Source organism: Falco peregrinus, chromosome 2, assembly GCF_023634155.1.
Source record: "Falco peregrinus isolate bFalPer1 chromosome 2, bFalPer1.pri, whole genome shotgun sequence".
NCBI lineage: Eukaryota > Metazoa > Chordata > Aves > Falconiformes > Falconidae > Falco > Falco peregrinus.
This window is the reverse complement of record NC_073722.1, coordinates 57,571,206-57,811,474: the sequence shown is the minus strand read 5'-3', so window position 1 is coordinate 57,811,474 and position 240,269 is coordinate 57,571,206. Positions and strand designations below refer to the sequence as shown.

The window sequence follows — 240,269 nt, the reverse complement described above, 5'->3', positions numbered from 1 at the left end:
AAACTGAATTGCTTTTAGTTAGTCAGGGTAAAGCAGACAGTGAAGAGCTGTAGGCTTTCCCAACTTTATGTGGATTTTCAAACTTAGTTTTTTTCAAAGACACAGTACTCTGTCATTTTTTGAGAGTGACTGAAAATGAAGTGCAGATTGGTGTGAATGCAATTAATGGAGTCTTTTTACCAAGGGGAAAGGAGGTCATGTTGCTTCTGTTCCATTACTTAGAAAAGCATTGCTGTCTGAATATCCAGTGTGTGTGAAGCAGACGTTGCTTGAACTTTATAGCTGTGTAACTGACCCCAAAATAAGTGCAGGAAGTGGTTTATACAGTAATATTAAGAATGCCAAAAGCATTCGGGTTATTATTGTTGCATATGTTTCCTGTTTAACTCTGTCCTTCATGGTCACTTCAGCCGTACTCAGTGCCACCCACCTCAGAAGGTACTTTTTGAAAAGCAGCAGTGCCCTGTATATTAATAAAGTGCCAGACCATGTAGCAAAGTACTAGGTAAAAATCACAGTTTAGACGTTTGAATTACTCCAGAAGTAAATAGGATTCCTTCTTGGTTTTCCCTAGCAGCAGAATTCTCAGGCATGGAAGACTGCAAGTCTAAGGTCTTTGGAGTCTATTATAGATTTCTTTTTTTAAAAGCATGTTTGTGACTGGATTGTGTTTATTGGAAACACAGATGTGGTTTGCGATAGGCTTGCATTGTGGGTCCTGTGGAATGAAAACTTCAGATGACAGTAATGAGGACAGAAGCAGTACAGTGATTCTGGACATCATGCTGAAGAAGCTAAATTTTTCACCTGCAATACAATAAAAATTAGACAGGTTTTGGATTACTTGCTCATATTTGTTCCCATTTTTTTATGATTGAGAGCTCTGTGCTATATTATGATCCAGCATCTAATTGTATTTACCAACTTCCCTGTTTGAATTAGGCTACACACAACTCTGTATTGCTACTAAGTGGTAACACTGTGCTTTAAACTGTATATAATCAAGTGACTGAATGCTCTCGTCTGAAAAAAATACTCATCTCAACTTGGTCATTATTATTTCTAGGTGAACACTGAACCTACAGTATCAGTATGGTACTTTGGCTTTTTACCTTTGTACCTAGCAGAAAGAGGTAGCCAAGCATAAAACACATCATTTCTGCTGACCAAGATCGGCAGCAGGATACAAGGAAAGAGACAATGTCTTCCGAAACAACCCAACAGGAAAGTCAGACATCTCCACTGGAGCAAACTGGATGGGTAAGTTGGGTTTCCTCCCTTTTATTTTGATGCTATTGCTAGCGAATAACTGAGGTTTTGCATTGGTGGCTCTTACTGAAGAAAGAAACAGATGTCTGTTAGCTTAATAAGCATATAAATGGAGAGAAGAAAAGGCTGTGTGTTATTCTTCCTGGTTCACTTCACTCAGGCGGCTAGGAGCTTTTGAGTCTCAAGATAGTGGGCCCTGATTTACGCTATGCTAGTTAAACTAGTTATGAGCTGGCAGAGCCCTAGTGTCTGAGTACTAGTCCAGTGTAACTGGATAATAAATGTCCCCATTGAGTTGTGCATGCACATGGATATGTATTCAGAATGGGAGAAGGGAAGAGTATTGCACAAGAACCTGCCCTCCAGCTGTGCAGGAGAAAGGCATTCCCCTCTGGTGGAGAAATGAAGGAATTTAAATGTGGTATGACCTTGGTGCTAACCAGGCACTGCCAGAGAGCTGCAAAAGTGGACTGATCCGCAAGGAAAGGTGACCTGGGAGCCACCAGTGACAGCAAAGTGGGCAGGGGTTGTAACTTCACTCCAGGACAAAGAACATAGTTCCACAGTACCCCAAAAAGAGGAGCAGAGCAGATCCGGTGATGTTAACCAACGGAGTCAGTCAACCATCAGTCAGTCCAGTGATTGCCCTGCAAGGCCGTGGGAATAAGGCACATCTGATACCAAGGCAGGAGGTCAAGTTAGCAAAGCAAGGTAGGGATCATCGTGGCAAAAAGCCGGGTGCAGGCATACCTACAACACAGTTAGGGTGAGGGCCTGAGCTTAAATGCAGGTCCTGAGCCAAGGGGCAGAGGCCCTGGGCAAAAGCTTCTTGCAGATCTTTCCCCCAGCTTTGCTGTTTTTGCAGCAATCTCATTTAGTGTTACACAACTGTGCCATATTAGAGCTGACTTTGAGCCCAAGCAACTAAACCCCTGGCAGGGCGTGTATGGGGGCAGAAAGGCTGCAAAGCCTGCTGGTCCACTTAGGGCTCTGACACTAATTTCCTTATCTTTCACTCAGCTTGTTTGGATTTTATTGTATTTGCTGTGACCTTGCTGTGAAACCAGTTTGGAGTGGTTCTCTACGGTCTGGAGTGGAGTCAATTCTGTACTGTTTACCCAAGCAGCACCACCATTAACTTTAGTGGGAGCAGTGCTTGAAGAAGGACTGAGATATTAATTAGCTAAAATGTGAAATGTGTGGCTGCAGCCAGTAAATGCATTTTATTATTATGGTTACAAAATCATGGATCAGTCAGCCATAAAATGAGGTAGAATCCTGTAATAGACTAGTGTGCTCTTTTTCACAAGGCACTGCTTGTTCTATGAAGTCTGGTTTTGCTTTCAAGAATAAGTATGTTTGTGGATGTGATGTTTTTGCAGAAAAACGTTAAAATTTCCATTAATTTTAACTTAATGATGACTCCTTCTTTCCCCCAGCTTTTATTGCTGAACGCAATGTCATACGGTATGGGGTATCCCTTGGGTCAGTTGGGGTCAGCTGCTCCAGAAACAGAAAAGGCTGACGCTGTGTAAGCACGGCTCAGCAATAACTGAAACATTCCAGTCAACACTGGTTTGGTCACAAACCTGAAATGCGGCACCATACCAGCTACTATGGAGAGTAACTCTTTCCCAGCCAAAATCAGTACACCCGTATATTTCAGACGTCCAATAATGGTACTACAAGTGCTAACACTGATAACCAAGTCATCTCATAAAGAAAAATAATCTACTTACATCCTCATGGCGATGCCCTGGACAGTAGAATGCAAGAGAGAATACTGTCTTTTTTTTCACAATCAAAATGGGAAAATACAGAGTTACCATTAGCTTAAAAGACGCCTGTTGGCAAACTAATTATTATGAAGGTGAAGCCAGTATGGTTGAGTTCAGTTAATGCCATGAATGTATTTAAACTGCTCAGAGAGAAAGTTAGGCTAGTTAGGGGAATCTGACAATTTGTGTTGACCCTTTTTCTGAATACTTGCAAAATCTGCTCTGACTGAACTTAAATTGACTTCTGTATGGGGCAGAACTTTGTTTTTAGAAACTACCACTCTGCCTTTATTTCCTGTAATTTCTTTACCAGAAGATGATGTAGCTTATGAGAATGAAATGGCTAACAGAAATAAAGCAATATACTTCTGGTGTAAGCAGCAGCTGAGCTATTTTAGGAAAGTACAAACCAACAGGATGAGTGGTTTTAACTTAAAGCCTATGTAGTTCTTTCTGTTTCTGTGTTGAGGTGTTATTTCATCACACTGCTAACAACAGAACAAGGAGTTCTGCTTGGTTGTTGGCTTTTGCATTGTATTTTATTTGTTTCTTAAATAATTTGTTGTCTTTAATGGATTTATTTTTTTTTTCTTCCTGTGAGATGAAATTCAATAAGCTAACCCAGGTTTATCCTTTCAGCCAATGTTCTATTGTCCCATCTCAAAAATTCACAACTCTGAAGAAATTGTAAGGATCCGTGAAGAATGCAAAAAGGAAAGTTTCTGGTACAGAGGTGAGTGATCCAAATGTGTTCTTATCACACTGAGAATGACTTCTTTATATATTTATGTAAAACTGGCTGGAAAATGCCGTGCCATTTATTGTAATACATTGGGGTTTGTTGGAATATTATTGTGAGTTAACTCTGTCACTTTATTTTAAGTTGAGCAATATGTTATTACAGGGTTAACTGTATTATTTGCGTAATCATTGTAGGTAAAGGTGGTTGAATTAAGCTTTTGTTTAGTATGAATTTACTTTTACAGTCATGGAGTTGGTTCTATTCTTGTAGTCAAATAATTTTATTACATACTTATTCTTGCCTTTGAATGAAAGGCAGTCATGGCTATGTGTCTTGGATTTGTAAAATCCTTCAGGTGTTAGAACATCTGAAAAATTAGTTACTCAGTGTTTTGGTGCCTTTTAAGTCCACCATGTCAGTCTGTATCTAAATTACATGTTTTCTGAAATGAGAAGATTAAAAAGGGTTTCAGCATTTAATTGGAGCTGCTGTCATTACTAGTGTTGCAGTACTGAGAAGAGATATTCAGATTATGGAAGCTATTATTTTATAAATATATGTAATGCATTAGCTCCAGATGCTGCAGCATGCCTGATGTCTGGCACTGTGTGAAGCCGTCCTTGCCTTTGAAAATACAATAATCTGAATGAGCAGATAGAATAGGTGATTAAGACAGTATGTAAAGTTAATGTTTAGAAGATGAGTAATATATTTATTATAAACATATAAACCATTTGACATATAAAAGAGTAACGTATTTAACAAATGGATAACAAATTTTGGCTGATACTGTATATTCTCCTCCTTTTTATTTTTACAGCTCTTCCTTTGTCTCTTGGGAGCATGCTTGTCACCCAGGGACTAGTCTCAAAAGGTAAATATAAACACACATGATGGTCCTAAGTTATTGTTGTGGCTTGAGACAGTTACGAAGTTGAGACTCTGCAATTACTACTGAAATGCAAGTTTTCCTAAAGCCTTTTGTTTTTCAAGATCAATATTCCTTTCACTCATTGCCATCATTGTTATAGTGATCTGATCATTATGTGTGCATTGCCACAGTCATTCATTTGAAAGGACATTAACTGAAAAGAAAATTCACAAATTCAAAGACTGGTGGCTAGAGTCTGTCACCATGATCACATGTATTTGTGTAGAGTCTTCACTGGGTCTGCTTGTAGGGCAGAGCATTGTACAACTTGAGCAAGGGCATCAAAATCAGGTACTCTAGTTCGAACTGTTGTTTTATTTGGAAAATGCTGGCAATGTTTTTACAGTGACCATATATCAGTATGAATACAGCTTTGGTGCAAAGGGACAAGGAATACTGCCAAAATGAGGAGACAGAGGGCTTTTTATAGAGATGGCTTGTGATCTCAGGCTAACACAAAAGAGAATTGTATTCTGTTTATGTGATGGATGAGCCTGGTTCTACACATTGTGCCTTGTGTTGCCCTTTGGGGGGGCTTGACTAATAATAAAGTTGAGGTTAGTGTTTTGGGTAAAGGGTGAAGGGCATCCACCCTGAAGACCACTAAGATGGTGTATCCCACAGGAGCAAATAAGACAGTCCTTCACCCTGCACCAGCAGTGAGTTACAGCAGGGGCAGGTAGGAGGAAAATCACAGGGCCTGAAGCAAGAAGCAGAAAAGAATCCAGGGGCTATAAGAGATGGGTGGTGGGAGACAGCAAATGGAGAAAGTGGAAATGGCTCAGCCTTTTCTCACTGTGTGTGGTTGCAAGCCCCTTGTTTTGTTTCAGGCACCGTTGCCATGTTTCCTCCTCATCGCATTCTTTTTTGTTTTTCTAAGATGATAGGGAGGACTAGAGTAGAAAACCTAAAAGCTGTGCTATACCACAAGAGGCTGATGTGGGTTCCCTATTGCATTCTTGACCTATGAGCTTGTAGGAGGACAGGGAGGGAAGGAGCAAGGGAGAGTGTGTGAAGGAAGACAAAGGATTACCCATTTGAAAAAGGGTGAGCAGTGACAGGAAGGGCACTGGGGTTGTTTCAGTTGCTAACATTGCAGCCTCTGGCACCGAGTACTCTTCTCAGTTTCTTTCCATTGTACTTGGATGTTTCTGATCAGCCGTGAAATAACAAATGCCTATATTAAATAATCATGACTGGTGTCAACAACTGGGCGGGAAGGTGGAGCTGTTTAGAAACAAACAACAATTTTGCTCCTCCCTTCTCGGAGAGACACAATTTAAAATTGCATAGATGCCAGTGGGTGAAGGCCCTTGCACTTAGTGTAGACTGAATGCTCCTCTGTCTAAACACTCCTTTCTGATGATTGCATGCAGTACGCTGCCTCTAGAAGAAGCTGGAGCTTCTGAGCCTCATTAATACTGTCTGAATGCATGTAACAGTGCAGCCAGTGTTCCCATCCCTTTGCTGTGGTAATCTTGCTGTGTGGAGCCCTCCTCCAGAGCATGGCACTCCTCTGCCAGGCACGCAGGCTCTCAGAGGCATACTGGTTTCACCTCCTGGTCTTAACTGGGGGAAGGTGGATTTTGATGGGAAAAGCTAAAGGTAATCTTTTGGTTTTCTTGTTCAGCACACTGTATTCTCCTCTTAAAGGCAAAATGTATAATCTCTCCAGAGGAGGAGGCTGGATACCAGCGGTACAGTTTAATACTAGTTTAATCCATAGCCACAGAAAACTACTGAAGAATAGTCTGGGCCTGCTTCTCACAGCACAAGGAGCTGGACCCTGAGTAAGAGATTTCAGTTTGCTGTTATATTTGCAGGGTTGGTTTGTGCTGAAACATAAGCACCATCTCCTCCTTCTGCAGTGCTGCAGGTGTCATCCCTCGCAGCCATGCTGCTTTCATGTTGATTTACACTCTGAACCCCTGCCTGAACTGAATCCAGCAAAGTCCAGATTTTTTTCCATTACTCTAGAACTGCCCTAAAACAGATGCACTAAGAACTAGCAGAATGGGAAGTGCCCTGATGTTCCTAAATCTGAGTTAGTGGACTTTTCATACAGTCTTCACCTTCAGAAATGCAAAAACTTGTAGAAAAAATACTGTCTTGGTTTTGAGTACTGGTGAGTTCCTCAAGTGAATAAGCTTTCTGACTATTTCCTTTAATCATAGGTATTTTGCCAGCAACCCCAAGATTTGGTGCATTACCTAAGATGGCAAGTAAGTTGTACTCAATTCTAAAATGAATGGAAAGGTTATTTACAGGCAGTATGCAGACCTCAGATGCATCTCTCTGAATTTCTTTTCAAACTCTTCTTTTTTTTAAATTTATGAGATATTACCACAGTGCTTTAGGAAATCAGAATTCTGCTATGTTTAAAAATAAATCTATGAAACAAGGTTCTTTTAATGTAAACATTTTCAGTAGCAGCTTATGTTTACTTAATATAGCCTCTCAAATTAGTAAAAACTCAAATCTCATCTTTGTTTTATAAATAATGTCATCCTCATTGATCAGCCATGCTTAGCAGATCACACAATTTTATGGTATCAAGGAGTCATCGTAGTATAATATATAAAATACTATGTTCCTTTTTATATGTTCATTTGATTGATTGTAACTGTCTAATTCATGATGATGAATTGATAAAGAAAACAAAGCACAGAAACTGTACAGTACAGTAAGGTGTCTCTTAAATGGCAAGAAATGAAGTTGATTCTCTCTTCAGCAGAGTTCAACAGAAAAATGGGGATATTGAAGCACTGTTTTTATTCTGACTCTGTAATGAGTGAAAGTCCCAACGCGATAGTATGGGAGGCCGATGTTCTAGCTCCTTAGAAGCCCAGAGAAGATAGTGTTAAAACTGCGATCATTAGAAATATACCATGGTGTGTACACAAGGGCAAGAGAAATCAGTGCTGATGTTGTGAATTAATTCCACTGTGAGCTATCTCTATAATCTGTTTGTCTGAATCTGAAATCTTACCATTCCAGCTGAGTATGGTATCCTTTTCCAGTATACATTGTCTTGGACCAGTTGCTATACCTTATGATAGTAGCCAGTTTCAGTAGTTACTGAAATCATCTGTGTAATCCCTGCATAACTTCTATGTGTTTGTGACATGTTTTGAGAAGACATGCTACATACAATTTGTCATATGATTAAAATGGAGCCAATTGCAGACTCCTAATTTAAGCCCTTGTACTAACAGTGGTTTTTTATCTGTCTTTATAGTTGCTGGTGTCTTAGGTTTTGCCATTGGAAAGATGTCATACATAGGAGAATGCCAAAAAAAGTTCCAGAAAATTGGTATTGTACCATTTGGTCCACAACAAAAAAGGTTTGTGGTTATTTAAATTATTAATCCTAGAATGAAAGAGTCTAAAACATAGTAAAAATTATATGCAGCAAAACTACAAATTTAAATTCAGTGACCAGGTCATGAAGTATTACTCATATTCTTAGGCTGTATATGACAGTATTAGCAACTACTAAATATTCTTCAGAAAATGCAAATTAAACTTGGTGTAATACCTGTTGTTAGGAAATCCATTAGTTAAATTAAATTATTGTACTTCTAAGTGTAATGGGACAGCAGTTACTAGCTCTCTTTTCATCTAGTATTGTGCCTCTAGAGTGTTTAACCATCATCCATGACATCACTTTGGCCCTTTGCGTCTTTCTTTGTACCATATATCAGGCCAAATATGCTGCAGATTTTTTTTACACTATCTTCATATTTTAACAACAGTTTCAATCTCAACCCACATCCCAGCCTCCTCTGCTGTGGCTTTGCCCAACCTCATGCTCTCATGCCAAACCATGAAGAGCACAAACTGAGGGCATTTTTTCCACCTGGCAAGTCTAACCATATGATAGATCTCAGTGGTTACGTCCTGTCACCTGGCACAGCCATGTTTCAGTCATTGTTTTATGAACTTCACATAAAGCACTCCCCCCTGTCAAATCAGTCTCTCGACTTCCTTCCAAGCTCCTCCTTCAACTGCCAGTACCGCTTTTCATTCTCAATATGGCTTCTCATCTGCACCTTTCACACGCAAAATACATTTCCAAAAATCCTACCCACAAAATCATTCTCCTCTCTTTCCACATCTTTCCTCCAGACCAACGTGAGCTTCTGTGCCTACAGAAATGCTGGACTGACAATGGGAAGCTTCTTCATTGTTCACATCTCTCTTCCATTCTTCCCCCACATAACAAAGCTATTACTTTCCTCACTTGACGTTACACAAAATGGCCGTTTGTCACTCTCTTGTATTTCATACCTTGCTCGTAACTCTGTTTGCTCGTTATTGATAGGCGCGGTGGCAAGAACTCTCTTCCCGCTCAGAAAATGGCGATTGCTAGAGATGGTAGTTAATAATATTAATGAGGTTTTATTGGCTGAGACTTTTAGATGCCATTTTTTTACAGTTTGTCCTGTAAAGCAGGTATAAGAATTGGAGAATACAGGCAAGAGATTACTTGTTCAAGAACATTTGCAAGAATGCCATATGGTTGTATTAGAAGAAATCCTGTAAAATTCTTGAAAATTTTATCTGTTTTCAATATTGTAGGCATTGTCATCATACTAGCAAAGAATATGAGGCAAAACTGCAATCGAATGAGAAAGAAGGTTCAATTCCTTCAGCATCTTAGACCCAGGTAGGCAACCTTGAAATTTAAAGTAAATTCTTATTTTATTTTCCTTGTTGGGTGGTATTCTTACCTGAAACCTTTGAACAATGTAGTGAAAACCATGGATTTTAATCATGGATTAAAACCTGAGCATTATTCAAGGAAATATTCTCTATCTATGGTTTCTAATTAAATTTGTTTCTTCATTTTTACTTTACATAATTTTATGCTAATTTTAAACCCCCAATTTTGGAGGAATTTCTGCTTTAGCTGTAGCAAAGTATTGGTTATTCACCTAATCGGAATTAATTTGGATTGACTACTTGTACAAAAACAAATATAGCTCCTTTCAATTTCCAACTTTTTTACTAAAGAATCAAATGATTATGGATAAGTCATAGAAATATTGAGAATCTAAAAGCAGACACAGTTGGGGGGTGGGTTTTTTTATCTGGTGGGGTTATTTTTTGCATCCAGTACTATGGTTTAGCTAGAGCCTTCCTGAGGGTAATATAATAGTGGTGCTAGAGCAACTACATGGTGGGGCAGGGGAGATGGCTGATGTGATGGTTTCACCCCAGAAAGGGAAAAATTCCCTTTGTGAAAATGGAGGGTTTACAGTGTGGAAGGCAGGGGAGTGTTTAAAAGCACTTGCACTCTTTGTCTGTGGAAAACAGGCCAGCAGCTGGGCTTTTTAAAAGCATTTTCACACTTTCTGCTTGTGGTAAGCTGGCCTACATTTCTCACAGGCAGGAGAATGTGTGAAAGTGTTTGCAAGTAGCTTGGCTTTCTGCAAGAGAGGAGAGCAGAAGGCCTGTTTGAAATCCTGCCATGCGAGTTTGTTATGGCTCTAACTGTAGCTCTGAACAGAAGTGTGATGCAGAAATTGTTGGATTGAGTCTCTCTGGCATATATTATGCAGGAGTTTAGACAAGGATATTGATGATGGTCCTTTTCTTGCTGTAAAGTGCATGACTGCAGACAATCTAGAAGGAGGAGTAGCCTAGCAGAACCTCTTTACTTAGGAGAGATTTTGATCAATTTTTACTATGCAACAATATGTTATGGCAGTAAGGATTATCCTGAAAGAAGCCATTAGAATAAATTCCTGGTTTTAATCAACTTTGCCACTGCCTGAGCATTTTATATTGAGCTGCAAGTGCTCAGCCACTAGCAGAAAATGCAGTTTGGCTTAGGCTCACCTAATAAAGTTGCTGCCAAAAGGGGCAGTGCTTCTCTGTACCGGCTGCAGAGACCATGAAGCAACGTGGCCCTCCAGATCCCCCTGCTTTAGATGGGTATCAGACCGGTAAGGAGGTGGGAGGGGGGACAGGAAACCTTTCTGAGGGGTAACTTGCTAGTGCCAGCATGAAGGAGAGAGCCAGGCTTAGGTAGCTGTGAATGAATGACATCCTAAATCCTTTAGCAGCTGTAAGCTTAATTAAGCCCTTGCATGACTGTGTTGATTAAGTGCTTTTGAAGATTTTCTTTTAAATAAATGTTTGCCTATGTAGGCTAGTGTCCTCACCTATTTCAAATAAGAACCCCAAAGCATATTTAATTGAGGACCAACGCTTAGTAGCAATTACCTGTGTAGTGGAATAAAATGTTGATGGTGGGATTTACCACCACTGTCTATCAGAGCTGGAGCCTGCTGAACCTGAAATCCAAACACATGTTCTTTTTCAACTTTTTCCCTTTTTCAGCCTTCTTCTGTGAGCTGACAGTATTCTTTCTGGTGTATAAGTACCAATTAGCTTTTAAATATATTCCAAATTGTCCCAAATACAAAGGAGTCTTGCAGCTGTATGAAGGGAAAAATGCAGGATGCCAGAGGCCCTTCTGTTTTCCTCCTGTGGTGGGTCCTGGAATTTCTGCTGTGGAACCTGTTCCCTGTTCAGCTCACGTGTTCATCAAAGAACTTGATTGCTGCACTTTTTACCAGCCACTTAGGTCTTCCTGTGCCTTTTTTGAAAGGGCTAGAAAGCTTAGTCAGAAACTTAGTCTGAAAACAAACGTGAGACAAGTATTTCTTTTGAATTTTAATTGCTGGAAGGAAAAAGCCAACATGTTTGGGCCAGTGTGATCATTTTGAATTTGTCAGAAATCAGTTTTGATGGACAGGTTTCAGAAACTTAGGAAAAGAAATTACCATAAGCGTTGTGTTGTTTCCTGTATTGTTAAAAAGTGAAAATAATAAACCTCATAACCCCTTCTGTGTCTCAATAAAAAATCTGAATTTAGCATGCTATGCTCTACAAAGGTACAGAGACCCTACTGAGTACCTCTCACCACTATCCATGCTAAGCATAAAGCATGAGCTTTGGCACTGCCTAGGCAGACCACCCACATAAAATTATCTCCTGTTGATGAGTCCAAGAGTAATGTCTTTTATCCTCAGGGACTTTGCAGAGTTCTCACAGAAATCACCAAGAAGCTGCGCATTTCATGTCAAAAGCAAGGTACCACTCAGCTAAATAATGGGTCGTTTCATTCCATTACAGATGTAGTGAAGATGATAAAGATCTTACGGATCAGCATCTTCTTTCATGACTTTATTCTGTAGAGAAGAATCAATGTCTTCGGTGTGGTGTAAATTGCCTTATTTGAAGCAGTTGCATAATGTTATGTAGTTCTGTTCATAATAAATGCCAGTTTCTTGTTATGCACTTTTTGATTTTTCCTTTTCTCTCTCTTCTCAGCATGTTTTGGTTTATTTTCCTCCCTTCAGTGCAATTTTTCTCTTAGTGCTGAAAAATTAAATTTGTCCATTGTACTTGGATGCCAGCAATAGTTTGTGTAGCAAGCAAAATGGCATATGCTAGAATGTTTGTCTTCTATGTCAGAAGGAAAGAGTGTGAGGATGCTTAAATGATTTTCCACAGTTTAGCAGCTATTCAGTCTTGGAGATGGCTCCTTGTTTATGGAGCGTTTTAAGAGTACTAAGCTAAAAGTTCATTAGGGTATTGTCACACTGCAGTTCCTATGCTGAACCAACTTTTAACTGGCCAATTTTACAGAAGGGTCCACTTTGCCAGGGATATCAAAAGCACACGCCACATTCACAGTGAACAAGAAGATAAAATATTTTGGAACAGTTTATGGTCTGCACACAATCCAAGGCTAGAACTAGATCACACATGCTTTCTACAAGCAGCATGAGACACAAACTTCCATGAAATATCTCAGGAAATCAAAAGCAGACATTTCCCCTAAGTGCAGTGATGGTGTTCACATGCAAATCAAATGTACAGCTACTGAAAAGTTTGGGCTTCACTGTCAACTGTTTTCTTGGGGTGGCGGGTAGGTGGGTCTGTTTGGTTTTATAGTATGCCTGTGGTTAGTACCTCTCTTTTGAACTAGCTGCTTTGGGCATGTTTACCCGGGCACAAAGAGATTCTGCAAGCAGGATACATAGCATGTAAACTTATAAAGGAACTGTTAAATGTTAAATGGTTGCTACACACAAAAGACATTCTGGATTTAAGAAGCTATTAGGCTAAATACCACCCTGGTAAGAGAGTCTTTACTAGCCAGGCAGCCACCAGGCAGAAGGAGAAAGGTTAGACTAACTAGCCTCCCTGGCTTTTTTCCTTTAAGATTTTATACCTTTCCAAATGGGTTTTGCCCTCTTGAATTCTTGAACTACTAAGAACCCCTGTCTCAACAGGGGCTTTAATTTTACACTTTTTACCTCTTTACAGACTTCTTGCTTAGCTCTTTCTTAGCAGTCTGAGTCAAGGGTAAACAGCTGGGCCATGTCAGAGCTGGATGCTTGGTGTACCAGCAGGTAAGCCTTGGTGAGTCTTCAGCAGGGGCTACAGGCAGAGAGGGTTACACAACCACAAAGAAGTCGACCTCCTTTGTGAAGAAAATGTAATTGTTACAGGTGTCCTGTGATAGCCAGCAAAACTCGAATGATGACATGTCTTAGCTACTTTCCCTACATCTGACATCTGCTGTCAAGATAACAGCAACAAACTGCACCAAGGTTATAGTCAGGCCTGGGTTATCTGAGGCAAGCCATTACGTGATGCATGTGACAGGGGACCTTTCACGTCAGACTCTCAGAGGTTGCTTTTGTGGTCAGTGTTACCTCCTCGGGTTACAAGCTACTTACATTTGCTCTAAATGTAATTTTGTTCAAGCTTCCTATTTGCTGTAATAAACGTACTGTTATATAAAAATTGTCTTTTTTCCCTAAATTTATTTCCATACTTTGCAAGAGGCAATACTCTGATTAGCTAATTGTGTGGATCTAAGTTCATGAGTTACTGTGATACTGTTATGAAAAAAAGGCTGTCTGTGAATCTAAACTGTATTAGCACTAAATTTGTGCATACCAAAGGAAAAACGAGCACAGCTAATGGGCAAAGCATTCTTTAGAAGGTCTTTCAAAGCATTTTTCTGTATTTCAGAGGATTTATGGCCAAATAATTTTTTAAGCCTGTCAGGTGTCAGGCTCCACATATACTCCTTGATTGAAGAAATAACAGGCAAGCTTGTTATTTTTTTGTTGCAATGTAATTTCTCCCACTTTGCTCAACCAACAACCTAGTCAAGCGTGCAGTGGGGCTACAAGCCTTTATAATGAGGTAGTAAAGATGTTTCAATATTTTTTAAATATAACTTCAAAAATTTTAAATAATGTAAGATTTAAGTTAACTGAGTATCCCAAAAGCACCAGCTACAAAAGGATAGGAAAGACTCACAACACATTCTGTACCGTGTTAATTTGCTAGAATTGGAGCCAACTGGCTTTCATTGTGCTGTGACTTACAGGGATGTTGGAATTTTCCTGGTAGCTGGGTATGTGTTCTAGGGGTGGAATTGGACAGATGCTGGATTTTTTTAGCATTGGATGGCTTATAGGACCTAGTTAAACTTAAGCTTCTTAAGATTTGACAGAGAAATAAGAAAAAGTGCCTTATGGCTCACAGGAGTTCTATAAGGAAGCAGGTGTTGGGGCGTTAGTAGTTGTGCTGCATGATGCAGAAAGGAACGTTTAAATGCACGCTGGTTGTTTGACTTTATTACTTTATGCAAAAGGTGCTCTGACCACCAGACCTTCGTGATTTTTCTGCTTGGGTATGATTAACAAAAAATGCTCTAAGAACTGTAAGTTACTACAGCTGTTCCATAGTAATTATGTACAATTTAATGAGCTAACCTATGTTGACCACTACTGTCATGCATTCCATAAAGTTGGTTAAAGAATTTGGTTTTAATTGAAGCACAAGTTAAATACATTGAATTTAGGGGTGAATTACTAAATAATATGGAAAGATTTGTGGTAATTGGTTGCTTTTGTAATCATTATTTCAGTCTGGAATAAGAGGGGAAGAGATCTCCAGGAGGAAAAATAGTTGACCTTACAAAGGATCAAGCGTTGTTTTATATAGTGCTAAAACTTTTCTTAGTATTTTCTTGTACTGATAATAGGATATACATTCCCTTTTGGCAGGAATATGTTACAAAAAGGCTAAAAAAATTCCAATGAATATATATAGCTTCCTATTAATTTATGTCTGGAAAGTAGAGCTTACTTTTGTCACCCAGAGATGAGCGAGTTTAACTGTGCTTAGGCATATCACAGCTTGGTTAAGTCCATGTACTTGCTAAAATCAAGAAACGAAATACATTCTTCAGCCGTAATGCATTCAAAGGGAGTAGGTGTATGTAAGCCTCAATCCACTTCACGAAATTATGAATAAAAAAAGGGTCAGAGTAAAAGAGGAAAGCTGTAATGACATTAACCTCAAACATCTGCAATAGGTTGTCCTGGGGACTTTTATATTAGCTATTTGAAATAATTTTACAAATACTGTATTCAATCCAAATTAAAAAAAAAAAAAAAAAAAGTTGTGTTTTAGAGGAAAAAGCAATTTTATGTTGAAAACAAAGCACATTCCTGTTTTAATCCTAACTTAGTAATTGGACTTTAGGCAAGCCAGCTGGTATATAATTCTCTTTTAAAACTAGGAGTGAAAGGGAGATGAATGCTTACTATCCAAGTTTTTCTAAATCCCTATCAAAAATAAGATTTGGAGCTTACTTTATTACGTTTTGAGAGAATGAGAGAACACGGCACGCTGTGCAATGACAGGGAATGGGGAGGGTGGGCTGCTCTGGGGCAGGAGTTACGACAAGAAATGCTGGACCAGGCCAGGTGGTAGGTATGAAGGCATCACGCTGGTACCTCTGACAGCAGCGCTGATTTGGGAGCAGCAGCTTCTTCCTCATGACAATTTCTGCCAGTGAAAGAGCTGCTTTTGTAATTTTTTTGAAAGAGCTTTTGTAATCTTTTTGAAAGAGCTGCTGTAATTTGTCCCACTCACCCGACTCATTTTTGGCATCACACACCGGAGCTTTATTTGAAAGCACCAAAAAAAAGTGAATCCCACTTCTGACATCAGCATTGCAGGAGTTCCACATCTCAGAAATACTAAGCCACTAGTACTTACAGACTTAGCTTTTGTAAGGTGTACTATTTTCCCAAGTGTGTACTTCATTTGAGGAATTGCCTCTAAAATAGGTGGATTTGTAAAGTCCTATAGTGCCGTAAGTATACCTGTGACATATTACGAAGAATCATTACCGCTTTCACAGCAGGATGTTATGCTTTACAGATCTATTAATGTTTTTTTTGCAAGAGTGAACGTGGGAACAAAGGGATACACTCCATACCATGCACATGCATTGGTATGGATTTGGAGGGTTATTTTTTCTTTTTTTTTTTCTGTTAAGTCTCTCAAGAAAATTAGGTTCTCAAGAAATAAATGAGACTTCACAAAGCCAGTTTAAAATCTAGAAGGCTTAAGAGGCATTCTGGGGACATGCTGGGGGGCATCTGGTCCACATATTAACAGATAATCTGACAAAGGAAAACATGACTTAAGTTTCTTGATGACAAAACGATAGAGCTAGGAAAATATCTCAATACTGAGTCTGAGTGATAAGCTTCATTGTCATGGGGAAAAATACTAACTGCATCACACAGTTTGTTTTAAATTACTCTTGACATTCTCAGTACAGAGATTTGCATAGTTTGCATAGTTGCAACACGTAAGATCAGTGGTCTATGACATCCAAAAGACAAGTAGGACATTAACAATTCCTAGGAAAAAACTGAGGAAAAAATACATTTATACTACAGAGCAATTCTGTGGCATGCCCTCATCTTGCGTATTGTGGTGCTTCCAATGCACCTCAGAAAGTCTAAAACGGAGCCGAGACAGAAAAAGGAGGGGAAAAAATTAAAAAACAGTGATAAGAGATACAAAATGGTTTCTTCAGAAGAGATTAAGTAACTCACTTTCCAGGTTGAAAACAATTCAAGATGAGTAATATGACATCTCTAACAGCGTGAAATATGAATAAGGAAGGAGTAATTGCTGTTGGGTTTTTCTGATATTACAACTAGTTGGCACTCAGTGAAACCAGTTTTAAAGGAAACAGCCAAGAAGCACTTTACACACTGTGATTCCATCATGGCTATTCTTGCCACAGGATACGATGGAAGCAAGATGGCTCCAAAAGGCATGATCTGCACAGAGGCTTGGTGGCTGTGAAACATCTGGATTTGTGTGATCCATACGCAACCTTTGTGTCAGGAAGCTTCTCGGCTGTGGTCAGAGAAGGACAGGTCTGGGCGATCTCCTCCCAGAAGGATCACTAGCCAGTGTAGGGACAGGGTGACAATTATGGTGAATCTTGTATTCTTAAAGCTGTTGAAAAAAACAAAAGCCCTGCCAAATGAACTAAAACCCAGGTAACTAATAGCCATGAGTGGAGACTGAAACATCTTTGTGTGCAGAGAGCACAAGGCTCAAGCTTGTGCTTGTCAAGAAAACACACATCTAAATCATTTTAATTACAATACAGTATTTTTTTCTGCTGATGAATGGTAAAAAAAATGCTAGCGTGGGAATGGATGTTTTTCCCGTTATCTTTGACATCCAGATTGTTCAAAAGCAGTGGCACTTCCAAAGCAGATGCTAGAATCTTGCATAAACCCTGCACTGAACTGAACTTCGAAGTGTTACTTCTTGTGTATGCGCGCGTTGAGCGTTCAGCAGCAATGCTGTGTCAGCCAGGCACATCAGCAAGCTCAGGTATTTCAGAGCAAGGAACAGCTTTAATGCTCCAAAACACACAAAGGGAGATGTGTTTTCACCCTACCCGTCACGCACACCAGCTGTAGGCTGAGGTCTGCCCTGACTGAACCAGATGTTACTGCCTGCTGTATCGCCGCATGCACAATACTTCAAAATACAAACTTCAAAATTCAAACCTTACCCAGCAGCAGGTGCTTGCCATTTACTCGCTCCTGATTCGCTCCACTGATCCAGTAGATCACAGCGATCTTGGGAGCCGCCCCCTTGGCAGGCACAGAGCCTGGAGAACCAGACGGGGCTTTCACACCAAGCTGCCGAGAAGCTGGCAGCGCTGGTGGGCGGCTGCTGGGCAGAGCTGCCACGCCGGCACGGCCGCCCCCCGGCTGCTCCCACACAGCGAGCACGTGCCGAAGGGGCTCCTCGTTCAGGCGTCACACCGCAGCGTGGCTTGTGTCTACAAGGCAGCCTTCGAAGTCAGCTGGCAGCTGCACGCTATCTAGCATGCAGAGGGTGAGAGAGGAAAAACAAACGCAGTCCTTCGTGAAATCTTCAGGGGAACCTGAAAACCACAGCTCTTCAACGCAAGCTCGTAGCCATATACACTAACTGCATGACACTGTACCAGCAGGAACATCTCCTACTTAGAATGGCTTATTTAGGAGATGATTTAGACGTGGTTCATAATCCACTGTTGATGTTTAAGCATCAGCTACTGCAACCAAATTCACCCTTTCGTGTATCAGTTACGCTGTTTTAAAATACTAGTTATCCTAAGACAGTTAAGATTAACAATTATATTTAAACCACAGAATTAAGCCAAACAAAATTATTTTGGCATTAGCTTTATAGAGAGAGTAGACAGGAATGTACAGCATTCTGTATAAGGAATGAATTGAAAATTTTGGGGTTTAGAAGCTCTTCACGCCAAGATTGCATATCCTGAAAACAGAGTCCTACATCATCACTGAGGAACTGGCAAACCACCACCACAAAGGTTACATATGCTATGGATTTTTAATCCTGAATAAAGTACTTTGAGTTCTGGCAAAAGAAATCTATCAAACTCTCCATTTCTCTTTAATCTTAAGATTTTTGTCTTGTTTCAATAATAAGTGAAAATTATATTTGATTGACTATCCTTTATATCAGATAACTGTGCAATGTCTTTCTCATACATCCTTTGTTTACTGTGGTACTGCATTATGAAAGTAGCTCACACAAGACTTGCTTTTTAGTTTTGCAAAGCCATGCTTCTGCTAAACAGAAGACACACTGACCGCACGTTGAAACTACGTAGTACCATTCTGCCATGTATATTAAAGTCTCAGGAAATTTTGTATTGCTCAATCAAAAAAAATAACTAAGTAAAAATGAGTAAACAAGCAGTATTAAAACAGTAACATATAAGTAGCACAGTAACAGGTATTCGTTAACATTAAAGAGAACAAACAGAAACAAACGCTTTAAATCATGGTTGTTAACGTCAGATTCCTTAAGTATTATACTGTTTTCATGTATCTAGAGTAAATACATACAAATGGTGTCTCCAAGGGATTATCGCCTGCTCTCCAGCAGCTCTCTCAATAGCTGTTAGAGTCAAGATTTCGTTTATTTTTCATCACATTTTATTACCTGAACAGTTAAGGATTTCTGGTTTTGCTATATTGCTTGATTTTGGCTAAATAAAAATACTAGTAGTTTTATTTTCCTCATCAATTGGAAACAATAATTCCCTTCGTGGTCTTATGAACTGGAAATCTGTGCCCTGGCCAAGGTCATTCATATATAAGACTCCCTGGTGTTCCTTGGTTCAGGTTCTCATGCAGGTGCTCAAAGAAGCCTCAAAACTTTTGTCTGGTGCTGGTGGTTTATGTCCAGTTCCTACATCAGCAAAGAAAATACCTTGAGTATGAGTATCAATATGAAGTACTGAGAATACGAGTAAACTGTGTCCAATATGAGCATATCTGTGTCCAAACCTGCATTGGCTTAGCTGAACTGGGGCAAACCCATACGAACAGAGCCGAGGCAAGAGCCCGAAATAGCAACGAGATGCAAATTGTCCCATTTATTGCCTTGAGATTAAAATCCAAGCGTCATTTGTTGGTTTTTACAAAGAATTTAATAAGTGACCAAACAGAAAAAATTAAGAGCTATTTATAGTGCTATTGTCTCCCTGAAGAGGCTACAGCGATACCTTACTCTGGCTGCAGGTCAGAAAGCCTGGCTGCACAGGGCCTTGCTGCGTGCCTGGCGGGGGGGAGCCCGCTGCGTGTGCGCCCTGCAGCGCCCACAGGCTGAACGAGGCCCTCACCAAGGGCCGCGGAACGAGGAGTCCAGCACGGGGAAAACAAACAAGTCTTCCAGCGTCCAGCAAACAGTGGGCAAGTCAGGGTTTCTTCTTGAATCGCCAGGAGGCAAGAGATTCGTGGACGCGTTGGAATATTACATTCGATTTCCCCAGGCTTGTGCGTATCAGCTTAATTTTCATTAAGCTAATCAAATTACTTTTCATTTACACATTTCTTTTTCATGTAGATGTGTTCCAAACAACTTTAGTAGGAACAAACCCCTGGAAAGGTCTGATTGTGTATTTACTTGGGACTATGAACATGCCTGCTAGTTTGGGGAAAGACAAAAATATTCAGGGCTGGGATTTTTGGTAGAGCTTTACCAGCTTTTAGAGCTGAGGCACATTTTCACAAGCCCCTTCTCTGTGTTCACGCACGTTAGTAGCAACTGACTCGAGGGTAATGCTACTGGCTCCTTTCAACTGGCCATGCAACCGCTTATTTTTACGAAATTGTGAAAGCAGTTAAAAGTTTTGGTTTTTTTCCATAAATGGTCATAGTGACTCATTCAGACTCATTTCCTAGTGTTAAAGGTGTAAGAGTTAATTTTTTTTAATGTAGTTAAAATTTAGTTTGAGGAATAAAATAAAATTCACTTAGCTTTACAATAAATACTGAGTTAATTCATGTCCATATTATATCATAATTAATGAACATATTGATATTATGAATAATATCATAATTAATGAACATATAGGTATGACGGCCTATAGGACAACTTCAGGGTTTTTTTAATGCCGATGTCTTTGTGGGTAGGTCAGATTGTAAACATACATGACTGGAAATACAAATGGTAATGCAAAGTGAAATTCATACTGTGCTTTTTGAAGAGCAGAGAGGGACCTATGTTCCAGGAAAACAGTTGGCTTGGTTAATGATTTAAGAAAATATGGTGTGTCTTAGCTGGAAATACATGTAAACATAAAACGAGGGTCTGTCACATTTTCTTCGTGCATTCACGGTTCTTAGTTCTTTATATCTAGACACATTGTTTTCAGGAACAATAACCCTGCCGACAGCTCTAAGACACCTGGATTGAGTTAGAAATGCCCCAAAGTCATGTAAGTGCAGTATGAGCAAGCTGCTCATGGGTAACGAGGCTGCTGCTATGAAATCAAGAGACTGGAAAAAAATCTACTCTGACACAAGGTGCTGCTAATGGGAGATGTGCAGGAAAAGGGAAGGAAAAGGACTGAATTCCCACAGCTATTTACTAAATCAGGGGTTCAGCCCACACATTGCCACTGCAAACTGAACGTGACCCAACTTTGAGAAAATACCAGTTTCCAATACCCTATTAAATTAACAGCTATGACTGTGAACTCTCCTGTATTTAACACCTAAGGATACGATGGAAAGCCAAAGAACTTTAAATTGTTTGATGGTAAACCCACCTTGTTCTCAAGTAAAAAAAATGTCCTCTGAGAGATATTAACCAGAAGCAACAGAATGAAAAATTATACTCAATTTAGGAATCTTATGTAAACATAATATTACCTTAAACAGAGACATTAAACCTTTAAAACGACATTAAAGATATATTATATACACCTTTTATTTTCTCCTCTAAGAAACAACAAAAAAATACACTTTCTATTAAACGCTGTGTTTACCCACCTAAAATACTAATTTGAGGCAAGCTGTTTTGAAGAAAGTCTCATTTTCAGATCACTGGCTTCTGATAAAATGATTATTGCATTTCATATGATGAACGACTAATTACCCGTTCCCAGCATACAAAACGAGCACACTCCGAGCACTGTATTTTGCAAGCGCTAGGTCTGAAACAGGCACTACCTTTCCAGCGTTTAAGTGGCACAGGGTTCAGTACTCTGCCCTCTGTGTCTGTTCTGTACTAGCTGGTCCCCAAACAGTGTCCTGTCAGGAAGGCAAACACACAAACAGATGCACATAATAATCCAAAATACATACAGCAGTACGTACACCACGCTCAGGACTGGCAGCAGTGCCTCAAGCGTGCAGCACAGCAAATGCCCAGAGATTGAGAACCAGGTAACGGCCAGAAACAGGAGCACAAGGCCCTCAGCCCAACCCAGCGCTCCAGTGTATTATTAAATACTTGATTACACCTAAGTAGAGTTCACTGGCACCACAGGAACTTTTGCAGCGAATGCTGAGAAACAGAGAGAGTCTCACTTTTCAGTAGCGTATCCACACTGCAGAGGTATTTACATTAACTTAGATCTTCAACTCCTAAGATGATCATTGCCTTACACAAATAAACAACCTATAGTATAAACATTCATTAAGATCCCCAAGAAAAACAAAACTTACTATAGCCTTACATACTTTTACTTGAGAAAATCCAGTATTATCCCAATTCCTCCCAAATAAAACCAAACCAAATATTTTTATTGGCAAGCTTATTGTTCAATACTTTGTGTCTCCCAGGTGTCTAGGCGTTGCTATTTCCTCGATGCCATAAGCCTCTTCCTGCATTTTCTCACTTGGAGACTTACCATTTATCCAAAATTTTCATTCATTCAGAAGAATTTTTATAGATGGAAAACCACCGCCACAGGAATCTGTTCCAGTTCTGTCATCTAAATCTTCTGCCTCTTGTTACTTGTGTAACTCACAACTATGAAACTTTGTATTTTCATGACGAATCTAAACAGCTTTGGAAAGGCACACTAAAAAGCACTGCAATATAACTCCAGCAGACCTCAGGTATTTTCAGAGCTCTCTCATGACACCCACGAGAAGCGTTCTCTGTAATTTAAATTTTTGATAAAACGTCATTATCTGATTAACACTCCTTTTTCAAGATCAGTTTTTCTGAAAGCAATCTTACTGTTTTGATTATTGTAAGGAGTATTTGGCTCTTTAAGCATCCTCATCTTTCCCCCATGTTTTTTTCCTCCTCATTTCAGCTGATTGCTCTGTACCCCTCCAAAATAATCTTCTCATTCATGCTGCTCTGCTGCTAGTCCACTAAACCAATAAGGTCTTCAAGAATTTTCTACTTGGCAAGTTAGTAATTTTTCACCTCCAACAATTATGTCAGGAATGCTTTTATGCTATCAACTTCATCGTGGTTTTTGCTCCCTTATAGCCAAAAGCCCAAAATAAACACAGTGCTGTGAAATGAAATGACACAGGTGAGAATATGAGAATCCCTAATGGAAGGCAACATTTTGACCGAGACAGAGAAGGCGATGCAAACAGTAGGAAATACTCTTCAGCAGTTTTGCCAATGTAGGTCTTTTCTTACAGCTAATAATAATGCAACATTTCACTTATCTGGATCTTCATAAACAGGAGGCTTTTGTCATGACATGCACAACCTGAGAACTAAGGCAAAATACACAAAACCTATTATTAACAGTCAAGGCATCATTCAAGCTTTTACCCAAGTTTGTCAGCTTTAACCTTCTGCACTTAAATGTAGCTATTTTAAATATCTGCAGTTTCACTGAATCATTTTCTTCCAAAATGACTGAAGAGACCCAGCGTGGGCAAGTCAGAATATTGGTCTAAACTGGTACCATGAAACAGTTTTGAAAAACAGTTACATATGCTTACTTACGTGTCTGGCTAGGTTCTTCAGTTCTTTTCCCCTGAATAGTTCAGTATTATTCCAGACACTACTAATGAAGCATGACAAAAATATGAGTTTTCCAGCATATCACTTTCAGACAAAACCAAGTGAGAGGTGAGTTCTACAGGTAACTTTTAATGCAAGTCTTGAATATTTGAGAAGATTCCGATGTTTTTTCCTTCCCAGTACATGTGATTGCATTTACTTACATACACTTTTACCTTTTGCTATACATTTATATTAGTTATTGTCTGTTACCCTTTTCATTCTTAAACAATAGCACAAATGGTTTACAGTCATGACACCTCACAATAGCCTTGCCTGCTATTTATGCAAAAATCAAGAAAAATTAAGCCTAAATGGTTTTGGGTTTGTTTTTTTTTAATCTTCTGGCAACTCAGGATTCTCTCCTCATTCAATAATAGCTGTGCCTGGCAGAACACACCGAAGGTGCCAATACTTGTGACTAATCTAGATGAAGTTCAAGTTAGCTGACAGGAGATAATTGTCTTCGGTTCTTCATTCAGCTCTTATTCATCCCAGGTATCTCCATATTTATTTACTTTAACTAAAGAAAAGAAGAAAAAGTAGTCACATATGACTTCACTTAACTGCAAAAGTTTATCTTATACAGTGCCAGAAAGTATGATGAAATGTACTATCATTGCATTTGTGGAGTGGAGGGAGCGTCAGTCACAGCACAACAGACAATCTAATTAAAGCTACTTTTAAATAAATGGGGAGAAGAGTTTGTTAATCATTATTCTTTAATGAACTAATATTCAGTCAAGAGGCCTACTGTGCTAATTCCTGCTCTACAGAATTTGTAATTACTTGTGGATGAAACAGACAATTGGAGGAAACAGGCAAGGAATGTTATGATAAATAATGTGGCTACATAATCTGGTTACGTGCACAATTGGATGGATTCAGGATAGTTAAAAACACGTTCAAAGACAAACAAACAGAAATCAGTAATCCCTGCTAGGAAACTACTCGGCCTTTATTATTTGGCAACTTCCTTTAGCACAGGACTGACTCAGAGAGTAAAAAAACCAGGGTACTGATCATAACAGATTTAATCAGAAGTACGTCATGCGTAACTGAACAATGACCAGAAAGTGAAAAGATGCTCTGTTGAAAGTGAGCTGAAAAGTAGCCTGTAAGTGATGCCACCACTGACAGGGTAAAGGATGGATCTACATGATCCAGTAGCAATGCTGACACTAGTCAGACACCCCTTCCTAAATCTACTTGTAAATCAATTACTAAGCCCACTGTTTATTAATACCTATGTGCAGCAGAACGTGTAGTCCTTGTTTCAGTGAGATGTCAGCAAACTTGGCATAACGCACTGACAAATCTCTTTTAAGCTGATTGATACTGTAGTAACACAATGAGAAGCTCTCTCAAAATACAGTTTGATCTCCATTTCTATTAACCATGGTAGCTGAGCAGGCTGTGCTTATTCCCTGGAAAATGGTCCAGTCCAGATCACTATGCAGATGGACATATTTGTATGGCTACAATGAACGGAGAAGGCACCAGCAGATAGAAGACGCTTAAAACTGGTTTAAACATGGTTTGTTTTGCCTTATGTCCTTGCAACAGAGGGCAGAAACCAGTCTCCTATTTACTAGTCTGGTTCCTATGATACAGAGATAAGAGGATGAACAAAGGGGTAATGACTCAGGATGTACAAACAGGCATACAAGTAACATGTCCAAAGTGACACAAAAAGCTAAATCACATCGTAGCCCACATCATCAGTTAGAATCCCTGAACTGTAGATTTAAATGTACTTCCACTTGTAAAACATTTCTGAATTTTTTTATTCCCTCCTTACTCTTTTTTTCCCTAAAAATATACTCTTTAAAGTTTATTTACAGATCTCCTGCGCTGCTCAGTGTAGTTCTATTCTCAAAGCCCAAGCGTAACCATCAAACGGAACACAGAAACATAACAGACAGAATGCAGCATTTGAACAACATTTCATAGAGATCTTTTATAGACTTCAAATAACTAAAGCTAAAATAATGAATGCATATTCTCATTTCACAGCCACAAGATTTGCTGTGGAATATAGCAAGGTTTGCAGAATGCTGTTTTAAGATTTCTCTGTATGATTTTCAACTGACACTTCTGGGTTTTCTATTTGTGGAGAAATATCTTGAAAAAGAAACATTGTGTAAAATCAATCAAGTGTCAGCTGATAGAATTTAGAAGCAATATGAAACTGTATCTTCAATAATTTTTAATGTCTCATTTCACATAGTCATGTGGTAAGATGAAAAGGCTTTCATCCTTGAAATAACAGATTTAAATCATTACCCAATAATTGTTACAGATTTTATTTCAAGACCACGCAGATCTGTCCAAAGACATGATGTGGAGAAAGTAGTTCACAACATGAAACTGACACTCTTCAGCAACACTGTTCCAAAGCTTACTACTACTGCTTCAGAACTTTTTGCTTTAATACACTTTTCTATACTTATTACACCTCTTATGCCTAATAGCAGACCTTTAGCTATTATTACAAATCGTGTTGCAACATAATAAACAAGACTGGACACTGCGTACAGACCTAAACAGTTCCAGCTGACTAGTCCAGCAGCATGTTAAATGGTAAAACATTCCTCTTGGTAACATCATTTTCAGAGATGGCACAATAAATTTAAGCAGTTCTAGAGCAAGAATGTAAGATTTGTTTCTGTGTCTCCTTTCCAAAAAAACTGACTGAGTCAAAAAGTTGACTAAATGACATCTTATTCTTCAGGACATTACATTCCTATTTTGCTATGTAAAGTTTTGTTTTTCACTGTGAAAACAAATGTCAATATTGCTGCCAAACACCGTTTCCTTCCTTTGAGTTTTAATGTAGAAAATGAACCTCTACAAACAATGCCTCTATAGAAATCCACTAATTCCACATGAAACAATTCATAAAAATAAATACCCTCCCCTTCAAAACCATCAGCCATGTGCTCTATTTTGAGAGAACAATGCTATCTAAAACATACATCCCCTCCCACAGCTAAAACTCTTTGGTATAGCTCTGAGGTCAGAGAATTCTTTGTTGAAAGAGGTTGCTCCCTGTAGCCAACAAACCAAAAGTTCTGAGATTTCTTCAGTCTGGCACCACGCAACATGGCTACAGAAGAGGAATTATAATTTGGTACTGTAAGATCATTAGTTTTAAAAAAGACTTAATAGGAAATCTGAAACTACAGACCACATATCACATGTAACATACCTGCAGATACTGTAAAAATAAGTTGCTTAAAGGTTAAGCAGAATTAAGCCTTGGGTTTGTAACCATTTTTAACATTATTGCCAATAATCTGAATTTACTACCTATTTCTGTATATCAGTATATTACCTTCCTTAGCTGCTTTTTCCTGTGAAAATTTGCTTGGAGTTTCTGCCTTTGGTGGTAGCATTACCTCATATGTCTCTCTGTGCTTATTCCTTAATTCCTCATACGTGATGCCTTTTTTTTTACGACTTTCTTCTGGAATTGGATCAGGATCTGAAAACAAAACAAACATCAAAATACTGGAAATGGCATCACACACCAAGACTTAGCTACAACCTGTTCTCGTATGCCAGTTAATTACAGCTCAATCCTAAATGAAAAGGAGCATGACAGCTGCAATTCTAAATGCAACTGAGAATGCATGTGGTCTTTGATTAATCCGTTCCTTTTATCCTTTCCATTTTGCCAAACTGCTTTGGACGACTGGCAGTTAACTCCTTTTCTTCATTCTACCCAATGGAAATCCTAAAAAAGTTGGCGGATAAAATAGTTCTGGTCACTTTATGTAAAATTTATGATAATCATACGTTTGATATATTTATGATTTCTGAAGAGAAATCTAGGTGAAGCTCAAGGGTTTACATTCAGGCTTTAAATTCTGCTTTCAAAGAGTTAGGACTACATCCATCACGTGTTACCTGACAAACATTTTATCCTTTTATCTACATTAGTAATACAGATTCTTGGTTCTGTAATTAAGGTTCTACGAACTCTTGATATTTGCGATGAGGTGTAATTACAGTTTTCTTGACATATTTACATCTGATACTTTACTGAGTTGCATGAAAGGGCTTTTTTGTGAAATAAAACCTTTTCCATCAAGGAGTTAAAAAATCCAAACTAATTCAAGGTATGAAACTCTGCATTTTTAACAGTAACTTCCTTCTTTGTCTACCAGAGACACCTGAACTCAGAGTCGTGTGTTTCCCCTGCAATAGCTGAGGACAGAATTCATACTGGGAGAAGAGCAGCTGCACAGAACAGTACTTGAAAACCACTTTAGTTCTCTGTGAGAAAATCAGCTGTTGCCAGACAGAACACAATATGCATTCAGTTCTCAGAAGATCTGAACGTTTGTCACATTATAAAAACCAGTCCAATGTCACTGAATTACAGAGGTATACAGTTACAGCACCAGCACTAGTGAAAATGAAATAACCTCAGAAAGGCTAGAACACAAACAGCAGAGACTAATTCACCTTATTTTCAATCAAAAAGAACTTCAAGTCAGGCTGAACTTTTTGCAGGTTTAGCTTCACAACAGATTAAACCTCCTAAGTTAATTTACAATCTCTACTTGCAATTAGAGCTACAAACCAGGACCCCCCCCTGAATTTAGTTTACAGTTAGAACACAAAATAATGTATTTTAGATATTTATCTTCCATGTAACAATTCTGGGAACTTCAAGGTGCTTCATTCAAAACCACTATATTGTACCATGTATTCTTGCATGGGATGAAAATACACAGTTTAGTAAGAGAAGTATCTAAGAGAAAAGCAAGAGTCATTGTACTACAAACTGCTAAATATCAAGACAGAACACACCTTGAACAGTGTAATCGGTAATTCCTGTGGGTGAAGATTCATTCAGAGAAGCACTGAATGGAATGGGTTCATAGCTTGATAGGGCTCTATCTGTTGAACTATAATCATCTGAATAGCTAGAAGAAAGTGGGAATCCAGCTCTTGGAGAAGAAGGTTCAGTAAATGACTGAGAAGGCATATCTGAAAATTCAGATTTCCGACTGGAACGGCTGGAAAATAATATAATTAAATATTAAATACATAAATATTACAGTTAAAAATGGAACTGTAAGAGTAACAATATGTGCAGTTCAAGAAAGTACTCTTGTATTTTGGATGGTTTAGCTTCCAAAATGAATTATCATCTTAAAAAAAAGTTTGGGTTTATTTTTTTTCCTTTATATTGCAAAGATCTAAATAGTCCCTTCACCAGTACCCTTCCCTTCCTCCCAGAAACTTAACTCATTCCTGACAATCTCCAGAAAAGACAAAAGAGACAAAGTATTTTGCACTTTGCAAGACAAAAATAACAATCCCTTCCCCCAGGGAATCTTCAGACAGAAAAAATGCATCAGACACAAATAGTACAGGGTGTGTCATGTCACCAGTGGTAGCATCAACTATAGTTATTTTTATAGGCCTTTTAGGAAAAAATTGCAATTCAAAACTCTTCATCACTAGAAGCTGCTGTAATTGATCAGTACCAAACAGCAGGAGAATGAAGAGCCGTCTTGGGGAAATTAAAATACAAAGGTTTATTGAGTCGCTGAATTCAGCAGAAGCATTAATGAATTTTCTCTTAAGACAGAAATGTAAGATCATATGAAGAATATTCTGTAAAATGATGCCTGATATTCTAAAGCATTTGCTACATACTCAAAATGGCCCTGCAAACCACTACACAACATGCCTCTACCAAAGAATGCCACCACTTAGTGCCACTAGAATGTCTCCAGGGTATTTATTCATTTTTTACTTTAAATTTCTGCTTAGCTGTACTTCTAGTTTCATATCAAAAACACTTGCAATTAGTGTTTTATTCTCACACTAAACATACACAGCTAATCCATTTTATTGCCTTAATTATATTTTTAAAGTATATGCAAACACAGCTTTAAAGAATTATTTGCTCTTTTAGCTCCCTACCTATTTTTTAACTGCAAATCAGAATTACCAACGTACATTAATTGGTAGGTGTAAATTACTCTGAAAATGTAATGATTTATGTTGCTGGCTTAAAAGGGTAGCATGTATGGACAATAATGCAATTTGAATGAATTTAAATTAATCATTCAATCAAGGAAAAAAACCCCAAAATTTATCACTTAGGAAATAAAATGGGCCATTTAATAGAATGGGCCATTGAAGGTTGAAGGGACTTACTGGTGCAGCAGAAGATGGCATTTAAACAAGGTCTCACCTAGAGTCAATACAGTTAATGATCATGACAATTTCTTATTAGAAACTGGAGGGGGATGAAGGGACAAGCCCTGCTCCCATTCAGCTGAGCTTATTCAGTAAACGCATAAAGTGGTAATTCCTGAAATTTTATTTGATGCCATAAAAATGTAAACATTTCAGAATAAAGGTAAATCTTGCAGATAAAACTGTCATGAATTTATAAAATAATTAAGAATTTAATCAAATCCTTTATAAACATTTTACAATTCTTAGCACAAACACAGCAGGCCTGCTAATCACTATCCAAATACTATTCTCTCAGTTTTGAATCAAGGGTTTAAGTGAGATATTCCAAAAGTAGTTTGCAATTAAAAACCACTTGAAGTAGAAAACATTCTGGAAAAAACAGGAAATAGTTTTAGGAACCTGATGAGTTTCTCATATGTACAGCATAATGCTGTTGTTTAAATCCTTTACATCTGCAAACAGAAGTAAATTTGACCACCATGCTTCTTCCTGCACTGATATTGTTTACTGAGCTTTTTCCTTCAATAAACACTGAAATCATTTCCACCCTGTTCCTACTTCAATCAATCTAAACTATGGGAAAAACTTCCAGAATGTTACACTATTTTATTTTAGTTAACTTAGTTTACTTCTAAAGAGGCAGCTTCTGCTGTCACACTGTAAGTAAATTCCACAGGAAAACATCATCTTCATTTACAAGGAATGGCTTTTGCTAAGTAAAATGTTTCTTTTGCTACTCCTTGAAGTGGTTGGTTGTATGTAAAGAGCTCAAAATGCATGCTTCATAGTTGACCAACTGATACAGATACAGCTTCCTGAAAATGGGAGATTTGAGGTAACACGGGAAAGAGAGAAAGTGCAGTTCTGAAGGTCATTGAAAGCTGCAAACATAGCTTTGATCTGTTAGTGCATAAAATGTCCTCTTCGAGAGTAAGTTTTAAATTTAAAAGAGAATTAAATTCTTACTTATGTGAACTATGTCTCTGAGCTTGTCGTAGAACATCTCCTATTGGGGAATCCTTCAGGTTCTTAAATTTCTCGCTACATATTGGCAAGTAGGATATCTTTCCACCCATGTATCCACACATTCCAGCAACTTTTTAAAAGAAAAAAAGATGGGTTTATAAGTTGTATCACAATGTTCAACATAGTTTTAAAATAATAATTTCAAATAAATTATACAGTATCTTGAAAAAAAAACCAACAGTTTATATCTAAACCAAAACCACACACTAATCGTCCCTGCTGCTTCTGCAGACAAAGGGTACCAAAAACAAATGCAACAGCTGAATGAAGATACAGAGCAATGATTTAGATATGGCATGAGCATCAGATGATTTCAGCTAGTAGTAGATGAATCCACGGTGACAAAAAAAGGAAAATAATTGCAATCAGTTTTTGCCCAAAATCCAAAAATAACAATTAACTATCAAAGATGATAGTCAGGAGCAAACGAAGGTAGTAACTTCTGCTAATTTAATCCATCAGAAGAGTCAGACCTTGAAAAGGCTTTCACTAGTACGAAGAGAAGTCTAAAACTTAGCATTAGGCTCAGCATCTTCTGAAAAGGATTCTATGACATGGTTGCTGGAGGGCAAACAACTGAATTACCCGAACCCTCACAATCACTAGACAAATGCTTTCAATTTAGTGCATGAGCTGTTTTCATCGGCTGGACAGGACATAAGAATAAATGATCATGACAGTTCTTTCTGGGCTTATAACAGATGATTTCCACCAACTGGCTCCTTCAAGTGTTATAAAGTGGGTCAAACGGAGTATGAAGCAGCATAAAGGATTCAACGGCAATTAATAGAAGTTTTGTTGTTGACTTCGTAGGAGGACTAGACCATTCTTTCATATGCAACGAGTATTTTCTAAATAGAAAGACTAAAGACTCAATCATCTTTAAGTCAAGAAAGAGTTAATTACCAGCAACATTTATCCCCCAGAGAGTTAATTACCAGTAAAATTAATCCCCCGAGGTCCTCACCCTATGGATTACATCACCTGGGAACCTATAAAAGGGGATTTTCCCCCTACTCTGCTGTACTGGTACTGAATTTGTGATTCCTAATGTTTGTATTTTCAAAAAGAGGTTAAAAATCCTCTTCCGAGGGAAAAAAGAACAGCCACAACTACGAGTGAAGTTTAAAAATGAGAAGTGTAAGGGTTTAGCTGTTTAACAGGTCAAAAATTTGGAAGACCTCTCAAATACTATAAATATGCTCAAAGGGAAAAATTACAAGCTCCTAAAAGAAAAAACAGCACAAGAAGAATTCAAAAATAAAGCTAAGGAGCAAATGTGATTAATCTTTAGGATGAACGACAATGAGAATGTCTCCTTTTCTTGAGGCCTTCCAGTCAAGCACAGTGGAAGCATTTCTCTGAAAGATGTTGCACCCCGAGTAATTACTGGCTAAAGTATCTGGTTTCTTGTATTACAGAACCAACAGCCAGATGATCCACATTTTTTGAGTTAGCACACTAAATTAGATATTGTTGTTCTCTGCTGCTTCTGTATTCACTGTGACAAGACCTTAGAGAAGTTGACCAGAGATCAATAAAAGAGGCCAGGTCGCACTGCAAGCTGTCATGAAGTAGGACATATAGATTTTACTCTTCTTTGCCAAAGAGAGCCACGAGCTATTGGTCCTCCATCCACATTGAAGGGGATGCTGTCAATATGGTGTATCAGTAAGAACTAACTAGAAGTTCCATTAAATTATCAGAGTGCCTAGAAGACTACCGAGAAAAGTTATGAGTAAATTCCTGTAGGCAGGAGAACATCCTGGAATCTGAAAACTCCTATCTAACAAATGGAACACCTCTCAACTTGCAGACAAACGCAAGAGGGGCAAAGCATGGAAAGATGCAAGATAGAGACTAAAGAAAACCTGACTTTACTATGTTAGATATAAAAGACCTATTACTGTACTCAGGTACAGATACTGTTCAGAATAAGAATCTAACAACCACAAATGTCATACACCATTATCAAAGACAGACTACTGTAATCAACAAATGCAGAAGCAATATGCTCAGATCAGTGACACCAGAAAAGCAAGAACCGTCTTACTGTTGTTTAGCTATGAGCTAGCAGCAGTGCCTAGAATTGCATATGCTCTTTCAGAACTCGTGGAGGAAAAAAACCCAAACCAAAACACAACTGCACTTCTTCCTTTAATGAGATTTCACTGCAGGCAGAATGTGCAGTTCAATTATGAGATATAATTTGGACCTGTAAACTCTGTCCCTGGCAATAGTTTTCGAGAAGATTCTGTAGAAAGTAGGTGCATCTGACCTAAGCAATACGAGGATGAAATGAAAACTGCTTAACTCAGGCCTTATACACTTATACACTATGTCCCAGAAAAATCCCCGTATTTAAAATGCACATAAATCATATTATCTACTGAAAAACAATCAAAGCACATACTTTATGGAAAATTCTTCTAGTAGAAAATGAAAGTCCATATGCCTCCAGTATACATCAAAACCCAGAAGTATTTTGACTTATAACTTTAACATCAAGAATAGCTGGTCCAGTCCAGCTGCTCCTAATTTTTTCCCTTGATTTCAAAACTTAGTCCTATTAAATAGGAGGAACATGGCCCTTAACTAGGAATGTGTAGGCGCTATCAGGGAAACAGTAATTCTATTATTTATTAGAAATATTTGTGTTATACCATTGTTTGGCATTCAAAGAAAGCAAGCAGAATTTAACATAAACAAATGGCAGCCCTAGTCTCTCACATTCATTTATCTGCTTAAACAACACTTCCTTCACCACAAATAATGGGTTTTACTCTCTTCCCAATGAAGTAAACTGGAAGAGTAACTGGGTCTATCTGGGCAGATTGGCAAGATGGCAACTTCCTGTTTTACTGTCATGTATACATTGAAAAGGTTAATTTATTAATTTATTTATTATTAGACTTAATCCAAAATAATTCACATGAAATTGCTGTTTTCCTACAATTGTACGTACATAACATCCAGGAAAAAAAGGCACTAAAATAGCCTGAATGGGACAAACGAGATGCATGAATAAAGACTTTCAAGTTAGGAAGGGAGGGGTGGGTGTACTCTGGCAAAGTAATTTAAAGTAAGCTTGTACAGCATCTATTTAGAATTATTTTATCTTAAATTTTTACATTACACTTGTCAAACAATTTTGTGGAAAGCCTATAAACAAAACTTATCCAAAATATGCTGCACAAATTCAAAGGTGGTGAATAAGTGAAGTGCTCTGCCTCTTGACATTGAACAAGCTCTTGCAGTATGAGATGCTGTAGTTAAGAAACATAGCTAAAAAGTTGCTGGCTGATAGGATGAACTGCAGGAAGGTGAAACATTCATTGGATATATCAGATCATTCATTCCTATCTTCAGGCACAGTTGTACAGATGTAAGCATTCCTTCTGTGATGGCCAGACTCTCCATCCGGGACAAGGCAATCCTGGGTAGACATACAAACCAGGAGACAAGAGGCTGGAGAGCAGCCCCATGGGAAGAGAACTGCGGGTTTGGGTTGATGGCAAGTTGAATATGAGTCAGCAACGTGCCCTGGCAGCCCGAAGGACCAGCTGTGTCCTGGGGTGCATCAAGCACAGCATAGCCAGCTGGTCAAGAGAGGTGACTGTCCCACTCGACACCGCACTGGTGCAGCCCCACCTCGAGTAACGTGTGCAGTTTTGGGCACCCCAATGTAGGAAGGACATCAAACTATTAAAGTGTGTCCAAGGGAGGGTGACCAAGATGGTGAGACTTAGGAGGAGCAGCTGAAGTCACTTGGTTTGTTCGGCTTGGAGAATACAAGGATGAGGGGTGACCTCATCGCAGTCTACAACTTCCTCAAGGGGGGCAGTGGAGGGGGAGGTCCTGATCTCTCACTGGGGACCAGTGATAGGATGCAAGGAAACAGAATGAAGCTGCATCAAGGGAAGTTCAGGTTGGATGTGAGGAAAAGTGTCTTCGCTGAGAGGGTGGCTGGTTACTGGAACAGGCCCCCCCAGGGAAGCAGTCATGGCACCAAGCCTGTCAAGAGTTAAAGGAGCATCTGGACAACACTTTCAGTCACATGGTTTAGTTTTAGTTATTCCTACAAGGAGCAGGGAGTTAGACTCAACAATCTTTATGGGTCCCCTTCCACCTTGAGATATTCTGTGAACCTACAGAATGGAGTCACAGTGAACCAGCCAGCTAGTTTCAGAGGAATTACACCTGCGTAACACAGGCCTGAACCTAAAGCATCAATACAGGCTGAATTTATACGTAGCTTTTACTTACATGCAACTTTCACAAAAGAGCCAAATCTTGAGCTATCTTTTAGAACACCTGAAAATGAGGATCAAAGTAATAAGTTATTAAGAATTAAGCTGAAAACCATCAAATGTAGTTATGTTTGTAGGTTAGTTTGCAGTTACATTTGTAGGTAGCAGGTTACTCTTTTACAATTAATATTGAAGAAAATTCAAGAAAACCTACCATCTTAATTCCCCTAAATTATAAACACCTAAGAATTACCTCTTTAATCATAATACTCACACTATTACTACACACTAAGGAATACACTGTTTCATAATCACCAAGATACTGCATTTGTCAAATAACATAAAACAAACATGAATTTGATTTTAATTTAAAGTTTTGCTCCTTCAGTTTTAGGAACTGCAAGTCATATAGCTGAAGAGTTTGAACTTCAAGTTTGAACTACAAGTAGATTAGGCATTATATTATTAAAGTAACTTTACTCACAGCAGAAATATATTTCATCTGAGCAAATCCAAATTAACCCAAAGTATGTTTACACTTTACCTTTCCTAATTAAGAAACTAGTAGCAAGCATGCTCACTGCAGCCAAAGGAAAAGCTGTAAAGAAGAAGAAAAGTTGCTTAAAATACAATTCTCAATATTTTCAACCACATTTATCAAAATACGCAGTAAAGTAAGAGTTGCTAGGCCTTACTAAGCTCATTTGCATAAAACCATAGGCATATATATAATTAAAAAACTATAAATAAATTAGGAAACATTCTCAATTTCAGTTTTTAAGACCTATTAAAATTATGTGGTAGTGGTTTATGAGTCATCCTGTCTTAATTAGACCTCATGCTTCCTAAAACACAAGAGCCAATGCTGGATGGGATAAAGCTCTAAGGACAAGACTCCAGGCCTAGCTACAACTGCTAGAGCACCAAGGTGCAGAACCTCAAACCACAGAAACACAGTTCTTCAGGACAGAAGGCAGTTACATAAAGGCCAGTGCCTCCAAAACTTTTGTGTAACCGAAGTCTTGATTTTGTTTTAACATAGATCTTTGGAAAAAGTCTCACTGTTACAGAGATATAAATCAAATTGATTAAAATCAGGTAACATTTTATTCACCAGCAAATTAAAGAACAGGGCAGCTTTTTCTGTAGCTTATGAATCATACTATACAACTCAGGGGTAGGGTCAGGAATGCAGAGAAGACAATAAACATGAAAAAGCATTACCTCCTATCACAATCAGTTTAACAATTTGCATCCATTTTTACTGTATTGAAAGACTTTAGGTGGCAAAAAACATTTGAAGATGGCAATAAACAAAAGGAATGCTTATTTCAAACAACTAACCCACAGCAGAACACCCCAAGAACAAAAACCAACTCCCTCCTCTCTTGTCTTCCAGGAGAGAGATTATCAACAAATCATAACCAATCGCCATCTTACTACTAATGAATGTGACTCTTTTCACTTTTAAAAATATAAGGAAAATGTCTAGATTTTACCAAACAAGCTGAAGGCTTCCAGGTATTTAGAAGTGGGAGAATGCCAAAGCAATGGGGAAAGATAAAGCAGAACTTTGAGTTGTTAATTCAAAATCACAATGCCTTAGAAGTTGCCCCTGAAACTACTGACTTCCAGGAGAAATCAGAGCCCCAGTGTCCTAAATTTAGCAAATCTGCTGCTAAATTCTTCTTCTGTCCTGGTTTCTGCTAAGCCACCTATCAGCATCAGGAGTAATCTACCAGCGTGTGATAAAATAGTGGGTAACAATCGTATCAGAAGGCTTGTTCGAGCCTCTTGACCAGACACATAAAAAACAGGTATGTCTTGAACCTTTGGATTACAGAAACAACACTAAGAAGTAATGCAATCCATTCTCAGTGTTCTGTGGAAAAAAACCCCAAACCAACCCAGCCTGACATAACATCGATATTTCAAATAAATTAAGATGAGACACAAAGTATTCTGTGAAAACAGTGCAAGTTTATTATTCCTGTATACTAGCTGTATTACAGAAATCATTACCAACTGCAGAATCATCCTTGGGAATCTTGGCTTTTATTGAAAGGGGAAAACCACCCAAACGTCTGGCCATGCACAGACACAGAAATTTTCTGCAAAAATTGAGCTGAGTGACTACTTAATACATTGTTCTCTTCACAGGTCTCCACAAAAATGGAAAGCAGTGTTTCCAAGTTAAACTATTTTATTCTTGCATTCTAAAGATAACAACAACAAAATAAATGCAGAAGTAACAAAACGTATTCAGAAACATAACTAAATGAGAGACTCCATTAATTATACCTATTTTCAGACTACTGATAAACATATTGATTTAAAATATGAAGGGATCTTGTTATAAAGCATACACCTTACAAATTATGTTGCATCTTTTCCAAATTCCTGTCCTGCAAACTCGTAATAAATGTAAAACCTACCTGGAACAATGTTTACTGGGATGCAATTTTAGACGACATACAGCTTGTTAATGAACTGTGTGGCATACTGCCATGGGCCTTCCTTAATGCCTCAGATAACAACAAAAACAACAGGTGGAAGAAAAGCAAATCAAATTTACCAGCAAACTGAACTTACCTCTATACCGGGCACTCTCTTCAGCACATTCCTTGAGGAGTCTTCTTTCCTCCTCTGTCGGCACGTAAGGCTTAGGTACTTCCCTCTTTCATTAGGGAAATAAAGTAGAAAAGAATAAGCAAAAGAAAGTTTTGGGGGGATTTTTTCAATTAAAAACTTTGTCTAGGTTTCACGCCTTGTAGCATCTGTACCTCCACACAGCTTATTTGAGGAACTGATGCCTTCTGTCTATAAACGTCACACGAATAAGTATCATTAAAAAAACCCAATGCTTTTACAAATGATGTGAAAGAACATAAAATATCTTGTGCACAATCAATTTCCAACTCAATCTATTCCTTTTTCTTCAGAAAAGCCTACTTTGATCCTTGCAGCCAGCCTTCCAAATTGGTGAAATCCAACAGCTCGTTATGTCAAGAAATCCCTTTCTAAAACATTTGTCAGGGGTTTAAATACACAACGCATGTTGTCCATTTACATACATATATTTAGTGGAAGCTGGCCAGCTGTTTTGCCACCGCGTGAGAAGTTTCTACTAGAGTTGCGTGACCCTCTCCTGTCGCGACAGGCACGCTGCCAGCTGACCGGCCGGGAGAAGGGCAGAGACCAGGAGGCCGCCGCCGGCAGGGAGGACGCGTCCTGCCGGAACGGCCCCACGCAAGGCCGCTGGCACGGCCGGAAGGGCACCGTCCCCCCGACCCACTGGCCACTCACGGCGGGAGCGGGCGAGGCACCGAAAGAAACCGCCCGCTCCTCGGCCAGCGGGGCGTGCGCGCAGGCCCACGCCTGCCACCTCGCCCTCGGCTGGCGCAACCCCTGGCCCCACCGGGCTCCCACACGGCTCTCGCGCTTTCCCACAGGCAGACGCCGCCAAACGAACGACAGTACCTCGGCCGGCTCACCGACCTCCCCGCCGCCGGGCCCTTGCCTGGCCTCCATGGCGGGGCGGGGAGGGCAGCGCGAACGACCGCTGACCCGGAAGTCGACGCGGCGCTGCTGGCCGCGCGGCCTCCGTGCGCATGCGTGGGGGCGGGGCGGGGCGGCCCCCGTGAAGCGCCGTCGGGCCGCTGGGCTGCCCTGCTCGGGCTGGGCCGGGCTCGGGCCACAGTCGCTCTCCGCTGCCTTCCCCTGCGGGGAGGTCCTGCGGGCGGTCCCCAGAGTAGGCCGTGAGGGTCGCGGTGCGGGCAGAACGCCGCTGCTGGTGCACTCGGTGGTCTGGTCGAGGGCTCTGTGTTTATTTGCGTTCAGCAGCGCTGGTTCCTCGCTGGGAAAGCCGAGTGAGGGCGGTGGAAGGACCTAGAGGTAGCAGCTGAGGCTCAGAGCATTCATTTCAATCGAGAATGTTTCCTTCCTGTATTTTATCTTATTTCCTGCCTGCTTAAACAATGTCACCTTCTAATACATTTGAGAGCGGGCACTGCTTCAGAAGTGGTGAATCCCTCTAAAGGTAATCCTTACGTGGTTGGTTTTGTTTTGCAGTGTTAATATGTGCATTGGTGCTTCTTGGCTTTGTAACTGACTTGCTGGTTTTGAGAAAGTTGCAGAAAGCTTTTATTTGTCCATATCTAGTTTGAAAAATAGGTATGTTACCAATGGGTATGTGACCTGGTTGCTGGTCATGATGTATGGCCAGAACTGACTAAAGAGAAAGGGTGCCTGCTAGCTGAAAAAGAGTTTATTTGAATTGGGACCAAGCAAGACCTGGTGGGCAACTGTCTGAACTTTGAAAGTGGTAAAGGTTTGGTGGTTAGAACTGTATTGAAGTGGGAGACTAGTAGGAGTCTTTGTGCTTGCCTCTAGGTAATGCGCCTGAAACGGCAGCATAAGTGAATGCTTGCAGTTCATCAGAAATCAGGAAAAGCTGAGGAAAAAATAAAAAGATGTTTCTGATAGTGTGATGTATGCTGAGGTATTTTTCTGTAAACATTCAGTACTGTGGCTTGCATTCACCATATCCTGATCTGCTTCTACTTGCCTGGAATGCACCACTCCCTTTAAACCTTTCCTGGAGTAAGCCATTGTCTCTTCACCCTGGAATTCAAGTGAGGAGGCTTAAATTGCTACTGGCTGTACAAAAAAAGCCCATGCCTGAAGATAGAAGAGGGAAGGTTTTAGAGATTGAAGATGTCTGAAATTAGTAGGGAATGTGGATGTGAAATGTCTGAAATTAGTAGGGAATGCAGCTGTAGAATGAACACTGTGAGCATATGGAGGATCTAGGACAAATGGGCTAAGAAGTCTGTGTGAAGTAATAGGTTTGGCTGCCTGTACCAAGAAGGCTGTAGAGGAGATGGGTTTCTGAATATTGGATTCTTGAAATAAGCTGGGAGGGTAGAAATAGAAACTGTATTGTGGGATTCTTAATTTGTAGTTCTCATCATATAATAAATACATACCTAATTTCCAAGAGATTGTAAGTAATTTGTGTTATCAGGGAACCTTAATCTCTGCCTATCACCTGGGCCCACCCTAACAAACCACACTCCAACACATGAACGTCAGTTATGCACATTATTAATTGGAAGACAAAAGATTTTGGCCTCATCAGCTGCAACAGTTTTATATATGGGACTATGGCACACTTGCTAAGGCAATTTATTTCATGCTTCTTCCCGCTTAGCTTTCAGTACATTCTGGGCAAAGAGTACAATGGGTTTTTAAGGTTACATTTTTGTAGGGTTGGGATATGTTTATGAACTGCACTTTCTCTAAACGTAGAGCTTCAATGGGGAAGAAATGGCTGTCTCCTTCACGAAAGAAAATGACTGAGCCTCTGTGTTGCCTCTCCATTGTAAAATGAAGTCATTTTTCTCACTTCACTATCCCCATGTCCCTTAGACTTCCAATGGAAAAAAAAAAAATTAATGTGGCAAACCAGTGAGTTTATCATCCTTTCAAAAATCTTACCTACTACAGTCTGCTTGTGATTCTTAAAAGTTTCACCTTTATAAATACATCCATTTGTTGGCTTAGAACTGCAGTTGTACGGCCATATTCAGCATAGGCCATAGAGCATATCCACAGCTTTGGCACTTCATTCCCTGTCCTTAAGTCTTTTTTTTTAATTTCATCCATAGAAATCTTAACAAGGACACTGCTCTCTCACTTCCTTTATACTCATGCCATCTTTGATGCAACTACTGAGAGCTTCAGTTTAAAATCTGTGATGATATTACCGAGTCCTTCTGATGCATTGCATAAAATCTTGTCCTTGGGCAAGGCTAGCTTTTTAATCCCTTTCTATAATCTCACGAGTACTATTTTTCCTACCTTTGACAGGTGCTGTTATCCAATATGGTATTTTTGTTTTAAAAAACTATGCAGAAAATAGTCCTTTGGAGATAACAAGGTAACATTTCTCAGGGAGTTTTGAGCTGTTTGTTTTAGTGACATGCACGATGATGGTGTGATGTTCCAGCACCTGTTTTCTAATTGCTGTTTTGTGTGTGGTTTTAAACATGCACAGTCTACAAAACTCATAGATTATTTGTAAAGAGGAATGGCATGAAGTTAGGTATTCTTGCACTGCTTCAGGAGTAAAAAATTTTAGATGTATTACAGCTAGATCTAAACTTTTTCTCTTTTATGACTTAGTATCATCCAAGAGTGATGAACATATTTGAAATTCAAAGTACTGTAATACTGCAACTTGATAGTTAAACTTTAGAAATTTGAAGTGATTTATTTTGAAGATGCCTCAAAGAAAGAAAAACTTTAGAACAATAAGATTCTCTTCAAGTGATCTGATTACTTACGTAACAAGAAGTTGGACGATGTGAAGGATGGTTTGTCATTGCAGTACTTCGCAAAACAAAGTCAGTGGTTAATATTGAGAACTCTTGAAGTTGGAGCTGAAGAATTAATAGGGTGAGTTATGTGTAGACTGTAAAGCTTATCTTATCTTTTGTGGTAAATTCTTTTCCATCTCCTTGTTCAACAGTTAGTGGCAGGCTTTATACAGATTCACTGCAGAACAAAGAGGTGGTTTAACAAGTTTAGTTTTACAATATTGTATAAGACGTAACTGAAATAAGTAGACATGTGAAAGAGTTGGGAGTATATGCTGATCTGGTAAGGAAAGTTGCAAAAACAAGTACTGGAAGTTTATGTGCTCAAGTACATAGCTGGAATGGTGATATTTTTTTCTTGTTGTTGCTGGTTTTTGCATGGTGCTCTGGACAATCGAGTAAAACACAACAGCTGAAAGCTGCTGATTCTTCAGTGGCTGCCAAGAGTTAACAGGACTGTATTTGGAAAAATCACTCTCTCCCTAATGAGGAAATAACAGTGCCTCATACCAAAAAAAGAGCATTGTTGTAACTACTACAACTGGTGGCGAACAAAGAATCAGTTATTTGCCTGAAGCATTATGGCACATCAGCAAGAACCAAGAGTGGGTGTCTGTGGAGCTGATACTCAAAGCCTCAATTAGTAAGGACTTTACCCACATTGATAATAATTGCTATTAATAACTGGTACTGTAATGAACTTGGAAAAGTACTTTACATATTAACTAATCCTTAGGGCTATTTTGTAAAGCAGGCAGGTAACAGTCAGGAGAATTTGGATTCTGAAAGTGGTGTGATTATGCATCCTGTGAAGCTCAGGTGCTCAGAGTTAAATACCAGTGGTCTGATTTTCATCAGTAGTGAGGTTCAGCTGCTCTTGTTTCAGTTACATGGATGGTATATGCATTTATTGGGAAGATCAGGCTGAGCTCCTACCTTGGGATAACTTCAAAATCAGAAGCAACTTGTGACATACTTTGCTTCAACCAGTTGTCAGAAATTATGCACACCACCAGTAGCAATAAATCCTGTTTTTCTTGTTAGATGTTCTGTTACTCAATGTTTAGGCTGGTGCAGTTGTTAAAATAGAGTAAAAAATACTTTATTCAGTAAATTCTTAAATCTACAGCAAGGAGTTAACCCAGAAGATTATTCTCAGCTACCAGTGTATCATTATTTTTTCCTGTCCGGCCTGTTTATTCCTACTGATTTCTGCAAGCTGATGTATATAATCTGTCTTAAGGGTGTGCTGCGTGTGGACGTGAGTAGTTGAGCACGAAGAGACCTTTTACTCCAAATGAACCGGAATCATACAAAGCACGTAATAGAACTTGGAGCTTCTCATAACACGGATTGGCAACTGTTGTGCTGGCACATTTGTTGTTTGTAAAAAGCATACTTTTTATGCAGTTCTGTTTTTGTTGGATGTGCTGATTATAGTACAGTACTTGCAAGATAGGTTTGTATTTGACAGTGGAAAAATGGTGACTTCAAGATTCTTTCTAATACCGTTTTGCGGATCTGGTGTTACTTTATCATGCTTGACATGTATTCTCTCTTCTGCCCCCCTTACCCCCCCCCCCCCTTTTTTTTTTCTCTCCTTTTCAAGCCTGGAAGTTTTGAGGTCCTTCAACAGACAAAACAGTTACTTTTTAACCACTTAAAATGTTATTGTTGGCACTGTTTCTGTTTTTATTACCACCGGCGCCCCAATCCTTGTATTGCTTAGAGATACATTGTTACGTCCGGCCACCAGCCCTGCTGCGGCGGTGAAACCCTGCCGCTCCCGGGCCAGGTGAGATGGCCGAGGGTGTCGTGCATCACCTCACGGCCGTGCCTTACCGCCTGTGTCACTGGCATTGCGCTAGGCCGTGCCGATCGGTGCCTGTGGGCAGGACGTGAAATCACAGCTAGGTCTCCGCATCGAAGGCGGCCGGTGTTCTCTGTGCTGCGGGGGGGCTGCCCCGCGGCCCCCGCCCTACCCCGCAGCCCTCAGAGCCGGGCCGCTCCTGCGGGGGGAGCCCAGCGGTTCGCGTTGGTAGAACAAGGCGGGTAGTTTCTGGCCAACAGGCGGTACCCGCGCACTCGCGCAGCTGGCCGAGACACAACTATTTGCCCTTATTCACTGGGGGGAAGGGCGGGTTTTCCGCCCGTTCCCGACGGGCGGCCGGGAGGCGGAGGCGGAGTGCCCGCACAAGTGGGGGCACGGCGCAGCGTCCCCGATAGGGCCCCGCCGCTTCCTTGGCGAGGAGACTGCCTTGGCGTTCCCCAGCCGCGCAGCTGCGTGGCCCGGAGGCCGTTTGATCCCGGCTGCCTGGCGATACCGGCCGTCTTAACTGTTCTTAGCGACGGTGATCGGTCCTGCTCTCACCGGTGGCGCGGGGGCTTCCTTGGGCGGCGGAAGGCTGTACCTGCACCGCAGGCGCCTCAGGCCGCCCTCCCGCCAGGGGAGCCGCTGGGGCCGGGGCGCTTCCCCGCCGCGGACAGGCTGCCTAGGCGGGAGTCGTCCGCGGTCCCTCGCCCGGCGGGGAGGCTCGGGAGCGGGGAGGGGGACAGACGGCGCCCCGAGGCTCTCCCGTGGACGGGCTGGCCGGGACGCGGAACTGGCTGCCGCCTTGGCCTATCGCAGCCGCAGGAAGCTGACGGGCGCCGCCAATGGGCGGCTCAGCTTCCCCCTCTCTGCCTTGCGATTGGCCGAAGCGCCAAGCGGGGGCGTGTCCGGGAGGGCGGGCTAGATGCCCGGGAGCCAACGGGGAAGGTCTGGGGGGGTGGTCCCGCGTGAGTGCTGCGCGCCCGTCCCAGTGAGCGTCGGTTCCTGGTGGAGCGGCGCGTGCCAATGGGCAGGCGGGGGGGGCGGGAGGGACGAGCCGGACCGTCGAGTTACCGGAGGAGAGAGGCGGCGGCGGCGGGATAAAGCCGGCGGGGGATGCTGACGGCGCGAGTCGGTCACCGGCTGCTACCAGAGTCGCTCTGAAGGCCACCGTAGCCGCGCCGAGGCGGCGGCGCCCCGGGCTGCGGTGGGAGGCAGCGCTTCTACCGGCGGGATAGGTGAGGCGGCGGCGGGGCTGGGACCCGGTCGTGGCTGGGGGGGGGAGGAGGGGGCCGCCTGCTCCGACGGAAACGGGGCTCACGGGCGGGGGGTGGTGGTGGGATGTTGCGTCGCGCGCGGCCCCCGCCGCTGGCCCGGTCCCCGGCCCGCGCCGCTTTGTTTACGGCGGGGAGGTGAGGCGAGGGCAGCGTGGGGCCGGGCGGCGCGGAGAGGTCGGGGTCGGCAATACTGGCGTGCGCTTGGCGCCTCCCGGCCGCCTCCCCACCGGGCTGGGGCTCTGGCCCTCCTACTCCGGGGCGACGGCACCTCCCCCGGCCCCCTCCGCGCCCCGCGCCCAGTCCCCTCCTGCCCTCCCTCTTCCGCCCCTAACTCCGGCCCGGCCCCGCCCGCGCGGCGCGGCGCGTGTCCGGCCTTCCCCTCCGGCGCGGCCGGCGGCCCCGGGAGCCCCCGGGGTGGGCGCGGCTCTCGCACGGCCCCCGCGGGCCGAGCGGAAAGCAGCCGCCGCCGGGCTCCTCCCGCCCCACGCCCGCACCCGTCCGACTGAGGCCGGGCGGCCGCCGGCCTGTGGCGCTCGGCGGCCACCACCGCCGCGGGGGATGGCGGGGCTGGGCGTGCTCCGGGCCGCCCGGGAATGGCGGGACGGAGCGGGGAGGGTGGCACGGAGCCGGGCTTTGTTCCCGGCCCCGCCCCGCCGCCGCCGCCGGGGGGGGGGTGCCCGGGGGCTGCGCGGGAGCGGCGGAGCCCCGGCGGAGCAACGGGCGTCCGGGCCGCGGGCGGGAGGGGCGGGCAGCGGCGGTGCCGTTGCCTCCCGCCCCCCGCCCGCCGGCCGCGCTCGCCCGCCCGGCGTGAAACTTAGTTTATAACGCGGAGCGTCAGCCGTGGCTGCCGTGTGGCGCCTCGCTGAAGGAGGCGCTTTAAGGTGCTGCCGGGACCAGGCTTGGTCCGAACAGCACCTTAAAGATTGTGTTTTGTAGTCTCACATAAACGTTAGCGATGTGCCTGCAAGTATTGCAGGGGCTCGATTACTTCCCTTCTTCCCCCTGCTTTCTTTCACATATGTTCACTTCCAGTATTCTGGTTATGTGATGATTTTTGACTGTAACTACACTCGGCTGCTTAGTGAACAACTCAGTCTGTCTTAACCAGAAATCACTGGTCCGGCAATCAGGATAGCTCCCGGTAAAGCGTTCCTAAGGAATCAGATGGAAAACATCAAACAACACCAAACAAACCCAAAGTGTTTTGGTGGTCGCTCATACGGAATGAGTTGCAAACACAGTTTGCCATTAGAGTTTTAAGGAATAGTGGGACAGTCTGGAGATGAGGTAGCAAGAGTGTAATGTGGACTTCCCTCAGAATTACAAATCTGAAATGTGCCTTAGGAAAGAGATATACTAAAGCAGAAAGCCAGTTCTTTACTCTTACATACGCTGCACGTTTCCCAAGCTCAGACTTCACGTAATGAGGTACGACTTAGATGGTAAGCCACCTTCATGTAGATGCAGACTAGAAAGAGTATGGTATTTGTAAGTTACTGAGGTAGTAGGCGAAGAGTCGCTCATGTGGGCAGGAACGAGCAATATGAAGCATGCAGAGTACTGTGATAAAGAAGGTGATTTGCTTATTGTGGGTTGAGCAAAGAGTGAAATTAACTGTAGTTACTTAAGAAGTATTTCCTCAATGTTTGCCTCCTCGGTAGGCTGTTTCAGTTGCTCTGCTTCTGTGTTGTTACTGTCATGCTGAGGATGCCTGCCGAATACTTCAGAATCTGTGGAAGATTGTTGAGCAAGCACTGGGAAACCACACACCGATTTATATCTGGTGCCATTATCGCAGGAAGGAAACAAACCCCTCGGTAAAAATTGTGTTGCAGGTTTAGTCAGTCAAGTATTTAAAGATGCGACATTCTCTCTTGTCAAAAGCTTCCTTTATCTGTGGTTTGTACAGGACCATAGTGGTACTTGATGGCAGTTGTTGTCAGTAGATGACTGACTTCCCTGGGCGAATTGCTGCTGTGAATGGCTCCTTATTTATATTCCAAAATGGATTTGGTTAAAGCCTGTGCTGACTTCTCTTTGGAAGTGGTTTCCTTGGAGCAGAGCAGTGGTATGTTGCTTTGGGATGTAAAAAACTGTTGCTGAACTTCATTTCAAAAGAAAAGTTGTTTAATTCTTCTGTGGGGTTAGTTAAGGTAAAGTAAGGTTGAAATACCCCACTAATTCTATTTCTGTTTGGCTGGCCTAGGTGAGCCAAAGCATGGTGATAGCTGGCTCTCATGTAAGAGCATAGTACCTTTGAGGAGGGAAGTTGGAGGTTTGTAGGGCTGTAAGGCAAAAAGTAGAACTTTTCAATTTTCCATCTCCAGTGTTGTCCTGCTAGGCCTCAACAGCTGAAGAGTGGTCTTCGCTTTTTTTTACTCCCACTGTGAGTGTCCTTTTAATTTTGCAGGCTAAAATTAATTGGTATGCTGAAAACGTTTGCTGGTACAATTGGGAACATGCTGTCTGTATTTACTTTTTACAGTATTTAAGATTATAATTACACCCCCTACCCCCCCAGTGGTTATGTGGTCTGGTGATGCCCACTTCATTATCGCACAAAGGACTAAATGGCTTTTTTTTTTTTTCCTGAGTTCCTTAAGAGACTTGTAGGCAAACTTTACACTTCAGTGGACTTGCATAATATGGAACATAGATATATAATATGCTCCTTCTGGCTTAGAGGGCCATGAGCTTTTAGCAATTTTCGTGTATCTTTAAGCCTTAGCTTAACAGAAACCATAGGTATCACATGCAAATAATAATGTGAAAGGAAGGTGGTATTTGCACGCATGGGTTATGTGAGTTACTGTGAAAAAAAATGAGGATAATAGTTCAGGGTTTGTGACCCCATAACTGTAGTTACTGGTGTGTCTTACCTTACCAGTAGGAAATGCAGTGTAGCTTATACATCAGCGGGAGGGCGGCTGGCCTAGTGCACAGCCTAGCTGTGGTTTACCGCTTTGTACTGCTTCTGCATGCTTGAACAGCTTTGAACTTTTATGACTTTTGCATCTGTAATAATCCTCCCAGGAATGACTATAGACTGGAGAAGAAGTGTTGCAGTGTTAGAAGGTTTTAGGATTCAGCATTATTCTTGTCCGGTCTCGCTCCAAATCCCAGTGAACTCCAGTAATAGATGTTAGGCACACTGACTCAGCTGGGGTTGCTTCTGCCTTTTTTTAATTGATTAAACCAGCAGTTGTTCTTTCTAGCATTTAGCTCACATATCCTCAGTGTTTGACAGTTAGTTCTCTGAGTATCTGTGTACTGCAATATAGCTTTGCCTCTTCCAAGACTTTTGTTGTCCTTTTTTCCCTCCCCTCCCTCAAATCTTTTATAATCCCTAATTCCCTCTGACATGAGCGCCTCCCAGGAAGAATGACAGAATACATTCTTGGATAGCAGGTGTCCAATACTGGCATTGGAAGGTATCAGAAAGGAATATGTTCCCTCAAGCTACTTGAACAACAGTGTCTGTTCTTGACATGGCTTCAGTTTTGAGGAACTTTTGTGTTTATCCCCAGTTTTTCCTAGTGATTTATGTTTGCATGCAAAAATGGAAGGAGAACATATTTTTTTAAAAAATGAGCTTCTAAAATTGAGTTTGAGGTTCTCTGAAATGTCTAAATATTTGTTCTGATACAATGGGCTAGTGCCCAGAAGCTGTTACGGTAAGTTTTGGGATTTTAATGATTTGTTCTTTATGTGGGGTGTTCTTGCCCTTGTCAATGTGAGCAACATGAATTGTTCTTTGCAGTCAGTGATGATAGGCAGGGATGATCTGCATGGAGCTAGCACAGATCTCCACACAGAAGTACCTTTCTTACACTTGACAGACCACCTGCCAAAGCAGTGCTGCTGGAACAGTGGAAGTGAACTGTGCTTTTTCAGAGCTGGGGCTGGGTTAGTCTAAAATAGCTGGCTTTTCAGCAGAATCTGTAGCAGGAGACTTGGGACTATTGACATGCACACTTCAGTGGTACTGCTGGTTACTTTGGAGTTAGTGTGGTGACCTATTTTCTTCTTTCTCCCTGTTTTCCAGAAAATGGGAGGAGACTCCTGCTTGGATGTTTTTATCTCCTCTTTTCTTCTTTGATTTTTAAATGAAGTTGCATGAGATTATGATAATAATATAACAAGTTTTGTGTGTTTTGCCATCTAACTATTGGAAGACTGCTTTGGAATAAAGTACCTGTGAATATTTGTAATTTTTGGCTTGCAGTTTATGTCAGTGGCAGTTGCCAACATTATTTTCAGCTTAAACACCAGTTCTTCCTTTGTAAGTTTATTTCACTTACCTTCAGTGTATTTCTAGAGACTAATAATATAATTTTGCTAAACTAGACTTTCTCTTGTTGAGATGTTTTCTGTTCACCTGATCATCCTAAAGTCCCATCATTGCCTTCTTTCATGTATGAAGTAGTCTTTGTAGCATGCATTGGCCAGACTTGTATGAAGTATTCCAGAGAAGGTTCTGCTGGGACATCATGGAGGTCCTCTAATGCTCTGATGGAAATAACTTGCTGGTAAAACTTAGGATCCTGTTTTCTTTCCTCAGTCCTCTCAAGGTTTCTCTGCTTTGTCTTCATAAGCTGCAACTTGTAACAAAAATATTACTACTCAGGTATGTCATGTTAAATGGGAGGGGAAGCTATAGGTTAAATACAGCATTGAGAAGTATCACTGTTGCCAACAGTCCTTGGCCTGCCATAGTTTGGGCCATGGTGGGAGTGATGTTAGTCATGCTTGTGCAGAAAGTATTCAGGGAGATCAAAGATGCCCATAGCAATGTGTGAATGAGCAAGGGAGAAGAAGGAAAGAAAAATCTGGTACCTTTTTTAGAGGCAAGAATGCTGAAAAGATCCTTGTGAGAGTATGGGTAAGACCTGCTTGTTTAGCCTTTCACAGAAGACTTAACTGCTGTTCACCTTTCACTACTTGTTTTTTGTAGTAGTTTCAAAGACAACAATTGCGTGGGTTTTGCCAGCCCTGTGCAGTTAAGTTTGTTTATTTGTAATAACTGAATATAATGTTTGATATGTTTATAAAATAAGAGCTGGAGAGAGCGCTGAAAACAACAAATAGGGATAGTTTGTTGTACTTGGTCCAAAATGCAAGGCTGTAGTAATTTAATGTGGGAGACTGCTAAAAGAGAATAAAAGAAACATAATTAATTTAGAAAAAACCCAACACACACACACACAAAGAGAACAATATCTATACCGTAAGTCTCGAGAACGTTATGATAAAACCAGGTCTCAGGAATTCACATTTGAAGTTGATATTACTAAGACTGACTTTATTTCTCCAGTGACATTTTCTGGTTTTGTCTTCATTTTTGTCTTCATATATTGTCTTCATTTTTGCATAATGAAGCAGCATCATCTTTTGTAAACACTGTGCTCTAAAGGGGGACTTGGAGTTAATAAGTAGACCTGGACAAATACTGATTCTCTGTAGAGCAGCTAGCATGAAAGATTGGTTGAGGTGTTCCTAGGCATTTTCTATCAGTTTTGCATGAGAATAGTAATTAACCAACACCACTTCTGTTCTTGTGCTAAATCAGAAAGAAACTGTTAGGATTGTGTCTGTGGCAGCTGAATGTTTTGACATTGACACAATTTTCATAATCTTAAATCAAACTAATCTAACCTGCTGGTAATGCCGATCATGTTAAAAAAAGATCGTTGTAAGCAAAAATGGAAAGACTTCTGCCTCTGTAGACATCATCCAAAAAAGATGTCCAAAAAGCTGAAGAATTTACTGTCTGGTGCACTGACTGCTGACTGGCCTGTTTATTCTCTGGGGTAGGGAGATGAGTAGTGGCTGGTCCCATGATGGCTGGTGCTGTTGCAGTGACTCAGGGAGCTGCTGGATACCCTGGCTCATAAAGAGAAAGGAGTTGGGAATGAGTGCTCTTAATCTTGGGAGGAGTAGCAGTAAGGGTAGCATTCACTCGGATACAGCAAACCTGTTTCTCTGTTTCCTATAGACAGAGATCATTGAGATCTTGCCCCGTTTGCTCTGTTCCTTCAGTTTAGACTTCACCTCTGCCTCCCCATTTCAACCTCCTTGGTGGCAAATGTTGCATAAAAACTGGAGGTCAGAGATGTTTCTTCAGATGCAGTTGATACATATGTTTGTGTGTGTATGTGTATACATATATATATTTATATTTTTACATGTACCTACCTGCAGAATTAAGAGGTGAATGGAATAGCTGGTACAGGTGAGAGGTGGTAGACAGCAAGCATGGGAACAGGAAAAAAGGTAGATACAAGCACAGCATGAATAGAACAAGCTTTTAGGGGAGGAATTTGGGAGTCTTTACCTATCATTGTACACATCTTTTTAACTTAACACTTTTGGACCTTTGCTGTCCTAGGGAAAAAGATGAACCTGATGTAAAAATTAAGAACGTTTATCTTACTGTACATCATGATCAACTTCTGTTGTAGTCTGTTATTGAAAATCTGAAAGTAAGCCATCAGAAAGGCACAGACTGTACTTGTATTTCTTTTTTTTTTTTTGGGGGGGGGGGCGGGGAGAGGATTGTGTGCAGCTGATTTGATCCAATATGAAGCCCATCCTTGTATCTCCTGGGAGGATATCTAAAGAAGGTACTGCATAGTGTGTTCCATGTTATGCTGTAGTGCTAGTTGTTGTTCTCTTGACTTGTGGTTTTAAAATAAGAATAAATAGTTCTATTTTCAAGTATTTCCTAGCCCCTATAATTTTGGAGTAGCTTTTATTGCCTGCTCCCTTAAAACTGTATCTAGTATATAAAACTCTTGCCTATCATTATATAGTTGAAAGGCATGAAATCTTTATGTGACTCTAGTTGGTGATGCAGGTGTTCTAAGTTTAAGAATTGGCATATATGTTAGTGACAGAAGTCCTCAAAAGATATTTTTAATTTAGCAGATGGCTGTTTGAAAACTGGTATGCATTTGTTATGAGAAGAATAGGATGCACAGGAGAGAAAATATCAGTAGAGCTTTTGTGAATGTTTTTGCCTAGAAACAAGAAGAATATGTCAACTACTTTTCTGTTTATCTTATTGTCGTACTGAAGAATGCAGACTGGCCTCATTTAGGCTTCTGTTAAAGTGAAACAGCAAGTTCATGTCTCAGCCTGTGTAAATATAGACTCTATGGACTCTTCAGGCTGAATGCTGTTTAAGAAAAAAGAATGGGTAGAGGTGGTCTGCAAGTACAACAAAGTTCTCATTCTGATTGTTGTCTTTCAAAAGCAGTTAGCACTACTGCCTTTTATATAGTATTTGTATCAGATTTCCAGAGGCCAAAAAATATTGTTATATTGGGATGTATCGGTTTAAGGATGTTTTTCTGCAGCTGCTTCAGTAGATGAGAAATCTGCTAACTGTTACACTTCAACATTGTCTGGTCAGCGTATCTGAAGAACTACTAGCATTTTATGTGTAGGACCTGAGTTTGACCTCTGTTGAAGTTGCTCTGAGGGAAGGGAGTGGGGAAAACAGCTTCCTACTTTGTTCAAGGGAATAAAGTGTGTTTTTTTTTTTGTGGTTTGGTTTTTATTATTATTTTTTCATTTAAATCCATACAGACTTTGGTATTGAATGTGCATAAAGTTCATGTTGGTTCCTCCTCATGGTAATAATAACTAAAGAAAAAAAAATTATTGCCATGTATTTTTCTTTGTACAGGCACTGGTCAGTGATTTGATGGTTTCTGGCACTTTTAAAGAAAGATTATTTTTAGCTTTAACAGTCTGTTAATGGAGGAAAGGTAGTACATAAGCTGTTGACTTTCCATTCAGCAGTTCCAAGCGCTTGAACTCTGCTAGATGTTGATCTCCAAAAGTTTATTGAATAAATAAAGATTGTTAGTTTTGGTTTGAGATGCTTTCAAAAGTAGGCAATTGCTGAAAACCATTTGAATGTGTGATATAAACTTCTGTTCTTCAGATTTAATTTCATGCTTGTAGGCTGATTTTTAGTTTAGTCTGTGCTTGTAATTTATTCTGTAAAAAACAGAAAAAAGGAGTTTAGTTACTAGAGCCATTTGGCATTTTTAGCATTTCTCCCATTGTTGCTATAGCGGTGGTGGTGCAGAGGATCAGAATTTGAGGCTTCTTGCCTAGTCTGCACGCTCATGGAAGTTCTGACTTTTCCTGTCGCTGAAACTTTGTTAATGTAATGGTGAACGATGGTGTTTAGATCAATGTCTGTGAGAGCTTTAGTAGGAGCTGCTGCAAATGCTGTAGATGCACTGTTTTGTTGTTCAAGTAGCAGTGCATCTGAGGAAGAAGGTGGTTGTTGGTTATGTTCTGCCATTTTCCCTCCCCAGTGCATATGAAATGAGAAGGAACAAGTGACGATAAATGTCTACGTGACCTAAGATTAGGCAAGCTGGAGTCTTATTAGTTACTTCCCTTGGAAATAATTTTGTGTAGTATTTAAAAGTTTGTGCTTGGCACAGACTTAGTTTTAGCTGTTTTCCTGGTGGAAGCAACATCCATTTGGGGTAGTCCTAAAATATGGATTGCTTACAACCTCTGACACTGACAGGAGAGAGATGTAATTCTTGGTCCTCTGCAGTTCACTTGCAGATTGGACGCTTTTATTTTGCAGTTGAAAAGCAGCACAGAAATACTTTCTCTCAGGTAGCCAATCCTAGCTTATAGTGGGTGTAATAGAAAATAATTAAGGTCTTTTTTGGGGGGCCCAAAATAAAATCATGGGTTCTGTGCTACAGCTGAGGGAACACTTCTCTAAATCAACACTCAGGTAAGGGTGGGAATCAGAGGGCATTAGCACCAAGGAAATGTGTAACTGGGCCATTCTTGCATTACTGTAGTTTCTGAAGGCAGTGGGTTCCTTGGGCTGCTGCATTAGTGAAGGCAATTTTTAGTAAGAGGCTAATCTGAGAGACTTGAAAGGTCTTCTGCCTAGATGGAAATATCCACTGTGGCCTAGTAAAAACACAGACTGAGTTTTGGCATATTTCTAATACTCTGAAATTAAATTCAAAAGATAAAAAGTTATAATCAAAATTTAAAGAAGAGGGAGGTTTTATGGCACTGGCCACAAAGGAGAACGCAAATATAGATTTTTAAATTTGACTTATCATGGTCGAGTTCTTACACATTCGGCCCCAAGCTCTCCTCTGAAGTTTATCTTGCAAATCATTGTCAACTGCAAATGGAGATTGTATGGGGGTCTTTTCAGTTGAACTTTGTCAGTTTGTAAACGAAGAGCTATTTATAATTCTTAGGAAGAGAAAGTGTTGAACCAGTATAACAAATGTAGTTCTCAGGTGCGGATGTTTGTAAATATTCCAAAGTTTTGGTATGACTGGGATATTCATCCTTTTCTACTTTTCCCATGATTCCACTTGGGTGATCTTGATCTGCTTCCTGAGTGTTATCTAAATTCCATATTGGTTACGTAGAAGCTCAACCTACCTCAGTTTCTTGCTTAGGATCTATGCATCTTCCAGTTGCAATATTTGTGTTTAATGAAGTTCTGCCCCCAGCATCCAAAAGGCTTGCTTTTTGAATTGGGGACCCTTGTTTCTCTCCTGTTTAACAGCGTTTGTGCCTCCCCATAGCTGATTGGCAGCCACTCAGCCTCACTGGTGGTGTGGATCATGGAGTGTAAAAAAGGCTGTTTCAGTAATGAGATGGTTGGTGAAACTGGGAGAGTATCACGTGACCATCATGTTAATTCATTGTGTAATTTTTTTACTTTGTGGTGTTATTGTTATGTATTTATTAAATATTAATATACCTAAAACTTTCACAAGAAGCAAAAGAACCAAATTGTTTCCAAAATTATTCTGTTAAGGCAAAACGTGCCAAACTTTGGTAGAGAAAGGAGGTATATTTGGCTATCAGCAACTTGGAAAGCTTCATTCCCCTTTTTTATTCTTCTTTCTTTAATGTTCAGATACTCTCAAATGCTTTTTTTTTTTCCCCCTTTCGGGTACATTTCTGGTAAAGGCACTAATATCACTTATTCAAGAGGAAAGCAAGCAGTAAGCTAGGCACAGTCTACCTGTGCAGGCTATAGCTGAAGAGCGCTGGGAGAACGGAGGAACTGGGCAGCCCCTGAAAAATCTTTCAGCCTGCTGGTAGCATCTCTCAGTGCTGTTTTGGAAAAATTGCTCAATTGATATGTAACAGGAAAATCTTATATGGTCAGTATGTTGTATTAATAAATCTGGGTAATATTTACAATCTTTTGGGTTTGTTTTTTTTCTTTTCTTGCACCCCTTGTTTGAGGAGTGATCTAAGTCATGAGCCTTGGGCTGAAGTGTGGCTTTAACTTGTCCTGTGGCCTGATATGTCTCCCCATTGTATGGGCTCTTACTCCATCTGCCATCGCTTTGGGGAGGGGACAAGGGGGACAGCGTCAGGGACCAGAGCTCACAAGGGGGTAGCCTGTTATGTTTAGGAGTGTTTGTGACAGCAGGTTACTTAGCCAAGCTCTATAAAATGCTGAAGGTTCAGTCCAGCCACACGTTTGAGTGACCATGGTGCCATTCCGTAAATGTTTGCCCTTAAGCTGGTTTATTAGCAATTTTTTGCTGTAATCTTTAAAATGATGTCTTAAAAACTAATATAATTCATCTTTGCCTTTATTCTACCTTTGTGAAAGCAAACACTTGGTGTATTGAAGCCTGCATAGTGTTTATAGCATGGACAACACTACTTCTAACAGTTGGTTAAAAACGTAGTGTTTATTTATTTATTCTGAAGTACCATCACATTAAGTCTTTTGGGCCAGTAATTGTAAGAAAGCCCAAATTTAGTGTGTTGTGCATATCTTCTTAAATGCAGGCACTGGCACTTTGATTTCCTGCAACACTGGGTTTAATCCCCTTTTATGAAGCTTTTGGAGTACCACCTCCTCTACACTTAGCAATGGCAAAAAGTGTGCTGTATTGGAGCATCTAATTGCTGCACAAAAGGGTAAAGCTGTCAGTCTTGCATAGCAGCCACCATTATAGCAGCTACTCTGTGAATATAATACAGCAACTTGAAAATAAATGAGAAATAAATTCTCTTTTAAATACCCCCTACCCCCAAGAAAAAGTTCACCTGATAGAAGTTATATATGCTGCTACTTTGAGAGGTTTGAGTTCGGTTGGATTTTTAGCTGCATTTCCCAATTCAGGATGTGAAGGGAGCTCTGAATTTTTTTAGGTATAAAAACGTAGGAGTAGCAGCGGTGTCCTTTGAATTTTTTTTTTAAACCTTATTATAGCTAATCTCTTGTACTTTGAACTTTATTACGTAGTTTTGTCGTGTTCTGTTTCTTAGCTTTTCGTAAGTCTTTCATAGGGATGAACCCTAAACACCGAACCTCCACCTGTGTGATACCTTTGACTTCAGATCTGATAAAGTATAGTTACATTTTAACTTCAAATTGTAAGCTGCAGTTAGGAAATGAAGCCCAATGAACCTCCCTCTAGCGATATGCTGTCACTGTAAGCTTCATTTACATCCGTTGGACGCTTTTGACCTTACTGCTACTTTACTGTTACCTTTTTTGCCTGTAGTCAGACTTCATCTGATCACATTGATTCTGTAGGATACCTTAGGTTATGTTCAAGTAAAACTCTAGTTATTCTTGAAATTCTGGGCAGCAGCTGCAATTTTAAGTTTATCATTGCTTCAGTACATACCACTAAAAACTTGAATACCTCAAATGAGTTTTCCTGTGCCTCCCACCCTCCAGGCTCTTCCCAAACATTCTGCCAGCTGAAATGAAATGTCAGTATCTTGTCCTAAAGCTTGGACAGTCAAGTTAGTTTTCAATTTAACTTTATTTGCACCATTAAGTGGCTGGCCTATTAGGTATAGTGTGTTGAGGCCGGTGGGGGGAGATGTAATTGGCATGGTGAAGAATGAAGATGTGTATGTTTGTATGTGTTTGCTCTGGATACAGTGAGAAGGGAAGCTTCTGAACAGAATGGACTATGTATCTGTGAATGTATGTTTTGCGTTAGAAAGTGAGCTAAAATGTCAGCATATGCCAAGGTGGATTTCTGTCTGGGCATTTCAGTTTGATAGAGAGCAATATGGCATGATTTTGATTTGTGAAAGTGCTGTTCACAGTTAGTGTAATAGGGGAGGAGTTAAAGGACAGCCGACCCACTTGCTACTAAACTGGAGTAAATTTAAAGTTTTGCATGAGTTGATTTAAACAACTTTTTTTTTTCTGAAAAAGAAAAGAAAGAAGGCCATATTTGCTGCTGCACAGAAAATGTTTGCTTGCCCTAATTGTCTAAAGAGGAAAAAGTCATGCTGATTTAATGCATTGTACTGTCAAATGCACAAACTACAGAAAGCTGCTAACATTTTTATTAGAGTTGCAATTTAGCAGGTGAAATTCAGAGTTAGAATTTTATCTGTCTTTAAATGCTTCTGTTTCTAACTGGTCAAGTCTTTAAAAAGCTTGACTTGCTTTTTCAAGGACTTATATAAATTCAAAACATACTACATATAAATATCAGCTTGCTTCCTATTTGCAAAAGCTTACCTAATTTTCCTGCTTGTCTCTTTCTTTTACATCTTAAAAATTTCAGGATGTGGCTTTTTACTTTTAGATTGCACTTACTATGGTGGGTGTCTCTTTTGTATTTTTGGAAACACTAATTAAGAAGTAGAACAAACCATACATAAAATAATTGTTGGTGATTGAATGGTTCACACATCCCTAAAGGAAACTAGTATATTCGTGTTGCATCAGAGCATTGTTAGTCATGTTGGGTGTACAGGTCTTTTTATGTACCTGCAATTTTTCAGGCGATGACTTTAAAAACATTCCCCCCCCCAACTTCGATGATCAGGAGCAGTGGATTGTCTGCGCGTTGAGACTTGAGTTGTTAAAAGCAGTTAAAAGTGCTTGATCTGCCTTCAGGGTAAAATTAAAAATACCGAAGTGCTTTTGCTGTAGTTTGGTGGTATAGAAGAACAAAAACAAACTGCTGCTTAGGCAAGTTGTGACAACTATGCAAGTTGCATACAAACTTCTGTTATGAAGGAATCTCTGGAAGTTCTCAAGGCTTTGTTAGGGAGAGGCAGCTGAAGTATTGTTTGTTCCTTTTTCTGACCGCATCCTCCTGCTAACCAAGCAGGGAAAAAAAAAAATCAGCACAAATCAGAAAAGAAATGAAAGGGCTAATTGGAAGAATTTGATTCAGAATGATTTGCATTTGAGAGCAATTGTATATATGATTAATAAAGTATGTTTGTAATTAAAGTACAACTAAAATTCTATATAAAGAATGGATGTACATAAAATATGCTGTGTTGGAAGCTAGATTTTATTTTTATGTCAGGTTTAGTTTTTCATGGGGGAAAAATCATTAAGAATCCTAAGGTTCTGAGCAGAACAGCAATTCTGAAGACACATGTAATTATTGTTTGTGACTTAAATGAAAAAAGAAAAATTCTAAAGCTTTTGGAGAATGTTGACATCTCCATTAAGTGTCTAAGGTTTGACTATGGTTTTTCTTATTTTCTTTCCAGCATTCTATATTTCATTTGTTTGTACTGTGTTTGGAGACCTTTCTTTAAGATTTGGCTACATGCCAGCTGACCTGTAGCTGTTTACATCTTTGGTCTACTATCACATCTCTAAGCGCGTATTGGACTTGGAGGAAAATGTCTTGATGGATCCATCCTAAGCGTGATAATGGCTCTCGTCGGTGGTTAACAATGGCTTCTAAGTGGTAAGACATTTTTCACAATTCTGTCATAAAATACATTTTCATGCATCTAATTTTTCCCCTCTTTGCTTAAGTCTTTATCTATATCCTCCTGTTAACACATTTGAACTAGTACTTCAGATATCAATTATCTGAATAGAAGGTTGTCTGTATTGTGTAAAATCAAATAAGAACATGTGATTTTAACACGGTGTAGTAACTGTGTCCAAGAGTTGAATGTCTGAGGAAGAGGTTAACAAAAGGGCAAGCAGCCGCCTATCTTTGCATCATGTGCAGCTTGGAGACTTCCTAATTCAGATGTGGTTCCTGTACATTTAGTAATCCTCAAACTGTACATTTAGTAATTCTCTCGTATAATTTCTGTATGTCCAATAATTCTCTCAAGTTTTCTTTCACAAACTTAAGTGCTCAATGCAAATCAGACTTCTTGGGTGCTAGTAAGAGTCCTCGTTTACGATGTGCTGGCAGGTGTCTGAGCTCTGTCCTCTCGTGGGTGAAGCTAGGTAATGCAGCTAATTAGTAAAAGCCGTCACAATTCCTTATATAGATGCTCTTTTCTTTACTGCTCTTTATGTAAGGATTTTATCAGTAGTGAATAGATCCATATTGCGGTCAAGCACCAGGGCCATTACTGTGGATAAAGCAATTATGAGTTTAAATGGATGGATCAAACTAATCCAACACCTAAACTGTCCTTCACAAATAATGTAATACACTGCTTCTCTGCAGTTGAGTCATAAAACTGATAGACTGACTGTGCTTCCTTTTGGCCTTTGAGAACAAAGAGCATGTTGGTGTCGAAGTGCAGTTGTTTCTATGGTATTTTCTATGTGGACTTGGACTTTAATATTCAAGACATTCTATATTATATATTCTATAATATTACTTTATAGAATGTGATAGAATATTATGTTCTATTGTCAATAATTATCGTTATAATATTATATATTCTATAGTATTTTTAGTGTAGCTCTCTTTGCTTTATTGCTTTGTCCTATGTATTCTTTACAGGAGAAGTATACGATAAAATAAAATCTGAATGTATTATAAGAAGTTCTGCCATTGGATCATCTCCAGTGTACCATATCCCTGGTTTTTGCCACTGGCTTTCATTTCTAGTTACAGAACATGCTGACTTGCTTCACTGTCTTTTGTCAGAATTTTATACCGTAATTATTTCTGTTCTGATTTATGTATTCTTTTTCTCAAAAGATAATAAATTTGTTGCTGCAGAAGTTTACCTTGAACATCCATATCTTTCTATTGCTCAAGTAAGGCAAATACGCTTTTTGGCATTAGGCTAGGAACTCCAGATCAGTCTTTCAAATGAAACAGGAAAAGAGAGGCAGAGGGTTTGAGGACATTAGTATCGTTTTTTACTGGAAGTTGTTCTCCTGTGGGTGCTTCTTATGCTTTGGACAACTCTAGTTTTATCTCACTTTAAAGGATTTTAATGACTACGTATGTTTCTACATTATTGCTAATTATGCTCAAAAGCCTATTTCTGTGTGTAAATGAAATTACTGAACAGTATTCAGAACATACATTGTAAGTGTTTTTGCAAGTGTACCACTTAAGTTTGGTTAAGTTTTTTTTCCCTAGTATAATTAAGAAAATAAAGGACCATCAAGAGGAGAAGAGGTTTTTGTTTCTTCCCCACTCCCCCTCCTTTAAGTAGTCATTTAGGATTAAAGCAGTACTTTTGCTCAGTAGCCTGCTCAGCAGTTTCATTAGCTGTGTCTGTATAAACTGTAAGATGGATATTGGGGAAATAAATGGGAACATTTAAGTTACTTTTTATTACAAAGTTTCTACTAAGATGATTTGAGTTTTATATAGCTCAGTAGGCTTCACCAACTTGTAATACGGCTCTTTGTGAGCTTTTTCCCCCCTCCTGCTTCATTTGAACATTAGTTCTCACTCCTGTCTGACTAGGGGTATTTTTCTGCTGAAGACCTTTGTAGACCGTGCTTGCCTGTAGTGACAAATGACTTGCAGAACGCCTCACACTTGATGCCTCATGTTGTTCAAATAACGTGGAGCATATGAGACACGTCTGCAAGAAAACAGAAGGTGAAAATGTTAATAGGGGCACAGAGGAGCTGCTTAATCTGTGAAGTGGGAAAGCTGTGTGTGTCAGACTTGGAGGGGTGCGGGGGTGGAGGGTGAGCCTGTCTTGTAGGATTTCCCTTCCCCAGGATTCTGGGGATTTTTTAATGCTGCTTGTGTCTAGAAGGTCAGGGAGGGTTTTTTTGTTTTGCTTTTTGTTATTGTTCCTTTGGGTGGGGGTTGGGGGTTTTTTTTTGGTAGCAACATCCAACATTCATAAATTTCCTGTTTTCAACCTTTTGAAAAGCTTTTTCTTTTTGAACTTATTTTCTGTCATGGAGAACAGCTATGTATCTTTATCGTGAATGATAATTTTTAGTTTGATTAACATTTATTTATGACTATGTATTTGTTTTAATGCAATCTACTTGTACATTGAACATAATGTACAAGGCACTGTCAGTGGAGTTTTTAACACCTAAAATGAAATACATTTGGCCTTTAAAGGGCCTTGAACTGTTGTGGATTTCTTTTAGAAGTGTGTTTATGCATCGGCAAGAAGATGGTGGAGAAAAAAAACTTGTCTTCTAACTAACTTTGGTCTTGGTTAGCTGCACAATTACAGCTCTGAAATTTATTTATAAACAGCTATCTGTATGCATATGTATCTGAAAATCTTATTTTTAACACTCTTTTCGGTCAGGCCAACTATTTTACTATTGGTCGTGGAGATGCTGCTGTTCTCCATGTGCAGCCAGCAACTGTTGGCTTGAGAAGAGTTCACTTGGAGAGGTGCTTAATTATAAAAAACCCAGCAACTTCTTTATCAAGGTGTATAGTAACTGCACAAGTTACAGTAAAGACTCTGTATTACAGTTTAAATCTGTGATATATAATGGAATGGAAACTGGAAGTCTTTAGGGAACTGGAAAATACCTATCCCTTGGTGGGTAGCTAATGGAAACACTGTGTGTCTTTGTACAAAAAAAGCACTTTACTTCAAAGACCAGGAGACAGCAATAGTTTTTTTCAGAGGTTTGAGTAAGGCACAAGTGATGCAGCTACTTATGATACCTCCTACATAGTTGCAGAGCTTTCCTGTGGAAACTCTCTGAGTTCCCCTCCCTTGTGCTTCTGCCCAGCATGGCTTAACACATCCCTCACTTGGCCCAGGCCACTTTCGACCTACAGCGCACAAGGCACCGCTGATCATGAAGTTCTCATCTCTGCTATGCTCCTTAGCTCCTCAGTAAGTATCTCTGGCTCAGAAACAGCTTATGAAGTGCAGCAAGGCTCACTTCTGATGCAGACAATAAAGTAAAGAAAAAAAAAAAAAAAGACCCTGATCCTTTGATTTGAGGCATACCTTGAAGGATACAAGGATTCAGGCTAAATTGTACAGCAGAATCAAGGAAGGAATAAACAGTCTTTTGCGAGAAAAGGGGCCCCTCTGTCTTTAGGGTCTCTTTGGCTAATATTCTTAATTTTAACCACATTTCATTGGTTTTTCTGTGGGAGTGATGAAAGATAATCCTAGTTTGGACAGAATGACCGTCTTGATGCCTCCATGTATTTCCATTTATAGTCTGCTGGCTTGCAACAATTGTGTTATAAGATAACCTGTGTATATTAACAATGTGTATGTAACATTCTCTTCAGAGATTTTTTTTTTCTTTAACAAACATTAACTTGAAAAGAATGGATGTTTTTGCAAATCAGATATTAAGAAATGTAAAGCAGTAAAGTTAACTTTGTGGTATCTTCCTTAAGGAGGAAGTAATTCCAGCCTCTGAAACTTTTTTCAAAAGGAATCCTCCTGTCTTTCACTATGACAATTAGACGTCTTTTATTATTAGTCTGTTTAAAAGTCACAACTGAGGAAAGGACAAAGGTTGTCTTTAGTCTTTCTATTCTAATCAGGTGACTGGAGCGTCAATTTTTCTGCAAATAAAGGAATCCTCACCTTCCTGGGTGATCATGTTCAGCTATGTCCTTTAATTTCAATGGCTGCATCTTCCTGCTCTTCAAAGGCAGGTTGTTTTTTTTTCCCTGTTGCTTCTTCTAGGAACAGGCTTAACTTCTCCTTCAGATAGGTGTAATCCAGCAATCACTTCCAAATCCAAATAAAGAATTTTTTCTTAAATTCTTTCAAAATACAAGCTAATCTCACATGTTTCTTCTGGTGTTAGATATTAGAATAATCCTTTTTGATCTGATAATATGTGTTAGTTAAATGTACGCTATCACTATTTTGTATTAAACTGTATTTTTCGAATTGTCATTCATGATGTGTCTTGTCTGTTTTATAGAGCCATCTTAATTTGTAGTACTTGGAAAGAACTAATATATCAAGCTGCTCTTTGAGCTTTTCTGTTGCACCAAGTCACTGTTAGAATGCCTGAGCAGTGGAACTTCTGTGAAGAAAGTACCTTTGCCTTGGTTGCAGTCTTTTTAGGAAGGTCTGTTCACCCAGCTTCTGAAGCTGCACAGTTAGTGTGCCATGTATGGTTTCTGTGTTGTGTTTTTATTTTGTGGTTGTTTTTTTTTTTTTTTTATTTATGGTGGTCTTATTTGCTTCTCTACAATTTCATAAGCTTACTGTGATAATGTGACTGATTTTTTTCAAGCTAACCTGCATGGGTGTGCGTAAATACATAAATGTTCCAAATAAGACAAAAATGGATGGGTGGCTCAACAACTTGTTGGTTGAGATTCCTTCATCTTCCCATGTATTTGTTTATTTAGTACTTTGATGTGCTGAACGTTATTTATTCTTTGTGTGTTTAGCAACTCGGTTTTCTTATTTGCTAATAGTCCAAAATTGCTGGGTTTTCAACTTTCTTTTTTTCTCCCCTGCTTACTAGAAATACTTCTGGACCTTAATTTAGTACCTAACTTAGTCAGACCTCTGTTTCATTTCAAGTATATTGTAGCTTTCCAAATAGGAAGAGTAAATGAGATTCCATCCCAGTATCTTACACCGAAAGTTAGTATTTCCTCTCCTGTGCTCAAAGCTGTGAAACAAAAATGTTGACAAACAAACCTAAATTACATCTATTATCATTCCTTTCTAGAAATTGTAAGTGCAAATTTCCTGGCTTTTTTCCTTTTAGAACTGAATATAGTCACTTGAAATACCTCAGTTCTGTTATATGTGAACATCTGTAGCATTGAAAGGATAGCCCTGTTTTCTGTTAAAACACTAACAATGTTTTACAAATGTTTATGTGCTAAAGCTACAATACTGGAGTTGCTACAAGCCCACATCAAGTTCCACTCTCTGGGAGCACCCTGTGCTGCGTCTGGTAGTGTAATGGTTGTTACTGATTTCATGTCTCTTTTTTTTTTTTTTTTTTTTTTTTCTTTTTTCTTTTTTTTCCTCCTCCTTTTTTCAGTTTTTGTTTTCTTTCTCCTTAAGACAGGAGGCAATTGAATGTTAATTAAAAAAATTGTTCAATGGAGAGAATACCCATAAATGTTCTGTGTACAGAAAAACCTTTATTCTCTTTTAGGGTTACAACATTTACATTAAAGATTTGCTCTAAATTAACAGACAGATTCATCTGATGTTATTACTGTGGTAAATCATGCTCAAATCATGTACTATCTGAGAAGTTAGTTCCTTAAGTATCTTACTTTTCCACTGCCTTGAATGTACTATAATCATTATGTGTCCCTAACAGGTAAGAAAGGCATCTTGATCTGAGCAGGAGTGAATTTGATTCCCTCTAATACAGGTGCCAATCTTTCTGTCAGCCATAGATGTTGAAGACTTGGAGCTCAGCTCAGAGTACCTAGTACAACTAAATTTATTGTAAGAACTGTTAGATTGGACTGTTTTCTATTTAAACTAAATTACATAGCTCTAGCAGTAGCATTTATTCTTTCTGATTATGTTCAGATTACCAAGTGGAAATGTGTTTAAGTTACTAAGTGAAAAGAAGGGGCAAAGACATCTGTATTTTGCAGAACAATTTAAGTGCTGTTGCTTTATGCTGAAGGAAGTCTTTCATTTAGGATTTAAAGAGGAAAATACTGCCGTTTTAAAATCTTAAGTTTATACATTTCCACTAGAAAAAATTTATAATGCTTTAGAGATTATTATTTCTATCTTTGAGATAAAAGAAGGTTTAAAGTTATGTCTCAACATATCTGTAGGCAAACATACATGATACCTGACTTTTTTCTTATAATACTCTGTTAAGAAAGTAAGATACATTAGTTTTAACTGCCTGTATCCTCTAGCTAAAAGTAACCTGAAATTCCACAGACAGCATCTCGGCATCAGAAATATGTATGCAGCAACTGTTTTAGCTAACCTTGTTGCTGAACAAAGATGTAACTTAAGAAAATGAAGTTCTTACTTTTTCTATGACTAATTTTATTATTAACCTATGAATCTTGATCTCCAGTTGTACATCCTTCTTTGGCACTGTGGTTTTGTTACAAGAAAGATCACACTATGAAATTTTATGTAGGACTATATACTATATGAAACTTAAAACCACATAGCTCCTCAGCTAACATAAATCTTCTCGTACAAATATATTTCACTAAACACTCTTGTATATAGCATTTCAGAGTTTTAGTAGCACGGTCTGTATAACAGAGCACAGAGGATGTACGCCTAAACTAGAGACTTGAGCATGTCTGTCCATGCAAATGGACTTGTGAATTTACCCACTCAGGTTTTTTTTTTCTAGGTTAAGTATTAATTTCTGCTTTCTGTTTTGCAGTGTAGAACAACTTTCTGTGACCATGTTTCAGAAACTCTGTCCATTTTGCAAGGAAGGAACTGAAATAGGTTAGGGTGGATGAATGCTGTGTAAACAGAGGCCTATATTTAATCTAGATGTCCAAAAGATTTTCATTGGTAGTGGAAACTGAGCTTGTGCTGTGTACCCTGAACTCAGTAAGCTTGCTTTTTTAAAAATAATAGAAGCTGTGGAAAAGAGTCACAATGAAAAAAGGGTAATGATAGTTTCCACAGGTCAGTAACATTTTAAACATACCTTCTTTGTATAAGACTTTAAGCACTGAGCTAAGATTAGGTCAGGCTTAGTAAGGGAAGCAAGCTGAACTGCTGCTGTATGCACTTTGGGACTGGAGTGAAGGCTATTTTGAACAATAAACTATAGATTCCTTACCTGGCCATTTGACTTTTATGCTTTGGACGTGATTTTAAAATATGAGGAGATTCTTCTATAGACGTGTACTTCGGTGTAGTGCTAGAGAAAATTCTAACAGAAACAGTGATGATGGCCGTGAAAATAGCCATCAACTAAATAGCCAAAATATTGTTGTAGAAATGTATGTCGAACCGCTTATGTTCTTAAGTAACTCTGGAGGTACATGTGTGTGCTTAATCTCTGGTTATCAGCTGTTGTCTGTATTCTTGCTTTTCCATAGGCAAACCTACATTAATAGTTGGCAACTCTATTCTTTTTATTTCAGTTAAGCACTTCTAAAGTTTTTAGTAAAGGTTTTCAGCTCTCAATTCCTCAGAGATTCAGTTCCATAGCAGTGTTGCCATTGCTGGTCTGACTTACTGGTACCTGTTCTACAGAACCTGTGTTTTTTAAATGCTTTTTATTATTTTTTTTTTTTTTTTGCATAGAAAATACCATCATCATGCTTTTCATTACTCACTTCGATCCTTTTATAAGGGGGGGGGGGGGGGAAATTAGCCACTTCTGTTGTTATGGTATTGTGTAATGATGTCTTCTCGGTGTTCCTGCTGGCGTGGGAATGTGTGTGATACAGAGTGTGTACCGCTTTGGGATTTGCTTTGAAAGGCAAGTTCTGGTTTGAAGAAAATCTGCTGGCAGAAGAAATGAATAGGTTTGGAAGATCTTGTGTGGTACGTCAGTACTGCACAGGAAGCCCAGATCCTTATCCTGACAGGATTGTAGAAGCTGTGGGATGGACAATACCTTGATCTTCTCAGGAACTCCTAATGAGTCCAGGAAAGCATTGTATTCTTGCATGCGACTTCAAGATAAGAACAGTTGTTACCTAATACATAAACGGTAAAAATTTGGGGGCTTTTTTATTAAACAGGATCATATTTCATTCAGTCAATGCATGTAACAGTTGTGTTTTATGTTCAGCTTGTGATGGATGTATTTTACTACTATTTGTGTATTTCCCTTCTACTAATGCTACATGATTAAAGCCAAGCTATTAAAAAAAAAACATAACACCCCCCCAACTCCAGAAATCCCCAACTTTCCAAAGAAAAAGTCCCCCAACTTGCTCAAAAAAGAAAAACAAGACCCCAAAAAATGCAAACAAACCGACAAAACCCCAAAAAGCTTCCAGCAGCCCCGTATCTCGCAAATACAGCTTAAGCTACTGACAGGAAATCAAAACTTTACCGAAAGCTGACACTTGTTACTTTCGTTTCTCGGGAAACAGAAAGCTAGACTAGCTTTGAGAAAAGCATGGAAACCAACGGAACTAGTTTACGTCAAACCCCCTAGTAAGACAAAACTATAGCCAGGTGAAACGGCTTAGGTTTAAAGTAATTTTTTTAATGCGAAATAATAGCTTCAAGAAGTTCGCGCTGCTGCAGCGATGGTTTGTTGCGAAATGGTGTGCGTAGCTTTGTCCCTGCTTGTGCTGGGCCCAGGTGTTTTGCGGTGCATTCCCGCCGCGCCAGCAGGGCCGGAGCGCGCTGCTGCCCGCCGCCAGCGCCGGAGGGGCCCCGCCGTGTGCCCGGGCGGTCGGCGCGGCACCCGCCGCCGAGCCTGGCTGGAGCCCGCCGGGGCGCAGGGCACCGGCACCGGCGGGCCGGGCCTGGCGCGGCCGCGGGGGAGCGGGAGAGGAGCAGGATCCCCGCGGGGGGCGCAGCGTGGCGCCGCCGCCGCCTGGGGGCGCTGCGGGCACAGCCCTGGCGCCGGGCGGGGCGGGGCCGCGGAACCACTCTCCCGCCTGTGTGCCCCCCGGTGGGCACGGCGGCCCCGGTGAGGGAACCCCAGGGCCTGACTCGCCGTCTTATTCGTTAGACATAAAGCCAGCCCTGTGCCCTCTCTGGGGTTTGCTCTGGCAGCCAGGGGCGGTTATAAAAACATTCGCATTACAGGAGGGAAGGCTAGCAGCGCACGTCTGCTCCTGAGGAGAGCCGCCAGATAGCGCGTGCTGGTGGTGGCCTACAGGTCACCTGGGCTCTGCCGAAAGGATTCTTCCCAGTGTGTTGGCTGTTTCATAGTTGCCTTTCCCTGCCGTTATTGCTAATTCTAAAAATCTTCCAGACGCGTGGAGTCAAGGCACTTGCACGGGTCTTTCCCTCCTTGGTTGTGTTCCGTTTTTCCAGCACTTATCGTTGCTGGGATGTTACTGCGTGAGCAGGTTCACCTCCTCCAGCAGAATTCCTGGGGAGCCGCTCTTTCTGTGCACCCCTGTGTCCTGAAAGGCCTAACCCAAGGGGTGGGTGCTGTGGGAAGCGGTGCTGGGTCCCCCAGGGGTGTTTTGCGATCTGAGCTGAGGTGGGCTCCTGTTAGTGGGGGGTGCTACCGCCTTCCTGCTGGGGCGGCTCGCTGGGGTGCTCTGCAGCAGGGCAGGTCTGAATGACCTCGGCAGGTAAACCAGAGAGGAATACACACAGAATGACATCAAAGGATTTACTGTAATGCCAATAATAATTCTGTATAAGCTCGAGTCTCCCATTCTTCTTTGTATTTAGAGGTTCCAGATTAAGAAAGCCTTAAAATTTATCAAATTGATTTTTTTGTAACCTGTTTTTGTTTCTTTTGTTTGAAGATGAGTTCACGTGTAAAAATTATAAGTCTTCTCATATGTTTTCCCTTGACAGATTATCTGTAAAAGTTGCTGAGGTCATATAAAAACCATAGTTGTACGTTGTACTGTTTAAGGAAGATGGTAAGAGCAAGTGTGAGAGTGTATGTGAAATGACATAGACAGCAACATAAGCTTTGTATATTAGCTTCGTTATTTAGAAAATGCTGCTTTCACAGGATGTAATGAAGTATGGAAGTCTTGGAGTTAACTGCCATCTATCCATATCCATAGATACAGATGAAAATATATGAATATATATATGCATGTATGTATATATCCCCAACTATCTTCTGCAGAAATGGCCTTTTCCTAATGTCCTTTTCTTAAGGGTCCTGAAGGAAAAATCAATCAAAAGCTTTTGGATGCATTTGTGTTATATTAGGTCTCTTAGTTTATCAGGTTTAATCTTGAGATATGACCGTGCGTATGGTGGGCAGTTTTTATTCCTTGTTTGTGTTTTGTTTGTAAATTCTATTTCTTGAAAGGATTTTATGTTTTCTCATTAAAAAAGTATCATTTCAACCCTTGACTTTTTTTTTATTCATGGCCCATTCAGGTATGCTGCATGTTCTGTGGGAAGTCACCTTATGTATGTAGCTGAAGTGATGCACTAGGTACTTGCACTTCGTCTGCCATCTCCGCCCTGTGTCCACATGCATAATAAAACCTCCATAGTGTGGTTGAGAGCACTTTGGTATCTAGTTTGAAACTTTCAGAGAGTATTTAAGTTAGGTACAACTTGAAATACCTGATTACCCCTCCTTTACAAATCACAGTTTGGCAGGTGGATGGTTGGAAGCATTCTCAATCTCACAGAAGTGTCTGGACTTCTTTCTCATTCCCAAAAGCTCAAAACTGCATAGTAGGTTTGTGGGAAGATTTCAAGGGCAAAAAAAGAAATTATATAGAAAGTAATGCTATTATGAATAAATGATTGCTTGAGTTTGTAATGACTCATGATCTATTATAATTGCAGATTGTCTTTGCGGTACCTTATTATTTGTTCTGAAAACACATAAAATGCTTTTGTGAATATATATTCTGTGTAACTTTTTTTGTATTGGTGGAAAAAATTCTGTGAATGAAATCATTATAGGGACAATTTTTTCCTTGATGTCCCAAATCTTTCACTGAAGGAAATAATATCCTGACAGTGAGTCTTTTATGATAAGGCCAGAGTAGATTTGTGTAGAATTTTGTATTCATTTACAAGGGAGATGTAGACTAACGAATATTTGGGGATTTTAATGCAGATTTAAATCCGAAAGTTATCACATGTTTTCAGTCTATATAGAACTTGAAAAATGTCTTAGGTGTTGGCTTTAATGAACTTGTATGAAATTTTTCAAGTTGTGGCATTCTTGACTAGGCTTAATGCCTATGAAGTGTGACAATAGAGTTGGTTAGTAAAGGACTGACAGCTTAATCCAGTCGAGCAGCCCCTTGTGAGCACTGAGCTACTGGAACTCTGAGACCTGAAACAGGTTACTGTATGTACCTGTGGTAGTTCTGGCTTTGTTTTTTTAAGAGCTAGGCACAGTAGCGAATTTCAGATTAAATACTTTATTTTAAGGAATGGATAATAGTGTGGTATACTTCACACTTAGGTTGGGTAATTGTGTTGAATGCATTCAGAAATGTCTTCTTCCCTCTCCACCCACCCTTGGGCTTTCTGCTCCAAATGCAAGGCATCTTTTGTAATGGCTTCATTAAGCTAAACATAGAGCAACGTTTAAACTTCTCTCAAATAAAACAAAAAAACCCTAAACCAGACACATATGGAGAAGTAGCCCTAAGTTTAAAGTGGGTGTTTGGACAAAATGAAACAGATTATTTCACTACTTGGTGTTTTCTGGAATGTGGTTTGAGTATTTAAAATGGTAAATACAGCATCAGAGTCTCTGCAAGACAGAACTTAATAAATGTTAGTATCTTCATAGCTAATAGTTAAAACCGTGTGAGAATGCAAATGGTTTCAATTGTGGTGCTGTTAGACACCTTGTTTATAGAGCTGGTGCATAGACTTTCTGAATGATAAGTGTTATCTTTCAAAAGCAGATGAACACTGTGCACTTAATGAAAAACAAGAGCTATTGAACTCTGTCAGATAGGAATTTGAAAATACACAGTGCATTGTGTTAGTGCTTAAAATTGTTGCACTGCTAAATACAGTGTCTTCTACAAATGCAGAGTTTAGCGTGTGTTGGTCAATATATAGTAGGCTTGTTGTTGTTTGGTTTTCTTATCAGCCCATACAGTTAGACGTCTTTAAAATCTGCCTCGGAGCAGCTGGCAGCTGATATGCTGATGTTGGCACCACCCAGGTTCAACGTAACATTACTAGGAGAAGTCTACCTCTGTGCTCAAGGAAGTTGATGTGGGAGCCACGCTCCATAATGTGTAGCTAAACGGCTGCATTTAGTAAGTGCTGAGATCACAGAGGGCATGTAAAAATGGAATTACTGAAAAAAATTGTTCCCACTGTCGGTTCCGGAGATGTAGTTCTGGATGTTGGGAGTACTCCCCATGAAAGCTCCCCAAGGCTACTGAAGATGAGACGTGTCAGACTATTTTCGTTAGGACAGACAATAGATGAAGGTGAGGAGATACGTGTTTTACATCCTCTTTACAGTATGTATCCGTGTCATCAACCTGGTAAAAACTGATTACTAAGTTTTTTCTTCAGATCGTGATTATTTTGCTAAATTGATTGATTTGAATATAAAAGGCCTTTTTATCAGAGTTGCTATAATGGGGTCTTTAGTTTTAGAACTATTTTATCATTAAAAGACTATCATGTGTGACTTATTTTAAAGCAGTTTTACAGGATCTCTAATGTGCTTCTTGTCTTTGCATGCCTGCCTTACTTTTTTTTCCCTTTTGGGAATAAATATCCCCATTTAAGTTTTAAAATTGTAACTATGATTAGGCATTAAGAGTTCTCTAGACAGACATGTGCTGCACAGATCTCTGTAGTGCAGGGTTCAAGCTTTGTGTTATCTTTTCTCCTCCTGTTTTTTGAATCCCCTAAGTTTCTGAAGGCTTTCCTTTTAAGTGTGTTTTTTTTCATTTCAGAAATGTTTTCTTCTTTCAGTGTTTTGTTTTTTAATAAACATAGTGTGTAAATTAAAGAAATCAAGTAAAAATACAGACATTGTCTAGAGAATTTTTAACTTAAGAACATGGGCAATCTTGTTTGTATGATCTTTTTTTTTTTTTACTACCTATTAGTGTCAAATCTTACAGTGTATTGTGCTAATAAAAAGAAGTGGAATGAGTTAATGTTCCTTTTTCAGATAATTCAGTTGGGTGGCAACGGAAAATCCAGTTCTACTTTTTTTTTTCTTTTTGCCTTCAGCTAAAATAGTAAGGTCTTGAGCCTTTATGGTCTTGAATTCTGATGGCTATCAGATACACAGTTTTTACCCTTTGCTATGTGGTGGCTATTTTCAGGAATTGGTGTGGCCTAGAAGTTTTTTCCCTTATGTGTCTAACTGCAAAGATGGGAGGTGGTGACATCCGTCTTACTGGGTGGTGAATTCACAGCTTAACAGTGGAATTAAGTTTGTGGTGGTGGTGGGAGAAAGGGATTTCCTTGGAAAGATTTTTCTTAACCTTTCTCATTCTAATATAAACCACTTCTTTTTTTCCTTTTTTTTTTTTTTTTTTTTTTAATCTGTCAGGATGATTAATGTGGCAGCTGAGGAAAGCAAGGGGCAGTTCTGTTTCGTTAAAGAAGTTGTTTCTGTGTATAACAAATTAGAATAATTTAATGTTGTAATGGTATGGACTGTTGAAGTCTTCTTACAGAGTAAGGTCTGTTAAGACTGTTGCTGCCTATATGCTTGAAAACTCTGATCAGAAGCTCATGGTGTCTGAAAGAGTGATGCTCTTGTAGCCAGGTTCATGTCCTCATTCAATTTTGAGTGCTGTAGAGCCCTGAAGTTTATAGTTGGATGTCACTGTGATGTGCATGACTTAAATATCTCCACAGGCATATCTCATCAAGCCTGCTTTTATGCTGTATTATGTTTTCTTTATAGCTTTCACTTTTAAATAGTATTTTATTTCAAATGTTATGATTTCAGAATAAATCTGTCTTTGTGCCAGGTTAGAAGAAAATGCTATAGGCTTAAGTGTGTAGACAAAACAGATGCCTTCATCTAATCTTGTTCAATCTTTTGTCAATAGCTTGAGCAAATGAGGATAATAAACATAGAATACACCAGCCCTACTGTTGAAGATGAATTTTCCTTTCTTACTTATGAAATATTTGCCAAATGGTAATTATTAGGAGTGATTTTAGGGAAATCAGGAGTGCCTGACTAATATCACTTAATAGTGTGATGTCATCATTTGCGAAATGCAGACTTATAGTCTGTTCTGGGATCATGCTTTTACAATAGCAGATAGTAGCTGAATCCTCTTTAAATTATCTGCTTATTTCTATTTTTGTATCTTGGTAATGGAATGAACTGCTCTGCTGGAATAGAGCAAAAGAACTCCTGTGTTTACCAGTTTGGGTATGCTGCAGAAGGCAGGTGCCAACAAAACAGGTAATAAACCAACAGAATTATTTGAAAAAAAATTGTAAATGTTTACTTGCTTAATGTCAGCAGATGTGGTGTTAATGCACCACCAATTTTATTTTATAATGAAGCTGTTCAGGAACTTGATAGGTTTTTAAAGATAGGGTGGTTTGTCCTGTAGATATGTTTGAATTTGGAAGTGGGTGGTTGTGGGGTTTTTTTTGCTTTTTTTCCCCTTTTCCTTTCTGTTCCTTATTGCTGCTCTTTATGAATGTTTCTATATTAATAAGAATTTAGGTGAAATACTGAGACAACTATTTTAAAGTATGAAAGTATTTTAGAAGGTCTTAAACCAACCAAAAAACCCTATTCCTGGCATCCAAAGCATAAAAGTATCATTTTGGTAATACCAGTTAGTTGGCTTTGCATATATCTGACCAAAATATTTTGTGTGGAATTCAAGTGATGAAATTCCTTTTTTTTTGGATTAAAGCATTTATCAGTATTGTTTTTCAAAATGGTAACTCAATTAGTATGTATTTTGTTTTATAGCTGAATGCAAGACCTTAGAAATATATGCTCTGTGACACATCTTTTAAAATACGTAGCTTCTGTCAGAATGGTTTCAAGTTTATTTTAGAAATCTTTCAGAACTGTCTTTTTAGCTTTACAAGGTTATTAGAACCCTAGAAAAAAACCACATCTCACTCGCTGAAATATTTGCATATCATTGCGTGCATTGCAATGTCTTAATAGACGTTAGTTAAAGAATAGGCAGTTCTTTTAAATTTGTTGTAGCATTCCAGAGTTGGCATGTTCTCAATTTTAAAAATTTTTGTCTCAAAAAAGCTACAATCCAAATCAAACACAGAAAGTTGAGACTGGAAGATCCAGAGTATTTTCATGTACCAAAACCCACTTACAAACGTGTACGCATACAGACACGTGTAGAAAGTATTTTGTATTCTCCCTTTTGCTGTTTGTAGTGTTACAAAAGGGGAATGCCATGGCTGCTCTGTGCAAACTGGCAAATGGGAGCTGTACCTGTGGCGTGTGATATGTGCCCTTCTGTTGCAGCTCTGTGCTTTGGTTGTGTTGTAAGGCAGGGTAGCTAATACTGTGGAATGTCTTAGTGGCTAACTGTGTAAGCCAAATCTGCAATAACTGCACAAGAGCTGTTAAATTTATCAGTGATAGAAGTATTTTCATTGCTCACAGCGTCCACGTTATTTCTGTGTATGGAAAATGTCTCCTTTTGCAAATATTGAACCTCCTTCCCTTCAGGTGCCTCTGCTAGGGGAGCAGAAATAAGCTGACAGAAATGTGTTCTTTGGTGGCAGAGAAATGAGTAACAGAGCTGTAATTGCCCCAGGGGGCTAACAGTAGGAACTGGATACACATGAACTGCCTATGAGCACTGTGCCTCTGTAATACCAGCATCTCTGCAGGGCATGTTCAGCTCCATGTTGCATCTCTGATTAGACTTGTACATCAGAAGATGACCAGGCGGCCCAGCATCTATCTGGAATTCTGTACTTGAATTCTGAATTTCAGTTAGAGAAGCCTGGAGGGGTTAGTGGGTAACTAAGTACCATGGCTTCCCCCTCACCCCAATCTCTGTTTGCTTCTCAGTTACATTTAGAGACTGCTCCATAATACTGTTTGGGATCCAGAATGCTATTTACATAAAAACCCCTTAACCTCTCTTCTGTTTTCTAATCACGGCAGATAGCATTGTTTTGCTTGAGTAATGCCCCAGGAAATTGTTCTGTGTGTATTTTCCATAAGAAGGAATAAGGAACCTTTCCTAAGGGCCTCTGGAATCTCTCTTGAAGCTCTTTGCAACAGAAGGTAGGGAAAGGGGGATTTTGTTTAGATTTTTGAGTGCAGTTTTACAAGCAGATCAGGCCGATCTTAACAGTTTGCTGCCAGTGAAAAGGGCAATCTTACTCCCAGCTGTGCAGCTCTTCCCCATCTCCTGTGTGCTGGTGTGGCCTTTCCCTGTGCTGATTCATTTCACAAAGCCAGTAGAAAATGTTCTGGTATTTTTGGGGCAGTATTTTTGAGATGAATTGGCAAGGGGAATCAACTCACTGAGAGAGCTTTTTTTGTCAGTAGTGGGGGCAGCATTAGATGTCTTACCATCACCAAAAGTAGCAGTCACCTTCTGAATACCCTGTGTTTTAAATGTATTGATTTGTGGAAAATGAACTCTTTAATATTTTAGATAAATGGAAACACAAGTATCTCTCCAGACTTTTATTTTAAGTGCGGTGATGGTATGGTTTATTATTACTGCTTATAAGCAGATACAGTGACCATCGGGTAAACATTTTTTAAGTAAGGCATTTGCTTAAGATCGAGTCAATATTGAACTGAAGTAATGGCCAGCAAATCTTTTTAAAAGTAAGCCCAAGCACAAAGGAAGGATGCCTCTGACTTGTTTGGTTTTTTATTAATATGAAAAATCAACTATATTTATATTTAATTGGGGGGGGAAGGTATGACAGTTCTAGGCGATATCTCAATATTTTTAGCCCTATTTTTTTGAGATCCGATTATTTTTTTTAATTGTATTGTGTACTTGTTATATATGTGTATATATATATATACACATACAAGTATTGTGTACTTGTATATATATGTATATACAATACATATATTGGCTATATGCCTAATCTACTTTTACTGTAGTTGTCCCAGTGTTTTACCTGAAGGATAAGGATGCAGGAATTTGCAAGAAATATACTTTTTTCCTACAGTGTTTGTTTTTTTGTTCTTTTTTTGTTTTTTTTTTTTTAAACCTTACCTTTACCTCATCCCAAAGAGTAACAAAGAAATTGTAACTTAGCTCAGGGTGGGTGTCAGTACAACTCAAAGGTAGGTTTGGAAGAGCCTTTTCTTCATACTTAACAGCTACTCACATGGATTTAATTAATTTGTTTTCCTCTGAGATATGGTGAACAGAGCTTACAGTTTTTTAAACGCTGTTGTTCCCATAATAGATCACCTTTGCAGAGTTTTTTAATGCATCTTTTGGACTTTAAGCACCTAAAAGTTTTTTTGAGGCTTAAGTATATTAGTATAAGGTTTCATATGACAGCTGGACCACTGTAATGGCTCAGTGCTGTGAAAAGGAGATTGTACCCTTCCACCTGTATAGTTGTCTTATATATTCATTTATGTTGGTCCTGGTGCATATCTATCCTTGGTGAGACTGTTCCACTTGCTAAACCAAGAGGAGACCTCCCTTTCCTCCCAGTACCAATGGTTAGGCAGGAAACCGGAACGCTGTGAGAGAACCAACAGCGAATTTGGGAAGCAAATGTCAGTAATCTTGGTGTTTGGGCTTTTTTTCTGATCTTTTTGTCTTTCTGTCCTGCAGATCATAAGGTGAAAAGTCAGAAGTAACGAGAACTCCAGTTTAGTAAGGAGAAAAATATTAGAGGTGAAATTGGACAGTATTTAGCTGAAAATATGCTTTAAAACATTATCTTTAAGCTAATTCTTCAAGATAATGCAGTTAAAACTTAGTGGGGAGATTTGTAAATAAAGCAAATATCTCTTTACCTTTCCAATACACATTTTTTTAAGATAGTTGGGAGAGGGACAAAATAAAGCTTTCAACTTGAAGGAGAGGGGGAGAGAGGTATGGGGAGAATGAGAAAAATTAACAAAACCAGAAGAACAAGCAAGTCTTCAGAAGATTCTGTAGTAGCTGGTTAAGGGGAGCTGCAAAGTGCTGAAGTAAACAAGATGTGGAGAAACTAGTTGTGAAAATAATTATATATACTGCTGTAAAACCATTCTCTATCATATACTGGTGATATGAGGACATAAAAGTATTCTTTCAAATTGGTTATGTCTAAATTGTCCGCAGGTCTTGAAAGTGATGTTTTGAGAGGGAGAAAAAGTTTTGGCATGTAGCTTCTTTTTGATTCACACTGTAAATGTCTTGCATGTAGAACAGATTTTAAAACACACCTGTGACATTGCTATCTATCTGTTTTCTGTATGTTTATCTGGCTGGACAGCATATAAAATAAAAACCTCAGTTTATCTTTAAGGAGCCATTTACCTTTAAGTAAAAACCTGTTCTCCTTTAAAACACATTAAGATTGGTCACTGGGCTAAAAAATCCAAAATAACACCCCTTGATGCTCAAAAAAGTATTTGTAAGACCAATATAGTATTTACCAACAGGATTAAATCAGCAGTTGCATACAGAAATGCCATGCTAGTGATGATCAGCAAGTCAGGTTTAAGTTACAGAAAGATTGTAACCTGGAACGTTTTGTGAAACAGTTCTTCACTTTTCAGTTGAAAAGAAAAAAGATCTGTGTTTCAAATGCAAAAGTTTTAGTTTATAGGTGATCTAACTAGTCTTAATTTCCTCTAGGTGTGGTTTGTAAGTGCAAGAGGCGGATACGACATTTTTCAGTACTTCATGATACTTTTGACAGCTGTTGTCAGTTTCTGTTGGCTGCACTTGTTAGCTGTTTTATGTCTTGATTTGTAGACTTCCATGCTGCTAGTTTCTTTTGTTTTAAGCTCTTCAGTAACAGAGTTATTCTTACCCTGTGAGTGCTAATTTTATGTGTTTTCCTTCTAAAAAGTGTTATGTGGATCCAAACTGAGGGACAAAAATTTCAACTATCTCATCTTAATCAAGGGCTACTTTAGAAAGCCTTTCCATTTTCAGTAAATGGCATTCTTTGTGTCTCTTAGCACTGAATAGCCTTTAGTTGCACTTCAAGTAAGGAAATGTCACGAGTGCCTTCTTCAGTTGGGAATATGTTTTCTCAAATAATAAGTGTTGGAGGTAGTGTTCATGGCCTCTGCTGTTTTACATGATATGCATCTTCTTGCTCTCCAGCCACATTCTAAAAGGTCACTGCCAACAGAGACCATCCAGATGAGAGGGTTCTCAGCTTGTGCTTGAATGTTTTTGGTGTTTGTATTTTTTTATAAAGGAAAGATTTTGTTATGAGAAATCAAAATGTACTATTGATTTGAAGAGATAAGTAGAACTTTCAGAAAGCCTCATCACTTCAGCTGTGGTACCTTCTAAAGGGATTAAGTTCCTGCTGCAGGAGCTTTGCATCTGCAGAGATGCTCTGGATGTTCAGGACTTGGTGTACGCTCACTTTATAAGCTGGGCAATACTCCTTATACAGAGATACTACACAAATAATAATTCTTTACCTCATTAGTACCAGTGAGGTCTGTAGTGACAAGCGTCTGTGGTGGACCCTGATTGTTTGGGAGATTTTCATTGCTCATTGATAAGACCAGTATGACAATATGAGTTTTAGATACATTAGCATCAGGATGCTGTTGCACAGTCGTATTAGACACTGACCCAAAACTCTCTGCTGTGTTTTGGCATTTTTTAAGATGCACTAGGGTGAGCCTTGTCTCAGTTACTTCTTTGAGAAGATGAGTGGCTATGGGAAGAATGTTTTTAATTTAAAAATATTTTCTAACTTGAAAGCAGGAAAAACAGGAAGTAAAACACATAAAAGCAGCTCATAACTTGTATAAAAATACTGTATTTCTCCAGTATGTTGTTTTCTGTTGGCTGGAATTAGTTTTGAAGTATGTTTTCTTTATTCTTGGGATTTCCATAACTCTTATTTCATGGAAGGAGTGTAGAACTGAGTGGTTTAATTTGCCCAGAAGTTGATGAAATTGTACTGTCTACATTTGTAGGTAGATTGTATGTTTGGAAAGCTAACATGTTCATGTTAATTACTGAGAGAAATGAACAGTATGTGAGTGCTCTGTCAAGAAATTTCGTGACTGACAGAGAGCAGCCAGTTCCAGGAATAGAAAAAGCTGAAGCATATTCTCCATTGTACTTGAACATGTTTCTATCACCTGATTTAAGTCCTCAATTTTTCTTTAACTAGTGGGGAGTGCAGTGGAGTGATGCTGTCCCTTTTGCATTTGATGTGTTCTGCCAGATGCAGGTGTGTGGATGGAGAGCTGTGTGTGGCCTTGCAGGTAAAGCCATGAGCTTCATAGCTGCTGGGTGGTCTCTGTCAGTGCTGGCACAGGTGCATCTGCTGACCGAGGCTATTTTGTAGACCACCACCTGAGGCACTTTAGGGAACTTTGTGCTGTGGACTATTTGCAGAACTTCCAGACAAATGTGGCCGCCTTGTAAAGTTTTCAGTGTGTGTTAGGTGTTTGGCATGTAAGTGTTACATTTAGCTGCCATTGGGTTTGTTACTTCTCATTTTCTCCCTTCCTGATTTTTGTATTTCCTTTCTCACTTTTCTTCAATGTAACAGCATGCTTGCTGAGGATAAATGTTCAGAAATGGCACTGATATGAATTTTGTTAATTCTGACTTGCAAATCAATGTATTGTCAATTACCTTTTTTAATCTTTAAAGCGTTTCTATTTTGTACTTCTGCTCCAGGTTACTACAATAATACCTGTTGTTTCACAGAGATGGGAAAGCTGTAAAATTCATCATTAAAAGCACTTAATTCTTTAAATCTCTGTAACTAAAGCATTAAAACCTGTACTGTAAATATTTGCTGGCTTTAGAGTGAAGAAATATGCCAATTTAGTTCAACTATGCAGAATGCCATGATAATGTAATTATTTTCTTTGTTTGAATATGATACTGGGTGACAGAGCTCCTTGCTGCTGCCCTGCTGCCCTGTGTAACTGAAACATTGGGAATGGCAATTTCAGGAGTTGAAACCTTGAGAAGGAGAAAATTGCCTGTCCATGCCTTGCTACTTCTTGCTTTCCTTCTCCTGCCTGTAACTACAGCTCTCAAAGTCCTTATACTGTGTGTACAGAGCTTGTAAAACTGCTGCCTACATAGGGGTATAAGCTACAGTGGAGTAATTTGGTAGGCTTGTGCTTGTGAGGAGGTTTAGCAGAGACACTTGAAGTAGTTCCTACTTGTAACTGTGCAGTCCCCCATCCCTCTGCCTACACTTACCACTCTGTGGCAGAGGTGGCTGAACCACACATACACGTGCGTTATGTGGTACTGTAAAGTGCTTTAACATACAGACAGAAATGGGCTGCAGGCTGCCAACGGCAGTGGCTCAGGAGCAAATTTTCAGCTTTGCTTATGGTGGAGGGAGGAAGGCAGAAATTCATCTCCTGGTGCAGGGCGAGAGAACTACATGAGTGCCTTCAGCTGCTGTGTGAGTCTAGTGGGAGGCTGCATCAGAGAAGAACATTTTCTACCTAAGTACTATTGCACTCACGAGGCGTAACAGATTTGGGACTTGTGTGCTGAGTTTACCCCTATAGGTAATTCACTTTAGCTTTCTTTTTTTTAAAGTTTTCCTGGATGAGTCCTAAACTCTTGGTGTTCTTTTTCCCCAGTGCTTTCTATGGGGATAGAGTAGCTGATCTTCACATAATGCAAATATGATGTTTCCTGTAAAGTGGCACAGACATCCAGCAGCTTGGGAGGAGCAACAAAAATAGAAACATAACTGATTCGTAGAAGTTGTCTTAAGGCCTTGTAGGGTAACAGAGTTAAGCCTTTCCCTGCTCTATCCATTTAAATGCCCAGCAACTAAGAAGGGATTTTCTGTGTAGCTCCATAACTGTTTTCAGGTTCCATTTAAAAGGCTGGTAAAATCTGGAGTGCTGGTTCCCCAGAACCAGTTCATTGGTACATTTAATGCTGAAGGACAAAAAGAGGCTGATGCAGAACACAATTAAGCAGATCAGATCTTAAGGCAGTTATTTCAGGTTGTTGGACAAAGACAGAACTGTACTAATTGGGCTTTATACCTTTAAGGTTTATTTGCAGTCATGAAAAGTGGAAATTGAGCATATGAGAGGGAGTAAATCACTGAGAATTTTAAGCACAGGGATGCCCGTGAAAATCAAGAAACGCGGATTTGTCAGGCTCAAGAGATACGGTAACAGCTGTAGGTTCATCTATTGCTTTACCTGTCTCATTTCCTCTTGGAGAGAGGTTGGTTAAATATCATCTCAGAACTGCCTGCTGAGTTGTTTGAAATGTTTCAGTTTTGTATTACCAATTTGTTTCCTTGTAATCTTACGATGTTTGCTGATCTGAAAAGCTGGATTTTCAGGAAGGGCCATATGGAAATCTGTTTAGTCTAAATCCATATGAAGTTGGTAAGGTGTTTTTTAAACTACCTTGAAAGCTGTTTGATTTTTCAGAATTTAATTATTCTTTCTTTAAAGTTGTGGGGGATTTGTTATTTTTTTTTTTAAAGTTAGGATTACTATTCAATCAAGATAATGTTAACTGACTGAAAAGTTAAATATTAACAGTATCCTCTTTGATCTTACTCAAAGACTATGTTCTGCAAGAAAGCTGTGCTTCTTCAGTGTTCTTCCAGAACTACATATATATATATAGTTGGAAAACTCATAATTTACTTTATATGGGAAATATTATTTGTATTTCTTTGCCTGAGTGAATTTTCTGTCAGTCCATATCATCCTGAAGATGAATGTAGTAGGACTGAAAACCTCAAAGAAACTTTTGGAAGCAACAGTGACTGCATGTTTTTTATATAACTTAAAAGAATGCCTTTAGGTGTGGTTTTTAAATGGAATATTTATGCTGGAATGATTAATGCAAATTATTTTGTAAAGGGATAATTAGACAAATATTCTGTTATCTTTGCTATCTCAGTAGAAGAGAGCAAGAACTGCATTGGAGGGTTGGGGGAGGGAGGAGGTGTGGTAAGAATACACTCCTAGAGAAATAAAACTATTGTAGAACCAGGGAATAATGCTTCAAATAATAATGAAAAAAAGGAAATTAGGCTAAAAATCTGTAATATTCCCTGTGAAATATAAATGAATGACATATAAAATGAATGACATTTAAAAGCAAACTTTCTGAAGTTAAATATTGCTCTTTTTAAGATACCTTCTTCAGCAATATCTTCAGTCATGAAAATCCCCTACCTTTTCAGCCTCTAAGAAGTGAAGCTGAACCAACATTGTGTAAACCATATTAAATTTACTTTTTTGGTCTTGCATGTTGGCCTTTGCCACACACCAGAACTCTGGCAGTTATTGAAAAAGCAGTTGTTACGCACTGCATTTATTTTATGTACATTGTTAAAAATAGTTGCCAGTGATGTTTCTGGGCAGCTCCAAGAAAATGCCATGATGGTACTTTTAATTAAAGAAAAGCTGTACAAATGACCTTTGCATACACATTTGTAGTAAATGTATTGATACTGGTATAGTCATCCTTTTAAAAATGTTTTTATTAAATTCCAAATTCTACAAATAAAAGGAAACTTTTGTTATATGTACTGTCTACAGCACGATAGTGTCCGGTCTTTTATATTGCTTGGGTCCTATAGCTACTTACAATGCCCAGGGCAAATCTTACCTGTTGTGTGATTAGGCTTACCGTACATGTACTGAATGTTACATCTAAAAAATATCTGTTCTTGAAGTGCTGAATTGACTGCTTGGATAGGTCAGGCATGCTGTGGATCAAAGTACCATGAATGGGCAGTCAAATACTTACCAGAGCAGCTGGGCTACTGCATGTGAATCTTGCAGCTTATAGGTCTATACAGGCAGCCTGAAGTCTGCAGACTCCTGTTGCTGAAGTGGCTCCGGCAGTTTGCTTCTAGCCATCCTCTTTACTAAAAGGTTTTCACTTCTGAGCAAAAAACCCATGATGTGGACTGGACATTTGCATTAGCAATTTTAGTAGATTGTGAGCAGCCTGTGTTTGAGCACTTCTGCTTTACTGCACCTACAGCCCTGTTCTTGTCATGCCCTTTAAAGAACTTACTGATACGAGTGTGCTCATTCACATATACCTCACCTTACTCTTCAGAAAGTATTAGAAACATAGACTTTATAGTAGTCTGTTCCCTGTAATAGTGAAATTTATAATAGGTCCGGAATCAAAAGGTATGCAAGTATTGAGATCAGTATATAAACTATGTATTTATTGGAATTCTGTGATGTCTAGCCTACTAAAATAAATACGCATAAATCCTCAATTTGAGAGTTTTGTTTTGGATTGTTTTTCTTACATGAAGTAGCTCTAGATCAAAGCTATTGGCTTATAGCTAAATGCAAGGGCTTTCTTTTCCATATTCTCTCTAGGTAGTAAAATAATGTTATGGAAAGACTTTCCATATAAGTACTCCAAAGTGATAGGTATTTTTAGACTCTTTCACAGTGGACATACTTGTTGCTCTCAATTTTAAACACAGTATGCGTTCCAGAAGTCAGTTTCATTTTCCTCTCTGAAATTTAGGAACTGGAAAAAAATCCATTCTGTAAATGATGTTTTCTTACGCAGTTTTAGAAACACCTGATGATAATATCTTGTAACTTTACATGATGAGCTTTATTGGGCTCTTCTCAGTGAATTAGCCTTGCCTGTGCTTGGTGAGTTTCAGAGGCTTGTAATCCATGTTTTTTCTTTCCTCCTTCTACTATTCTTGCTTTGATTAAAAAATAAAACAAAAGGCTACTTTTTAAACTTTGTGGTTTATCCTGAAATCTTCTCTTTTTTTCTAGTATCTGGTAGTTATTTCATTAACTTAGTTCAAAGACAAAACAAAACCAGAAAGTCTGAAGTTGCAGTAGTTGTCATCTATACACCTCTGATTATAAAAGCATGTAAATTGGATTGTGAGGAAGAAGTGTTAGAAGGGCTGTACACAATTGTCTAGTAAGATAATGCTTATGACACTGATGCTTACATGATAATGCAAAGATAGTGAGAGATCCATTACCCTTTTTTGTTAAATGGACTTGTACTGGTAATTTTTAATTTTTTTTATTTTTTTGGTTGTTGTTGGGGTTTTTTTTTTGGTTGTTTTGTTGGGTTTTTTTTAATTGTACCTGGGCGGCAGGGAGGGGCACAGCAGTAAAAGTATTTGGTGTATACCATTTTTAAATCTTGTAAGTTAATGGTGTCCATTGAATCAAATTTCATAATCTCTGTGCATATATGCATGAAAACACACAAATTATTTATATTCATGCAGTATTAAAAGAAGATTATTCTTTTCAAAATATTTTTGTTCCTAATTTTCCTAGTCTTCAATATTTCTACTGAAATCTTTGGAAGAAAAAGCTTAAGCTCTGGGTACATGCAGTTCTCAAAATATTCTTAACAACCTAGAAGTTCTTAATGGGCTAATAACTTCTGTTGAGCTAACTGCCTTTGAAATTAATTGTTAGTATCCTTGAGGAAGCCCTATCCACAGTGATCAGTAGTTGGTATTATGAATAAATAATAGTACAACTAAAGCTCAGATGCCGTGGCAGAAAGCCATGTAACTTGCTTGGCCAAACACATCAATATCATAAATAAATGCAGATTTTTAAAAAAAATTCCTAACATTCATTAACTTTTGAAACACTGCTTTACAGAAATACTGGCAGGTCTTCTATTTGTTGAAAGTCTTCTTTCAGGACTCCAGAAGTTGGAACATTGAGATTAGTATTTCTGTGGGGTTGTTTTAGTGTATCTCCTGGGGTTTCTGGGATGATTGTTTTTTAATAAGTTTCTGGCACTAATAACTTAAAGAATAAAAGCTGATGGTGGAAAAGGGCAACTACAAAGAACCCAAAGTGTGTTTTAAAAAGTCATTATTTTTGAGGTGCTGGGAGAGTTGGCTCATGATTTTGGAATGCATGCTGTTAACAAGGATTCCTTTGAAGAACTCTCAGTAGCCCAGTGTTAAAGGCAGTCAGAGACCAACCATAATTAATACAGTCTTTCAAATTAGTGGTGAAATTCATCAGCTGGTTCCAAAATCTGACCTTTATATCCTACTCATAACAAAATACAACCTTTGTTGTATTTTATTTAGTGAGAGGAAAAAGGAATGCTAAAAGTATAACTTTGAATATATTCATAAAAGAAGTGATGAAAAAGGAGTATAAGGTAACTGGAGGTACTAGATAGGTAGTATTGCCTGAAACAGGCTTATGAAAGGATGTTTGATGCAATGTCCCACAGAGTTACTCTGTGGATGCGCATTCTGTACCCTATCTGGGAAGAAGCAAGTGCTATCCAGATACAGGTAGCAATTTAATACCTTATTATAGAAAAAAATATATTTTGCATGGGGAAGTCTGGTTTATTTTTGTTCTATGAAAACTGAGTGAGAATCACGCCATTCTCTTTTTTAATAAAACTTAATCTCCTGAATAGATGTCAGACAGCAGCTGTCTTGATGGATGAATGGGCTAGGGCAGTGACGTGCTTATCCCGCTCTTTCTCCAGTGTCCTTCTGCTGCTGGTGTGTTAGACCTGTCATTTAGAACAACTTAGCTGAACATGGACTGGTCTATGTTACCTCCCTGTAAGTGATAATGATTTTCTTTTTGGGAGGGGTGGGTATGTGTGTACATTAAAACAAAACCAAAAAAGCCCCAACAAACCAAACCCACAAAAAAAATGCACCTTAAAAGTATTTGTTGTACACCATTCTTGAATATGTTAAAAAAATTCAGGTAATTTGAGTTTATCTCAGGGCACAGGTATGATATCCTCCTCATGGCTGGTTTACTACTAGTACAGGGTGGAGCACAGTTCTGAAACTATGTAAGTTTTTTAAAAATTAACTAAAAGCAGATTTAGTTCATCAAGTGTACCTTTGGACCCATATGGTTAAGTTTTTAGTTCATCTCTGCGGTGTGGGTCAAGTCATAGTTTAAGCAGACCTAGTAAACTACTGTTAGCAGCCAGTGTCACAGTAATCTCAGAGTACAGTTCTCTCCATTTTCTGTATTTGACCCAAGGGGTCATATACAATGCTGTGTGTATAGTTTGGTGGCAGTTACGGAAACAAGTGTTATTTTCTTGATATAATTTCTTCCTGTCAGCAGGAAGCAGACATCTTTCTGAAATTTTGGCCTACTTTTAGGTTTGTCCGTTAAAACCTTGAGATGCTTTCAGATGCATTTTTGGCCTGCGTAAAGACAGCACTCCAAGCTGAGAGAGGGCCACTGCCTTTTGATGGTATGCGGTAGCCTGGGCAGGATGAAGGTTTATCTTAAACTGCTTTACCCTGTGCTGAAATGGAGTATTTTGCTTTATCCTGAAAGAATGGGGGTAGATCCAGAGCCCTATCTAAAGGGCGGTGCTGGATTGCATCCCTAGGAATCTGGAAACTTCACACCTAAGATGCTTTTCGTCATGGCCTTTGAGGTGATGCTGAACGAAGTAAACCATCAGAAATGTCAAAACGGTGGTGTGAAGTCCTTTAAAAGAAAAAGAAAACCCAAACCACTAATAGCGACAGGTGTCGAAGCTCAGTCGCCCATAGCTCTCTTGCAGGCGGCCACCCTGGGAATCCTACTTGGCCCTTCCTGCCCTCCGCCGGGCACCTGTTTGTCACGTCTGGGGTGTTTTTATTTTTTATTTCGCTGATCTCTCCGCGGAAGGCTGGCCGTGCTTCTGGCGCCGCGCAGTAACGCCGGGCGGCTGCGGAGCTCACTGCAAGTGTGACGGATCGGCTGCGAGTGCATGTCGGACTCCGCGAAGAGCCCGTTAGCCCTTCGGGTTTCGGTTGTCAGTGGCTGCGTGGTTCGGCGGCCGAGGGGTGGGCCGCGCAGCCCGCCGTGTCACCGGGGACCGTCCCTGGGCAGCGCGTGTGCGCTGCCCGCCGTGTCACCGGGGACCGTCCCTGGGCAGCGCGGGTGCGCGCAGAGGGGCCCCGTCCCCTCCCTCGCAGCAGCACGGCGCTCTGCCGTTGGCGGGGGGACGCGCCGGGACCCCGCGGGCAGCGGCGCGGGGCGGGGCCTGCCGGGCCGGGAGGGGTCCCGCGAGGAGCCGCCTTTAGCGCGCCCCCCCCCCCGCCCCGGGCCCTGCGTCACCGGGAGGCCGCGCGGCAGCGGCGCGGGCTCCGGCACGCTCCTCCCGCCGGTGGCGCTGCCGGTGGCCGGTCCTGGCGGCGCCCCGCTCCCGCCCTGCCCCCGGCACCATGCTCAGCCTACAGGATTCCCTCTTCTTCGAAATTAGCATCAAGTCTCTGCTGAAATCCTGGAGCAGCAGCAGCAGTAAGTACCTCGGTACGCCGCTGGCACCGGCAGCTGCGGCCTCATACCGGATTTTTTTTTTTTTTTTTTTTTTTTTTTTTTTTTTTTTTTGCATGCAGCTGTGTAAAATTACGCTTTAAAAACAGGTTTTTAGCTATCCTTTGTGCTGGTGCAACTTGGCATAGCCATCGTGAGGGGTGAGCAAAGTGTGCTATTCTGCTTCCTAGTTGTCATGTAAGAGTATATATATATATATGTGTGTGTGTGTATATTAATTTTTTTCATTTTCCTTAGGCTACAGTTGGTTTAGTCTGATAAAGTTCTTTGCACCCTTTGCTGTCCAAGAGAGGTGCAAGTAGATGCTTGTCTCTGCGGAGTTATCAGATGCAGACGCTGTGGCTTAGTTCTGCCAAGCTCAATGCTCCTTTGAAGCAAAACAGGCGTCCTCAGACTGAGTGTTTTACAGGGGGTATTATTTTTGTTCCTCAGACACATTATTATACCTGCAAAAAGTGCCCACTTTGATCTTCTAAATAGCCCAGATCTAGAGTTTCTACCAACGCAGGCAAGGATGCTGCTGTTGGTAAAGACAACCAGTCTGTCCTCGGATCACCCCTGCACACATGCTTCAATGCAGGGTCTCGGGCCTGTGAGCTGCCCTGCACTGTGTAGCAGGCTCTGCTATCGTAAGCACAGCAGCTTGATGACAGGATGCCAGGAGATGAGAAGGATGGTGTGTAACTGTACGTCAGCTATACGCCTTAAGTTTTTTGCATTTGTAAAGATTAAAGAAGTCGGAAGCAGGAGGTATCTGGTATCTCAGCTTTAAGTTATATTTCATTAATGGCTGTTTTGAGGTGTCTGGGATGCACAGTTTCTGCTATCCAACGCTTCATCAGAGTACCTCCATTGGGATTTTTACCCTAATACAGCATTTTTTGTTTCACCTGTCTTGTTTGAAGGAATTAGTAGCAAGTTATATATTGTACGGTGTATTAATTGGTGCTTGGAGAGTATGCAGATATTTAGTTTGTCCTAATGGTTTATTCAGATGTGAGATTTGCTTTTTGCACTGACGGCTAATTCATGTTCTGGACTAATAACTTCTCAACTTATGACTTTTGAGTTAAAGCAATGGATGTTTCAAAACAGGCATCCTTATAGGGTTTGCTTTTCACTTTTTGCTCATCTCTTGCAGATTAACTGTATCTGTTCCAAATTATAGCTTGTAATAGTACTTGGTAGTTATTAACTTTCTTGCTGAAATAAAGATAACCAGAAGGGTTTTTCTATTGTTTTATAGTAGCAGTTGAAGGCGTCTCATGAAAACGATTAAAAATCCTTAAAGTTGGTTTTATTAATGTATATAGTTTCCAAACTAAAGTAAACCATGGGATACATTCAGTTACAATAAATGCAATCTACAACTAGAAAAATAATTGCTGTATAGGTAAGGAGGTGAATTGCAAAATTTAGACTAGGTAATTGTCAGCTATACTAAGACTGAGAGTAAAAATAATAATAATACTAAAGGTTATCTGAGAAGAGGTTATATGTGATGCTGTTTTCTCCTTTATGTCCTCTGTTATGTAAGCACAGCGGAGGAAGATATTCCTGACTCTCTTGTCAGGAAGTGGTACTTGGATGATCTACCAACAAACTAATTTTCTGTGCACACTGATTAGGTAGATGGGGTTTATGTCACTTTTTTTTACCATTGCCACTCCATTTGTGAAAATTGCCGTGCTGCATGTCTGCTCTGGAAGTGTGTGAGAGTTGCATTCTGATGGCTTTCCACTGTGCAGGCCAGCCAGGAGCAGCCCTTTCTGTGCAGCCTGTACTGGGTGTAAGTATTGTGATTCACATGGACGCTGAGTGAATTGAGCTGAAGTGGGCAAGCCAGTTGCTTCTTTTCTTAAAACGTTTTCCAATCAAGTGATGCAGTATGTGCAGAACAAGGAATTACGCAATATTTATGTTGAGTATGTGTTTGGAAATTCAATAAATTCGTATGCTAATAAGTTACTTCAGAGAGGTTTTTTTCTGTATTTTCATAAAAAAATATAAGCAAATGCTACTTTTTAAGGTGTATATGATAACTTCAGAATTTTGTATACTGAACAGCGTCAGAAGAGGAGTGGGTATGTTGCATGCATATCCATATACATAAAAATAAGCATCTGTAGAGAGTATTTAAGTATATAACAGAAAGGCAGCAGAGCTCCATGGGTCTGGTTAAGGGCTTGCTTAGCTGGCATAACGTTGCAGTGCTGGCTAAGGTTTTATTGTAGTTGATCTTTTTTCTTTCAGTAACAACAATGAAGTGACATTCATATGGCCTAGTTTCAGAATGTGATGTCTGTGCCAAAAATTTTAGGCATTACTTCTTTTTAAATGGGATCAGGAATGTTCTTTTAATCCAACAGTGAAGTGAGGATGTTCCTGCTTAAGAATTGTTTACTGAAGTTGTGGATGGGATGGAGGCTTTATACTGGCTGGTCCTCAGGTTGCTTTTTTCTGTAGTATTTAAGAAATCTTAGTTTTCATAACTTTAAGAGCGTTAAGTTACAGTATGGTTTCTGTTGTTTAGTCCATTGCAGTTTGAATATGGTCTGTTGAACCATTCTTCTGAGGTTTCTGATATTGTAGCAAAAATACTAATTTTGATTGTTACTTACGTTGATTGATGTAAGAAAATTCTCTTATTTTGTCTAAATTTGTTTAAGAATAAGGAGGCCTGGGTGCCACAAAAATTACTTTTAGCAATGCAATATATGAGTTAAAAAAACCATTGTGCTGCTTACAATCAAAAGCATTATGTAATGAATACCTTTCTGTAAGATATGACATATGTTTTAATGAAAAGTGCATGTATTTCTGGGGCTTACAGTCTAGGCAGGAACAACTGGTTTCCAGTGAATGTGAGTATGACACATTACTGCTTTCTTAAAAGCTCTTCTGTGTTTCTAATAATTACTTGATTAATAATCTTGTCCAGGTGAGAAATAAATAATTGTTTCTGGATAATGAAAAAGAACAAACAATGTTTTTATTGTGTTTCTAAGAATGAATACACAGCTTTCTCTTGCTGTGCTGCAGTTGTGGTATGTCTGTCTGCTAAACAGAAAGGCACACCTGTCCTGTGGGTGCTTCTCTGTCCTTGAATTCTTGTCCCTACCATTTTCTGGTAAATCAGTGTTGCAGATGGTGCATGAGATTTTCATACAGTCTTGCTCATGTTGACTCAGAAGTCATGCATATATTTCAAGAACTCGTACAATGTAAGAGATCGGGGCGGCTCTTAACGTCACGCCTGCCAAAGCTACATCGAGGTCATTGGCCTTGGCCTCTTTTTGGTAAGAGTTTGTGACAGTGATTTTCAAACTTACTTAGATTTGTGAGCCTGGGAACAAAGTTGTAGCAGGGAAGTGAGCTGTATCTGCCTGCACAGTAGTCGTTTTTGAAAATGTGTTATAAAATCAGAAAGAAATGGAGCGGCTTTAAAAGGAAGTGAATTATTTGAGCTATGGCTGCCAGGTGCTGACAAGCACGTGAAAACTGGGGAGAGCTACCTGGCAGATACTTCTGAATCACTCTTTCTGTGAATGAAAAAAGCACTTGGAGTTAAGAATCGCTTACCTTCCCATAGGATTAGCTTGACTGAAGATCACTTCCTCCTTTACCAACCAAAAATGAACTCCTGGCTCTCAAGAGAGGTTCTGCTCTGATAATACAGTATTTAACAAAGTAGGTGTAATGGATTAATTTTTATCCTGTGGATTTTCATTTGATGGCAGCAACAAAACTGTAATTTAAATAAAAAAGGTGAAATCACCTTGCAATGCCATGATAGGAACTTATATGAAAAGGGATCATATGAAGAACTGTGGAACAGGTGTTTTGTTCCCAGTCTTGTTTTTTGTGAGGAGATGGGGTGGAGTGTATGTGGAGGTGTGCACGGGTTTAGCAGAAGGACAGATTTGCTTCTTCTGTTGCAGTTTGTTCATGGATTATGCTTTTTAAAAGCACAATTTGTTAATATTTTAGGAATCATTATTGTATGATAAATTTTAACCTGTTTTCCAAGCAAGTGTTAAACTGCAAAGAAAAATAAAACCTGGGGAAAAAATAGGTCTGAGCTGTTACGTGATTTTCTCATCCAAACTGTCCTTTGGGGTAGCAGTTATCAGTGGCAGTACAGTGCTCTAGAGAACTTCCAGACATCTTTCAATGGCAGTTTTATATGCTAGTGGCAAAATCAGCATTACTTCACAATCAAGAGAAATCTTATTTTTCATGACATACTATTTTTGATGCCTTTTAAAACAATAAAATAAATAAGTATGATATTTAGTAGGTGTTAACTTTATCCCTCCAATATTAAACATCCCAAATAATAATGTGTTCAATCTTTTTGTAGAAAGCTTTTTGTTACTTGTAACCTTGACTTCAAAAAATCATGACAGTAGTTGTCTTGTATCCTGAAACTCCATAGACTGTCTCCAGAGAATATACCAATTCTTTCTTACGACTTCCAAAATTGTTTTGACATGTCAAAAAGTGAAACCTTAAAATGAAAGATTAATACAAATTTATGGTAACTTTTGAAAAAGCTACTAAATTCCACTCTTTTTTAAAAAAATGTATTTAATTGTACTTTGTGATAATAAATGTACTTGTGGATCCCTGTACTGCTGAAGCAGCAAGTTTCTTTGCTGTAGAAGGGACAGGGCACTTAACAATGGCTTTTCCACAGCCTGTCAGTTGTCACAGGAAAAGCAAGTTTTTGTTAGTAGTTATTCAACCAATAAAATATGAATGTTTTTTGTTTTTTGTTTTTTGTTTTTTTTTTTAAGGGATTATGGAGGGGGACCTCTGTAGTTGACCCTCTTTATGAACTTAGGTGGTCTTTAATGGTGGCCATTTGTGCAGTATATTTTGGGGCACATAAGACCATGAGTCATTGCATTTCCTGATACGTGGTGTGTTGGCATACATGCAACTAAATGAAATGTCAGTAACAGTCTGTGTAGTAAAATCTGCTATGTAAAAAAAAGATAGCTTTTATATTTATCTTTTCTTCAGGGTAGGGTTGAAATAACAAGGTCTATAAATGGATATAGGCTGGAAGGAGGCAAGAAAGCTGTAAGTAGATCACCCAAACTAGAGAAACCAATGTATCACCCTGAAACTGAAGAGCACCTAGTGTATATAAGTGAAAGTTCTGAAGCTGTCAGACTTTTCCAGTCCCACTCCGTTAGGTGCAGGTCAAGTGAGCAGGATGAACATGAGGGAATTAGCCTAAGATGGCTGAGCTCATCACTTTTGCCAAAAGTGGTGGCTTTGCCCCTAGCAGTGCAGCCTTGTCACCTTTTCAGCTGCCAGTTGTGCTACTTTGTCTTACTCTTTTAGTGGGCTGTTTTGGGTCATTACATCAGCAGAAATTTTCTTGGGAAGGTGGAGAAGTTGCTGCTGCTGCTGTTTGTTAAAATTATCCAACTGAATCCTCTTAAGGCAAGGAGGAGGGTGGATGTGAGGACTTACTGTAAAAGAAGGGTCAGGACCACCTGCCTAGTAGTGAGGCTGTCTTGTTTGGTGGGCATGTAGGGGCGTCTCAGCTCAGCTGTCTTGCTGTCACGTGTTTTGCATAGAAGCCTTCTTTATATTTGCTTATTTTTCTTCTGCATGACTGAAGATGTGTGATTATTTTTTGGGTAGTTTTGGGTTGGTCTAGCATTCACTACTGCTAAACATTCATACCTAAATGTGTACTTTTTCCCTGCCTTATTTGTTTGATGCCTACAGTCTATTTTCTGAAACTCTTTGTGTAGATTGAACATAAGGGCATGGCTGCTTATTAGGGAGTGTATATAACCAGATTTGTACCAGTGATAAGCAGATAAGGATATATGATGTTCGGGGCCTTATTTTGGACTTCTCTGTGTATCAGCATGGAAAATCTTGAACTGTGGTGTTTTTTGGGTGGGTTCTTTTTTATTATTTTTTGAAGATTGTTATGTGTGCGGTTCTTCATATTAATTTTTAAATAAGATGCCTGCATTGTATTAAGTACATTATGTGTTGAGATATACATTATTTATTTTCGTCAGGCATGGATATGCTCGAATGAACTTTACTTTGGGACGTTCTTTCTATAAAAGCAATATACTTTTTGCTAAATACGTAACTAGGTTCTGTAATGATTGAAATTGCAGAAGAGAATGCTTTTGAGAGGAGAAAGTGCCCCAAATGCAAACCACTCTGTCAGCTACTGTTGGGTCGAATAAACTGCATGCTGTGCATGGACTTCAGGAAAACTCCAGATAAACCAATTGCAACAACCCATATCAAATACCCCATTTCTGCTGACCTTTTTTTTTTTTTTTTTTTTTTTTTTTTAAACTCTAGCTTTGGCCTTTTGTGTTTGAAGGGGAAAGGTTCAGACACTAGAGATTTGATAGCATTTAAGAGATCATTGACAAAACAGAATTTGTTTATTTAGAAAGGTGACTGCCAACTTCAGAACACTATGTGGAGTAAAACTGTTGTTTGCTGTATTATATATCCTGTTTGCGTGTAGTTACAGGTTTTCCCCTGTATGAAAGAAATATTCTTCCTCATTCCTCTACAAAGAGTAATGATGCTAGTCAAAGGGAGCTTTTAAATTCTGTAAGGTACAGTGCAAATTAAAGAGTGAATTTGAACTTGAAGAGAAAGAGGTCATTTTTAAATCAAAAGGGGCACTCAACCTCAAAGACACTGGGCCATGCTACTACAAATATGAATTAAGTGTTTGAGCTCTGATGTTCCCACTTGCCTGTGTGAATGTCACAAGCAAAGGTTTATGTTGGTAGGTCTGGTAGAAAATAGTTTCTGGGAGAAATTTCAGAGTAGTTTACTGAAATATGATTTCTATAATATGCTGCTAAGCTACAATAACAGAAGAAAATAAAATGTTAAGGCATATAATTGCTTTGTTTCAATTACTTTAATATTAGAATATTAATTATTGAAAAATGAATAGAAAGAAACTTTATATCACTGACTTTGCATTAATAAGTCTCATTATACAAATCCAGGAGTTTTTGTGGCCCAATCAAGAAGTACTTAAGACACGGTGATGGTCAAGAAGCTGGAGGTAGAAAATGTTTCAGTACAGCTACAGAATTAACATGTGTTATGACTCTTTAATTATTTTCGACAGATTTTAGACTTGATGCCTTAAGTAGGTATAGTTAGAACAAACAAGAAAAGCAACATGTGTTGGATAGATTTTTCTTGGTTCAGAATGAATACTACTAATGATTATATAATGCTTTCAAAGTAGTAGTAGTAGAAAACTACAGGCATGTAAAATTTTTTCCTCACTCTTTGCCTTTTTCTCATTCTTCTCAAAAATTTGAAAATCCAAAGGGGAGAAAGAATACATTTCTTTAGATTCACATAGCCTCAGAAACAGACCACTTAGAGTTTAAAAAAACAAGCACTCCAAACTTCTAAAATAAAAATTTTCATTTAAAACATTGATAGGTTTTTTTTCTCAAAAATTAGTTCAAGTTCTAGAAGTAATTTCTCAAAGAGATCTTGGGAAAGCACAGCATGGGAAGTATAAATGATTCCTCTGGTTCTGTCCATCAGGCGCAGTTGGTACGTGATTTGGGGACATTTTCAATTTTACTTTTTGAAGTTCCCTTTGTACTGAAGCAATTGCTACAGACCAGAATGCTGGTCTAGGAAGATGTATGAATGCCTTAAACCCTTGCAAATCAATGCTAACTAATAAATGAATATTGGAAAGAGTTGTTATGTTTACAGTGCTATCAAAGCAGAGTAAGTAGCCTTAGGAATTGTTGGTTTTCTTCCTTTTGCTTTTTTTATTCATGATCCATGTTTGCTTCCTTTGTTCACGCTGCTGAACTAGAACTTAAGATCCTCGGGTTAGGAACTGTCACGTTTGGGAGGGTGGCGGTGCACCAGGTTCACTGGTCAGTAACATCTCAGCAGCTCTTAATGCAGCCAATATTGGGCTTAGAAAACTGAGTGTCTGACATCTCAGTGGAAACCTGCCTCCTTTTTCACTCTAACATCTTGTTTGTGCCAGTTGTCAGCAGGGCGTAGTAGTTGGGCCAAATATCACCAGATTTTTACTGTTCTTTCAGCTACAAATGAGGTCTTGTCCTGGAAAAAAAGAGGCTGGCAACTGGCACGCTGTTTTTGTGACAGCAAGGCAAAGAAAGAAGCAGGCTAGCCCGGATGTACTGACGTTTGGCTGAGAAGTTCAAAGGTGGTTTTTTTATAGCTGTTTGAGACACTGTGGCCAGAAACCTGTGGTAGATTTAGGGATATTAAGGTGGAGTCGTGCATTGTTCTGCTTGTAGGGGTATTCTTATATTTGAACCTCCCTCTCTTCAGAAATTAACAGGATAGGAAAAGAGGAAGGAGGAATCCAGAACCTAGAAATTCCCTAGCAGAAGTGCATGGATGAGAACGATTTTTTGGAGTATTTTTTTCTCTTTTTTCTTCTTAAATAATAATTTAAAAATCCTGAAAGGGTACTTCAAGCTATAATTATTCTTCCACAGGAAAGAAGGTAAATGTGTGTTGCTAATTCTGAAAAAAATATATTAAGCAAAACGATATGAGCAAAACCAGGATTCACAAATGTGGCAAAAGGTGACCAAAAGGAAAGTGATTCCGCTGTTAAATTTTCCTAGCATCTGTCACTGTAGTAGTGTTCAAAGGTTTGTTTGAATGATTTTACTTTTTTTTTTTAAATTTTTTTATTATTTTTTTTTTAAATTTGTAGTTTGTGCCCATTTTTTATGGCTGCATTATCCCTTAAGGGGATACTGTGACTGGAAAACTAGAGTGCTTGTCTTGGAGAGGATGAGGGAAACAAGAACATAACTTGTTTAACCGAGGAGGCGAGAGGATGGCAGGACAGGGCCTGGGAGGACCATAGGGAGGGCACAGACAGGGATTCTGCATTTTTGGAAGCAAGCTTGTAGGATTTCACTATCTAAAACGTCACGAAGGATGTGAATTACGCTGCCATTGAGCGTGAAAACTTTTTGAAGTATATTGAGCTGAAGTTCAACCTCAGTAAAACTGAATATGTGCCAAACTGGTGTCTTCCTGGAGGTGCAAGTTTTCAGAATTAAAAAATAGCATGCTCTACTTTATTCTGAAGGCCTGAAGGGAGGAAGCAGTGATTCCTTGGTTAATTTTAGTTTAGGTACTGGTTTATTAGATATATTCTTGCACTTTTTTAGTTCTTTGTCAAGCCTTCTTATCTCTTCTATACTTCCTAACTACTAAGACCATTTACATTCATGGTGCTGAGAAAAATGGTGTGAAGTCCTTGAGTGCTATTTGGTTTTGGTTTATATTTGCAGTTTTGAGACTAAGGTTAAAGACTGACTGCCAAAAAGGGATTGTGAATATTGGATAGCTTTAGCTATTTGGTGACTGGGGTTGGTGATGGAGACCCATGAAGGTGTGGAAGAGCAGCTGTGCCATCCTGACGGGATTTCCTCTGCTGGGATGTAGTTCTGGGGAGCCTCAGTCCCCGTTCCTGCTGCCTGGGAGTGCTGCCCCGAAGCTGCAGGCTGGGCCTGAGTTAACCTTCTGCGTTAATGGCACTGTAATTTCTGTGTGCTTTGCATGTGTCTTGCCTAAAAAAGTCTTTGTGAGAGGGGGGCGGGATATTTCTAACCTTTGAATGTATCAGTCTGCCTTGTTAACACGAGGGATGTTTGCTCGTGTGCCATCTGCCTTACGGCTCTACTGAGGTGGTGGAGCCTCGTGAGGGGTTGCAAGTTTTTGTCAGCATCTACAATTAGGAAAAAAACCTAACAGATTTCTCGTTTCCTCTGTTTTCCTGTCCTGTGCTTCTTGCTGAGTGCAGCTGCTTTAGCAGGGTATTGATAATGTATTTCTGGAGATAAATCACTGCTCCTTCCCTTGAGCTGTGGCTGTGGATTAGCAGTGCCGTGCGGGTCAGACTGCCTCCTGTTCTCCAGCTGCAGAGGAAGAAAACTGTAACCTCATTTCTTGTGTGGGTCTAGCAAACTTATAGTCAGCTCAGAAGGCAAGTGGGCTTTTATAGCATGATTAAAACAGCCTGGCATTGTGTGGTGTTGTCAATATGTGACCATACAAACTTAAATGCCATATCGTCAGGGAAGAAGATGAGCGATGAGCTCTGGATGGGAAACTCCAAATTTCTAGGTCACTGACTGAGAGTGTAACTCGGCAGAGGCCAGAGCTTGTTATTGTTTTGTGGTTTGCATTTGGTCTCCTTCCAGGTATTGGGACCAGAGTGCTCCCAGCTTTGAGGCCCTAACCCCCGACTGAGCTCCACAGTCACCGCACAGTCCCACCACAGCTGGACCTGCTTCCCAGCTCTCTGCTTCTGCCCCTTCAAAAGTTATTCAGTTGTTAGTCTAATCTGCGTTTTATTACTGCAGAACGATTAATGAGGTAATATTTTTTTACGATACATACAGATTGTGCCTGTGTAACTTTGTTGTACTGAGGAAGCTTGAGGTCAAATACCTTGACCAGAAAAGCTGAGATTTTCAGGGTTGAGCAGGAATAGTGGGGCAATGCATAAAAACGGTTTTGGTAATAGTATACCTGAGCAAGAATGAAGCAAGTATTGCTCCATTTTCAAAACAATGCTACCAGTATATTTATGTGTTAGAACTTGGGAGGTGGTGTCTTTGGCTAGCTGTCTGTGCTAATTCTGCTTGGTAACCTAAGTGACCTTATTTTTTTTTTCTTCATGTAAGGAGCGTTATGGATTATACAACCATTTTTTGTGATATCCTCTACTAGGAAATTTTACCCTCTGTTCCTGAAGAGGGCCAGACATTGAGAATTTTTAAAGCAGAACCTTAATAGATTCATATCTTTCTTCTAGTGTATTTCTTCTTCTTTTTATATTTGTGGTGAACTGTGTAGTCTTCTAAATGGCACTCAAATACTGCTTCTGTCGTTAATGGCCAAGCCATAGCTGGTATTAGTGCATACGGTTAGATGCTTAGTTACTTTTCAAGCCTCAAAACCTGGTAGTACTCAAATGATTACAGTTCTGAATGTAGTTGTGATAGTTGTCCTAGCTCCTTACAGGCTGCTTTCTTTAAAATATGGTTTTATATATAAACATATTTTTATTCCTGTCTGTCAGCATGGAAGTCTTCAGAAAAGATTTTACCATACTTCATTTTGTAGGTGAGCATCTCCTTTAACTTTGCTGATAGACTGTGAATATATTCTGTGTCTTCCTACAAAAATAGGAATCCTGCTATTTTAATTTTTCTCAAAAAACAGCATAGGAAATACTGTTGCAACATTGTGTAAACCATGTAGCAGTTGTAAATGTAAGACCTTATAAGAGGGAAAGGAGATGTTACTTAAAATAAGAACTGAGGGGAAGAAGGTTTTCACTTGCCCTTATAGTCTCTTAAGCCCCAGAGGCCAGTCCAGCAGCTGAGCACCAGGACAAGGGTATTCATGGTGTCTGTCCTGCAAAATGGCACCATGATGCTTGTGTCCAGCTGGTCTGGAATCCCTGGCCATGGTATGGGAGGTGAGGATGCCAGGTGCCACATTATCCTTATGTCCCGAGTTCCTCTTTGGTTGCCAACAGATTTTGGATATGTTTTTGGAACGGACAGTGATCAGTGTCTCCATCCTGTCCCACCTCTGTGAGTTGTTACTAGTCATCATGGTTCTTTGTCTCCAGGTCTGGGTGTGCTGTGAAATCACAGGTAGATATGTGGGGGGTGGGTGTCAGGAATTTTCCGTCACCTGCTTCACCTGGGTGCCGTTCATACAGGCCATGCTGGGAGCCCCACTTCCCTGGGTGCCTCCACAGCCAGACCTTCCAGTTCATACCAGTCTGAGCCTCTTGAGTTACAGTTCTCTGCAATGCTTTTTAGAGCTTATAAGAATGTATTGAAACCAGGTAAATGTCCTTATAGTGGAGAAAGCAAACTACCTTCTGAAATAGATTAGAATCAGATAAAAAGTTAAAATGAAAGTTGAAGAACACAGAAGAGAAAAGCTTTTCCTTTTCCCTTTCAATTGTAATACACACAGCTGAAATCTTAAATGAACAATTTAGCCATGTGTTTTGGAGTTCCACGGAGAAGCATATGATAACCTATTTTTATTTCAGATGTGACTAGCCTCCTCCCCTGGAACTAACAAAGAAGCTGTTAACTCTGAAAGCTTGGTGTGTTTATGGTGGCTAAGAATAGCACTGCATGGCACTTAGTATTGTCTTCTTACAGAAGTCCAGTTCAGGTGCTGGCTATGTCTGCATGGTACGTGAGATTTTTTTGCCAGGTTTGTGCTGTGCCCTTGCACTTTCTCTGAAGGCTGTCATCTCTTTTTCTAAGGAGTTGCACAACTTCAGATTGTTGCTAGTTTGGCTTAGTTTTATTTGCGGTTAGCATAAATAAATTTATTCAGAAAGTCTAGTTAGAAATACAAGTGTCTTATGCTAACTTCTAAAAAAATATTGTTAGCTAGGGCTTCGTGTGAACTCAGCACTACCTTGTGCTGTTAGAAATGTAAAAAGTGCTGAGGAGCCTCAAAATACAGTTCCCAAACTAACCACAGGAGCAAAACAAATTTGTATAACTGACCTAGTGAACAGTCCTGGATCGTCTGGATGTTTTCTGATTTTCATATTCATCAAATGTTTTTTCCCCCCAAGAAAAAATTAAAATAGGCATTCCAGACCATCACCAACTCAGCAGCTGACATTGCTGTTTTTCTGTAGAGTTTGGTGAACAAAAGGCCCTGGCTTTAAAGAGTACGTTTGGTAAACAGAAAAACACAGGCAGCTACACCATATTTAAAAACAGAATTTACAACAATGTTGTAAGATATGTATGTGCCATCACAAGGCTATTTATGCTCTAGTTGACAAATAATCAACCTCTGCTATGTACTAACTTGTTGGTTAGTTGTACTGGAAACTAAAACCCATCAGATTTGAATTTTCAGAAGAGCTGATCCCCTCAGTTCAGGGCAGAAAACTTTATTTAGGGAATATGTTCAGGTATGATTTTTTGGTTGGTTGGTTTTGACAATTACATTTAGATATTTACCTGGATGTGGGAAAAAATGGGTTTTGTCGTGTTGTTTTGACTCCTCAGCAAACTTGCTGTAAGAATACATTTTGAAAGTGCTGATTTTTTTTTTTTTAAATCTTTTCCTAAATTTCTTTTCCTCCTCAGCATGTTTGTGTTAAATGTGACAGATTGAGTTAGTCTTCAGAGGTTTATTTCCCTTTCCAGTTCGTATGTTCATATGGAGGATTACTAGGCAAAACTGACAGAATTAGAACGTAGAACAGTTGTTCTTTCCTGAAATTGATACTTAATGCATGAGACTTACTGCAACCCTGATCTGTGTGTGCTTGAGCATATTCCAATGCTCAAATGTATTTGTTTGTTTATTCTCTTTGTTTAATCTGTGTGTGTATATCTAACACTTCAGTTTTCAAACCATACCTCAGTATCAGAAATACTGTTATAATATTTGACTGCTTCACTAGGCAGTTACTTACAAAGATGTGAAAATGCTCTGTAAATGGACCTAGTCTGGGCTAATGTAATGTTTGGAGCTTTAATTTGTAGAAATATTTTTCATCTGAAATATTAATATGCTTATACGGAGCATATAAAAAGAAATTAAATTAGTTTCTTAAGATTCTTTTAAAATAGGTTGTTCTTTTTTAGTGATACATGATTTGAAGTTATTGGTTACTTTATAACTGATGCTCCAGAGTCCTTTTCCAAAATAGCTTTTTATAGCAAGGCTGCCAGTATTCATTACTTTTTGCATTTATTCAGGAAAGGTATCGGTTTGACATTAATGAGGATAATTGAGGATAATGAGCATAATAAGCATAATGAGGAAAAGTCTTCTGCTACTGGAAGCTGAAATTGCCCTCTTCTCACATGGAAAGAGTAAGCAGGCAGTGGTAGGGGGGGGTTAAACAAACTAGTTTGGGTTGTTGTACTTGGTGAGAGAACTCTTTGCAAAAGCTGTTGGCTTCTGACACTTTTTTTGGAAATAATATAGAGCGTAAATTTGTTGAGCATATTGATATTGTTTTTTCTTTCAGTACAGTGCATCGATAGGGTTTTCTGTATCCTTAATTCTTCAATCTGAGGATATGGAGTTTTGTTTTTCCAGAGAAATGTGGGTTAGGAAAGATGAGAGAAGGTATTTAAGTTTCTTTTTCTGTTTGCTGGTTAACAAAGGCATGCCTATGATCACTTTGACCTTGTTACTTGATGCATTTTTTGACGTGTGGTGTATATGTATCTATTAATACGTTGAAAAGAAACAAAACCTCATCACAGATGATGTTTCTGGTGACAAGTGTTAATTTGAATTGTCTATGCTGCCCATATATCAGTGTGTTTGTATTCCTTTGATGCTATATCCTTGCCTTAATTTTAGTTTTTTAGGTACTACTGAAAGCTTCTCTTTCTCTTCACGTAATTAGTGTACCTTAAAAATGATATCTTTATTCAGAGTAAGTTCACTCTCATCAGTGCTGTGGAAATGTGTGCTTCCTTAACTTGTAGAACAGTGAATATGGAAATCTGGAATAAACACTACCAAATAAAATTCCCGTCCATTCTCTTTCTACTCTTCTAGTCCTCAGACATGACTAGTATATCTTTCCACTGCTGCTTTTGCCTCCCTTATGCTTTTTATTTTAACATCACTTAGCCAAGCATTGATGTAATGTTACTGCCTTTGTTAGCTCATGCTTAACATAGGATTCAGAGCGCCAGTGTATTTCTAGCCTGGTGCAGTGTTCATTTGATAGCCCAGGAAGGAAAAAATGGATTTCTCTGTTAGCAGTAAAAGTTCTGCTCTCTGCCCCGCTTCCCCCACCTTCATGGGCTGAGCAGGGCATGCCTTCCATACTAAGCAGGAAGGGTGTGGGGGAGAATGTGTGCATGCAAGGTTACCTGCAGACTTATCTGTCACTTGGGAAGTTGACTGTCATTCTGTGACTTTCAAACTGCAGTCCAGCACCCAGGAGGGGGAATGAGAAGAAACCAAACTGCCCCCTAGCAAGCTTAAATTTGCTCAGTAGGAATCTGCATCCCCCTTGGAAACTTCCTCTTAAAAAACCACCCCTCTGCTAATGGCAAAATACTGCAAAATATTGATACAGGTGGTAGGATTATACCTATCTGCTAGGCTGAAATGGATACCTTATTTCTAGGTCCTTATTGGTGAAGTTTGTGTCAATGCTGCAGCCACGCTGGGAATCCAGCAGTGAGCCATAGGGCGGTGTCACTATTTTTAGCTATTATATCATCAAATAAAGTTGTAACTGCTCGTGTTTAGAAAAAAATTGATGGCATAAATCATTGGAATTGATGCCAGATGGCTAGACATCTGAGCCGAGCTCTTTCCAGTTGTCCTTCTAACTCCAAAAGTTAGAAGCGAAGGAAAGATGTGTGGTGCTTTCATGTGTTAAGGTATCTTGGCTATTACATGAATCCACAGTACTATCTAAAAGCATGAAAACCATGACTGGTATGGTGAAGAGTCTGAGCTTTTAGGCCCCCTTGAAAGGCAGGGAATACTACTAGTTCAGACTTAGCAGTGGCTTGGTTTACATTTTCTGAAGGGCAGGTGGAGCAGAAGAACTAAGCCATATGCTAGTCTATCCTTGCTCTCCGTACTCAAAAGGAAGTTGTCTTTATTCCTGTTGCAGTAAGAATTTTAAATAAAAAATGTGTCAGATAATGCTCTTCAAAAACGGTAGTGTAAGCCTTTTTTTTTTTTCCCCTTTTCAATTTAATCATGCTAGAATAGAATTGTTTCTGTGTTTCATCACTGGTAAAGGTATGACTTAGAATGCTGTAGAAACCTAACATTGAGATATAGGAGGTAAAGAAGCAATTTTAGGGTTTTTATGCTTACATGGTTACTCTTGAGGGAATACAAAATTTGTAAATGAGTGAAACTTGGCAGTTACATATGCTCAGTTGTTAAATGTTTCAAAATAAACAGGTATCAGGATACATACCTTTATTACTTGACAACACAGCACTAATACTTTGGTGCTGTGCAAAGTATTTTGACAGTAGAGTCATGTTAAGTCTTCACAATGACTACTGAGAAAGAAGACAGTAGGTAATAGATGTGTGCTTGGGGGGGTATCTGTTCTCTGAAAAGTTTGGAACTTGATTACAGAACTGTTTTCCAGCAGAAATTCATGTATTAAATCTAACTTTATTATATGTGCAGCTTTAAATTTAATTGAAAGCTACAGTTGTATGAAACTTTAGGACAGTAGAAGCATTTCTGAAAATTACCATTGGGAATTTAACTTCTAGCCCTGAACCTTTACATTCCTGCCATTATCCTACTTCCATACATGATGGATTATGTTCTAGGTTGTGGACAGATGAGAGAGAGATTTACCCTTTACATTCTTTTAAGCTGATCTTGCATGGCAACAGCTTTCTCACTATGAAGCAAAGTAGTTAGGAAGTACGCTATTGAATAAATTTTATGTCTTTCTAAGTGAAGGTTTCTGTGAGTTAAAAATAGGATTTTTAATTAAAATGGTTTGTCTGAAGAGGCTTTCTATTCTGGATGTTTTTATAGAAAATAAATTACATGAACTATGTTTTTAATGGTCTGTCACTTTAATGGTCAGGATTTCCTGATGGCATGCCATAATCAAGAGTGACTGGGCAGGACTTGAGACAATTGTGTTCAAACAGATTTCCTCTTCTCCTTCTAATTTTTATGCTTTAGTACATTGTTTTCCAATGTGTATAGTTTGGTCTTTTGGCATCTTGTGCTATCACAACTATTTTTTTGTTTTCCCCTTTTTTTTTCCTTGTCTGATAATAATCTACACTCATCATCTGCCATAGAAGGCTCTATAAAGCAATTCACGTAATGAGTTGTACTTTTTGCATGTGCTTGTAGCGATTTCAGCTGGTATGCCCCATCTGTGTCCTAGCTGTTAGGTTGTTAAGGTGGATTTTTGTTTTTTAAATGTAAATACATAAAATAGGTCCTACATACATCTTAGTGGGGTTTTTATTTATTTAATTTTAAACTTCTTGTCTGTAAAGGTAGTTGCTTGCACCATCGATGGGACATTCTGCCCTGCCATCCCATACTAAGTTAGAATGACGCAGCATTCATCAGGCGAGCTTCAGCAAATATGTTTGAGACTGTAGCTTGTTAGCAGCCTTTGCTGCTCTCAAGTCCAGCATTCTCAGTGAACAGGAAGAGCCCAGAATGACTGATAGCCTGTTTCTGACTGGCTGCCCTGGATGTCCTGACACTGCCCTGAATGTCAGATCTGACCTCTTTTTCAACCATTAAATTTCTTAATAAAAGTATTTGTGTTTTCTACCTTCTGTAGATAAAAAATACCTGCCCATCTGATATATGGGACTGTACGTGATACACATGGCTGTTGTTCTTCCTGTTCAGTCACAAATTTCCAGAGGAGCAGGTTCTCTATATAGAGTATGAGGGTAATGTTACTTTGTTAACAGTTGTTAAGGATTGTTGGGATTCTTTTGTTAATTTTTTTTCAGCCCAAAAGAAAGCTTTGCTTAGGGATAAACACTTAAACTGGTATTTTGCAATTCAGTAATGGTGCTGCTTTTCACAGATGAGGGAGTTTCAGATAGGTTTTGTGGGGTTCCTCCTTCTCACCTATGTATAAAGAGGAGAGGAATGACTAGCATAGTCCTTAAGAACTGGCAAAGCCAGTAGGATTTACTTGGAGAAGTTCACAGCTCAGTTTCTCTATTGTCATGTGTCTTGAGTTTAGGCAAAATAAGCATTTTAAAAATTATTTTCCTGATTTTACCTCTCTGATTTATTTTATCTTTCTATTCTAGAGTTTCTGGGAAGAAATAATACATCTTTTTTATTTTGAGACTTCTCAAAGTAAAGTAGGGAAGAGACTACAAGATAGAAAGTCCTTTACAGGGGCTAGAATGTTTGCTGGTTAGAATTTGCTCAGCCATTAAAGCAGCTAGGCAAAAAGAATTTCTTAGTTTCTTCACAATACTTTATCAAGGAGTGTCTGAATATGAGTATGAAAAAGGGGGAAAGGTGCTATGTGGCAGAGAATGTAGCAAAAAGTCTCTAGAAGATTTTGGTGGTGGGGAGTTTAGAAGCAGGAGAGAGACCTTTCAAAGACTTGTCTATGTTTCACATGCAGGGGACTGACTTCGTGCATCTTGACTGTGTTTGTAGATGTGGAAAAGATGGAGGAGAAGTTTTCTTCTGAACTTAAAATTGATTTTTATTTTTTTTTAAATTAAAAATAACAAACCCCATCACTTTTAAGTTTGAAGCAATATTACCAAAACTTATTTCTCTTTCACTTTCTCACTTGCAGGACACTGGTTAGATTTCTAGAAAGCATTATGCCAAATGAAAGTCTTGAAATCTACAGTTTATGAATGAAATTCCTTCCCAGGATATCCTTCATGTTTTAGCCGTATACTTAATCAGGTACCTGTTGAAATAAACTTATCTTCTGTTTATTGGTGCAGCATTCATTTATGTTTCTTTGCTCCAGAGCTTGGATGAATGTAATATAAACACATCTGAAGGTCTTCAAATAAATTGTTGATAGGGAAATGTTTCTACTGCTGAATGAAATGTAAGTTCAGATTTAGACATGGAGGGGAAGTTACCGACACACATACAACTTCCTCTCTCTGAAAGGTTTGACTTGGCTTTGCAAACGTTGCACTGAACCATACTGCTGAACTAAGCCAGGTCTAAGCCTGTTTCTACTTCACAGGTGGATAATCCATGCATTTTATTAACGTGACATTTCATAAATGCATGACAGAAGTATGAGCTACCACTGCTGGTTATTTAATTCCTTTCATCAAATTCACATAAAATCAGTGAAAGAGAGAGAGGTGAATAAGAATTTGCAGTCTGAGCTTTTAGTGCATGTAGCTTCTTAATGGGATAATGGTTCTTTGCCTGTTCATGTAGTGTAATTGGACATGTGGAGCTATGATCTTTGTTAAACATTTTTCCAAAGATAATTCACTGTATACTATAATCCAGAGAAAGGAGAGAGAATGCCATACTTTGTGTCACTGGATAAATTAGTTGTATAGTCTGTATTGAAAACAACAGGATGTTTGTTCATCACGGACTGTGTAACCAGACTAAGATATGAGAAATATGGGAGAAAGAGCAGATTTTTTTCTTGATTTATGTATATTCTAGTGTATTTGGAGTGATGTCAGTTTCAACCACTGTGTTTATATTTGTTGTGTTACTGATCAGTAGATGTATGTTACATAAAGCAAAGGAGTATCTAAGTTATGCAATCTGTGAAAATTTGTGTGTTCGGTGGCCCTTAATTGATAAATAATTTCACTGGCAAAAACTGTGGATTTTATCCACATTATTTAGGTTATCTTGCAAATGGTATATGACTGTGGTATCAGGAGGTTGCTGTGCCTCTCCTTTCACTTTCGGTTTTTCGAGGTTTTCATACCTCTATCAAGAATACTATTTTTATTAGGTACTGTTTTTTAAACATGTCTTAAGAATTATTCAAAAAATGGCATCTGACAGAAATTAATTATATTGAGAATAATACACATCACTGAAAAAAAGGGAAGAGCATTTTTTGTATAATGAAGTGGTTAAAATAAGGGTGTTTTACTGTAATCTATTAGCACAGTTTAAAATTAGTAACATTTTGTTGGTAAATGAGTGTTCATGAAATAAATGGAGAAATCTGGATGAATGCAGTATAATGCAAAAGTATCCACCATCTCTGCAGACTGCTGACTCCAGCACTTGCGTGATGCTGGCAAACCAAGGAACGAGCCAGAGTCATATGTGCAGTGGTGCTGGCTGTGCATGAGATCAGCTGCAGTTCAGTTACAGCTAGAGCTAGTAAGGTAGTAATAAGTCCAATCTATGAACGGACTCCATTCACTATCACTAGTGGTACATAGTTTGGACAAAAAACAGTGTAGTAGGCCTGGCTGGTCTGCTGTGCTGTCACATGCTTCAGCAACCCAGGCTGGATAGATGAATAGCAACTGCATCCTCCCATCACTATTCTGAAAGCAAATCCGAGAGATAAAAGTGAAGAATGGATCTTTCTTTATATTTGTCTGTAGACTGAGGGCTAAGATTTGGAGTGTGCATCTGTTATTAGAGCAAGTGTTGTCTTCATAAAGATTTTCACCATTTCTCTTGTTCAAATCGTGAGGCTTTTCCACTGATAGGAGTAAGGAGACTTTGGAATAGAAACCTGATGTTCTACAGGAACTGTAGAACTGTGAAATAATGATAGAGTTTCTGAAGAAGTTGTGCACCCTAGAAAACAGACTGCTGGTCTGGGAGGCAGGAAAACGAAGTTTAACTTTTTGGTTCTGCTTAGAATTTCTTGGGATGATGCTGGATAGGTTGCGATTCCTTTTGAGCATTGATGTCCTTATTAGGAGAAAAATAATGATTCCTTTGGGAAAATAACTGAAGATTTGTTGCTATGAAGCACTCTAACAATTGTTACAGATGTGTTTCCATGTATATTAATATAATTTCTGTGAAGGATGAAGTGTTCTAGATGTTTATCAGTGTAGAAGACAAGGAGCTTAATTAAAATACCTTTAAGTAACCACACAGATCATATTTTCAATCTTGAGGAGGTTTTGTTTTGCCAGTGGGACATGCAAACCCTATTCTGCAGCAAGTATCACAGGAAACTTAAAAGTAACTGTGATATGTGCTGCAAAAATAATAATAGAAAGCTTAATCATTAAATGTAAGCTGTGTAAAATGATTTACTGCCTTAGCAGTGAACTTTAAAAATAGTAACCAAGCATATCATCTGCTTGATGAAAACTGTGGAGGCCCTATCAAAAGTGCATTGAGTATCCTTATTTTCTGTTTGGATACCTTATTTAAGAACCATAAAATAATTCTAGATGTATTTTCAGGTATCTCAAAAGTGGGGAGATACCTGATGGAAGGTTTGCTTCAGTCAGACCAGTCCAACTTCTTGAGAAACAGCAGCAGCTGAAAGCATATTTCAGTTGTAGGAAAAATGTGAAAAACTTAGTACTATTTAGAACACGTGAAGTGTCAACACTTGGCGAAGTGTAAAGTAGTACCAAAAAAATTGTATGAAAGCTAAAAATCATTGTTTCATATTAGCCATGAAGTAAAACGCACTCATAGACTGTCACAGGCTGGGATGTGTTCGTTACGCTTTGGTACCTGCTTTGTGTGTTTGAATCCTGAATAATCTTGTTGGTAAACAGGATACTACTTACATCTCAAATACTTGACGCATTTGGGCTATACAGAGAGAAGCAGGGTGATAGAAACAAGTAACCTTTATGGACATTTGTGTTTAAGACGAAGCAACATTGTTTCTCATTTAGCATTCATCTGGGTGTGTTGCCTTTTGACTCAGGAGTATGTTGTCTGTCTAATTATCCTTTGTATTGTTTTACTGTTCCTTCAAACTATCCAAACAATTTGGTGTGGCCCTAGCAACCAAACAATATTGTTTAACAGAGATTTCCTATGGCACTTGCTCCCAGATTTCCCACATAGCACTAGCTTGCATCAGAGCAAACAAGCAGGATATTGTTTCAAGTGAGTAACAGTCAGTGTTTTCAAGCAATTTATGGAAGTAGGTGAGGTTTTTTTGAACTGTTGCAAGTGGTATGATTTTTTTTGTTCCAGATTTCATCTGAAGTTCTGTAAAATGGTCCATGTTTTGAAGCTTCAAAATAATTTTTGAAACTCTAATTTTTTTTCTGGAAGCTAAGAGCAGAGAACGGCTTATGCTTTGATGGCAAAGAATAGTAGAAAGAAATTATTTAATCCTGTCCTGTAATGAGATTTTTTTTTCCATTAAACATGCTATTTAAAATACACTTAGACCCTTCCTACGGTGTTACTGATAGTAAGTTCATGAGTAAATGAATCCCACTGAACATAATTATACCAGATAACAATGTTGTTTGACCTAGTTAAGAAATCTGATAATAGATTTTGACTTTTAAGGAACTACTATGTATCTTCTTATTAAACACAGTCAAGCTCCCTCCCCTTTTTCCTTCCTGTGTGGATTTTTTTTACGTAGCAAATAAACCCATGAACATTGTCATATGCAAGGCAAGAGTCGTAAATGTGGACTATTAATGCTGTCATGAATTGGAGTCCTCAGCAAGTTCATAGATAAAAGTAAATCCTAGTCTTTTATTCTGCCTTTTGAATACACTGGCATTTCAGCAAAACTAAGATAATTGTAATTCTCTCACGGCAGCATTTATAATTGCTTCAGTTTGACATTTTGCCCTTGTTTTTTTGGGGAGGTTTATTACCAGCTGAAGAGTTTGTGCATGTGAACGCAGAGGTTAGTAACATGTACGACTGCAGGATAGTCTTAACTCTGCTTTGCTGCTGGAAGAGTAAAAAGGCAAGTGCTGTCCCTCCACTGACTTTCATGTTTTGCTGGCATAAGCATATGTGCAGTCATGTGGTGAGTGAATTGGACAACTGATTGTGTCAAAATTAACCTGGGAAAAAAAAAATTAATACGTATGCTGCTTTTCCACTTCTCAGTTCATTACGGAGCTGCACGCTTACGTTCGCTTGCACAGGAGTAGGAGGCGGTACAGGAAGAAGATGGCTGGCTGGGAGGGGTTGCATCCTCTGACAGTACTGCAGCTTATGCCATCTGAAGGGGGCTGTGTGAAACGTCCCGAGGAGTGGGGTCTGTGACATTGCAGACTGATGTAAGGCAGTCCTGGTACCACATTTCCCTGACTTGATGGTTGTGCCCTCTGCTTTGCCCTGAAATTGTCGCAGCACATCTGGGAGCTGGTGTGGTTGTAGTCCAGTTGCTTCAATTTTTCTTGCCGGGGTTAGATTTTTGTCCAGTTTACCCATTCTGAGTTGATTTCCTATGTTGTCACGTGAGGGTGGTAGGAGGATTTGTCTGCAGTATGCCTGGATTTAGGTCAGTCTAAACAGCGTTTCCCTGATCTTGAAATAAATAGATTTCTTTTAACTTGGAAATTTCTGGGATGGGAAGGTTTCATCCTTAGTGATAGAGGCTGTTTTGAGGCTTTGGAAGTTAACATGCTGAGATGGTCTCTTACTCAGGATTAGTTTACTAACACTAAGTAAAGATAGTACTTTGAAGATGACCAGCTCTCAATTTTTTCCTGATTCTTAAATGACAGGGACTTTTAAAGGCAGTGTTTTGAAGATGAGACAGAAGTGTAAGTGTATTGTGTAAACACTTTAAGACTTGTCTACGTGAAAGCGAATCTAGATGTAGTTCTGGGTTAAGGAGCACATTAGTGCTTCTTAGTTTCCTTAGAGAGAGAGAAGAGCTGGCTGAATACCAGCTTCTCATTGTTAGGAACATGGACTGGGCCAGAGCTGTTGTGGCATGTTCCCTTAAGTCCCCAGTCCTGATAAGGTGGGGACTGTGGCATGCTCCAGTAGGTAAGTCGAGAAGGAGCCAAAGCAGCTACTTTGCTAAGTTCCTTCTGACCAGACACAGCTAATGATGTTCCCAAGGAGATTTAAACTTCTCGCATTTCTTTCCAGTCTATTACCTTCAGTATATGATTTAAAATAATAGAGAGTCCAGTTTGTCTGTTGAGTAGAACAGAGCTTTAGCTTTCTTAGAAACTCTCACGTTCGGGATAGAAACAACTGTTTACTTAGAAATGTGTGGTATCTTTTAGGATACTTGATTTTTCTTAGGTACTTGATTTTTTTTTTATTTTGTTCGTCTGCATGCAGATGGAGATGAAAGAAGAGTTCTTCATAATCTGTGTATTGCAACATTTTTCTGTTTTGTCTGTCTCATACTTGGTGTTCCTGTCTGTTACCTGCTATGGCTAGGGTGGATATATTCCTTCTTTTTGCCTCTCCTGAAACCTCTGTGCTCTCCTCCTTGAACACGTGCATCTCTCTTGTTTCCCGGGTTGCCTTTGGGAGTATTGGGGCTAAAGAATGACAAGAGTGCAGATGCTGGAGAATGTGGACATTGTGAAGAAAATTTTTTTAAAGCGCCTGACACTTTTATGCTTCTGTACTGAGGGACAAGCTAATCATCAGATATGGGATAAGAACAAATTCTTCTTTAAAGTCAGATGGTTTGGGTTGTCATTATTCTTTTGTAGCATGCACTTTATTCTGTTTCTTAATGCCTTTGTTTACTTCCATCTAGCGAACTTCCACTACAGGGATCTAGAACGTTGTCTTTGATCTCCCATTGCCTGTGCTGTGTGGCACATGCTTTTCTGTGTCTTTTAGGACCTCTGTTACCAAGATCAAAGTGCTAGGTCAAAATGTTAGAGGATGTTCAGAAGTGCTTTATGGCATGCAGTGTGCCATTTTGATGTTGCCCTTGGTTGCCAGGAACTCAACTCTGCGACCTTGGCAAGTCCTTCCAGCCTTGAAGATGGCATACTGCAATTTATGTACAGGAAAAAATATGCACTACTTCAACTATGAGTTTGTACAAAAACTTAGGGGAAAAAAACACGACTACTATCATCACCTTATGCAAGGAAACCTTCCTTTTTGATTAGAGGCTAAGGTAGTTGTGACTGTTCTGACTCCTGCTGAATTTCTCACTTCACTAAAATGTTTGATAAATCATTACTTTCAATGGAAGTCGAGGAGATCTGTGTTATGTAAAATGTAACTTTCTGAACTGATAGAAGAAATTATGAAGAAGATGTGAAGTACCAAAGGTTTGGTTTTCATGGCAATCATTATTTTCATGGATGAGTTGAACACTGAAAAAAATGTTTGAGCAAAACCTGTGGATAATATTTAGCTAATAGGAATTGCACATGTACAACTTGAAAAGACAACAGTTTTGCAAGTTCATCAAAATTGGACAAGTGCATCTCCTCACACTTTAACTGCAAAAAGCCTTACCTGAGCAAAGTGCAGTATAAAATACAATAAAATAGACTGAGACTTGGCTCCTTTCCTTGTCTTAGGAAAATCTTACCATAAAAAGTTAACAATTCTTAATACCAATTCCTAATATCAATAAAAAAAGTAACATTTGCAGTTGTGGAATATGCTAGAGAAATATCAGATCTTTCTGGGTAGATCTAGGGCATCAGTAGAGATGTCAATATTTATTTTGATTTGCAGCGTGTAGGACAAGAATTGTAGTTATTTACTGTGGTTGGTATGTGTGTGTTAAACTCATACATGAGTTCTGATACTTGATTTTCAGTACTGCCGTTCAGATTGAGTGGCAGCTATGATAATATTTTTGAGTTGTTAGGGAGGAAAATAATAACAAAGATGCGTAAATATGTGTAAACTTAGTATATGACAATTTCAGTATAGAGGTGAAAGCAGTAATCCTTAGGGGGGAGGCTAATATATTCATTGCTATTTATATTGATAGATTCATTATTATTTCTGATAAGGAACAAGTTTTTCAGATTTGTGACTAAAGGGTAGATAAAAAATAGTTAGTATGACATATTTAGAAAGGGTTTGCGTTCTTGTTAGGAAAATAAGCTCACCAAAAGTGCCAAGAGGGGCCAAAGAAGTATTTGTCTTGCAGATATTTGGACGCCAAATAGAAACTTAAATTTCATGGACGATTCAGAAAAATGGAATCAAGCAGATGCCTCTCACAATACAAGGAGATAACTCTTTACATTGAACCTTTTGATTTTTAGTCATACTCAAACTGAATATACCAGTTATTAAAAGCTGTAATCTTTATCATGATTGTCATACAGTTGTATTCAGAAAGGGACCGTTTACACAGCGTAAGACAGTTTTTGGGGTTTATCAGTAACAAAAAATGAGTTACATTGTAAACCTTTATGCAACTTAGAGTTGAATTCCCCACCTAGTTAAAAAAAATATATTATTTTTGGATGTTATAGCTAAGTTGTTTCCTCCTTCTGGTTTACAGAATTTACTGTGTGAATACGTGTGGAGCATGGGAAAGTAAAGAAGTGACAGTTACTGTGTTTAGAAGCTCTTCTTTATAGCTCTTTGTTTTTCTTTTTTTTTTTCCTACAGCCTCCACACCACCCAGCAGAGTAAATAAACGCAGAGTTTCTCCAAGTGTTGTTTCCACCTGGGAAAAGAGAGGCATCATCATGTCTAACATTACTATTGATCCAGATGTCAAACCTGGCGAGTATGTCATCAAAAGCCTCTTTGCTGAATTTGCTGTTCAGGCTGAAAAGAAAATTGAAGTTGTAATGGCTGAACCTTTGGTGAGTCCTTTTTTTCATAGTATCCCTTGAAATGGTCCTGCTTTTTTTCTAAAATAGTCTGTTTTATCGTATGTATGGCTACTGAAAAAAAATGTCCCCAGATATTGTTGACTTTTCAAAGGGATTACTTCAAGAATAAATAGGCTTTTGCAAACAGGGGTGGCTACCTGGATTATGTTTTATTGACTTTCATTAAAACTGTTACGTAGTGGTTACTGGAAACTAAAACTCTTAGTATCCATAAGTTCTGTAAAGTTACAAAAGGAAATAGCAACGACAAAAAATGTTTCTTCAGTACCACTGCAAAGTGTGTTTCCTGTTGATGTTTTTTGAAGCAATACTTTGACCATATACTTCAAGAAAAGATGCATTTGGTTTGTTTTCCAAAGTATTAACACCCAACACCTGGAAGAATATAGTAGCCAGCATATATTGCAGATCAGGCGAAATGCAAAATTCCATTGGCAGTCTAGATCACATGATCTTGAAATAAATGGATTTCTTTTAACTTGGAAATTTCTAGGATGGGAAGGTTTTTTTTAACTTGGAAACTTGCTGAGCAAGCTTCCAGAGTTTGCTTCTTCACAGCTTGCAGAGTGTTTGTGTGCAGAAGTGCACGTGTGAAGACTTGAGCCCCAGTTTTGAAACTTTAGGAAAAAATATTACTGTGAAGCAGTCCAAAAGAACACAAAAATGGGGCTAAGCACATTTTGTGGTGTTGCTGATGGAATCATCTTCAGCTGAAACCATTAGTAGATCAAAGGCTGAGGAAAATGAAACATTTCTTTATATACACCTACTTAGGTATACATTATGTATGTGTGTGTGTGTGTGTGTACCAGACAAGCCTACAACTTAAATGGAACTTGTCTCTTTCCTTGTAGACATCCAAAAGACTCATGTATTCAGGAGGCTTTGATAAGAAAGCACAGAAACTTTGTAGGAAAAGGGCCATGCAGATGGTGAAGGGTATGTGGCTAAGAAATAAGAGGAGAGCTCTAGGGGTGTTGATGTTGTGGCTGGAAGGACAGGTTGCTCCACTCAGGGTGGCCTGCGTGCCTACTGCTGCTAATGCTGCTCCCTTGGCCCCTTTTCTGTTCATCTGCCAAACACATGGGGAGGGTGGTGTTTGACCAGAATGACATAGGTTGGCTGTGATTTGGATGAGCTGAAGAGGGCTTTTCCTGTACAACACACAGCTAGTTCAAAGTTAAATCTCCTAACCAGAATACTAGTAGCAAGGTAAATATAATAGGCCTGGAGTTCACTTGTGCTGCAGAACTTGTCCCTAGAGCAGATTAAATAAATGCTCTGACAACATTCTCAGGCTGTGTCTCCCTGCCATGCTGCTGACTGTTAAATGAATGTTTTAAAATCTGTTAATCATAGCAAATTGAAACATCTTGCCAAATTAAAAATTAGAAAACCCATGTAACTAATGAAATAATACACTTTTCAAGGAAGAGTGATTCCCAGCTCTGTTGTCTGGTGAGCCTTTATGGTGGTTGCATGAAGTCTGCCTTAGTCAGGATCTTTTACTAATCAGATCCTGACATTGCTATTTTGTGTGTATACAGTATGTATAAAATTCTTTGGGATAAAATAAGAAATTATAAATATTACTGGGGTAATCATTTGTGAAGGTCTTTTACAGTTCTCTCTGGGTTTATTTGCTAAGTTGAATTCTTTTAAACAAAATGTTTTTTAATGCAATCAAATGTAAATTTACACATATAGGCAGCATTCCTTATTTTATAGTGTTGGGAAGGAAGGACTATGTAGAAACCCAGACATTTAAGAGGTGCCAAAAGCTGGGGAAAAGTGAAACAACCTGAGCCTGTGTTACACAGAGGCAGAAGGAAATCCTTAGGTGTCTCAGTGAAGGGAATTACCAAAATGGTGAAGTGGTTTTATTTTTGTACATAGTATTTCATATAAATAGTGAATATTCAGTTCTAGTGTATGACATCTAAAATGAAAGACCAAAGGCTGAAAGGGCACAGGAAAAGCACCGACTTGAGAAAAGGCTTTAATGGAAGAGAGGAAAGCCCTTTATCATTTTAGTGTGATTTGAATTTGTGGGATGACTTGGCTACAAACAATAATGTAGAGAATACATACAATGTTACATAAATCTTTAAAGTGTTAGATGAAGCTAGGCTGTTAGATGATGCTATTGGAGGGAATTTGGAGCCAGAGCAATTAAAGTTAGGAGATAGACACTTTGCAAAACTTGAAGATGAAGTAGGGGAGCAAAAATCTAATTTAGATGAAGTAGGGGAGCAAAAATCTAATTTAAAAAATAATTTTAAAAAATGAAATAGTAGCTTCAAATCAAGACAGGACCTGAGGGTGATAAGGGTAGAGTACCGTTTTGGCTAGATGTATGGGTTTCATTTAGAAGTAACTGACTTGTGAATTTAGAAAGTAACTAAATGGTTTTTCTGGCTGTGAATTTGCTTAGGATACTCAGTAAGTAACAAAGTAGTTTCCTTTTGCTGATTTAATTAAGAGTTCTCTGCTTGCAAAATAGTAATACTGCAGAGTTCCCAAAGTTGCATAAAGAACTTATCAGCAAGTGCTTAAAATAAATGATTCAAGTAGCGAGCATAACCACAGGAAGGAAGATCGTCCTTTTAGTGAGCAAATTAAATTAAAACACTTTTTAAAAAGTAAATTCTTCTAAGTCTTTTGTAGTGGTATATAGTTTTAAAGGAAAAAGGGCTCAGTCACAGTTTATGGTAGCTTAAAATACTCTTCCTCAGCTGAGGAAGAATGACTATGAGGCACAATACCATCCTTCCTCAACTCACTCAGTTACCTTGTATTTTGTCAATCTGTATATAAATACAGATTTAAGCAGTGTTTGACATGATGCCACCAAGTTACCAAGCTGTTAACTAGGTAAGCTGCTAAGTTACTAAATCGTAGTTCAGTCTCATGTTTAAGCCAAAACTAACTAGCAAAACTATTTAAGGCTGTTACCAACACCAGCTATTTTAGTCCGTCACGGAGATGAACTAAACATTGCTCAGACTAGCAATGCATGCTTTTGCAAGTCTTGCCTAGGTGCCTTCAAAAGTTCGTCTGAAAGTAGTAATATTTAGCACACTGCATTTCTTCAGCACAGTGTTTCTCGTATGCTGCTCTGACGCTAGGGCAAGGATGCAGGCACTGCTCAGCACTTAGGGTACAGGAGGCAAGGCAGCATCGCTTCTCTGGTTTCTTACTTGCAGCTTAGAGGACAGAAACAAGAATGTCAGCTTTGCTGTGTTCACCTGAGCCACCCTGCTGAGGTGTGTTAGCCACCAGAGGACGGTGCCAATTAATACTGGAGAGGGGCCAACAGGTGGTACCTTTTTCCATGGGTGTAGCTGTTTGCACAGCACACACGTCTGCCTACATCCTGACGTTTGCTGCTTGCCATATGTTGACATTTCTGCTTTACACAATGGATGCAAACTGCTCTTTGGTTAATTCAGTAGTGGGTTGGGTTTCTTCTAGTTTAGGGTTTGGGTTTTTTGTTGTGTGGGTTTTTTTTGTTTTTTTTTTCTTTTTTCTTTTCAGTTGTAAAAGGTAAATATAGACCTATTATTTCCATCTCTCAGAACTTCAGGAAGCCAGGAAAATAAATCTTAAATTATTAATTCAGTGAAAGTTTCTAGACCTTTTCTTTATACTGTTGGGTAGACTTTTGTAAGTCATGTGAGATGACTGGGGCTGTGACAAAGCAGAATTAGAAGGCGACACTGAACAAAAATAAATTTTGAAGTCATACAAATAAATCAGAGGCCTTGATAAACCCCTTTGAGTATCATTTGGTTATGTCACATTTGTTTGGTTGGTGTTATATTAACTATGGTGATATTTACCTATTAGCAGTTAAAATCTTTAATGCTGAGGAAAAATAATAGGGAGCATTATGAACTTGTAAAGTCTTCATTCTTTCTGATACTAAAAATCTTAGAACTTGTATCAACATTTGATGTACAGAAGTGTTTCCATTAGTATAGAATGTAGGGGAAAAACCAGACCTATCTTAAAGACAGTTTGCTATCTATTGACATGAATTTCAACTTGTTCATCTGAAGACTTACAGAGTATTTAACTTCTCTTTGATTTGTTGCCATTCTTTTCTCTAGCTGTTTCTGGTTTTGGACAGGTGCAGTGGGTATAATAAACCCAGTGTTTGTTCACCTGTAGAATAGTTTCGTAGTACCATGGTGGAAACTTGGCCTGTCGGGGCATTGTCTTGTGAGGAGGCATAAGGAACCAGACTTTTACCATCTTCTTACATGAAAGTCACTTTTTTATCTTCTTGGGAAATAGTTTTCTAGTTATTTTCCTTCAGCTTATTTAGCATTATACAATGTTTATATAGGGTGGAACATTTCTCGTGTTTTTGCTTTATAGATAAGATTACAATTATTTGTGTAGTTTATCTAAAAGCATAGGACAGATAACATTAATTCACCTACAATAGATGTTCCCTTGTAAAAAAAGGGGAGAGAGAAATTCTAGTTAAAAGAGAGTTCTAAGCGCTCTATAGAGCTTATATCAAAAGCTCTGAAACATCAGTTCTCGTAACAGAATTTTGAACTGACTTGACATGTGAAATCCTATGAATTTGTAAAAATTAAAAACAATGTTTCTTTGCCAGTATCTGAAATCTTTTCCCTTTGCTTTTGAATACCCAGTGAAAGAACACTGGCTAATACATCACTGATGAACAAATAGAACTATTTTTTTTAAATTATTATTTAGGCGTACTGGAAGCATACATAGTGTCTTCTTAGGCAATTAAGTGAGTTTCTTTGGATTATGGAAAGTGAAAATGAGTTGTGAACTTGTACCTATATTATTTCCAGTTATACTTTCAGAGTAGGCAAATGCTTTTTGCCTGGGCATTCAGGTTGCCTGGGAATTCCACTTTTCAGAGGCTGTAATATTTACCAGAGATTATGTCCTTTTAGACAAGAAATACAGTTGCACTCATAGCAGCAAATGCCAGAAATTGTGTTGTATTTTCAAGATTACGATTAGAACAAGTGAAAATAAGCTGTCGGTTTGAATCTGGACTTGGTACATGCAATCCCAATTTTAACATACAGCCTTGCAAGTCTTAAATGCCAAGCAATACTGGGTTTTAATTTTTTGTCAACAGCCTGACAGCATAGGTGTTTTCTGTTACTGAAGTACTGAGCAGTTATTTTATGTTAACTGAGGCACAACCTGTTGAGAGCAATACTGGCTGTCAGTATTGCTGACACTGCCTTTTACATCCCAGACCAGGCAGGTTAACAGCTCTTCCAGCTTACTACTTGTCTTAACTGGCTTCATAGAAGCTTTTTGTTTGCTTACTGCAATATAATGTGAGCTATTAACTCCTCACCTTGAGCACTTTTTCTGCTTTCCTCATCAAAGATAACATTTTTGATTCATTTATAATGGAGTGAAAAGTAGCTTGAAATTTCTTTAAGTAGCAAGAACTGTTCATCAGCCATTTATGTATCTTACCACTTCGTAATTCACCTTTAAAGCTGTTACTGTGGCACTTGGCTTACAGTAAATCATTGACTCTCAGAGCCTGTAAGTGGGGCTTAGTCTTGTCTGTCTGGGTTTTTTGTTTGTTTGTTTGTTTTTTTACCAAGAGACTATAAAAGTTGTATCTTTTGAAACTGTGTGATTTAGTACTCTCCACAGTGACTAATAAGATTTACTATTACACTACTATTACAGTTCATGACTGTTTTGTTTTCTTAATGCTTTAATTCTCACTATGTTATTTTGTTAAGAATATAATTTAATTTTGCTTTTAACGGAGCAGTTTGTCTTATGGTATGGGTAGCAGTGAAATATTCTAATAATTAAATTTTATTAGTATGGCATCTTTTCTGTAGCTTTGCATCTTTCCAGAGTTATTTCAAATGTAAAGCAAATTATTATGGACATTCTCCTTTTTCTGGACTAGGTATTCTAGCTATTTTTCATTGCCGTTCAGGGAAAGTGCAGGCTGGAAATTTATTGAACAATTGTCTCTGCCTTGGTGAAAGCATTTTAAAATTCATTCTTGTAGCTTACAATAACTGCCTTATGAACATGAATATCCTTGTTAATTCAAATGGGAATGGCTTTCCTTCTGAGTTACTCTTGGCACTCACTGCCAGCTATGTCTGAGCACACTGCTGTAGGCCCTGCTGTTTGGGAAAGATGTTTGACATTTTCTGTGTATCAGTCTTGAACAATATTACTACTAAGCTACAAAATTAATTTTACATCTCTGTTTTGTGAGTACACTTCATGTCTTTGTAAATGGTTCTAGATGAAAACTAATGCAGATATTCATGTTAAAAGTTATTTGTTTGCTCCCTAATATAACTGAGAAAGGAGGAATCTATCTTTGATAATGGTCAATTGCATTCATATTTCTTTTTATGTTTTTTTACAGGAAAAGCTCTTGTCCAGATCTCTCCAAAGAGGTGAAGATCTTCAGTTTGATCAGGTAGGAGACACGTAATTGAAGGCAGGTTTTTTTGGATGCAGGTGGCCTCTGGTTTTGCAGAATGGTATTTCCACTGTTGTAAATACTTGGAACATCCATGTCTGAATCAGTGTCAGAAGATTAGACCTTGAATGTTCATTACTTTATTTTCCATTATAGAATATGGTAGTAGGAAACTGCTAGAATAGATCAATTACGTGAAGGTGGCAGTGAAAACAGCTGGAGGAAAGATGCTGAAATATGGTGGAGACACAAAGACTTTATTTCTGTTCCTGTTAATGAGCTTTGTGGAACCTCAGCCTGTATCAGTTACTGTTTCAGTGTTTGGGGGTTTGCTTTTATAAAGAAATAGCGTTAATTTCAGTAACAGGGCTTTTGCTAAGGGCTTTTTGATTCTATGGCAGAAGGCATAAAGTAGATTCAAAAGTTACTTGTCCTTTGAGCATATAGTTGCACTGTAAGGCTGTTCTGTTTTACTTACTGTAAGTGAACTGTACCTGGAATAACTCCGCTCAATTTATTCAAGTTTATTGTCTGTATTTCTAATTTTTTCGTAGTATAGACGTGCTTTTTCTCCCATAACTGCTTCTTTGCAATGGTGCGGCACCATTCAGATGAAGCCTCATTAATTGCATGTTCCTATTTTTAACTGCTACTGAATAGCATCTTACTGTATGAAGTTCAGTATTCTGTCCCTATCTTCTATAACTGTTTTTTTGTTTCATGCTTTCCATTACTCCCTGGATATAGGTAATAGACATTGCAATAAAATCTGCTGACCTGCCCCTGCTTTTCAATTAATAGCCATCTGTGCACCTCTTTCCACTCCTCCCAAAAGAGAAACAAATAATACCATGTAATATTTGACGTATAATTTTATTTTCAAAGAAAAACAAAACCAACACCAAAAACCTCACGTAGCCTTTTTATGTTTTCAATCTAAACAGCAGTAAGGCCATTATGTCCTAAATGAAAGTTTACTTTTAAGCAAGGAAAACAGGTGAGGGTGGGATAGGGCATAAATTCTCTAGTGGCTACCATTTTTTTTTTTAAAGCTGACCAAAAGGTAAATAATGTTAATGATAATGGATGATCTAAGGAAATCTGTGAATCAGTAATATTACTAATTTTTCTACTAATCTGCCCCCCCCTTTTCCTCAGTGAAGAATGTTTTTTATAAATAAGTAGTCACATGTTAAACTACATATAGGCTTCTAAAGATATATTGAATGACGTAAAAAATAATCCATATAACTTTTGAAATCTTGTAATATAGAAATAAACTCATTTTCCTGAAAACGTAGTACTTTACAAATAACAAAAGAACAAAATAAGAACTCGCCTCTCACACACACACGCACACATAATCAAACAGAATTATTTTTAATCTACTTTGGGTTCATGAAGAGCTGAATTTTAATGGTACTGAATAACTACTTTAGAGAGTCAGAGCGGAATGGCTCCCTTGTGATGACAGGGCTTGTCATGATGACAGGAATTTAGGTAGGGAATTTTGGATGTGGTTTGGCAAAAGGAATTAAGATTGCTTCTCTCTTGTTCATTGCTATATTAAGATCGATTCTCCAGCAGTGCAGAAGATTGCAGAATAAGAAGATTGGCGAAGTATGGCAGAGAGGAGGATCCAGAGTGCACAGCCACAGCATCCAGCAGAGAAGCTAGAGCTGTCGCTGGGCCAACCTTGTTTACACAGAGATATTTACAGAGTTAGGAATTCAAGTCTAAAAACTGACTTTAGCAGTACTGTTACGGTGTTCTGAGTAGTAAGTGTACTTTGTGAATAAAAAGAGCACAATTGAGACACAAGAGGGACTGTGGGAGTAAGAAGGTATGTAGTTAATACTCATTCTCTCAGCTCAGTAAGTGATGAGAAGAGGGATGGAGGAGGAAGACATGTAATGTTGTCTGTCCTTATCATGAAAAAGGAAAATAGCTGTTTAATGGGATTATAAATTTTTCTGTTGGAAGCATAACTAGACCAAGAGGGCTGCTATTAGATCCAAGTGTGCAAAACCAGGCGGTTTTGATTTTTCAAATAGTGTAACTCTTACTTGTCACTGGGGTTTTAATTGAAACAATGTAAATTTGGCTAGAAGAGATGAAATGTTAGAAAAAGAGAGGGATATTTTTATGTTGATAACACTTTTAAACTCTGAAAAAATTTAGCATTTTAGTACCAGTGTTTTCCCTTTATCATTCCCACTGCATCAAGAAGCTACCAGAGGAGATATTTTTTTTAGAGCATATATTGCATTTCTTAAAATATTTTTGCTTGTACAGCTTGAAACGGAAATAGCTTGTATTTTTCTTCCTTTGTTTGTTGTAGGAGTCATACTTGGCAATTTCCTACTCTTGTCCTAAACACCAAAACTTTTATGATCATGCAGAAGCATATCTTGGCCATCTCAGTGAGTGAAAGCAGATGCGTTTCTGGGGTTCAGGCTTGTTTATGATTCGACACAACTTGAAGAATGTTTTCAGGATCAGGATTTGGGCCATAGCTGGAATTTGGGCTCTAGCATCTTCCTATAGTTTTGCATCTCTTCTTACCTCTCAGTGTGCTCTTGGGTATGTTAAATGCAGCAGTTAGCAACGTTTTATGGCCTTTAAGACTGGAGCCCACTTTGCGGTTTCATTCTGAGGAATAGAATGCTGACTAGTGCAACCCTGCCCTCTTGGGTATTATAGGATCTCTCTTTTTCTGGATTGCTGCTTTCAAGCTAGGCATAGTTTAATGCTAAAATAGGAGGGCTAACTTATTTTTATATAAGATGATCTTTAATTTAGTATCCAAACAATATGGTAATTATTTTAAATAAAAAGAATAAGCATATAGCTCATGTTCTGCTTAGCAGCTATGAAATATGAGCAAAGATTTCATCTTCCTGATAATTCCAATGCCTTCTCATTAGAATGTAAGGAATGTAAAACTTGGCAGGAAATATATAATTATAATGTAAAACTGATTTTTCATTTCAAGAGGAAAATGCTTTATAACGTCAGTTGTCTCAGAGTGTAGCACTTTACCAATGACAATTTTTTTAGTGCATGAGATATATTTATTTCTGTGGAAGATGATGTAATTTACTAACTGCTGGAATGTTTATGAAGGGTAGTAATATTAATATGCTGTGTAAAATTGCAGGAAAATCCAAGGAAAAGGTTTAGTAAAGCTTAAAATGCAGCTTTCTTCTTTTTCTTCTACTAATAAACCCATCAGTTCAGAAGGGAGGCAGAGGAGTAGAAATGCTTTGTGGGGTCATTTTATGTTGAGAGCACAGGGTAAACTTAAGTGTTTCCTTAATCTGTTCTGGTCCTGTTGTGTGTGTGGTTGCTGTATGAACACAGCTCTGTGCAATGTATTTGATATATCATTATTTTTAGAGAAAAAGAAATTGATGTATTTTCCCAGTCTTTAGGTTATTTGGGGTACGGAAAGTGACAGTAAGGCAAAACATATTTTGGATTGCTGTGGTTGATGATGGATCCCTTGCTCATCCAGTTTAGCCTTAGCTTTCATTCTAAGGCTTACCAGTTACATTGACTATTTTATGCTGAGTCTAATACCTTGATTTAGGAGCTCATGAGGAAGCTTTGTTCTTCCTGCTTTCTGAATTTTATTTTTTTTTCTCCCACATACACATTAATGCTTTTAACTTGTGATTTCTGCTCATGGCTGGAGTGAAGTTAACAGAGATGTTTGATTACCCCAAGCTGATGCAAGCAACAGGCATTTCTTGCACATGAAATCATGGTGAAGCTTTGTTGAAGCTTTATCAGTACAAATGACTCTTTTGAGTTCTTTTTTCACAGAATGGTCAGGGTTGGAAGGGACATTTGGAGATCATCTAGTCCAATGCCCTGCTAAAGCAGGTTCACCTACAACAGGTTGCCCAGGATGGTGTCCAGGCGGGTTTTGAATGTCTCCCAAGAAGGAGACTCCACAGCCTCTCTGGGCAGCTGTTTTTATGATGCTTCCTCTTACTGAAGGATAATAGTTTTAACAGTAGCCCACAAGTGTCTCAAATTTCCTCATAGTTTTTCTTTCCTCTTCTCCTCTTTGTCTTCCCAAGTTGTTGTTGTTCCCCCCCCCCCCCCCCCCCCCCCCCCAGGTAGTTTGTCATACCTCTGCCACATCAGAAAATGCTCTTGAACAACATCTTCATTCGTACACATTCCTTTTCATCACACACTGCTTCATTTCACATCACAATGTAACTTCAAAGTGGTAAAATTGAGTTGTGTTGTACTGTACGCTTCTTGAAGTCTGATGTATGTTAGTTGGTTGACTGGGTATTTGGTTTATATGGATATTGGTGCACAAGGAACAAGCTTACAACATGCTTAGTTTTCAAAGCAAGTTACAAAGATTTCAACATACATTAGTATAAGAATGAAGGTATTCTCAAAGCTTAGCCTTTGTTCTGAGATGCAAGGCATTATAGCAAGCTTACAGAGTCATTCTAGCTTCTGTTGTGTTTGTGTGGAAAAGCTTTTGTATGGTTTTGTGTTGCCTGTAATAACTGCCTTCATCTTTTTGTGCAGTTAGCTCAATGTGCGTGCCTCTCCTGCAGCAAGCATGCATAGTTTTTCCATTGAATCCCTTTTTAGTGAGTGTCCTATTGACAGACAGTAATAATAAGAAAAAAAGTAATCTCATTATTCTAGTAAAAATTTCTTAATGTAACCTAGTTCCTGTTCAGATGTAGTATATATGTAGTCTGTATTTTATACTGGGATTTAAAATTTTATGGACTTCTAGAATAAGAATATGATTTCACTTATTTTGAGAAAATGTCTCTACTTGTTTATATAATAAAGGATTTTTCAGGGAGTCAAGAATACTGCTTAATTCTTGTGACTTGAATAGCTCACTGGTTAACAAGCTGAGTAAAGCATTCAGACGGTTGGAAAAGATCCTCCTGAGGTTTCTTTATGGTTAACCTACCCCTATCCCTTCCCCCCATCTGACACCCCAATATGCTTCAAATGAGGACAAAGAAATAATGGAATTGATAGTATCTTGGTTTTCTGGAATAGTGAGTAATAGATATGTTATGGCACAAGCATGGCTTCTATTGAAACCTCTTATTTGAAAGATGCGGGAGATAATTAATACATGGCATCACTGAGCAGCAGGGTAACTCTCCTCTTCCAGCCAGTGTTTTGGGGATGGGCTTGCTCCCAGCTGCCTCCTGGCAGGGAGTTAATAGCTGTTTTATGCTGCCTTTCTCAGTCATTCTGCTCTCCAAACCTGGGGCATTGATGAGTTCTGTTTAAGTTTAAGGAAGCCTGGAGTATTTAAGTTTCATACCTGTTAAAGTCATCCTTCTATAATGGTTTCTATTGCCACTGTTTCATGGATAGTTTTACAACTCATGGGTTTTATGAAAGAGAGCAGTTGATAGGGGAGTTATGCTGAAAGTACATATAGCTTGAGATCTAGACCAGTCAAATGTATTAAAAGTAGAGGAGAATATCTAAAAGGCTCTTATATTTGTTTGTATAATAATGAAAGCAGCATGTTTTTGAAGGTTACATACTTCCTCAGTTTAGGAGGTTTACTTCTATCTGTCATCTGTAATGTAAAGGTATGTATACTTGAGCAATACATATGGCAGCATTCAGGGAAATCCTAAAGTATCTGCTGTTTTCTCAATGGTATTATATGGGTTATCTGTATAAATATAGCATTCTCTGATCCTCGTGAATTTTGAAACACTTTGTCTGCTTAAATCTATCATAATAATTAACTTAGTGTGCCATATTTACACTAATTGTCCTAGATGGAAATGGTACCTAAAGTTGCTACTTTGTAAAATTACATGATGAATGGTTTTTAACATTAAAAACCAGTTTGAAGGGATGGTTATAATTCTAGGATTTTTAGATTGCTTTATCATGCTAAACTATTTTTCTTACTTTTTTTCAGTTGATAAGCTCTATGAGCTCAGTAGCAGAGCACTGTCTCCCCTCCTTATTACGCACCTTGTTTGACTGGTACAGGCGCCAAAATGGAACAGAAGATGAATCTTATGAATATAGACCTCGGTCTAGCACAAAATCAAAGGGGTAAGAGTTTTCCTTGGAAAAGTCTGTTTGATTTTTCTGTGCTTTCTTCTAAGAATATGCGCTTTGTACTTTTTTGACAAGTATTTTGTATTTGGAACCGTCATTACCTAAATCTGTATAGAAAGAGCATGGGCTTCTTTGAGATAGTGTGTTTAACTTGCGTAGATGATACGCATGAAGTGACTTAATGATTTTGGGGTTGATACACAGAAGGAAGTTGGCCACTGGTAATTACAAGCTAGTTTGCCCCTTTTTGAATTGTTTTTGTTATTGGAAGGCCCTTTCAGGAGAGGGGCAAGATGTCAGTGCTGCACCAAACCCCGAAGTCTTTCTAACCATCATTTTATATGCGTGTAGCAGTGATTGCTTGGAAGGTGTGCATGCATACCTCTTCTCCACAATATTTGTGTTCAATCTTGTGTATGATACACGTGTTCTTGTTTTCTTATTTTAGGGACGACCAACAACGTGAAAGAGATTATCTACTTGAAAGGAGGGACTTAGCTGTAGATTTCATTTTTTGTTTAGTTTTAATAGAGGTTCTAAAACAGGTAAGCTCTTTTACTTTGACAAACTTCTTTTAATCTTTTGCTTTTAATGTCACTTTTGATCATATACTTTAAATTTTTATATGGAGCATATATATGATGAGCGTATACAAGGCTGTAATTATACTCTCAGTTGCATAAAGCCTTTGGCTTCTCCTGTCTTTTCTTTACATGCCTGCATATCTCAGTTCATGTGTCTTGGATCCACTAAGGCAAAGCTGCTAATGTACTGCAAAAACCAAAACTTTAAAAAAACCCCTGTTTTTATTCAGTACCTTTTTGTCTGCAGTTTTGCAATACAACGTGAAATCGTAAAGTGACAAGATTAGTATGTCACTTAAACTTAGAAAGGGTATGTAATTTTGCTTGGCCTTATAGTGTAGTGCTAGATGATGTCACATGGAATTTCTGTTAATACTCTGTAATGCAAATTAATATTTGCATTGGTGTATGGACAAGAGGGTAGAGTTTGGCTTCAGCAGCATCATTTTTCTTGCATTTTTGAGAGGAAAAATTACTGTAAGAAACGGTATGAAACCTGAGGAAGACGAGCAAATGTCACATTTCAAATACTAAAGTAGTTTGTCCTTTAGGTACGTGAAGATTAAATGTCTTTCTGTACCAAGTCAGGCAAGGGCTATGGTTTAGTTTGCAAATAATTTGTAGGAGGTTTTGGTTTATGTGGTTGTATATGGTACATTTGTGATACAGGGAAAAAATGAAAAAAATAAACCAAAAGAGCTGCCTGTCCTGCCCTGAGACACTAGCCAATCGTCCAAAGTGATATTTCTATAATGCATGCACATATATGCAGACAACAGTATTAAAGCCATCAAACTCTTATTTGTTAGTGTTTTACAGAAAATCTTTAGTTCATGCTCTCTCCTTGCCTAAATTTTCTATCGGTGCAAAATAAAAGGGGAAAATAGAATACATTGTTTAGGATTGCAAAGTTGTATGGGTAGCTTCTGTTTTTTGAACTGGTACTAGTTTTTCTGCTGAGTATAAGAGTGCACGTTGCTAGTGATTCAGATGTCAGGAGAGATGCTGAAGTTTTGATCTTGAAGAGAGGCTCTTGGTGAGCCTCTCTCATGCTTGTACTCCAGACAAGATAGGTATTTTCGTGATATGAATTTTTCCTCTGCTAAAGACCTGCAATGGGCCACTGAACATAGATACACCACATAAAGAAGCCTTGGGTCAATTTAGTATTAAAAGTTATCTAATGGAGGGTTTGTATTTTCTGCCTGTAATGTTTCTGCAATTAGGTAGTCGAAGTGCAGAAATGATGGCTTTTAATCAATAAACATATTTACACTCACATATTTACATTTACATCCATATGCCTGTCATCCTGGGAGCCCTGTCATTGTTTAATTCTTAGAAACTGGTTTTAGAGGGTGCAAAGGGCATGATCCAGCTGTTTCTGTAGTATCCACAGAGCAGCTGGAGAGAGGGTGACAGACACGACCTACGTAGGAACAAAAATCTTTTGCTTAAATGGCTACATATTACTTATTGTATGAATATGCATGTAAGTAGTCAGTTCCAATAATTGGATGTTCTTGGAGAAACAGCTTTCTTATTGCTTTAGAATTTCATACTTTTCTGCATCAAGTGCTTCATTTTCTGTAGCCAAGACAGTAATCTTCTAATAAGATTTTTTTACTACATCATGATCAGTCTAAAGCAATAATGTTTAGTAGGGTTATCCTAGTCCCCACCTAAATTGTTTTGAAATTTTAAAGTTATTATGACTTCATAATTACATATAGTGCTTTTTTAAAAGAATATATTTGATTTTTTTAATAAATGTTTCCTTTTCAAACTGAGAAAAGTGGTGATGTCAAAGAGAACCTCGGTAAAAAAGAGCCTTCTAATCAATGCTTGGTTTTGGTTTCTCACCACATTGTTACTTATTGCTAGGGAGATTTTTATGTGTTTTGGCTGCTTTCATCTGAAAAAGTCTAAAATGGAAATGATAATCTCTTCTACGTTCTTATTTTTTTTGTTTGTCTTCCTTTATACTGAGATTAATAGCATTTTGAGGTTAAATCTGTAACAGTAATACCACACAAGGTAGAAAGTGAAAAGATGCATAGTTAATGTAGTCTGATAAATTTTGAGGACGAATTAATAGTGTTTACATTACTGTTGTTTATATTATTATTCATTTAATCCCTGAAAGCCAGTATGCAAAATATTTAAGAGAATGCCAATGCAAATTGTCTAAATGTTCATATATTGCAGAATTAACTTGGTATCATTGCCAACAGAAGATGTGTCCTTTGACACTAGTGTTCTACAGGGCCTCTCACAGTACTGTTTTATTTATTTACTTCATACGTACATAGGTGTATATATATACATGCATAGTTACATATAGTTCAATGATACCTGCATTTCAGATACCTGTTCATCCAGTGCCAGATCCTTTAGTACATGAAGTTCTAAACTTGGCTTTTAAGCACTTTAAACATAAGGAAGGGTAAGTTTCTTTTGTGTACTTTAAAATATTTTGTGTGTATTACCAGCCTGTGGTTGTGATTGTTCTCCTTTGCCTCACCTGTAACATGTTGTTGATAATAGTGTAAATGAACCCTGGTATCTTTAAACTGAAAACATATCTTGAAATACAGCTGTGTTCAATATAATGCTGAGTTTATTTTGCTTAGAAGATACAAAATGATTTGCATAGCCAGCCAGAAAAGTCCAAGTTTGGATAACTAGTAAATTTCCTACACAGAATATGCCTCCTGTGTCCACTCAAGGAAACAACATCTCTTTAAATGTCACCCGTGCATTTTATGCTTGACTCACGTTGGTTTTATGGTGATAATCCACCTTGCTATGGAACAGACTTCTTGTTTGTAATTGAGAACATGTGTGGTGTTTAGAAGAATAAAGTTGTATTTAACACTTTCTTTTGTTCTTTTCTTTTGCTTTTCCTTTTTTTTTCCTTTTTCTCTTTAGGTATTCAGGAACCAACACTGGGAATGTGCATATTATTGCAGATTTATATGCAGAAGTGACAGGGGTTCTTGCTCAATCAAAGTAAGTTCAGTTTCTGACTCTTCTTGCATTTTGGGAAGAATCACTCTAGACCTAAAGACTATTCAATATTGGAGCATGTATTAATGACCCCAGTAACTAACCCCTTAAGTGTCAGTGTCCAGTGTACTCGGGTGTAGCCTGCTTGTCTGTCTCGTATTCTGGCACAGTACATTTGTACAAATCAAGAAATACTCTGTAGTGCAATACTGAATTGCTTTGCTGTCAAGTTGCTTGTACGTGCAGGGAAAGGAGGCCTGGTATCAGTCAATAGTTGTTGTTCAGTTAATGAGAATATTCTAATGTGCTGGTCATCATAGGCACTCTTAAATGCCTGGATTTTAAGTATCGGCGTTCATCTTGGTCGTGTTTCTTTTACTGTAGGTGGTGTTTTCATTAACAGCCTAAGGAAACTGATTCAAATAGACATCATATAAAAGTAACTAAAAATTCAAATAATTGCCACGTATATCCCTGGTTTAGGTTTCAAGCTGTTAGGAAGAAATTTGTCACTGAATTAAAGGAACTGAGACAAAAAGAACAGAGTCCTCATGTGGTACAAAGTATCATCAGTTTGATTATGGGAATGAAGTTTTTTCGAGTAAAAATGTATCCTGTGGAGGATTTTGAAGCGTCATTTCAGTTCATGCAGGTAAATTACTATTACAGAAAAGTGAAACAAGTATGATTTTGATTGTTTAACTCATGAAGCTCCAATGATGCCTGTAATGATCAGTTGCTCACTCTAAATATTAGAGTGTCATCCTTTGTCCTTTTCTGTTCAGTTTGTAAGTTCTCAGAGATATGAATCACTTGTTTCTCTACACTTCATGAGTACCTAGCATAATGAGAACCTATTCTCAATTGTCTCAGTAATATGGCAAACCTGTAATATATTAACTTATTCAAGATTCAATGAAAATGGATAGCAATCAAATAATTGTCTTTATGAAAGGAGTGGGTTAAAGGAAAAAAATTACTTGATATATCTTTTTTTAACAGCTGAGATGCCAAGAAATGATTTTGTTTGAAAAAACACTTCAGTTAATTTTCAGAGACTTAAAATCTCTTTGCTTCTCTTGTTCATGGATTAAAAGTTGTCCTGATGAATAACTTGCCCATTCCACAGTAACTGAAGTTATTGCAACTTGGTCACAAATTTTATAGGAACTATTGAATAGCCATTGACATTGATTTCAATGCTGAAAAAGCTAACATACACGTTGGTGCTTTAGATTGTGTCCAGAGTTGACAATTCGGTATACTGGAGTGTGCAAACATGTGTATGAATTATTTATTTTTCTGTAAGATTTTCTTTGCATCAAAGTATTCTTGAAAATGAGTATATAAAAATTAAAAAAATGTTTTATAATAATTTCAAGAGAGATAAGGTTTTATTTTTTAAAACTTCAGAATTATCTGAGGAAAATGTGCATACTTATATTATTTTATATTCTGAGTACTCTTCATATTCCAAGTAGGAAGTAAGTAGCTCTCTGGTATTACAAATGTTCTCCTTTCAATTTCTTTTTAATTGCTGGGGAAACAGGTTTTTAAGTTTCTAATATTTTGTAAAGTTGGCATTGTCAAGGAATATAAGACTAACAAACACATTGCATGTTTTAAATTCAAACTGGCAATTAATGCAATACTGCTGGTGGTTTTTATGCCATAGTGACACTTGTCTTCTTTCTAAATGTTTTTCTAATGCTTCCTTACAAAGGAATGTGCTCAATACTTCCTGGAAGTAAAAGATAAAGATATAAAGCATGCACTTGCTGGTTTGTTTGTGGAAATTCTCATCCCTGTGGCTGCTGTAAGTATTGGGTTTTTTTCTTCCCCACTATTCCTCTCACTTTCAATTAGGCTTTCATTGCTGAAATGACTTCCATTAATGTTCAAAATGTTATGTTTTTACAGATTGAAAGAGACTATTAAGTAAATTCCAAGTAGCTACATAATCTTTCAAAGGGGAATGTGCCAGTGTAATTTGTCTATTAGCTAGTTTCTAGTCTTTTTTCAGAACTGCTTATAATTGTCTGTTTTCTAGACCCTTTTATCAACACTGTTGATAAAGGCACTGTTGTCATTTTATACTTGCTCTGAAAACTTGAAATTTCCTTGGTTCAGTATTTGTTCTCTTAAGGGTCCCATTGTCTTTTCTTTATGAGCTGAAACTTCTTAAGTTCTTTCTAGAATAAACTGAGATATGTAACATTTTTACAGTTAGGAGAGTTTTTACAGATAAGGTAGTGTGTGAACTCCTATGCAAGGAGGAGGAATGTAGCTTTTGGCTATTTAAATAAAAATTGTTTCTAAAGGTGAGTGTCCACTAGGTGTAATCCTTCAAGTGGAAGAGCAGTCAGTCATCTCCCTCCGGTATGTGTTTTAAATCTAAAGGAAGAAATTTTACTCAGCAGCCATGAACAAGAAAAAAAAACCCTCGATATCATCAGTCTTGGATGTACAGTGCCTGTAACGCTGCTTGTGAGAACACTTTTAGCCAGGACAGGTTCTCCCCCTTCTTCCCAGGCTACTTTGCTCAGTTGTGTACAGCTTGGTCAGCAGGTCAACAAGAAGTTGTGACAGCTGGGTGTACCTCAAGCTGACCATTTACCATGAACTCAAAGTTTCATTGTAGCAGATGGATACTTGCTGTGTTTGTTGTCTAAAATGATAATTGTATTAGCAGATGCTAGGCCATGGTGTGTTTGGCACACTGTCCTGAAAAATGGCAGATCATGGCTCCATGTTACAACTGATCGTAGGGGCATATCTTGCAATATGTGGAGACCTGGGATGCGTGGATCCTGTTTTGTGGAACGGGATCTACAAAGATGAGCATGCTGAGTGGGGGTCCTGCCTAAGCAAGCTCATAGGAATGGAAACATAAAACCTTCTGAACTCTGCTTCCTCTTTAAAATGATCTGCCTTGCCCTGAGCTATGGGGAAATGCTTCTCTCCCTTCACTGGTCTTAACCTTGTGTTTGGTTTGTTGTTTTTTTTTGTTTTGTTTTTTTTTTTAAATGGGACAGGAGACAATCTTTCTTCTTAAGGCATGACCACAAAGAGGTGGTGTTAGCAGTAGCTCTTTATTGACTGAAGTCTTGATCTTACTTGGGCTTACTTATATTCTTCTAGAGAACAATTTCTTGTCCTTCTGAAAAGTGAATGCATTTATTGTTTTGAACTCCATAGTTGCTCAGCATTTGGAGTGGGGGTACATGGTGAAAGTACTTTGCATTTAGGTAAATACAAATACTAGTTTGCAAAATCATAATTTAAATAATAGTGAAAACAGCATGCCCAGTAATGAGGGAGAAGCAGCATTTGGGAATTGGGATTATTCGTTGGTAACCATGGCAGCACTCACACCGCTGTGCAGAGTGTGTGTGGTGTTTTATGGATTGCTTCCTACCAGCACAGCCTGAATCAGTGCTTTAAGCGATTGGTGAGGGAGGGAGGCTTGATCTTTCTTTCAGAGTCATTGAGTCTAATCATTTCATACAAATGAGGCTTCTTAAATAGAATTGGAGAGCACCATCCTAGGCTGAGATGCAGCTGAGAGGGTTAGTCCTTCTCCTGGAAGATGTGAGAGGCAAGTTTGAATCTTTTTGAAGCAGATGAAGGAAATTAATCTGGATTCTTCTGTATCTTGGATACAGAAAATTGCTTAAGTGAGGAAGCTGTTAGGTTGCAGCATTGTAACTTCTTTACTGTATTCTCTTGCTTAGTCATTCAGGCATTTTAAAAAACTTGACCTGGTTTAGACCCTGCAGGTATGACAGATAACAGCATATTTTACAGCGAGGAAGTTAAGACTGATCTGTAAACCCAAGGTTATATCCCAAAGCAACAGTGTGGTGCTGGCAACAATGAATTTCTCATGGAGCTAGTAGGGTACTGATCAACCCATAGCTTAAGAATAGCAAAAGATAAATAATTTGGAGGTATGTAGGAAGTAACTTAAAACATAATTACTCTCACAGGTTGCTTTTTTTTGGATTTGTATATGTTACATAGATATTGAATGCTATTTTTCATGCTTCCTCATCATGTTTTCACAGTGTTCTTAGCAAGGTGGACATGTCATACCTTTTAATAACTTTGAATAATAAAAACTAACACCACCCCCCCATATTATAGAGAAATTTTGACTATAGAGGATCTCTTCCAGAAAAGCCAACTCCCTCTCAAACACACCCCAATTTGACAAATAAAGCAGAAATACAGTATAAAGCCATTGAGAATAATGTTGGAATGGATAAATACAGGTTTGCAGAGGTTTTGACAAAGAAGGTAGCTGCCTGGTTTGTGGAGGGAAGGCTATTTTGTATGCAAGGACAGAGTGGGTAAAAAAGGTGTAGGGCTCAGTGTATTTGTTCCATTAATTCTGAAAGCTGATCAAAGACAACTTACATGGTTAATTGGCTGGTAATCCTGTGTATCATTTCCTAAGTTTTCAGTTTGCAGAACTGGAGCACATAAAAGGGGAGCATTAAAGAGGGGAACAACGAGAAAGTTATGGGCATTATTTTTTGAAAAATATGAAATTATGCTTATAAAGAGTTTCAGTGTATTTTTTATTTGTTAATTAGTTCCAAATACTTTTTCTTCTTCAAGCATGAGATACAGGCCACATTCTTAGAATAGTAGTTTTCTTAATGGGTTTTGTGTTTGTTGTGGTTTTGTGTTGGTTTTTTTCAACTGTATGGTTGTAGTGTATGACATGATTTCTTATGCTTCTGTTTATATTTCAGATACATACACTCAAATACTTACCTAAAGTGAGATTTAACTTTTGAGTGTTCTTGATTTCATGGACATCTTAATGTATATTTAAATTGCCTTCTATATAAACTTTTAAACCCATTTATGTATTTTTTTTAATAGGCTGTTAAAAATGAAGTGAATGTGCCATGTTTGAAAAATTTTGTGGAGATGCTTTATCAGACTACCTTTGAATTGAGTTCAAGAAAGAAGCATTCACTGGTATTTTAAAGAAATATTTCAACTTCTCCATTTTACTCATCTTAGACTTTTAAGCTAGTATATTTTATGAGGAAAAGCTAAGAGCTGTATTAATTTAAATATTAACTCCTCAGTTAGATTATGTTTAAGTTCACACTGTCTATGTGTGTTTGCTTTGATTTGTTTCTTTGTGCAAGATATGTACTCTGTTATCTCACTTGTGAGATTGTCTTGAAAACAATGCTTGGTTTTGGTTATTTTAGTGGGTTTTAGCACAGAGTTATTTAACCTAATGTCTCTTCTAAAAAGAACTTGTGTTCAGGGAATCTGTGTTATTTAGATGATGACAAATTAAAAGTTGGAAGTGTCAGACAAGACTTCCTCAGCAGAATAATGGCCTGTTAATAGCCCTGCTCTGCCTGTTTTTTCCCCTCCTCATACACTTTTTTTTTTCTTTTTCTAATATTTTTTATTATCTCTTTCAGATATAAATTATCTGTGGGTTTTTTTCCTGTAAGACTAGTTTTTCCCCTAAACCAGCATCTTAGCAAGGTTTTAAATATCTTATTAATGCAGTACTTGGTAATTATTGATGACCGTGGCAGCCATGTTTCAAGTTGATTCACTCCACTTTGCTGGAAATGTAGACCTAAGTTTTGCATTACAATTGGTATATTCAGTAAATGCAAGTGAATTTAAAATGATTTATTCTCACTTTCATGTTAGTGACAAGCTTTACTTTCCAGTATTCTGAGCGTATAAAGCACACGTCATTGTACATGGTTAAACTCCTTCTGTAAGAAGAACATAAAGTAGTTGATGTTAGTATTCACCATGTAATTTTATTTATGAAGTCAGAAACATTGTTACATTAAGTTTACAATTTAATTTTTAAAATTTTGCTTCATAACAAGATAATCTGCAGTCAGATTTGGAATTTATCGCCATTGTTCATTCTGCTGAAATATGTGGTGTTCAAACAAATCTTATGCTATTAAAGCAAAGAAAAGTCACGCTAGTCAGCATATTCACAGACTATTAAATGGTGCTTCATTCTTTCCTAAAGTAGACCTTGCGTAGAAGCAACATTTCTGACAACCTAAAGCCTGCCTCGGTTTTTACTGAGTTGTTGATGTTTTTCCTGAATATTCTGCTTAGTGATGGTTCCCTCTCCCAGCACATAGGACCCCATGAATTGGGTCGTGTGGTCGCAGGGAAAGAGTGGATATTGTATGAAGGGTGATATTTGAGATCAGGCCTTGCTAGGGAGTGAGCTTCACCATGGTCCTGCTGCCACAGTCTTACACCATGAGCTCTTACAGCACGTGGGTTATACCTAGGACACCATGCCTGGCACACGTGTCCTAGTGCAGGGGAAGGCTGCCGTTCAATGCTAAAATGAGAGTGAGAAACAAGGACCGACTGTGTCTCATTCTCAATGTACAAGACTTGATAGGTCTGCAAAGAGCAATTTGATCAATTCTTTTTCCCCCTGCTCATAGGCTTTGTATCCATTGATCACCTGCCTGTTGTGTGTCAGTCAGAAACAGTTTTTTTTAAATAACTGGCACGTTTTCCTGCAGAACTGTTTGTCCCATCTAAAGGTAAGAATCCTTTTTAATTCAGGAACTGTTGCAAATTGATAGCATTTATTCCAATATGTTTTTAGCATTTTCATGCCAAATAAACAGTGAATATTTGGCTGTTTAAAAGGACACTGCGAACTATTTTCCTAAAAAAAAAAAAAAAAAAAAAAACAAACCAAACCAAATGTCTTAAGTCTCCGTTAATGTTAAACTTACTACTAAGTTTTTGTAATGCTATGTAAAGCTGGAAATAAATGTGCCCCCCCCGGGGACTATCAGTTTTATTAAGTAAAATCTGTAGAACTATCTGCTAATAAATGCTATTTATGCCAAATAAAGTACAAACTGTAGTTCTTCATGTGCAAATTATATGTAAGAAAATAAGTGGTTTGTCTGCTCCTCTAAGTAGAATGTGTATAGTAAATGCAAAATTTCTCTTTCTTGTTCCCTTACCAAAGAAATAGAAAATTAATTGGGAGTCCAGAAAAGATTATATCTACAGCCTGTGATATGTATTTTCCAAATAAAAATTACAGTGTCCCTTTAACTCATGGCTTCAGTTGATAGCATTGTAAACATGAGTTGGTTGATAAAGAGATCAAGATACTTAAAAATTAGGGATTTGTTTTAGTGACTTTATCATAGCATTAATTGTTGTACATGGTTTTTCCTTAATTTTGATTAACATAGTTAATGATTTTCCCTAATGTATAATTTTAATAAATTCTTTGATCCACTTTCACAATATTCGTTCTGGTTAGGTAAGAGTGAAAATTCCGAAGCTTATTAATAAAATATGTAAACCAGCATGAAGTCAAAAGCAAACAGGTTTAGCTGCTTGGATTGTTTTTTTAAGGGTCATTTTGTTTTCATCTTCCACACTTTTCTGTTGCTTGTTGGGTTTTTGTATATTTATCATCTAACATTGCAGTTCTTTTGCAATATTTGCCGCAATTTTTGTTCTGTTGTTTATTTTGCTTATGGAGGCTGCTTTTGCTTTTGTTTTTATGAAGCTTTTTAAAAAATTCTTACAATTCAGGAGTTGCATTTTTCTGGCATAATGTCCATTGGCTGATAATGGATGTATTAAAACTATAAACGCCAGTAAGTTTAACTGGTAGTTGCTGAGCATGCATTTTATATTTTACTTAGTTTTGTTAACCACTAACAGCTTAACACATTTACTGTAAGGCTCTATTCAGCAGAAATTCTACATATGAATTTCTGCAATTCAGAATTTGCAGTGTTATGATGCTGTGCCATCAATGGGTTATTTAGGATATTTTATGGCATGGTTTAATTTGGCCCACCAAATATTATTTGGATTTTTGGGTGTCTACTGTGTTCAGAAATTCATGGAGTTTAATTTTGAAAAATACACCCCCACTGTTCTCACGTGTCTTACGAATTAATGTGTTCCTGTATTTCTGAAGCTAATTAAATGCATGCACTCTGTAATAAGTAATCTCATTAATTTATAAATCTGAATTTCACAGCAGTTTAGTCTTTTAGATTTCCCCTTCCTCATTATATTTCCTGATTTTTCTAATGACTGAAGTTATTTGATTTGCAGTTACCTAAGTATTTAAAATGCAATAAGGATTCCAAATCTATTGTCTCTACTGTCTTTGTTATTTAATAAAGCAATTTTGAAAGTTACTGGGAGATACTTTAAAATACTGGAAAGGTTCATCCACCACTACTGTGTTGGTTAAAATTAACAAATTAGTGATTGAAATAATGACAACACTTAAATTCTGTCACAGGGTATTCTGTGAAGAGTACAGGTTTGAGGTAATGTAGGTCGTGGATTCATGGTGCTCACTTTATTCCCTGGTGCCTGCCCTGGGCAAACATTTCCTAGCAATAAACGCCATCTGGTCACGCTTTGGTGACGGAAATAAGGAATTCCCCGTTTGCCATGGTGTGAAAGCTCACATCTTTGTAGTTGCTCCATAGTACCTGATGCATAAGTATATTCATACCCTACCTTACTTTGCAGTATTTCGGTGCTATGTTGTACTTGGTAATGTTTCTGAGGGTGCTCTGAATCTCAGTCCGGTGCTAGCAATGTTTATTGCCCTGGTACTGGGTTTTGGTGCACATTACATCAAAGCAGGCTTATTATAGGAGGCAAACATCCTAGTCTTGCTGAAAAGAGGAAACGTAGGGGTCCGGACTGATGTAAATAGCAGATAAGTGAGTTGTAAGAGTCAGTTTAGACCGGGAGTGTACCAAAGGGTTTGTTGGTATATGTATAGCTGGCCTTGTGTCCCACAAAGCAGTTGGGATGCTTTTTCGGCATTGAGCCCAGCAGGGCATTTCTCTACACGCTGTAGCGTAGGCAAAATACTGAATTTGTTCAGCAGGCAGTAACGCTGGGTCAGTGTTATCGTTTTGCTTACTTTTTTTACTAGTTTTTAGATGGGTTAATTCTAGCAGGTTTGTCAGAAAGCTGATAGATTCTGGGATGAAGCTGAGTTGTTGTGGTATCCGTACCACCTCCTCCAAGGAGAGGAAGGAACATTTAAGAAAGCTGCTGAAATGGGAGAGAAAAGTGTCTTTATCGTTCTGCACCACTGTCGGGTAGAAAAGAATAATTTTTTTCACAGTTTAACCTTAGTGTCTGTTACCACAAAAGAAAGTTGGAGGAGTGTTTCCTACCACTATAGCAAAGCCTTGTATTTCTACTGAATAGAGTCCTTACTAGACAGCTATCTGTTGTTTTTGTGCTTTTTTTTCATCTAACATGCATGTGCCTTCCATTCTCATGTTTGTTATGTTTTGCTGTCTCACATTGCTTTATTTAGATGCCATCTAACAACAGTATCAGAAAACAAATAGAAACACTTCAGGTGAGTTAATATGTCGATGTGAACTGTTGCTTTGTCTCCTGTAAATATTTTGGTTTGGTTTTTTATGTTAATTGTTGTATTTTGTGCTTTCCCTTCTTGGTAAAATTGCTGTCAGTACTTTAATAAGCAACAGGACTAAGAATAGATAATGTTTCAAAGATTTTTTTCTTGCCAGGGAGTAAAGGAGAAAGATCAGAAAATTATCTAGCATCAGTTTTTCCTTGAGGGTGAACATGTAACTTTGAGTATCAATATCACAGCTGGCTTTCCTGAACAGCAGTGCATGTTTCAACTGGAAGTAAATTACCTATTCAGATGTATGGTTTTTTTCTGTTAATTCATTTCAAATAGTGTCTTGCATGTGAGCAAACTTGAAAACATTTTCACAATTAAAAAATGTGAAACTGATATGCTATAACAACTTGCAGTGCACTAACTTGAAAGACTTTTACACTGTTGGTTTTGCAGGTTTTAAAAAGTAGACATTGTTTTAGTTCAGAACAGAAGAAAAGTTTAACATCAATATTAAAAAGTACTTTCTTCAGTAAGTGACTACATTTGCCTAACATGGAAAAAATGCTATTTTGTTTCTTGCCTTCATTGAAATATGTTTCATTGACTCATCTTAATGTATCATGTAAAACCACTGTAGATTTGCTCTTACTTTTTTGGGTTTGTAACAGAGATATAATTTTCACAGCTTACTCCATAATCCACTGATATAATTCATGTTAAAAGTGTTAGGATTTTAAACAAAATTGTGTTTGAAAAAAAAACAACAACCACAACCCAAACAACCCAGAGTGCTTTCAAATCTGACAGGCATCAGCTAAAAAAGACTCAAATTTAGCCAGGCTGGTGAATTACATAGCCGTATATACTGTATTCTACTTGCAGTAATATCAAAGAGAAAAGGGAATGCTGACATTAACACCAAGTGTACAGGAAGTGTGCCATAAATTAGACCCCAAAAGCCATTTTCTTCTAGCATATATAGTTCCTAATTACAGGAAGAGATAACAAAAATTTTCAGTGCTGAAGGATTTAGAAGTACTGCTGTATTTATTTTGTAACCCTTTTAAAAAGGTGAATGCCTCCTTATACTTTTTTTTTAAGCAAAGAAGCAACTTTGTCATAACTAATCAGAAGTAGCTATATTGGATGATAAACCTCCTAACAGATAGAATGTTGTTAATGCATTGTGAGATAATCTGCTACCTATACCATTTTTATTTTTTTTATTAGACCATTGAAAGCCAATAGTAAATTTTTGGTTTTCTTTAGATCTCTAAATTAAGCTCCCCTTCAGAATATTAGAAATAAGAAAACTGAAGCATTACTCCATTCTAGACACCGCATTTCAGATAGACTTTGGTAGTGTGTCTACCAACGAATTCACCAGCCTACTTTGAACATGGAGAACTGCTGGCCTGCAGATTAAATGTGATGACTTTTTTGCTGTTTAAGTTGATTAAAATCACCCTCTCATACAGTTTTGAGTGTTTGCTTCTTCCTTACAGTAGCACTGCTGGTAAATTAACTTGACAGTGGGACAGCTATCTTTTTGAATACTAACCAGGGACAGGTGTCATATTTTGCTGGTTAGATTTTGTCTAGATCACCTTCCTAAATCTATCCGCTGCCTAGTTGCAGGTGTGCTAATTCAGAAGTGATTGCAGGGATATATTGATGGGTGTGAAGAGGGAGGGTAGAACAGCATTATCACTGATGTAGACTGGGTTAAGTTATTACATCTAATGTTCTGGTAAAGTCATGTATGTTATTTGTCTGTGAAATACCACTTTTGCCTCTGTGATTTTGTCATAGGCTTTTAGCCTTTCTTCAACTAAGCTGCTGCCAAAACCAGTAGTCCCAGCCCACCTGTGTTAATGCCGTCCAAATTACTCTCCTCCATATAGTCTGTTGCACAGACATGGCCATGAAATTATTTGGATCAATTTACTGCTGTGAGTTGGACTTTCTTACTGCTAGAGTCAATACAAAAGAGCAGTGAGATTGTGGAGGAGAGAACTGAGGATGAGACCATCTTTTTTCAAACAGTGTGAACTTATTTGTGAAATCACACACCATTTGTCTGGGGAGGGCAAAGCAATCTGTTATTCTGACTCACTGGCTTGTGGTAGAGGCCACAAAATATGAAATTACTTAGGCTTAAGCCATTGTATAGTTAGGTCTTGAAACAGAGAGAATTCACTGCAGATGGGGAAGGTGTAGTTTTGGGGTGCTGTTGGTTTTTTTGTTGATTTTTGTTGGATTTTTTTTTGAGACTGAGAGTGTCTAAAATGATGACAACTCGGAATCACTTACTCTGTTCATAAGCTCATACTGATGGCCGGTTTGAAGAATCTCACAGGACAGTTCAAGATCATAAATGCACCAAGAATCCCTAGTAGGAAAAGGGATTGCTGGAGTTAGTACAAAGAATGTTGGTTAGTTACTATTATACATAGATTAAGAGCTAGGAGGAATAAAGCTAAACTCCTAGTAGCAGCATTAAGACAAAAAATAATTGTTTTTCATAAAGTGTATAATTCAAACTGAACGATGCCACAAGATTTTGTATTAATTCAAGAGAAATCTAGTTTAATTGTTACAATAAAAATCCATTGGAAGTGAGTAAACACTAATACAGCCCAGAGGAAATGACTAAGTTGGGTGAAGCCTGGGGTGCATACCCGGAGAAGCATCCTTGTGTGCCTGCCCTGTTTTGCGTTCTTTTCTTCTGCACTTGCTACTGTCTGCTGTCATAAACTGAATGACGGATTTAGACTTTGTGCCTGATCCAAAGCAGCTACTCCGATGTTTTAGGCAAACTAGAGTTAGTTTGCTTTAAGTAGGTATTCGTTACTAATGGCTTTCTGAGAAAAATTCTTGTAAGTAGTACACTCTTGGTATTCATCTTAAGAGGAATATCGGCTTTTTAGTTACTCTGCTGTAAAATAATGTGGAATTACTAGCTAAATATTCAGGTAGTATTGCAAATATGCAATACAGGATTGTTTTCATAAAAGCAGATTAAAACTTGTAGTTGGTATTAAATGCATCAGTTTTCATTGTAAAAAAATTTGAAACTATTCCTGAAAGTCAAAAGAGTAATAACAGAATTTTCTGAGTCTCACAGGCAACAGTAACTGTATTTTTCATTTATTTTACAGAATAAAGATCCCAAAATGTCCCGAGTTGCACTGGAATCTTTGTATAGGTTATTGTGGGTTTATGTTATTAGAATAAAATGTGAAAGCAACACTGTAACTCAAAGGTAAGTTTATTATGCAAAGGAGTTTAAACTATTGATTGGTGAGGGGGGTTTCCCACTAGTGATATCAGAAGAGATCTTGAAGCTCAGGAGTGATCTAGTCATATAAACAAGGGAACAAAGACTTCATCTTAACAGAGAAAAGCGAAAGAATTTGATTACTTTGATGAGGAGAAAGAATAGAGTCTACAATTGTCTTTGCAGGGATAGAAGAGGATGGAGATGTAAGAAGTAGGAAATGTATTGAAATTAAAAGGCACTAACAGTACCAGAACAAATAGGGTATGAAGTGGCCATTGCTAAGTATGGGCTGGAAGTGAAAAAGTTTTAAGTATAAATTAGTATAATGAGAATTTAGAATAGTCCTTCAGATTTTGCCCCTCCTCCTGACTATTACTAACTAGTTTAAAGCAGGATCTTGGTCACTTTATAAATAAGCCCAGAATACTGTTGCCTGTGTCAGTAGAGGGCTGTACTTTCCATAGGTGGTCCTACCTGTCTTAATGCTTCTTTGTGCATTGTTTAGTAGCAACCCCTCCACACACACTTCCAGATTTGAACTGTAACATCTATGCTATTTAAAAAGATGGTTTTAAAAGTTTTTTTTAATTTCTTCTTGTTTCTAAATTCTTTAGCCGTCTCATGAGCATTGTATCAGCACTTTTTCCAAAAGGATCACGTAGTGTGGTCCCACGAGACACACCTCTGAATATATTTGTGAAGATTATTCAGTTCATTGCTCAGGTAAGAATAAGCCTAGGTAGAGCTATAAGAATAGATGAGCATTATTTGGAAGACTTGTAAGTTTATGGTTAGGTTTTGAAGTATTTGCACTGAGGTAATGGTCTTATATCCTGAGTAGAATTTCCCTAAATACTTACAAAAATGAAACGACTCATTCTGTTTCTACTAGTGGGAAAATTATTTTACTTAAACTTCAATAACTGTTGTGTATGAACATTATAATGTTTACTATTTACATTTCTATTGCACTGTTGTGTTTGTGTATGTGTATATATATAAATCCACTAATATATTTAGTATATCCCATCTTAATATTTTTATAAGGGACAAAGCATTTGAACAGTAATGTCCACTTATATTTAGCCTGGAGACTAGCCTCTGTAGACAGAAAAAATATGCAATGCATGTATTAGTGTGTAGTTAGTATTGCATTATGGTTAATATTATTTTAGGTTCTTCTGGTGTCTTAATGTCAAAATGCAGGATATGATCTCACAAGATAAACTCTCATTCATCTATAACCTTATAGATTAGAGACATGTTTTCCTGTCTTGCAGATAGCTTGTCTGTCCTTCAACTTCCAAAGCGATTTGCTTCTGGTCATACAGGGACGAGGCAAAACACTCAACCCTTCACTGTTAATATTTGTTTCCTAGGGCTCCTGTTTTTATCATTAATTTTTAGGTATTTAAAACAGTTCAGCTCATTTGTAGAAATGTGTTCAACTTGATCAGAATTGTCTGGAAATGTTTTCAAGAGAAATGATTCAACCATATCAGGGGATGAGCTTATTGAATTGTACTATATTTAAAAAGGAACATTAAGTCATAAGAATGAATAGGAAAAAAGGAATATTTTTTATTTTTATTTTTTAAACTTTTTGACAGCACCTGTTCCAAGCCATGAAATTAAACTATTCCTATTAACTGAAAAGAAATGATTTTATCAATCTGTCTTCCTTTACAGGAACGTTTGGATTTTGCGATGAAAGAAATAATATTTGATCTTCTTAGTGTTGGAAAATCACCTAAAACCTTCACTATTAATCCAGAGGTAAAAAAAGCTCATTACTTGCATACAGTGAGAACAGAGCATTGGGGGATTTTATGAGGGGAAATTGGTTAACTATTTTAGAGCCAGGATGTAAGCAGAGTAGTAAGTATCTGAGTGGGTGTTCTGCTAAAACTAAAGAAGTAAGTAATTGTAGTTTGCACAATTGCTGTTTCATTTCTGGTGAATGAGCTAGCAGCAGTACTACAGTTCAGACTCCTTTCAACAATAATTTCAGTAAGTAGGTGTGAATTTTTGTTACAGTATAACTGTAAAGCCTTTTTTCAGAGAAGTCTTACCTGGCTCTTATGGTTCAAGACCCAACTGAACAAATGAGATGTTTAAGCAATCTGTCATTCTCAAGATTCATATTAAGTCCTTTGGTGCTCTGTACTATAAAGTATTTGGTATATTAGCCTATGCCAAGTCAGTTAACTGGAGTCAGTTATGGGGAGACACTGAAGACTTAAACTTTATTCTTATTCTTGTTACTTTCATTACCCTAATATGTAACATTTAAATAATACCTGTCCTACTGGACCTATACTGCTGTCTGTTTGAAAGAGGGGAAAATGCAGTTTGTGTTTTGCTTCATCTGTGTTACTTTAATGTTACAATTTCTTCTGTTTTCTCTTTCCTTTTTCTTCCTTTTTTTGCTATTGAAGAGGATGAATATCGGCCTCAGAGTCTTCCTTGTCATAGCAGATAGCTTGCAGCAGAAAGATGGTGAACCACCAATGCCAACAACAGGAGTTGTTCTTCCCTCAGGAAATACTCTGCGTGTGAAGAAAATTTTTCTTAATAAAACGCTGACAGATGAGGAAGCAAAAGTTATAGGTATGTTGTATGCTTTTGTAAGTTGGCGTTCCAATATGTGCATGCATGTGCGCAATTATTCTCAAGCAGTGGGTTGGTTTTTTTTAAACTTTATTTCTGTATTTATTTTAATTGTTAACAAGAATCTAATCATAGTATATTTTAACAGAATTGCTTTGATTCTTTAGAGAGGGCTGCTAGACAATATTGACCTTCTGGTGTCTGAGACCAAATCCATGGCTTTTTTTAAGTGTTCCGCACTGCCAGATTAGCACAAAGAAGCCTGAGTGCAATTAGTGTCGTAAATAGTGTGGCAATTTTAGTTCCCTTGATGTCATTCTAGAATGTCCCAAATGTCCCACAGCTGGAGTAAGACAGTTTTGATCCCTGTGCTGTATTGATCTTCTGTGGATGAGGTAGTCATCTCTAAAGGACTGTTTCAGTGTGTAAAATTTAAACTAGAACTAAAATGCTCAGAGTTGAGAAAACAGAAAAGCAACTAATGGTTGCTTCTTTATGATCTTTCTGAAAGAAAGTTCTACTTCCATATAATGCCTACTACTACTCATTTAACATCTGTTTCTTTTGACATTTAAAGTGTGTATTTCATATCAACTTTTGTACAAGAAGAAGTTAGTTCGAAGCTGAGTAAGTGGCAAACGTTTTATTAAAAATGTGAAAATGAAATGAGAATAAATGAAAGAGGTGATCGGAACTCTTTGGCTTTTCAGGAATGTCCATATACTACCCTCAAGTCAGAAAAGCACTAGATAGCATTCTTAGGCATTTGGACAAAGAAGTTGGAAGGCCCATGTGCATGACTAGTGTGCAGATGTCCAATAAAGAACCTGAAGACATGATTACGTATGTACTGAATTACAGCATTGTCACTGTCACAGTTATATGTCATTATTTTTATGCTAGAATGTTGCAGATACCATCATTAATGCATTAAAATTGTTGGCCTTTTTCTTGACTATTAAATGAATGCTAATTTAATTAATTAATTATAACAGGTTTTGTTAGCTCCTTAGTTTTGACATGAAATTGAAAATATTTACCATGTACTGAAGTAGATTTTCCTGTTGTTTTGTTGGTTATAAACTGGTTTTGTAGGGGTGAGAGAAAACCTAAGATAGATTTGTTCAGAACTTGTATTGCTGCTATCCCAAGACTGATTCCAGATGGCATGAGCAAGACTGACCTCATTGAATTGCTTGCAAGGTAAAGGAAATTAAATTCTGCTCTTAGTGATGTTTCTTTTTAAATGCTGTGCGTATAAGAGTTCATCAGTGCACTATATAGTGTGAGTCCGCTGCACATAAAATCCATTCTTCCTATTCCTGCCTGCTTTTTGCAGTTGGTCAAGTGTTACTGGCCAGAGTAGCGGGAGGTAAACCTATTCTGAAGGTCTTCCACTTATTTTTATAGATAATTTTTTGAAAAGTAGGAATTTCTGTTGCTTTGTTTTTTGAACTTGTCTTATCTTTTTGTTACTACTATCATACTTTTTTCAGCTTTTATATTTTTTTCTTTTTCCTTCCTATTGCTACTACTGTAAATTATCATAAAGGCATTCTTATTTGACATTACCAAAATTGGAGACAGGCACTTAATGGCAAATTTTTTTTCTTGTTCTCTACTAATCCTGCTTCCTTTTTCCATTTTTTTTATTCAACACTACCCATATTCCTCCATCTCTTATCTCAATTTAACTTGAATGTGCCTTATCAGTACTGATAAGTAGTTGAGACAACTGGACAGCCAGGTGTTTGCAGGTGGGTAAACTGAGCATTCAGTGAGAATATGTAGTTGTGGTACATGCAGGCGGTCTTTATGTATTACTAGAGTGATAAACCTTCCTTTTTTATTTTTAATACAGGAATGGTCTTAGCGCGGAAATACGGGATAGCTTTTAGCTTTTAAATTATAAATTCATTTGCATATAATGTGTTCAGTTACATATATAAAAAAGGTAGTGGTGTGGGAGAATAAGATGTTTCTAACACTTTTTCTTCAGTGTCAAAAATCACGTAAAAGACATGAAGTATTAAGTAATAATACAGTACCAGATAAGTTTCTTCTACCATAGCTGAGACGTATTTTTAAGCATATATGCAAAGGGGTTTTTTTGCGAGTTTTTTCTCCTATCCAGAGTAAAGCTGCTTTATCTGCAGAAATAATCTGTTCTTTTCATTTTTATTTGAAGAAAATAACCTGTACATCACACTGTGCCTCAGCTCTAAGGCGGTTGCTCAGATGCGTGCAAAGATGTGCCTATATGTGCGACTTGATTGTCACACTAGAAAATTATTTGTCTGTACTAAGTTTTGTGAAGTCTTGGATTATTTTGCTATAGTAGTAGTGCCTTCTGTTAGTAGCTGGTTCCAGACGTATTCCACGCAGAAAATGCATGTGTGGAAGTATTCTACATTGTGCAGTAAAGAATGAAGATTTAACACCAAACTTTAATTTATAAAGGCTGGTTAAGTGTATGCCAATCTAGGGTGATGATATCGGTATTTTTTCTAAACAGGCTGACAATTCATATGGATGAAGAACTTCGTGCCTTGGCTTTCAATACTCTCCAAGCATTAATGCTTGATTTTCCAGACTGGCGGGAAGATGTTCTTTCAGGATTTGTATATTTTATTGTGCGTGAAGTGACTGACATCCACCCAACGCTTCTTGACAATGCAGTAAAAATGTTAGTGCAGCTCATAAATCAGTGGAAACAAGCAGCCCAAATGCACAATAAAAACCAAGATTCTCAGGTATTTCTAAATAAGGTCCTTTGATTTTAAAACATGGTTTGAATCTACGTAGAATTTTATTAGTAGGCTTTATTGGTTTTGCTAAATAATAAAAAATTCAGCTTACTTTCTTACAGTGCTTGAAGATTTTTAGATCTATTATTTTAAATCAGCGTTTTTGTCAATAAAGTTACTTCAATATTATTAAGTATTACCTAAACACTAATTCAAGGCCACATTTTTGCTTACAACAAGTCATCATGTGTAACTGGAAGTATATTAAGTAGGAGCAGTTAAACAGTAGAACTAGTAAAAAAGCACCATTTTTTACTAACAAACAGAAAGAGTCCAAATAGTTAAATTTTATACAATACTATATGTAACAGTATTACTTTATTTTTTAATTTTGCCCTCACTGCATCGTTCCTGTGAGAAAACGAAACAAGAAAGACTTTCTTGTGATATTTGTTTGGACTGAAGTCAGAGAGATACTAAAAAAAACAAAGTAGCTGGTATCATGCAATTCTCCTAATGCAAAACTTGACTAGTAGCCAAACAAGATCTAAATACCTTATGATTAATTCTGCCATTGCCAATTATGGAACTATTATAGCTTGGTTGTGTTAATATTTTTCTTAATTTGCTTGACTTCTGTGATCTTTTTCTCAGCGTGGTGTATCCAATGGGGCTGCCCATACCCTTCCTCTGGAGAGGACCCTTTATTCCAGTGTATTTCATGTGGTGGAAGGCTTTGCTTTAGTCATCCTTTGCAGCACAAGGCCCGCCACCAGGAGATTAGCTGTCAGTGTTCTCAGAGAAATAAGGGCCTTGTTCACACTTCTAGAAATTTCTAAGGTAAGAGTTGATGACCCATTCTTGTGGCTGCTTAATGAAACTGCTTTTGTCTTGACTTTGTTTGAGCTTTTTATGTTTTGCCTTTTGTCTTTTGTAGAGTGATGATGAGTTGGCTATAGATGTAATGGACAGACTAAGTGCTACTATCCTGGAGAGTTTCATACATCTCACTGGGGCTGACCAGGTAGGAGAGTTTTAACGTTTGGATGCAAGATGAGGTGTTCTGCAAAACTGTCCCATGCAAATTGTATATATTTTAAATGATAGCATCACTATGTTTGTGCTAACTTTATCAGCAAGTTATCACCTTAAAAAACCAAAAACTAACAAACCCAACAAAACAAGAAACTCAAAAAATTTGAGGAATGTTGTGAAGCTGACACTTTGTGCACTTTATGGTCAGTGGTGTCTTGTTATGACCACCATATACCATATATATCCTTAACTGTGTTTTCTCATCTTGCTCATAGATTACCATTTCTTTGAAGCAAAGACCACCACCTTTTTCTGCAGTGATACAGTGTCTTAATAAAGTCAATGTGTCCTTTATGCATGATGAAAACTATAATAACTATCCATAACAACAGAATTCTGTATTTATATATTTACCATTAACTCTTAAGTATCAAGGAAAAGCTCTTCTGATTTTAGGTTTAAGAAACAAGTTGGAGTTCAGTAGTAAGGCTTTTAGAGTCTGGAATCTTTTGGAATTATTAAATCCTAATGAGTGAAAGGGCCTTTTTCTAGAATTTATTGTTTCCTAATAGCCAGTTCCTTCCCAAACAGCATTTTTATATAACTGTCCATGCTAGGAATGTCTGTAAAAAAAACCCCATATATTAAGTAATGTGTTTTATCTATTCTAAATGTAGTTTTGACACTGATACTTTCTTAGGTTTTTAACAATGAAGACATTGTTACTTAATATACATAGATGTAAAATACTGCCTTGTTCTCTTTTTTTATGCACACAGACTACTTTACTGTACTGTCCCAGTTCAATAGATTTACAGACTCTGGCTGACTGGAATTCCTCCCCCATCAGCCACCAGTTTGATGTAGTCAGTCCATCACATATATGGATATTTGCACATGTGACTCAAGGTCAAGATCCATGGATCATAAGCCTCTCAAGTTTTATGAAACAGGAAAATCTCCCAAAACACTGCCCGACAGCTGTAAGCTATGCTTGGACGTTTGCTTATACCAGACTCCAACTTCTGTCTCCACAAGTGGATATAAAGTAAGTTAATTTCTGAAGTAAATAACAATATATTATATTGAGTATTCTTTCAAGATTTATCATTATTGCGGTGTCATCACGTTTCAGTGAGGTGGCGTATGGCCTGTTAATATTTTCTGTAGGTTTAATTCAGCTTTCTATAACAAAAAATTAAAGTAGTTCTGTCTGGAAAAATGTTACCTGCTGTAAAGATTAATTAATTCATGCCTTCAGTCATATTGTAGTTCAACAAATTTGACTATAAAAGCATACATTATTGATGTACAGCTGTATTCTGAACAATTTATTCAGTTTACGCCATGTTAATAATTTTGGAAGCAATGGCATGTACATAATTGAAAAATAAATTCAGTAGAAAAAAAGTGAAATCTGGTAAGCTTTATTTACTATACTGAGGTTTTTTTTTTTTACTATATGGAGTTTTTTGGTTTTTTTAAATAGCAGCCCTATCAATGCAAAGAAAGTGAATACTACTACAAGCAGTGACTCCTATATTGGGCTGTGGAGAAACTACCTGATTCTTTGCTGCAGTGCAGCATCTTCTTCAAACTCCTCCACCTCCACAGGCTCTGTGAGATGTTCCCCTCCTGAGACGCTGGCGTCTACTCCCGACAGCGGTTACAGCATTGATTCAAGAGTAGGTTCTTCTAAAGCTTACTGTAAATAAGTCTATATGTTATTGGAAGTGGAGACACCTGAGGCTTATAATAACTGTCATAATTCTCAGAAACTGGTGTAATTTGTCTGAAAACACGTTTTAGTATACATTTGTCTTTCATGTGTTTAGGATAATGTTTCAGTTTGCGTCTCCCAATCCGTGCTGTAGAGGCTTTTCTGCTTATGTTTTTTAAGGCAAAATCTAATCATGTCATAAAAACATTAACCCAATCTCAGTCTTATCCAGTGGTAATGAGGAAATGTTTACCATTGACTGGGGGTTTTTTTGCTGTCAGTTGGCTTGTGCAATTCTGAGCAAATAGCCTCTCACGTCAGTAACTGAAGCAGTGACATATTCAGGCATAATGTATCTTGTTACATTTTTCCCAATGACAGATAGTTTTCTGTCTGCCTTGCTTCATATCACCTGCAGATTTTTTCTTTTTGCTTGTTTGCTTCTTTTTGTTTTTCTCCTTTTTGGCTTCCTGTAGAAGGTACAGTAGAGGTAAAGATAACTCATGGAGTATGCAGCAGATTTTTGGCAGGAGCAGCCTATTCCACTTGTTTGTTGCCAGGATCCTTTCCCTAAATCTGAGGAACTGTAGACTGAAAGCTTTGTTCTGTTTGAGAGCTGCAGTGGAGTCTTAAGGAATTGCACACCAGAAGTGTTTCCTCTTCCTGAGGAGGGCAGATACACTAAAGATGCAAAGCATCTGTTTATCATGTTGAGGCATTCGTTGTGATCTGACATGGAATTATACATGGAATGGAAAAGTAGTTAAACTACTATTTCAGAAAGTCTTTTTCCATGTCAAATACCAAATATTTCATTTTTATAATTTTAAGTCACTGATACGTGTGAGAAGACTGTAAAATTATAGCACATGTTTTAATGTCACATCACCTGATTGTCTGGTAACTACATCATTCTGTTTTATTCTGGTTTTCTTCTTAGATCATTGGCATTCCATCCCCTTCCTCCTTGTTTAAGCACATAGTTCCAATGATGCGCTCTGAGAGCATGGAAATTACAGAATCCCTTGTGCTGGGACTTGGCAGGACCAACCCAGGAGCTTTTAGGTAACTGTTGTTTCATCTGGTTTTATGCTAATTGATTACAAAGCTGGGGAATCAGAGCTCAGAAAAAAAGTTTTGCTTTTTTTTCTTGCAAGAACTTTGTAAAAAGCTCTGAAAACTGATTACCATTGTCTTTTCCAGCATTAGTGGTGTGAAAAGGATTGTTGGAGGTTGAAATAATTTTATGTGGTCATGTCTGCATAAAGGAAAAGTTAGTTGAAATAGTAAAGGGCTGCCTTTTATTGATATTAAAGGTTGCCCTTATGTGAAAGAACAGGCCCTGTGGGCTATTAATGTCTGAAATTTTAATTATTAATAATGTTTGTATAAGAGTTATTAAACCCTCCTTAATGGTATTGCCAGTAAACATAGGTTTCTGAGTTCTTTATGTGTAGAAATTTCGGGATAACTGTATTCTAAAAAGAGATTTTTGGATCAGGCTGAAAAAAATACCAGTTACAACTGTTTTCTGACTAGTTCTGAAGCTTCGAAAATGTGTGGCACATCCCTCTCCCCCTTTTCATTTTTTTTTTTCTGAGTAAACTTCCTGTAACTTCATAACTAATATACCTTTCTCATAGGTTGTACTATGACAAGTCCATGTGGATTAGTTAGGGCACTGGTAACTGTGTTCTACTGTAGCAGAATTAAATCTCTGCCAAGCCACTTGTTCTGTCAGTTTCATACATCGTGTTCAACATAATTGGATTCAGCTCATAATCCAAGATTTTTGGTTACTCTATTGTGACAAGTCTTAATATAAACGTCGAATTCAAAATGGTCTATCTAGCCGTCGTGGCATTACTACCCCAACTGAAATTTGCTTTTCTTAGGATCCTAATGTACTGTACTGTCAGTGTGTATTACAAATCCACTGAGGTGAAAGGGCAGTTCTGTGCCAGGAAGCCATGAGTTTTAAAATGCATCTCCATGCCACTGTCTTCAACTGACAACTCTTTCTTTATGGAAGATGGATGAAGAGGGAGAACATCTGAGGGGACGAAAACTTCCTGAGAAGACCGGTGCTCAGCATCAGATGTTCTCTGACAGCACCAGCCTCTTAATAGAGTTATGAAGTTGTACCATGCTATAGCAATGGACTCCGCTTCTGCAGAAGAAATCAGGGATCACTAATACCCTTGGTGTTAAAGATTTGCTTCTTGTCTCCAGTCACTTGTGTCCCATAATAATAGCAGATGAGGAGCCAAAGGTGTATTTGAAACTGTAATGCCAAGTCCTCAGTGACAGTATTCGGTTTTAATCCTGTGATGATCTTCTAATTTTGTACTCTGTCTGACTTTACTCTCCTACCAGGAGTAAAGCAAGACTTTATCCCGTGACCCTGAAGATCTACTGAACAGTTGAAATTATAACTGTGCTCTAGAAGTCTAGAAAATGCTTTCAGAAAGGGTTTCACCAGAAATCCTTGTTTTCTAAATTTGAAACAATTAATTCAGCAAACTTTAGGAAAAAAAAAAAAAGTATGATTCTCATCAGTTTTCTGATTTCTGTGTTTTGTTTCTGATGACCAGCTTTTTTCCTCTTTCCAAAGTGTGTACTCCCACCAGATGCTAACTGTAGCCCATCCTTCACTGTTGCAGCTCTGTGCTGATTTGTTGTTTTGGTTTTGTTTTTTTAAGCACTGTTTGCTCCCACTTGGTATGTGGGAATTTTTTTCATTATAGATTATATGTATGTGCAGTCCACTTAAACTTGCTAGAATATTCTTTTTTGTTTTCTCTTACTGATCACATGAAATTGTCTAGGTTTCTCTTGCTCTCCATTGGAAGCTGACCCTTTACTATGTTTTAGCACAAACAACCTTCTTCAGATTCTTTTCTGTGTTTAAAAGAAAGTATAAAACATGCTTAAGTCTTGTAATTGAGCGCACTGCACAAGTTTGTGCAGCTTTCTGATCACCTGGACCTGTTCTCTTAAGGAAAAACTTTGAATGATGTAGCAGAGAAGTCAGTCATTTACCACAAAAAATTGAAGTGGTTTATGCTTTTGATATGTCCAAATTACAGTAGCACAGGAAGTAGAAAAATGTGTCACACTCCAATAAATCTAAAGTGGAGGTGGTAGTTACTTTAATGTCTGTTAACATAGTAAAACCTGTATGTTTTTACCTTAGTATTTTGTCTACGTATATCCATACTTTTGGGAGTCATAATGTTACCGAAATCTCAGAATGAAGAATTTATCAACACCAATGCGATGTAGATAAGCAAACACTTCTTTATTGATGGCCGGGTGCGTGAGTGAGTCTCCTCACGACCAACGCACACCAGGCTTCAAAATCATACACCTTATATAGAACTTATTCATACGTATTCATGCATAAACATAGTATTTCCCGAAAATCATTAACATACTCTCGCTTTGTATGTTAATTTCATAGCAGCTTTTGTTGTGCAACTACTAGTTTCATTAAAATATATTTCTTATTCCTCTATATTTCTATTAAAATGATTTTATAAAATAAAAAAAATAAAATAAACTTTTCAATACTTTCACATTATTTACATAGCAGTAGTTTCAGCATATTTTGGTGGTGGACTATTATCTTGGTGGAATGGTTGGTACTTCTCTCACGATCATGCGATTGACTGCAATTCTATTGATAAACTGTTTCTTCAAACAAGCATATACTAGCATGATCATCAGAAAGACAACCAGTAACAGAAACACAGTTTTGATTATAGATTGTATCCAAGAGCTTAGATTCCATCCCAATTTGTTAAAAATTTTCCCCAGCCAATCTTCTGACATATCTTCTCGAATTGATTCTGTTTCCTTTTCAGTTTTACCTAATAGGTCCAGATCATGTTCTACATCTTGAGTTACATTTGGAATGTGAATGCAGCAGTGGTCCAGTCTATCCTAGAGATATCCACATACTCGATGTTCTTTAAGTAAAAGCATATCTAATGCCATTCTATTTTGTAAAGTCATTCTGGAGGTCACCTGCAATTTCCTAAATCCCCTCTTGGTGACATTTGCTAACTTTTCTACCTGACCTTGTTAATTGATAAAGCCATTCTCTGTTTCTATATGAGGCTATAGGATTCAAAAGTGATTCAAGTGCTCAGCCAATTTTTACTCCTGTTGATGGTTCTTTCCAAGTATCATCATTTGTCTCAGACCTCTTGGTTAGTTTTAATTTTAAACTTTCCAAGGGTCCCTTAAACGGTGATTTCTTCCAAATCGGGCACAATTTTGGCATGCCTAAAGTAATTTGTTTCACCTTACCATCTAATGGTAAGGTTCCGTCACTTAACGTCCAAACTAAATGTCCTGGACTTTGAATAGTAGATTTTCTGCAACTAAACAGAGTTCCTCTTCTGGGTGTAAAAGTGCTAGTTAAATTGAGAGTATTCTTCAGACCTCAGCAAAAACAACCATATTTTAAAGCAGCGGCCAAAGGAGGAATTTGTTGAATTATTAAATCTGCATTGCTGATATCATACACTTTTTCATATTTCCACCATGGCACTGTTTTATTCTCCTTCTCTCTCAATGAAGTTGATTTATCATTGACTGAGGGTAAAACTACAAAAGCTTTTCCATCCCAAGTAAAACACCAAGGAGTTCTGGCCATGTACTGAAATTGAGAAAATATGGACATAGACCATATAGAGTCCCATTGTTCTACTGATTGTGTACCTTGGCCTGTTTTGTTACACTTCCATTCCATGATGTTTTTGCTCACATTGGTTTGAAGTTGTTCATCATAAGAACACCATCCCACAGTCTTATATCTCCCTATTTTGGTAAAAACATAATTTAACAATTTTTCACAATCAGCCCGACTACCTGGAGATTTCCACTGTTTTCTGATAACCCTTACTTGTTCATACCATTGAGTTACTGGCCTTTGTTCACAATAGGTGGTCTCATTTTTATGTTCCAGATTGGTCAGATTCATAGTTAAAATTCCCCACGGAATGGATTCACCTGCTGCAGTAACAAGCAGTAATCTGTGTAACATTCTGCAAGTTGGCAAATCCTTTAATCAATCCCAACATCGAATTTTCCTCAGCCATTTGTTTGGGAATGTCAATTACTTTTCTGTTTCTAGTTGTCTTTTGTTCCTATCCACCAAGTCAGTCCATGATCCTACCACCACTACCGACCAAAATAAAATCCAAAGAACAATCAAAACCTGATATGAAAAAATTAGACATGTTTCAGAGTCAGTTTTAAAGTCTCTGGATCACGGTTAGCAATCTTCCATGGAGTAGGTGCTTTCTTCACCCGAATATAATGTATCCAAGCATCTGATTCTGCAGTCTTGATAGTTGTATAAGTGGTTAACAGTATCTGGAAAGGTCCTCTCCAACGTTCCTGCAAAGGTTCAGAGGTCTAGGTCTTCACATAGACATAGTCCCCTGGTTGGAAATCATGCACTGAATTCTCCAGGGATAAAGGTCTATTCCAAATAACCGCACTCCGAATTGCAGCCAGAGTTTTCCCTAGAGAAAGCAAATAGTTATACACATCCTGTTTTCCTTTTATATGTATGTTTGGATTTGGTTCTGGAGACTCATATGGTTTTCCATATAATAATTCATAAGGACTTACTGAGGTTCCACTCTTGGCTGTACTCTGATTCATAATAATGCCAATGGAAGCGCTTGAGGCCATTTTAGATTAGTTTCTTGACAAATCTTACTTATTTGTCTTTTTAAAGTCTGATTCATCCTTTCTATCTTTCCACTAGATTGTGGCCTCCAGGACGCGTGTAATTACCAAGTAATACCCAATACTTTGCTAACACTTTGGACTACTTCAGCAAAAAAGTGTGGACCTCTATCAGAAGAAATTCCAATAGGAACTCCAAATCTTGGAATTATTTCTTGTAGTAACTACTTAACTACTTCTTTTGCTTGTGTGGTGCGACAGGGAAGGGCTTCTGGCCATCCTGTAAAAGTATCAACCCCCACAGGATGTACCGGTACCCATTTTGTCTAGGTAACTCTGAAAAATCTACTTGCCAATAATCTCCAGGTTCTGTACCAGATTTTAATCTACCCATTTGAACTCTTTTCTTCATCACTGGATTATTTTTCAAACATACTTCATATTTTGCAGTTATCATTTTAAGCTATTCCCAACATCTTAACTGATACTACTTTTTTCTGTAAAGAAGTTAGTAAGGCTTCCGCTCCCCAGTGACATTCCTGAAGTTTTGTTTGAATTACCTCTCTCATCAAAAGAGGTGGAATTGCTATTTGTCCATTAGGGGTTACCCACCATCCAGCTAGGTTTTTCTTAGCATTTAATAACTGACCTTATTTGTCATCTTGTTCTGAATATCTTGGCCTTTCCCTAGGAGGGGTTACTGTTTTGGAAGGAATTATTGCTATCTGTAATGTTTGTTTCTTTGCTACCTTTCTTGCCGTTTTATCAGCCAAATTATTCCCAGCAATTATTTTTGTGTTCCCAATTTGATGTGCCTTACAGTGCATGATTGCTACTTGATCTGGTTTCTGAACTGCTTGCAATAATTGTAAAATTTCCTTTTGATATTTAATGTTTGATCCTTGAGAGGACAATAGCCCTCTTTCTTTCCACAAAGCTCCATGGACATGCACTACCCCAAAGGCATATTTTGAATCTGTCCAGATATTTACTTTCTTTTCTTTACTTAATTCTAGGGCTTGAATCAAAGCAATAAGTTCCGCTTTCCGGGCCGATGTGGTATTCGCCAATGCTCCTGCTTCTATAACTGTAGTATCTGTTGTTACTGCATATCCAGTGTATCGGACTCCTTGCTCCATAAAGCTGCTTCCATCTGTATACAATTCCCAGTCTGGTCGCTCCAATGGTACATCCTTCAGATCTTCATGACTGGATTAAACATACTCGATGGTAGCCACACAGTTATGTTCCAGTTGTCCTTCTTCCTGTATGGAGCTTAAAAACACTGCAGGATTTACTAGGTTAGTTGTCTTTAGAATCACATCATCTTGTTCAGTCAGTACTACCTGGTACTTCATCATTCGGCTCGGAGACAGCCAATGTCCCCCCCTTTTTGTTCTAAGACAGTTATCACCATGTGCGGGACATAGACTGTTACTGTTCTTCCCAAGGTCAATTTTTGAGCTTCTTGTATGAGCATTACTGTTGCCACCACTGCTCAAAGGCAATTCGGCCACCCTTTACTCACTATGTCCAGTTGTTTGGAGAAGTATCTGACTGGTCTTTTCCAGCTTCCTATCTTCTGAGTTAACACGCCCAGTGCAAGGTGTTGCCTTTCATGAACAAACAACTGAAAATCTTTGGTTAAGTCTGGAAGTCCCAAAGCAGGTGCAGACATTAAGGCACACTTTAATTCTACAAAGACCTTTTGCTGTTGTGGGCCCCATACTAAGGGAGAATTCTTTTGGGCCTCATATAGCAGTTTAGCTGTTAGTCCATAGTTCATAATGCAAGGGTGACACCACCCAGTCATTCCTAAAAACGCTCTGAGTTCATGAATATTTTTCAGCTCAGGTATACTACAAATAGCTTCTTTGCGATCTTTTCCCAATTGTCGCTGCCCTTTTGAAATTTCAAAGCCCAGGTATATCACAGTCTGACAGGCTATTTGGGCCTTCTTCCTGGATACCTTACACCCATTTAGTCCCAGAAAATTCAGGAGGTCAATAGTCACCTGTATACAAGTAAATCTTTCTTCTGTAGCAATCAATATGTCATCCACATATTGTAGAAGTAAATGTCCAGGTCTTGGTTTGTCCTGTTTCCAGATCTCAAGTTCCTTTGCCAACTGATTTCCAAAAATAGTTGGACAATTTTTAAATCCTTGGGGTAATCTGGTCCATGTCAGCTGCATCTTTCGCCTGGTTTGTGGATTTTCCCATTCAAAAGCAGATAGTTTTCTGCTTTCCTTTTCCAAAGGTATACAAAAGAAAGCATCTTTCAAATCAAGCACTGTAAACCACTGATAAGTCTCCTTTAACGCTGTTAACAGCGTATAGGGATTTGCTACTACAGGATAAATATCCTTAACTATTTGATTCACTGCTCTCAAATCTTGTACTAACCTATATTCACCCGAGGGTTTTCTGACTGGTAAAATAGGAGTATTATACTCAGATTCACATTCTTCTAAAATGTTATACTCCAGAAATGTATTAATCAATTTCTTCAGTTCCTGCCTCACTTCTGGTTTGATTGGATATTGTTTAATTTTCACTGTCCCTGTACCTTCCTTCAAATCTATTTTAACAGGTAAATTTTAACGATTTACCAGGAATATCTGTTTCCCATTGTGTAGGGATCACTGCCAAATCCACCTCCGGTGGAATTTCCTGCTCCTTTACTTTTTCTTGTATCATCAGGATTTCTCCGGTTTTTGACTCAGGTATTTTCAAGAAAAGTTCTCCTTCTTCAAAAACAATTTGTGCATTCAATTTGGATAACAAATCCCTTCCTAACAAGGGTATCGGACATTCTGGTACATACAAGAATTCATGTGTAATTATGTTATTTCCAAATTTCAAATCCAGGGGTTGTAGAAATGGCCTGTTCTCTTCTTTCCCTATTGCTCCTATTATATTGGCTGGTTTTGTTCCAGTTTTTCCTTTACAGGTATTTAATACTGAAAAATGTCGCTCCTGTATCCACTAAAAGTTTAACTTCTTTTTCTCCCAGCTTAATTATAACCAGAGGTTCAGCTGGGTTCCCCTCCGGTCCCCTTCAATCATCTAAAACCATTACCTTGGCCATGTCTTGATAAGCATTCCTATTTTTAGGACAATCCCAATCCCTTTTCCAATGTCCTTCCTCCCTACACAAAGCACACTGATTTATTCCTAGGGAGGTATTAAATTTCCGATTGCCACAGTTCATACAACCTCCCCTTCCATTAAATCCTCATCCTCTGCCTCTTTCTCTATCTGCCATCCTTGTCACTACGGCCAATAATCTACTTTCCCTAATTTTTCTTTCCTCTTTTTCTCTCTGGTTATATATTTTTCCATGCTACCTCCAGCATTTTATTCAAACTCCTTGAATCCTCTCCCTCAGGTTTCTGGAGTTTCTTCCTTATATCTGGTGCCAATTGTCCCATAAAAATCAAAGCCAATTGTATCTGAGCTGTCTCTGTTTCCACTCTCAAATCGGTGTATTTCCTGGCAGTTTCCTTTAGTCTCTCCGGAAATGCTGAGGGAGATTCATTTTTATCTTGCCTTACTTCATACAACTTGACCAATTCAGAGATTTAGGCATAGCATGTTCAACTCCATATAAAATCCATTTCTGATACCGACTCAGTCTTTCTCTATGTGCCACATTATTTGGGTCCCACTGCAGATCCCCAGATGGAAAATTCTGCTCTATTGTTCTACCTGTTATTCCATTCAACACAGCCACCTCTGCCTGTGCTTCGCCAGTTTTCAATACCATCTGCTTCTCTGTATCATCTAACAAATTATCCAGGATCACCTGTAAATCATTCCCGTCTGGATTCTGCGTTCTGATTATAGTATCTACTACTCTGCCCACTCTCTCAGGATCTTCTCTATAAATTCCTGCTGCCTGTTTCCATGCCATCAAATCCATAACTGAAAAAGGTACTTTCACATATACTGGCCCATCACTACCAACTCCCTGTCGCAGGGGAGCTATTGTTTGTGTCTGCTGTCAAGTCCTCCGTGAAACAGGAGTATGAATTACAATCTCAGGTAATCTCTCCTCCACATCTTCTATTCCACTGCTATCTGGTTGACCCACCTGTTCTCATGCCCTATATTCTCGACCCTGATTCCTTTCTCTTCTAGGAGAGGATATATCTGATTCTGGTCCTTCATCAATTTTGGAAGCAATTCTCTTCTTCAAACAATCTTTCCCAATCTCACAAGTTGAACAACACGTTTTCACTTTCTTATTATCAGCAGTTATAGGCATTACCAGATTATCTCCAATAGTTAACTTACATTCATCCTGCCAATCCTTTCTTTGTCTTAAGTAAAAGAACAAAACCACATACGGCATTTCACTTCATTTCCCCTGTCTTTTACAGAACAGCATTAACTGCAGAATAGTGTTATAATTCAGTGTCCCATTCATGGGCCACTTTTCCTGATCATCCAATATATACAAAGGCCACCAATTATTACAATCCTCAATCATCTGTCTCTTTCACAGAACATCGTGTAAATCTCCCCAATGTGCCAATAAACATCCCAATGGAGAATTTTTTGGAATTTTGTCATTTGCAGCAAGTTTACCCATATTTTTACTTTTAAACAACTGTGTTAACTTGGATGCCATAGTATAATCACTTTACAGTACAATACACAATCACTCAAATCTGTCACTCCGATCCGTGGATTCGAACTCCACACTCACTTCGTGTTCTATTGCACGTCTCTCCTTTACAGCCACACTCACACTTTTCCACAACTGTTATCTTAAATAAAGGTATATAACACAATATTATACACTTCTTAATTGCTACTCCGTATACAATCAAAGAAATAAACAATTTCACAAAATAACACATGAAATACTTCTAACTTTTTGTTAGAGGTGCTACCTTAGAGAACACTATAGCATATAGGTTCTCTTGTCTCCGCTGTTGTCCAGCCCTGCAATAGCTTTCGCTTATGTCTTACGGGCAGACGCCTAGGCTTCCACTTCCACAAGGATCCTTTAGTCCAACCCTGCACAGCTTTCACCACGACTGACAGGCAGACTTACTCAGTGGGACTTGAACCCACTGGTGGGACTCTAACCCACTCACTGTAGAGGGACTCTAACCCACTATTGTGGGACTCTAACCCACTTACTCTAGTGCACTTATTATAGTGGGACTCTAACCCACTTACTACAATTTACAATGAAGAAGTGTCTTACCAAAATCCAGGGAACGTCGCAAAGAGCCTTACGGATCGGGGATCGATGGGTATCCCCGAGAAATCCTTGGTGCCGGCTGGAACCGATCAGGTCCCCGACTCCTCCGGTCTCCTTCAGCGAGGTCCCATCTGGGTCGCCAAAACTGTTACCAAAATCTCAGAATGAAGAACTTATCAACACCAATGCGATGTAGATAAGCAGACACTTCTTTGTTGACAGCGGGGTGCGTGAGTGAGTCTCCTCATGATCAATGCACACCAGGCTTCAAAATTACACACCTTATATAGAACTTATTCATACTTATTCATTAAGTATTCATGCATAAACATAGTATTTCCTGAAAATCATTAACATACTCTCGCTTTGTATGTTAATTAGCTTATCAGTCCTTCGCGCTTGCGGAAATTCTTCCAAGAATTGTGGGCAGGGGTCTTTGGGAGGAAGGCCGTAGGTCTTCCTCATGGCGTACTTCTCACCCTTTGCCTGGAACAGGATGGTCTTGCAAGTTTGCAGTGTTCTTACCGGTCTGAGCTAATTTATGTCTTTGTCGACCATCTGTTTCTTCTTCTTGTTTCTTTTAGTCGCTCCCTCTAGATAACTTATAAACAGGCCCCTTGTTAGAGAAAGTTAGAGAAACAGATCCCTTCTTTCATTAGTTATTTCATTAATTATTTCTTTCAAACTATATGGTTACATGACCTAATTACTATACCTACATTCTTTGAGTAAATATATTTACACTTAACTTATTGTCCCTATTCCATGCAATTTCTTCATATCAATTATTAAAGTTCACGATTTCTTGGCAGGTAACTACGAGTTGTTTCATTCAGTTGCTCTCACTTACCAATTCTTTTGGCCTTGGTACAGGGCTGTACAGAGGATTTCATAGCAGCTTTTGTTGTGCAGCTACTAGTTTCATTAAAGTATATTTCTTATTCCTCTGTATTTCTATTAAAATGATTTTATAAAATCAAATAAAGTTAATAAATTCTAACTATTAGCAAGTCTGTAACAATAAGACAGTCTTAGTTTGGTAGAAGGCCCTTGAGTAGTAATAAAGATTGTGGAGCTTCAGAACAAACAGGGAATGTAACCACAATGTCAAAGCATGTTGTTCAGTTTTCACAGAGACCAGCTATGCCAGCGTGTTGGGGTTTTTTTGGTCTTCTAATAGTATCATTTATACCATAAGGCCCTGTTAAATCTGAATATTAAGATAAATTAAAATCACCTGTGATAGAAATATGCCTTAATACTTGGTGAATGCAAATTTAGCGGTAGTTATTGAGAAATCCATTTGGTAGTCTGTCTTTAAATTAAGAAAATAATCTTTCTAGGAAACATCTCTCTTAAATGCTCATTTATTCAGAATGCTACAGGTAAAGAAGGGAGAACTGAGGTTGTTTTAACTTACATTGTAATGCTAGTTGCTGTGTTGCTGTAAAACATCTTTCACTGAAATGTTAATTTAATCATTGTTTTTATCCTTTTAATTCTTTTATTTTAATTCAGGGAACTAATAGAAGAATTACATCCTATAATTAAGGAAGCACTTGAAAGAAGGCCAGAGGTAATTAGATATTTTCCACTATGTTTAGTACACAGTTTGAACTATCTTCTCACAAATGGTAGTAAAGAAACTTTAGTTATGTTCTTTAGTTTCTGCACCTAAAAACTGTCAGTATACCAGATAAAAATGTGACATCTTACCTTTTTAAATTATTGTGAGGTGTTTACATTAAAGAGCTTTGTGTTTGTTTTGAGCTCTTTGTTATTCCTGTATTAAAGAGGCTTTGTTTCAAATGATGAAAAAATTACTGTAACCTTTTCCACGCACCTTTAATTCCTTTTATCTAAACATAGGCAGTTGTTACTTTCGTTATATTATCAGTAACATGCCTACAATTAGTAGTACCTAAGAGAGAACTGAGCTCTACTGTCTACCAATTTTGTTGCATGTGTTTTTTTTTTTATTTTTAATGAAAAAGGCTGTTAAGCCTACCTACTGACTGCTCTAACTAAAAATGTTCTGATCAAGAACATGTTTTACAGCAAGGTTTAGAAGCCTCAGTAGGTATTCATAGAAAAAATAACCTCTGCAGATACAAATTCAGAGATGGTTACTTCATATCTTTTATGGTAACTGTCATACTCTTACTAGTAACAAATTTGTAACTAAATGCAGATGATGGGAAGGAATATCATCTCTGTTTCAAAATCTTACCAGGCTGTATCTTTTTTGTCAGTCTTGCGTGCAAATCATAGAATAGTTTGGGTTGGAAGGGCTCTTTAAAGAGGCTATCTGGACATCTTCAGCCAGGTCAGGTTGCTCAGAGCCCCTTCCAGCCTGACTGTGAATGTTTCCAGGGATGGGGCATCTACCACCCCTCTGGGCAACCTATTCTAGTATTTCACCACCCTCACTGTAAAAAATTAGTTCCTTATATCCATCTGAATCTTGGCTTCTTTAGTTTAGAAACATTACCCCTTGTCGTATCGCAGCAAGCCCTGCTAAGAAGTTTGTAACCATCTTTCTTATAAGCCCTTTTTAAGAACTGAAGGGTCTCCCTGGAGCTTTCTCTTCTCCAGGCTGAACAACCCCAACTCTCTCAGCCTTTGCTCGTAGGAGGGATGTTCCATCCCTCTGCTCATTTTTGTGGCCCTTCTCTGGACCCACTCTGACAGGTCCATGTCATTCTTATGTTGGGGGCCCCAGAACTGGATGCAGTACTCCAGGTGGGGTCTATCAGAGCACAGTAGAGAGGCAGCACCACCTTCCCCAAAATATGTAGGAAGATTGACGTTTGTACTTTGTTGGTTTTATATGTTGCACTTTTTGAGAGGAGACTGATAAAACCCATTATTTTGATAATACGTGCAGTAACAAACCTAGTGTATCTTGGAGTTGCAACAGGGAAAAATTTTGTTCATTGTCTGGTTTATTAAAATTGCTGGCAGTTTTTGTAACTCATCTTAAAAGATTGGCACTCCTGATAATTGATGCCAGTTGTAGTACAGATATAATGATGCTTTTTATACACTATGCTGGTTTTACACTTAGTTTTTCCTATGCTTCATTCTAATTTTGTTTCCTCTTGTTGAATAGAACATGAAGCGGCGCAGGCGTCGAGATATTTTACGAGTACAACTAGTACGAATATTTGAACTGTTGGCAGATGCTGGTGTCATTAGTCACAGGTAGGGGCAGTACTGACAAGGTGTTGTTTATGCTTCTGAATTAAGTCATTAGTATTCTTATGACCCAGTATAACAAGCATGCAAAATTCTTCAGTAAGTTTTAGGATACTACTGAATAAATAGATATGGTTTTATAAAACTTGGAACTTTGCTGGCTTTCTAATCCCTTCATCCCCTTCTTTGTCACTGTGGTCTGCATTTTATTTAAAATGCTGCTATTCTGTTCCCTGGGATATTGCTTTGAACAGGCAATGCGTCATGTTCCTTCTTGTTTGTGTGTTTTCGAACATTGCACCAGTTAAGCAAATAAAAAACCCTCAAGTTACAGCTATTCTACAATCAGTCTGGAATTCTTCCTCATCCAGAGTCCTGGTACTAGTCAGCATACCCTATGCAGAGAGGGCTGCTGCTCATTGATATTAGTCCTTTTTCTATCTGAGGGAGGAAGAATGTTAACTGGATTAGGGGTTGGGGATTTTTTCCCCCTCTGTTTACCCTACTTGTGTAGGGACACTTTGAAAGAAGACTTAAAATTCTGGCATATGTTTTACAAGTCTCTTACAAATTTTTTTTCTGTGCAGATGGAATTGTCTAAGAGCAAGTTGGTTAGGAGATGGTTAGGCAAGCTCCTGCCATTTTATTAGGCAACGATACTTAAACATTTGTCAACTTTAGCAACATAATCAGTGTGAAATTCTCAATCTTTAGGTAAGCTACTACAGTGCTGCCTCAGAAGCATTGCTAAAATGCCTTCCTTTTGGCATGCTGACTTTTGAGATGGCAGCAGTTAAAATCATACTCTCCCTCTTATCTTTGAAGGTACTCACTGGTGTTTAACTAGTGTATATAAAATATCTCCTAAGTACAGCCCGCACCCTTGAACCTTGTCAGCTTTCCTCTCTGAGGCCAGCCTGACTCTGTGGTCAAAAGTAGCAAACTTCATCTTGTCTCTGGTGTGCGAGGCATGGTTTTTAGTTGCCTTCAGTACAAATGTGGAAAGATGATGGAGGGAACTGAGAGGAAAGGAGTCACCCTTCTAACAACTGTTTTTCAAAGGAGGGCAGTTTTGTATCATATGCGGTCTTTAATCTCCTTATGTAGTTTAGTGCAGATGTCTAGTCAGATGCTAAAGCAATGGAGATGGGAAGTGAATATATAAAATGAATAAATTGCTTTCATCTGCCTAATAGTCAATAGCATGTCATGAAATACTGAACATCTTGACCGACTCCCAAAAATCAGTTTCTAATATAGATGTGTATAGTCAAGCAGTAGTAATTTTTCTCTGGTTTACGAATTGCATGGGGTTTTTAGGGGGGAGGGGTTCGGGGTTTTTTCATTATTATTTTTAACACTTTCCCCCAGTATAAGAACCAATTCTGTGCAACTGAAGATGAGTGACTTCTGATAATGGGGCTTGATTATTAGGTTCCTTTCACTGGAGCTTTTTATTTAACACTGAAATAGAAGCTGGTTGACGGAATTACTTTGCATTAAATTTTTGCAGTGATGAGATTGTAGAGGTTTTTTAAAAGAAAGAAAAAAGGATTGTTTTCAAAAATTGTTGTTGTATGTATCATATTTTATTTTTAAGTGCAAGTGGTGGCCTTGATAATGAAACACATTCCCTCAACAACACTCTACTTGAATATGTCGATCTAACAAGACAACTCTTAGAAGCAGAAAATGAAAAGGATTCTGATACATTGAAAGATATCCGATGCCATTTTAGTGCCTTAGTGGCAAATATCATTCAAAATGTTCCAGGTATGTGAAAATGCTTTAGTAACTTCTGATGACTGTGTTTAATATGCAGTGCATTTTAAAAAACAAAAATAAACAAACAAAAACTTAAAAAATCCATTTTTTCTCTGAAGTTTCAGAATACTTTCATAAAAATAATTTATGCCATCAGTTTTGGATGTAACTTTAGCAGAATGAGTTTATGATTTTTTAAGAGAGATTTCTGGTACTGTTTGGAAATGTACGAGTAATTTTCTTACTTGGCAACAGTCTGGTTGGCAGTGCATTTAAATTCTCTAGACTAAGAAATAGTTCATTCTTTTACACTGTGGCATTAAACAGGACAACAGTAAACCTACATCCAGCTATTATGATGTGGAAATATGTCTTTACATTGATTTTTCTTACATTCATTGTTTAGGTCTGTTTATGTTCTATGTACTTTATTTCAAAGATTGACAGGAGGAGTGTGTCTAACTGTGCTGTTTCTTACAGTACACCAGAGAAGAAGTGTCTTTCCGCAGCAGAGTCTACGCCACAGTCTATTTATGTTGTTCAGTCATTGGGCAGGTCCTTTTAGTATCATGTTTACTCCCTTGGACAGATACAGTGATAGGAACATGCGAATAAACAGACACCAATACTGTGCATTAAAGGTATTTTAGCACTTTCTGAATTTTGGAAATAGATTATGTTGACTTTTCTAATGCAAATTTAACATTTGGGCTTTTTGGATGTAGTTTTCACATCCTTATTACCATTCGTGATTTAGCTCTTTTTCTCTTCTGCTTACATGTGTATTTATGACAGTTTGGCTTTTTTCCATACTGTAGACTATTGCACTTGCTATAGGAATTTCTTATTATATTCTTATAAACATATACTTCCCATAGCTTTACTTCTCAGTTGTCTAAGAAGCACTTTCATGTAAAAATACATTCACAATCAAACTGACATATTAACTCTTAAATATATCAGCACTTCAGTATTGGCAGTTCCTTGTATTTGGAAGTTGAGAAAAATAGGATTTATTAATTTTTTAAAGAAGATATTAAACTGTTATTTATTAGCCTTTGTCTTCTCCCTTGACTGAATAGAAGCTAGTTTTCTGATATTTTAATGGACTTGGTCAAAGCCCTTCCTGTGCCTGAGTTACTAAAATGTAGTGTTTTTCAATTACTTTCCAAAGGCTATGTCTGCTGTACTGTGTTGTGGCCCTGTTGCAGACAATGTCGGACTCTCATCTGATGGCTATTTATACAAGTGGCTGGATAATATTTTGGATTCACAAGATAAAAAGGTAATACAGGCAATGTCAACGTTGTTTTGCAACTGTCGGTGCCTTCAACATATGCTTTAATGAGTTTTGTAGTCAGATTGGCCTAAATGCTTTCGAGTGGCTTAAGCTCAAAGCTGTTTTAATAGTGCATATATTTGCCCTGTCCTCAGTATGTGTATTCACCCTGTTGAGGAAGGCAGTCCCCAGTCGCAGTCTAAGAACAGACAGAATGGAAGAGGAAAGGGCAAGGAGTGAAACACTGTGGATAGTTTATAAACTAATCAGCTAGGCTAAGTTGTAGTAATAAGCAGATTTTTTTAGGTGTTTGAAGGAGGCAAGATTTTGAACGTGAGCTGTTGTAAGACTGTAGAGTCCATTGGGGGTCCTGCAGAACTTAGGAAGACCAAGCTTTACCTCTAAAGAGTAAGGCAAGCTTTAGATTTAAAAGATAGGGACTCCATTGCACAAATACTATGACTACATGAAAATACAGCTCCAGTGGGCTACTCTTGATTCAAGAGAACGTGCAAGCTTCCACACAGATCTATCCCTTGTATCCCATTGGAATTCCTGCATGTGTTTTAAGTGCTCTTCTGTATCTGATGCTTTCAGGACAGTGTTCATCTTGTAGTAAGGCAAGTGAAAACAGTAAATATCTCAAGGTAGCCTTGAAACTGAGGAAAAAAGTCAACAGAGCTATCTAGCTGTTTGCTTCAATAATTTATGACTGTGTGCGCAAGTTGAACATGAAATGGTTTGATAGAATTACCTGTTGTTGTTTTAAGCTGCAGTCTCACTGTTTTCAGATGGAACAAATCTTGTGTATTGAAGTTGTGGGTTGGGTTTTTTTAATTATTAAAAATCTATGTCCCTATTTGATGTAGTTTTTATAAGTTGGCCTTTTTTTCTCTATTTATAAATACATATTGGTTCTTTTCTGGAATACAGGTTCACCAGCTAGGCTGTGAGGCAGTCATGCTGCTCTTGGAGCTCAACCCGGACCAGAGTAACCTCATGTACTGGGCTGTAGACCGGTGTTACACAGGTTCCAAACGGGTAGCAGCTGGCTGTTTTAAAGCCATAGCCAGTGTGTTCCAAAACAGGTACTACAGCATTTTTCAAAACTTTAGATTTTAATTTTCAAGGTGTGCTTTCATGGAGAACTGTGGTTTTTCCTCCCCCAAAGAGGAAAAGATCACCCCTGTTTTTGTGTGTTACTAGAGAAACTTTTCAAAATATTTTATTATCCCATACCATATGCCCTGTAAAGTAAACTTTAATAAATTCAAATTTTAAAAAGCTGAATGCAGTATTACTTATTTCACACCTGCAATTTTACCCTAGGGATTACCAGTGTGATACAGTGACCCTCCTGAATCTGATACTATTTAAAGCAGCTGATTCTACTAGGGCTATCTATGAAGTTGCTATGCAACTATTACAGGTTTGTAAGCTAATTTTGATTAATATTTTTTCTTTTAAAATATAATTGTTCTGTGCATTAAAAAAAACAATAATTCTGTTATTATTTAGTTGTTCCTCCAGTAATGAAATGCAATGTGTGTGTGTATATATTTTTTTTTCTTCTCTATTTTAGTACATAGTTAGGCCAGATCCTTACCTGGCACAAATAGACTTCAGTGGAAGTGTATCTGTTTCCATGAACTAAGCATTCAAGACATGTATTTTCTTAATATCTACTTTTTCAAGAGACAAAACCTAAATCAAGACTCTGGTGGCTTGGCACTGAAACAGAGTGATATATAGCTCCATTTGTCCAAAAGCAACTCAGAAAGAAGCACGTTGCTTCCGGTCCCTTTATTCTGTCTGCTGGGGTGACAGCCAGGTTTTTTATTTTTGCATTAATAACAAACATTTTTTCACCTCTGTGGATAGTGCAAATCTAGTTAGCTACTTAATTTAGTTTTGTATATTCCTTTCTGAGGTCGTTTACAGGTAAGCTTAATCTTACAGGCAGCATTAGTGTTTAAAAATAAATAAATAAATAGACGCTGCGTGTGCCTCAGACCACAAATCTTGGAGATTTTTTCAAAAGTTTTTGTTGTCAGCTAAATTCAACAGTAAAGTCCCCACTGAAGTCACACTCCTGTTGTTATGTCAGCACTCACAGCACTCTCCCTTTCAGCCCCATCTTTCTTCTCAAATGAACACCACTGCTTAAGATCAGCCTAAACTGACTTTTAAAGTATCAAACTGCTTTAGCCTCCTGCTGCATCTCTGTCACATCAAAGATTACAGAGATGATGTGACATCTCTGTCACATCAAAGATTACAAAGACTGCTTCTATCCGTGTCATCCATAGATGACCAGAAATGGATATTGTTTGGAAAGACAAGTGTTCAGTAGTATTTCACATTTTGTTTTAGAGAAATTCATGTTTAAGATGGTGTTTTGTGAAAGCAGATTTCTGAAATTTATTGATGGGAAACTCATCAAGTGGAGTGACTGTTAGCTAACCTTCTGTGAAATTGCCACAGTTTTGGTGAATACTGTAGATGTATGGAGATCTGAGTAGATAAGAAATATTAAGTAAGAGTAGTGAAGTTTTCCACTGTAGCTCTACTTAGCTTCAAATTCTGAACATTACTGTTGTAGATCTTGGAACCAAAGATGTTCCGTTATGCTCACAAACTGGAAGTTCAGCGGATGGATGGGGTTTTGGGTCAGCCTTCTCCTTTACCACATGTGTATTCTGTGTCATATTATCAACTGTCAGAAGAATTAGCAAGGACTTATCCTGAACTAACACTTGCTATCTTCTCAGGTATGGTTTTAAAACAAAACAAAAACCTCATTGGGTCAAAAGCATTGTAGAAAATATGTAATTCTTATTTTTCAATAATTAATTTATATGTAAATCACTAAAATCAGGACAAGGTAACAACATAATGAATGGAGAAAATGGAATTTACTGAGTGACAATTTTTGTTTACTAGTATTTAAAATGTATTCAAGAGGAATCAATATGAATCAAAGATACTTTTACTGATTTTCTAATAACCATGAAAAATCATGTTAGAGAAATAATTTGCAGCTATTGTTAAAAATTTTCTTTCTGTTGTTCTTTCTAGTGTTTTCTTATTTACCCTAGATTGCTTTAAAATATTATTCCATAGCATTTTTAAACAATTGCAGATTAATAATCTCTCACATTAATTAAAAAAAACTAGGACTAGTACGAGGAAGAGAAAATGGTTAAGTGCTTTTGTGCCAAAGTTGGTACATTTTTACATGCTCTAGGTTTTCAGTTCCCCCCTGCAATTAGAGGAATATATGTGTATGCATATACTAAATATGGTTTCGTCAGCACTGTTTGTCAGCAGTGTCTTCTGTTAGCTCTGCTGAAGGCTGCGGCCTTTATAAATGGCTCTAGTCAGCTAAACAAAAAAATTATGTCTGTATCAGCATTACTTTATTTGTATCAGTATGGACTACTGGGCTCATTGGTGGTTGTTATTACCAAAACAGTTCTCATTATTGATTCACAATTCATCCATGTACCTAACTTTTGAATGACAGAAGTAAGTCAGAGAATCCAAACAGCTCATCCAGCTGGGAGACAGGTGATGCTGCATTATCTGCTGCCGTGGATGAACAATATTGAGTTGGTAGATTTGAAACCTTTGCCAACCATTCGTCGGCAAGAGGAAGATGAAGAAGATTCTTTGAAAGACAGAGAAATAATGGTGAACAGTAGACGATGGCTACGAGGAGAAGGCTGGGGATCGCCACAGGCTACAGCTATGGTTCTGAACAATCTGATGTACATGACTGCAAAGGTAAAACTAGTTAAGTGCTCCATCTCATTCCAGTGGATTGTTTTGTAGGGCACAAGATAATACTGCTCAGAGGTACTGTGTTACCAAACTTTCAAGAGTTACTGCTCATATTTGTTGAGTTGCTTATGTATACCCAAACTATACCATTTAGTTTTGAGGTAGTATGAGGAATATGTAACATGTAAAATAAACGTTACAGTATTGTTATATATAGTAACAGTATATAACTTGTTTTGCAATATAGATGTCTAGCTGGATAGATAATCCCAAGTTGCCTGTATACCTGTGATCTCAAAGTGGAGTTTTGGAACCAGTCTTGTTGCCAGAGTCTGACAGGCCCTCCTCCTTCTTATGACAGCTACTTCAAACAGAGAAAAAGTATTGCTCCCGTGCAGTGCTCCTGCCAATTATTGATATCTTTGATTCCTACTGATGAGAGATCATGTTTTAAATCACAAATTAACTTACAAATTAACAATAAACTACTCCTGGCAGCCTGTGGTCCATGGAATTTTAGTCAGGATTGTCAGCAACTGGGATAATGGATCTCTGCTAAATTTAGAGATATTTTGGTTTTATATGTAAATAAATATATAACGATAGAATTAAAATAATATTAAATATTTGTATACTTATGTAATCTATTATAATATATTAGCTATAAATACAATATACAATATGTACAAATATTGTTAGAGATATATTTATGTATTTATAGCTGTAAGAAGAAGGTATTTCCGGAATGTGTTTATAAAAATTGAATATATGTGAAAGTTTCATTCTGGAATGTTAAAAAGGCAACAGCTCCTTACAGGATTTATGTCTCCTTCTTCTAGAGCCTGTCCCACTCAATACAGATCACTTTCAAATACAATGTTTTCTGCTGGAGTTTTCAGGAGAGATATTTATTTTGTTTTCTAGTATGGTGATGAAGTGGCTTGGTCAGAGATAGAAAATGTCTGGACTACTTTAGCAGATAGCTGGCCAAAGAATCTGAAAATAATTTTGCACTTCTTGATCAGTATCTGTGGAGTGAACAGTGAACCCAGCCTTTTGCCTTATGTGAGTATGTGTATGTCTCTCCTTAGACCTATTGTTGTTTTAAAAATTAATTGTGTGTCTAGCAGCAGAGGTGACCAAACAAAAAATGTGAGGTAGGATTTCTAGTATCAAAATCTCTAACCCAATATTTTATGACCACCGAATACTATGAACAAATCAAATTCAGTTCTTTTGTTTAAGTTACTTTGGACATCTGTGTCAAAATTTCAGTATCAGTTTCAGTTAAACTGGGCATTCATGGAATGGGCTTGAGAAAGGAAGTAAACCCAAAAGAATATTGCACCTTAAAGATAGCTGAGGCTTCCTGAAGACAACTTGCTGACTCTTGCAGTTTTCTCAAGATGGTAAATCTGAAACAGTCTGGTAGCCATCCTATCAGTTGAGAGTTGTCAAAATTCAGGGTATACTAGGTGGACCATAGACCTCATTTATGAAGTAAATCATAAAACATGGAAAAGACTTGCTAAAATGTCTATATCTGTTTTAGCATTTTTTTGTTCCTTTGTCATAAAAAGGTAACTAAGAGTTTGATTGCTAAATTTAGAGTAATTTTATTAGAAGTATACTGAACAACTCATTAGATACAAATCTACTGCAGTGGCTGGTCTCTGTTCATTAGGAAGAGATAAGATAGTTCCGTGAGTAATATTTTCAATAGAAAATTATTATAGGATTTGCTAATCAAAAAAACTAGAAATGAAGTAAACAATCGGGACCTAAAATATTATGAAGTTCTTACTAAGGACAGCTTAAGTTCTTCATGGATTGGCAGAAGTTTTCATTGCAGATCAGGAAATCTAGCTTAATGTTGCAGCCCAAAGCCTTTGCATGTATGGTTTGAACAAGGTGATAAGGTAATTCCGTGAGTCAAACACCCTGGATCACTTGCTTACTGTTCAGCTCTGAGTTCTATCAAAAGGATGGAAATGAATCATTGAGCAGTAATGACTCAAGAAAATGTCAGAATAAAAAATTTGAACTCACTGGTATCTATAGAGTAATCACTGACTAGCAGCCATCTGCTGCTGCTTAGGAGTGACCAGGATTATTTTGCTGAAGTAAGGTGTAGTGAAGAATCCTTAATTACTATATGTTGAATGAAATATTGATATAGTTGTGTGTTTATTCTTACCAGAGCATATTAAGGCCTCAGGGAATTAAATATTTTCCCCATGATATAATTTAGGATAGTCCTAAAAAGCAGACAGATAATATAGTAAAATAAAGCACCCGTCATGCCATGTAGGGATAGTGTGATTATTCTCACGTGACCAAGTATTAAAACAAAAAAAATCTCCACCTCAGGTCCCCTCAAAACTAATTCTGTTTTTTATCAAAGCCGATGTGAGAGCACTGCAGAATAGCATGAAGGAAAATATGATACCTGCTGGAAAAGAAATGGTGTAGAACACAGCTGTGAAGTATCAAAAAGAAATTATATCAGAATACATTCTCTCCAGTGTTGACCTTGGGTGATGCTAAAACCTTTGTAAGAAAACATTTTGCTTCTTAAATAACTGCCAGTGAACTCCGGAGACTTACTTTTCTTAATCTTGTGATATGTTTCTGATGCTTGCTACTATTGACAGCTGTAAAAGCCATTTTGTTTTCTTAGAACTAGAGTAAGTCTCATGTATCCTCACTGCAGTGCAGGTAGATACTGATTCTAACAAGTTGTGGTATTCAAATCTCTGATTTTCCTTTTTAAATTAATGTGTTTTTTTTTAAATCAACTCACTGCAATAAGAATTTTATTTTATGTACAGGTTATTTGATATATATTTATATTTTATATACATATATACTTTTTTTGATGGCAGGTAAAGAAAGTTATTGTTTATTTGGGTAGAGATAAAACAATGCAACTACTAGAAGAGCTGGTGAGTGAGCTTCAACTTACAGATCCTGTCAGTTCAGGAGTCACCCATATGGATAATCCACCGTACTACCGCATTACTTCCAGTTACAAAATCCCCTCTGTCACTTCAGGTGAGAATGTATTAAACTTTTATTATTGTCAATGATAAATGTTCTATTATCAATCAGTTACAATAATGGAGTTCATCTGTAAACATTCAATAGCAGTACAATGTTGTGTTTCTAAAAATAAATCAAGATTAAAAGTTTGTTTTACAAAATCTGCAGGTTTTGGTGTACCCAAATGTCTTATTAAAGAACACATAACAGGTTCACAAGGAACACAGGTTTGTATTAATATGTGTTAGACTTTGTTCAGATCTTGCACTGTTTACCCTCACTATATCACTTTTATGTCATAATTCAGTCAAACAACTGGCAAGATTTATGTAATTTGAAATCTGTATAAATTACATTTTAAGTTCTGTTATAGACACAAGCTGCATCCATAGGTATTTATTCAAGATGATTTAAGTACACTTACTTAGGAGAATTTATTTAGAAGTACTTAACAATTAATTATAGATCAGTCATCAAAAAAACCTGACTGAAAATATAATAAGTGTCCACCTCATGATTCAGTCCAAGAACATGCTGAGAAATGTGGGGAAAAGCTGTCTGGTTTTGGTGAAGCATCTTTCAAAGTGAGCCGCAACAGGTGTGGATAGGAGGGTATCTAAGGTAGCACTTAGCTTTTGTGCTGCAAAGCTGTCAGTGTTATGAAGCAGCCTTGACCTATCACGTAGGGGTTATCTGGATCACAAGGTGGATGCATTGGCACTTGTTCGTTAAAGTGTTTTAGAAGTATGAAAAACAATTATGGGGCCCTTGTACTGCAGTGCAGTTGAGAGTAGCAAAATCTGTGGGGCGGGTACAAAATTAATTCCAATTGTGCTCATTCAGTCAGTGTAATGCTTGCAGTTTTCTCTTAAAAAGAAGTTGGTACAAACTTGACTCTGCAGGCTGTTAGATTTTAATCCCTAACCTGTCTGTGGTTTGAATTAACTGCATACCGAAGTCCAACTAAGTTTTACAGATTACTATGAGACATAGAAAACCGAAAAGAAAGGTCTTTAGATCCAGCTTCAAAAGCAAGCCTTTCTATTTAATTTGTGTTGAAAATTCAGAGATTCCTGGAACGGATTATTTTGATTTTTTTTTCCAGTTAGTGGAATTATGGTAATATCTCAGAATCTTTTAGTCTAACCACTTTTTTATTATTTTTTTTTCTTATATGTATTTCTGTGGCTCAGTTTGTATTTGTGCCAGTTGCTGTAGTGTAAACCTGGTTAGGGCTCTTGGCATGGACACGTAAACAAGGGTCATCATGTATTGCTTAAGACTGCTATTCTTTTTTATTGATCAATCTTTTTCTTTGTCTATAATTCACAGGTACCACTTCTAGTAGCAATACAATGGTAGCTCCCACAGATGGGAACCCTGACTGTAAACATATAAAAGACAATATTGAAGAGAAGTAAGTATCTCATCAAAGAGCGGTTATTAGTTGAACTACAGGAATTCCTAGTAGGTACTATAAATACTTGTATTTATAAAAGCCATCCCAATGACTCCAAGTAAATCTGCATTGCAGGAAATACGTGACTGTAAATTTTCTAAGTTTAATGTAACCCAACTGGAATACTATTTGGGATTAACAGTACCAGCCTCAATTGTAATTTGAACTCAAAAAGCTTTAGAGGAAACTGAGTAAATTAAGGGATCAGTCCGGGTCAGGCTTTGTATTGCTATAGCTATATTGTTATTGATGCCTAAATTGGCTACTGTTACACTGGATTGTATATGTTTATGTAAGAGAAATTATACTGCAGATGGCTGTGGATACATCAAGGGCAAATGTTACTAGTTCAGTAATGTAGCCAGTTCACAAATGGATTTACTAGCTCACTAGAAATCAACAGTGACTGTGTGTTGAAAGCTAGTTTATTCTCCCAGTTAAGAGTATTTGGATGCCTGTTATCTGGCAAGATCCTTTCCAGCTAGTTTTAAAACAGATTCCTCCCTCCTCAATTTTTGAGCTTCTTAAGAACAATCTTTTGAAGAAATTTGCCAGACAGTGGTACCGATGTGAGGGTGGTGGAGAGCAAACAGCTAACACAGACTTAGTCAGGGTGTGAACATGGAGATCAACAGTAACTGACTGTGGGCATGCTTTCCTTTTGTGTTAAATATGAGCTGGCTAAGCTTAAAGTGAAAAGGGAGTAGGGATTCTCTAATTAACATGATAAAAAGTGTGCACAGAAAGAAGTGCTCCTACTGTAGAGTAGCTACTATGCGGTAAATTCACAAATGAGTATTTTGTGACAACTTGTTTGAGAGCCTTAGTAATTATATTTCCCATATAATTTCCCAGTTGGACACTTTTTTTCTTCCCTAGGATAATCATGTCAATATAGTTAGATTAGTAAATATATTGATAGAGACAACCCTGATTCTTCAGTTAAATTGGGGGGGAAGGGGGAAGCTGTGTGAAGATAAGTATTTTCACAGTATATACAGACAAGTATTTGGCTGCTATGGGGGCTGGAGCTGAAGAAACTTGTAAGGTAATGAAGGTGGTTTGAAAGTCTCTGCAAGTTTTGGCGTATGCTGTAGGGTTGTCTAACCACCTCCCCAGGGTAAATGCTTTTTGGTAGGATATACCATGTACATCTTAGACTTGCCAGGAGGAAAGAATTTTAGAAACTTACCTACAAAATAGCTTGGAAATTGTGCTTTTAGCGCTCTCATTTCTCTGATTTCTTTATAGTTTACCAGGTTAGTGAGGTGGGATCTTAGACTCTGTGTGTGTATGTACATGTCTGTGCCAGATCAAATGGGGTTGTCATTATTTTGCTCAAGAGTGAGAAGAAATCACTTGCGCGTAATGGTAACAAATATTTTAGTGTATCTAAATGTTAATGAAAATTATCTAACAGTAATGTAATTTGTAGTGGATTTTCTCCTCAAATCCCCTTATCTGGCATTGATTTTCCTTGTAAGATGAAATATTTTTACATAACACTTAGCTTTGCTAAAATACAGTTTTACTGAGAAGCCCCGTTTAATTTTTGTCACAGAACGTCAGTTACTAATGCTGCTTTATTTGGTTCTAGTTATGTACATCTAGACATCTACAGCGGGTTGAATAGTAACTTAAACCGCCAGCACCACAGACTAGAATCTCGCTACAGCAGCAGCTCTGGAGGATCATACGAAGAGGAAAAAAGTAATATTTTTATTTTACAATATTTCTATGGATAGAAGACAAAATTTTCAAGTATTAATACTTTAGCTGAAGGTTGTGGAACATGAGGAAATAAGCATTATCTGTGGGTTTTTCTCAGATCTGTTTAAAAATAACTGGGTTTTTTACGTTCTTTGGTCTTAGTACTGCTGTTGAAGTCTAGCATACATTTGATTACAATAGAATGTGCAAGGAAGATAATACACTTTCTTTCCTTCCCTTGTCCTCTGGAATGAGTTGTGAACATCTTCTCAAATGAAGTGGTTTTACTCTATTGGGTTTTTGCCAGTACCAACACCAAAGAGAGATGATTAAGCAGAAGAAACAAAAGAGATTAGCATGAGGAAAATGAGATAAATGAGGAAAAAGATGATGGGGAAAAAAATTTTAAAACCCCAGAAAATTAGAAGTAATAGTGCTTTTAAATGATAGCAGTCCTTGGCCTGTTTAAAAAAAAAAAAGAGTACAGAACTTTCTGAGAAGCCATAGTAAAGGAAAATATAGGAGGGGGAAAAGGATCTTGCTCTTATTTTCAACATTGTTTTGAAAATATTTTTTGGGTTGTTTTTTGTGATAATGTGATCTGTTTTTTCTGAGGTGCAGCAGTAAGGAAATAGGAAAAAAAGTATCCTGAAACTCCATATTCTTTTCAAGACTTTTCTTTAATGGAGGCTTATTAACTGTGGCTACTTTTGTACCAGTGCCTAAGATATAAAATCATGGTTGCAATGCTAGGGAAAGCTGAACAGGTCATGTAATTAGGCAAAAATGAGGACATTGGTCAGACAGTAATCGATGCTTTACATGGGTGGGGTTTGTATGCTTTGTCAGAGTACTTGTTTGACTGAAACTGGTTTCAGCTAACAAGCTGTTAGTAATTAAAATGACTGTACTTTAACCCTGCATGGGATTATCAGATACCTTTCAGTCTGATCCAGACTTTCAGTCTAATCCAGTGCTCCCACAGACTGTCCTCTTACGTTTCACTCAGGTTTTTTATTGACAGTTGATTTTGCTGCCAGTCAGGTTGTTACAGCACATGATACAGTACTGCCTTTTCCTTACTTCTCTTGGGCTACTGAACAACGGGATGTACATTTCTGCATTTTGAGCATTGCATGTCAGTATGGAATGTGGTGTGTCCCACGCTGTATTGAAGCAATGGAGTCCATTAGGATCTCCTTATGCACTCCTTAATGACTGATTCTGTGCAGACCATAAAGGTTAGAGTGAATATGTAGCTCATATCACCTCTTTCAAGAAAGTGGAACATAATGTCCTCTAAGAGCTTCTTGTAAAGATTGGGCATACTCATGCAGATCTCCTAAACTTTGGGTCAGTAACAGGTTGGCGGACCTTCTTTATTACTGCTTGGATGGCTGATTTCCAGTATCTTAGTTGTGGTCATTTTCATCTTTGTTTGCTATTTGTGATAGCAACCTGAAGCAGGTGAAAATTCACACGTTCCATCAGTAAGAAGTTTGTCACTTCTGGTCAAGAAGGCGGTAATGCGCTGATACATGTGTAAACTTCTGAAACTTCGGCGGCTATACTTCCAAAAGGACAACGGGTAGAATCACTGAAACATTGAAGTGTTAAGGCAGTCGTCTTACTTCTTTCTAGCCTTAATCGATCATTCTCAAGTCCAAGACATCTCATTTAAAACCAGAAAAATATTTTGGATATGTAACACAATATACTGGTACCAAATAGCTGATGTTTCTTCCACTCTTGAAGCTTGCTTAATCAAAACTAAATGTCTTTCTGTGTTTTCTTGAAAAATGTAATGATTTTCTGAGCTTTTGTCAAGCAGTGGGATTGGACTATGCTGTTGTAAAAGTGGCAAATTATGAGTTTCCCCATATATCAGGCTGGCATTACCTGACATGTAGAACTGGTGGATTTTTGCTAGTGAGACCTATAGAGAGGCACTCTTGAGAAATACTTCTTTAGCCTACAGTGGAATGCAGCTCTTCAAAATGAGTTCAGTACAATCTTGGGACCCAGCCTTAAGTCCCCATCTGACATGAGTTTTGAAATTAAAGGAAATTATATTAGATTACTTTGCCTTTTTTTCCTTACGTGCATCCATGTTCCCTATGTGCATCCATCCATCCATCCATCACTTTTATGAACCTATTCAACAAAATCTTACTCTTTTATGTGTGTGGCTTTTGTAGAATCATCCTTATGCTGAAAGAAATAACAATTTTCTCTGTTTTTTTTAAACTGTTTTACTACTGTTTGTGGCTGGTCCATCCCATCGAGAGACACACACGCACACACACAGACATACACACAGACACAGACACACACACACCCCCACCCCCACCCCCCACATCTCAGCTTTTCAAGAATTTAAAAATATTTTGTTAGAAGACTATATAATACAGAAACATATAATATATATTTTATTTTCCTGGTTTAATTACCTATTGTGTTAGGTGATTCAATGCCTCTGTATTCAAACTGGCGGTTGAAGGTGATGGAGCACAATCAAGGAGAGCCTCTACCTTTTCCACCGACTGGAGGCTGCTGGTCACCATTGGTGGATTACTTGCCTGAAACTTCTCCTCCGGGCATGTCACTTCACAGGTAGCTGTTTTAACAATGCTGATGGCAGGGCATTACATTTTAATTTGTATTGCACACATATAGTGACTTAAAGATAGCAGATAAAAATGTACTATCTACTGTCTTTAAATCTACTAATTTGTTTTCTGTGATTTTACTCATGGGTCTAGCAGTTTAAGATTTCTCAGCTTTTTAATTTGGAGGATTAAAGTTTTTCTATCTTCATTATGAGCATTCATCTTTTCCCTTATAATACAACTTGTGTAGATGTTTGTAGACTTAAAAAGAAACACTGGTTAGTAACACACCAAGTTCTTTGCAGCTCTACGTGAAGTTGACATTATGTTCTTCTAACAAATTACTCTTTTGTTTTTAGATGCAATATAGCAGTGATCCTTTTGACTGACTTGATAGTTGACCACAGTGTAAAGGTGGAATGGGGAGGATACTTGCATCTTTTGCTTCATGCAATTTTTATAGGTAACAACATTCTTAGAAATATGTCTGGTAAATTAGGAATTGTAGCTATTTGTGTAGCTTTTCTTTTCCACATCTAAATTAATGTTTGCCATTATATTGAGTTGTTAATCTGTTTTTTGCAATTTCAATTTAATTTGAAATTCAATTTCAAATTAAATCATAAATTTGTTAATATTTACACTATTTAAAATTCAACTAAATATGTTAGCTTGACTAATATGAATATAATTGTTTTGTAGTTGTTTCAAGGCACTTTCTGTTGGAGCCACTTTTACCTCTTTCTCCCTTGTAGAAGTCACAGTAAAATTCAAATTTTTTTCCATTTCTCTGTGTAGTAATTTTCATACAGAACACATTAAGTTTTTACTGCTCTTAATTTATTAATTAAGTTACTGTGAGAGGATTATTTTATGATATAAAGAGGACATATTAATGTTTGTTAAACTGTATGCTTTTGTTTTTATATTGAAACACTGAAAAAACATTTAGTGAATTATGTATCTATTATTTAGTAAAGCATAACAGACCAGTTTGGATGCTGCTATTTTATAAATAATTTAATTCGGCGTGCCCTTTGAATGTAATGAAGTTTTTCCATTTTCCTTTTGTGTTAGGTTTTGACCACTGTCACCCTGAAGTCTATGAGCATTGTAAACGTCTGCTTTTGCATCTACTGATAGTGATGGGATCTGGCAGTAATGTCCAGTCTGTTGCTTCTGTCCTACTCAGAAACAGAGAGTTCAATGAGTCCAGGGTGCTTACTGTCAAGCAAACTACCCATTTAGATTATACTTTCACAGGTATGCTTTAGATTTATTAAGTGTTGCTTGTTAAAATGACATGGAAAGTTATCTTTTCTTCAAGCCATTATGAACATTTCTGCTATTTGTAATATTTTCCTAAGCCCTTGGCATGAAAATGTATTTCTTCAGATTTTAATTGTCAGAACAAATATGGTTCACATTAGCACTTTGTGCCCAGTCATCAGAATAGGGAGCACAGTTGAATGATGAAATAGTAGTGGAAACCACAGAAGGAGCTCTGTGTGTTAGATCTTTAATACAGCAGTTTTTATAATGCTCTTGAAAATAAAACCCAAGAAGATACATCTCTTACTTGTTTATAGTGACTTTAAATTTCTGAATTTTGTCAGCTGTAAGTGCATTGTTCAATAGGCTGACAGAATATTGTTTTATTACCTTCTAATTTTCACCTTAATGTTACAATATTATAATTATACAGGAAACTATATATTTTCTATGTATTTCTTTATAAAAGGAACATTTTAGTGATGTGAGCCTATTGTAGTTTCTAAAGAAATGTGAAATAGTTAATTTTTTTGAAACCTAGTTTCATATTATTTCAGTAGGTGGCAGCATATTGCTACACAATTTGTTTCCTCTCTGTTCACATCAGAAGTGATTTTGTCACCAACCAAAAAATATTCATCTGGTTTGTGAATTTGATATTCATAGCAAAAAGGAATTAAAGAACAAGCATAGTGAAAGAATTCTTTTATGTAAAGCTATTCACAGAACTTCACCAGTGCCACCTGTATAGTGACTTATACAAACCATTCCATTCCTAATCTTTACAGTTTTGGGTAAAACTGTCTAAACGTGACACAGTATTTTGCTATTACTAAAACAAAAATGTCAGATAGAAACTAGAGCAAGATCAGCACCAAACATTTCCAGCTAATGATTATGTTAAGGTTAATTACAGATATGCATGCCTAGCACAAGTTCAGACGAGCTGATGTTAAATTTTATTTGGGCCAGCTGATACCCTAGTCCAAACCCTGTGGCTCCGTAGAGTGAAAATTTGTGGTGGATATCAGTGATTCTCAAACTTAAGTACAGTTGTTACAGTCAGAGGTTCATGACCAGTTCCTTGCCAGTTTACGTTCTCCCAGCACCTCATAGATAGAGGCATAATGTAAGGAGTTACTGCACTTGTATTTTATTGCCACGTGATTCCTTACATGCAGAGAAAAACCTTAACAGCAGCAAGGTTAAACTAACTTCAGAGAAACTTTGTGCAGCTAGAGGGGCTCTGCCTAGGGTCAGTTCACTACCTAATACGTAGTGTTCACTAGTTTAAAGTACTCTCAATTACACCGGGTCTAAGTTTTAACAAAACCATTATCTGCACATTATTGAATAGTTTATATGATTTGTCTCAACTCCTTAAGAAGAGATGCTCAGAAACCGATGAGCTGTCATATTACCAACACAAAATCAAACAAAACACAGTAGTTTTAAAAAGGGATCTAGCAGTTCCTTATTAAGGGTCCAGTCATGTGAAGACTTTGTATATATCAGACTTCATTGAAATTATTGCATTAAATTACTCTCATTGCATTTGCTAAGTTACTGATTTATTTTTTTAGAGGGCTTTTTTTTCTTTTATGTATTTAATATTAACTGTCAACTTAAGAGTGCATTATCGTCTTGGTTTTATTTCAGCAGGTGTTCATGATTTTATACCTGATTACCAGCCCTCCCCAATGACAGACTCAGGGCTTAGTTCAAGTTCTACCTCTTCTAGCATCAGTTTAGGAAATACAAGTGCTGCCATTTCTCATCTGCACACCACAATCCTCAATGAGGTTGACATTTCAGTAGAGCAGGATGAAAAAGTGAAAACTCTCATAGAATTTATTACCTCAAGGTAAGATTTCCAATTCTTATTTTTGTCAAGACATGTATTTTGTGGAGTTACGGCAAAATCCTTACTATTTAGGGTCACATTGTCTGATTTTGGCTGGTCTATCACCAGTAAGAGATAGTTTAATCCTGCAGTGTTTTTATGTGATACAGCTTATGCACAACTCTAACTTTCCAACAATTTCAGAGAATTTTGGCTACCCTTTCATGTCCTGAGTGTTTAAAAGTCTTTTGCCATGTTCTACGCAGGTCTGTTATCTTTGCTTGCCATACAGTTTATAGAATTTCCTTTTCCATGGAAAGGACTAGGTCTGGAATACATAAAGATGATTAGGGAGCCGCAAGATTTGTGTGGAATTTATGGATTACCCAGTAGTAGAGAGCTTGGCTGTTCAAAAACCAGTAGTTTGTGGCAAAGGACATCTGTAAAACCATCAACACTTGTGCAGTTTGTATGATAGTTTATATAAAGCTTTCAAGATTTTGTAAATCTGAAATCCTGTGTGTTTCTCAAAGCTGTTGATTACTTATGCTTTACATCAGCCTAAATTTAGAATAGTGTGGTGGAAGATAGATGGGAAGAAAATAGGAAGGTGGCTGTTCCAAGGACTGTATAATGGTGTTAGCTGTGCTGGTTCTTTGTTACATAACTATGGTCTAACAGAGAACCTCTCTTCCTAAACTTGCACTGTTATTTCAGTTGGATCTGATATAGTGCTCTTCACCTTGTATTAACTTCTTGTAAATCATTACATAATATTGGGCGGTTGTCACACTTCTTTCCGATTTGTGTCTGCAGTTCTAAATGGTTTCTTTTATGGGATAAGTAGTAGATAAATAGCAATTGATCTTAAGGTTAAAATAATATTTGCATAATATTAATGACAAAGGCTATGTTTTATGTTCTGTTAAGTATTTGTTCTATTTTCATATTTTTAGAAAAAGAGGCCCACTTTGGAATCATGAAGACGTTTCAGCCAAGAACCCTAATATAAAAAGTGCTGAACAGTTAACTGTGTTTTTAAAGCATGTGGTATCTATATTTAAACAGTCTAGCTCAGGTATGTTTGAAAACAATCAGTGGGTGATAGAATAGCCAAGTCTGCAAACTAAATGGATTTTTTTTAAATGGCGGTAAACTTCCAGTTTATCTATAAAATCACTCTAGGTGGTCACTTACTGATTCTAAGTAATAAATTTTTCTTGTGTGTTGCACACTTCAGTTCATGTTTCTATTATGACAGATTTAAATATAGTCTTCTAGGAATGAGAGAAAAATATTAATTTATTGTGGAAACTTAATATGCATATCATAAATGGTTTATTCTTTGCAAGTCTCCCCAGTGTTAAGTATTTTGGCATATGAGTTTATATGCCTGGAAGGATTTTTGACAGCAATAGCCTTGAGAAAAATGTAGAAGATGAGAGTATTTTAAAGTTAGGAATGACTTTGGCAATTTACTCTTCATTAAATTCAGTTGATTTTGTTTTTTACAATGCATTGTGTTGCTTCAGTATTTATTTACTTTTATAGGAGGATTTCAATTGGAACACCGTCTCAGTGAAGTTGCTTTGCAAACTGCACTTTCGTGCTCCTCTCGACATTATGCTGGGAGATCCTTTCAGATTTTCAGGGCTCTGAAGCAGCCTCTTACTGCATCTACACTTTCTGATGTTCTCTCCAGACTAGTAGAAACTGTTGGAGATGCAGGAGAAGAAGCTCAGGTATTTGAAATCTTTCCCCCAATTACTTAGAAAGCTAAGCTTGCCTGAATAAAATACTTGAATAATTATTTTAATGACAGTAAAATTTAAAAGCATTTTTTATTCAGTTGCTTTTTATTTTAAAATAAAAATATTGCAGATATCAAAGCAGTTTTGTTTGTGACACTTCCTGAATTTTCATCTAATTAAATGAGAAAAGATAAGCTGTGCACATTCTCTTCTACAGCAATAGGAACTTTCAGAGTGTGATACATCTGTTTCCTGAAATCACCTTCTCTTGCATAGTTAGAATCTTAAGATCAGCCGTATTAAAAATAATTTGTTCTCTTTTATTAAGAACTTAACCTGATTAAGTGTTAACAGCTGTCCAACTCAGTGTCATTGTACACCTAAAGAAGAGTCTAAATGACGCCATCCCTAAGTTCATCCTTAAAAATAATGAAAACAGAATGAATTCTATAAATATTTAGAAATAAAGCTTTTCCATGTCTTGAAGATACACTGCTAATTTGAGCTGCCTCATCAAAATTGCATTCTAATTAAAGCATGAAATAACAATTTAACTACAGATACAGATTTTATATTTTTGTAGCGCTACTCAGTAGATCTGTGACCTTCCTTGTGCATATTGCGTAATTAATAATGACCTGTGGCTTTCCCCAGGGTTTTGTCATAGAACTGCTTCTAACCTTAGAGTCTGCTATTGATACGTTGGCTGAAACCATGAAGCATTATGATCTGCTTTCTGCCCTTTCTCAGTAAGTTCTTTTATTAGTCAAGCTACATTACACATTTTTACACATTTGAATTATTAAAGATCTGCATTACAAATGTAATGAAATGATTTCTTGCTGTCTTTACAGAATAATTGTACCCTTATACCAAAATTGCTTGCTTTTTTATGGTTTTATGATTCTGCCTTAAGCAAAACTCGTAAGAACTTAGATTTTCTGAAAAGGATCTCTGCTACCTTTCCAACCTCTTGGGTCCAATTTAAAAAAAAAAAAAAAAAAGGAAAATGTTCAAGATGTTCTTTATGGCTCAATTCTGAAATGTCAGTTCTTCTAAAACGTCTCAAAATAAAGAAATAAAGGCACTGAGTATATTTAGAACTTCCTTTTTAAATTGGGCCCTACTGACCTTGATTAATAGTGTGATTTTTTTTGAGGTCTTATTTTTTTCCCTATACGTATAATGAAGGTAATGGCACCAATCTTTAAAAGATAATTTAAGGCTCACAAATGAAAACTCCTATACTGCAATACTTCCATTCCAAAGTTAATACAGAATAAATTTCTTCAGTCACAGCAAATGCTTTTCTGTCCTAAGCCTCGGGTTTGTTGTCCATATAGAAGTGTAATTGAACAGAGTCATTTGTGTGTCTCATTACAGTCTGAGTGGTTAGCTCAATGACTTTTTATCAAACTGAAAAAAAAAATCCTAAATGTACAGATGCTTTCATAGCAAAATTTTTTGAAATGTTGAGACTTCTAGGAATATATTCAGTTTCATAGTATCAGAACTGGAAGGTGTTGTTTTTTCTAGGTCAGATACTTCAGACAAATAGGAGGTAATAAGTAAATAATTTCATTTTTTAATTCATTTGGTTTTTTATCTTTATCACATCTATAAGTAAGCTGGAATGCTGGGTCTTCAGATAATCTTTTACATGCTGTAGGCTTTTTCTGATTTTACTGAATTGTTATGTAACTATTTTGGTATTCTGATATTGTAATGAATAGATTTGGTAGCAGAGATACTGGGATGCTACAGTCTTGTCCTTACGCTGTAAGGATATTTTGTTAATATATGTAGAAATTCTGTGTTTTCATATACAATACTGTTCCAGTGATGAAGGGGAGTATTCACTGTATGTGTATATATGTGATTAGCGACACATCTTTCTTCCTTTTTTCTAAACTGGGTTATTAAATATTTCGCATGGAATAATATATAATACTGATTTTTATTTTAGAACCTCATACCATGAATCTGTAATGGGAAACAAGTATGCAGCTAATAGGAAAAGCACTGGACAGATAAACCTAAGCACAAGTCCCATTAATAGTGGCAGTTGTTTGGGATACTACAGCAATACAAGGAGTAATTCTTTGAGACTGAATTTAATCAGTGAGCGGAGAGGTGATCGTCGGCGGAGCAACACACTGGATATAATGGATGGAAGGATAAATCATGGTGGAAGTTTGGCCAGGACTAGAAGCCTTTCCTCCCTGAGAGAGGGAGGGATATATGATGTGCAGCCCACTACTGACCCTGTCAACTTGATGGCCACCATATTTTGGATTGCAGCTTCATTGCTAGAGTCAGATTATGAGTATGAATACCTTTTGGCTCTCAAGCTACTCAACAAACTTCTTATTCACTTGCCTCTGGATAAATCAGAGAGTCGGGAAAAGATAGAGAAGGTGCAGAATAAACTGAAATGGAATAATTTTCCAGGCCTTCAGCAGCTTTTCCTTAAAGGCTTTACTTCAGCATCTACACAAGAAATGACAGTTCATCTCCTCAGTAAACTCATCACAATTTCCAGGCATGCTTTGGTGGATCCTTCTCAGTTAGCAGGTATCTTTAGTAAATGCATATGTAATGAAAATGCATATTTTTTTAAATTTATTTAAGTGTAATCAACATCAGCAGAATCATGCATTTGCCATAAAAAAACAAAAACAAAAACAAAAACCACCCTTCAGTAATGCTTTTTGCAGTTGTTAATGCTACAGTGTTAGATAGTGCAAATACATTACAGACTATGATTATCTGTCAGGAAATACAGCACATAAACTTTATGTATTGACTATTAACTTACTTTAAACTTGCCTACAAGTGAGTTTTTAGAGCATGTGTAGTATTTTTCATGATGTTGTGCTAAGTAACTCAGTTAGTACTATTTCAAACATTTACACATTTTAGAAACGATGTGGCTGTACTGCCTAAAGCTGTCCAGTTTCATGGTTCTGCTTAATTCATCCAGCGATGATTTTATTTTCATCTTATGTGTATTTATACCTAACACAGACATTTACATACATTCTACATACATACACACTTAGGTACATGTATGTGTATGTATAATATATATATATCTGTGTGAATGTGTGCATCATGCTGTAAGGGTTCCTAAATGACAGATAACTCCATGTTAAATTAAGTCATAGTAAAAATCTTTAGGGCTCATGTAACTGTGTTTATGTATGTGTTTAGGATTTCCCCTAAACATCTTGTGCCTACTTCCTCATCTGATCCAACATTTTGATAACCCAACTCAGTTTTGTAAAGAAACAGCTGACAGGATAGCAAAGGTAGGTAAAATGATGCCTGGAGAAATATCCAGGAGTCTATACCAGCATTATTTCTGTATTTTTCTGCTCCCTTATGTAATACTTCTATGTGATTATAATAGTCATATGGAAATGACTATAAAAGGTCATATTTTAAAGATGTTACCTAGTCCTAATTTATATAGTTGGACCTCATACCAACCCCTGAGATTCCCTTTGGCAATGAAAAGACACCTTTAGCTTATTCTGTAAAACTTAGATGTAAAGAACAGATTTCCTCATTAACGTTATCAATTACTTTTTCTTACTGGTCTAATTTTTCAGTTTGTAATTTTAAATGTAAACCTAGTCAATTTTTAAACACTTCCTAATTTATTTGAGAAGGATGTGATCCTTTCAGGCTAGTAGGTAGAGAAGAAAAGGTAGTATGTTCTTTTTTTTTTACGTGTATACAGCCATTAACCTTGGAATATTTCTGAACGGTAGTGTCTGTTAAAGCAGCGCATGGTGCACGCCGGCAGCCAAGCTGGTGGTGTGCTGGCCTGGCAGCCTGCATTTTAAGGAAGAATGTGGAAAGGGGAGGGCGAAAGTGCTGTCTGTGGTAGGAGATGCAGCCCTAGCCCTCTGGCTGTCCAAACTGTGATACATAAATCACTCAGCTGCGCTGGCCATCTCAAAGGAGTACATGCCTAGTGCAAATCCAGAAATTACTGCTGTACCTTAAATGCTTGCACTGCTAGCTAGGGAGAGTACTTGACATAAGTTTGGTATGAGTAGTAAACAGTATGGATGGTACAGTACCAGAGTTCAACAGAAGCTGTAGGTGTTGCTTGTGTGATTAGTTCGATTTCAGTTACTAGAAAATAGAGTGGAATCTGGAAGAAATGCATAATGACTCGTGAATGCTTAGGCTAAAAATTTGTTATTTCTAATATAATTAAATATGGTTTTTGCTTTTCAGGTTTGTGCAGAGGAGAAATCACCAACTCTTGCCAATCTGGCTCATATGATGAGTTTATACAGTACGCACAGTTATTCCAGAGACTGTTCTAACTGGATTAACGTAGTGTGTAGATACTTGCATGACTCTTTCTCAGATGCCACATTTAACCTCGTAACTTATCTTGCAGAGGTAAATATTTAATAAAAGTGTATCTCATGTTAGTCTGTGATCAACATTGCACATACTCATTGCTAATTCCTTATTTTTCATGATTCTGAATACTGGGGGGGGGGGGGGGGGGGGGGGGGGGGAGCGAGCTGGGGCGAGGGGGGGGAGTGCACCTTCCATAATGGCAGAATAACATTAACAAGTTTTAGAATATAGAAAAGGGATGACTGCTGCCATTTTGGCGTGTGCAATTTAAATGTACATTGAAATCATAATCCCTCTAATGAAAGGTCCTTTTTTATGGTAGTAGTGTTTTTATATTTTGTAGTAGTAGATATTTATATTCTGTACTACATGAATAAAATGCTCACACTGTCTTGTCTTTAGCAAAATGTACGTAGTGCAAATTTTAAGAGGCCTCTTTTTAGCCGGGTACACATTTAAAGATGTCCTTATCATAACTTTACAAAATAATTTCACAGTTCAATTGTAAGTATTGCATAGTATATAATCAAAGATAATTTAAATTATAGAATTCAGTATATGCTTCTAGCCATTCATACAGGAAAACCTTTATTACCTTTAAGTAGCTTGTCAAAAAGCTTGTAGACCTGGTTCTCGAAGTATATTACTTCAAGATTTTGAATATATACTTGAAGTATATCACAGCAACTCAAGCTGATGAAGCTATTTTTAAAAATATTTGTACATTCTCATGAATGACTTTATATGTACTTATTTTGTTCATAATATTGTGTTTACCAGCCTTCTTTAAGGCATAGATGTAGTTGTTTTTTCATACAGCTTTGGAATTTTGAATTTGTATGAACACTTCTGTTTAGTGAGACGTGTTTTTTTATTAGGTACTTTAGATCTGTGCTAGTAAATGTGTCAAAACCCAGGTAAAAGACTGAATTGGGACAGAGAACATTGTTCTGTTGCATTCTTGGTTTTTTTTGATGTTAAAATTTTGAAGATCGTGAAGTGGTACACTTACGTTTCTTGAATGGGAAAATAAATTTGTATGGAAGTTATCTATACTTTAATGTTTGTTTTCACTTTTTGCTGCCATTAGGCCCTAATTAAATTCTGTATTTTAAAAACCTTCTTTTTAGCTGTTAGAGAAAGGGTTATCCAGTATGCAACAGTCCTTACTGCAGATCATTTACAGTCTTCTGAGTCATATTGACCTATCCACAGCACCAGTGAAGCAGTTTAATTTGGAAATCATAAAAGTGATTGGTAAATATGTTCAGGTAGGTACTCTGAAAAACTGTAAAATCCTTTTTGCTTATTATCAAAGCGGTAGTGAAATTACACTTGTATGTTTGGAGGAATTAATTTACTGCAGATATAAAAATAGTTTTCAAAGTCAGATTCCATAGTATTTTATTTTTGTCCTATGTACTTAATTCACTATATGCTTGTGTATTTGTCTAATTTGATTTATATCTTGTGGGTCAAGTTACCTGACTGAATGTGCATCTATACAGATATAGGCAAGTCTACATATATAGTTAAAGGAGATGATCCTTCAACTATTAAAATATAAGAAATGCTTACTGCTAAATACTGCACAAATGTTTTATTTAAGTGTATATGTTTTGGTTCAAAAGGAAGTTTTACAGGTAAATGCATATTTAAACAACTTTCGCTAATACATCTGTGAGGAACATTAAGTTGCACCTTAACAAATTTGAGTGTATTTTTTATTAAAGAAAATCCCCAAAAGATGAGCAATAATATTTTGCCCTAGGTAATTTGATCCTTTGTACTTGGAACACAATTTACTGAAAATCTATTTCACAGAAGAAAGTCTAGCATCTTGCTGAAAGATTTTATAAAAATCCCTGGAGCATTAAACTATTTCAGTGCACATTTTCCCCGCCTTCCCCCTTTTCTCTTTTCCAGAATTACATTACTGCCAGATGTATTTCAGTCAAATGGTTTAATCATAATTAACCAGGAAAAAGTAGCGCTCCATGGATGTTTTGTTATTGATGGATATGTACTTTAGATATTATGCTCCTGTCAGAGTGCATTAGGCAAAATGGAATGATTAACATTAACTCTAGTTTTTATAGTCTGATGGCTGCTTGCTTCACCTCTGACCTTTATCTGAGCTTTGTGTGCAAGCCCACGCTACCGTGGAATGTAATCTTAATTAGAAGATGTTAGCTATCAAACTAATGGTAGCAGCAAAAAAAATATTCCAGAGAATTTTTTGTGTTTTTGATACAATAAAACACGTCACTATAAATGACAAAAGAAAAGATCATAAATGAACATGTCTTGTTTAAATGTTGTGCTACTAAGCTGGGTTTTTTCCACTGCCATCACAATGCATCTTAATAAATATAAGTTGCTACAAGGATGGTTCAAGTTTGCAACTAGTTTTTATATGTTTATAATGCACAGAAATTCAGGAGATTGTTGGAGACTTTTGTTACTTAGAGCCTTAAAAGTGGCATTTTTTTTTCTTCGTGCAATATTTTTTTTAAAAAAATTATTGAAATATATTAAATTTTAAACATGGTATCCTCATTTAAAAAAAAAAAAACCCAACAAAAAACAAACAAACAAAAACCCCAAACAAACCAAAGCAGGCATCCTGTTAATTTCAAAAACTGGACAATTTTAAGTTTCAGGTAGAACCCTAACATCTTTGGGAGGGTAGATCTTAGCCCTCCCAAGGCACTGCTTTTGGTGGAAGTCTCTTCTGTGATTCACTCCACAATCTCCAGTTGAAACTACTGAATTATTTACCTTACCTTAATCATCATTTCAATGAGAGTGCACTTCACTTAGGCTCTGCCTATTAAGCTCTCATACTTTTGCCATGGCTTTTTTAAGCACTCCATTGGTTTGATACTATGTAAAAACCTTGTAAATGTTTTTGCCTTTCTTTTTTTTAGGATCTTTAAAATGTCTGAGGAAATACAAAGTTTGTCTGTTTCAAATTCTGTTTACCTTGCGTAAAGGTGTAAAATAATTAAAGATGCCAGGAGGTGGAAGTTGTTTTGCTTTTAAATGCTATGAATTTTTATCTTTTGGGGCATGAAGGGCAGATACTTCAGACAATGGTAAAAAACATCGTGTAAATACAGGAAGCGAGGGACATAGAACAGTCTGGTGCAGCTGGCATTGTCACCCGGTGCTGGTGAGCCTGTCTGGCTGGACCTGACCACCCACCATGAGATGACCGTGCTGCTGCCTTCCCAGCACTTGAAGGTCCACAGCTGACCACCTGTGCTAGGACCTTGCAGCCACATGTAGAAGATCAGAACTTTTGGTTTGGGGAATCTTGCAGTCAATCAATGCAAAGTCCTACTGTGCAGTAAAAATGGCGGCCTTGTTTGAAGTGATTTTGTGATTTGTGTATGTTCTCTTTAGAGTCCATATTGGAAGGAAGCCCTTAATATTTTGAAACTGGTGGTGTCTCGGTCAGCAAGCCTTGTTGTACCAAATGATATTCCAAAGTCTTATGGAAGTGACATAGGTTCTCCTGAAATCTCTTTCACGAAAATTTTTAATAATGTCTCCAAGGAGCTACCTGGGAAGACCTTAGATTTTCATTTTGATATATCAGAGGTAATTATTATATGTAAATTATAATGCAATAATGACTTTGTTGCCAACTCAGATTTGTTTTCTTTTAGCCTTCCACGTTTATATATTAAAATAAATACAGATTTTAAGAATGGCAGATGTTGAAGTTTTACATACATGTAATTAGAGTCATACTGAAAGATAATTTTTGAATTTTTATATGTTATGGTTTTGCCTTTTCCCCCCCTTTGAATGTCTGGAGAGTTAGTTACTAAAAGTCAATATGATTATTCTCAAGGGTATTTCTGCAGTGTCAGAGAACAGGCTACTGCAGCTGGCTGCTGCTTGCAGCTGTACGTTCCAGGCTTTTATCAAATGAAGGGTTGAGAGGATTAAAACCCTGTATGGCAATTTTGGCATGACTTTGGAAGGGGGGAGAAAACTTACAGGAGAGTAGGATACAGAATATAGGAACCTCAGTGCAAGATGGATGCAACTGGAGAAAAGCCTCTGTAGTTAAAAACAACACCCCAATTAGGGTTCATTAGAACTGGAAATAATACAGCTGATACTCATTCTATGTCTGAAAAGTGGAGTGTAGCCAAATGACTGCAGTGTAATATAGGGATGGTAAAATTGTAGAAACTTTAGAAGTAATCAGCAGTAAAGGCTCCTGGTTGAAGCTGACCCTAGGTAATTATTGGAGGTATAGATTCTGTCTTAGGAGCATTACTTAAATTGGTAAGTGAATTCCTTACTGGATATTTCAGTGAATGCAAGTAATTGAAAGATGAGATGAATTCCCACAGAGTTCATTGGAGTAGCATTTACTGTCACAAAGGCTGAATATGATCTTTGGTTTTCAGAAGTGTGCGTGTGTTAGTAAGGTTGCTAGTCTATGAGAACAGTTTGTTCATGTCTGTGAACGATTCTATAGAGAAGCTTTGCATCTTTTGAACTTAGAACACAGTTGTTTTTAAAGTGCGTTTAAAAAAATATATAACTGGATTGCCAGCATAAATCTTGCATATTTCAAAAAAACACAAGTGGGCAGAATGGCAGCCTGCTATGCAGGATAGGATTATTCAGCTTTATATTTCTCAGTGTACCAGTGCTCAGTGGATTAGGTCATGGGCTTCATAGGTTGCTTAAAATCAAACAGACAAACCTTCCGACATTCTAAATTCTATTCTAGTTCTAAATTCTAAAATCAGATGTGTAGACTCTACTAATATGGATTTGAATTTTAAGAAAGTATTTCTTGTCTTTGACAGACACCCATTATTGGGAATAAGTATGGTGATCAACATAGCGCAGCTGGTCGAAATGGGAAGCCAAAAGTCATTGCTGTCACCCGGAGCACTTCTTCAACTTCATCAGGCTCCAATTCAAATGCATTAGTTCCTGTCAGCTGGAAGAGACCACAGCTATCTCAGGTACATTGTCTCTCAAACACATTATACATATATTATAGACAGTGTTTATAAACATTAAAAAAGTAATTGTTAACTTTTAATTAGAAGTCTATACTGTGTCTTAGCAAAACAGTAAATATAGCATAAACTAAAAGCTAATACTGGTGAAAATTAAAAATGGTAAGATTCTTTTCACTGAAGTCAGCATGCGAGATGGCTAGTTAAAAAATGCAGACGTTTTACGTTTTTACCTGGACCTCCAGCATATGCCTTGCTATGTGTTTTTCTTTGGTATATTTTTCAGAGAAGAACTAGGGAGAAACTAATGAACGTGCTTTCTCTGTGTGGTCCAGAATCTGGTCTTCCCAAGAATCCTTCAGTAAGTGGTGATGGTGGTTTGTTTTGGTTTTTAAATTCCAGCAGTGAGAATGCCTTTGTGTTTTCAGGTATTGATGAACTTATGAAGAGTGAGTTTTGACAAACTGATTTTGGTTCAACAATTCACAAATCCAATTGAAGAACTAAAAAGAGATTAAATCATAAGTCATGAATTGCTGTTATTCCTCAAGAAGTCCAGTGGGCACCATTCTTTACTAGACAGGTTTCAAAACAGTATTTAAATTCAGCCACAACTCGTGTTGCTGTCTCAGTGAATTTAGGTCAGACTCACAGGGGGAAGACTATACATTTTAAAGCAAGGATAAATTACTAGGATTAATTCTTACTTTTTATCTTACTTGGTTATCAAACCAAGATTATATTTTTTTAAAAGTCTTTGGACTGGAACTCAAATCTTTCCTCTCTAAATTAAATTGATTGATGTTGAGGAGCTCTGTTGATCAAACTAACCCTTAATACTTCTTCACAGAAGAGCAGGACTACACTGCCACTCCAGAATGGCGTGTTGCATGTTTGAGGCTGCACATATGAATTTTAATTGTCTTGGCTAGATGAGGGGATTGAACTAGGTCTCCCCTATTCTAGTCCATTATAAATAAGATGTGCTTTAGCGAGAAGGAGCAGCCAGTGGCTGAGGACTGCAAGGATGTTGATGCTGTGTTGAAAATACCATCAAATCCATTGAAAACGGCCAGTGGATCACACGGCTTCAAATTAACATGGGTATCAGCAGGAACAATAGTCTTAACTGTTGAGTAAAAATAGGGCGATGGTGTTACTTCAGTGTATGGCATAGAAAAGACCCCCAGTGGCATACTAAGCTTAATGGTGGTGATGACATTAAGAGCTTTTAAAATGAAGTGAGTAGCCTGTCTTGGTTATCATCTAGAATATCTTTTATTGCAACATAGAAGTTCTTAGCTGGGGAAAAAATATTGATGAGAGTTGCATATTTTATCTAGTGGAGGAGGTTAAAATAAATAAAATTAGATGCCTGAAAGCTGAAACTGAAGGGATTGTGAAAAATAAAAAATGGAAATAAACAGCAAATTGTAATTTGTGAAGATTATTGTCACTGGAAGCCAGCATTGGGTGCCTATTTATAGGTATACAGTCCTTCCACAGAAACTGATAGGCAAAAATGGTATGGCCTGTGAAATGCTGGATGATTATTGTGATATTTTTTTTTGTTGTTGTTCTTAAGTTTGATTAATATTGTGGTTATGAAAATGAAGGTTTGGGTGAAGGTTTGGGGGTATATTTTTCTCTTTATTTGAACCTTCGCAGCTCTCAGTTACATTAAGGAGACAATGATATCACTGGTTTAAAAATGTAGTATAAAATCCAGCAAGTCTTGAAACAAGTTGCAGTCTGCAGTGCCCTAGTATTATCGTTACAGTGGTACGCTCGCTGCTGCTAATGCCATTAAATTGCAGGAAAGCAGGATATCTGACTTTTGGAGAAGTTGGAACTTTTAATTTCTATTTTTACCTGTATCTGCAGGTTGTGTTTTCTTCTAATGAAGACTTGGAAGTTGGAGATCAACAAACTAGTCTTATTTCAACAACTGAAGAAGTGATTCAAGAGGAGGAAGTGGCTGTAGAAGACAATACCAGTGAACAGCAATTTGGAGTTTTTAAAGACTTTGACTTTTTAGATGTTGAATTGGAAGATGCAGAGGTGAGACCTTGGGATTTCTTCTGTGTATTTCCGTTTGAGAACATCTTAAAAATAAGGTTATGTTGGTGCAATTCTAAGGAATTGGCAGCTCTTCTAACTAGCCCAATTGGGAAGAATTTATGATGTTACTGAGCTTAACTTGCATGATAAAAAAGGTGTCTAAACTGTGCGGTGTTAAGTTGTTGCAAGTTGTTGGGTGTTTTTTGGAGGGGTTAAGTGACTTAACCTGAAAGTGAAGTGATATGACAGTATAAGCCAATGACAGGATGAACACCTGAGTATCATGCAGTAGAACACTTATTTATGGAACAATACATAAGAAAATGTCAATCTTTGTTCCTGATATTTTTCTGCATTTTGAAAAGATGAAGAATAGCTTTCAAAGTTACAAACTGTGTGATATACTATCTCATTATATACGATTGACTTGGTCACCATAATTGCTTGCATTGACTTTTACATTATATCTGGCTTGTTGCAGTTCTTGCATTTCCTCCACTTCTCCTGTTAAAAAAAGAAAGGGGAGGTAAAATAAAAATAATATCAAGAAATAGTAAAGGTTCTGTTAAAAAATGTTGCTTGTTTGGAATAAATAAAAGGCTTCAGACCAGAATTTGCTGAAGCTTTAAAGTATGACTATAAAAGGATTGGGGAGAAGAAATCAAATGCTTTATAGTTTCTTTCAGTGCTTTTGTTATAGTCTATACAAATTATTGAATTAGTAATGGAGACCCTCGCAGGTCTACTAAGAATAATATCTGCCTATCTAAACACTAAGGTGGTTGTTCTCCTGATTAATCTAGCTCTTTTTACAAAATCCTGCTTTTTTCCCCTTAATACTTTAGTTTTATCTCACTTTATTCATGCTTTCTGTATATGGCTTCACTTCAGCCAAAGTACAGGCTCATTATGGTTTATTGCATATATGTGACCACACACCATACATATACAATTTCCTATATTGAATGCAAGTAGTCAAACAGTTCAGAATCAAGGCTTATTAGTAGTAAAACACTACTTTAACACTAGATGGGGCTTTGCAAGTAGGATGCCAAAAGTTGAAAATGTTGCCAAATCAAGTTAATCTTTAATTTCATTTTCTGTGTTATTTTAATACCAGATCGTAATGAAGAGAAGACAGTTTCTTTCTCATTGCTTGCCTGTATGCAACATGCAGTGCTGCTATACTTGCACACACACACACACAAAAAGAAAAAGCACAGACTGTACAAATTTAGGGCATTACATATAAGTTGTGCACTTCATATAAGAGCTGCCTAGTTTTACACCAAAAATATAAAAAGTTCTTTGATGATAGTAATTAAATGTCAACAGTATGAACTGGGCCATTTATATTAAAATCTGAGTAATATTCAGATTAAACTTGAGTAGCATCCCACAGTAGTAGTACTTTGTAGCTGGGATTCTTTTGCTTTGCCATAACTTGTCACTTTTTTTGGAGCAAACCAAATCACTAAAAGAGAAAGAGACCACAAAATGTTTAGTGTGCTTTGCATATTTAATGCATCACTATGATCTCTTAAGTCATTACAAGAGATACTCAGAGCAGTTTTGGAACCCCTACTTGCACATTTGGGGCTAGATGAGGTATTTCAGTAACGGTCTGTACACTGGCAAATTGAACTTACCAGGTTTTCCATCTTACTTCGATGAACTGTTGAAGGCTGACAGAGTGCTTGAGAAAATGAAAGATTGTTATTGTACTTGTGAATTAAAACAGTACTGGTTTTAAGATATGAATTTCACTTAGTATGTTGGTGTTTGAAACCCAAGTATCCCAGCTTTAAAATATGCAAACAGAAAGGATCCCGCTATTGGGTTCAGATTTTATTTCATAAAACCGACACAAAGTAGCTGGTGAAACAGTTAATGAAGACATCGGTTATTCTACAGCCTGTATATAATTAATGTTGATGGTGCTTTGTCAGTTGGATGTGGTCAGTTTAGATTCATGTGTGTTAGTTAAAGGATTTCATCTAATGTTTGTTGAAACACTTGCTCTCTATGTTACACTAGAGAAAATGTATCATAAGCATGCTGGTTTTACTGTTTTGTCATCAGTTTGTTTTGTTTTTTTTTTAATCAATCTCCCGTTAGAAAGATAAATTATTTCAAATACTAGCTTTTTGACTAAAGCTTTTTTTTCAGAGCTTGAATCAGTCTTTTACTGTTGGCAAATCTTATGTAATAAAACATTTTTCCCTGGTTCTAGAGTATCTTTAAGTGTTTGTCCTCGTTCTTTCTAATTATATGTGTTTTCCTTTTTGCTAACCAGGAGCTGCAGGTAAGTTGCAGCCTGGTGCCCTGGCTTGTTCATCTGTTGTTGTCTGTGGTGTGTTTGTACTTGCTAGTCAGATACATAAAACTGATATTGATACAGTTCTAGATTATATATTGAGTTGCTTCCCAAGAAGATATTCAAAAGATTTCTACTTCATTTGCCATATATTTTAATTTACCTACAAACATCATTTAACAAGGTATTTAAAATTTTAATAAAATTAAAGGGCTGATTGAAACTCTGTTCATAATGCATTCAGTACTTGTGTTTTCTGTGTTGCATTTGTCTATTTTATTATGTCGAAATTCATACATACATATGTGTGCAAACTTTTTTTATTACAGGGTGAAAGCATGGACAACTTCAACTGGGGCGTTCGTAGGCGCTCTCTTGACAGTATTGACAAAGGTGACACACCATCTCTTCAAGAATGTCAGTACTCTGGTAGCACACCCAGCTTGAACTTGACCAACCAGGAAGATACTGATGAGTCCTCAGAAGAAGAAGCAGCCCTGACTGCAAGTCAGATACTGTCTCGTTCACAGATGGTAAGTTATTTGTCTGTGAAGGGAATCTGAGAACCTAAGCTTTCACTTGCACTTTTAATGGATAAGTATGGCTCACAATTTCAGCCTAAGTGAACTAAAGAGGAACTAAATTAATGTGGCTAAGCTTCTTTTTCATAACAACATCAGTGAAGGGAAGAGTTGCTTTACCACGTCAGTGGTACATAACAGGTTTATAATTCTAGTACAACATTCTTTTACTGTCTTTATATTTAGTATATTTGTTTCAATATAAGTACAAAATTGCATGTGTTATATATCAATATGTGTCTTTGTGGATTCCTAGTTTTAAAAAAAAAACAAAATAAAATACTGAAAAAGAACAAGAGCAATAAGTGGGATCCCATGAGAACCTCAGTTGTGTTTAACCATTGAAATTGAAAACTTGGTTATAGATTTTGAAGCATGTGTACACACAACGAAAATCAAGAATGCTGGTCACTCGGAAGCCTCTCTGCATTACATAAATAAAATTAGGAGAAAATTGACTGGACAGGGAAGCAGCAGGGATAGTATGCTGCTTTTCAGACTTTGGGCAAAGTTTGTATTAATGTTGCCCAAAACAAAGAGCTCTGCTCTTCAGTGTTTTCAGTCTAGCAGTTCACCAGCGCCAAAGACCTTTAAGAATAAGAAAGGAAATAATTTTCTGGATTTCAAGGATAATTTCAAACTTCTCTTGAAAGTTAAATGTTACAGAAATGCATGTGATGCTTGTAATGCTTTTAATGTAAAGCTGTTAAACTCGTAATATGTAAATAAATTCAAATAGCTAACCATACTGAAACAGCCTATTTCAAAACTAACGTGTATTTTCCCTGTAATTTATATGTTCAGTAAACTATGAAGAATTTAACATTTCTTTTCTGTCTTAGTTAAACAGCGATTCTGCCATAGATGAAACAATATCAGATCATGCTGGTCTATCACTTCAGTCTCAAGATTCCACTAGCAGTGTGGGAACAGAAGAGGTGCTTCAAATCAGAACTGAGACCCCAAGTTTGGAGGCTTCTCCTCTAGATAATTCTAGCAACCAGCTGCCTGAGGTGGGGAGAAATGCGGGCTGGTGCATGGCTGATTTGGGCTCCTTCTAGTGTTTCAATAGCAACTTTGGCTTTCTTTTCAACTGAATTTTCATCTGTTACACTGATTATTTGATTTGCTTTTAATATTTCTAACCTGTTGGAATGTTCTTACAAAATGTTCCCTCAGTATGAAAACTGCTTGGGATGGACTGAGGGAACTTGCCACAGGTTAAAAATACTCTTGAAGGGCTGATAATGATCATTTCATGGTGCAGAATGAAAATAGGCTAATATTCAAGATGCTTTTATTTGATACGGTTGAAATCCTTCTTGAGCAACATTTTCTTTCAAATACTTTCTTACCTCCCTACCCCACCCCACCCCCTTTTTTTTTTTTTTTTTTTTTTTTTTTTTGCTTTCTTTGGGTTAATGTGATTGGTGCTATATGGGAATAAAACCTCAGGCCAGCTGTGTTAGCAGTTGGTTCCACTAAATAATCCTTTAAAAAGGACCAGAGATGCTAGTGGTATACTTTTTTGGAAAGGCCTGTGTGGACTGAGACAAATTTCAAGCTAATGGCCGCCTGCAAGTCTGTGAGTACTTTAATTTTATTTTACATGAGTTTTTTAAATTATTCAAAAGATTTTAAAAACCAGAAAACTGATCTGCTACAATTCCTACAATATTTAGCAGCTTTATCTAAAACCTCAATATGTTGGGTTTTTTCTTGAATATGGAGTGACTTGGTTTAGCTGGACTTCTTATCTCTTCAGTTAAAATTATTAATGCTACTGACAATCTTACTTTTATTTGGATTAGTATTGCGAATCCCATCTTTAACAGAGCATAGTTTTATTGAGTCTTCCAGAAAATCAAGCCATTTCTATGTGTATCTGAATAACGAGTGTGTAGTTTACACTTAAGAATGAGTCTTCAGCCAGCCTGGTTTGAACAGTCAATTGACTAGTTCAAGTGACTGGGGTTTCTGAACAAAGGCTGTAGTCTACCTGTTTGCTGCCTAGAAAATCACTCTTATTAACAGGCAAACTACCCACCTAGCTAACATTTCAAATATAAGAACAAAAGACATACTTAGAGTACAACAAAGGGAAAGTGTGGGTGACTGGTTTTCTTTGGTAAAATCTTCACCTTCTAAAAGCGTAATATTGTGACTTTTATAAAGCAGCTTTTTTTCCACATTTTTCATATTTTTCCATTATTATCTACATGCTTTTTAAAAAAGTTTTGGTTCCATTGCAGTAGATAAGTTGTCTGAACTTTTGTAGAACACCTGTGCTTAGATTGTCAAACAAATTATTCTGTTAGCACTTCATCTGCTTGTCTACAGTATGCGTTTTTGTTCCAATAGAATTTTGGGTGAGGAAGAATACTTAATCTGGATGGTGTTTGTCCACATAGGATAGATGTTTTATGTTAAGATTTCAAAAGGGAGAAGCTGGCATTTTACAGAAAGAAATTCACCACAACAGAACTTTTGTCTTCCCCATTGTTCGCTTGTGATACAGTCTCAGCTGTAACTCATTTTTAGGATTTTATAGTTCTTTCCAAGACTGCCTTTATACTTGGATCCACTGTTCTTTTGCAGCTGCCTTTTAAAATCACTATACTTCCTATAAGCCAGGTGAAAACATTCACACAAAACAAGCACCGGTGTCATTAAAAATATTGAAAACATTTAAACTGGGCTGTAAAATAATTTCATGACTAAGCAACATCCAGTAAAAATTGTTATATTTAAAAAAAAAAAAAGGCTGTAAGTGCATATAAATGCAATCACTAAATGTGATGTGTTCCACATTTATTTTGTGCTTGTTAGAAGATGGGATTCAGTCCAATACATATGTTCTCTTCAAGCACGGTTCAGACGCTCAAAGTTACTTCTCTACAAGAGTTAGCTGTCTAGTTGGATTTTGTTGCTAAAAGGGAGAGCTGGCTTTATGCTTTTTAATAGAATGTGCTTGAAAATGGGCACACTATCAACTCACTTTGAAAAATTTGTGAGGCCAGTAAAACTAATCTTGTTCTGAATTCTTGTACTGCACAACTGGTATCATAGTGCAGTTGGTTTTTTCCTATGCTCATATACTTTATCTATAAACTTTCAACACAGGTATTTCATTGCTTGTCAGGTGTCAGTTATCAAAACGTTGTAAGTATAAATAAATGTGTCAAAATCTATCTCAGGTAAAATAAAAAAATTGAAGCCATCATTTAAAAACAAGTGTGTGTGCTGGTTAGATGCAGTTGGTTTTTCTTCTCTTGTAGGGATGCTGAACAGTTAACTAAATAGTTTACTTAAATGTATTTGGCTGGTTCCCAGTAAGAGAATGTATCTTTGCAGAAAGGACAAAAATTCACATTCTAGCTTATAAGAATATTTTCAATGTTGTACAGTAAGTTTTACAAAATTAAGTATATGAAAGTTTCTGACTAAAATTATTCTTTTACTCACTTGCACTGTGGATTTATGAGGGAATGGTTTACTACAAGTAATTTTCCTTAGGTTCTGTGGAATTATCAAATCCATTTTTAAAGATACTTAAATGCCATTCATGTTGGTAATAAAGACATGTGCAATGTTACACAGGAAACTTCAGAAATCAGGAGTGATGGCACTATGAAGACTAACTTAGTGGTAAATTTATTAGCTAGTATAATTAGCACTTAATTATTTTCTAAAAGCGTATCCCTCCTATGTACATCTACCAGGCATGATCAATGCAGCTCTGTATCATACATTAACATCTATAATAGAAATGGACCTCTGCTTCAATCCAAACTATTTTGCGGTGGTATTTAGAAGTGTCTTGCAATCCTGTGTGCCTTAGCTGCTCAGTGTGACAAAATGGCTCTTCTGTGCAATAAAGTTACAGATGTAACGTTTACAAAAGAGGAATCAGAAGCGAGGTCACTAGCTGTGTCAAATGACAGCAGTGTCACATTGAGGAGTACCATTGTCAAAGCGAGGTCAGGTTAGGATCACCGTGAAAGCAAACGATACAGTTCTGTTTAAAGCTGAATTGTCTTTTCTAATGAGTACAGTTATTTATCTGAGGATCTGTTTAGACTGATGAAAGTCATGAAGTGCTATGTGTGCTTAAAGGCTGATCAAAGGTTTGTTGACCAGTCTTGGATATCCCAGTAGGGGAAGACCAGCACAGTAAGAATGAATACATGATAATTTTTGCCTTTAGGAAACAGCAAGTACAAGAAAGTGTTATTTTTATTCCACAGAAAAATCCATTAAAAGGTTTCAAATGGATTCATCATAAATTAACTATAATCTGAATTCTTCTCTTCAATATAGTGATGTTAATGAGTATAATAATGCTAATGGAAGAAGAGGGAAGGGAGAAAGGGTCATTCTGATATTACCTACCTGAGTTTAATCATCGTGTCTTTATAATTGCCAGTGATTGAAAGCCTACATTTAGAGATTCGGGGTTAAACCCTTAAAGCTCCCCATATTAACAGTAATGGCAAAATAATAAAAATGTGGAATGTCCCTTTTCCATTGTTCATCTGTTACACTGTTGCTCCATTATGCTTTAGAAACTTGTTAAAATGGAGAGTGGAAATGAAAAGAAATATTCTGTACTGGTTCCAGACCCCAAAGGCAAGCATGAGGCAGCAATTTTTGTCCTTACCTGGAAAAGTAAAATATGGAAGTCTTGCTTGTGTTTGTGATCTAAGTATATTTGAGGCTATTTGCAGATATTTTCCTGGGAGTGTTCTCTTGACAGATTTAATTGCGTATATTTGAGAAATGGTATTTGCTATAAATAATAAGTCATGTTCTAGGATATTAATGTTTACCAGAAGTTACAAACATTACAAATAGACTGCCTGTCTTTGCTCAAGTAAAACTGTGTGAACAATCCATAAAGCTGAATGATTAAAGTATAAATGGATATTTGTAAACAATTTTATATAACTCTGTTACTTTACCATAAGAATAACTGATAAGAATACGTAAGCCCTGACAACAAAAGTAATAGAAGTATGTTTGATTCACAGGAAGGCAGTTCAGCAGTAAAGGATGAACAGGTTAGCACTGCTAGTGAAGACACTGGGTTGTATCTACTACAAGAACAACAAGACTGTCTGGTCTGTCATGAATCTCTTGAGTTGGAAGAGACCCCAGAGCTGGCAGAGGCAGCAGCTCCTGAGAGCTATTCTGAATCTATCTGTGAAGAGGATGTCACTCTTGCTTTGAAAGAGCTAGATGAGAGATGTGAAGAAGAAGAAGCTGACTTCTCTGGTTTGTCTAGGTAATATTAATATTGGTTCCAAGTAACAGAAATTACATGTTATCAGTGCATGAATCAAAGTAGGCTTTCTTACGGTGTGCGGTTTTCCATGAATCCCATGCTCAGCAGTTGTCTCTGGAAAACAGCCGTGCAGGAGATGAGAATTCTTGAATAAAGGAAATCTAGTACATTTCATCACCATCAATGGGGCAGAGATGTGAAAAGAGGTCAGAGGATGTTCTGGAGTGTTTTCTTGGCAGCCACCAGCTGCAAGCAGTGTAACATGGAAAAGCCCTTGAACTCTCTGAATTATAGCAGAACCTATTTTGGCACCCAAAGACAGAAAAAAAAATGTTTTGTTTTGTTGTGGTTTTTTTTTTTAACCCATAAGTCCTGTAGGAGTCAGGCCAGTTTGAATTTGCTCAAGGTTTATTTTCAGTGTTAAGGTTAATCACTTTCTTGTTTATTTTTAAGACATCTTAAAGTAAAATAATATTTTTCGGGGTTTTTCATATGGAGATCAAAAATAACTAGTAAGAGGAAAAGTTATAGTTAATACTAGCTGGTTGATTCATATTTAAAGTAAAACCCTAAGTCCCTTGAAGGTAACAGTTTAAGGAGGGGAAAAAACCAACCACAAACAAAAACCCCAAACCAAAAGAAACAAAAAATTCCAAATTCTTCATAGGCTTGTTCATACTTCAAATTTGTTCAGAAGTTTAGATTGAATAATACATAGACTTAGTTTATACAGGAACATAGAATATATTCTCTCAGAGAGATCATTTAAGGAGCCTTTTACAGCAAAGGGCACAACAGGAACTGTAGAAGACCAAGTCATTTGAGAAGGTTCTACTGTAACAGAGACAGAGAAATTGAATCTTGTAATCCCGTACACAACCTACTGCAATATGCCTTGTGAGAATTAAAGGCTGGTACCAGTTAACAGCAGTTTATTTCCTAATGTGCAACTGAAAAATCTCTTTAAGATTTTAGTTTATTTGCAGTAACCAAAGAAACAAAAAGACAAAAGTGATTATTTTTTTGGTTGATACACTTGTTAGAAAATGTCTGAAAATCTTTTTGAAGCTTTGCTTACAGATCTTATTCAGAAGCATTGCATCTTAGTTTTTGAGCTTTGTGCTAAAATGAATGTACCCAAAACCAGCACTCACACTGCGCTTCTTGTTTAAGACATGCTTAAGTCTTGTTTAAGACATAGTTGGTGTTGCTGTGAATGAGGTGGTTGATACTGAGAAAAATGGTGTTAAAAAAAGTATTTTAATAAACTACCTGTACTTGGAATCATTCCACACGTATTTCTGCTGCGTAAGTAAAATTATACAAGAACAACTGTCAAAATGTATCCTTCCTTGTAATGCAGAAAATGTTAACAATTAAGTTAATGATTGTAAGTAGTAGCATTGATTAATTTATAGTTTGATATTTTTATTGGATGCCTGGTGCTTAATGGAAAGTATGACTGCAGAATGCTCTTTGAACAAAGGCCCATTAAATTGATTGCTTATAAAAATGAAAGTGTTCCAATCTATCTCCATTCACTTATGATGTTGCTTAAGACAGTTATAAAATAGTATTACACTGCTAAATGAGCTCTTGTGTTTCTCTTTAAGGAAAGCTAAAATTTGTTATAGATATTGTTGGACTGTATGTTTAGAGGAATAAAAATTTGAAGAACTGAATGTTAATTCAGTAATTGGGGCCAAGAAAAAAATACCAGTTTCTGAGTTGTGTGTGTATATATATATATATATAGTGCTGTATATAACTATATATAACCTACAGATAGCCCTGTATCTACATGTAATCTACAGATAGTCTGTAGATACGTATAGAAATAACATTTTAATAAGCTTTGGAGATGTTTGAGAATATAAGAAATTTTTTATATTGCAGTAGCAAAAGTTTTTGATTTTTTGGTCCCTTCCTTGTTCATTGTTACCTTAACTAATTATTTAATTTACAAAATCCAAATTCTTATTTTTTTCTTCTTAGCAAAATTAAGCATTTTTTTTCCACTTTCATTAACTTCTTCCAAGTTAATTTCTGTTGTTTGTTATTCATAGCCAAGATGAAGAAGAACAGGATGGTTTCCCAGAAGTACAAACTTCCCCACCTCCTTCACCATTTCTTTCTGCCATATTGGCAGCTTTCCAACCAGTGGCATATGATGATGAAGAGCAAGCCTGGCGCTGCCATGTCAATCAAATGCTGTCAGATACAGATGGATCTTGTGCTGTGTATACATTTCATGTCTTCTCAAGATTGTTTCAGGTCAGTGAATTGCCAGTGTGTGGTTGTTTGTCTGAAGTCCTTTCCTCGTGCTTTGAAAACTATTCTTCCCCTCTGTAACTGCAAATGCCTCAGAATTATGATAGCAAGAAGCCTTAGAAAGCAAATCAAAAGCACACAAAACCCCCCATGTTGCTAAAAGAATGCTACGTGGTCATACGCTATTTGCCCATGGGATATCTGCTGTATTCGTTGTCTAGGAGTGATTCTACTCAGGAAAAGCAACCAGCTCAAACAATCCCAGCTCAATGTATCTTAGTTCAAGTTGTGTCCCTTCCTTTATTTTCTGAGTGTCACCCAGGTTCTGTACTGATTACAGAATTAATGTCTTCCTCCTGGGTTTTCTGTGAGATTGATTACTATAGAATTGCAGCATGACAAACATTAATGAGTTTATCTTGGCATCTGTCTTGTGAGAAAAGTGTTTTTTTCTGCAGAGAAGTAATTGAAACACCAGGAGATCCACTAAGCTGGAAATTTCAAATCCCTCTTCTTAACTGTATTTGCTTCATAGAACTGGTATCCAACATGAGATGCCTGTGGCTTAATTTTTCTGGCTCCCTGCTCCCTATGTAGGGATGAGGTTTTTACGTATTCAGAGTGGTACCACTTGGATGTACATTATTCTTTGCAACTTCTTATGGGATAGGAGAAACAAAATGAATCCATTTTATTTACAGGCAATGTGCCAAGTGAGGTAAGAGCAGATTCAGTACTACAAACCAAGACCTTATGACTTCAACCATTTCTTAGATCTCCAGTATTAATTTTGCCTGCTGTTTGGTACATCATCATAAATTTCTCAGTGAAAGCCTCACTTTGCTTCACCACACTAGCACACATTTTATCCTGTGTGTATGAGCAGGTTTAGGGTTAGTACCATGAAGTAACTTACATGTGAAGAATTGATAACTCTACCTTAGCCATGGAATAACTTGTTTGTGCATCTATACCCATTTTCCATTTTTAGTTTAAAAATTTCGCCACAGCGCTGTGAAATTCTGTTACTGGTTTTAGATGTTTGTCTTTTTCCTTCAGCTAGACATCAGGGGGTTAGTTTTTCTGTATTAGTACCAAAGCTTAGCTGCTTTTTCTCAAAGTGGTAAAATGGGAGTTCATATTCTCTTGTGTTTGTTAAAGAAGGAGCTAGAAAGAAAGGAGAAACTCTCTGTGGCTCGACAGAATGGCCCTCAGTCAGCTGGAAAGGTGGATACTCTGGGAAAAGGGACAATAGCAATCCAGGTCTCGAGCCTGCGCAAAAGAAGTATTCCTGAGGAGTTGTTACTGGGTACAGAGGAGGGTTAAAATGATTAAATGAGACCCTTGGAGGCCTTGTTTGACTGGACCTTTCCATTTTGCCTTCTGGCTCCTACTCTGTTTAACTTTGCGGCTGAAAGTACCATCTTGTTTAGTTTCATTCTACATGTAATTTTATAGAATTTATGAAATAATACATAGCAAAGCACTTGTATTAGGCCAAGCTGACAGTCTGCATACATTATTTAATGTGATATACATAGGACTGATTTTTGAAGAAGGTAGAAACCCTGCAGGTGGCAGTTTGGACACACTGTGCTACATGGGCTGTATTCTTAGTCATAAAACAGAGTATAATCTCTTGCAACACAAACACTTGACAATGAATTGAACTACTAACTATACTGCATGAAGACAAATAGTCATCCAGCTATACTGATGTGAAAGGAGTAATTGTCTTTATAGATACAGGCTGGTTTTATTTATTGGTTGATTGCATTTTCTGGAGCTAGTTTTACATAAATATTCAGAGCAAATTATGGATTAGTTTGTATATTAATGACAAAAATCTATGCTGTTGTGATAGAAGTTTGTCCTGAAATTCTAAATTTAAAAAGCCAGAGATGGGTAGTAAAATACAATGTAAAATAAATGTTTTTCTGATTTGATTTCTAGACCATTCAAAGAAAATTTGTATCTATAACAAATGATTCAGTCAGCTTTCTTGGTGAAAGTCTACAGCGCATTGGAACAAAATTTAAGAGTTCTCTGGAAGTGATGATGTTATGTTCAGAATGTCCAACAGTCTTTGTGGATGCGGAAACGGTAAAAATCTCAATCTTACGCATTGAAATGCTTAAACATTTTTATGTAGCATACAAAATAATGTTTTAACATTTGGAAGATAGCAATGCTTTGGTAGATTTTCAAAGGTTTGAATAAAGCATGTTAATTATTTTTGCCTTTTAAAAGGTTGCTCTCTAATGTCACTAAATTGAAATATCGGAATTGTTTTGGGGTGTAAAAAAAAAGATGCTTTTTATAATTGAAATCAGAAAGGAATCGAAATGTTACGTGGCCACTATGTATCATAAATGCTTTAAAATGCTAGTGAGAAGTGCATTTTCTCCATAAAACCACGCAGCTGTAACAATAAACAGTGAGGGAACTTACTGATACTAGATACCACTTAAATTCACTTGCTATTCTTTACTTTCCCTCCTTGTTCATATTTACTCTATATTCTTTGCACAGGGAAGAAGAAGGAAGACTGCTTATCTAGCAGCAACTTTACCTTTTTAAATCGTTTTGTTTATGTATATATTCAGTGATGCATGAGAAAAACATTCTAGCTACAAATAATACAATGAAGGCAAAACAGAAAACATCACTGAGCTAATGATGTTATGGGGATACATATCCCCAGTATACATCCTGAATTCTGGGGCAGTTCTGGTCCCCTGCTCTCAGAGAAAATACAGTTGAACTGGAAAAGATTCCAGGAAAGATCGCAAGGATTATGATATATGTGGAATGACTTCCATGTAAGATACAAGTATGCAGGCTAGGATTTTCAGCCCTTTATGAGAGAAATCTGTCCACAGATGCCTTAATTATCAGAGAAAAGAGATAGAAAATATTCTATTGTTGTCTTACTCGATGTTAAGAGTGACCAGATGAAGCTAGCAGTGACTTACAAAACATACAGAACCAAAGACGGATGGTCCTTCATATGATACACCATCAAACTGTGAAACCCTGTTTTAGTGTCTGTTATGCTTTCAAAAAGCGGCTAAAGAGATTCATGAAAAAAATAGCCCTGGACAGATGTATTTTTTTTTAATATGCAGAACACCACATTGACAGAGGCTATGAAAGCATTCTAGAGGAAGTGGATCACCACATGCCCTGCTTTGCCCTTCCTTAAGCAACTGCTATTAAGACATTGTCAGATGGGGGACTGAGGTAGATGGATCTTTGGCCTTGACCCAGTCTGAGACTCTCTTCCTGACCTGGTTTTTTTTTTCTTCCCTTGGTGCTAAGGGGCAACTCTACTCTTATGCTGTCACTTTAAAACATGGTGACTAAAAAAAGCATGATCTGGATAGTGCATTTCAAGGGAAGCATGTGTAATGTTTTTTGTTTAACTTACGCCACTTTAAAAGCAGTAGAAATTAACCAAAAGAAGAAATTTATTTGAGATAAGAAGCCACAAGAAGACTTACGCTAGAGTCTAGCTAGAACAGCATGTGTTTTAAAAAATAAGTATATATATATAAAAAAATACAAATATAAAAAAGGAATAATATATATGCACACAAGTATACAGACATTAGTGTTGTTACATAGGCAAATACTGTGTAGATAAATCTTTCTAAATAATTTAATTGAAATGAACCTTCTTGTTCATCAGATTACTTCTGATTACAGAATAATAATCTTGATGCCCTTGGAAAAACATGTAAGCATCATTCCCACCCCTGCCTGAGTAATGTGGAATACTGTAACTCTACATGCCACAATTTTGTGATCAGTCTTGCATTTTCAAGCTGATCAAGAGGTACCAGATAACAGGGGCTGGAGAGAAGTACAGAGCTCTTAAGGTGTGCAAGGGGTGACCAGTGTGGGGGAGGAAGCATCATGAGAGGCATAAGTATTACAGGAAGTGACAGGAGAAGGATTAGTAAGAAAAACTAAGAGGAAGTCAAACTACAGGGAGAAATGGTGCAGAGCAAAGCTGTGGTAGCAGCCCTTGAGGGAAAAAGAGATTTTGAAACTATGTTGAAAAAGGCAAAGTTATCAATGGTAGAAAATTCTTCAAATAGCCAGCAGTTCCTGCTTTGGCAGTTCCTGGTTCCTACAGACTGAAGCCTTTGCTATTGGTGTAGTTTGTATATTGAGAAGGGCAAGTAACCCTCACTGGAAGCTCCTTAGGTTGCCTTAGGAGCAATCCAGCGGTACCTTTTTTCCTGCTACAGGGTTGTCTATTTACACTAGCTGTATGTCAAACATTATTCTTCTTTTTGAAATATCTAAAAATCCATTTGAAATCTCAGTTTCAGATGTTAACTAGGTACTGTCCATCCTATTCTGGATTCAGAACTGTTCACTGATTTAACTGATAGAGCTACATGTGTTAGTAGACACTCAAGGGTATCACGAATGATCTGTACTCAACTAATTCTAATTTGATTGTTTTTCCAAATTGGAATTTCATGATATTATATAATCTAGATATTGGACTATATGGATTATACTCAAATGTTACATGCATACAAAGGTAATTGCATTTATCTTCCAGCTAATGTCTTGTGGCCTGCTAGAAACATTGAAGTTCAGTGTTCTAGAGCTCCAAGAACACTTGGATACCTATAATGTCAAAAGAGAGGCAGCAGAACAGGTGAGTATCCTGTATTTCATAACAGAAAATATTAGAACCTACTCATCCAGAAAATGTTGCAGGCCTTTCTCTCTCAACACAGATATGTAAAAGTAATTTGTGTGGAAAAAAAACTGAACTAAAATCCTGTTTCCTGTTCTGGCTACTATTCTATGTGTATAATCAGAACCTGAGGCTTTTCTTATGTGTAAATTGTTTTTGTTGCATGTATTTCTGAAATTTAATTTTGTCCTGGTTTCAGCTGGAATAGTTAGTTTGCTTCCTAGTAGCTGGTATACTGTTGTGTTTTGGATTTAGTATGAGAATAAAATTGGTAACAGCTGATGTCTTTAGTTGTTTCGAAGTAGTGTTTATACCAAGTCAAGGACTTTTCAGCTTCTCATGCTCTGCCAGTGAGAAGGCTGGAAGGGCACAAGAAGTTGGGAGGGGGCACAGCCAGGACAGCTGACCCGAACTAGCCAAAGGGGTGGATATTCCATACCATAGAACATCATGCACAGTATATAAATGGGGGGGAAGCCTGGCCAGGGACCACTGCTCAGGAACCGGCTGGGCATCATCTGGCAGGTGGTGAGCAATTGCATTGTGCATCACTTGTTTTGTATATTCTAATTCTTTTATGATTATTTTTATTATTTTCCCTTCCATTTCTGTACCATTAAACTGTCTTTATCTCAACCCATGAATTTTACTCCCCCCTCCACCACCCCACCCCAGTTTTCTCCCCCATCCCACTGTCAAGCGGGGAGTGAGTGAGTTGCTATGCGGTGTTTAGCTACCTGCCAGGTTAAACCATGACAACTTTGAATATATAACATTGCACAAATGTACATATTAAAATCCTCTTTAAAAAATATTCAAATATTTTTAACATGAATATCAGTAAGTCATGGTAATTTTTTTCTTCATGAACTTTCTGGCTTATTTTATTAGACCAGAAAGGTGGGATTCACCTCCAGATTAAGACATCTACAGATAACTATTTATATGTGAACTAAGTGCCTTAACACCCATAGTATTCAAGGATCAAGTCAATACAATAAAAGAAATTAAGAAAGCAGTGCATTTTATCCTAATGTACGTACTGGCTTGTCGTTCAGCTGAATAGGTCTTTAGACTTCTTTTTGTTGACTGGTTCTCCACTGACTGTAATGGGGACTTAAACAGCTGTGTCATACATAGACACATAAATTTAGGTCTCTCAACCTGCAACTGCAGTTCTATGAGGGCTGACATTTATGTCCGTTATTTAGAATAATACAGTTTAGTTTTCAAGGTATATGTTAGCGGATATATCCTTTTTGCAAAGAAACACAAAGTTCTAAAGTTGAAACTGTCACAAGGGTCTGTATATTTGTTTTTGTGAACCTTTGTGTGACGTTCAGGAAAGAAGACATTAATTTCAGAAAACTGGAACAGGTAAGATTTTAATTTCAAGAACCAAAATAAAGCATAGATCTACAATCACTTTTTCAGGTACAGGGAGAGAGAGAATAATTAGGGGGTTTGCTGTAGAGAGAAAATAATTCCTCGGAAAATTAAGCATGCATTTGAAGGAACTTTTTACTGATAGCAGCCTGTGAGGCCATGACAATGGCTGTATAGGCAAGTTTCAGTGATGCATAACAGAACCAGAATACAAGCTATGACTTCTTGGCAGAGCTGTATTTTGCTCTAGTGGCTCTGTGTTTCTTGATCGTACTAAGTTTATTAGAAAATTGTGGCCTCTGCCTTGCAAAGATCGCTGACAGCTCATCTGTTGACTAGAACAGACATCTACTTTTTTTGTGGAAGGGACCTCAAAAGAAACAGTTTCCAAAAACCAATGCTAAAGTATGCCACACAGCACTATTAATGCAGATAAGCTGTTTCTAAGATCCGAGCCAGTGTTTCTGTTAAAGAGATGCTACATTTTTTGCTCTGCTCTGTGGTAATAACAATTTATTTGATGTAATATGATGAGCTACAATTTGCCATATTGGCTTAGTTAGAAAAAAAGTGCTGATCTCATGACCAAGATTACCTTACTCAATGTAATACTTAATGGCCGACACTCACTAGTGTGTAATGTTGTCATCACTCCTATGAGAAAATAACGTGTATTATTCCTTGTTTTAGACAGCAACACTGAGGCACAGAGAGGCTAACTGATCTGCCCAGGATCAGACAGGAGGATTTTGAGGCACGGTAGAGAGCAACTTGTGTGTGTGGCTGTGTATTTTTAGCTAATTTTGCACTGCCATCTATCATACAAACATAAATCCGTGCTGGATATTGAGTGTTTGTTTGCTTCTATTTTATTTTACTTGATAAACAAATATGAGTATCGGTGTGATGGCCTCTGTCATTATATCAGAGTGAAAAAGAGTTGTTTTTCTGTAGTGCTGCTGTCAAAAGTGTGTCCAGTAACATGTTTCTGTAGTCAGCCTGTCTTCTGCCACATGATGTGTGAGTGACTGGAGCAGGAAGAGGGTTCACTGAGAGCATTTTGCCAGGGTTTCATTTTTATTTAATCATTTATAACTAGAAAGAAGCAGTGCTGAGGAGGAAGAAATTTAGCCACATAGCTTTGACCAATAATTTCTGATTCTTGATAGCATGTCATTTAGCTAATTCAGTGCATTATATAGGTATTTATTTAGCATGTTCATTTAGAAGAAGTCATTAATTATCATAGAAAATTTTATTTTTTTAGAACTTTTTTAAAAGCATTTCTTCAGCTTTTGGTCCTCAATTTATTTTGTGCTGTGTGTTATATAGTATATGTAGACTAAGACTCTTCCGAAGCTCCTTCTCAGATATGTTTGATTGGTTATCTAACTCTGTCCTATTAAGCAGAGTATAGGGAATAACTGAAAGAGACTTCCTCAAGTCAAATCTAAATTTCTGTTACTGCAGGCAGTTGTGCCATGAATCCTATTGAATGTGAAAGTATTAAGGCAAAACATATAGTGATCTTATTCCAGATCCTTGCTTTTTTCATAGAAGCATGCAGAAAAATGATCAAACTAAGCTGGTTGGGCTATTGTACAATAAAGCAAATAAAAATCAACAGATATTTAAATAAATAAAATTTGCATATTAATCTGGCATCCTCTAGAAGCAACCCGCTGGAAAATTCTGTACATTAACTTCTTTAATGAAAAAATTGTTGCTTATGGTTTACCCTAATAGATGATGTTCATCGCTGTCAGTGCTGTGTGGTATACTGGCATTCACGTGAATCAAAGAGGCTCAGGCTGCAGTTGCTTGAAACTCCTGCCTGTACACTGAGATAAAAGGGTGGTTTGGGATGGCTGTTTTGGTGTGTTAATCTGGCAAACCAGCCTGTGCTGTGGCCAAGACCAACCACAGACTTCCCTGGATCACGCTTTCAGTGATGCTCTTCACCCTGTATCTTTGTAGGAGATACGTGGGGAAAGCGTGCAAAGCAAACATGTAGGGATCATCGTTTTGTCACACAATCTACTGCTGTCGCAATTTACGTCTTTCTACCATGCTGAACATATATTCTGTAAAAATTCTTAACAAGTTAATTTTGTCACCTTTTTGGTGCTACTGTTCTATTTCCTTGCAAGGAAACTGCAAGGAGCACTGAGTTCATGTGTGTATTAGTGACAAAGGTATGGAATCAGATAAATGTAACAGAAAAGATAAGGTTATATGTGTATCACAACATTCTAGACACACCCTTTATTCAGACTGGCTTTGAGATTTAAAAAAGGTCTTAAAAGGGCAGTGTGTGAAAATGAATACTAGCTGCCCAGTTGCTGATGCTGTTTGTTCCAGTGCAGCCATATTCCATTGTTGCCGATGGATGCTGTCAGATAAAAAGAAAAATGAGATTTGCTGTGTATGTTGGTATCCATGTCACTAATTGAAACTGACACTGCGGTGTTTAGAAAATTCCATTTCTCCTCTTGATAAGCACACAGGCCTAGTTAATTCACTAAGTAACCTTTATTAAATTGAGCAGATGGGAAATCACATTTTTCTTTTTCTTGCATCAGACAAAGGTTAGAAAAAGGTCACTAAGATTGCCTGTGAGAGTCAAGATATCAAGCACACAGTGTACTAAATTATTCTTCCTTGGATGTATAGAGCCTGTTCTTTATTTCAGAAGATAATCTGCACTTTATATCAACATGACACATTTCCCATTTCAGTAATATCCGAATTACCTCATGCTTGCAGCTGTTTGCACTGTACAGAAAAATACGCTGGGCACTGTCGATGAGATGATCAGGTCGTATTGTCCAATAAGAGCGTACTTGGTTCTGCAAGTGCTTTGTATTAACAGTTTTATATTTGCATGGTTGGTTAAAGCTAGACGAAGAGAATGCCCATGAAATTAATAAACTTGTCTGCTATATGAACTGGGGTTAAATACAGCCCTGTAGTCATGCAAGAGAAGAGAATCTGCATGTTTGCACTGTGTAATGTGAGAATACTTCAGCTCCCTGGCTTGTATAAACTCAGGTGATGGTAAAATCCCACTGAAGAATTTTTGGTTTTTCTTTCCATCCAGTAAACCTACACTTGCATCTAGTTACACAGGAGAGCTCTATTTCCTTCCGTTTCTAAAGTAGTCCCCAAAAATAAAACAAGCTTACTCTTACTCTCTAATTTGAATTAGTACTCTATTTTAAATGCTGAGAAATCATGTTGGTGTAAACCTTGTGCAGCAAGTAAGGAGAAAATATGATCTCATTTATTGAAAGGGATTTTTCTGCCTCCACCCTCCCACACATCTCACTAACAGTAACCAAATTAAATCACAGACTAGTATTTATGCTAAAGTGTACTATCGCCATCTGGGGTAATGAAGGCTACAGAAAATTTACAACAGAAAGGAAAAAATAAAAACTACAAAGTGAAATATCAGAGTGGCCAGCAGTAGTGGAAACAACGCTGCTGAACAATTGATTTTGTATCACAAATTCTTACATAATCTGAGAACGTCCAAGAATTGAAGAAGTATCAGTTTTAGCAGTCTTCAGTTTGCTCTGTTTCAGAAGAGGTTTAATCTTGTTTATATTTATTTTGCAGTGGCTAGAAGACTGTAAAAGAACATTTGGTACTGATGATGGTATTCATGGCACTAACACAGATGCCCAGGTAGGTGTATGTCATTTGCGAGTCTCTGGATAAGAGATTAAAAAACACCCTTATATCTATTGCACAAAAATTCCAATATTTACAGAGATTAAAAATGTAGAAAAAGCTTTTCATTTTGGTTATCATCCTATCTTTTGGAAACTCAGATTCTTATGAAGTAGTGGTCTAATAAAAAAGGCTCTTTTTAATAAAAGTTGGCAACCCATCTTGGGTTCTAGACTTAATAACACTGAGTAGATAAGCAGACTAGATACCATCTGTGTACCAGCAAGTCTGCTTTTCTGCAGCCGTTTCTAGAAGAAAAAAAATAGCATTCTGTGTATATGCTCAAATAAACTGGCCAGCCAACAACCTCTACTGAATTTAATATATTTATATTTAGTACTATATCAATACATATGACCTTTCTGGAGCCATTATTTGGGTGGGAAGGAACAGGGAGTAAAGTGGCAGTATGGCAAAAATCTCATGAAACACTTCTGTCAGAAAATCACCTAACAGAAACAGGTGAAGTAACCTATTAATATTAGTTCAATATTTTTTATGTATTTGCATGGCAGTCATCTATGTTTAATATTACTAATTGCTATACTAAGTGATAGCTTTTCCCCAAACAGACTAGGGTTTTTTTTTTCTTTTTTTTTTTTTAAAAGAACAGTAGCTGCATAATGTTGACACTGTAGATAAAAAAGCAAATCCAAAAACTGTCATTAGTAGGTACAAGGAATCTGCCATCTAGAGTCCTGTAATAAGAGCAGTGAAAGATGTAAGAAAGTAAAATTGCAGGTAGCAGATGAACTTACCTTTTCACAATGACATTTTGACAAAAATCCTAAATTCAAGCTGAAAAAGGAGGAAATTTATTCCTTGTATTCAATGAAACTATTCATTGATGCACTTGGTCATGTTTCTGCTGCTGAAAATATTGTGTTCAGCAGCAGGAATGTCTACCATGTGATGGACTGTTTCTTCTTTTATACAGTTTTCATTTGCTTTCATATATATTTTTTAAATTCAAACACAAAATGCACCTGAATTTTTAGAGTAGTGAAACGTGTGATAAAATACTGTTGATTTTTGTATTGCATTGAAATTGCACATTTTAAAAAACAACTTCATGTGGAGAAATATAGTTAATACAGCCAAATAATCTACTACCATTTGCAAGGATTTTTGCTTTGCCAATGAACACAACATTTAGTGTATTTTACACTTGGTTTACATCTTCGTATACTGACTGGTATGTGTTTAGAAATATGTAACAACATTTACTATCACAATACAGTAAATGTTCTATATATTAATAAAAAAAGCATGTATGCATTTCAGTCCATATTTAGAATGTTGCTTATATACACCAAGAAACTGTTCTGACATTTAACTGTTAGAACGTAACTGTTCTTACCATGAAGGTAAATGTTACTGTTCCCACTGCAGAGCTAGGGAAACCAAGAAATGGAGGAAAAGCCTCATGCAGGCTTTCACGTAGCCTGTACAGACAGAACCATGGTTTCTGAGCGAGGCAGTTTTATCTGTTCTTCCCCATTTCTGCAGGGTTTGAAGACAGCCTCTGAAAAGGAGTTATGTGACCATTCACACGGATTATTTGTGGGGGCCTGTTTTGATTTTGGTTTTCAATCCTAGCCTGTAAGGCATGCTGGCAGTTTTTTCTTTATGTGCTCCTTGCACTTACAGGTTCAGTTAGAATCATTTCAATATATCGTATCCATTGAGAAGGCAGAGTCCTGTTATCCTGCTTCATAGATATAAACAGTTTACAGAAGTTCTAGATTTATTCATAGAAGCTTATAGTGACTTGAAGGAGATTGAGAAGTAAGATCACTGTTTCGAAAGTCCTTGTAAATTGCGTGTGGGGCTGATAAGTCTATCCAGTCAATCAGTTAATGCTAAAAATACATAGGTGTCATCTTCCTCAGGAAAACAGAGCTGCTGCATTCAACAGGTATTTTTCATTCACTAACACAAATGAGATTTTTTTACTAACTTTTAGTACTGTGGTCAATACAGCTAAGGAATAGTAAGATGAATTCTGTTTTGGCTTGTGCATTGCCAGCAGACCTGCAAGTAAATCTAATTATTGGATTTTTGCTGTTAGTACTTAGACACAAGCCTGAAAGAATGCATCTGGACTCTGGCTAGACTATTTGTACGGGACTGGCAGGTAGAGAAATCAGATTATTCCTCAAGTGCGCAAGTATGTGAAAAAACACTGCAGCAGTACAAAGCCACTTTTGAAGGAAAACCTTTCTTGAATTTTTAGAATAGCTATCAAGGTGTGATTTTGGGGAGAGGGATTATTTATGGCTTACACTAATAATGAGGCTTAGCTTAAAGAACACTGGAACTTAATGACTAAAAATATTAAATAATCGACCCTGCTATTCCTCAAAGTCTGAATTTCTGTGCTTCATTAAAGCAATTCACAGAATTCTCGTTGACTTTAGCGGTTCAAGATCTTATCTCTTTGCAGTGTTCTGTGCATCATGAGTCTTTGCCTATATAACGATTGTGCTATGTATATGGTAGCACAGGGTACAGAACAAAACCATGCTATGTTTATAGTCTGTTAAGCACACAGTGTATAACTTATTTTACACACTGTGTGTAACTGTGCTTAGTAAAGCTCAACTGCTTCTGCCTGTTGGAATCAGACGTCAGTTGCATCTTCATATGCTTACTATAACCATTGTACCTTCTTAAATACCATCAATACGCTTAGCGCTGTACAAAGCACAGAAGTGAAGTTTCTGTCCTTGGCCTGACAAATATATTTTCTGATCATTTCTCTCCCTGTCCCTCTTTCCCAAACTTTTTTTTCTGAAATAGCTTGTAAAAACCAAGTGCAATTAAATTACAGAAATCTCACAATGAGGTGTTGAGAATTGAGTTTAGCAAAACCAAGAATTTTCTGAACTGGTTTAGAATCCAAATTAACATTACATCTCAAACTTTAAAAAGTATCCTTTTTGCTTAAACTAGTGGTACAGAACAAGTAAGAAGCATTGTACAGATGTTCAAACCTAAGTGTCCTTGGTTTTGATTTCCTTAAGTGTACAGTGCAGATACTACAAAGTGAATGCTATCTATTGCTAGTTATAGCAGCAAGCAATTTCACTTCAAATTCAGTCTGTTAATTTTTTCCATTCAAGGAATATTTGGAGCTTATTACTTGTATTTCTTCTTCCATTTTGCCTGGGACATCTTTTACCCCAATTAAAATTATTTCCTACACTAATTCTTGATCTTTTTTCTTTCTTTGTGTTTTTGTGACCTGCTCATCTTCTTGCTTAGCAAATGGAAATTCTAGCAGTAAGTGATGGTTCTTGATTTATCAAATACTTAACCTTGCCAGTCACCAAACTGGTCTCCATCTGTCTCGTCCATTTGTGACATAGTGATGTCTTGTCATAGATGATTACAAAAATGCTGTGTGCTTCAATTTTGCATTATCTAACCCATTGAACTGTTGGTCCTTTGTAGATAATAGGATCCTGTAGTTAGTAGGATGTTATAGAAGATTATTGCATTAGCACTAGCTTTCATGTCAATATGTAAAGCAGTATTAACACTGTCTGCACTTTGACTACTGTTTTAGATGCATAAAAATGGAAGCAAGACAGTGCATAAGTTAATGCTGCTATGTTATTTCCTTAAGAATGTATCATGTGGTATTTGCTACAGTAAGTCAGAACTACCTTTCATAAAGGAAACGTTATTTTTGCCTCCAAGAATGGTATTATTCTCCTCTTAATCCATCAGGCAGTTGTAAACTGAGATTATATACTGTGCTTACATATTTATGTTAATGGCTATGAAAGATTCCATACTTACAGACTACAACTGCTTCTTTTGGATATGAGATCTTGAATTTAAAACAGTAAAATATCAACAATAAAAGTTAAGTGATCTATGAAACTCTGTCTTGGAACATGACATTTCAAAATGCCTTTTTAATCACTTCACATCCCCCACCCCACCACCCTTCTTGGAAATGGAACTTTTCATTAAAAAGTAAACTTAAAACCTATGTCAGAGAGGCTGCCTGTAAATTGAGAACTGAATGAAGCTTTCATCTGCTTTTCATTAGCTTCCCGCTATGTTAGCTTCTAAGTCTCTTTGACATTTTCTTCAGTAACCAAATAGCTACTTTTAATTCTGTACATTCTTATACTGAGGAAGCTGTCATTTATTGTCTCTTGTATTGGATAGTAGATGTTTTGCACCTCCTGAATATAATAATGTTCTTTGCATTTGTAGGAGCTGGAGTTGTGTCGGAGGCTATACAAGTTGCATTTCCAGTTGCTGCTTCTGTTCCAAGCCTATTGCAAACTCATCAGCCAAGTAAAAACAATCAAAAAAGAAGCAGAGGTAATGAAAACCATGCCATTTAGCTACTAATTGTTGACATTTTAAAGCCAAACAATTCAAAACACATTTTGATAACATTTTCATCAGTGGGACATCTTTTTAGAAACTGAAGGAGAGCACCAGCTGTTTCACAGTGAATTAATAAAAGATTTAAGCAGAGCTTGCAAGAATTTTCTGAAATGTTAAATTATCTATGTTGATTTTTGTACAGCTTGAAAGCTCTTAAGTAGACAGGAATGCAGGGAGTCCAGTGATGAGGTTTTAAAATATTTCAGTAGCACTCCTGCTCTATTCTAATCAAGCTACAATCAAGGCACATCAAGTCCAATCAACAGGGTTCTGATGAAGCCCCTTTCCATCACCCCAGTGTTTCCTGTTGCGAACACTGTCACTTGCTACCAGCCGATGAATGTAACTGTGATGCTTCAGCCACCATTCAATTACTCTACAACCTTAGTCTCCATCCTAAATGCAGTTAGTAACACATTCTGGACACCTTATACTCCATTTTTAATTGCACTAACTTTAGAAGTAAAATATGTTCTTCAGCTGTGCATGTGTGGTACATACGTGATGTTAACCGAGTTAATCTGAATACATTATGCTATTAATACCGTGTCTTCTGGAAGTTCTCCCCTGGGTCTGTAATGGAAGAATAGAGGTAGCCAGAAAAAACAGTAGACCTGGTCTTGCTTGATATAGTAGGGAGGAAAATGAAAAAGCTGGGTGAAAGTCTTTTGGGTTTTGAGTAACTTAGGAAAAAGTTATGCATGTTCCTCAATTAGATTTCTAGATTTTTGTAGAGGCTGTGAGCGAGCAAGTTCATTTCTGTCTGGACAACGTTGTGGCAGGTCTGCATCACACCAGTCCCACTTCTTGCCTAAGTCAGTCAAATGTAGAATCATATTCTGAGCGATGGCCTTGCCTTTTATTCATACATTGAAGCTAAAGCTGAAGACAGTGTTACATACACGGGCTGCACTACAGTTACTCTGCTGGGTTACCAGTCTTCCAGATTTTTTTCCTTATATTTAAGTTGTCCTTGTAATAACACAGTTGCTGCTGTACTTTTCCAAAGTGTTGAATTCTTTCTGTCAGTTTAATCATTATTAAGTGATGTGGGGAGAAAGAAATGTATTTTTTGAAACAAATTTTAAAAGAACTAAGATGGCAACTTCATCAAGTGAAAGCCCAAATACCTGACGTGCACACTTGGGCCATTAAATTAATTGTATACTTAAGCAACTGCACCAAATATTTGGATATACTTTTTCTGCCTCTCATTTATGATTGCAAAGAGGAGGAAAAAATGTAAGTCTGATCTGCTGAAAGTTAATTTGGCTGAAAATACATTTAAACTAGAAAAGGTAACTCGTATTTATTTTAGGTCATAAACATGTCTGAAGAACTTGCTCTTTTGGAGAGCTGTCTGAAAGAGGCTGAGGCTGCGTCTGACAGCGGTATTGAAGAAATTGAAATTGCAGAGGCTTCCCAAGCTAGCACAGAAACAGCTATTCACTCTCTCATTGAAACCCTGAGAAACAAGGAGTTTGTGTCAGCTGTAGCACAGGTCAAGGCTTTCAGGTAAGTGCTTACAGGACTGCTTTCAGACCTGGATTTGCTAATGGGCCTTTTTAATTTAAAGATAGGGATAGGTACTGTTCCAGGGCTTTTTTCAGCTCTTGCCATATGTCCTTATCGAAAAGGACAAGAACTGTTGCTTCATTACACCTTGTTCATACATACATTGCAATTTAAAGAAAAGCAATTCTAGTTGTACTACTTCTTTAGAATTTCTCTCTGAGTAAATGATACTGTTAACTATCAGGACTCTATGGAAGAAAACATTTCTCTGATGTTTTCCTATGTCTTCTGTTAACATTTGTTGAAAGAGCAAGAGTATGTAACTATTTTCTTTTTAATATTTATATACAAATTGTGTGTTTACAGATCCATTTGGCCCCACGACATCTTTGGCAGTTCTGAAGATGACCCAGTTCAAACCTTGCTGCACATATATTTCCGTCATCAGACACTTGGTCAGACTGGTAGTTTTGCAGTAGTAGGCTCCAACCAAGACATGTCTGAGGCCAGCTCAAAGCTGATGGAACTTAACCTAGAAATTCGAGAGTCTCTACGCATGGTGCAATCCTATCGGCTTCTAGGGAAAGTCAAACCAGGAATAAATCTTGTGAGCACTGGATTCTGAACAGCTGTCATTTCAAAAAGAAATTATGATGAAGATGCTTCAGACTATTATTGAGCACCTTTCATGGAAAAAACCCACCCTCCAGCAACCCTGACAACCAACAGTTTCATTACAGCAAGAAATTGTTTCATCAAAAGTAAAAATCTGAAAACAGAAGAGAACATCTTACTTGACTGCTCTTTCTACACAGTAGCTGTGTGGCAGTAGTATTTTTTTATTAAATTTATGTATAAAAACTACATGAAAGGAAAAGGGCTTAAATTTAAATGTAATGCATTATATATGCATTATTTTCTGTTGCAACAGAACTATAAATGGTGTTTGCAGTAACAGCCTCTAAAGGTTGAATCAATATTGCAGGTGGGATGAGGCTAAAACCAAGGCTGGTTTCTTTTGGCTGAAGACCTGCAAGGCTTCCTGGCTTTCCAGCAGTAGTAGATATATAGTCAACTTAGTATCTACTGAGACACTTTGCAACATCATGAAGAATGTGTGGTCAAACACGAGTAGAATGACTTACAACTGCAAAAACCATTGACTTCTCAATGTTTTATTTGCTTTTGTTGTCTGTAACAAGAAGATGATGTGTGTGAGTTAGAATGTATGGCTATGTGACAGGTGATTTTTTGAAGGTATGGATGATTGTTAAATAAGGTCTCAGAGCATGCTTAAAAGAGCTGCAAGATTATTTTTGAAGAAATTTTATTTTATTAGATCTAATCCTCATAGTGTGTAAATGTTAGGACATTTAATAATATTTTAAACTGGGATTTCCCAGTGTTTCTAAAAGAAATAATATATCTGTTAACTTTATTGGAATGCTGCTCAGTTCTCTGATCAGTGCTTATGTTACAAATATTGATAACAACTAACCAAAAAGTAGCTGCCTGCAGAGACTTTAAAATGTATATTAAAGATATATGCTGCCCATCAGCAATTCTCATTAGAAGTTAACTTATTTTATTCTGTATATATTCTAGAAACTGTATAGTGCAAAACCAGTATTTTTCTTGTAAATTTGTGCAATGCACTGTTAAGACAGTAGGTGTATAAAGCTATGAGGGGAAGGGGGGGGTCTCCCTATCTGTAGTCACATACATTACTTGCAGTCTGAGTAGTCTGCAGGGTTCAAAGAGTTTGAATGCACATACATGCATCTTCATGACTCAAGCCGAAGGAATTGGGACTATATAGAAGGAAAAAAAAAAAAAAGAAACCTGACTACCAAAACATGCAAACAGGCAATATACTCATAGTTCAGTGTCAAAGTCTGTAGCATAAAACAAACTGGATTCTGTTGAAACCAATAGCATTTTGTAAGAAAAAAAAAAACAACAAAAAACCAAAAAAATCCAGAAAAGAATGTAGTCCCACGATTCCTGTGATTTGAAAGGAACACCTGGTATTTTTATATACATCTCTTACCCACTGTGATTTTTTTAATAGGTTCTAATTCCAGAGTTTAGAATGTAGAATTGAATTTCTTAGCTCTGCCTTTTGGGGGGAATTGGACCCCACTAGAAATGTAATTATGCTGAAATGCATTAATTGAAGGCACTGTGCACGCTGTTGGACTGCTGACAGTAGTTATGTTATCCTAACAAGCTCTGTAACTGGTCAAGGCACATCCATAATAACTGTATTTTTTCCCCTGTTCCTGATAAAGTTGTATTATTTTGATGGTTTTGTGGTACTGTAGATGATGTTCTTAATTATTTAATAAGTATTTACTGGGGATAAGTAGTTTTATTTAGTGGTGCATTAGTTTTATTTACTTCATCTTTTACCAGCTTTTTTTGTAAAAATAAAAGACATTGTATCTGTCACTTTGTGTATTTTTACAAGCTAGAGTTTAAATACTTTAGCTAAACAGACTTGAATACTGACAAGAGAAGCCTAGGTGCCCTGAAATCATGTTTTTTCCTTTTATGTCCTGTCAATGGCACCAGCATTTTCCTACATATCTCCTGAAGCTGTTAAAAGATTTCATAGCAACTCTGAGCTGAATTTATATACATAATTTGTTATGTTGCACATCTCAAGTTTACAATGACTAGCGGAACCTGCCCTATGGAACAGAATCATGCTAGCTGATGGTCTTTGATATTGCTTCAACTTTGTGAAGCTTCCCCAAAATTACTCATTCTCAGCTACCACATAAGCTGTCACACTACATTACCTGACCAGGTCTGTGCCAAATCTGAGAGTATGGTAAAGCCATCTACAAACCAGGCAAAGCATCAGACATCTTTTGTAAGATGCAGTGAATATAGCACTGACTAAAAGCATCTTTGTGAAAGAGCTGTACAGAGCAAGTGCAAGATATCTTTGATGAATTAGCAGCATGAGGCCGTTCCTTTCTGCTTTGCATAATCACAGGTCATGAGTAGCTTTCCTTCTTTCTGCTGAGTCTAGGAATCTGTGCCCATGATACAGTGGATGCTGTCAAGGACATAACGGAGCAGTAAAGTGGGAGAGGATACAGAACTGTACTTTGGCATCAAGCAGTAAAAGCATTTAATATATTTATCTAAGAGGAATGACACATAGAGCTACAGGATGAAGAAAAGCTTGTTTAATATTGCTGCCCACTGCACTCGCTCCTCCCAGCCTCAAAACCTTGCAGTAGCTGATGAAGGCAGGGGTGGCTCTTTGCCACTACCTGCCGCTTGGAGCCTTCATCAGCTGCTTGCTTGGGCAGTTGCTGTTGAAGTACACCATACAGCTCGCCTGCGCCTGTTCTACACCTTACCCAACAGAAGCAACTGCTGCTTTGACTGTAGTTAGTGCAGACAACTCAAGTTGTACTGTATTTCTGGGCTATTACTGATGATCTTTGCCCCAAAGTCGCCATATTCACAGCAAGTAACCCTCAAAGCAGTGCTTGCAGGGACAGCTATATAAACAGGGAGCACGTGACAGCTCATACTGCTGTGAGTTGCTGTACAACTTCATGCTACCCATGGCACAGAGCTCAAGTTCTGAAACTCATTACAAGATACACAGGCTCACCACAATCTCCCCCCCCCCATCAGGGACAGGCTACAGCTGTTAAAAATGGGCAAGGCAAACAGGAAAATATATTGAAGAACATCCTTAGATGGAAATAAAAAAAAAAAAGGCATCCCAGTTGCAACTGCAAGCAGAGTCAGATAATGGGCACACAGCTGCAGAGGGGGCCCTCAACTGTGTTCCTCCTCAAGCTGCAGACTTGCCACTGCTCATTGGTGTAACTACAGGTTAAGTGCAAGGCACAGGCAGCTACAACAGAAAACTGCCCAGCTGCAGTTGTACTTTTAAGTTGAACAGAGACTGAAAGCCTTTCAGTGAGCTGTTAAAGGAAGGGATATTTCCTTCTACAGTGGCACATGGGAAAATGCTTCATTCAGGCAGAAGCATGGAATACCACAGTGTCACCCCATTCTGGAGGTGGTAGATCTACTTGATCCCAGAGTGCCTCGTGCTGCTATAATAACAAATGGAGCAAGAATAAAATTACCTGGCAATAAATTGGTGTTGAGGCATTAAGCCTTAGTTACTACAGCAAGTTCAAAGTGGCATGTTAAAATAAAGCAGGAATCTACAACAAGAAGAGTTAAGCTTACAGAATTAACACTGTCCCTCTAGCAGACATTTGTTGGTATAAAGGGCAGTGTTTGCCTACCCTGCCATATGCTAGCTTCCATTTAGGGATTCAAGACCACCTGGCACTAAAGTTGTTACGGAGCACTGGCTCAGACTGGTGCCCCCTTTAGTATTTAAAAGAGCCTTCTCAAGTACTCTGGGAACAGGGGTAGGTAGGTTTGTTACAACCAAGATAAATCAGTCTAAGTAGAAGCTACCTCAAGAGTTCTACGAAAAGGCTTCGTGCATCATTATGCTGTTTCAAGTTTTAACAGCTTTATTAACACTCCCAGAAAGGTAGTTTCCCCCCCCCCCCCCCCCCCAAGTTTACAGAGCTCCTTGGCCACAGGGCAGACTGGGGGGTGGGGGCGTAGGTTTTACTAGCTTGTGAATCTGTCGAGATGGTGATGCTATAGTCCCAGAGTCAGCTTGTAACACTTTGCTGAAGCACAGAGTCCCTACAGAGGCCATTACCACTGACTGCACCGACAGGCTTCACAGAGCATCACCTGCCAGTACCCATGCTGGTTCTGCCGTTAGTACCAAACACCAGAAGTACAATCCCTAGCTGCAGCCCCAGCCCGGTGTGGGAGTTCGATCCTTCCCCAAGGCAGGCGCCTAAACCATAACTAAATGCACCTTGCTCTTGCACCTGCAGGCGAGGCACAGGAGGAAGCCAGGCAAATGCAGTATCATACTCTGAGCCTTTGAAGCATCGCTTCTCTTGATAACCTCGTGGAAGTAAAGATAGGCAACTTGTTTACCAAGAGACAGTAACATCAGTGACTCCCTCAACAGTTTGAGAGAACTGCCCCTGCGGATGCATTAACCACAAGCTTTCTTTGCCTTTAGTTTACAAGACAAGAACACCAGCTTAACTAAATTCAGACCACCTGTACCAGTAGAAGTGACGATTCCTTAACACAGCATTTCTCATTTTCTAGTGATTAAGAACAGGTGCAGGAGACTTTCTACATGGACTAGAAGCATGCACAGCACCTGAACGCTATTAGGTGTTCATGAATGGTGCTCTGCTACCTACTGAAGATTATCAATTTGATGTTAACTTCAAGTGTTTGATTAGTTCAAGGGTAGGAGCAGTTAAGAGAGATCCTTGCCCACTCAGGATTCTACAAGGTCCTGAGCCACCTGCTGCCCAGAAGATCACCGATTTACAAGACATTATTTGCAGGCTCTTCCCCTATGCAAGTTACGCAAATTGCAAGATGCACCCCCTGAGCTGGGCACAAACCCACCTGATCACTTGAGAGTGCTTTGCAGTACTTTTATTTGCTTGCTTTCCTAGCTACACCTCAGTAAGTACCTTCAACAATACCACCAACAACAAAAAAACCCCTGCTCTACCTGCAGTTTTCCAGAGAAGCTCTAGACAAAACCAAACCAAAAAAACCCAAACCCCAATCCCCCTCAGATGATGTATTTGAAACTGAACGTGCTATCGCAGGAGAGGCGCTTCCCTTTGCACCTCCCGCAGAGGTCCTGGCGGTGGGGCCGCTTGGGATCCACGTGGCGCATCTTCACGGGGCAGGTGCACCGCGTCTGCTTGCAGCTCTGGGGGGGAAAGGCGACGGTCGGCGGCGCGGCCCGGGGCAAGGCAGGGGACCCGGGGGGGGGAGGGAGGGGGCCCTTACCTGGCAGGTGATGTCCTCCACGCGGTACGGGTTGTAGGACTTCTGGCAGGTCCGGCAGAACTGCCGGAAATACACCTGGGGGGGGGGGGGGGACGGGGGGGGGGGGGGACGAGGACACAGTGGGGTGAGCGGGGGCGGCGGCGGGGGGCCGCGCCGGGGGGACCCGAGCCTGCCCTACCTTGTTGGTGCCCTGCACGCACCAGACGTAGGCGCTCTCCCAGCGGATGTTGCAGTCCTTGCAGTGGTAGTAGCCGTACTTCTGCTCCAGGAACTGCCGGGGACAGCCGTTACTCGACGGGACGGGAGCCTGCCGGGCCAGCCCGGCCCCCTCCGCGGCCCCCCGCCGCCCCTCACCTGGAAGCGCAGGCGGGTCTTGCCCGGCGCCGGCTCCCGCTGCTGGGTGGCGGCCGGCGGCTCTGCCCGCGGGGCTGCTGCTGCCGCCGCCGGCTCCTCCTGGCTCCCCTCCGGCCCCGCCGGCGGCGGCTCCGGGGCCGCGGGCGGACACTGCTCCGGCGGCTCGGCCGAGCGCTGCTCCAGCGGCTCGGCGCCGCCCTCGGGGGGCTTCTCCCAGCTGGCCCGCACGGCGGCCGCTTCGGCCTCCCGCTGCTCCCGCAGCGCGTCCGGTTCCTCCTCGACGGCCGCCGCCTTCTCCTGCTGCGGCCGCCGCTCCGGCTCCGGGCCCGGCTCCTCCAGGAAGGCGGTGAGCCTGCGGGATGCCATGGGCGAGTAGACGGCGATGGTGCGGGGAAAGCGGACGGCGCGGGTGCTGGTGGTGGCGGGGCTGCCCTGCTCCTGCTCGGCCTGGCGGGGCCGCGGCCCGGGGGCGCTGGCGGGGCCGGGGCGGCGGCGCAGCAGCGTGCGGGGCCCGAGCGAGCACTGCACCGAGGCGTCCTGCCGCGGGTTGACCTGGACGCCCACCTCCTTGGTGTTGGCCTTACGGAGCCGCGGCGTGAGGTTGGGGTTGACCTGGGAGAGGATGGCCTTCAGCTGCGCCCGCTGGTAGTTGTCGAAGTACTCGGCCGCCGCCGCCTCCCCGTAGCCCGTGAAGTAGCCGCTGCCCCGGGGCCGCCAGCCGCCCGCCGCCCCCCCCTTGCCCTTGGGCGGCGGGTAGCGGTAGGAGTAGGGGTGGTAGGTGGTGTACAGGTAGCTCTCCATCGCCTCGTCCACCATCGCGCCGGACCCGGGGTGACCGCCGGGGGGCGGCCTTAAATACCCCGGGCGGGGCGGGGCGGGGCGGGGGCCGGTGCCGCGCTTCCCCCGCCCCCGACGGCGCCGGCCCCGGCGGCCCCGGCGGCCCCGGCCCATCCCCGCGCGGTGCGGGCCTGGGGCCGGGCACCCCCACCCCCAGCGCAGCGCCCCTGTGAGCCAGCCAGCGCCGCCCTTAGCCGCCCCCGCGCCATTAATCAGGGGGGCACACGGGTTTGGTTCAGCTTCGCCATGTATTTGTGGTGACAACAACGAGCACGACGCTGTTACAGCGGGTGGGAGGCACAGAGGTACACGCGCGCGGGGGTGGTTTGCCCGTTCATCCGCAACCGGCACCGCACCGGCTTCACCCCTGCGAAACGCTCGTCACCTTCCTCCTGCCCATCCCGGCTGTGCTCAGGCGGGCAGGAGCATCCTTGCGTGCAGACGAACGGTTACTGGTTTGCATTGCAGTCGTACTTTTCCCTGTGTTTTTAAATTTTCTTTCGTATTTATTTCTGAGGAAATACAACAGTCACGGTAATTAACGTTTACACATCACCTCGTACAATGGGAGCAGCTGAAGAAATGACGGAGGCCGGGCAGCTCCACTCACACAGCAGTGAGCGCGGCCCCAGCCTGGTTGCAAGCACAACACACATCACACATCCCCCGGCATCCCCTCCTTATCTTGCCTAAAGCGCCGTCTGCACCGGCTCCATCTGAACAGAGCTGTGCTCCTCCGTGGTCACTGTGCCGTACGAAGTATCGGTCACCTCCTCTTCCTTCAGTTTCTTGTAGGAAATATCTGTGTCTTCCTCTTCGCCGAGTGTATCTTGTTTGTAGCTGTCTCTCCCATACATCTTGTATATCAGCACAAAGAGTCCCGCTTCTGCTGACTGAAAAAGCGCGTAAAGCAGGGGAAACATGTACATGCTCCCTATGAGCTCCGGGGGGAAGGTGAGTTTTTAGGATGGCGGTGCAGAGCTGGACGTTTTGGCACCCTGTTTCCAAAGACACTGTTCTCCTGCAGTGTGGGGGCATTTTAAAGACCGTGGCTAAGCCGTATCCCAAGGCGTACCCAGCCAGAGGCATCAGCACTGCAATGGTGTAGACAGATGCGGGAATATGTGCCATCAGATCTGGGCCCAGCATGGTCCCAGTCAGGATGAACAGGATCACCAGAGTCACCAAGAGGGACCACAGGGAAATCTGGCAACAGACACAGATATTGATAAACAACAAGTGGGTTATTTAAAAGGATAAGCATAGCAGGCAGAGGCTAGATAGAGTCTGAACTGCAAAACATGGTTGCACTGCCCTTCCCGGGTTTGCTTCCGACTTGGGACTTCGCTGGTGTTTGATCATAACCCAGGAAAGAAAGGGGCTCAGATTGCCCTCCATCATTTTGCTTGGGGGTGACCTGCTGGGAAACAAGAGTGCCAGGGCTTGTGCTCCACTTTTCCTTCCGTAATAAACCTAACCCGTTTGCACGTTTTAAGGCAGTGCCGCTGTGACTGCAGGTTGGTTTTGCTTGTCCTGGGTGCAGCAGGAGCTGGGAGAGAGCCCGACCCCGGGGAATGCCTTTGCTCCAGGCCAGGGGTGCAGCGCCAGGCTGCCCTCCTCCCGGTGCGCTGGGGGGGGGTAACCTGCCATAGCCCTCGTTTTCCATCTCTGTCCCACCGTTTGATTTCGAGACTAGAAGTCCTCATATTCCACCTAAGTAGTGGAATATGCCTGTGTGAAGCTGCCATTGGTTGGGAGGGACCAGAAAGGCTCCGCTGCCCGGCTCAGTCCTCGGTGCCGTGCCCGGGCATCCCCCACCCCCCACCCCGGGGCCATGCCTACCTTCACCAGGAGGTCGGCGGCGCGGGGGTGCCGGTACCTGATGAGCACCCCCAGGCCGATGGGCAGCAGGGTGCTGCCCAGCGTCAGGCTCACCGCCCCCAGGGGCAGCAGCTGTACCAGCGCCGTGTTGATCCAGTGGCGGCTGTAGACCCAGAGGCAGAGGGGCATCAGGAAGAGGGCCAGCAGCGTGGAGGAGGCCGTCATGATAATGCTGCGCCGGGGGAACCACAGAGATACCGGATCACCGCCCGGCCGGCCGGGGGGCAGCCCCGGGAAGCCGCAGCCCCCGCGGGGCAGGGGGGCTCTGCAGGGAAGGGGGCGGCAGGCGCCTGTCGGGGGCCGTGTAAGACCCGCCCGCCCCGGCAGAGGCAGGAGGGCAGCGCCGGGGGCTTCCAGCCGCGCCCGCCCGGCCGCCCCGGCCCCACCGCCGCAGGTGCCCAGCAGCCCCCCCCCCCCCCCTCCTCCCCGCGTCCCGGGGCCGCCGCAGCCCCCCGGGCGGCCGGGGGCGAGGGGGAGCAGGGCGCTTACCTGAGGTTCATGTCCCCGTCGACGAGCACCGACATGAGGTTGGAGAGGTTGCCCCCGGGGCAGCAGCCGCACAGCAGCACAGCCACGGCCGCCACTTCGTCCAGGGCGAAGATGAGGGCGAGGAGGAAGGCCAGCAGCGGCATGGCCACGAACTGCCCCAGTAGCGCCAGCAGCAGCCCCACGGGCCGCCGCAGCTGCTGTCCCAGCTGCCCCAGCTCCACGGCGCAGCCCAGCCCCAGCATGGTCACGCAGAGCGCCAGCCCCACCAGCACGCTCAAGCCCTGGCTGAGGGAGCGGTCCCCGAACGCCTCGCCGCCCCCCGCCAGCGACCCGCCGTCGGGGCCGCCGGCCCCCGCCGCCGTCGGGGGCTGCGCGGAGCCGTCCATGGGCTGCGCGGCCCCCGGCAGCCGCCGGTTCTCCGCAGAGCCCCGGAGGAGGGAGCGGGGGGCGTCAGTGCGGGATGCGGCGGCGGCGGGCCCCGGCGGCCCCGGCAGCCCCTGCAGCCCCTGCAGCCCGCATCCCGGCGGACGCGCCCCGCTCTCTGCCGCCCGGACCCGCGGGGGCCACCCCCGCCGTGGGCGGTGTCTCGCCGCCGCCTCGACGGCCGCCAGCGCCGCCCGGCCCCGGCCGAGGGAAGCGCAGGCGGCGGCGGGGACCCGTGCCCGGCCCCCCCCGTCCTCGGGGCGACCCCCGGCAGCCCACGTGGCGCCGGCGCCGCAGCCCGGGAGCCCGGCTGGGGGGGGGGGGCGGCGGATTTGCTGGGCATCGGCATCGGCAGGTCGGTCCGTGCCGCAGCGTCCCGCCGTGTGGGCGGGCAGCACCGGCCCCCTGCCGAGGGCCAGCCGGGCTCGCCCCCCCGGGCAAGCTGCCGGGTGCCGGTGAGGGCTGCGCAGCGGGCGCGGGGGGGTGGAAGCCGGCTGGGGAGGTCGGGGGGGACCGCGTGCTGCCGGTGGGGTCCCAGGAAGAAGCCGGTGAGGAGAGGTGACGCCTTTGCAGGGCAGTCAGTGCAGGCGGGGGAAGCAGGCGACACACGAATATTCAAACCAGGGTAAGAAATGTCATCCGTCACCCAAAAATCACACCCAAGGGCGATTATCGTGTTGTCGGTCATACAGCTGTGCTTACAGCATTTATGTTTCCCCTGTTTCAAACTTTTCATGTAATAATTGTGTGTCACCCTGTTCCTTCAGAAGTGAAATGCTGACCCGAGCGCGGGGGGGGGGGGGGGCGGGGGGGGGGGCTTACAGGGGCAGGAGCTCCCGAGGGAGGAGGGCAGCCTCCAGGCGCTGGGTGCACGTCGGTGACTTACTCTGTGTGCTTGGCACCGCTGCTGGCTGTGTCTTGGGAGCATAACCATCTTTTCTTTTTTCACCCAGAGGATTTAGAGGGGTCACAGCCACCGCTTCACGTCACTGCTCCTGGGTGGGAATAGCCGGCTCAGTGCGTAGTGTCCCCAAGGGCTGCCCTTTGGCTTCGACGCTGAGCGCGCTGCTCTGCTCCGCATGGAGCATCTCAGGTCGCAGCTCAAGGGGGATGCATTGAATTGAAGGAGAGAGCCTACGGGAGCTGCCCTGACCGGCTGCTTGCCCTAAGCTCCATCAGACAGCAAGTTTCTCAAAAATGTAGTTGGGTAAAATTTTAGGCTCTCCCAGGATTCAAGTAGAAATTATTGGTGACTCAAGAGAAAAACAGACTGCTTGCTTATTAAATCCTTAATTCTTACTTGGGGCACAGGTGACACAAGAAGTGCAAGTAGTACCTGGTGACATAATCCTGGATACGGCGACTTTGCCAGAATGATGCCAAGTTCAATGTTGTTCTGCCTGTGTTTGTTTCCATGTCATTAGCCTAAGGAGAGCGCAGGGAAGATGAGTCATCAGAGCTGAACAACCAGATAGGATCCAGATTGCTTTAGTTCATTCATATTTTTGGGCTCTGTGTGCTGCTAGAGGAGGGGAGTGCAGGGTCTGCTTGGCTTTCTGAGCCAACAGCATCCTCTGGACTTAATTTTCAGGTCTGCATATGCAGAAAAGTGCTTGCAGTGTATTTATTGTGCTTCTTAAACTCTTACCACTGCTATATCTTACCCCAGCCTTCATGTAGCCAGTACCTGGCTTCACAACATGCAGATCATTTGCTTATACCCTCCCAGGTCTGTAAGTAATGCCTGTGAGGTTTCCCTGTGGCACAACCAGGATCACCATGGACAAGCCCAGGCTGGGTCAGCTGGGCAGAGCACAAGGCTGCTTATGAAGGGCACAGGCCAGGCCTTCTGTTTTATCACCAAGTGTCGCTCCCCAAAATCCCCACTGGAGCAGGGCTGGTTGTGGGAAGGTATTTTTGTGTCATAACGTATGACATGTATCATATAGGCAGTTATAAGAGGAGTTCAGTAAACCTAGATGCAGTGAAACACACATCCTCTTTCAGGGGGCACCTGGTCATCATTGGAAGGGACACTGAACTATAGTGTTTCTAGTGGGAAAATGCCATGAACACATAGTAGCAAATCAAGACCTCTTGAGATTTTTCTTAAAATTTATCAGCTGAAATTCAAACTTAACTCTTGGTTTAAACAAGAGCGGTACTCCTGACTCCAGGGAAAGCTGTTTGAACCCAGCCAGCGTACTTCCAGTTGTCTGTCCAGCAAGTACCATTGCCCTGGGCAGCACCTGGCATATTTTTACATCCAGCGTGCGGAGTGAAAAACCTGTATCTTCCACTGAGCATGGTGCTTGTCTTTAACTTGCTGCAGGCTCTCCCAATATGTCACTGTTAAAGTACAGTCTGGAGTGATGCTAAGTAGTTTTGCAGCATCTGGCTGCAAGGCAGCTAGCTCACCCATAGTGCACACCACAATGTATCCACATCAGCGGATAATTCCTTCTCTGCTATCTTTTGTGGAGGGCAGGAGAAGGCATACTGCCTACCCAGCTATTACTGGAAGCAACAGATCGACTGTTCGAGTATAAAAAGACTCGGCAAATAAACCTGATCATATATAATTTTCAAATTATTCCTTGTTAATCCTTCTGTTGAAAAATGGGTGAGAGGGTAAGAGAGAGCAAGAGCAAGAAGAGGGAGGGAAAGGACTCACTGAAACGTGAGCTTGTGGCAGTTTGTAACTTTTATAAATAATATTGCCCTATATTGTTCTTAGAAGGGGTTTGATTTCCATAGGAAAGCACCTATGCTATAAACTGGTCTGGAGTAGCAGAAGTCCTTCAAACACTAGGAATTTTGTTTACTCTTTTATAAGAGGATTTTTTGTGCCTTCTCTTTATTTATCTGGAATCAAAGGTGAAAAATAGAGGGTAGGCTTGTAAGGAATTTTGGCAGTGCTGTTAAGAAATGAGCAAAGTGATTGCAGTTCACTCAGCTAGCGACTGCCTCAGCGCATTGTGCGGAGGTATTGTTTGAATTACTCGCTTCTCCTGCAACACATTAAAAGCATCTGGCATAGCCCAGGATTATTACAAAATTGCAATCATCGCGTATATGCGGTGAGGTCCCCTTGGTGTCCCCCAAGGGAAGGCGCTGTGGGTGTTGTGTGCTGTGCTGAATTTGGGGCAGCGAGAGGAGACTGGGGCTGTGCAGCTCTTAAGCCCATCGCTCTGCGCTCTCAGGAGCCTCGGGCAAAAAGGGCTGGTTTGCAAATCCCAGACAAATTACAGCTAAATCACAGTCTTGGATATAGAAGCCTAAATCCTAGCCGTGTTGCACTTCAGGTGCATGCTAGGGTTATGAGCACTACCTAAAAGCAGAATGGTGGGGTGGGGTGAGAAAACAAAGGGTGGCCCCCCCCTCTTTCCTCACTCTTCCCATTTCAGCTCGTTATCTGCTTCAGCTGCCCGCTCCTCCCACCCTGGTTTCTTGGGAGTTGTGCCCTGGTCTGTGGGAGGTGGTGGAGCCCAGCTGCTGTGGGATGGCATCACCTGCCCATAAGTCACGCTCTGCCTTTCTGCCACCCTGGGCCGGCTGGTTTGTGGGGCTGTGCTGGGTGTTTGCAGCGGAGGAGAGGCTCCGGAGGGCAGTCCTGCAGGATGGACAGCTTTTGGTTAGCACCTTTAAGCAGTGGTGATACTAAAGAGGCTGGGACAACACACTGCTGTGGAAGTGATGGTCAGGTGAGACCTAGAAGTAATTTCTGATTGCCAGGGGATGTAGAATCCCTTTACTTCTGCTGTACTTGCTACACACCTGGGTTATAGATAGAAATAAAAAGGAAACTTAAGACTTAATAGAACAGTAATAATTTTCTATGGGGGAAAAAAAAAAAAAAGTCTTTGCTGTCATTTGTTTGGGTTAAAATATTCCTTAAAGGTATATTGTGTGATCCCCTACACACAGTTTATGGTAAACTTGTGGTAAACTCTATGAAATGCATATACTTATTCTTATAACTTAGATTCAGAGTGGTTATTTTTATGCAGAGCTACTGGTGACTTTGCTTGTTCTTCCATGGTTATCTTTGTGCTAGGAAGGACGTGTTAGCTGGTCCTTTGCTGGAGCGAGTCCCTCTCCAATACCTGGCTCCTGCTCCCTCTATTAAGAGCAGTAGCACAGAGGGGACTTTGCACCTTTTGCAACTCACACCTGTAGCCCACCTTCACTTGAGCCAGAAACTGTAAGATCCTACAGACTCACGGCTTTGGTTTTTTGTGGCTTTTTTTTTTTTTTAATGTTGTTTGGGAGCTGGCTTACTAAACAGGCAAGCAAATACTTTTTCAAAATAAGGTGAAGCACTGAGATTTGTGCCATTATGTTGTTCCCAAGAAATCTTCCCAGCCAGCCACAGACAGAAACTGCTTTGGTGAGGATGCACTGCCCCACTGATGTTGCTCCTGCCCCAAACCGCTTGTTTCAAACAAAGGCAGAGTGCAGTTGGACCATTCAGGTGGAGAACACACAAGAGCCACTGGTTTCCCGTTAGTTCATTGCTCCTGCAGCTGTATGTAGTACAGAAGGGCTAGGACAGACCTGTCTTCCCTGCCTCCCAGCCTTCTCTGCTACCCTTCAACATGAAAGCTGCCCCCACCGCAGCCCTGTCATACCTCATCTCAAGCTTGCTTTTCTTAAATTCCCCTCTGCCTTGTCCTTAGTATGGCAGCATAGCTCAATCCCACTCGGTAAGTCTCCACAATAATCAGCATCTTTTATCCCATGCCCAGCATCCTCAGCCAGACCCAGTGTCTGAATTTCAGGATGGGGAAAAAGGGGTATGTGTCCCTTCATCCCCACCTCGGCAGGAGGCATCGCTACATCCCTATTATCTCCTCTACAGGCAGGATCCCACCTGATGATTTCATCCTTCTCTTCCCCTTGGCTCAGTTGGCAAAACCGTCCAGGGACCCTCCTCCTTCTCCCCTCTCCGATGCACTGTGTCTGCCTCTCCTCTTTCCTGCTGCCTTTATGATTTCTCCGTTCATAGGAGTCCTGTCCCCTTCTCCTTCCAGTTCCTCTTCGAAATGATGCCTCTTTCAGTCCAGCTCTACTCCGTGTTTATGCTTCCCTTGGGAGTAGTGCTCTGCAACCCGTAGCCTCTGAGATTTCATTACACTGAAGTGGTGTGGAAGGAAAAGAGCACAGGGCTTGTCACCTGGCTGCGCCGACTCCTTTGTGTCCCTGCTATCTGTTCAGTCTCGCTGAGTGGCTGGCGATGGATCCTTTCACTGAAGCTCTGGGTTAGCAGTCAAGGGCAGGAATTATTATAATAAAACCCTCCTGTTATACTTGGTGTCCCCTCCATGTTTATTTTTAAGATGTCTGAAGACCATTAATCAACAAGTAAGTGCATGAGAACTCGGGTCACAGTGTTCCAATAATTCATAATTAGAACTAAGTGTTTAAGGCTGCGTGATCTGCCTTTTAAAAATGAGATGAAAAGATCTTTTGCCAACCATGCCATTAGAAAAAGGCTTCTGGTCCATGAAAAGAGGCGGAATCAGGAGATCTCTGAAGCATAATTTTGTAAATTGACTGCTGACGGTCATTTGTTGAGGCGGTTGTACCCCTACAACTGTAAAACAATTACTAGGAGAATTTTTTTCTTTAAGTAATTAAATACCTTTTTGCGAGATACCTTTACCCCCATTCCAATAAGAAATACTTCTGCTTCAGACACTGTTGCCTTTTGTTGCCATTTGATCTTCTTCTGGAGTTGAAGTATTATCGGGATTAAGATGAAAAGTCATAATAAAATAAATGACCTGATGACTAATGCATGCCTTGGTCCAGAAGAGCCAAAATTAGCATCCTGCCCAGCCAGGCAGGGATGGGAGGTGAGGTGAGGCTGCGTCTGAAAGCACTGGATTCAGTTTTAAAAGTCAAAGGGTGTTCTGCGGCACAGGCACAGGTCTCGCCTCGTACAGGCTCCTGCAGGCAGGCAGGCTTAGTCATGCTGTAGACACAGGCATGTCTTGGATGCTGTAGTCCTGACTTATCTCCTCGTGAGTGCTGCCAACAGCCCGGTTGGCATCTGTGGGAGCAGGGGGAAGGTGTGGGGGGACCCTGGTGGCTGTGAGGAGACAGCGGTGTCATCGAGGCCAGAGAGCGTGCTGGAAGTGGGGTGTGCGCAGCCTGGGAGACGGTGGGAGATGGTGGGGTTTAGGGGGCATGTGCAGTTGCAGGCCCAGGTCCAGCTGGGTTGATTGGCGTCCATTGCCCATTGAGGTTCCCATCCCCCCCAGCCCCAGTTTCCTATGCAGGAACCTGCTCAGGGTTAGGGACAGAAATCAAGCGAGGTAATACGGAGGTAGTCACACAAATGTGGTTTTGTGCCTATAAAATCTGCATTTTGGTGTTTGCAAAAAAATGGCAGATCAGAGTCAATGTGCATTGTCCCACAGAACAGTTTAAATGTCAAAAAATGCAGAAGTAAATTTAATAATACTTACAGCAGCAGTTGCTTCGCAGACTATTCATTTAATTGAAGAAAGACCCTCCAAAGACAAATTACGTCCCTCTTCTGCCAAAGCTTTCTCCATATTAAAAGGGATGTCAATGGTGAACCCCATGGGAAAGAGAAGAGTTAATAGCATCGGTGTTCTGTCTCAGGTTAGCAAAGAAAAAAATTCTCTGCACTCAGTTGCCATTTGTGTCCCTGCATCAAAGGTGCCTGGATGTGGACTAAGGATGTTTTGTGTTAGAAACATAGAATAAAAATGCTTCTTGTCCTGCTGCCAAACTTCTACTAAGTAATAAAAGTGAGTATCAGTAATGCTGATCAGCAAATAATCCAGCCCTTCCAAGCAGGTGCACTATTACCTAAGTTAAATCTCAAGCTGTCTAGGAGAAATCTCGGGTAAATGGGAAGAAATAAATCTCAAACATAATAGGAATTTCTTAATACTTGTCCGTCTTGGATAACGTTGTCATTAAACCCATGAAAATAGCCTTGACAGACAGTGTTATGTGCACTTTTAAAACCGTGGTAAAGTAGGACGTTTTTTAATAACTGCGTGTCACTGCAGCTGAGGAAGGTGTGTCCTGGGTTTTGTCTACCTGTTGACTTGCCAGGAAGATGGAAGTGTGAACGTCTTCATCAGCAAGATTTGTCATTTCCTTTCTGTGGTGCTTAAGCAGAAACGTCACAAATGAAGCCAGGGGGATGTTTCTTCCTGCCTGAGGTGTCCACTAGTTCAGAGCAGTCTCTTTATAATACCCTCAGAAGGCCACAGAGGTACAACGGGTTTAAGCTGCTGTGGGAGAGGTTCAGATTAGGTACTGGTGGGGCACATAACCACGATGGTGCTGAAGGCTGGGCAGCCCGGGGAGGCAGCGAGGGGCTCCCAGGGAAGGTCGGGCGGACACCTCCGAGGCGGCAGGGCGAGCGGCAGCTGCTGGCTTCGCTTTGGGGCAGCACGGGGGGACCAGGGGACCCTGCAAAGCTCCTCCTGACCTCCACTTACCTGGTCCTCTGATACCATGCACAAATGCTCTTTGTCCTCCGCTGTGATGCCCACCGGTATCGATAAAACCTCGCATCGCTTCGTGGCATAACCGTACTCGTGGGGTAGCCACTGGCAGCACAGCAGGGATCGCAGGGATCTAGCCAAGCTGGAATTGCCAGGTGGGGTGCACAGCCCAGGACTGAAGTCTGCAGCCTGAACTGCTTACAGTGTCATTAAGCTGGCAGCGTCTTGCATGCTGCCTGCCAGGTAACAGGCTTTGGGCAGCGCCGTTTGAGATTGGATAGTCGGAGGGAGGAATACATAGATGTCAGCCCCTTATTTCAGGGTGAAAGAATCCAAGAAAAACAAAAGATCAGAATAATCATGTGCAAAATGACTGCCTTAAGAGCTCCTTACCACTGCTCAGTTGTCCTGGTTTTGGCTGGCATAGAGTTAATTTTCTGAGTTCTCAGTAGCTGGTACAGACTGGTAGCTATTTTTTTTCTACCTGACTCTGAGCAGAAAGGCTAACAGGGTGATTTCAGACTCTGTGATTAGGTATGAAAAATAAAAAGTCCTAAATCGTAAAATCTAGACATCAGGATTGAAATACCAAAGCTGGCATTGGAGCGGTCATTGATCAGCTGGGGTGCAGCCTGGCATCGCTAATCTAGATAGTTATGTCCCTGCACGGGGGGTGGCTCTTCTGGCCATCTGTGTGTGGCTTGGTCTTCCCTCAGGCTGGGGCTTTCTTGGTGTAAAGGCAGCTCT

General features: G+C 38.7%; 5 protein-coding genes across 16 annotated transcripts; 2 read left to right on the top strand and 3 right to left on the bottom strand.

Annotated features, from left to right (window-relative positions):
* The first annotated feature begins 1,092 nt into the window (after window positions 1-1,092).
* Window positions 1,093-12,031, top strand: OCIAD2 (OCIA domain containing 2). Of its 2 annotated transcripts, none has more exons than XM_027779367.2 (7): window positions 1,093-1,260; window positions 3,687-3,780; window positions 4,610-4,663; window positions 6,895-6,942; window positions 7,959-8,064; window positions 9,302-9,389; window positions 11,867-12,031. In XM_027779367.2, the coding sequence occupies exons 1-6, from the start codon at window positions 1,201-1,203 to the stop codon at window positions 9,381-9,383; spliced, it is 444 nt and encodes a 147-aa protein (XP_027635168.1). In that variant the 5' UTR covers window positions 1,093-1,200; the 3' UTR covers window positions 9,384-9,389; window positions 11,867-12,031. The 2 variants fall into 2 exon arrangements, with proteins under 2 accessions (XP_027635168.1, XP_027635169.1); XM_027779368.2 differs by lacking the exon at window positions 1,093-1,260 and adding an exon at window positions 3,468-3,563.
* An 11,476-nt stretch (window positions 12,032-23,507) lies between these two features.
* OCIAD1 (OCIA domain containing 1) lies at window positions 23,508-38,574 on the bottom strand. The gene is made up of 8 exons (XM_055796393.1): window positions 38,422-38,574; window positions 37,534-37,618; window positions 35,486-35,539; window positions 34,958-35,005; window positions 30,632-30,761; window positions 28,259-28,467; window positions 26,775-26,924; window positions 23,508-23,960 (listed from the first exon to the last, which is right to left on the bottom strand). The coding sequence occupies exons 1-8, from the start codon at window positions 38,470-38,472 to the stop codon at window positions 23,923-23,925; spliced, it is 765 nt and encodes a 254-aa protein (XP_055652368.1). The 5' UTR covers window positions 38,473-38,574; the 3' UTR covers window positions 23,508-23,922.
* A 109-nt stretch (window positions 38,575-38,683) lies between these two features.
* FRYL (FRY like transcription coactivator) lies at window positions 38,684-224,449 on the top strand. 11 transcript variants are annotated; one of them, XM_055796392.1, is made up of 64 exons: window positions 38,684-38,980; window positions 57,933-58,135; window positions 112,633-112,832; window positions 119,281-119,334; window positions 125,285-125,424; window positions 125,879-125,975; window positions 128,381-128,460; window positions 128,946-129,026; window positions 129,507-129,675; window positions 130,747-130,839; window positions 133,917-134,015; window positions 135,497-135,598; window positions 138,391-138,435; window positions 141,612-141,715; window positions 142,348-142,456; window positions 143,423-143,509; window positions 144,172-144,343; window positions 145,054-145,186; window positions 145,439-145,546; window positions 146,859-147,096; window positions 147,745-147,930; window positions 148,028-148,114; window positions 148,905-149,173; window positions 149,615-149,810; window positions 150,786-150,910; window positions 162,287-162,344; window positions 163,881-163,972; window positions 165,567-165,739; window positions 166,211-166,371; window positions 166,905-167,015; window positions 167,943-168,097; window positions 168,339-168,438; window positions 169,612-169,780; window positions 170,536-170,795; window positions 171,717-171,857; window positions 173,678-173,846; window positions 175,167-175,251; window positions 176,891-177,003; window positions 179,466-179,616; window positions 179,972-180,075; window positions 180,690-180,875; window positions 182,544-182,748; window positions 183,684-183,805; window positions 184,279-184,469; window positions 185,133-185,227; window positions 186,445-187,052; window positions 187,692-187,789; window positions 188,730-188,900; window positions 189,995-190,135; window positions 192,273-192,470; window positions 193,703-193,864; window positions 194,148-194,222; window positions 195,746-195,922; window positions 198,569-198,772; window positions 199,663-199,833; window positions 203,851-204,104; window positions 206,171-206,378; window positions 208,329-208,478; window positions 210,955-211,053; window positions 216,103-216,171; window positions 219,484-219,501; window positions 220,450-220,560; window positions 221,948-222,144; window positions 222,511-224,449. In XM_055796392.1, exons 3-64 carry the CDS (start codon window positions 112,713-112,715, stop codon window positions 222,767-222,769), a joined length of 9,105 nt encoding a protein of 3,034 aa, XP_055652367.1. In that variant the 5' UTR covers window positions 38,684-38,980; window positions 57,933-58,135; window positions 112,633-112,712; the 3' UTR covers window positions 222,770-224,449. The 11 variants fall into 11 exon arrangements, with proteins under 11 accessions (XP_055652367.1, XP_055652366.1, XP_027635124.1 ...); XM_055796391.1 differs by lacking the exon at window positions 38,684-38,980 and adding an exon at window positions 44,189-44,369; XM_055796390.1 differs by lacking the exons at window positions 38,684-38,980; window positions 57,933-58,135 and adding exons at window positions 70,473-70,579; window positions 72,474-72,537.
* Window positions 224,450-224,719: 270 nt separating this feature from the next.
* ZAR1 (zygote arrest 1) lies at window positions 224,720-229,215 on the bottom strand. The gene is made up of 4 exons (XM_055796394.1): window positions 228,400-229,215; window positions 228,224-228,316; window positions 228,046-228,120; window positions 224,720-227,965 (listed from the first exon to the last, which is right to left on the bottom strand). Exons 1-4 carry the CDS (start codon window positions 229,213-229,215, stop codon window positions 227,822-227,824), a joined length of 1,128 nt encoding a protein of 375 aa, XP_055652369.1. The 3' UTR covers window positions 224,720-227,821.
* Window positions 229,216-229,476: 261 nt separating this feature from the next.
* Window positions 229,477-232,331, bottom strand: SLC10A4 (solute carrier family 10 member 4). The gene is given in 4 exon segments (XM_055796444.1): window positions 229,477-230,198; window positions 230,200-230,442; window positions 231,079-231,289; window positions 231,607-232,331. Coding segments are annotated over 4 exon segments (1,113 nt in total). The 5' UTR covers window positions 231,993-232,331; the 3' UTR covers window positions 229,477-229,925.
* Window positions 232,332-240,269: the final 7,938 nt, after the last annotated feature.

What these genes read in the sequence shown, in the direction of transcription:
- OCIAD2 (XM_027779367.2), top strand. Translation starts at nt 1,201, where the DNA reads ATGTCTTCCGAAACAACCCAACAGGAAAGTCAGACATCTCCACTGGAG. An exon ending in GGAAAGTTTCTGGTACAGAG is followed by an intron (nt 3,781 to 4,609) that starts GTGAGTGATCCA and finishes TTATTTTTACAG; the next exon opens with CTCTTCCTTTGTCTCTTGGG. An exon ending in CCAGGGACTAGTCTCAAAAG is followed by an intron (nt 4,664 to 6,894) that starts GTAAATATAAAC and finishes CTTTAATCATAG; the next exon opens with GTATTTTGCCAGCAACCCCA.
- OCIAD1 (XM_055796393.1), bottom strand. Translation starts at nt 38,472, where the DNA reads ATGGAGGCCAGGCAAGGGCCCGGCGGCGGGGAGGTCGGTGAGCCGGCC. An exon ending in AGGTCGGTGAGCCGGCCGAG is followed by an intron (nt 37,619 to 38,421) that starts GTACTGTCGTTC and finishes CCCTAATGAAAG; the next exon opens with AGGGAAGTACCTAAGCCTTA. An exon ending in AGAGAGTGCCCGGTATAGAG is followed by an intron (nt 35,540 to 37,533) that starts GTAAGTTCAGTT and finishes TCTTCTTTACAG; the next exon opens with CTTTTCCTTTGGCTGCAGTG.
- FRYL (XM_027779322.2), top strand. Translation starts at nt 70,435, where the DNA reads ATGGAATTACTGAAAAAAATTGTTCCCACTGTCGGTTCCGGAGATGTA. An exon ending in TTGTAATGGCTGAACCTTTG is followed by an intron (nt 112,833 to 119,280) that starts GTGAGTCCTTTT and finishes GTTTTTTTACAG; the next exon opens with GAAAAGCTCTTGTCCAGATC. An exon ending in CACTTTAAACATAAGGAAGG is followed by an intron (nt 128,461 to 128,945) that starts GTAAGTTTCTTT and finishes TTTTCTCTTTAG; the next exon opens with GTATTCAGGAACCAACACTG.
- ZAR1 (XM_055796394.1), bottom strand. Translation starts at nt 229,215, where the DNA reads ATGGTGGACGAGGCGATGGAGAGCTACCTGTACACCACCTACCACCCC. An exon ending in GCGTGCAGGGCACCAACAAG is followed by an intron (nt 228,121 to 228,223) that starts GTAGGGCAGGCT and finishes CCCCCCCCCCAG; the next exon opens with GTGTATTTCCGGCAGTTCTG. An exon ending in TGGAGGACATCACCTGCCAG is followed by an intron (nt 227,966 to 228,045) that starts GTAAGGGCCCCC and finishes TTTCCCCCCCAG; the next exon opens with AGCTGCAAGCAGACGCGGTG.